This window comes from Paroedura picta, chromosome 7 (genome assembly GCF_049243985.1).
Source record: "Paroedura picta isolate Pp20150507F chromosome 7, Ppicta_v3.0, whole genome shotgun sequence".
NCBI lineage: Eukaryota > Metazoa > Chordata > Lepidosauria > Squamata > Gekkonidae > Paroedura > Paroedura picta.
This window is the reverse complement of record NC_135375.1, coordinates 104,863,090-105,106,882: the sequence shown is the minus strand read 5'-3', so window position 1 is coordinate 105,106,882 and position 243,793 is coordinate 104,863,090. Positions and strand designations below refer to the sequence as shown.

The following is a 243,793-nucleotide window of genomic DNA, read 5'->3' as shown; positions in this document are numbered from 1 at the left end:
GTGTTAGGTTTCTGGAGGTTGCCAAAATGGTTCCTCCCAAAACTTTGTTCACCAAAGTATGAAAGGAAAAAAAATGTTTTCAGAAATTTAGGCTTTCCACCCCTGTGTCTGTCTTTCTTTACATCTAATGTCTTCATTCTTCTCTGATCAACCTCTCCCTTTAGTTTTGAATGTGCAGCAATGAAATCCACAGGGGATACTGATGTTTGCCTCCTCTCCAGCCCTCCTTTCAACTCAATACCAGAAGGGAACTAAACTTCATGCAGCTCCCTTTAAACTTCCCCCCATTGTTTTAATTTTTTCAATTCAGTAATCTGAGACTAGCGATAGTCTCATGTCACTAGACTTATGTTACTTGTTTTAAAAAGTTTTAAAAAATGTAAAATAAGCGGGAAATGTTGCTTGTTCATCCATAAAGTGGGGGGGGGGGATGGCAGAAGGTGTAGAGTGAGCTGAATGACCTGAGTGCAGGTGGGATTGTGACCGTTGAGGCGCAGCAAAAGGATGGGAGGGGGGAATCTGAGGGAATCTATACACTTTTGAATTATCTTCAGCTTGGAAGTGAAACAAAGGGGAAATCAACACAAAAGCACTCTCAGAAAACCTGGGGAAACAGCAACTAGAAAGTGAACTGAGTGTTGAAGGGAGGAAAATCAGTACAGAACCAAACTGAAAAAAACCTCGATGAATATACATGGTGAAAGCGAGGGGAAACACTGGTGCATAATCTCATCAGAACTTGGAAGCTAAGCCAGTTCATCCCTAGTTAGTCTTTGGATGGGAGACCGCCAAGGAAGTCTAGGATCACTACGCCCAGGCCGACAATGGCAAACCACCTCTGAATATCTCTTGCATTGAATATCCCAGGGAGCTGCTATTTAGACAGCTGCTACTTGATGGCACTTTCTGCCACTAATTCCTAGCCCAATACCAATGCTAGGAGGCAACTTCATGGCATTGGAATAAGTTAAATTTGTAGTTTGCATTATTTAACATAATGAGAAGAATATTCTACAGGGGGCATCAGAGGAGATCTGTATTTAGCATAGATGAAGAAGAAGAGTTGGTTCTCAAATGCCGCTTTTCTCTACCCGAAGGAGGCTCAAAGCGGTTTACAGTCGCCTTCCCTTTCCTCTCCCCACAACAGACACCCTGTGGGGTGGGTGAGGCTGAGAGAGTCCTGATATCACTGCTTGGTTAGAACAGCTTTATCAGTGCTGTGGTGAGCCAAAGGTCATCCAGCTGGCTGCATGTGGGGGAGCGGGGAATCGAACCCATCTGTCCAGATTAGAACCTGCCACTTTTAACCACTACACCAAACTGGCTACACCAAACTACTAGTCATAATTAGACTAGTAACTTGTGATATATTTCAGAATCTCCTCCACTGTCCTCCAGTGTCCTGATTGGCTCAGTGTCCTCCAGTGCCCTGATTGGCTCATTTGGAAACTTCCTGCTCCTTTGATCACACTTCCTCCCTGCTTGCCTCCGGAACAGAATGAACTAATGAAACCAACAGTTAGACAATCAGGGCCTGGTTCTGCACTTACTTTGTTGTTTGTTGTCGACCCTGCTGAAGTCAAATTGATTTGAACTTGGGTCTTCCTCCTTCCTACTCCCCTGAATTGAAACAGAAAGTGTTCTGCACTTGATTGGGGAAGCTTGGAGGGGGGAGGAGAGTGGTGGTCACAAAGCTACTTGTTTATTTTTCTTTTCCTGAACAAGTGAGGGAGGTCAGGTGACGTCCAGCGGCAGTAACGAGTGCTTTATTAGCCAGAGAAAGCTAGGGGAGGAGCCAAGTGCAGCTGAGGTTGCTTGCTTCTTTCTTTTCATGAAGGGGGGCGGGGAGGGGGAGCCAGCAACAGCCTCTCAGAGAATGAGGCAAATCTCTGCTGGAGCGCAGTCACTTTAAAACAGGGCAAAAATAAGTCTTGGGAGGGAAACCTTGCAACCAGGAAGTCTTTGAACTGATGCCCAGCCAATCAGGGATAGACTGCTTCTCTATTTCTGTGTTGCAGAAAGTTAATCCAGCAAAACGCAGAAGATCTACACTATATTGGGGGCTTTAAAAGCTGGGTCTTTAAATATACCGACTTCTCTCTGGTTCTGGATATCGTGGGGAAAGGTAGGGTCACCATGAATCATGCATGTTGAAGAGGAGAAATTTAAAGTGTACAACATTAAAAAGGAAATATACAGTGCAGAGGGGAATGGTTTATTTGGGCTGGGAGAGGATAAAAAGCAAAGTGCAGATTCAACCTAGGTCTCTCTTCTTTCTATGTAAGCTCTGAGATAACTGCCTGGCCCAAGGTCACTGCCTTGAGCTCTGAGAGAAGTGAGAAGTGAGACTGGCTGCATACATAAGAGTGGGGAATCAAGCCCAGCTCTTCAGAGCAGAGGCCTCTATTCTGAACCCAAGCCCCCAAAGTATACATGGCTGTGGCTCCACAACCCAGCATCTGCCTGGCAGGCAAAAGTCCATGGGTTCAATCCCCGGCACCTCCAGGTCCAAAGGCCCAGTAGCAAGTGATGGGAAAGACTTCGGGCTTGAGACCCGGGAGAGCTGCTGCCAGTCTGAGTCTAAGTACTGACTGCGAGGGGCCAAGGGTCTGGTGGCCTATATGGCAGCATGTCTGCCAGGCGAGGTCCGTTCCGGAGGCACCGCTGGGCTCCTCACGGACGTGATGTCAGTAGCAGTCAGAGACACTTTGGTGACAGACAAGCTTAATGCAAGAGTGCCGGCTGTGCTTTGTAGTCGCATTAAAAGGCTGCAGTTCTGAAGCCAGCTGCGGCATGAAAGGCAAACAGGAGGCTTACATGGGCTTCCAGGAATGTTCCTGGACTGGGTCAAGCGGAAAGCACGCCATTAACAGGCCAATTAAAACCAGCCAGGAGTGACATCATTTCCTTTGGGGAAATAATTTCCATTCCCCGGGTGAAGAACAATTAACTGTCCCCCGCCAGTACCGCTGGGATCAGGGAGCCAATGCAGAAGGGGACAATATAGAGCAGGGGCAGTCAAACTGCGGCCCTCCAGATGTCCATGGACTACAATTCCCAGGAGCCCCTGCCAGCGAATGCTGGCAGGGGCTCCTGGAAATTGTAGTCCATGGACATCTGGAGGGCCACAGTTTGACTACCCCTGATATAGAGATTTCCTCCCCTCTTCTCATGGGCTTGCCAACTGGCCTGGAGAAAAATGCCCTCTCCCTTGAACAGGGGCTGAATGGGCCGTGGTCCTGATTGGGAAGGAAGGTGGGATGTAATTTTGTAAATAAAATAAAAGGCAGGTTGTTTAGCAGAGAACTGGTTATTAATGTCCTGCTTCTCACTACTTCTTTAAAACTTTTAAAACTTTCACAACTCTGAAAGCTTTAGAGCGGAGCAAACTAAGTACGTCATTAGAAGGGAAGGTATTACGGCTGATATCACTTGCTTTGGACACATCATGTGATCCAACTTGCTAGAAAAGTCATTAATGCTCGGCATGGTCAGCGGCAAAAGGAAACGTGGTCGCCAAAGGATCCGCAGGGATGACCATGAACCAACTAAAAGAAGCAGCCAGAGACAGAGACGCATGGCGAAGACTTTCCTATAGAATCACTGAGGGTCAGTCATGACTGAATGAATAACATCATCATTATTTCACTACCTGAAGGAGTCCCAAAGTGGTTTACCAACACCTTCCCCTTCCCCCCTCTACAACAGACACCCTGGCAGGTAGGTGGGACCGAGAGAGCTCTGACGGAACTGCTTTGTGAGAATAACTCTAACAGGACTGACTAGGCCAAGGTTTCCCAACTACGTGGAGAGAAGCAGGGAATCAAACCCAGTTCTCCAGAATGGAGGACGCTGCCACTGTTTAAACACTACTCCATGCGGTCTCTTTACCCCCTTTTTATGAGAAGTATCAGCTGCCCTTTTTTAGATAGGAGCCTCTGTTTTTTAAAAAAAAGGACAGTTTTCTCCCGACATGTCAGGAATTCTCCTCCTCCTTCAGGATTCTTTTTGGAGGCTTTGAGCTGCTTCCCCCACCCCTCTCCATTTTTATCTATTTAAAGTATATCTGTCTCACCTTTCCAGTAAAAGTTATGCTTTTACACCCAAATTATACAAATGCTTAGAAAGAAAGCAAGAGTCAGTAAAACCAGCTGTATAACAAAGTACAAACAGAGGGCAGACCATAAAGAGGGACTTAAAATATTAAACATGGATTAAATTATTGTCCTGGCATTCTGTATGTGTGACACTTTGTCAAAAATGGCAATATCTTCAGATAACTTTTTGGGAATTCCCCCATCATATGCATCCGAGAGTATGAACATTGTCTGGATAACCACCATAATATGAACTCTGGTGTGGAGTTTTTTTTAATGATCCATAAAGGACCAATCCTGGGGACCCATTCAGGGCCAATCAGATTTCTCTGTTAAGAGCCAATCAGATTCTTTGGCAGACATCACAAAACACCAGCAAGCTCCCCCATACTTACAATTTCCAAATGCAAAAAAAAATTTTTTTTTTTTGGTGAAGTTGTACAGCAAGTGTGTTTATGGAGTTTTGAATGGATGTTTGTTGTTTTTAGACTATTGAAGAAGAAGAAGAAGAAGAAGAAGAAGAAGAAGAAGAAGAAGAAGAAGAAGAAGAAGAAGAGTTGGTTCTTATATGCTGCTTTTCTCTACCTGAAGGAGTCTCAAAGCAGCTTACAGTCGCCTTCCCTTCCCTCTCCCCACAACAGACACCCTGTGAGGTGGGTGAGGCTGAGAGAGCCCTGATATCACTGCTCGGTCAGAACAGTTTTATCAATGCCATGGCAAGCCCAAGGTCACCCAGCTGGTTGTATGTGGTGCGCAGAGTCGAACCTGGCATACCAGAGTAGAAGTCCGCACTCCTAACCACTACCCCAAACTGGCTCTCATTTTGAAACACAGCATGAACCAGTGCCATGTCTGATATTGTAGCAGTGTCATCAGTAATGGTCAGATACATAGTACTGATTGTTCAATGGATACCACTCTTTTGAAATACATGTTTATACAAAAGAAAATGAAACAAATGTAGAGTTTGTAACATTGTATTAGGAAGTGTGTGCACAGTAGCTGCATTTTGCTTGCCATCCACTATATAGAGTCCAAAGCAGCCATTTTCTTTAGGGGATCTCTGTGGTCTGAGCATCAATCCTAATTCCAGAAGCTCTCCAAACCCCACTGGGACGTTTGATGTTGGAATGAGACACGTGTACACAAAGCTGTTCCAGCAGACTTGACTCCCTCCTGAGGCCATTTTTTAATTGAAACCTAAAAATTACCATTGCACATGCACATAGTTATATAAGGCTGTTTTTTGTGCAGCTGTATGCTGATACATTGCTAATGATACATTGTTAGCTACAAGCCGCTGTTGTCTAATGTTTGAATGTTAGACCTTTACAGTAACTACATCATGCGCTGTGCTGGACGCAGGCCAGAAAGGTCAGCACAAACACAAATGAAGCCTACATTCACAGCCCTATTAATACTAGCTTTGTGTGGCACGCAGCTAAATATCCAAGGGCTTATTTTTCATTCTGAAACAATTGCTTCTGAGTTTGCTTCTGAGGTAAGGGATTGGCGCATCATGATGTCAGAGCAGCCTAGCCAATCAGCTCTTGATACAGCATGTTGGACTGAGGTCATTGGACACCCGCCAATCTAAGGGAAAAGGCCTACATCACTACTGCTATATGCTGATGACACAGTCATCCTATCAAGAACAAGAGTAGGTCTATAGAGATACCTTCATGCCAACATTAACTATTGCCAGAACAACTTACTTCAAATAAATTATGACAAATTAAAAAATGGTTTTTGCTACTAGGAGGCATAAGTATAGATGGAAAATAGGGTCAAATGAGAGTCAGCAAACCCCCCATTTCAAATATCTGGGCATAACCTTTTTCTTACAACAACAACTGGGCAGAGCACAGGAGATCTGTCACAATAAATTGAATAATAATAATAATAATAGTAACGGTAATAGTAATAGTAGTAGTAACAACAACAACAACAACAACATCTATTAAAAGTCAGCTGGCACTACTCACTAAATTCTTTCATTGTAAAGGTAATAATCTACCAGCTGTAGTCCTTGAATCCAAAATATTGCCACGTCTCCTCTATGGGGTCCCAGTGTGGATTGAGGCAGCAAACGGAGATCTTGAAAAATTACAAGCCTCTTTCTTGCAGTCACTGCTCGGACTGCCTAATTGTGTAGGCAATAAAACCCTGGTTGCAGAACCTGGTCACCACAACAAGAGTGTGGAAGCAAAGCTTTAAGTACTGGCCAGGGGAGTCTGGTTTTTAATTTACTCAAAGATCCCTTTGTGTCCGACTGGTCAGCATCAGTCCAACAGGAAATAGCAACAATGAGATTAGATTTGTCATTTCTGATTGGATCTGATGAGAAATCAATATTGATGCAGATTATCCGTAGACTGGAGGATCTGGAAATTCAATTTTTGAGATCTGAGGCAGTTAGTTCGTGTTCGTCAAAGCACTGGGGAATAACAACAGACTATAGAGAAATACATCCCTATCTTTGTGCATTAGACAATTCCCTTTCAAGAAGAGATTTTTTTGCTTACCAGAATGAACATCTTTCCTTCTAATTTAACAAAAGGCAGATTTAATAAGATCCCTGTTTCCCAAAAGCTGTGCCATCATGGGTGCCCCCACTCCAGATACACTGGATCATGTAATCTTAGCCTGTCCTCACTTTGAGAGTTGTCGTCCAGCTTGGGGAGTATCCTTATGCAAGGCTAACATTATTCATCTAGATGGGAAACAATGCATTGGGATAGCCCTGATCTTAGTCCAGATTTTAGTGGCCAACTTGGAACGGATGAACCAGACAATGCTGTAACCGAACTGGGTTGTCAGTAATTGTTTTCTTTTGCAAACCTGGTCCATGCCATATTTGTACTGTATTTTATTTCTGTTTATTCTTTCCTTCTTTTACGCCAATAAAGGCTTTGTTGTCGTTGTTTTAACAACAACTGAAAGATGTTTATTAACAGATCTTCAGTATAGTTAGAGAATCGCAGCAACAAAGGTCAAATTAGGCTGCTTCTGATATCCCAGAAAAAACCAAGCAAACATGATGCAGGAGAATATGAGTAATTGGTTCAATTGTACCTGAACGGCAAGGGCACAGTTGATTCTTCGTAGGTACCTGCTGAAATCTTCCACTAAGGCTGATTCTGCACAGTGGCAGCCACATCAGGCCATCAGCAGTGAGTAGTTGAATAGCTGCATGTTCCGCAGCTTTTTGGGTCTCCACGGCAGACACATTTCAGTACTGGATCAGCTCCAGCGTCGAAAGGTGTCCCCCTGGGAAACACAGTGGTGGCAGATGTGCAAGGGCAGTGGCAGTTTTCTTTAAAAAATATTTTGCAGGAAGGTGGGATTGCATGGAACACAATCCCACCTTCCTGCAAAATTTTTAAATGCCCTGTATGCATCATGGCACGACAAAACACCGCAAAGCTGACCGGGGCATTTATCGCCCCCTCTGGGTCACTGTAGGATGGGCTGGACCCGGGCCTAGAAGGCCCCGCTTTCCCCAGTCATCACGGGCCTGCCATGGGACAGGCCCCATTGGCCCCCACAATGGGCTAAGGGAACACGGATTCTCCAGCATTGCCTTAGCCCAGGGCAAATAAGGGCCTGATATGCAACAGGCCCAGGAGGAGGCCTGTCCAGTGTCTGCGTCACATGAAAGTGGGGATATGAGCGCCCTCTCAGTCTTTTCTGTCCATGCGGAATCAGCCTAAGCCAAGCTTTCTCAACCAGGCTTTGGGAAAACCCTGGGGCTTCTTGATGGCCTGGGAAGAGTTTCCTGAATGGGTTAATTAATTATGTTTAACAAATTTAAATATATATTTGTTAAACATTTATCGGGTGATATGACCATATTCAGCCAGGTCGAGTTGCCGCCCCTCCTCCCAAACTGGCCAATGGTGGGCCTGAAGGGGGTGGGAAGGGGAGGGGCCTCAAGGGGGCGTGTCCACAGCTCTGCTTCCCAACCATATTCTGCATAATCGTGCCACTTCTGGGGTTTCTTGAATCCTGGCGAATGCTTCAAGGGGTTCTCAACGTGGAAGGCTGTACTAAGCAGGGCTGATGGAAATGCAGTGAAATGAGCTCTCGGGGGGGGGGGAACCCATCAGAATTTAACAAGGGAGATATGTGTTCAGTACAGAGCAGCAGAAAATACTCCCCCCCCCAAGCCTTTGGAAGGAGGGCCGTCCCATTTTGTAACACAATAGCCACAATTCATTGATAAGCCAATTGTTTTGCTTGCCAGAAAGGAATATCGGTCTCAAACCTTTTCAGTATTAACGGTGCCGCGTCCAATTGGGTGACCCCTGCAGTCTGTAAAATACAGGCAACAAAGGGAAGGGGGGGGGAATGATGTCACGGGAGTTTTAAAATGCCGCCAAGAGATAAAAGTTTTGGAGAATCAAACCAGAGAAAGCAATTACCGAGCCTTGTTAAGATTTGGCTGGCTGACATCTCTGGCTTGCGTGGATGTCAGGCATGCCGGCCGAACATCTGTGCAGCACAACGAGGCCTACGCCGGCCAAGTTCTGCTTGCTGCAGATTCGCATGGGAAACGCAGGCAGAGGTGCAAAGCATGACATGTCCTCTGGAGGTGGTGGTGTGGGCGGGCGTATGTGTGGCAGAGGCATTTATGTATCTTTTTTAAAAAGTCGATCCCCGCCCACATTTTCAAAACAGGACACAAAGACACCAGTAGGCAGTCTGAAAACGGCTTTGTAAAAACATTCTTTAAAAAGGGGCGTCGAACAGATGGCCCGTGGGCCGGAACCAGCCCATCCCCTGCTCTTATCGGGCCTTCAAGCAACTGGGTAGTACTTTTATTGCCAGATGGCAGATGCTGTGCACTTCTTCCCTGCATACCTTCCTTTTTCAACCTTTCGGCAGTGGAAGAACCCCTGAGATCTTTTTTGTCCTTTGAGGAACCCCGGAAGTGGTGCCATGTCTCCTCAGAGAAGTGGGTGCGGAAATGAGATTCAGGAACAAGCTGATCCATCCTTTACCGCTTCCGTTTCGGAGACAGAGACTAGATCTTCAGAGCAACCAGGGAAGTGGGAAGTCAGCGACAGTCTGACCTTCTGGGAAAGGCCATGTAACCCCTGGGGAGCTCTTGTGGAACCCCGGGTTCCCCAGCACCCTGGCTGGGACTCCCTGCTGTATACTGTCCCAGTGCCAATGTGTAACGAGAGGTGGAAGTGGGAGGGTGAGCATAAGGGAGACACTGGGTTTGCCAGATCTACTGGTCCGGGCAGGGTCCCCTGTTTTTCGGATGTCTCTCGCTCTCCTGAATTCTCTCCCCCAAATCAACCAAACCTGGCAGAACATTGCTTTTTAACACAATGCACCAATGTCCCTTGGAAGTTACATTGGCACACCAGGGTCATCAGGGAAGTGTGCTCTGGTTTGGGGGCAAATGTCTAGGGTTTGAAGCAAATTATACCCCAATTTTGGGCCTTTCCACTGTGGCAGGCTATAAACCATTGAATCGTGGCTGATGCTACTGTGTCTAATTGGGGTTCAAAATGTTATATGGTTTTATGAATGGGATACACTCGTTTTTATAGTTTCATTATTTGTAATAACAATTGTATGCCATCACTCTCAGATCTGCAAGCTTGTGGCGGCTCACAGCAATAGATTAAAGCAGGGGTAGTCAACCTGTGGTCCTCCAGATGTCCATGGCCTACAATTCCCATGAGCCCCTGCCAGCAAATGCTGGCAGGGGCTCATGGGAATTGTAGTCCATGGACACCTGCAGGACCACAGGTTAACTAGCCCTGGATTAAAGGACAATAAAAGTACAATAAAACCTAAAACCCCAACCCTAAAACCCCCAACCCATTGCCCAAAGGCTGTAGCTCTGTGCCCTCTGTACTAAATTTGGATAGGATGAGTCACTTACTGAGGCCATGGCATGGATACACACCAGCACTCTTTGGCGTTCCTTTGCCTTGTGTTGTTCCCAGCGACTTAAAAGACCTAAGAATCTCCTGCAGGATAAGAATATTTATGCTCGCTCAGAGAAATTCTTTCTTTCAACTATATTGGAAGGCCAGCTCACAGGCAAAGGAGTATTTGGACAGAGTTTGTACATGTTCTTCTTGTGTCTTGGGACCTTAGAATATAGTATGTAAAATTCGGTTTGATTGGGGAGAATGGTATTTGTCCTCCCTCCGAATGAGTTATGTGCATTTATCTTCTCAAAAAAAGACATCTGGCTTTTTCCTTATAGATGAGAATCGAAAAACTACCTTGGCAGGGGCTAATATTTAGCAGCGGTGATTGCCTGTAAGAGGGTTTGCTTTTCTATCTAACAATAAGAAAAGGAGAAGGAGGAGGAGGAGGAAGCTCTATTTACCACCAGTGGAAGCTTCCATGTCTCTACAACTGCTAAAACTTTCTAGATAAGGTAAACGTTGTGACAGAGAAGAGCTGATTTTTGTACCCCACTTTTTACTACCCAAAGGAGTCTCAAAGCAGCTTCAATCACCTTCCCCTTCATCTCCCCACAACAGACACTGTGAGGTAGGTGAGGCTGATGAAGAAGAATTGATTTTTATATGCCACTTTTTCCTACCAGGAGTCTCAAAGCGGCTTACAATCACCTTCCCTTTCCTCTCCCCACAACAGACACCCTGTGAGGTGGGTGAGGCTGAGAGAGCCCTGATATCACTGCTCGGTCAGTACAGCTTTATCAGTGCCCTGGCGAGCCCAGGGTCACCCAGCTGGCTGCATGTGGGGGAGTGGGGAATCAAACCTGGCTGGCCAGGTTAGAAGTCCACACTCCTAACTACTACACCAAACTGGGAGTGCAGAATCAAACCCAACTCTCCAGATTCGAGGTCTTACCCACGACGCCAAGCTGAGATGATTCAGATAGTTGCACACCGGAGCATGGCTGAACTGTTTCTGGCATTTTGGGGCCGTTACAATTTCTCACACCAGCTCTAGAGTTACACAGAACGGTTCATACGGTGAGATGTTTTGCAAACATATCATCCGAAGTGGGCTGGAAAGACTCTCGCAGGAGAAGCCCATCTGATGTTGGGCTTAGCCTTAAAGCGGAAATCTCAAGAGGAGGGAGGGGTGACTAAAGGACTTGACATCCCTGATTAACTGCTTCAGATACGAAAGGGGCAGGGACCTCAGCTTCTTTTCTTGTTTCCCCCGAAGCCTCACAAGAAAAATTGAGGCAGAACCCCAAAATGGGGGGGGGGGGGAGGGGAGACCCATCACCTCAGGTTTGCCTGTAATCCGAGCCTGGCGTCTCCTGCCCCAATGTGGTTTGAAGATGTTGCCCTACGAAAACCTCCATATGTGTGCAATCAAAAGAGCCTTTGTTTCCAGATAAGTTTATTTCGAAATGGAAATGAGGCCTTTGTAATTCAAGCTAACCTTAAAAAACGCATCACTGGCTGGGGGGGGGGGGGGAGCTCCAGGAGAAGAAGAGGAGGCAAAACACACCTTCCGCTGCCTTCTCCTGTTGAAGGAGCCCAGAGTAGAGGGGATGCGGTTGGGTGGTGTTGCTGGGTTCAGGCAGGACTCCTCGGATGCAGGTCAAAGTTTCTCATGCTCTTTCCTTCTCGGAAGACAGAGGTCTGGTGCAGTTTGTGTGCTCTGTTACAGAAGGGGGGGGATCTATGTATATGCCGATAAACCCAAATGCCAATACGGGTGTTGGTATTCGGACCGACAATATCCGGGAAAGCTGAATTTTTCGGCTTGGCATTTGAAAGGATCTAAAGGTAAAGGTTGAGAAGGAAGAACTCCCTGGAGAAGAGCCTAATGCTGGGAGCGATCGAGGGCAAAAGAAGAAGGGGACGACAGAGAATGAGGTCACTGAAGCAGTAGGTGCAAACTTAAATGGACTCCGGGGAATGGTAGAGGACAGGAAGGCCTGGAGGATCATTGTCCATGGGGTCGCGATGGGTCGGACACGACTTCGCACGTAACAACAACAAAGGTAAAGGTATCCCCTGTGCAAGCACCGAGTCATGTCTGACCCTTGGGGTTTTCATGGTTTGCCAGCTTTCATGGCAGACTCCAGCGTTTTCATGGCAGACTCAATACGGGGTGGTTTGCCAGTGCCTTCCCCAGTCATTACTGTTTACCCCGCAGCAAGCTGGGTACTCATTTTACCGACCTCAGAAGGATGGAAGGCTGAGTCGACCTTGAGCCGGCTGCTGGGATTGAACTCCCAGCCTCATGGGCAGAGCTTCAGACTGCATGTCGGCTGCTTACCACTCTGCACCATAAGAGGCTCTCTGAAAGGACCGAGATCCATTTAAATGCCTTGTCCTGACAAACAGCTGATCAGCGGAGAGAAGCCTCTCTACGAGATCAGCTATTTGTCAGGCAGTGCAGGGGGTGCGGGTGGAATTATAACTGATCTCCAGACCACAGAGATTAGTTCCCCTGGAGAAAATGGCTGCTTTGGAGGGTAGACTCTATGGCAGGGGTAGTCAAACTGCGGTCCTCCAGATGTCCATGGACTACAACTCCCATGAGCCCCTGGCAGCATTCGCTGGCAGGGGCTCATGGGAATTGTAGTCCATGGACATCTGGAGGACCGCAGTTTGACTACCCACGCTACGGCATTATACCTCACCAATATCCCTCCTTCCTGAAACTCTGTGCCCCAGGCTCCTTCCCCAAATCAACCCAAAGATGGCATCCTAAGTTTCTTATACATCATTGACAAAGTTTGCACAATGCCATCTTCCTTTTCCTCCCCTTTTGTTGCCGTAGCCGATTAATTTTTGTCTGTCTGTTTCTTGGAAAGTTTTATTTCTCAAATAAAAACAGATGACTGAAAGAGGAATAAAATATAGATGATAAGAACGAACAGAAGGCAGGCGACAGAAGGAAGAGAATGCAAATAATCGCTCATGCTACAAAGTGAAGGAAACAAAGCTTATGGAGGAGTATGGTGCATGTTTTTTTCATTGGGAAAACGGATAAATACTGATAGGAGTTATACAGGTCTTGTGCGGATGACAACCATATATTATCTAGTTCAGTGGTCCAAAACCCCCAGTCCGGTGACCGGTACTGGTTCGTATATCAGTCGGTACCGGGCCACGGCTCCTCCTCGTTCTCCTCCCTGGCTGCTGCCTCGGGGGTTGCCCTGCCACTCTGCCACGGGCTCCCCTTTGGTAGTCTCCGGTGGCCGCCATGGCTGGCCCCCCCCCTTGGCATGGCACTGCGTAGCTGCTGCTGGCAGTGCCCCCCAGTGAGCGGCGGGAAGTCAGGGGCACCGGTGGGAAAACAAGTGGAGGAAGGGCTCAGGCAGTGGCGGCGACGTCCCTCAGCAAAAGACTACCCCCCCCCGCCTCAGTAAAATTGTCAAGCATTGACCGGTCCCAGGTTGGGGACCACTGATCTAGATGACAACCATATATCCAGAACGCAGCTGCACGGGCCCTTTCAAGGTTGCTGACTGAGTTCCGTATCAGGTTTAAGGTGTCAGTTTTACCCTTTAAGGCCCTACACAGTCTGGGACCTGCATACCTGAGGGACCGGCTCTCCAGATATATCCCCTGGAGGGCTCTCCATTCAGCTAATTCCTACTGGCTGGTGATCCCCAGAGGCCAAAACCCACAAGGTCTCTATAAGTTAGCTATGACTTTTTTGGTATTTTTCTCCACCACAATATAAATCTCACAGCTCATTGTACAAACCACAGGAATTCTAGGTTTTGAGTTGCTGGGTTTTGCTCTTTAAAAACATTGCATGTTTTCACGACAATGTCGTAAGTGACTGCGTGTCCTATTTTGGGGGCATGGAAAAGCTGCCAACGAATAAAATGGATTTTATCCCCTTTATCCCCTTCACAGTCTTTGCAAACGTCAACTGAGTTTAGGGGCTGTTGATCCTACCTGACACAGCAGAATTTATTTTAGCTGGGTGGATGAGATTGCTATTAAATTCAAAGCCACCCAACTAATGCCACCCATCTGAACTTGTCCTGTTAGCTTGTGCGTAAGAACATGCATCATTCCAAAGGCAAAAGATTTTGCATGAGGACAAGAGGCTTAGATCCATGCACCTAGACTCTTCAACATTTCTGTCTCCAGATGAAAGGTGGCAATTTATACCTGCCCCTGCCTCTGGCTTTATACTTTCAAAATTGGTCCCTGTGCAGTACAGGGCTGCTGACCACTAGGAACCCCCTAATGGACTGCATCGGGAGAGGGATGCACTGAACACTCCAGAAAGAAGACAGCTGATTTCTGTCGACCCCACAGGGTTTTCTAGGCAAGAGCTGTTCAGAGGTGGTTGGCCATTGCCTGCCTCTGCATAGCAACCCTTGGTGGTCTTCCCTCCAAGGACTAAGCAGCGCCAAACCAGCTTGCTTTCCAAGATCTGATGAAATCAGACAAGCCGGGGCCATCCAGATGTATGTGAGGGAATCAATTGGGATGGGCACCAACCAACTCACCAACTAAAGTTCATGGTGAATCTCGGCCAGTTCATGGTTCCCCAACTGAAGTTCGTGGTAGGTCAACCTGCGTGAAATTTCCGCAAACATTCAAGCAGTTTCCGGTGGTTTATGAATGGATACATTTTCAGACAGAGTGTCTCCGCTCAATTAAAATGTTTACCAAATGGCAAAGCAATGGGGGGACAGAATTATTTAGCCTGTGCCTTTGGTGGGTGTGGTTTTAAAGGGGTCCACTTTTGAACCTGTGCCTGACATTACCCTCAAAAGAACTTTCCTGGGGACATATTTGGGAGACCATAACTCGGACCCCTGAAATCCAGACTGCACATAACTCGGAGAGGATGTAGAGGGGCAGCTGCAGGAAGTCCTGTATGAGTTTGATGACTTTAGCTTGCACTGGAACTATTCTACATACTCCTGAACCTGTGCCTGTCATTCTCCCAGGAGGCACTTTAGTGGTAGCATTTTTTCTTTTTGAGGGGGGAGTAACTTGGCAGTCAGGTCGAAGAGAGCCAGCCAGAGATCCCTTGTTAGTTTGATGACTTTACTACAGGGGTAGTCAAACTGCGGCCCTCCAGATGTCCATGGACTACAATTCCCATGAGCCCCTGCCAGCGAATGCAGTTTGACTACCCCTGCTTTAGTACATGAGAGGCCTGTTCTACTACATCATAGACCAAACCAGTTTGCTTGGCACCTAAACGTTCATGACGGTTCATGGCTCACAAGTTGGGCTTGCCACAAACCACAAACCAAACCGCATTTTCCTGGCTCGTCCCCTTCCCTAGCAATGGACTCTCATAGAAGCTGTTTCAGCAGCTCTGCCATAAACACTGGCGTTCTTGAATTCCACTTGCTTTGCAAGTAGGCCCAGGGAAGCCAGGGCTCCCATGATACTCTACTCAGTGCCTCAGCTGTCATGGCCAAATCAGCAGACAGGCAGGATAATTGAGAAAGGGCTCTTCCCAGTAAACGAAAAAGAAAGCACCAGGGTTCTCGACGAGGGTTGCTGAAGAATTCTCCCCTGCTGAGTTTCACTCATCGCAGTCATCGCCCCTCGAGTGACATTAGCTCTGGAAGGAGGAAAAGCCAATGGAACACGTGTGCAGTCCGGTCATTCCAGGGGGGAAGCCGTGTTGGCCTGTCACAGCAGAAATAAGCAGGAGCCTGGCGGGACCTTAAAGCCTGGAGACGGGCAACAAGAGGAAATGGTGAAATGCCAGAAACCTCTTTGCCCACAACGGATACTTGCACTGCTTGTTCTCCGCTGGTATCTCTGTCTGAACGGCCTACTTGGCTTTTCAAAACCACTGGATAAAACATGCAAATGTGACGAACAGGAAGGCCAATGGGAGGCTGCTAAGGCAAGAAACAATGCCTTTATCCACGCCTAAAATCTGCAGGGATTCTTACTATTGCGAATTGTCACAGATATCCGATGGGTAGACGGAGCTCAGCACTGCAATTCAAGATCTAGTCCATGCTTTCTCAACTGGGGTTTCGTGAAACCCTGAGATTTTTTTTTTCATTTGTAAAGTATTTATTTGTATGAATTGTGAAAACAAGTCCAAAAAAATATTCATAACGGTCCTCCTCATGTATTACATTCAACATAAAATTACTCATCTCTATTTTCAATATAAATTGCTTACTATTTCACCTGAATCTAAATAAGCTACAATAAAAATTCTTGTTTACAACCACTCTTCCTTCTAACCCTGACTTTGATCAAAGTAACTAAGTTTTACAAAATATATTATAAACCCTGAGATTTCTTGATGGTCCTGGATGGGTTTCCTGAATGGGTGGGGGTGAATTAATCTTGTAATATATTTTTTAAGTTGTTAAACATTTACTGAGTGATAGGACCATGCATGGTCATGTTGACCTCCCTCCCAAAAATGACCAATGATGGGCCTGGAGGGGCCCCGGGTGGGTGTGTACATGGGTGTGCTTCCCAACCATATTCTGCCTGATTGTGCCACTTCTGGGATTCCTCAAAGCCTGAAGAATGTTTCAGGGGGTTCTTGACGGTAAAATGTTGAGAAAGGCTGATCTAGTTGAAGGCTTGGGAGTTGCAGATGTATCGTCCTAGGAGTCTTGCAATACCGTTGTCCGGAGCTGAGCTGGTCTTATTTGCTCCATGCCCAAAATGTCCAGGTGTTTGTTGAGATTTCTAGGCACTGCTCCAAGGGCTTCAGTAACAAGTCTTCTACTTCGTTTACCGGGTGCCTTTCTCCGTGAGAATCAAGGAAGATTACTTCATATGAAAGCCAGTTCAGACTGCAAAGACTTCTAACAAACAGTGTAGTAGAACTAGGATTACAGAATTGGAAAACAATGGAACAGAAAACCCTCCAAGGCAAGAAAAGCTGCCCCTTCTCTTACAGAAGCATCCACCTGAGGTGTGCCATTATATTAAGTCTCCAGGGGCTGTAAAAATGCCCTCCTCACCATCTCTGTTTTGTATAATCGGCAAAACGGTAGGAGTGCAGGTGATGAACGAGAGGAATAGCAATTGCCTGCCTATGGTGGGTGAGCCACTGCTAGTGCTCAAGGGGGCATCAAGAGGAAAGTTGGGGGAAGTTTTTAAAACAGTGGAATAGGGCTATACAGTACCAAAAGGCTTCTGAAAGATATTTTAGTAATGGCAGGGGTAGTCAAACTGCGTCCCTCCAGATGTCCATGGACCACAATTCCCAGTTTGACTACCCCTTTGGGGAAGAAGCTCCTTTGGGAGGTGTGGGTGGGGTCAGGAGGGAGTCTGAGGGCCCCTCCACCTGGGTATATGTCAAGGCTGTGCACAAGGGTTTTCTTGGGTGCGGGGGGGGGAATGGTGGTGGTTAAGATTAAATAACAGATTGAATAAAACAAATAATATGAAAAGCTACCCATTGATTCAAAGAAATCAATGTCCAATATGAATGCTTTCAAAAAATGCATTTGAATTCATTGACCAGCTGGGCTAAAGGAACATCTGGCTGAATTTATCTTCTAAATCTATGGAAACATCTGAGTATTAAAGTTCAGAGGCAGCACACAGGGGTAGTCAAACTGCGGCCCTCCAGATGTCCATGGACTACAATTCCCAGAAGCCCCTGCCAGCCAATGCTGAAAGATATTTTAGTAATGGTGGCAGGGGCTTCTGGGAATTGTAGTCCATGGACATCTGGAGGGACGCAGTTTGACTACCCCCTGGGTTAGAAGATAATGTGGAGTGTGGACTATTCTACTGTGTATAATTCACACTGTTTGTTGCTATGGAATACAGGCATCTGCTGAAGCAGGCTTTAGTCCTTGAAATGATTTTTTGTTTGTTTTGACAAATATTTATAAGTAAACAAGGTATTAACATGAAAGGGATACAGAAAAAGGGCTTATTCAAAAAAATATACACCTGTAAGAGATATAGAACAACTAGGTAGATAGATTGGCGGGCAAGTAGGTAGGTAAATAATTTCTCCTCAAGGTCCTCCTTATCAACTTTACAACAGCTCTTACTTCAGGTATTTTAACTACTAATGATTATAACTGGCTTATTTTACCAGTAAATTATTATCCATCATTGCTACATTCTATATGACACACATCATCACTTCTACAAATTAACTATAACGTCTCAAAATCTTAAAAAAACAACAAAAACTCCAGTCTACTAACAAAGCACTTTATTCTCCTCCCTCATTGAATAGTGAAACTTTGAAGAAGAAGAAGAAGAAGAAGAAGAAGAAGAAGAAGAAGAAGAAGAGTTGGTTCTTATATGCCGCTTTTCCCTACCCGAAGGAGGCTCAAAGCGGCTTACAGTCGCCTTCCCATTCCTCTCCCCACAACAGACACCCTGTGGGGTGGGTGAGGCTGAGAGAGCCCTGATATCACTGCCCAGTCAGAACAGTTTTATCAGTGCCGTGGCGAGCCCAAGGTCACCCAGCTGGCTGCATGTGGGGGAGTGCAGAATCGAACCTGGCATGCCAGATTAGAAGTCCGCACTCCTAACCACTACACCAAACTGGCTCTCTTGAACTTGTGGACTTGTGAATTTTACATTATTATGTACATTATTCATTTTAAAATGCTGGAATTTTAATCTGGTGTAAAATGTAATTGTTGCAAGTCATTCTCAGCCCTCGGAAAAGGGCAACATATAAATGGGGGAAATAAATATCACGATAAAAGAGAGAATTAAAAATGAAAAATACTATTATTCCAATTTTTTATACCCAACCAATAAATGTACTAAAATATCGATAGGAGTTTTAGTCGGCAGAAATGTATCACTTCGTGGAACGAACCTCTTTAACATGCCTTCAAGGGTAGCCAAACTGTGGCCCTCCAGATGTCCATGGACTACAATTCCCATGAGCCCCCGCCAGCACGTGCTCATGGGTATTGTAGTCCATGAACATCTGGAGAGCCACAGGTTGGCTACTCCTGCATTACACAGACTGGTGTTTATTATGTTGTGGCAAAACGGGCTCTTGTCCCCAAAAGTTTCAGCTGGAGTAAAAATCGGATTCGCTTTTGCAGAGCATCACCATTTCCCACCCAGTTCCCAGCAGTTTCCCCTCCGTCCGCCCGCTCTGCCGACAGCGCCTCCCGCCGCAGAACGGCCAGGGCGAAGGGACGTCGCTGATTGGTCAATGAAGAGAACCCCACCCTCGCCTTCCCGGAGCGAGCAGAGCGCAGGCGCGGGTTTGTCACCTGATCGCTCTCCTGCCTCGTCCATCATGGCGGCGCCCACGGCGGCCATTCGCCTCCTGCAGGTAAGCCGTCCCTTGCCGCTGGGCAGGGCGCAAAGAGACGCGTCCTCTGACGGTTTGGCCCCGGTTTTTGTTGGGTAGCCGGCCGGCCAGGCGGTTCTTCCCCTGTCTGAGTTAGGGATGCCAGTCCCCTGGTGGGAGCTGGAGATTCCCTGGTGTTACAGCTCATCTCCAAGAACAGAGACGCTGCTTAGGAGGCTGGGCTCCGCAGCATTATGCTCTGTTGAGGTCCCTTCCTGCTCCCAATCCCACCCAGTCCCGGCTCCACCCCCCAAAGTCTCTAAGTGTTTCACAACCCAGAACTGGCAATCCTAGTTCCGCTAGAAAAAAATGGCTGCTTTGGAGGGAGAACTATGTAAAATTAGGCTCCACCGAGTTCCTGCCTACTCCCAGCTCCACCCCCAAAGTATTTCCCAACCCAGAGATGGCAACCTTAAAACCTTAGACTTCCCTGGGGGTCTCTCATCCAAATACTAACTGGCAAATACTGTTTTGATAATGGGAAAATCGGTTAGCCTGGACTAGCCATATAGGGATGCCAGCCTCCAGGTGAACTCTGGATATTCTTTGGAATGATAGCTCATTTCCAGGTGACAGAGATAAGTTCCCCTGGAGAAAATGGCTGCTTTAGGGGGTGGACTTCATAGCATTATACATTTAGGTCCCTCCCCAAATCCCACCCAATCCCACCTCCATCCCCTAAGTCTCCAGGTATTTCCCAACCTGAAGCTGGCAACCCTAGCCTGAGCTGCCAGGGACTTTTCTGCCTATCAATCTCACCTTTCTTGTTGCTGTGCATCCTCGTCTGTTGGCCTACTGATTAAGAGCCAGTATTCTGAGCTGCTTCTCTTCTGGCTATGTGTGGGGGCTGGGATTGTGGGTTGAACAGAACTTTGCAGGACACTAAATGCCAGAGAAAAAATACAGTGTGCTGCAGTGGTTAATGTGTTTGATTAGGAACAGATAGGTCTGGGTTTCCAGTTCTTGCGTTGCCGAGAAATGCCAGTTATTCTTTCTCAGCCTTGCACTTCTGCACATAGTTGTTGTGAAATGGAAAAGGGGGAAACTACCTGAAAACACTGGAGGGCGTCACCCCAAGGGTCAGACATGACCCGGTGCTTGCACAGGGGATACCTTTACCTTACCTATGCCACCATCAGTTCCTTGCTGGAAAAGCAGGATAAGAATGTACTAAAATCAGTAATACAAGAGAAGAGTCTAGCTGTTCCTGTGACTTTAATACATTTTGCAACCTAGTCATATGTATGTCTTATGCCAAATTCCCACTAATTTCAGAAAAATCTGAAATGTTGAAGTACTAATCCAGGACCTGATCAAGATGTACAATGGAATTATATGATCGAATGAATCCTTCCACTTTTGACTGCAGGTCTGGGTGTGTGGTACTGCTTGCCCTAAGTTATTTTTTTTTCAAATTTCCCATGTATTATTAATTCACAGCAAGAGGGACAGTGTAGGCTAAAACCATTCTCCCTGATGTGCCAATTTTTAATCTGCAGGGAATTTTTACTGGAGGGAGTCTTTCAGTGGATCCGGGTACTTCAGAATTCCACCTCTTTCAGAACAGAATCTCAGTAATTTTACAGTCCAGTCCTGAAAAGTTTTGCTGGTGTGTCAATGCCCAGTACTGGCAAAACATAAATGCTTGCAATGCTGTAGTGCTTGGGTGTTTGGTACTGCTTGCCCTAAGTATTTTTTCCAGTCAGGTTCAGAAGATATTTACCTATCAAGTTTATAGCACTTTTTTTGCAATGCATGTGGGAATGCATGGAGTGCACCATACTTTGAATCAGAAGACCCCAACGTTGTGCCTCTGGGCTCCATGTCACCTGCTGTCACATTTGCTGGTGTCTGCAAAGTGTTTTCAGAAACTGGTTCAGATCAGTTGGGTCTCTTGCCCAACATGGCTTCTAATTGGGCATTGGTGATCAGATATGGGTGGCAGATGGCAATATTGTGTTGTTTTTTTGCTCTGTCTCCTTTTCCCTCTTGTATTTTTTCATGTTAACCCCTCATCTGTCCTTCACTTGGATTTCTTCTGGATGTGTGTATGGCTTTGCTTCCTGTAGCAGCCATACTGTGGCTGTGCCCACCATCCTGTCTTTGTGAATGACAATTCAACCCAAAGGACTGATTTGCTTTTCTAGCAATGAACTATCATACAGCATATCTAGGATCTTGTGATGCTGTTTACTAATTTGCTACTAATTTAATTTCTCCTTATAATTGTACTCTTATGATCTCTGTTCCATTGTTTGAAGAAGTGTGCATGCACACGAAAGCTCACACCTTGAGTAAATCTTTGTTGGTTTTAAAGGCGCCATTGTCCAGCTGTAGACCTTGTGCCTAAGAGACTACAACCTATTTTTTCACTAGAGAAGAACAAGTAGAGTTGGGTTTTATACTCCACCTTTCACACCTGAAGGAGTCTCAAAGTGGCTTACATTTGCCTTCCCTTCCTCTCCCCACAACAGGCGCCCTGTGAGATAGGTGGGGCTGAGAGAGCTCTGACAGGACTGCTTTGTGAGAACAGAGCTATCAGGACTTTGACGAGCCCAAGGCCACCCAACTGGCTGCATGGGCAGGAGTGGGGAATCAAACCTGCCTCTTCAGTATAGAAGCTGCCACTGTTTACCACTATACCGGGGCGGGGGTGGGGGGGTGGGAGAGAGATTTATTACTTTTAAGCAAAGAAACATTTAGCTTGCTGTTGTGAGTTTTCTGGGCTCTGTGACTGTGGTCTGGTACTTTTAGGCCCTGACTCCCCTCCCCTCCCACCCGAGAAGTAAATAAAATGCCCAGGAACTGTTCACACCCTCCACACTTCGGCACAGAGGGATTCACATCTTGCCATGTCCTACCTCCAAAGATGCCAGCTGCATTTACTGGCAAAAGGTCAGGGACTAAAACTACCAGGCCACGGCCACACCGCTTGAAAAACCCACAACAGCCAGTTGACTCCAGCCGTGAAAGCCTTCAACCATGCATAGAGATCTTAGGTTTTAACATGCTAGCCTGCCCGCTGGAAGAAGAATAACTTTTGGGGAACTGTGAAAAAGTCATCTGGCCCCTGTGGACTAAAGTGGCCTAATCTGTTCTCCCCCCTGCCCCATTCCTGTTGGAATATGCCAGATCTGTAGTTTGCATGATTAGCAGCATCTGAAGACTATCCTGCAGGGGGCATCAGTGGAGATGTATATTTAGCATAGTTAGCTCAATAGGAGGCTTCCTGCTCCTTTGGTCATTTGTCCTCCCTATTTGCCTTCGGGTGAAGATGAACAGTTAGGCTGGTAAGACTCTCCTTCCCTCTCTTGGTTACAAAGTTGTTTCTCTTCACAATAAAAGCAGTTGTTCTTTAAGCAGCCGGCACTGCACTCCTTTGCATGTTTAAACTCTGCTAACGGATACTACCTCGTTCTACGGTATACGGAGACCAGTCAAAACGTCTCAGTGTTGCAAAGTGGCCCATCATAAGAGGATAAGGGGTTTTAATCACAGTGGTCCTGTACTGGTCAGTCTAAAAGTAACTGGTGTTTATGATGGCGTCAGGATTGGATGGATGTGGGCGCTTCCGAATCGGTTCCAGTTCTGGGGATTCTCCCATGCAGTGTGCCTTCTGCTTAACGTGTCTGAATTTGAAGATGTTTCCAATTAAATACAGGGTTTCAGGCATCAATAAATGGCTCTTGTAGCTTGCTCTACCTTAAGCCTTCTCTCTCTCTCTCTCTCTCTCTCTCTCTCTCTCTCTCTCTCTCTCTCTCTCTCTCTCTCTCTCTCTCTCTCTCTCTCTCTCTCTCTCTCTCTTTTAAAACTGGGACAGTTTCCCAGGGATGGAGAAGAAAGCCTCTTTCTTGCTGGCCCTTTACCGAACGATTGTTTTTCAAAGAGGTTCTTAAAAAATTGCTGATCCTGGCAGGATTGAGATTGGTTATTGACAGGAACCAGTTTTCTTCAAAAATATACGTTTGTTATTTATTTAGTTTACATGCTGCTGCTTCAGAGTCCGTTCTTAAGCTCTGCAGGCGTGTCCATGAGTCATGTTTTAGGGGCAATTAGTATTTTAAATTTGTTCTCGGCTTCTGCGCTGTGCCAGTTGTTATAGGTGTAAGTCGTCCGTGTTAATCTAGCGTGACCCGGCCCTCTTGACATGTTTTCCGTTCACAAAATTATTGAATGGAAATTAACCGTCAGAAGCCCAGGCATTCGGCCAAGAATTCTGTCACTGCGCCCTGGGAAGTCTTGGTGTGCCATGAGAAGAACTGGAAAATGATACCCTCAAGTTGGATGAACCCCCTGAGCTGTGTCCCTGGGTTTAGGCCAGACTTTTCCAATCTTTTGACTATGGAGGAGTCCCTGGAATATTTTTCAGGCTTCGGGGCACCCTGGAACTAGGCCGGAAGTGATGCCGGCTGGCCACGCCTCTCTGCCATGCCTGAGGAGGACCGGGATGGGGGGGGGAGAGAGGAAGGAGGTGGTTTGAGGCTTTCCCCCCCTTCCCCAGGCATGGTAACCACATCTCTGCTTATCTTGCTAATGTGCTTTATGCCAATAAAGGTATTGTGTGTGGTAACCACAAGAGAAAGCCACTCCCAGGGAATCCTGGTTGGGAATCCTTCATTTAGTCAGGGGCCACACATCAGAGACCCTGCCTATACACAGCCTGCCTGGAGGAGGCCTGTATGAAAACCAGTGTGATGTAATGGTTAGAGCAGGGACTGTCTCTAACAGGCAGATGCTGTATGGCAAAGAAGTTCATTGTTGATCCAGGTGAGGAAGGAAAGGTACAGTGTCCATGTACAAAGCTACCTTATCTTGAATCAGAACCATGATCAAGGCCAGCCTTATCTACTCATACTGGCAGGGCCTTTCACATCACCTACTACCTGGTCCTTTTAGCCGGAGATGCCGGGAATTGAACCTGACTCTTCTGCATGCAAGCAGAGGCTTTTCCACTGAGCCACGTCCCCTCCCTGTGCATGACCAGTCTTGACCAGCTTGGGGGGCAACTTACCAGCTTATGGCGGCTCGCTGAACTGTCACTCCAGCTGCCAAAATTGCCAGTGGCTACGTCCGGTTCCTGCCTTGGTTTTTTCTGCAAAAGCACAAGTGTGCGTACAGCCAGGAGAAAACCAGCGCAGGAAAGCAGGAGTCGTGTGAACCGTGCTCTCCATGCGCCAGAGTTTTTCCTTGCTTTCACTTTGCAGGCCTGAGGGCCATTAATGGTCCCCAGAAATGTTTTCCACATGTGTTTTATAACTGCAGCGTTTAAAGTTATTCTTGCACAGCTTGGGAACATGTGTACACATGCAAACCTTTATTCTAGTCTTCGGGGGGGGGGGGGAAGAGTCAGTAAATTAGCATTTGTTAGTGCCGGCCAAGCATATCTGTGCGCCCACCAAGACGAGCGCTTTATTGCCCCGCAGCTGATGTTCTTAAGTCAAGCTTCTCCATGTGGTGGAGCTGCATGGATTTTTTTTTATTTTGAACCTGCCAGCCAGTGCATTCTCCAGGCATTGATGGGGGTGGGTGGAGGAAGCTTGATCCAGCGGTTTCTTCTTTAGGGCAAAACGTTTCAGGCTTCGGCCTTCAGCTGCTGGGCCGTGTTCTGAGGCAGGGGTAGTCAAACTGCGGCCCTCCAGATGTCCATGGACTACAATTCCCATGAGACCCTGCCAGCATTCGCTGGCAGGGGCTCATGGGAATTGTAGTCCATGGACATCTGGAGGGCCGCAGTTTGACTTACCCCTGTTCTGAGGAGAGGTGTGTTTGCCATGAGGGGCACCATGGTTTCTTGGGGGGGGGAGCTATGTGTGAGAGAGTGGGGGAGAAAAAAGTGGGAGGATTGAGAGGGGGGAGAAAGATAAGAAGATATGGGATTTTATACCCCACTTTTGACTACCCAAAGTAGTCTCAAAATGGCTTACAATCGCCTTCCCTTCCGCGCTCCATGTGAGGTTGATGAAGGTGAGAGAGCTCTAAGAAGACCTTGACAGGCCTCATGTGTCTCAGAGGGGCTTAGAATCGCTTTCCCTTCCTCTCCCCACGCCCTGTGAGGTAAATGAGGCTGAGAGAGCTCTGAGAGAACCGTGACTGGCCCCCGTACACTCAGGAGGCTTCACGTGGAGGGGGAGCGAGGAATCACTCAATTCTCCAGATGAGAGGAATGCTGTTCTTAATCACCACACCCTGCTGATTTTCGACAACCCTGTAGGGTTTCCAAACTCAAACAGAATCAGCGGGATGGGACGTCTAACAAACAGTGCAATCGATTGGCTTGCAGAAATCTGAAAGCCAGCCCAAATCTGAACCTGAAACAAAGCAGAAGCTCTATAAGTGTATAAGAAGCTCTATAAGTTTTAAAGTCATGTGAGGTGCCTCCCCTCAAAGACAACAGGCGAAGACCCGTCAGCCGTAATCCAAGTGAATGAAATAGTTTTCAATCTGGCGATGGCAAATGGACAATTTATTCCACTAAAAACAATTCCTCAAACTTCCAAAACCTCAAAACGAACTCCGAGGTATTTTTTTTCCCGTTTTCGGCATCTTCGTCAGTGATGTAAGATACTCTTTAACCTTTAATAATAGGTCCCCTTTTAAGTGCATTCCTATCATATATCATATATCAGCAGGGTTAAATCTTAATCCTATGGTAATCTTCAATCTTCAGATGTTTCTATGGTATCCACTATATATATAGAGGTCTACAAATATTAGCATCACCAACTTTAAATAGTAGTGACCCCTCAAATACAGCCAGCTATTTGGACCAGATTCAAGTGGGTTGCCGTGTCGGTCGGAAGCAGCACAACAAAACAAAGTCAAGAGTCCAGGGGCACCTTTAAGACCAACAAAGATTTTTTCAAGGCGTGAGCTTTCAAGTGCAAGCACGCTTGCACTCGAAAGCTCACGCGTTGAAAAAATCTTTGTTGGTCTTAAAGGTGCCTCTGGACTCTGATTTGATTTGGCCCAGATGCATTCTTGGTTGTCCGCCTACGCATAGGATTTGCCTGTCAGTTCATAAGCGGGTGAAGCCGTGGAGAACGTTATAGGTGTACTGCGGGCAGAGCGGCTACGTATAACACCGCGGCTGTCTCCCGACTGTCTCTTGCTCCAGCGCAGGTAGAAAGCGCTCTGTTTTCTTTGCCAGTGTGCCGCTGATTGGAACCACGTTTGCTCAAAGGCCCGGCCTTCCAAGCTTTGGAGTCAAGGTAAGACCTCGCAAGGCGGCTTCTCCCCGTCTTAGCGATCCCTCTTTGTTTGACTCTGCCCGAAAATTCCTCCCCGCCGAACACAACTGAAACCATGTGGAATGCCAGGGCTCAAGTTGTAACTGAGTCCTAAATGGGGAGGGGGAGCCCGATCCTTCCCCGTTTCCTGAACTGCCGACGCCTCATTAATCAGGGATAAGCAGAGCGGCTGCCTTTGTCGCCGGCCCAGCAGCTTCTTCGGTCCCTTTCCCCCTCCCCTGGTGTGCCTTCGCAGTCGGGGAAACCAGAGAGGGAAGCCATCAATCTTCTCTGTCTGGCATGTCAGCAGCGATTTGCTCCTCTCTTCCTGTTTGTGAGTTCTTTCTCACCCACACCCGTGTGCGCCACCTGTCCCAGTTTGGCTTCAGCCCCTCACCTGCTCTGTTCTAGGGAATTAGGTGTGAATTGGAGCCAGCTCTTCAAAATGCAAAACGGTTCGAGGCCGGTGGCAGAGTTTTGATGAAGTTCAGAGGCTGCATCAGGACCGGGGCGGAGCGGATTTGGTTCCTTGTCATATGGCTGGCCCTTGAAAATGATCTTAGCTTTACCGACCGTTCTCGTGCACTACAAGGAGTTTTTTTTCGGGGGTGTTGTGGGTTTTCCAGGCTGTGTGGCCGTGGTCTGGTAGTTTCGCCAGTGACTGTGGCTGGCATCTTCAGAGGGGGGACCTGGCAAGGCGGGAATCCCTGTGCCGAAGTGCCGCCTCCTCGCTGATTAATATAATTACACCATCTCCTTACTTTGGCACACAGAGCAAACTGTTGAGTCCACTGGCACCTGTAGGACCAGCCAGGTTTTATTTAAGGCGTGAGCCTCCTTGTGCAAGCACGCTTCTTCGGACAACTAAATGGAAATCACTTGACAACATCAGTAGGGAGAGAGTAAATTAGCAGCAAGTTAGTAAACGGCATCGTGAAAATATCCAACAAAGGTGCAGTACAATGAAGATGCTTAGCCAATTCAAGAGCCTTGCTGGAATAACGAGCTGGGTTTATAAAGTGATCAGGTCATCCAGCCTTTGTGTTGAAGATTTCCATTTGCTGTGGCCTAGCTCCGAAGAGCCTCTTGTGGCGCAGAGTGGTAAGGCAGTCGTCTGAAAGCTCTGCCCATGAGGCTGGGAGTTCAATCCCAGCAGCCGGCTCAAGGTCGACTCAGCCTTCCATCCTTCCGAGGTCAGTAAAATGAGTACCCAGTTTGCTGGGGGGTAAACGGTAATGACTGGGGAAGGGAATGGCAAAACCATCCAGCCAAGAAAACGCTAGAGGGCGTCACCCCAAGGGTCAGACATGACTCGGTTGCACAGGAGATACCTTTACCTTTACCTCCGAAGATGACAGCCACAGACTGGCGAAACAAACATTAGACCGTGGCTACACAGCCCAGAATACCCATAACAAGCGGTTGACTCTAACCATGAAAACCTTTGACGATTTTCTTCCTGATAGTGTTCAGGAATTATGTGTTTCAAAGCACATATGTGGCTATGTCCAACCAGTAAGGCTGGCTTGCCCAGGATTTGTGCAGTGGATCTTCTGTAATGCACAGATTGAGTGATGGTGGTGTTAGGCATTCAGTCAAGTCAACTGTCGCCATGATTTTTAATCTTGCACCACTTCTTTTAGTGGTGTGATGTTCTGGCCGGTGTCCATTTGGATGGCATCTAACCACCACATTTTGTTGGCCTGGTTTCCTTTTCCCACTGGCCAATCCCAGCATAATTGCTTTCTCCACTAAGTTGGATCGCATGATATGTCCAAAGGAAGTGAGCCGGAGTTTCGTGATTGTGCCTTCCGGTGATAGATCAGGCTTTATATGCTCTGGTATTTCCTTGTTTGTGACTTTTGCCGTCCATGGAACCCACAGAAGCCTTCTCCAGCATCGGAGTTCAAACAAATCGATTATCCTCCTTCTCAATTGTTTTCGTCGTCCAGCTTTCACAGCCGTAAGCAGCTATTGGAAATACGATAGATCTAACTAACCTACATTTGGTAGTCTGGCTTATGTCCTTGCTTTTCCATGTTTGGTTCAAGCTCGCCATTACCGAGCAACCCAGAGCAATTTGACATTTTTCCATACTGCAATCACACTACGTTATATTTAATAATATAATATATATTATGTACTGCAGATTGAGTACTTTCGGCTATATTTTGCATCCGGTGGAATTTTATTTTCTGGTAGCCTAAAGCAGGACCTGCAAAATCAACCTGTCCCACTGAGCTAAGACCATGCAATACCACGAAGAAATAGTGGCCTCCCCCTCAAGAAACTTCCACCAATGGAAACTTCCACCCACAAGAAACTTCCTCCAAACTCTGTGAGACCCTTTCGGAAATTCTATTCTAGGAGGCGGGTTTTTAATTGGAAGCTTGTATAGTTTTATACTATTGTTCCCTGCCCTGAGCTGATAGGATGGGGCGGTATAGAAGTAAAATATTTAGTTATTTATTTTAAACAAGAAGGGTATAAAAGCAAAGAGTGTTGCTGCAATTTTCTTATTAGCCCTTCTCAGACGCCTCCCACCCTTGAATCCCTCAGGCAGAAGTCAAACAGGTGATGCTTTTCCACCCACGGACAGAAGTAACGGGAGAAGCTCACCTGTGGAACGTTTGCATTGGGTAAGGAGCAAGACAAGTTTTTTAAAAAGAAAAAAAAAAGTTAGGAAAAACCTGGGCAGGCATTAGGACCGTATCAAAATAAAGCCGGCAAAGACCCCCGTATCGTGTCTTGTTTTTTCCTGGTTAAATTTGTATTTTACATAATTTCACCTGCCTTTCATGACCTCCCAGTCTGTTGTTTGGGTTGTTCTCCACTTCTACGTAAAATTGTAGGAGGATCTGATCATTGCAACCTAACCCATAAACTCCAGGAGGGGATAATTGTTTTTTTTTTTGTTACATGTTAAGGGGCTGCAAAGCTCCTGCTGTTTTTTTGCTGTGGCAGATTCACAGCCCCCCCGACCCCCCCGAACAAGTTATGTGAAGGAACTTCAAAATACCTCCTCAGCTCTAGGGTTGACCGGTTGGCCTCTGGAGAACTGCAGTGTCTTCCCTGCATCCGACTCTCGCTGTGTGCATGAGTTCAAGCAACACTGTCTTTCCCACATGCTTGAAAATGAACATGTGAGTCCTCTTGCTGGCTTATACATCCTTAGCAGCCCTGTGCAGAATTCTCAAGGGTGAAAGCTGCAGGACAAAAGCACACAACCTCAAATCCCGACAGTCTGAGTTTACCTCTCTTGTGTAGGTTATATTTTCCACCCGTTGGGAGCCCTTTACTAATGTTGGAGAACAGCTCTCTGTGCGATGTCTCCTGACTTGCGGGGTGTAAACAGGACTCTCTTGCCATAGAGTTAGTGAGATAGAGAGGACACCGACCACTCTCACCTTTGATCTCACTGACCTGCCCCTAGAGCGGGATAGTCAAACTGCGGCCCTCCAGATGTCCATGGACTACAATTCCCAAGAGCCCCCTGCCAGCAAATGCTGGCAGGGGGCTCCTGGGAATTGTAGTCCATGGACATCTGGAGGGCCGCAGTTTGACTAGCCCTGCCCTAGAGGGTAATTTCCTGTTTCCACAGTCCCCATTCCTCTTTCTCCTCCATCTCTCCATGAAGCCACATGATGGCAGGGAGATGCCTCAAGCATCTCTCTCCATCCAGCTTTTTAGAATAGAATAGGAACCTTCTCTTAACCTCTCAGTGTGTAATATTAAGTTCTTTATTAAACAGTTGTTATATTAGTTAAGGAGCATGTTTGTGAACGTGTGTTTCTTTGCTTGTTGTTTTCGCTCCACACGCACTCTGCCAAGCCGTTGCGTTACTTGCCTTATCATGGCACTCTGCTAACTTTAAGGATATTAAGACTTTACCAACCCTTAATATCCAACAACGAACGCCAGATCTCCTGAGCAGGCAGCTCCGATGTCCTGACCTCAGCGTTTAGCCGAAGCACATTCCAGCCCCGTGATTTCATGGTACCAGGCCGAACCCCCGCTAAGCTGCTCTCTGACTCTTGCTGGGCGAGTAAACACGGAGCAAAAGTTTGCAGAAGTCTGGAATCCTCCGTGTGTGGGGTTTTTATTTTGAGTGCTACAATTCCGGGAGGCTCGGTTTTTAATGGAGGGTTTTTCTTTTGTCAGCAAAGCCAAATGCTTCGTGCAGCCCGCTATTAAAAAAATTGCTCGGTCAACAAAACGGACCGGCGTTCGGATTGGAACGTCAAGAAACCCCCAAAAGGTTAAAGAAATATGAATGCGCAGCCTGATGTTAGAAGAGCAATCTGCAGAAAACTGGGAAATGTTGAAATATATGAGAATACATGTATTTATTATGAAGGTTAAAAAACGAGATAGGATCTCGCTGATAGCGTCACCACAAATACATTTCTAAATTCACAATCATGGACCAGAGGGCCTAGACCAGGGGTCTCCAACTTGAGGCCCGCGGGCCACATGCAGCCCCCCGACCTCTTTCTTTGCAGCCCTCCAACCTGTTTGTGTGCTGCTATCACGCTCAGTAGGTTAATAATTGTGCTATATTTTGGTTTAAGATATGGCCCTTTTTAGGCACTGACTGGGCACACTAATGCGGCCCCATGTGCCAGAAGGTTAGGGACCCCTGGCCTAGACCAAACTTGTTTCGACATGCAGATTTCTTCAGTGGTCAGGCATACATATAAATATACACAAGCATACAGAAATGGTGAAATACACAGGCTCTAGACATATAGTGATGCTATTGGCCATGCGGTTGTGTCCTTCTCTTGGCGATCCTACAGCACGGCTGTTGCCACATCTTCCAATCTTGTACCTCTTCTTTTAGTTGCATAATGCTCTGGCCAGTGTTCATTTTGATCGTGTCTAACCATTGTGTTGTTTGTTGGCCCAGTTTCCTTTTGCCGCTGGCGTATCCTAGCGTAATTGCTTCCTCCAGAGAGTCGGAGCGCATGATATGGCCAAAGTAAATGCGCCAGAGTTTTGTGATTTTGGCTTCCACTGATAGATCAGGCTTTTTATGTTCTAGTATGTCCATGTCCATGACTCTTGCTGTCCATGGAATCTGCAGAAGCCTTCTCCAAATACTTAAAGGACACAGTAGAAATTGTGGTCCTACACCGTGACACAGGGCTGGGTTTGAATTGTAGAGGCCTCTCCCTATATATCACTGATATATCAGGCTTCTTTGCAGTGTCCTAATTAATAAACTGATATGGTGTGGAGCCAGTTGGTCACCAGCTAGTCTGTCCATTGGGAATTAACGTGAGATATTGTGGTCCGTTCGAGTTGGACCTCTGACTGTTTGGTGTGTTTGCCTTTTGGGGCCCATTGTGGGATGGTTGGTGCCCAGAATTTTAGAGCCCGCCCTTCTTCCCTTTATTACTTCCTGACAAAAAGCCCTGTGAATAATTTTCATGTGTCTTAATTTGCATATCGTAATTAGTGTGCTGTAATTTCGTGCATTTTAAATCATGCGCATTCTTCAGGGGGGCTTGTATGTGCCTGAATTGCATTGAGGCAGATTCAGTTTCCTTCTGCAGGACACGCCACCAATCGGGACGCCCCAGGTTCCCCCGCTGGAGTCTTTAGTGGATGAATGAGATGTGAATGAATGAATTTGTTCTCGGGTGCAAACGGCTGAAGGGGGTTCTGGTCGCCATTCGATTTGGAGCCGTTCGTAGGGAGAAGCGAAACTCCAAAGAGCCGTTGCCCCACTCCCTAGCTCTAGCCAACGGCACATGGAAAATATTTTAAATAAAAATATTTCCAGTTGATGCTGAGGTATCCTGGAATGTTTGAAGTGTAATAGATCAAACCCTGACAGCCCGAATCGCCAAGAGACTGGTCAGCCCAAGAGGCTGGGATGGAAGAAAGCAAACTTTCTAAGGTCCTGTAATTTAGCTAAACTCTACATATGTAATTCTTTTAATCCCCCCCACACTCCCGCCCCCAGCTGGTTGTTCCCAGGCACTTCATCATTTTCGTTGATTCCCTCTGAACTCTGTCCAGGCAGCCAATATCTTTTTGTTGTTGAGGTACCTCAATGCAGGGGTAGTCAACCTGTGGTCCTCCAGATGTCCATGGACTACAATTCCCATGAGCCCCTGCCAGCAAATGCTGGCAGGGGCTCATGGGAATTATAGTCCATGGACATCTGGAGGATCACAGGTTGACTACCCCTGCCTCAATGGTTCAAAGTGTTTTTAGGTCTGTTTGGGAGAGTGAGTGCTTAAGATGTTCATCACTGTATTGTAATTTTTGTAAAAGTTGTGTGCCCGAACCACACAAGGCTTCAGGCTGGAGTTGTCAGCCAAGGGTTGGAAGCCGGTGGAACTTTTAGCAAATGGGGACTGCATTGTGCCAACCCAGAAGTTACATCAGCTCGTCACTGTGATGCTCTAGGATTCCATGAAAGCTCTATGGTTTTATCATCGTGCACTGGTGGAATCCTAGACTGTCATGCTGGTGCCACTTCCTGGTTTATGCTAGGCATCAAGTCTTCCATTATTTTACTTATACTGTTGAAACAGGCAGCAGCCGGAGGCCAAGGGGCAGAAGGGAAATGCCGTTGTGGAAGACCACGTCTTTATCTCTGAAAACTGGACTTCTGTTAGAACCCACAGCACAGTGTTTTCCTAATGGTAAATTAAGAAAGGCACTTGAAAAACCACCGAAAGCTTCCTTATTTAAAAAACGAGGGCAAGAAGCAACCTTATACCCTTGATCCATTTGCCTGTCCTATTGTCCACTTTTGCAAGCAGACTACCCACCCCTCCACGTCACTAACCATTTCAAAGCTCCCTTTGCCAAACAGTTGGCAACATTGCACAGATTAAATGGCAGAATTAAAAGTGTGTTCTTCTGGTAGTACAGAAGCCCTGGTACGCTCTTCATATCCTCAGCTAGGCGCAAAACTACATGTTGGATGTCATCAAAGGCAGCCTCCTCTAGCCAAATTTAACCGCCTCCGTAACTTGCAGTGGAATTTACCACATGTCCCGATGGTGTCACGTTCTGCAGATGTTTTCCTCTCTCCTGTTCTTCGGGCTTCATGAGCTGCCACCAGGACAAGGCACAGCATGACGTCATGCGAGGGGGGTCACATTTCCCTTCTCTGTGAGGGACACAGTTGGCCCAGGGATCTGCCGTCTCCCGCAAGCGAGTTTTTCCGTGCTAAATTTTCGGCCCAAGTGTGACCTCGGTGGGCTTTCGTGAATGGCCATTGAGCAAAACATTTCTTCCACCGCGTGCTCGAATCTGAGGGTGAGCTCTGGCGAACTGTTTAGCGTGGAGAGTCAAGTTTGAAGGGACCACCCAGAAAGGCACTTGCCTCTTCAGAGACAAAACTGTCACGGCTCGCGTATGATTGATGATTTAAGCGGATTCCTTAAAAAAAAAATTAATGCCAGTTTATATCGCCATTTGTTTTAGACAGCTTAACTTATTCAGTAACTCAGAACAATCCTGCTTTTGGATTTCCTGTTTGGATCCACCAGAATCCGGAGCATCCCTAGGAGGAATAACGGGAGGTAGTTCATGCCTGAAAGATTTTTACCCCTGAGTGTGAAAGGCCAAGTCAAAAGCACTGGAATAACCAAAGGTGGAAACGTTGATGTTCCCTGGGAGAATGGTTGACCTTACAGAATTCTCTGCGGACGTGAATCTCTTCAGCTCTTTCCGAGGCGCTGCCGTTTTACTTTTCGACTGTATGTTATTGGGGTTTACTCATTAGTAGCTGTGCTTGGAATGGCAGCAAGACACATCTGGCATTTGTTCGTCACTTCAAAGGTCTCTCTTTGAGACACTTGGTTGGCTTTATTCCTTATATCTACGCCCCAGAATGTACTAGAGGAGGGATCTTCAAGGACTTACAGAGGAAGGGCAGTCTCATCTGCTGGATCCTTTCTCCATACTCACTGCTTTTCTCAACACCACTTTCTCCCTCCCTTTTCTCATACTTCCTGCTGCTGTTTCACCCCTTTTTCTGAGTTCTGCAGTCTTTTTTCTAATGCTTGGTGGCACGGGGTTGCTAAATGACTGTGATCTTCCATGGTTTTTGTTGGCATTTTTTAAAACAAAAAAAATTATGATTCATGCATAGCTGTCCTCATTTTATGGGGGATTATACCTTTCATTTTTCTGTTCCCCACAAATCTAGGGATAGCCCCATTTTGTAAAAAACAAAACAAAAACAAAAAGCAAAAAACATTCCCCTTTATTTTCCTGACACCGTTGTTTGGATTTTTTCATCTACACCCTTGAGGCCAACTTCAGAATTAGATAAAAGATTTATTTAAAACATTTCTTTAATTCACCAATCAAGGAAAAAGATATAGGCATGACCCACGTTCCATGTAAAACTTTATTAAAGAGACTACCAGTTTGACCCAAGACACAGCGATGCAAATATTTGTTTATTTCATTTATGTGCCACATTTATGTGCCCAATGGGGACCCAACGTAGCTTATGTTGTAAGCCGTGATATGACCACGTACAGTCATGTCAACCTATTCCCCTGCCCGAATGGCCATTGATGGATCTGGAGGGAGTGGGGAGCCCTGGGTAGATGGATACACAGCTCTGCTTCCCAGCCACATTCTGCACGATTGTGCCACTTCTGGGGTTTCTTGAAGCCTGAAGAATGTTTCAGGGGTCTCTCAGTGGTGAAAAAGTTGAGAAAGATTGGGTTAGATTCAGATCTAGGAGACCCAAGTTCAAATCACTACACTGCAATGGAAGCTTGCTGGGGAATCTTGGGCCCGTCACACAATCTCAGCCTCACCTCCCTTACGGGATTTTTATGAAAACAAAATGGAGAAGAGGGCCATGTAAGCCATTTTGCGTCCTCCCTGGGGAGAAACGTGGCTTATACAGGAAATAAATATTTTGCATCTCTGCATTTTGGGAGTGAGCAGCATATTGCTATGTTTGGTGACACGTCGCTATGTCATTATTTTGAAGCTGTGATTTTTCAATATTTGGGTTGTATCTCAAATCTTAATAACCAGCCCCTTAGCGGATTGTATGTTCCCTTTTCTAAAGGGAACTTTTTTTCTGGCTTTTACAAGGTTCAGCACCACAATTATTCACCATCACTATATGTCCTCTCTCTAATTTAAAGGCCAGACCAAAGGATCACATTTTAGCTTAATTTTAATCCTTTATTCTGTCTACTAAGAGTTTAGAAAATAGTATTTTAGACATGGAATTTAGATGAGCACTGTACTTGCGTCGATGATTTTGTCTCTTCCACGGCTTTTAAATATTGCTAGCTGTTATATAGTGTCATTCTCCAATTTAACTGAACAACGTAATCCTTTTTTTGGATGTTTTCAGGCTTCTCTATGATCTCCATTTGCTAGGCCTCTGTCTCACTTCCTTGTGTACATATATCCCCCTTTGCATTTATGTTCCCCCATAATATGATTACATTACAAAAAATTGGTTTCGTTTTGGCTTTTAGTGTCAATTTTTCACACGCTTCTTTTAGGGGTTTTTACCCTTGAGAGTATTGATAGAATGGAATTAGATTAGGTGTTCGGTGCTGATGTGATTTAAAAACTGTGCCGTTGCACAGCTTCATGGCGATTTCTGGAAGTCGAAATCCACAAAGGCTGATTGTATTTTTAAAATAAAACTGAAACCAAAAGAACACAACCCAACCGTTACAAGTGGGAACTCGGAAGCTGAGCTGTACAATAAAATATTATAAAAACAGTCATTATTTATTGTGGTGCACAATTTAAAAACAGGATAAAAACTACATAAAAACTATACAGAACTAACTGCGTTTTGACCCTACAGGGTCTTCTTCAGTGGTCAGAATTATAACAATACACTCTATATACAAAGTCTGAACGAATTATAAAGTGTAGCTGAGTGGGATCTGTAGATTATGGCTCCAACCAATATGTATTTTTTTTTGACTTTTTGGAGACCACCTCCTACGGCATCTGCCTAGGCTCGCCACTCTTCGCTATCATATAATTCTGTGCTGAGAGTGTCTCTCATGTGCATTAGGGGGAAAAAAGCTATATTTAAAATAAAGCCATTTGACGACCGTCTTCAATCTGGCAAATGCAGTATTTTGAATGCTTCATAGAAAAAAACCCTTCGAGGGCCGAAGAGCATTGGAACGAGGAAGCTGAGCGTGCATCTGGAAGAAAGAGGAGAAGAAACTGATTTATATTCTTAATATACCTTTAATTAAAGTCATGAATGATGTGTTTTACGTTAAAACAGTACAATGATAAGAATGTCTATTTATCTTGAATTTAAGTTTTCTTATAGATGATCTATTTCCCCCACCCCCCAGGCGTGGGTGGAATTTTCATTCCTCCCCCCACTACCCACCCCCATCAGCCAGCATCAAAATTTCTGAGTATTTTCCCTCTCTGATTAAAACAGATGCAGTCAATCTGCAAGCATCTCGAAAATTTGCCTCACACCTGTTCTGCAGGCACTGCACTGGTTAGCCGAGTTCATTTCGAAGGGCTGGTTATTATTTAGAGTCCTTCATGGCCTCGGACCCCCGCGTCTCCCTCTGGCTATGCGCGGCTGCGAAAGCTTTATGCCTCTATGCAAAGCCTTCTGAAGGTTTTCGCCAGCAAACGGGTAAAAGCAGCAGCCGGCCGCACCGGAGTATTTTCCGTCATGGCTCGCCTCTTGTAGAAAGGCGTGCCCGATGAAGTCGGGAAGACTCCCGTGTTTCTGTCACGTCACGGACTGGGCGAAACGGAATTATTCAAGAGAACATTTTAAGAAAAGGGAGTAAGTTTGTAAGGAATGGAATTGGTCAAAAGGGGACTTTGTGATGGGAAGAGGGCTGGCGCTTATTGTACTGTGTGCCCTTTGTACAGCCTTGTTTTCCAGTGTCTGTAAAACAGTTTATTTTGCTGTTCGTGGTTTTTTTTAATCGCATTGCGTTTTGCCATCTGCAAGAAAAGCAGGCTGGAAATGGATAGTAGAAGTGAGCACAAATTTGTCGGTGCCTTCTGTAGCCTGTGCGAGTACTCCCAGGTGGCTCAGCGCCACTCACCAAAAAGAAGAAGAAGAATTGGTTCTTATATGCCGCTTTTCCCTACCCGAAGGAGGCTCAAAGCGGCTTACGGTTGCCTTCCCTTTCCTCTCCCCACAACAGACACCCTGTGAGGTGGGTGAGGCTGAGAGAGACCTGATATCACTGCTCGGTCAGAATAGCTTAATCAGTGCTGTGGCGAGCCCAAGGTCACCCAGCTGGTTGCATGTGGGGGAGCGCAGAATCTAACTCGGCATGCCAGATTAGAAGTCCGTACTCCTAACCACTACACCAGACTGAGATTACTTTGTGTCTGTTGGTGTTCTGTAGGTCAAAACCTGGTGCATATGCTCTGTGCCCCACTGCACGCGTGCAAAGTGCATCTGTCACTCTGTACTGTGTAAAACATGGACCCCTCCTAGGTGACAAAAGAACACTTCTGGGTGAAAGTGGCCGTGTCCTTCATAGATCGCGCCAGATCTTGGAAGGTAGGCTGGGTCGGCCGTTGTTAGGACTTGTATTGGGGGCCACCAAGGAAGCCCATGGTTGCCACGCAGAGGGGGGCTATGGCCCACAGCCTCCGTCTTGCCTGGAAAACCCTGCGGGGGTCACCATAAGTGAGCTTTGACTTGACAGCACTTTTTACCAAAGAAAAATCAGAATAAGACTGAATTACCATCCGGAAAGGCAACTTTGAGAGTATAACTCGCTATGGAATGGTGTCCTGTCTGAACCTTGCTGAAAAGAACGGGAATGTGACATCTGTAAAGTACTGGGGTACCTCATGAAGTAAACGTGACCCGACTAGGGTTGTGCGCTTCGGCATCCGAAGCAGCCGTTCCAGCCGGAAGCAGCCAGCGCTGTGGCGCTGGCTGCTTCCGGCTGGAACGGCTGCTTCGGACGCCGAAGCGCACAACCTTAGACTTGACCATCTAGGCTTCTCAGGAGGGTTACTCTACGCTCCCTGTCTTGGCTATTTGTGTGTGTAACAAAAGGATGTAGACACATTTCTATTGAAATTTGTATAACGTTATAGATGGTCATAACATTCCACGTAAATTTATGCACTGTTCCCCGTAAACCGTCCAGAGCCGTAAAGAATGGGCGGTATAAAAATCCAAATAAATAAGTAAATAAGTTTGGGTGTGTGTCCCCACCTACGTAGAGGTGCCTTTGCACTGCTTACCCGTGATTGCGGCTAGACAGTATGAAACGACGTTAACTTCCAGTTTCGTTACAGAATCAAGGCCTGAAGAGGATCTTCTCCGGGATCCAACCCACCGGGATCCCCCATTTGGGGAATTACCTCGGTGCTATTACCAGCTGGGTGAAGCTACAAGAAGAATGCCCCTCCGTGATGTACAGCATCGTGGACCTCCATTCCCTCACCATTCCGAGAGACCCCGCAGTCCTTCGTGCCCACATCCTAGATATTACAGCTGTTCTTCTGGCTTGCGGAATAGATCCACAGAAGTGCATCCTTTTCCAGCAATCTCGGGTAAGCCTATGTGCATGCACATCCAGTTTATTTTATTAGGTTTATAAAAAATTTATTGTGAATTTTTAAAATACAATATGGATTGGGGGGGGCGGGGGGATGGGCAGGGAGAAAATTGCAAATTACCAAAGAGAAAGAGAAAGGTAGAAAAGTGAGTTTTAAAACCAGAATGATTCTGATAGCTGGAATGTTTTTTTATCTTTTATAATATTTATCAATGATTCTTTTATCTTGTTAATGCCAGATGTTTTTATGTACCTTGTAATTTGACTACTGGTCTAGTGCCGTAAATAAAGACTTGACCTGGTAGAAAAGGAAAGAGAAGTAAAGAGGTTTCCAATTTTATCTACGATTATTATATAAATCTAAATGTTCTCTGTTATGCTATGAATGTGTAAAAAAAACTCTAAATGTTCATATTTTTCACCTTTTTCACCTTAGTCCTCAAAACCACAAACCATTTCGTTTTCGTTTATATGACACAGAATATCCATAAAAGGTTTCCAGCTAGCTAGAAATACTGCAGTTGTCTTTTGTTTTTTAAATTAAAGCAATAAGTTTGGCCATTGCAGCCAGTTTGACAGTGTTTTTCAACCGTTCTGCCATCGGAGGTAATAATGAATTTTTATTTTTTGCACACATAACAGATTCGCTGCTGTAGCTGCATACAGAAACAAAATTCCATTTTTTTTTCAAATTCCTTTTCCAGTAATCCCAAAAGACATGTCTCTGGTTTCATTCATATCTCAGTCTTTAATATCTTCTGGATGAAGTAATGTATTTGTGTCCAAAATTTTTCCCCCCTCTCTGTGTCCAGTTTATGAAGTCCAATTGTAGTGCTCTGTGTTTTGTGTGGGCGTAGTACATCTCTTTGCACCTAATTCCTCCCTATCTGCTTTCAAGGTCATCTTTGGGTGATCATTTAGGGGGCTTTGGTGAACAAAGCAGTCCGATTAAAGCAGGGGTAGTCAAACTGCGGCCCTCCAGATGTCCATGGACTACAATTCCCAGGAGCCCCTGCCAGCATTCACTGGCAGGGGCTCCTGGGAATTGTAGTCCATGGACATCTGGAGGGCCGCAGTTTGACTACCCCTGGATTAAAGCATGGTGCCCGTAGGGCAGCAAAGGAATTTTGCCAGATGAATAAGCAGATGAAGAGCAGGAAAACCTTGAAAGGAACAGTTCTGGGAGGAAGGCAGAATCCTTGGTCGTTGACTGTAAGAATCTGGCTTTGGTCTATTGATATCAGTCCTCCCATGAGGTTTTTCATGGGGTAGTAGTTAAAAATGTGCACCAGTTTTTTTTCCCAAGTTTTAAAAAAATTGTGCCGTTTTCAATATAGGGTTTCTGCTTCGGCAAGGTTCGGGCTTTCCAAATCGATTCGGCTCCACTATAACCTATGGAGTGATTAAAATCCAGGGGAGATCTCGCTTGTCTCTGTATTCAGTGGCCTGGTGGGGGTGGGGCCTGAGGTAGAGGCACCAAATTTGCAGCCTAGCTGCTGGAGCCTCCCCTCAAAAGAAGCCTGAAGTTTCGAAAAGATGGGAGCAGGGGGTCCAAGTCTTTGGGCACCCAAAGAAGGTTCCCCCATTATGCACCATTTCCAATGGGGGGAGGAATAACAAGGTGATACAAGCCCTGCAGAATGTCCCAGAGAATCTCTGCAGTGAAAGTGAAAGGGGGGGGCATTTTTGGAAGGCAGCCCAGCAGTGCAATGCTGCCCAGCAGAACCAGTGCCTCTCTGGCAGGGCCAAACCCAAAAGGACCAAGTTCACATCAGAGAATCTCCAGAGTTGATCGGAAGTGAAGGGGGTGTTTCTCCAGGGACAGCAGAACCATGGCAATGTACATCAGCAGAACCCAGTACCCCATGTTGCAAATGCCAGCTCAACAGCACGGAATCAGTCCTGGGCAGAAATCAGTCCTCCAGTGAGGTTTTTCATTGGATAGTAGCTGACAGAGACTCCCATTAGAATTGGTTGAATACAAAACAGCAAATGTGAGGCCTCCCCCCCCCCCCAAATAGTTCATCAGAAGAGGTGTTCTGGCAGCGCTTAGTTCTAGACTAACACACGTTATCTCACGAGAAAGAGAAGGCGAATTAACTGGAACAAAGCAGTTCTAGACCGGCAAATTTTCACTGAATCCTGATTCAAGGTTGGCCCCCTCCAAGGCCTGCCTGTCGTCTCCCCCGTTGGCTTTGTTCCCATGAACATGCTCTGTGTGACAGTCTGCCACGGAGCGTGTTTGCTCTTGCTCAGGGTAAACCAGAGATCTTGCCCAAACACAAGTTTAAAATGCTTTTAATATGTTATTATTTTTTTATGATGATTCTGTTGAGAGCCAGTTTGGGGTAGTGGTTAGGAGTGCGGACTTCTAATCTGGCATGCCAGGTTCGATTCTGCACTCCCCCACATGCAGCCAGCTGGGTGATCTTGGGTTCCCCACAGCACTGATAAAACTGTTCTGACCAAGCAGTAATATCAGAGCTCTCTCAGCCTCACCCACCCCACAGGGTGTCTCTTGTGGGGAGAGGAAAGGGAAGGTGACTGTAAGCCACTTTTGGGGAGAGAAAAGAAGGTGACTGTAAGCCACTTTTGGGGAGAGAAAAGAAGATGACTGTAAGCCACTTTTGGGGAGAGAAAAGAAGGTGACTGTAAGCCACTTTTGGGGAGAGAAAAGAAGATGACTGTAAGCCACTTTTGGGGAGAGAAAAGAAGGTGACTGTAAGCCACTTTTGGGGAGGCACCTTTGGGGAGAGAAAAGTGGCATCTAAGAACCAACTCTTCTCCTTCTCGATGTTGTACATTGCCATTAGCTAGCTGGCCGGGAGGGCAGTATATACATCAAACAAACAAACAAGTAAAAAGCATGTTCTGTGGCATAGATGAGCATGCCCAGAATCAGGTCATGGAATCCAAGCTAGTGAGAGAGTGCGGGGTGCAAAGTAGAACAGCAGACTCTAATCTGGAGAGCCAGATTTGTTTCCCCACTCCTCCATAGACAGTCTGCTGGATGGCCTCGGCCCAGTCACAGGTCAGTTCAGTTCAGTATAAACACAGCATTCCATGATTTAAAGAGTACCAAAAAACCCCCAAAATTATTTTTTTAAAAACCCAGTAAAACAAAACTGCTTCAGCAATACTACAGTTTAGTATTTAAAATTTGTTGTTGTTGTTGTTATGTGCGAAGTCGTGTCCGACCCATCGCGACCCCATGGACAATGATCCTCCAGGCCTTCCTGTCCTCTACCATTCCCCGGAGTCCATTTAAGTTTGCACCTACTGCTTCAGTGACTCCATCCATCCACCTCATTCTCTGTCGTCCCCTTCTTCTTTTGCCCTCGATCTCTCCCAGCATTAGGCTCTTCTCCAGGGAGTCCTTCCTTCTCATGAGGTGGCCAAAATATTTGAGTTTCATCTTCAGGATCTGGCCTTCTAAAGAGCAGTCAGGGCTGATCTCCTCTAGGACTGACTGGTTTGTTCGCCTTGCAGTCCAAGGGACTCGCAAGAGTCTTCTCCAGCACCAGAGTTCAAAAGCCTCAATTCTTTGACGCTCGGCCTTCCTTATGGTCCAACTTTCGCAGCCATACATTGCAACTGGGAAGACCATAGCCTTGACTAAACGCACTTTTGTTGGCAGGGTGATGTCTCTGCTTTTTAGGATGCTGTCTAGATTTGCCATAGCTTTCCTCCCCAGGAGCAAGCGTCTTTTAATTTCTTTGCTGCAGTCCCCATCTGCAGTGATCTTGGAGCCCAGGAAAATAAAATCTGTCACTATCTCCATTTCTTCCCCTTCTATTTGCCAGGAATTGAGAGGGCCGGATGCCATGATCTTTGTTTTCTTGATGTTGAGTTTCAAGCCAACTTTGGCACTCTCCTCCTTCACCCGCATCAACAGGCTCTTTAGTTCCTCTTCACTTTCTGCCATTAGAGTGGTATCATCTGCATATCTGAGGTTGTTGATATTTCTCCCTGCAATCTTGATCCCAATTTGTGACTCCTCTAATCCCGCATTTCTCATGATATGCTCTGCATACAAGTTAAATAGGCAAGGCGACAGTATACAGCCTTGCCGAACTCCTTTCTCAATTTGGAACCAGTCAGTGATTCCATGTTCAGTTCTCACTGTTGCTTCTTGACCTGCATATAAATTTCTCAAGAGACAAATAAGATGTTCTGGTATTCCCATCTCTTTAAGAACTTGCCACAATTTGTTGTGCTCCACACAATCAAAGGCTTTAGCATAGTCAATGAAGCAGAAGTAGACGTTCTTCTGGTACTCCCTAGCTTTCTCCATGATCCAGCGTATGTTGGCAATTTGATCTCTAGTTCCTCTGCCTCTTCGAAATCCTGCCTGTACTTCTGGAAGTTCTCGGTCCACGTATTGCTGGAGCCTAGCTTGTAGGATTTTGAGCATAACTTTGCTAGCATGAGAAATTAGTGCGATGGTGCGGTAGTTTGAACATTCTTTGGCATTGCCCTTCTTTGGGATTGGAATGTAAACTGACCTTTTCCAATCCTGTGGCCATTGTTGAGTTTTCCAAATTTGCTGGCATATTGAGTGTAGCACTTTTACTGCATCGTCCTTTAAGATTTTGAATAGTTCAACTGGAATGCTGTCACTACCACTAGCTTTATTGTTGCTCAGACTTCCTAAGGCCCATTTGACTTCACATTCCAGGATGTCTGGCTCCAGGTCAGTAACTACCCCATTGTGGTCATCAGGGATGTTAAGCTCGCTCTTGTATAGTTCTTCTGTATAATTTTGCCACCTTTGTTTGATCTCTTCTGCTTCTGTGAGGTCCCTACCATTTTGGTCCCTTATCATACCCATCTTTGCATGAAACATTCTCTTCATATCTCCAATTTTCTTGAAAAGATCTCTGGTCCTCCCCATTCTATTGTTTTCTTCTATTTGTTTGCACTGTTCATTTAAGAAGGCATTCTTATCTCTTCTAGCTTTTCTCTGGAATTCTGCATTCAATTGGGTGTATCTTTCTCTTTCCCCCTTGCCTTTCACTTCCCTTCTCTCCTTAGCTATTTGTAAAGCTTCCTCAGACAGCCATTTTGATTTCTTGCATTTCTTTTTCTTTGGGATGGTTTTAGTTGCTACCTCTTGTACAATGTTGCGAACCTCCGTCCATAGTTCTTCAGGCACTCTGTCTATCAGATCTAATTCCTTAAATCTATTTGTCACCTCCACTGTGTATTCGTCAGGGATATGATTTAGTTCATACCTGAGTGGCCTAGTGCTTTTCCCTACTTTCTTCAATTTAAGCCTAAATTTTGCAACAAGAAGCTCATGATCTGAACCACAATCAGCTCCTGGTCTTGTTTTTATTGACTGGATAGAACTTTTCCATCTTTGGCTGCAGAGCACATAGTCAATCTGATTTCTGTGTTGACCGTCTGGTGATGTCCATGTGTAGAGTCGTCTCTTGGGTTGCTGGAAAAGAGTGTTTGCTATGACCATTGTATTCTCTTGACAAAATTCTACCAGCCTGTGCCCTGCTTCATTTTGTACTCCAAGGCCAAACTTGCCTGTTATCCCGGTTATCTTTTGGCTTCCTACTTTAGCATTCCAATCCCCCATGATGATAAGCACATCATTTTTGGGCGTTGCTTCTAGAAGGTGTTGTAGGGCTTCATAGAACTGATCAACTTCATCCTCTTCAGCAGCAGTGGTTGGGGCGTAGACCTGGATCACTGTGATGTTGAATGGTTTGCCTTGGATTCGAACTGAGATCATTCTGTCATTTTGGGGATTGTATCCCAAGACTGCTTTTCCTACTCTCTTATTGATTATGAAGGCTACTCCATTTCTTCTGCGAGATTCTTGTCCACAGTAGTATACCTGATGGTCATCTGAATTAAATTCACCCATTCCTGTCCATTTTAGTTCACTGATTCCTAAAATGTCGATGTTCAGTCTTCTCATTTCTTGTTTAACCACGTCCAGCTTGCCTTGATTCATGGATCTGACGTTCCAGGTTCCTATGGAATAAAAATCTTTACAGCATCGGACTGTCTTTTCGCCACCAGTTACTTCCACAACTGAGCGTCCTTTCGGCTTTGGCCCAGCCGCTTCATTCATTCTGGCGCTACTCGTACTAGCCGTCTGCTCATCCCCAGTAGCATATTGGACACCTTCCGACCTGAGGGGCTCATCTTCCAGCGTCATATCGTTATGCCTATTGGAACTGTCCATAGAGTTTTCATGGCAAAGATACTGGAGTGGTTTGCCATTTCCTTCTCCAGTGGATCACCTTTTGTCAGAGCTCTCAGCTATGACCTGTCCGTCTTGGGTGGCCCTGCACGGCATAGCTCATAGCTTCACTGAACTACGCAAGCCCCCTTGCCACAACAAGGCAGCGATCCTTGAAGGGGGAGTATTTAAAATACTATAATCATAATTTAGTATTAAGAATATTTATCTATATATCTATTTATTTAAAATTTATCTGAACTCAGCTACTGTGTACAGTTTCTGAATCTGGCTACTTGACATGTCGTTTGGTGGCTCTTATCGGACAGAGTGCTCAAACCTAACAACTGGTTAGACAATGCTGGCAGGGGCTCCTGGAAATTGTAGTCCATGGACATCTGGAGGGCCGCAGTTTGACTACCCCTGGGTTAGACCATCTAGCAGCGGGCTAATAATTTCCATACAAATCTTCCTTCAATGGAAGACAGTTGAAAAAAATATATGCTCCATTGATGCTTCACCTTGTGAATAAGAACACAGCCCCTGCAACTAAGGAATGTTCCTAAACCTCCCCTCCAATATCATGGAGGACTGAGAACCAGTTCTCTCAGAGCTCTCTCAGCCCCACCTACATCACAGGGTGTCCATTTTGGGGAGAGGAAGGGTGGGTGATTATAAGCTGCTCTGAGACTCCTTCGGGTAGTAAAAAGCAGGGTATTCAAAAAGCAGCTCGGTTTCGTCTTCTTTTAAGAGCCAGGCTAAAATGTTTCTCTTCACGCTTTTATCTTTGAACATCGTTCAACGTCGCTTCTTGTCTGAAAGAAGTTTTATGAAGCTGGTTTTAAGCAGCTCAGGGTTTGATGTCATTGCAGCGCACTGCCTGGGTTATTAACAATGAATCTATGCTGCCATTTTATTACATTTCACTTCGTTTACGGCCTTGGGTGGGTTCTCTGGAGAGGTGGCATAGAGGTTTTCTAAGTAAATCTACGAATCCCCTTGTGCCAAAGGGGCTATGTTTTGTCAGAGAAACTGTAGAAAAAAGTGAATCCGTAGGTCTTGTTTACTGGGTGTTCATTCTACAAACATTACAGCCAATACAGCCTCACTGCTGATGTTTCGATCGCTTTCCCACTGCCTCTCATGTTCCTTTGCCCCTTTCTCACAGCATGGCAGTCGAGTGGGCCCTTCCTTTAGCATGCTGTTATGTCTCGAGTGCTGAAAAATCCCAGCTGCAGCTCAGGAGACGGGTAGGGCCTTTGCCATGCACATCTGTGTCCGTTTTGTTTACAAATGATCAGATCCGATACATTTATTTCGGTCAGCGACCAGTACAAAATACAAAACAGTAAAACACAATACAAGTGGTTGAAAAGTTCCACAATACTTCATGTGTTCAATAGATCCATCCTAACCCTTGTACATATTTAGCCAGGCACTTCTACGTTTAATTGCAAATCTTGCATATTTGGCAATAATAATATAGGATAATTTGGCTCGTCTTGAAGTGGCCGTTAAGTCAGTGAAGACGGGATACAGCAATTCCTGATGCAATTGGTTGTGAATACAGCAATCAAAAACCACATGTTTGGTATTCTCAATGTTACCGTCCTGGCATAAGCAAGTTCGTTCCAGGGGTGGAAGCTTATTATATTTTCCCTCTACCCGTGCTGAAGGGAGAGCATCATAGTACAATAATGTAAATGCCCTTCTAAATTCAGAATTATCAATATTAGAAAGATAGGGCATAAGAAAAAGAGCTTCTTGTGGCGCAGAGTGGTTAGGGCAGCAGACATGCATTCTGGAGCTCTGCCCACGAGGCTGGGAGTTCGATCCCAGCAGCCAGCTCAAGGTTGACTCAGCCTTCCATCCTTCCTAGGTCGGTAAAATGAGTACCCAGCTTGCTGGGGGGTAAACGGTAATGACTGGGGAAGGCACTGGCAAACCACCCCGTATTGAGTCTGCCATGAAAATGCTAGAGGGCATCACCCCAAGGGTCAGACATGACCCGGTGCTTGCACAGGGGATACCTTTACCTTTACCTTTTAGGGCATAAATCTATTTAGAAGAGAGGTGTCATACAGTGGATTATTGATTCTATTCAAATCATGCTGTCTTTCCACATCCTGCATTCTTTGCTTTACCAATTTTTTGGCAATTGTGGCACACAAGTTCAGTTATATAAAGATCTAGGTGTCCTATTTCAAGCTTCAGGATCGATGAGCTCTCACGTAGCCCATATTGCTTTGAATGTGCAAAAGAGTGCAGGTGCTTGTTTACAATTGTGCAATCAGGGGCATAGAGGAGGGACGCAAGCAGGCAGCATTATTTGCAGTTTCCGCGTAACGTTCTCCTCGAGGGGGGTACGGTTGGAACTGCCTGAGATTCGACCCCTTTTTCAGCTTCCTTTGGCGGAGTGCGCACTGGAGAGCGTCTCTGGAATGCGTATCTGTGAACCACTGGGAATTAGATTCCTGCCGTTGTTCTGGTAGGATGGGTTGGCACGTTGTAGGCATCTCTGAATGCGTGGTTTGCCAGGGAAAGTCAAATCCTGCAAGGAGAAGGCATCTTAGCAGAGAGCATGAGAGCTCCACCCCCTAGCCCAGGGGTAGTCAAACTGCGGCCCTCCAGATGTCCATGGACTACAATTCCCAGGAGCCCCTGCCAGCATTCGCTGGCAGGGGCTCCTGGGAATTGTAGTCCATGGACATCTGGAGGGCCGCAGTTTGACTACCCCTGCCCTAGCCAATTGCTTATTGACTACAAATGTAATTTGGCTCTGTTTGATGTTACCATTAAGTGAAGGGACTAAATGCGCTTGTAGGACAGTGTGGTGTCATGGTTAACAGTGATGGCCTCTAATTTGGGGGACCGGGGTTAGTCCCCACTCCCCCTCCGCAGTGAACCTTGTTGGGTGACTGTGGGCCATTTGCGCTTCTCTAGCTCTCTCGGCCCCACCTGCCCCACAAGGTACCTGTTGTGGGGAGAGGAAGGGCAAGGCAATTGTAAGCCACTGAGACTCCTAAAGGTAGAGAAAAGCAGGGTATAAAACCCAACGCTTCTTCTCAGTTCGCTGACCTTCTGTTTTCTGAACCTTGTTTGTTTGAGGGTTGGCGGGGGGGTGGGTGGGAATAGGACATAAGAAAATTATTTTTTCCCCATAAAATAAGACAAATAATGGGCCAGTTAAGCAAATCCTGCTGATAGAGCAATGTGGAAATTACAAGGGATGATCAGAATGCGCATTGAACAGTTGCCAAACTGAAAGTGAAGAACCACCGATTCAGGGAAACCCATTAAAAAGCTGTTCGGCCAGATTTATGGGTGCCTGTAAGTGCTCAGGCCTTTTATGCAGAGGAAATGATGGTCCTTCCCGCCCAAGGCACCTGCTTTGGATGCCCTTATCCTCCCCATCTTCGCTTGACAGCAACTCATTGCTTTGTGGCTCGGAACGTGGTGAAGGAGCACCAGGTTTGTGTATTTCCTTCTCCTCTTCCTTCCCGCACGCAATTTCGCTTTTTGTTTCCAGCTCACAAGGAAGCACTGCCAGTGGCGATGTCAGAGCAGTCAGGATCGAACCCTGTGCTCAGAAAAAGGACTTATGAGAGCTTTCTAAGTAGGGGAGTGCAGAACCCTGTAGGTTGCCCGTTCTGGTCGCACAGCCAAGTGGGTTGTGTTGAACCCGAGATTGAAGAAGTGAAGTGCTTTGAGACCCCCCCCCCCTGGTGTGGTGATTAAGAGTAACGTCCTCTAATCTGGAGAATCAGGTTTGATTTCCCCACTTCTTCACAGGCAGCCGGATGGATGACCTTGGGCCAGTCACAGTTCTCGCAGAGCTCTCTCAGCCCCATGTATCTCACAAGGTGTGTGTTGTAGGGAGACGAAGGGTAGGTGATTGGAAGCTCCTCTGAGACGCCTTTGGGAAATAAAAAGCAGAATACAAAAAAAAAAACAGCTCTTCTGATTTGGAGAGCTGGGTTTGATTCCCCATTCCTCCGCATGCAGCTGGCGGAAGGATCTTGGCCTAGTCACTGTTCTTTTAGAGCTGTTCTTGCACATCAGTTCTCACAGAGCTCTCTCAGCCCCACCTACCTCACAGGGTGGTTGTAGTGGGGAAAGGAAGGGAAAGGTTTCTGTAGACCATTTTAAGACTCCTTTGAGTACTAAAAAGTGGGGTCCAAAAACCCAGCTGTTCTTAATTACTATAACTAGAGCTCCTGTAGCATTTGCCCTGAAAATTTTATTCTTCTCCATTGGATTCTTTGATAAATTTGATTGCGGTTTTTTTTACGTTTGACTCATATTATGTTGTGAAGCTAACCACTGATTCAGCAATAAACTTTGACTATATTTGAACATTTATTTGTTAACAGAGGATGGGGGGGGACTAAGATTACTTTTCTTTAAAAGCACGGGAGGACTGAGAGTGTGGATTGTCCCTTAGCTTGGGCCCTCCAACAGCATGAACCAAAGGAGGAAAGAGATTGTTATAGATGCCTGAATCAGCCAAATTTTGCTGCTCCAGAAAAAATCAGCTGTTTTCTCAGTATTTCTAGCAGCAGACAAATGACTTTAGTCTTTTAAGGAGTTGGTTGGTCTGAAAGAGCCACCACATCCTTTTTCCTGCTGAAATTCTGATCAAACAGGGCTTGTAGGGAGGGCAGAAACCTTCAGCACCTGTGAGCAGATATAATCTGTAGCCCTAATAATGCCCAGTTTGTGTGCGGACGACGGGGAAACCTGCCCCGATTGGCTCACAGTGGGAGACAGGCATCCAGTAGGGAGAGGGCACTGCCCCACTGAGGGCCCATTGTGGATCTTCTTCGCCCCTGACCTCCTTCTCCTTTTCCTTTGTGCCGCTTCTGGGAACTTTTGAGGAGGAAGAGTCAGCAGTAGGTTAGCCATGGAATTGGGGGGAGGGCGGGGGGAGGCTGGCCACACTCCTTGGTGCTGTGCTGGCCCAGGAAACATGGCTCACCAGCTTGGGCTGCCACGCTCCCAAACCTCCTAGCCCCGAGGAATGAGAGGAGGCCGGGTGGCTGAGCTCCACGGCTGATGCAGCAGCTACACTCTGCGGGAGCCCTTCTGCCCTCTGCCCCTTTAAAAGCCCCTTTTAAAACAGGCTAGGATAAGTCTACGCACTGTGCCTACAGTTGGCTGGAGAAGAAAACAGTTTAGCGGGCTTAGTTGTCTTTGGAAGTGGGGAGGCCATGCCCCTGGCGGTGGGACGCTCACGAGCAAGCCTTTTGCCCCCGATTTCTTCACTATGTCTCTGGTTGGTTTCAGGTGCCTGAACATGCAGAGCTTGGTTGGATCCTGGGCTGCCTCACAAGCATATCACGTCTGCAGCACTTTCCACAGTGGAAGGTAAGGTAAGGGTGGGCTCTCCATTGGATAGAATGGAGAGATGGGGGCACCTTCTTTTGGTACCTCTGGACGTGGACCCTGTGGTTCAATCGTTGTGAAATTCGGAGGGGGGGTCAGGGAAGAGCCTCCCAGAGCTCCGCTGAACTTTTGGAAGCTGTAACTGGAACCCCCACCCCAGGCCCTGGAAAAGGTGAGAATGCCAGATTCCCATCAAAGTCAATGGCGCCATTGACTTTAATGGGCGCCCGAATCGGTCCGGATCGGGCCCCTGGTTCACAAGCCTAATTGGAACTTCCTTCCTTGTAAAAAGCCCTAAGTGGCCACATGGGGAGCTTTACTTTTCTGAGCCACTTCCTTGCTTGTTGCACTGTGCTTTTAGAGGAAAACCATTGCCCCTTGAGTTTTGCTTTAATGCAATTCTACATGTGCTCTTGCCTGACCTAGGAACCCCGAGCCCCCTCAAAAACCCCTTTGCTGATGGCCTCTTTTTGGTGAGGCTCTCCCTCTTTGGAGATTTTAAAAGAGGCTGGATAGCCATCTGACGGAGAGGCTGATTTTGTGAAGGCTCAAGGGGGTGGCAGGTGACAGTGGATGAGCGATAGGGTTATGAGTGTCCTGCATAGTGTGAGGGGTTGAACTAGATCAGGGGTAGTCAACCTGTGGTCCTCCAGATGCCCATGGACTACAATTCCCATGAGCCCCTGCCTGCTGGCAGGGGCTCATGGGAATTGTAGTCCATGGACATCTGGAGGACCACAGGTTGACTACCCCTGAACTAGATGACCCAGGAGGTCCCTTCCAACTCCATGATTCTATGATTCTCTCTGCAAACAGGTGAAGAACGCCAGCCAAATGAATGAAGGAATGGCCGGTCTGTTCACGTACCCCATTCTTCAAGCAGCAGATATTCTTCTGTACAAGTAAGATTCGGGAAGCTCCGGTCATCACTCCCAGCCAGAGGCTCACTGGTGCCCTCCGGAATATACCAGTTACTGTGCACAAAAAGTGGGGTCCCTTATTCAAAACATGCCATGTACTAACAAATAACATTGCCAGCCATCAGTGATAACCCCGAAATTCCTTAGTCTACACACTGCACAAAAAGATAATAGGACTCACAAATGCCTCTTGTTATTTTCAAAACAATCCAGTGGACCACAGCTTTGCATAAGAAGGTCTTGGAGCATGTATTTGTGAGCCCGATTGATCCTGGAAGAAGACATACAGAAAAGTAAGTACAGTATTTGCTGGCGTATAAGACTACTTTTCCCCCCTGAAAAACATGCCTCCAAGTGGGGGGGTCTTCCTATACGCCGGGTGCACTTCAGTTGGGATAGCCCATAGTGGACCACAGTACTGTAATGTAATGTAACAAACTCTATATTTTGAGTGGAAATGTTGGGGGGTCGTCTTATACGCCCAGTCGTCTTATACGTCTTATACGGCGGCAAATACGGTATATCCGGGATTTCTGTTGGTCTTCATTTGTTTCTAGGGGAACTCTTGTGTTTCTGGAGCATTTGTTGCAGCAGCCCATGGTGTGACTCCGTGGAAAATTTCCACCAGGCAAGAAAAGATATCCTGCAGAGAATGTATCTAACAGAGGCTTTTTGTGCAGTGTGTGGCCTAAGGATTCTTAAGGTTATCACTGTAATGTTATGTTACCTGTTAATACACCCCATGTATTTTGCATAAGAGTGTCTACTTTTTGTACACAGTAATTTGTATACTTCTGGAGTGCACTTTCCTACTATAGCATGTCTTGTTTGTTTTGGGGGTTTACCGGTGGCAGAGAAGGGTGGCCAGCTGAGGTAACTGAGAATGGACGGTTTTTCAGTGGCTTGCTCATGTTCCTGGGATCGGCCGTGGCATGGTCTCTGTGATGGCTTCTCGAACGATGGGAGCTCTGTAGGGTTTTCTAGGCAAGATGCAGTCAGAGGCAGTTTGCCGTTGCCGGCCTGTGAGGAGTAACCCTGGATTTCCTTCTTGGTGGCCTCCCATTCCTGACCAGGACCAGCCCACCTTAGCTTCTTAGATCTGACCAGTCTGGTCCATTAGCTTCCAGGCAGGGTGTTGTGTGCATCGCCTTTAAACTGCCCGTCAATCTGGGGGAAAGAAGAAAGAGGTCTGGGTTTTTCTACCCTGCTTTTCACTACTCGAAAGAGTCTCTGAGCAGCCTACCCTAACTCTCCCCACCACAGACATCCTGCGAGGTAGGTGGGGCTGAGAGAGCCCTGAGAGAACTGTGCCTAGCCCAAGGTCACCCAGCGGACTGCATGTAGAGGAGAAGTGGTGAATCAGATCTGGTTCTCCAAATTAGGTGCTGTCACTCTGAACCACTATACCAAGTTGGCTCTGAAACGCCTTTCCTTTCCCCACAGCAGACATCCTGTGAGGTAGGTGGGGCCGAGAGAGCTCTGGGAGAACTGTGACTAGCCCAAGGTCACCCAGCTGGCTCCCTGTGGAGGAGGAATGGGGAATCAGACCTGGTTCTTCAGATTAGTGGCTGCCCCCTCTCAACCACTACACCATGCTGCCTCTCAAACACCTTCCCTTCCCCTCCCCACTAGCCCAAGGTCACCCAGCAGGCTGCATGTAGAGGAAGGGTGGGAAATCAAACGCTGTTCTCCAAATAAGGAGGCATCCCTCTTAACCACTACTCCACACTGGCTCTGAAAGGGGATGGACATCTCATTCCCTCTGGTTCTTTAAGAAGGGGGAGGGCAAGTGCCAGTCAGTGCAAGAGAGTAACTGATTTCACGTGTGTGTGATTGCTGTTGGAAGGTCAACCCACGTCCCTGTTGGGGAAGATCAAGTCCTGCACTTGGAGCTAACCCAAGATCTCGCCCGTCGCTTCAACAAGAAATACGGAGACTTTTTCCCAGTGCCTAAAACCCTCTTGAGTGAGTAGCCGGGGGGGACCTCGGTTTAAAAAAAAAAAAAAAAGGGTCCGCAAGTCAAGTAAAATCAATGCCTGTAGAGAGGATTTGTTAAAGAAGAGGCAGAGGGGAAGGAAAACTGATACTGAATTGCTTATCTCTTTAAATGGAGATCCGAACGGGGAGCCGGGTTGGTCTGAAACATCTGAAGCAAGTTTGAGAACCCGGAGCGCCTTGAAGACCAAGTTTAATTCCCGGGATAAGCTCTTGTGTGCAGTCACACTTCTTCAGATGAAGATAAAGTGCACATTTGCACAAAGGCTCATCCCCGGAATTAAACTTGGTTGGCCTTAAAATTGCCAGTTGGGGTCTGAAAAGTGCTGGAAGCACATATTAGCAGCACAAGTGGGAGGGTGGTCATTCAAAGTGGGGGAAGCAATGCTTGAACATAGTGGTGGAAGTAATAAAAAGTCCCTTGTGTTTGAGAGTGCGTCTGTGGCAGGTAAATTAATCTCTACAACGGTTGTGTAAGGCGGTGGTGGCTTTCACACATGCTGGATAGTTCTCTTTCAGTGCACTTTAGCAATTGTTTGCAAGTGGATTTTCCTGCTAGGAAATACATAGGAAGGCCAAGTAATTGCTACATTGCATTGGAAGTACATCCAAAAAGCACTTCCCGTGAGTGATTGGTACGGTGCACATGATTAGTAACTACTTGCACATGATTAGTAAAGTGCATTGAAAGTATATTGAAAGGGCACTTCCTGTAAGGGAAATCTACTTGCACGTGATTAGTAAAGTGCGTTGAAAGTACATCGAAAGGGCACTTCTTGTAAGGGAAATCTACTTGCATATTAATAGTAAAGTGCATTGAAAGTACATCGAAAGGATGCTTCCTGTAAAGAAAATCTGCTTGATTGTGATTTGTAAAGTGCATTGAAAGTACATCAAAAGGGCACTTCCTGTAAGGAAAATCTATTTGTACATGATTTGTAAAGTGCATTGAAAGTACATTGAACGGACGCTTCCTGAAAGGGCACTTCCTGTAAGGAAAATCTACTTGTACATGTTTTGTAAAGTGCATTGAAAGTACATTGAAAGGACGCTTCCTGAAAGGGCACTTCCTGTAAGGAAAATCTACTTGTACATGATTTGAAAGGGCGCTTCCTGTAAGGAAAATTTACTTGTACATGATTTGTAAAGTGCATTGGAAGTACATTGAAAGGGCGCTTCCTGTAAGGAAAATCTACTTGTACATGATTTGTAAAGTGCATTGAAAGTACATTGAAAGGGCGCTTCCTGTAAGGAAAATCTGCTTGCACATGATTAGTAAAGTGCATTGAAAGTACATCGAAAGGGCACTTCCTGAAAGGAAAATCCTCTTGCAAACGATTGCTACTGTGTGTTGAAAGGACATTTTCCAGCATGTGTGAAAACAGCCCTCATTGCTTGCTTGTTGCTGGAGGCTGAGACTGTGCTGCCAAGGGACCCTTTGGGGGCTGAGGGGAAACTGGAAAACCACCAGCTTCTTGGTCTGTGTCCCCAGCAGCCATCCTCCTTTAACTTCCCTTTCCCATTTTATTTTTAAGCTGAGGTGAAGAAGGTGAGGTCCCTCCGCGATCCCACCTCCAAGATGTCGAAATCCGACCCTCAGAAGCTGGCCACGGTCGGCATTACCGACTGCCCTGAGGAGATCCTGCTGAAATTCCGCAAGGCCGTCACGGACTTCACATCCGAGGTGACCTATGACCCAGACTTACGCCCCGGCGTCTCCAATCTTGTCACCATCCACTCCGCCATCACGGGGCTCGACGTAGAGGAAGTGGTGCAGCAGAGCGTGGGCCTGGATACCGCTCGTTACAAGGTGGTGGTGGCGGAGACCGTCATTGAAAAACTGGCGCCCATCAGGAGCGAGTTCAAGAAACTGAGAGAAGACGGGGCTTACCTGGAGAACGTTTTACAGACTGGAGCGGAAAAGGCAAAAACTCTTGCAGCTCCAGTAGGTCAGGAAGTCAAAAGGCTAGTGGGTCTTCTTTGACCGCAAGGAAAAGGCAGTCGGGACTTTCTTGGGTTTTCTTTTAGTGAATTTGGGTTGTCTCAGGAAATCCTCTTTGTAAAAGTGGGGAATAAGAAGCAGCCATCTGGCTGAATGGCCTCTTTTGCACTCAGGTCCTTGCAGGTAGCGTTCCCCTGCCGCTACAGCTTCCGTCCCGCTTTTCTGCAGGAGTCCTTTTTCTGCCCCTCTCCATTCAGCAGGACAGTCGTGGCTTGCTGCATAGTGAAGTAGTGGAGGAACAGTGTGGCTAAGCAGGCAGAACGGCTTACGTCTGCTTCATCGGGACCTTTATAGGGCACGTGTATTCCTCATGAGTAGCTGTTCAGCAATGGTATTGGGAACCAGTCCTAAGGACGTTATCATTGGCATTCACAAAACTGTATTAGGTAAAAATATTTCAGATTTTATTTCTGTGCGGGAAGGGAAGGGATGCTGAACCTCCTTGCAAAAGCTGTCAAAACTGTGCTCCAAACTACAGTTAGTACAGTCCCTTTGCCCACAGGGGAAGGGAGCAAGAGAGCTGAGGGGGGGGGGTCTTATGCCCTGCCTTTTACAAACCAAAGGAGTCTCAAAGCAGCTTACCAGCACCTTTCCCTTCCTCTCCCCACAACAGACACCCTGTGAGGCAGGTGGAGTTGAGAGAGTTCTGAGAGAACTGCTCTGCAACTGTAGCTCTGAGAGAACTGTAACTGGCACAAGGTCACCCAGCTGGCTGCATGTGGAGGAGCAGGGAATCAAACCTGGTTCTCCAGATTAGAGGCCACCACTCTTAACCACTACATCACGTTGGCTCTCCCTTCCTTCTGAGAGCCAACTTCGTGTACTGGCTAGATCACGGGTAGTCAACCTGTGGTCCTCCAGATGTCCATAGACTACAGTTCCCATGAGCCCCTGCCAGTGTTTGTGGGCAGGGGCTCATGGGAATTGTAGTCCATGAACATCTGGAGGACCACAGGTTGACTACCCCTGGGCTAGATGAAGTGGCCTCTGATCTGAACTGGGCTTGACTCCCCACGCCTCCTCCATATGCAACCAGCCGAGTGCCCTTGGACCATTCGCAGTTCTCTCAGAGCTCTCTCAGCCTCCCCTACCTCACAGGGCATCTGTGGTGGGGAGAGGAAGGGAAGACGATTGTGCGACACTTTGACTCTCCTTTGGGGGCGCCATAAAAGCCATCAGCCTCCCTTCTCCAGCCCCCCCTCTACAGCTGTTTTTTCCCCCTGCAACTAAATTACCTAGGGGGAGGATCTGTTTGTATAGATGTGCATCGCGGCTAAAATCACTGAGCATGAGGAACCAGCCATGGACAAGCAGCCGCCTGCACTACGGAATCGGCACCAGGCAACCCACGACAGCAGGCATGCATCACGTTTGGTTGAAATTTGGCCGATGTCTCTAAAGGAACAGTGCTCGCTCCAATAATCCATTCCTGCACGCCGGGCAGCACGACACTAAGACTCCCTCATTGCAAGAACAGGGTTTTAAAGTTGTCTTCTGACTCTCTGACGGTAATTTATCGTCTCCCTCCGGTGGTCCCTTTCCCTGCGGATCTACAGTTTCCACCTCGAGGGGGCGGGGGGGGGGGGATACCTTTGGTGCATTATTAGACTTGCTGTATAAACATTTTTAGCGATACCGGGAACTGGGCAATAAACGGGCCGGCACAAAGAGTTGCCAATTCTGGAAACCACATAAGCATGGAGGAGGGTGTCATTCTGGCAAAATTCAGCTGACGCTTGGCAAAGGGTGGAAAGAAGTGGAGGGGGGGCGGGGGGGGGGCTGGTGCAGGCCAAGCCGTTTGACAATAACCCAAGCCGTAAATCAACACGAGAAGCGTTCCCTTAAAAACCTAAAGAGACGTGAAAACTCGGCCACCAAATAACAGGAGGTCCAGTCGAAGAAAATGATAGCGTCAACTGTTGTTTCCCTTTCACGTCTTGTCTCCTTGAAAGCTAATTTTCTCTAACCAACTAGGAGACACCAGCACCTCGGGTAGCAATAGCCTGGGTGGTTCTTCTCGCCAAGAAAGGGACACGTGCGTTGCCCAGGGGCCAGAGAACATGTTGTGGCTTGGGACTGGAGCCCTGCTTCCTTCACTGGGAGAGAATTCGGGCAGCCTCTCTTGAAAATGCCTGATTTGTGGATAGCAGTGCCTTAAATCCCGGCCTGCTTAAATTTGGGATCCAAGCACGGAGCAGCTCGCAACAGAAGACGTCGCGGTGAGGGATGGTATACAAGCTGAATGAATAAATACAAATCAATTAGCAGAAGCAGGATCGAAGCCATATTTTGGGGAGTGGGGGGTGGGGAGGTTGGTAAGAATGAGCCATGAGCCGTTCTCATCCAGCCCTCCAACCCTGGGTTCAATCCCAAGCATCAACATGGGGGTAGGAGGTCATACGTCACCTGTGTCACGTGACACAGGCAGGGGGGAAGCCCAAATCTCTAAACCTGCCTGCACTAAAGAAGAGCCATTTTCTTTGTACCCTGCTTTTAAGAGCCAGCTTGGTGTAGTGGTTAGGAGTGCGGACTTCTAATCTGGCATGCCGGGTTCAATTCTGCGCTCCCCCACATGCAACCAGCTGGGTGACCTTGGGCTCGCCACGGCACTGATAAAACTGTTCTGACCGAGAAGTGATATCAGGGCTCTCTCAGCCTCACCCACCCCACAGGGTGTCTGTTGTGGGGAGAGGAATGGGAAGGCGACTGTAAGCCGCTTTGAGCCTCCTTCGGGTAGGGAAAAGCGGCATATAAGAACCAGCTCTTCTTCTTCTTCTTCTTCTTCTTCTTCTTCTTCTTCTTCTTCTTCTTCTTCTTCTTCTTCTTCTTCTTCTTCTTCTTCTTCTTCTAATAACTTTACATCAGGGGTGGCCAAACGGTGGCTCTCCAGAGGTCCCTGGACTACAATTACCATGAGCCCCTGCTGCCAGCAGGGGCTCATGGTAATTGTAGTCCAGGGACCTCTGGAGAGCCACCGTTCGGCTGCTGCTGCATTAGATGTTCCTGCTGACACTGTCCCTCGCTTGGCAAAGAAATCTATCGCGTTCTAAAGAAACTGAGGGGGAAACCCTGAGATTCTCCAGAAGCCAAATGCTGCCTTTGCTGTCGTACTCAGTGCTTTTGGGGAGCGACCGTGGGAAGCAACATGCTCGAGGCATGCTCCCTGTAGTGCGCACAAGCATCCAGGGTTGTCGCGAACAGTAGCCCTGTAGGTTCTGACCAGCTCTACGCTCCGAGAAGCCACGAAATCTAGAATTCTGATGAGGTTGCGCTGCTGAGTCTTGTGTAATTCTGCTGACTGAATGCACAAAAAGAGAGAGGGGGGAAATTCCTTGGCTCTCCCCACAAGGTTTCCCTTCGACCACAGCCCTGCTCCTCCGGGCAAGAAAAGGGACTGGCTGCCGTGAAGGGAGCCTTTTCTTCAGGTGAACACCAGGGGGCAGAATGTAGTCTCTGGCAGGAAGGGACAGCTGTCCTAAAACGCCATTGACTGCCAACCTCAAGGGCTCCATGCAGGCCTCTGGCTAGCTACATATTCTCTTTTCTCCTTTACAAATTATTTGTCACATTGTTTACGGCAGGGGTAGTCAAACTGCGGCCCTCCAGATGTCCATGGACTACAGTTCCCATGAGCCCCTGCCAGCATTCGCTGGCAGGGGCTCATGGGAATTGTAGTCCATGGACATCTGGAGGGCCGCAGTTTGACTACCCTTGGTTTACGGTATGCTCTACTCTGTCCTGGATGGCCCAGCTCTCGGACACCGAGAAGGACCGGTGGTCCAACAAGCTTTGGGGTGGTGCTTGTTGGAGCGTCCCAGCCCCGATCGCCATCTGTGCCTGCTCTCGACTTACCTGGGCCAACAGGCAAGGTCCTCCTTTAGTTGGAAGCCACGCCCTCCATTGTCTGCAGAGATGCTTGTCAGGTGGCAGGGGAAGGGGGGCCGTTAGGAATGGTCCTTCCCATCCCTTTGAAGTCCTGCTGGGGTTCTTCTCCCTTGCAAGCCCCGCTTGGCTCTCCAGATGCAGGGAGAGAAATCCGGGCTTTGATCTTCCACCGCAGCCATCCCTCCAACCCCTTTGTGTGTGTGTGTGTGTGGGGGGGGAGCCTGGAGGGAAAAGCCCGGTCACTTAAAAAAGCATGGTCTAAGGTGTGTGCTGGGGGGAGGGGAGGAGAAGGGAGGAGATCCGGAAGTCTCCTAAGCCAAGACATGTGGTGGTGGGGGGCCTCCCCCCTTTGCAATCCAGCAGAGGAGCCCCTTGGGGGGGGGCAGGGTGTATGGGGGAGCCAAGGTCCACCAGCAGGCCAGGGGAAGGAGGAGAGATGCGAGAGATGCCTGGATTGAGAAGCAGGGACATGAGATTGCCACCACCTGCCAGGAGCAAGACCAAGGCCCTCCGACCCAAGGCGCTTCTGTTCTCCGGGGAAAGGGGGCGATGTTCCCTCGGCCTCTTAGGAGACGCCCCTTCAGAAGGGGTCGTCTCCAGCCTCAGCCCAGGGGGTGGGCTGGGGTGTTCATTACATGTCACGCACGCGCTTGCAAAAGGGAACTGAGTTCGAGTCCAGGGGCGCCTTGAAGACCGAAAGAGCTGGATTCTGGGGATCAGCCGTCAAGTTCAAGCAGGCAAGGAAGGAAGGTTCTCAGTGCAGGCAGAGATCCACTCCAGGCTCGAACCGACCGAAGCCTCCCTGTCAAATAATAAGAGTTTGCTTTCAGCCACTCTGAGACATTACCCAGAGAGGTCAAGTTGCGGGCCCCTTTTAAGAACGCCGTTTGGCGGCGCACTGCCGCGCTTTTGTGTGTGTGTGTACGCACGCTGGCCGCCAGGCGGCGCGCGAGAACAGTCCTTTTCGTCCAAACGGGACCAAAAGTGTGAACCCGAAGTGCGCGCTGGAGACCCGAGGTGGCGAGGCGTTCCGGTTAGACTCCTTCGGAGAAATTCGAATCCGCCTGCCGGACATGCCAGGCCCCTTGTGGGTTTCATTTCGTTATTGATTTCCGTTTGTTTTTGGAAAACTGTGCCCGGGTGATTGTGTTTGTTTGTGTGTGTGTGCGCGTGTCTGCACACGCGCGCGCACACACACACATTGTCGAAATTTTTTCCTTTAAGACAGCAATCCGTTTTAATTCGAAATGATTAACATGAACGTGGCAATTGGGAATGTCGGTTTAGAAGGCGCATTAGAGGCGCTAAGGCTCGATTCGTTTTTTGGGAGAGAGAGAAAGAAAAGAATCTGCAGCGGGCGAATAAAAATCAAAATCACCAAAGGGGGCTGTGCGACGCTGTCCTTCGAATTCAAAAGCTCCCTTTGAGCGCCAGGATTTGGTGGCTGAGCAGTCCCTGCTCCGTTGTATCCGTGGGGTGGCTGGTCCAGGGCCCAGAGATCTTTGAGAAGATAGTTGGTTTTATATGCCGCTTTTCTCTGGAGTCTCGAAGCGGTTTGCAATCGCCTTCCCATCCCGTCCCCACAACGGATACTAAAAAAAAGAGAGAGAGAGAGAGAAAAACATGGGTTTGGATCGGGTTCAGACTCCCCCAAAGAGCTTGGACTTGGCCCCTCCCTGGCATAATCTACATGGACTCCGAAAGGCAAAACCGGGATTTTGAGGGGGGGGGGAGCCGTCTGCCACCCCCACCCCCCAAAAAAAAAGCCCTGCGCGGGAGACTGAAGCACCCCGACACCTAAAAACAGAAGAGGCTGGGGGGGGGGCGGTGAATTCCGTGTCGCCTTCCCTGGTCCTCCCTCGTTCCTCGCTGTTGAGAGCCGCCTCGATGTCCCGCGGGGAAGGCGGCCTACGAACGGGAAGGAGGGAAGGAAGGGCTCGAAAAGGCCTGAGACTTCGGAAGGGTGGCTCGCCGTCATCTCCCTTGCCCTTTTCAGAGGTGAGTGTTAAATCTTTTACTGATACGGATCTCTCTCCGAATTATTCAATTTCTTAATATTTATTTTTACATTTATAAGCTGCTGCTCCCGGACAGGTCTCGTGGGGGTTCACATGATAAAACATTAAAATACATTTTTTTTAAAAAAACCATAATTTACCCTGTACGTTGCCACCCACCCTGAGCGTTTCTGAAGGGCAGGCGAAAAAGATGATGTGACCCGTCAATGGGGAAAGGCGGGGTCATTCATTCATTCATTCATTCATTCATTCATTCATTCATTCATTCATTCATTCATTCATTCATCTCTTTCCTGTCTGTCTGTGTGTCCTGCCCTTCCCTCTCTGGCCAGTGTACAACAGGGAAGTGACAAGCTTTAAAAGAGTCATTAACATAACAACATTAGAGACAGTTTAAACGCAGTTCTGGCCACCCTTCCCAGGGATGGGTCCCTGTCAGTGGCTTGCTTCCAGGAGAGGGTGGCTCTGCGGAGGGTGCTGAGTGGGGGAGAGGCCCAGAGCTTCGGGGCCCACCCATGGCTCGGAAAACAGCTTTAAAAATAAAGATGATGATGATGTATGAGTGGTCGCCCCCCAGCCTTCCACATGCCGTCTGTGGGGGGCTGCTAGGTCCCTCTGCCCCCTCCCCTCTGGGGTCTCGGAAGAAAGGGGCCGAAGGGCGGGAGGATGTCTTGTCCTTCCTGCCGGCATCTCTGCCTACGCTGGGAGTCGCCTTTTTCTGCCCCCCCTCCCCCACCTGCATGCAAGAGACCGAACCCGCCCTTGCCCTCGGAGAGAGCTGGCTTCTTCCTCCCCTTTCATCGCTCCCATGTTGGTTTCTTGAAGAGCTGGACCCAAAATGGCTTGCGGCGGACTCCTTGCCTCCCTTCCCCCGCCCCCACCCCAGCGCACCATAACAACCCTGTGATGCAGGAGAGGCGGGGAGGCTATGACTGGCCAAGTCCCCCAGCAGTCTTCCAGGCCCCTCCCCCCCTTGGGGATTCGAACTCAGGTCTCCAGAGCACACTCTAGGTCAAGGAATACCCCCCCTCTGGGAAGAGGTAGCAGGAGGAAGGGGCTTGCTTTTCACTGCCCGAAGGAGTCCCAAGGCGGCTTTTCCCTTTCTCTCCCCACAGCAGGCACCCTGGGAGGTAGGTGGGTCTGTGAGCTCTAAGAGAACTGCTCTGCAAGAACAACTCCGTGACTGGCTGGCTGCATGGAGGAGGAGCGGGGAATCAAATCCAGTTCTCCAGAATGGAGGCCGCTGCTCTTGAACCACCACCACACACTGCCTCTCCTGACCCCTCCCCTTCCTTTCTCCCCGCTGAAGGGCTGGATCCTCCTCTGTTCAGGAGCCTCAGAGACATGTGGGTGCCTCTGCATGCTGGTGACCTTTTGCCTTGCTTTGCCAGACAGGCGCCAGCCTCCCTGCTCACCTGCCCAGGTCTGGGGAGGATCTGAGCTTTCCTGAATTGATGCAGCTTCTGACAGCCCTTGCCTTGCAAAGGGGGACAGAAACCCCCAGTCAGGGCTCAGGGTGGCTTAGTGGAAACATTCAAGATGTATTCGACTGGGAGAGGGCGCTCTGCTATTCGAGATCCTAGTCAAGTTCTAACGTATCTCCACAGGATTCTTGCTGTTCCAAGCCCCGTTGTTTCACTGCGCAAACGTGTTTTCTAGAGCCGAGCTGGTGTTATTTGCTCTGCATGCTTTGGTACTTGGCGATCTTCTCCTGTTATTTCTTTCCCGTATTCTGCTGTCTCCTGTGATTGTGGTCTCAGTTTCCCAGTCCCATTTCTCAGTTTTTCCTTACAATTGTGACATCAGGGAGTTAAGGCCCAGGTGCTTCTCAATTTGCAATGAGGAGTCCCCCCCAAAAATCTTTGTTCCCTCTTGGTTTGTGCTTCCGTGAATGCCCAGGTGGTGGCAAGCCATCCTTCTTGCCGAAGCTCCACTGCGACAGAACTGATGCTCTTACTGTGACCCAAAGAAGAAGAGGAGGAGGACGAGGTTCTTGTATGCTGCTTTTCTCGACCAGAAGGAGTCTCAGAGGGGCTTACAATCACCTTCCCTTTCTTCTCCCCACAACAGACACCCTGCGAGGGAGGTGAGGCTGAGAGAGCCCAGAGATTAGTGCTCGGTCAGAACAGCACTATCAGGGATGTGACTAGTCCAAGGTCACCCAGGTGGCTGCAAGTGGAGAAGCGGGGAATCATTACCCAGCTTGCGAGATCAGACACCGCTCTTAAGCACTACACCAAGCTGCTTAAGTTCAGGGGCACCTTAAAGTCCAGGGGCACTAAGATTGCATCCAGGGGCACCCTAAAGCAGGGGTAGTCAACCTGTGGCCCTCCAGATGTCCATGGCCTACAATTCCCATGAGCCCCTGCCAGCAAATGCTGGCAGGGGCTCATGGGAATTGTAGGCCATGGACATCTGGAGGACCACAGGTTGACTACCCCTGCCTGAAAGACCAACAGAGCTGAATTCTGGGGATGCACATGCACACTCCTACAAGAAGTGGGGGGACAGCCCTGTTGGTCTGAAACGAGGGGACAAGGTTTGAGTCCAGTTGGCCTGCAAGGTTGTCCTCATGTACACTTTGTTGTTTAACAACAACAACAACAACAGTGTGGTGTAGTGGTTAAAAGCAAGTCCTTCTAGTCCAGTCAGCCTGGTTTGAATCCCCGCTCCTCCCCAGCAGGGGTTAGTCTCAGTTCCCGCAGAGCCGTTCTTGCAGAGCAGTTCTGTCAGAGCTCTCTCAGCCCCACCTCCTTCCTGTCGCGGAGAGAGGAACGGAAGGCGATCCTAAGCCACTTTGGCCCTCCTTTGGGTAGTGAAAAGCAGAGTATATATATATATATAAAACAACTACACCTTCTAAGGTTGATTTTCGTTGGGGGATACTGGCGAGGAAGCCACCTGGAATTGGCAGGAAAGGCGGGATAGAAATATATATGAAAAATAAGAAAAGAAGCCACGTTTTTTTTTATTTAAGGCTCGGTCCCAGCTGGCCTACCCAATCAGCCGTCCCACAGCCGCTCTTCTGAGCATCGGCCCAGATCGTTTCCTTCCCGGGACTGAAAAGGCGCCCCCGAGGCCGAAAGCCCGGCTGCGGGGTTGGAAACCTCTCAGGAGCCCCCTGCCCCCTGGCCGCGGTGGGAAAGGGCGCCCCTTCCCCGGGGGCCGCTCCCAGCCCACCAGCCTGGCGGCGCCGTCGGGGCAAGAGGCGGACGGAGCCGCCTCCGCGCCCACGGAGCTCCGGAGCCAACCCACAGACGCCGCGGGAGCAAAGGCCGGCGCCGGGGGGAGCCCGTCGAGGGGCTGGCCGCCTTGGAGCGCCAGGCGGCGAGGGCGGAACGGAGCAAAGCCCACCCCCCTTCCCTCCCATCGGGGCTCCGTGGAAGATGCGCAGCTGGACTCCCCTTGGGAGGAGGAGGAGGGGTGGTGGCCTGGATCCCCGCGCAGCCCGGCCTTCTCCCCGCCTCTGGGCCACCCTCGACGGCCTCGACTCCCCACCACGACCTCCGGGCGCCTGAGACCCAAGAGGAAAATAGAGGGGTGGGGGGGTTGAGGGATATTGTTTGGGGATGACTGGCTGGCTCCTTCTGAGCGCATCTGGAATCCGCCTGGAGTCCCAGTGAGGAAGGCCGACTACAAAGGAAAGGAATCGACTATTGTTGTGAAGTTGTAATAGTAATTAATAATTAATATTGGTAGTAATCATCCCCATCATCCACCTGGAGTCACCGTGAGAAAGGCTGACTGCAAAGGAAATGAATATACTACTTACTACTACTACTACTACTACTACTACTACTTGTAAAACACCTGAAACCACAGTGAGAAAGACAATGAAGGAAAGGAATAAATTATTCAGTGTGGTTGTAGTCCGCCTTTATCCCTGGAACTCCAGGTGGCTTAAGAATCCCCCTCTCCCTCCCCCTCCCTGGGAAATAAGTCCTGAGCTCCATAGGCCCCTGGCCCCCCCCGCCATTTCTCCAGCAGGGAGAGATTTGGGCCTGACTGTGCTGCAGCCGCTACCCACCATCGACTGTGGAGGAAGGCCTCACTGTCAGTCCAGCCCATCCCTTTTGGTCGCTGGCACCTAAATCTTCGCCAATCTGGTCCTGTTCCCTGCCCTGGAATTACAGACGGGGAGGTGACAGGTCCCTGTGGGAGTCAGCAACTGGACCCAAAGGTTGGCTTGGCAATGCCCCATTGGCTGGGAGTTCCCCAACGACCTCCTGCTGATTCAGGCCCTCACAAGGCCCTAGGTCCACTGAAAGAGTATCACCTACTTGACTGGCAGCAGTTTTCTGACCAGCAGCTTTCTGACTGGGGTGGCCAGGGACTGCTAGTTCTGTGTTTGGAGCTCACTGCAATTGAGAAATCAAATCCTCCTTTAAAGCAGGTCAATGGGTCACCCAAAAGCTTGGCAGGCTGGATTTACCTGCATGAAACAAGAAAATCTGCTTCTAGCGCATTGAAAGTGCATTATCCAACGTGTGCAGAATGAGCTTTTATTAGTCTTCAAGGTACCTCCTTGGGGTTGAGCTCTCTTCTAACTTGGCAAGCCAGATTTGATTCCCCGCTGCTCCACATGCAGCCAGCTGGGTGACCTTGTGCTAATTACAGTCCTGTTAGAAGCTGTTCTTGCAGAGCAGGTCTGTCAGAGCTCTCTCAGTCCCAGCTACCTCACAGAGTGTCTGCTGTGGGGGGAGGAATGGAAGACAATTTTATTTATTTAAGTTTCAGTTTGTATACAGTCATTCCCACGCAGTGGCTCGTGGCAGGTCACAACAGTAAAACCAACAAAAATCCCTTAAAAACAATATGCCCCTATAACCATCCCCTTGCAGCAACAATCCCACCTCCCCCCAGCTCAACAGACTTTTACAGTAACAGTGTTCTGGGTGTGTGTGAGATGGATCAGTTAGCCCATGGGGGGGGGGGAGATTATAACCCACTTTGAGACTCCTTCGGGCAGCAAAAGTCAGGGTACAAAAAACAACTCTTCTCCAGACTTCCACTTTGTTCATAAGTATTATGGCTACACATTCAGCCCTAAAGTAATTACATCATAGGATCCACCTTACAAATCAGCTATAACCCAACAGTGCTGACCACAATTCCAGTCTTTTAACCAATAAAATCCTAGCATGAGCCTATTGCCTCTGCGGAAAAGCCCGCTTTGTCATTTGCTTGCGGAAGATAAGCACTGCAGGAGAACATGAAAACAATATGGCAAAGCAGAAGAAACAATGAATTGTGTGGCCAAGATATGAATCTACGCACGGAGGAGCACGATGAAGAACGGGTATCTGAAAAGTTTCTATTTCATTTATTCCATGCACAAGTATGTCTCCTTTAAGCAATGCTGATAGCTGAACAAGGTTCGGGTATACCCATGATTTATTTATTTGTTTGTTTATTCATATTTATATCCCACTGCTCTCAAATGTCTCGCAGCGGTTTACAATATCAGTAAAACACAATAAAATCTCCTAAAATTCCCCTTAAAACTTCATCAAACCGGGTAATAACATAACATAACAAGATGGCGGACAGTAAAAAATATCAACCCATCCCCTGTTCAGCATGGGTCAGACTCTCTCTCTACCTGGGAGCGAGGAACCTAGTTGGCCTTAACTTAGAGATCCTGGGATGGTACCACTCTGGCCTCAACCGTACGCCTGGCGGAAGAGCTCCGTTCTGCAGGCCCTGCAGAAAGCTGACAACTCCAACAGGGCCCTTAGCTCTTCCGGGAGCGCATTCCACCAGGCTGGGGATAAAGTAGACGCAAAACCTTACCATGACTATTACAATGGAGGAATGGGAATACTTATGGCGTAAGAATGTGAAAGTGACAAAGTGTCAGTCATTACATGAAAATTGGTATAGGACAGGGGTAGTCAAACTGCGGCCCTCCAGATGTCCATGGACTACAATTCCCAGGAGCCCCTGCCAGCAAACGCTGGCAGGGGCTCCTGGGAATTGTAGTCCATGGACATCTGGAGGACCGCAGTTTGACTACCCCTGGTATAGGATGTTCTATAGATAGTGTTTTACACCTAGTTATTAGGAAGATGTTGAAACCAACTGAAACCATCTCAAGATACTATTGGATCTTTCTTTCCCATGTGCTGGAATTGTAAAATGATGAAGACATTTTGGATAAAACCTCATGATAAATTAATTGCATTTTGGATAAAACCTCATGATAAAACCTCATGATAAATTAACTGCAAACCGTGTACACAATGTAAATTTGTGTTGGGTCCAAAGAATTTCTTAAGCACTATACCCACAGGTATACCAAAACAGGGTGCTGAATTCTTCTTTCAAGCAATAACAGCAGCAGCAAGGCTCATCATGGCCTCTGGCTGAAAGCAACCATATGGACTTATGGTGGACAAAACTCAGAGAACTAGCGGGAATGGCCAAGCTAACAGACCTTGTTAATCATAAAGCACTGGAAGATTTTCAAAAGCACTGGGATGAACCTCTGAAATATTCGTAAGCGGTCTTTATTTCTGTAATGTTTCTAAACTCTTCTGAACAGTATTGTTTAATAAATTATTTTTAAAAGGGTTCTGGGGCATTCTTGTTTCAAAGAGCTTTCCTCAGCAGCAGAGTCCTGTAATGCATAGAACAAGGTTCTGGTACATCCCTGTTTCAAGGAGATTTCCTCAGCAGCAAAGCTTATGATGCATTGCAGCCCATTAATGCCTCTATCCACTGGGTTGTTCCTGCTTCATCAGAAAGATCAAACTTCCGGAAGGCCAGGAGACTAGATTTCCTAACCCCCTGGGGCAGGCCAAGCCTAAAAGATGGCCACCAGACTATTATTGGTTTTATTTATTTTATTTATTTATACCAGAGCTATTATTCTGCCTTATTTCAGCAGAGTCAGAGCAGATCCCCGCATACATAAAACCTCGTTCTAAGATACAAACATTAGAAATGGAATTACTTTAAATTTAAATCTCAAAGACATCGTAAAATTAAATGACTAATATAGCCCGTAGAGATTTTAAAAATATATATACATTAGAAATGTTATTTAAAAAAGAATGCCTTGCATATTATAGGACTTATTTCTTAAACTACTATTTTATAATACAAAACAGAAGTGAAGGGAGAAATCACATTTGTTTTCTAGAAAAGGGCCTTTAGAAAGAGAAAAAAGGGGGGAAGGACCCATAATATTACAGCTTCCATTTAATGACATTATTTAATTCTGTTGCATTTTACTCATCTGTATAGAATAGGACTCCATTTCCTTCTGAAGTCTGATGTTAGTTTGTTGTGCATTCGATGCGTAGGTTTTGTTGTCACATATTCAGCCGTCTGTTTTGACCTATCCATAGGATCTGGTCAATGTTCCTTCTTCCATCTTGATGCATATAGAACCCTTGCAGCTATTACCATATACTTAACAAGTTCACTATACGTTCTAATACTATTTGGTACTATATCTAATAATATACATTTTGGATCTAATGCAAATTCAGTTTTCAATATCTTTTGCATCTCATTATGAATCTTATTGCCCATAGAGATTGATCTAGCACAGGCTTTCTCAACCAGGGTTTTAGAAAACCCTGGGGTTTCTTGTCAGCCCTGGAAGGGTTTCCCGAATGGGTGAGAGTTAATTAATTTTTAATATATTTTTTTCAATTTGTTAAACATTTATCAGATGATATGGCCATATGTGGTCATGTCAACCTGCTCCCCCCTCCCAAAATGGCCAATCACTCCTCACTCTGTACTGGTCGAAGCGGTACAGTCTCATCTGGCTACCTGCTTCGGCTTCACCATCCAGCTGCTAGAGGAAATGTTATCTGGCTTGCACCACCTGCAGCCTATCAGGGATTGTAGAGGCATGGGCAGGTTCAGCCTGGTGCTATAACGCTATTTGGCAGCTTGGCTGTCAGGTCAGGCTGCTAGCACTATAGCTCCATTACAACTTGGCCCCAGCCAGCCCTTGTGTAATGGCAGTCAGGTCTGGAGTGGAGGAATGTGGGATTGTGGAGGATCTTCTCCACCTACACACATGCTCCCCATTTTAAGCAGACGCAGCTGGGGTCAGTGAGTTGAGGGGCCTTCTGGGTTGAAGGGCCTTTTGACCAGCTCTGGAGGAAATCCACAGGAAGTTCCAAGTAACAAAGAGATTTCTGATGCCCTGTGAGATTTTACCCTCGGCCAGACCTGATGTTCCTTTGCACTTGACAGGATCTCGGATCTTTGAAGCTTAGGATCAGCCTGCACTGTTTGGCGGTAAGGGGAGGAGTATGCATTTTATCCGAGAGAATTAAAGAAATCTTTCTGGGGGGAAACACCCAGGGACAGAGGAAACAGAAAGCTGGAAGCTCCACCATTTGCATCCTTATCTTCTTCTGGACCTCATTTGGGTTTCTTACTCTCCCCCTCCCTTTCCAGGCAGCAAAGCCCACCCAGGCCAAGAGAGGGTGGTAGAAGCAATGAAAACCCACACAAGGGGCTCCTCCATTTTTCAGAGTATGGGTGTTTTAATTGTCTTTTTCTCTCCCCCCCCCTCCACGCACAATCGGCTTTCCCCCTCTCCTGGAGAAAAACAGATAAATTTATGAAGGGCGAGCAAAGAGAACAATTACAGAGGAAGGCCGTTAAATTTTATTTCGACTCCCCAAAGGCACAAGCTGACATTTTATTGCAAACATCTGGCGGCTGGAAGCAGGAGGCTGGCATGGGAGTGGGGCAAGGGCGCGGGCGGGCCGTGCGGTGGGCTTCTTTGGGCGCGGGGGCATCCCGTCTTCAGGCCCAGGGACCCACACCAGGGAGGGGGACCATCCATCCAACACAGCCTGGCTCCGGGCAGTCAACCCCCTCCCCTGTGAGGAGAGTCTGGGGGTGCCGAGGTCCGAAAGAAAAAGAAAGAAAGAAAGAAAGAAAGAAAGAAAGAAAGAAAGAAAGAAAGAAAGAAAGAAAGAAAGAAAGAAAGAAAGAAAGAAAGAAAGAAAGAAAGAAATCCGGAGCATTTAAGAAGACTGGCATTAAACCCCTCTCTCTTTCTCTCTGTCTTTCTGTGTGTATTGGGGGATTTTTGGTATTTCACGTATTTAGTGAGAGAGTCTCTCTTCCCTGCCAGAAATGGGACTGGGCTGTGAACTTGATTTGACAACCGTGATCAGAGTCTGGCCTCGGCCACCAGCTGACCAAGGGGGCTTGGGTACCCCTCCCTCTCTCCTCTGCCGCTGCCCCCCCTCCTGAGGTGCTTCTGCAGAGGGCTTGAGACTCTCTAGGGCAGGGGCAGTCAAACTGCGGCCCTCCAGATGTCCATGGACTACAATTCCCATGAGCCCTTGCCAGCGAATGCTGGCAAGGGCTCATGGGAGTTGTAGTCCATGGACATCTGGAGGGCCACAGTTTGACTGCCCCTGCTCTAGGGAGAGGGTCAGAATCTTTCATGGCTGCCTCTTGGGGCAGAGACCTTCACCCTTCCTTTGCTCCTATAAGGGGCTTAGCTCAGGGGAGGGGGGTCCCCAGAAAGAGCCCTCCCCCGAGACTGCTTTTCAAAGCTCCCATTTAAAAGAGATGTCTCTATCTGGCCAACCTGTGCCCTGGATGTCCAGAACAACTGGCCTGAACTCAATCTGGCCTCTGAAACTGGGCCAGGATGGGAATCTTTGCCTCCAATGAATTCGGTTTCCAATTAATCTAGTTTTAGTTAGTCTACCCTTCACCTAATCTGGTTTTCAGTTAATTCAGTCTTCAATTTTCAATTAATCTGGACGTCAGATAATTCGATTTCCAAGTACTCTGGTCTTCAGTTAATCGGGTTTTAAATTGATCCGGTCTTCAATTGATCTGTTTTTAGACAATCTGCAGTGAATTCGATTTCCAAGTACTCTGGTCTTCAGTTAATCGGGTTTTTAATTGATCCGGTCTTCAATTGATCTGTTTTTAGATAATCTGCAGTGAATTCGATTTCCAAGTACTCTGGTCTTCAGTTATTTGGTTTTAAATTAACCTGGTCTTCAATGAATCCAGTTTTCAGTTAATCTGGTTTTCAAGTGTATCTGGCTTTCAATTAAACTCCCCCACACCCTGGCAAAAGTCTGAGGGGGGGCATTAGAAAGCCCCCAAATTTAGGGAGTGGGGAATGATTGTTATTATTTGAATGGGATTGCCCACGTTCCAGGGGGTTTAGCCTCAAGATTTCTCTGACTGCTTTCCGGCCATGCACACAGAACACGAAAAGGGACCCAACAGAAGCCATCTGGGCAGATTTACTTGGAAGTCAGACCCCTCTCCCCTTCCAGGATCCACGGGACTTGCTCTCGAGTAAAGGCGAGGCAGTGAATCCTTCCCCACCACCACCCCCGTAGCAGTAAAGCAGCACAACCCTAGGCAAGGTTAAGAGGCGAAGGTCATCGATTTGGGGTAAGGCTGCAGGTGAGCTTCTGTACCTGTGAGTGTCCTCGTGTAGACGGCGCTTCCTTCTTTTATTTAAAAAAGCTCCCCAACCCTTCGCCCTGTACGCAGAAATCCAGCATGTGGAGGAGAACCAGTTCTTCCTGATAGCCTAATTTTCTAGGCGCGGGGGGCTTCGTTTGGTGTTGAAATTTGGGGGAGGGCACTGGAGAAAACGGACGGCTCTTCTCCCTCCGTTCTAAGCCGCCTTTCTCACTGGGGTTCCGGCCGGGCGGTGCGGGGATCGCCAGCGCGCTTCCTGCGGACGGAGGCGTCGCGGCTACAGGCTCGGCTGCCTCCCGGGCGCGCTTCCTCGGGGGTAAATCTCCCCGAAGGCGCTCTTCCCCACGAGGCGGCCGCGGGCTAGGCGGAGAGGGTTTGCGCCCAAATCCAGGTCTGCTGGAGCCCCCCGGGCAGCCGGGACGGACGACCCCGCGCGACGCCACTCTGGGCCGAAGGGGCACCCGGGGAGGGCAGAGAACTTTCAAGGGGGCTTCAGAGGGAAGGGGAGGCAGGTGGACCTTTCCCCCATAATCGAGGGGGCCACGGGTAGCCGGATCGGGTTCGCAACAGCCGAGAAGCGCGGCAAACCAGGGCCGGATCGGAAACGCAGGAGCGCTCAAGCCCGCGCACGGCCGGAGGGTCTTGACAGACGGCCCCGGGGCCTAGGAAACGAACCCGGGTCTCTCTCTCTCTCTCTCTCTCTCTCTCTCTCTCTCTCTCTCTCTCTCTCTCTCTCTGTGTGTGTGTGTGTGAGGACCAAGATCCAAAACAAATCCACCTTCGATCCTGGATTTATACATCGCCAGTACCCAAGAAAGAGAGAGAGAGAGAGAGAGAGAGAGAGAGAGAGAGAGAAGGAAGGAAGGAAGGAAGGAAGGAAGGAAGGAAGGAAGGAAGGAGAGACAGAGAAGGAAGGGAGGAGGAAGGAAGGAAGGAAGGAAGGAAGGATGAGGAAAGGGAGAAAGGAAGAGAAAGGCAGACAGACGGACCGAGAAAAGAAAAAAAAGGCGTCTCCCTCTAAGACTTCGGCCTTCCTGTCTCTCTTGAGGCGTCTCGGAGGACCCCCGTCCATTCCCGTGGCCTTCTCGGCTTTCGGGGGACCCCGACCGCGGAAGGCGCTTCCCGCGCCCTCAAAAAGGCCAGTCCGCCCTGTCCGGGAGCTCCGGAGCCGGCCACGAAAGCGCGTCCTGGTTGGGGAGCCTCCCGGCAGCGCTTCTCCCGCGGCCGCCTGGGCAGGCGGGAGGCTGGTCGGCAAGGCATGGCGGCTTCCCCAGCCCGGACCGCTCAGCCCTCTTCCTTCCTCCCGCGGTGCCGTGCCGCTCCCCCGGCCGCGAAGGCTCTCTCTCCCCCCCCCCTCTCTCTCCAGGCCTGGCGTCGAGGGACGGAGAGGCTGAGGCTGTCCGGGAGACTGGCCGAGCTCCCCTTCCCCTTCGCAGGCGGCCCTGGGCGCCTCCTTCGCTTCGCCCTCCCGGCCCGTCCGGAGCTGCCTCTCCGACAGAGAAGCGCCGGCTCGGAAGGGGAGCCCCGAGCAGGGGGAGAAGGAGGACCGAGGGCCGGCCCTCCGCAGGCACGCATCCGTGGGGGACTCGGCGGCTGCTCGCGGGAACGGAGCCTCCTGCAGCGGAGGGAGAAAGGAGGAGAAAGAGAATAAGAAAGGACTGAAGAAAGAAAAAATGAGAGGAGAAATAGAGACAGAGAGGAAGGGAGAGAGAAAGAAAGAAGGAAAGAAAGAAAGAAAGAAAGAAAGAAAGAAAGAAAGAAGAGAGGAGGAGGAAATAGAGAGAGAGAGAAAAGAAAAGAAGAAAGAAAAAGAAGAGGGGGAGGAAAGAAAAAGAGAAGAGCAGAGAAAAGAAAGAAAGAAAGAAAGAAAAGAAGAGAGGAGGAGGAAATAGAGAGAGAGAGAAAAGAAAAGAAGAAAGAAAAAGAAGAAGAGGGGGAGGAAAGAAAAAGAGAAGAGAAGAGCAGAGAAAAGAAAGAAAGAAAGAAAGAAAGAAAGAAAGAAAGAAAGAAAGAAAGAAACGAGCCGACCCCCCCCCCCCGGTGCTGCGTGGCCACGGAGGAGTCCGACAGAGAAAGCGATTGTGGTTTTTGCCCCCCCCCCCCGTCCGAGGCTCCTTCCGCAGACCGCAGCATCCCCCTCTCTCGCCGGAGTCCCTTACCTGGTGCCCGCCGGGATCTCCCCCTCCGCCGCCTCCCCCCTGACTCCCAGGCGACTCCGGAGGCTCCCGGCCCGGGGGCGCTTCCCGCAGGCTGCGCATCCCGGCCTCCGACGGCCCTCCGCCCCCCAATCCTCTTACCTCAGCCAAGGGGCCGGTGGGCCGGGTCCGCCTCGCCGCAGCCTCCCCCCAAGTCCTTCCCGTGGCTCCCCTCAGAAACCTTTGCCGTGGCGCCCTTGTTCGTGTCCCGCAGAGTCCGGGAAGGGGGTCGAGGGGGGAGGCGATCGGGCCCGGCCATCCATCTTCACCGTCAAGGGAAACATCCTCCCCCCTCCCCAACAGAGAAGAGCAAAGGCGGGCACAGAGATCCGCTGTGGCCCGACGACACGGGAGGGGGGACTGAATCTTATTTTGCTACCCCAATTCCCGTTGTTTTTGCTGCTGGATTTTCCTGTGCCAGGCAGGGAAATAGGTTTCTAAAGGGTCTCGGCAGAGCAGTATCCAATGTGCGAGGAACGTAGCATTTGAAGGGTCAGGATCCGGGCGAAAGCGGAGCAACGCCGGAGTCCCAAACGACCCCGGGCCAGTTCCAGAACCACAGTCCGAAATCCCGCAGCCGCAGCCTGGAGGTCCCGTCGCTTTGGACGGGGAGGAGTCGACCGTTCCCCGAGGCCGAGCGAGCGACTCCAACACGGCCTTCGATTCAGGGTTCGCGAAGTGGACTGACTCCGGCGTCAGTTCTCTGAAACCCCGTAACTGAGCACCGGATCGCGTTGGAGATCCGGCAAGCGCTAAGCGCTTCGGTGGGACAGCTTCGGCCGGGCCTCCAGCAAGCGGAACTGTGGAGGGGAAAGAGGAAGAAAGGAAAGCGTGCGCCTCTGGGGGAGGATCGGGGCCCGGGTCAAGCGTGGATTGGGGGGGATTGGGGGGGGGTCAAGGACAAGCCCGCAGAGTCCGCCTGTGGCCCACACTCCCCGGAGGACTCCCCTCAGCCAGCCAGCCAGCCAGCCAGCCATTCCAATGCTCCAGCGGAAAAAGAGGCGGCCGTAGGTTTGAGGATTGGACCCCTGTTGGTATTGTGAAACGGAATTTTCGGTTTTCAAACCGAAAGGGTATTAAACGCTTGGGTGTTTTGACCTGCTGGAAAGAAAGAAAGAAAGAAAGAAAGAAAGAAAGAAAGAAAGAAAGAAAGAAAGAAAGAAAGAAAGAAAGAAAGAAAGAAAGAAAGAAAGAAAGAAAGAAATCGATCGTAACAGGATTGCCCACCCCGGGCAGAAATAACGGGCCCGACCGTGAAGAAGAGGAAAAAGAGAGACTTAAAAATTCTCAGGATCCAGCCCTCTTTATAGCACTGAGACTCGAGTCCAGGAGCACTTTAGGAGCCCTCGAGATTTGGGGGGATCTAATCTTTCCAGTATGTGGAGGAGAGTCCATATTGTATGCTCCACAATTCAGTACCCAAATGAGTCCCATAGCGGTTTAACCTTTGCCTTCGTTTCCCGACAACAGACACTCTGGGTGGTAGACGGGGCTGAGAGAGTTCTGAGAGAACTGCTTTGCGAGACCAGCTCTAAGAGAACCGTGACTGGCCCAAGGTCACCCAGTTTATGGAAGAGGAGTGGGGAACCAAATCCAGTTCTCCAGATTAGGGGGTCACTAATCCTGACCACGCTGACTCTGTATGATCCGAGGGTCTTCGAAGCCAGCTAAGATATTTCCTGGGCCCAGGGCCCTTCACAAGAGTGTATTGGGTTTTTTTGGGGGGGGGAGGGGAGCTCTTTTTATACCCCACTTTACCCCCCAAAAAAAGATTAAAGAACAGAAAGGAATAAAAGCAATAAAACAAAAAGCTTCTAAATGAATCCATGCAAACCTATGAATAATGGCGTGCGACAGAAAGAGAGTTTCAAAACCCAAGAACAAGTGAGAAAAACGACTTTAAAAGTTTCAGGAAGGTTCTGGAATGTATTGAGGGGGGGGGGGCTTTTAAAAATCCCCTGGGTCGTATTTATCCCCCCCCTCTCTGCGCCCTCAAAGGGCGCACTTGGGGTCCCGCTTTGGAACCAGCCATTCAGATCTAGCGAGCTGACTCGCTCTTGCTCGACGACGCCTTCTCTTCCCCGGGAGGGGCGGCTCCCCTGGCACTGGGGGGGGGGGGGGAGGAGGCTGGCAAAAAGAGCAGCTCGGCCGGGAGTCCTTTCTCTTTTCTTCCCGTTTTTAAAGACCTCTTTCTCCCCCCTCCACCCCCACCCCCCCATATCTCGACGGGGAGACCGCGGTCTCCCCCTGCCCGTGCTTGGAGCGCGCTTTCTCCTTGGCTCCCCCGACCCCCCCTCCACCCGAGGGGGGCACATCTGGGTCAGGAGCGGGGGGGGGGTGTGCCAGACGCCCGAAGTGGGGGTTGCCTCCGCCCCGCAACGGGTTAATCCGGCGCCCGGGAGGAGCCAAGCGGGCGACGTCTGGCCTCGGGGCCGCCTCCACTCATTGGCTCGGGCCGTCGAGGGCTCCGCCGCAGCCGCGGCCTCGGCATTGGGCCGCCCCTTCTCGGCCGGCTCTTGACAGGCGGGCCGGAGGCGGGCCGGGGGTGAGAGGCGAGGCGAGAGCGAGGCTGGGATCGGAGCCCGGGCCGGCCCCCGAAAGATGAAGCGCGGCCGGCCAGCGCGCCTCTGAGCCGGCGCCGGCGAGCCACCCGGGCGGGCTGCGTCTCCATGTAGGAGCTGCCGTCGGGGCTGGGCTGAGCTGGGCTGCCTTCCGTCGGGGCGGCGGCGAAGATGAGCGAGCGGCGGCGCTCGGCAGTGGCCCTCAGCTCCCGCGCCCACGCCTTCTCCGTCGAGGCCCTCATCGGCTCCAACAAGAAGCGCAAGCTGCGCGACTGGGACGCCAAGGGCCTCGAGCTGGCCATGGAGAGCCTCGGCCCGGACGCCGACGACGAAGCCGCCCCGGCCCTGGACAGCCTCGACGCCGGTGAGTGCGGCCCGCCACGGCCTCTCGGGACAGGAAGGAAGGAAGGAAGGAAGGAGGGAGGGAGAGAAGGAAGGAAGGAAAGAAAGAATGAGAGAGAGACAGGGAAGGAAGAAAGAAAGAAATAGGGAGAGAGGGAAGGAAGGAAGGAAGGAAGGAGGAAAGACGGAGAGAAGGAAGGAAGGAAGGAAGGAAGGAAGGAAGGAAGGAAGGAAGGAAGGGGGAAGAGCCCCCGGGGACAGCGGCCCGGCCTCGCAGCGAGCCTGGAGCTTCCCTCCCCCCTCTCTTTCTCTTCCCTTCCTCGCCGCTCCTTCGCTTCCCGCCGGCCAGGAATAGCTCCGGCCCGCCGGCTATGAATAGCCCCGCTTCCGAGCAAGACCTCACCTGCGAAGCCAGCCTGGGGAGGGGGAGGCGAGAGGACCGGCGGGGAGGGGAGGGGTGGGGTCTCTGCGGGGAGGGGGGCTTCGAGGGTGCGGTGGGGGTGGAGGATTGGACCCGTCGCCAGAGCACCGGGGGAGCTGGGCCCACGCAGCCGAGGGGCTCCTTACAGGCGGGATCGGGGCCGGTAGCGAGCGCTCGGATTATGGGGGGGGGAGACCCGTCAGAAGGAGCGCCCCGATTGGCAACTGGGCCCAGGGCGCCGTTTGCAGCACAACTTCTCTCCTCTCCCGAACCGGATCGAGCCCTTCGGAGTCCGGGGTGGGTGGGTTGAAGATGGTGGAGACGGTAGGGACGATTTTTTTTGGGGGGGGTGGGAATCACACAAAACCGGTTCTCTTGGCACCCCGCGGCTGCTCCCGCCTGCCTTCCACCCGCCCGTCTGAATCTGTCGACCCGCAGCTCGACCTCGGCGGGTTTCTTCGTCGTCCGGGGCGGCGGGAAACCCTTTTTGGAAGGGTCAAAACCGCCGCATTCCTCCCTCGCCCGAGCTTGGCCTTCCCCAACTCTTTCCCTGGTCGGGACAAGTCTGGAGCTTAAGCGGTTTCAGGAGCGCAGCCCTCCGCCGCGAAGTCTTCCTGCCGGGAAAATCTCCTCGGGGCCTGCGGAGATAAAAAGCCTTTAAGGGCAACTGCCCGCTCATCGATGCGAAATTTAGAAATTTAAGACACTGGAGTGGCCTTTCCAAAAAAAAAAAAAAACCAGTATAGGAAAGAGGTAGAAGCGTGACCTCCCCAATGTACAGGACTGAAAAATAACAAATGCACAAGGTGATTAAAGCCCAGATATGCGGAGTAAATGGAAAGGGAGGAAATCAGACATGCTAGTACTTTACTCGTGGTTTACTAAAGATTTACTCCTGGTTTACTAAAGATTGGCAGTGCGGATTCAGGCCCGCCAGCCCTTCGTTTTAAAAAGCTGGGAAGGAACTGGCCTCTTGCAGGGAAAATCTCCTGGATTCTCCATTCCCCCAAACGAAGAAATGGAAGGCTCCAATTTTTGGCCTCGCTTTTCTTGGCGGTCGCCGCTCACTTCAACGGAGGAATTCAGGAAGATTCGCCGCTGGATTCCACTTCGGAATCAATTCATTTTCAAAGTGTTTTGTGTACAACGTTCTGTGCTTCCACACGGGAAGAAGCCCCCCTAAGAATTCAGTGGGACTTACTCCCTTGTAGGGATGCGGCCTGGCATCTCTTTTCCCTGGCGCAGAATTCAATAATTTCGACTTTGCTTGCAAACAACACCTTGAATCCGTTTTGCCTTGCACTCCGGATTCGTTCCTTTGCCCCTAAAATCCTGAAGGGGGGGAGGGGGGACAGAAACTTTTTTTGGAGCCGGGCGGTAAATATATAAGTTCTGGAAAAACTCCTCCAGAAATGGCTGGCTATCGAACAGGATCCGTTTCGGTGAAGATTTCCAAACTTCCTGCTCTGAATGCAAGAAAATCCAGAGTTGCTTTTTCAAACACACCGGACCGCTTAATAAACCAAACCGCTTCCCTGGCCACAGTCAGGATCCGGGGCTCCTTTAGAATCTCTGCCGATGACATTTGATTTGCTTTCGGGATTCCGAAAGGAGAAAGAGGCCTTCTAGTGGAGCCCTGAAATATTTGGAGCAGGAATCTGCACCAAGGGGGACAGAAATGTGGAGCAGACAGACCCCGTCTTTCGATGTCAAGAGCAAGGCGCTTAAACCTTTCTCGTGTCTCAGCAGAAAGGGGGGGGGGAGAAAATAAAATAAAAACTATAACCTTAAAGTAAAACGTAACCTCCAAACCAGAAGATATATATAAATGGAAACAAAAACGAAAAACCAACCCCCCCAAAAGTTTTTTAAAAAATCTGCTGAAATTATAAAAAATTATAAAAACGTACAATTTTAAAGGACTAGATTGTGCAGGCCCGCTGGGCCTGTGTTCGGAAAAATCCCATCGTCCCAGCCTTGGAGTTGGTGTCCCCCCCCCAAGAATTCTTTGGGTTTGTCACAGTTCAAACTATTTAGGAACCAGCTTCAAACATTCAAAAACAACCAACTCTTTGGCTGCCGAATAGGTTTCGCCCACCAGGCCTCGGATTGCAGTGCCCTCATTGCAGTGCCCTCGGATTGCAGGGCCCGTATGTGAGAAACTGTGCCTTGGCTGCAAATGTTTCCTCTTCAAGGGATGGCTATTGAAGGCACGCTTAACGGTGCGGGGGGGGGCACTGGTAGCATTAGAACTCAGCACCAAAGTAAGTCTTTCGACTTGGGGGACAATCAAACTTGCTTTGCAGTTTATTCTGAATCTCTAGGCCTGGGGAGAGGAGAACTCTCCCCGCCTCCCATCTCCACGGTGGTTGCAAAATTTCGCCAAACCTTTCCGAAATTTGGATTTGCCGCAGGGAGGGCGAAGGTGAGGAAGGCTTTTCATCTTGACCTAAAAAGGACTTCCCCGTTTGCCAATTTCTCCCTACCTCCCACACTGGTCAATTTCGGCCTCCGTTTGTCAATTTCTGTCTAAACCTCCGCTGGTCAATTTCTGCCTAACCCGCTTGTTGGTCAAGTTCACTGGAAACTGACCAGCTGGGCTGTCAGAGCAAAGCTTCCTAAAGTCTATCTACTACTAATAATAATAATAAACCTTTATTGGCATAACAATAAGAGGCAAGTACGGCCCAGCAGGGTAAAGATATAACAGAATAAAATAAGCTAATATTATAAACTGAAATACAGTAAAACCAGCTGATTAAAACATCTTAATTTTGGCCCGATAAACAGCCATTAAAAATTCAGCTACACACAATGTGGTCTCTGCCGAAAGATCATTAAGCAGAAACTGGAGGGTAGCTTCATCATTTACGAGACCCCTGGGACAAAGTAGAGGATCCAGAAGTTTTCTGCGAAGACTCCCATGAGGTTCACAATCTAAAATAATATGTGAGGCTGAATCAGGGCAGTTCTCAGAACACGGGCACACAATCTTTCCCTCCTTGGGACATGCTGGTATCTTCCTGCAGGGACGCTTCAATCTGTGTCTGAGCCCCCCTCTACCTCAGGAAGACTTCCCCAGCATCACAGAGGCCGCTGGCCTGGTCCCACGCTGAAGAAATGCGCTGATCTCTTTCCTCCTTATGGAAAGCACTCCCCCAGCTGGGGTAAACAGGACAGCCCCTGGTTTGGGGCGCCTTCGGCCTTATTTCTGAACCCCCATCCCATCCCTCTGCTGCCGCTTCGGCTCCCCACCCAGCTAACGGTCCATTTTGATCTTTCGCCCTGGGTTTTCCATGGAGGAGATGCGTTTTTCCAAGTGGGTTCTGTTTCCAGGGGACGAAGAAGACCTGCTGGAAAGTTTGACCGGAGAGTTATGTCTGTGGGAAGAGAAAGGGAAAGCTAGGTTTTATTATTCCGTGCTTTCTTTTTTCGGCATACCCTCTGAACGTGTCACGAGCCCGCTGGGTGAGACTGAACCAGCGTCCTTCTCCATGCACTGGGAAACTCAGGCCCCCTCCTCTTGAAACCTCTCCTACCTTCTCCCCCCCCCCCGCCCTTTACACCCACCATCTGTTGCACAGCAGTTGTGTACAGTCTGCTGGCCGCTGGGCGTACTAACCAGGGCACAGATCCAACGCTGCCATTAGGAAAGGAACAGACCAGCATATCTCCGGCCTCTCCTGGAAATACCCCCCCCCAACAAAACAGGAAGGAAACCTGCCCAGCTCTGCTTGGGAACATGGCCTGAGTTGGAAGAATCGCTGCCCCTGCCAGTCCAGTGTCGGGCAATGGGGGTCTCTGAGGTTTCCTTTCCTCAGCTTGGCACCTCCCCATCCAGGGGCTCCATCCCAGGGGTCCGGCTCAAGGCAAGCTGGCTGGCCATCCCGGGACCCCACAACCCTCTGCACAGTTATTCTGGCCCAGCAAAACCAAAGGGATATCCCCCCCCCACACACACACACATACACATACACCCATACACACATAAACACTCCTTCCATGTGAACTGTCCAGGAATCCCCCATGGAATGGGGAATTTGCTTCATCAACAAGTGTAAACTCACCTTGAGGTCTGAAGACAGAATTCATCACCAGTATCCCCTCCCTCCCCTGCCCTTCCCTTCTCCTCTCCCGGATTAGCTGCCCTTGGCCTCTTTTTCCAGCTGGCCGCAGAGGTCAGCTGCACCAGAGGGCCAAGCCTTGAAGCTTCCTCCGACGGCCTTAAACCAGGGGTAGTCAAACTGCGGCCCTCCAGATGTCTATGGACTACAATTCCCACGAGCCCCTGCCAGCGAATGCTGGCAGGGGCTTGTGGGAATTGTAGTCCATGGACATCTGGAGGGCCGCAGTTTGACTACCCCTTTGGGGAAGAAGCTCCTTTGAGGGGTGTGGGTTGGCCTCCAGGGACGGTGGGTGGGGTCAGGCGGGGGTCTGAGGGCCCCTCCACCTGGGTATATGTCAAGGCTGTGCACAAGGGTTTTCTTGGGTGGGGGGGAATGGTGGTGGTTAAGATTAAATAACAGATTGAATAAAATAAATAATATGAAAAGCTACCCATTGATTCAAAGAAATCAATGTCCACTATGAATGCTACCCGATAGGAAAATTATATGGAAAGAGTTTCAAAGTGCAAGAAAAAAAGCGAGGAAAAAAAATAATTAAGGAGTTTCATCCAGGTTCTGGAATGCATTGTAAACACCCCCCCCCTAATTTTAAAAATCCCCATGATTTCCACAGGCTTTACTTCTGAGTAAGCATACTTGGGGGCTGCAGTTTCAGCAATAGGAAAAAGAAGAGCTGTTTTTTTTACACCCTACTTTCCCACTACCCAAAAGACTCCCCAAGCGGCTTACAAATCCCCCTTCCATTCCTCCCCCCATCACAGACGGGTGAGGTCGGTGGGGCTGAGAGAACTCTGAGAGAACTGCTCTGTGAGAACAGCTCTGAGAGAACCATGACTCTCCTAAGGTCACCCAGCTGGTTGCACATGGAAGCTTGGGGAATCGAACCCAGTTCTCCAGATTAGAGGTTGTCGTTTTTCGGTACTATACCATGCTGGCTCCAAAGCGAAACCACTTCAATTGAACTTGGGCTGGTGACTGGGCTGCCGATCTGTTTATGAGCAATGAAACATGGACGGTGCAAACAGCATTGGACCATTAGAAAAGAATCTCACCCACAGTGTCTCCTCTTCACCTTGACCTCTGGGGGAGATTTTAATGCATACCCTGAGTATTAAAACAGGGGTCAGAGGGGAGACGCTCTCGGTGTATTTCTTTTGCACTCATCCTTTGAGAGCAACCCAGTGGAAGTTCAATAAACTTGTAGGGCTCCCCCCCACACACACCCTTTAGGAGTGTGGTTTTCAGGGAGTGTGGTTTTCAGACATGGGATATAACCCAGGCTTGTCAGATCTCGGAAGCTGAGCATGGTCAGTACTTGCATGGGAGATCTCAAAGGAAGGCCTTACAGGGGTGGCAAACAATGGGGGCTTCTCTCTCTCACACTGAAAAGCCCCTTGGTGGGGTCGCCAGAAGTCACCTGTGAGCAGGTGGCGCTTTGCACATGCCCAATGTGGTTTTCATGCCATTAGATCAGGGGAAAAAAGTTAATGTGGCGCATTTTATTGCTTTATCGCATGGCAGAGTTAGACAGAGGAAGCCTATAATAATGTGTAGCCAACTAAATACAACAGGCATGCGGACTGACGGGGCGATCCCCCCTACATACAAATAGCTAAGATTTCAGTTCACTCAATCGCAGCAGGGGACAGTTCAAAGAGCTCCGTCACATCTACCCAGAAAGCACGATGCTCATATTTCTGTCAAGAGGCAAATAGTTGGGTGGGCTCTGCCACAAGCGCATTCGGGACCTGATATTTAGCCCCATATAACCACAAGTCTGCACGACTGCCAAAGCCTGTTTGCATTTTGTTAGCCGTCTTATTGCATGTGTTAATTTTTTCATCTGTGTGTCTCCTTCCTTGGTTGTCTCAGGGCGGCTTGCCGTTGTTTATAAATCATATAAAAATCAGGACTCCTAAAACGATCGGCATTAAAATAAGTCTCATTTAGACAAGCTGCCTCTTTCTCTGTTAATACAGGTTTTATCGGTTCCGAAAAGAAAAAGACATTCCAATAAAAAGAAATACATAACGGCATATTCATGCACTGGGAGGGCAGTATAAAAATCCAATCAATCAATCAATCGAAAATTTAAAACATTCCGTTTTCAGAACCATGGATGTGAATATTAGATTGATACATCACAATGTATCATATACAATTTTCAAAAATACTCATTAATCCCCCCCCCCTCCGAGTTTATATTTCCACCATTTACACATAGCTCCTAGAAATCAATGACTTCTCTCCATCCCATTGAATCAATTGACCTAGTCCAATATCGGGCTCCGTTTTCTCTTAAGATCTGATCCATTTTGCATCAAGCGTGTAAATTTTGCCGCTGAGACATATTTCAGAGTCGCCTCTTTCTTTTTTAGAGTGAGGGTCTCCTACGGTCGCATCCCATTAGCACTGGCGGCAGGTGTTAGCTGCATCCTGGGTGTTTTAGGTAGCGAGGCCAGAATTTGGATGCTATTGGTAGGCCTACGGTGACCAGATTGGTAAAAGCGGGACATTGGTAAAGCGGGACATTGACCAGTGTGGGAAGGGGTTCTTGATTAAAATTTGGTCTGTATGTAGCAACAAAACGTTTCATAGAATGTGCAAATGAAAAAATAGTATTGTAATATATATATATTGTCCCCCAAAGTGGGACAATCTGGTCAACTTAGGCCTCAACCCTAGCCTGGTGGAACAGTTCCGTCTTACAGGCCCTGCAAAACCTCCTTAGTTCCCACTGGGCCCTGATCTCATTCGTCAGAGCGTACCACCGGGCTGGGCCTAGTGCCAAAAAAGGTCCTGGCCCTGGTCGAGGCCAGTTTGATTTCTTTGTGGTCAGGGATCTTGAGCAGGTTATGCTCACAGATCCATACTCGACGTAAAAGCACGTAGCCCGGTGAAAAACCCGCCAGTGTGGCCCCTGCAGCCCCCTGCTACGGTTGAGGGCGCCCCCTGCTACGGACGCTGGCCAATCTGAGCTAAGCAGTTCCTGAGGCGCTTGAGGGTTCTTTCCTCCACATCTTTGCAGCTGCTGGCGTGGAGGTAAGTTTGTAAATTGTCTGCGCATGCATGGATACTAGGAGGGGGGGGGGATTTTTTTAAAGGGTTACACCCCAAATTTGATTTTTTTTAGGATTTCAGCTTTTTCCGCAAACATGGGAATTTGCCCAAGTTTGCAGCAATATCTCTCTTATTTCTGCAAGCCCCCACTCTGCAGATATAGATATCTGCAGATGTGGCCCACGTGTGGCTATTGGTATATAGATACACCAACACTATTTAACTGCGGGGAACCGCTTGATTAATTTGAAGTCAGTCTCATTCTGCTTCTTTGCTTTCGGGCAGAGGACTCATGTCTGTTAACTTTGTCGCACCGTGGATTGTCCACGTTCCCCCTACTCTACCATGTGATATCTCTCCATCTTGTAACGGTCCCCCGGAGAAAGCTGTAAAATGGGGAGTGGGGGAATATGCCCTGGGGGGGGGCACAAGAACTGTCAAAACCATCCCTGTCATTTGGATCTGCCCCAATTAATCTCTTTTGCTCTTCGGCCTGGCGGCTGGGCTTCAGCAGCTGCGGGAAGGATATTTATAAAGCCGCCTGCCATTCGGCCGGGCCTCTGACGCTTCCCCCCCTGAGCTGCAGGCTGGTTGGGGCGTAGCAGGTGGCCAAGGTGGCCGGGCTGCTTTGCTGGGTCCTTGGCTTGTTTGTTTATTGCTCCCATGGGGAAGGGAAACGAGGAAGGATTCCGGGCACATTTGATCTGGAAGTCAAGTTGTCCTCCGTTCAGCTCAGCGTCTCTCCCAAACACGCCGGTACCCACTTCGGGAAGGAGAACCCAAAGTAGATTGATTCACAGAATTGTAGGTTAAAAGGGACAGCCTTGAATGTTTGGAGAGCTATTGTTTAACACTCCGCTTCTGTCTACCCGAAGGAGTCTCAGAGGGACTCACATTTGCCTTTCCCTTCCTCTCCCTTTGAGGGAGGTGAGGCTGAGAGATCTTTGAGAGAACCGTGACCGGCCCAAGGTTACCCAGCAGGCCTCATGTGTCTCAGAGGGGCTTATTTTTCTCCCCACAACGGGCATCCTGTGAGGTAGGTGAGGCTGAGAGAACGCTGAGAGAACTGGGACTGGACCAAGGTCACCCAGCTGGCTGAATTTGGGAGATCAACTCCCCAGATTAAAGGCTAACCACAGCACCCTGCTGGCTCTGAAGCGAAACTACCTTGATTGATCTTAGGCTGGCGGTGAGATTGCCGATCTCTTTTTGGGGAAACAAACATGGAAGTTGCAAGCAGGGGGTGAGGATATTTTAACGCACACCCTGTGTATTAAAATGGAGGTCAAGGTGGAGGTTCTCTCAGTGCAATCTTTTAAATACTTCCTTTTGCATAGAAAACAACTGGGGGAAGGGAGATTCAACATACAATGTGATAATTGGGAATTAAAGAAGAGCTATTTTTTTTTTGTATCTCACGTTTTACTAACCAAAGGAGTCCCAAAGCAGCTTCCCATCGTCTACCCTTACTTTCTCCATAGCAGACGTAGCAGGTCACCCAAATTGGCTGCATGTTTCTCAAAGGGGCTTATAATCTCCTTTCCCACAGCAGGCACCTTGTGAGGTAGGTGAGGCGGAGAGAGCTCTGAGAGAATTGAGACTGGCCCAAGGTCACCTAGCTCGGCTGCATGTGTCTCAAAGGGGCTTACAATCATCTTCCCTTTCCTCTCCCTACAACAGACACCCTGTGAGGTAGGAGAGGCTGAGAGAGCCCTGAGAGAACCGGGACTAGCCCAAGGTCACCCAGCTGGTTGGGTGTGGAGGACGAGTGGGGAACCAAAGCCAGTTCTCCAGATTAGAGGCCTCCCCTCTTAACCACTCTGCCATACTGCCTTTCATTTGGACCCGTCTCCTCTGATCCTCGGCTAGCGTAGGATGCCGCTATAAGCAGTTTATTGGAGTCCCTTGATCTCCGCATGGCTGGCTGAGTTTTGCTTTCAAAAAGTGAAAGATTTCATTTAAAAAAAAATCCACATCGATTGGGGGTGATTAAATTCTCCTCACAACCGTCCGTTATTTTCAGGTGCCTCGGTGGGGCCCGGTGCTTCACGGGGCCGAACGGAGTCTTGAAGGGCACCTTGTGTCAAAGCGTTTGATTTCTTTTTCTCGGTCCACCAGGGTTGAATTTAAAGCAGCCCAGGAAGGCCCGATGAATCGGCCTTCTATTCGCTGGGAAGGTTTAATTGGTCCACAGGTATAACCGGAATCCTCCGTTTTGTGCAAACACCGAAAGCAGCTCTGTTTGGCTGGTGGGGTGCGAGGCGGCCGTCGCTTGGAACGCGTCTGCATTTTGAGGGTCAAAATAAGTCTTTGGGCAGAGAGAGCTGCGGAGGTGCTTCTCCCCCACACTGCTCCCATGGGGTGGTATCGAGGCCAATGTGGCAACAACGGAGCATCCAGAGGGACATTCTCCATGGGTTTTTCCTCAAGATTGGAACCCTGCAGCTGCCGTTCCCTCTGGGTTGCTGGAATGTATTGCGGGAGATTTAGAATAATAGAATTGTGTTATCATAGCGTTGGAAGGGACCTCCAGGGTCATCTAGTCCAACCCCCTGCAGAACGCAGGACATTCACAACTACCTGCCCGCCCACAGTGACGCCAATTCCATGCCCAGATGATGCCCTCAGCAAAACCAGAATCCCGGGATTTATTGGATTTCTTTCTTTATTATCGTTGTGTTCGTTTTCCACCCTTTCCCTGTGGATTCGGGGCAGGTTACATTTGCAATTAAAATACCGTTGCATAAAATACAAGCGAAAATGTACAGGAAAAGTAATAAATGGCATAGTTTTCAAACAAAGCTGGCCAAAAGAGTGGTTTCTCAGTGGAACAGGCTTCCTTGGGAGGTGGTGGGTTCTCCATCTTTGGAAATTTTTAAGCAGAGGCTGGGTAGCCATCTGACAGAGAGGCTGAGTTTGTGAAGGCTTAAGGGAGTGGCAGGTTACAGTGGATGAGTGATTGGGATGTGATTGTCCTGCACAGTGCAGGGGGTTGGACTAGATGACCCAGGACGTCCCTTCCAACTCTATGATTCTATGAAAACTTTCTAACAGACTTCCCAAGTCCTGTTTATTAGCTTGAGAAGGACCCATGAGTCGGAATATGAATTGGATGGGATTTTGACAGGGAGGTCAGCTACCGTCAGGCCTCATCTGTAGACCTGGAGGAAGAGCTCCATTTTACAAGCCCTGCAGAACTGTTTGAGGTTCGGCAGGGCTTTGATCTCCCTCGGAAGAGTATTCCACCAGGCCAGGTTTGGTCCTGTTTGTGGCCAAATCTATTCTCCTTGGGGTCAGGGACCCTGAGCAGATTCTGCTTGCTGGATCTTAAAGCTCTTATACAAGAACAAAAACACACCAGCAATTGCTCTGGTGACAGCCGGTTTTATTTTTACAGCCCTGGAAAGGTTTCTAGAGGTGCAGGTGAGGGGAAACGATCCTCACGGGGAGGGAACTCTCAAGGCAAAGGGCACTGATATAGATGAGGCCTGCCGTAGTGTCAGACGTAGTGTCTGGGAGAGCCGAGTTTGAATCCCCCGTCGTGCAATGGAAGCTTGCTGGGTGATGCTTGGCTAGCCACTGGCTCTCCAGCTTCATTCTGCACATGTTGCATAGTGCAGTTTAGAAACAGATTTTCCTGTTTCATGCAGCGTTTTGCACACTTTGGATAATGCATTTTCATTGGGCTTTCGCAGCTGGATTTTCCTGCCTGAAAGAGGAAAATTGACTTCCAAAGTGCATTGAAAATCATTACCCAAAGTGTGTGGAACAGGCCAGGAAAAGCCCAGCTGCAACAGCACATTGGAAGTGCAAAAGCCGACATGTGCGAAACAGGAAAATCTGCTTCTAAAGTGCATCATGTGCCAGTTGTGGTGCCTGGTGACATGACCCACAGGGTTGTTGTGAGGAGAGCTATCTTGGTGTAGTGGTTAGGAGTGCGGACTTCTAATCTGGCGAGCCGGGTTTGAATCTGCGTTCAACACATGCAGCCAGGGAGGGATTTTTTAACTGGCAGATGTGTTGTCGGGTGGGGAGGCCAGTGTCTATGGTATTCTTTCCTGGCCCTAACCCTAAACCTGGCAGAAAAACTTGGGTTTTGAGGCCCTTCAGAACTGTTTAAGCTTCCTGATGATCCTGATTTCCTCAGGCAGGGCATTCCACCAGACCGGGAACAGGGCCCAGAAAGCCCCGGCCTTGGCTGAGAGCAGTTTGATCTCTGTGGCTAGGGGCCCTGAGTGGATTTTGTTTACTCAATCTTAATATATTTTGGGGGTTGAGGGGGAGAGGTGGTCCTGAAGATACGTGGGCCCCAGGCTAGGGTTGGGCGCTTCGGTGTGCCTCAGCCGCCTCTCCCCTCCACGCTGTGCCGCTGGCTACCTCGGGCTTCCGTGATCACCGAAGCGGCTGAGGTGTGCCAAAATGCCCAAACTTATCCCAGAGCATTTAGGGCTTTAAAAGTGAGAATCACAACCTTGAACCTGATCCGGTCTCCCGTCTGGAGCCAGTGCAGCTGGAAGAGTGCAGGTTGAACATGAGCTCTCCGTTAGCTCCAAGATGCTGCATTCTAGACCAGCTGGAGTTTCCAGAGCAGTTTCAAGGGTAGCCCTGCATTGAGCAAATTACAGAAGTCCGGGTCATGGTGGCTAAGTTGGGCGTGGATAGAGAATGGGCCAGTTGTTGCGCCTGGTGACACAACCCACAGGGTTGTTGTGAGGGGAACCGGGAGGTGAGGAGAATGAGATCGGCTGCTTCGGGTCCCTGGTGGGGAAGGAGGCAGGGTGACAATTGCCATGAAACAGAAGAAAATTTTCAAATGCAGACTTTCCTTTCCACGCGGCATGCAGAGACGCTTTGACTGCACCCTTTCCAAAAAGAGGGCGTCAGAATACACATGGGAATGATCACAGTTCAACGGGGGAAGACCTCAGCACTGGTTGCTTAGGGGACAATTTATTTATTTATTGTGTGGCGTGTGTGTGGAGTAGCCGGGTGATTCGAGAATTCTCTGGCAGCCAGGCAAGGGACGTTTGGAGGTGGTTAGCCATTGCCTGCCCCTGCATCATGGCCCCTGGTGTTCCTTGGAGGAACTACCACCCAAATCCTTGAAAGTCTCCCGTTCAAGTGCTATCCAGGGTTGGCCCTGCTGAGCTTCCGAGCTCAGACAGGATCAGGCTGGCTTGGAAAATGTTGCACAGATACTGCTACCTGTATCAGATGGAGCTCGGACTCTCAAAACCTCCCCCCCAATTTTATATTTATTTATTTATTATCAAATATTTAGACCGCCACTCTCAGAACAACTGGCTTGTAGCAGTTTCCACACGTCTAAAGCCCCCAGAAAACAATAAAACCATATGTCTCTAAGGTGCTATGGGACTCCAATCTAGAATGTCTTTAAAAGATTTAAAAAAAAAACACTCTCATTTTGTGGTCAAACTGGGGTGAAAAGCCTCTCAGATTTGCTTCCCTCGATGAACAGAAGCCCAGAACAGCCGATGTGGCATCGCACTGAGCCCTGGCTACCAACGTCACGCTTGGCCGTGTGACCGGGGGGGACGAGGGGGGGAGGAAACTGCCTTTGCAGCAAATGGTGAGGAGAATTGTGTGGCGGGGGGGGGGAGCTGTGCAGAAAAAGAGACCCCCCCCAACTCTTACTTGGCACTTTATAGGAGACCAGTTCTGTAAAAGCGCCAGAGCGGAGGTGACCTCACTTTTTCCAGATTACCCACAATCCCGCAGGCCTGAGCTCAACCCTTCAGTCTCGTCGGAACCAGAGACTGATGCGGAGGCTTGGAACAAGGAGAGCCATGCTGCAAGAAGGCAAACAGGCCCCTCATATTCCTGCACTCCTTGCCTGATTCCAGTTCTCTGTGGGTGAGGCCATATTAGTGGCTGGGTCCAAATAGTATATAAAAATCATTGATTTTTTTTTTTTGGTGGGCTGTTGAACCGGATGCTCTGGTTCCCCAATGGGTCATTGTTTCAGATGAAATCAACGTGAAACCTGATCCTGTCCTGCAGACTTTCTTTATTATTAATTTAATTTAATTTAATTTAATTGAGTGGACCTATATGCTGCACGTTCCCTGACCAGCCAGCCTGTAGCGGCTCACAACATAATGTCCACAAAACCATAAAACAACAGTATTTAAACCCCCTTCCCCCCCTATTTGCTCACCCTCCCACCCCCTCCCTTTCCAGCTGCAAAATTGGCATTAAATATATGCGCCGAGGGTGATGTAATGCAGGTGGGGCCCGAAGGCACCGAAGGAGGGCCAGATCTTCCATGTCCTGGCCACAACCAAACACCTGGTAGAAGAGGCCCTGTGGACCTTGCCAACTTGTTGACTGTGGAGGATCCCCTGAAATATTACTGAGGAGCGCTGAAATCGGGTTGGAAGTGATGTCAGTTGCCCATGCTTCCCTGCCATATTTGAGGAGGACTGGGGGAGGGGGAAAGGAGGTGGTCTGAGGTGGGAGTAGGCCTCCAGGCTCCACCCCCTTTCCCAGGCATGGTCACCAGGTGAGAAGGCCACCCCCAGGTCAATAGAAGTGACCAGTTCCTTGCTTTCACAGCAATGCCGGGAACAGCTTGTGGCCGAATCCCTTAAGGCAGAATATAAGGGAAAGGCTCAGGAGCCTTGGGGAGGTCCCACAGAGCTCCAGGGTGCCTCGGTTGAACACCCTTGGTATATAGAGTTAAGTCAACTCAAAGCCGTGACTTTCACTTGTGTAAGGAAAGTGTCAATCTGGACGGCGTTAGTTCACGATGCCTTTCTTTGCCTTCTTTCTCCTTTCTCCTCCTCCTCCCACTTCGTAACTCCCGACGGCTTGCAGATTTCCGACTCTAAATTGCAGCCATCGATTTGGGCCTCTGAGATCCATGACTGGGTATGCAGGTTTACGCTTGGATGCCTACCCCACATATTCCGAAGAGGTGTGCGGTGTCTAAAAGGGGGTACAGCGAGTGACATGAGCGCACCGGAGCGGGAATACCATTTGTTCCATGAGCAACGGCCAACAGGGGAAATATTCCGTGCCTCGTAAATGACTGCGGGGCCTTAAATATCCCGCCAGCGTTTGGTCCTTCAAATCGGTTTGCCCCTTTTTTTTCCCGCAGTGTGGTGGTGGAAAGTGCCGTCAAGGCAAAGCTGACTCACGGCGACCCCACCGAGTTTCCAAGGCACGAGATTGTCACAGCCTTGGTGTTCCTTGGAGGTCTCCCATCCAAATGTTCACCAGGGCCGACCCTGCTTAGCTTCTGAGATCTGACGAGATTGGGCTAGCCTGGGCCACCAGCTGATCAGCTTTGGTTTCCTGTCCCTTTTGAAAACAACCGGCTTCTCAAGGGCGATTTGCTGTCGTGTTGAACCAAGCCGTTTCACGTGGCATTTAAAAATAGTTCTGCTTTATTTTATTTTAAACATCTTATCAGAAAAAGGCTAAGGAGCTTATTTCAGAGTGGTGGTATGAAGAAATTCAAAGGAACGAGTCCCGCGTTATTTGTTTTTATCATACAAAGCCCTTGTCAGCCACGACTCTTTCTCAATGTGTATTAACATTGCAGGTAAAATTGAATTTAGACACTAGAGTCCCTCGCGAGATTCCTAACCCATTGGTTCTCAACCTGGGGGTCGGGACCCCTTTGGGGGTCGAACGACCCTTTCGCAGGGGTTGCGGCAGGGCAAGCAGCTTGGCCCGGTGGGGGGGAGCCATCCACACAACAGCCTTGCAGGGTAGACTGAGATAGAGCATTCGTCTGTCTGGAGCAGTGGAAAAGAGCAAGATCGGCATGGTGGGACAAGAGACAGAACTGAATTGAGAAATCCCATTTTAGATACAACCATGAACAACGGATCTTCAAGCTATTGGTCAGTTTCGGTTTAATTTCTGTGAAAGAACCCTGGCATAATGTTATGGTTGGGGGTCACCACCACATGAGGAACTGGATTAAAGGGTCGCAGTGCCTGGACACATTAAACAACCTTAGTCCATTAAGGTCCCTTGCTCCATCCAGGTAAATATTGTCTCCTCAGACCAGCAGTGGTTCTCCAGGGCCTCCATCACCTCCTACCTGATCCTTGTAACTAGAGACACCGGGGATTGAACCTGGGATTGTCTGCATGCCAAGCAGATGTTCTGCCACTGAGGCAACGCATTTGGCTCGCTGTTGTTAATGAGCAAGCAGCGAATTCCCCGTTTGCGGCACATGCACAGACTTTCAAATAACAGAAGGTGAACCGTAGGGTCTGAAGGTAAATTTCATCCGGTGCCATCTAGAACAGGGCTACAGTTTTGTTGCCGGAATGACTGTGATTAGAAGAAAACATTTTAAGAACAGAAGAGAGGCCGAGTTGGGCAGCTCAAATAGGTGGCCGGGTTCGAAATTGAAATGCTCGTTGAAATGCTCGTTCAATGCAGCCAGGTCCTGAAACCCACCAATATTTTATAATTCTTAATGAGAAACAGTATTTTGCAAAAATGTGTGTGTGTCTGCATGCACACATACTTAGGAATACACAAAGAGTCATGCAATAGACCACAATACTAGAAGTAATTGACAAGTCAAATCAAATCCTTCTTTTCAAACCTGTCTTGGAATGAGGGCTGATCTCACAGGAGATCCGTGACCGAAGATCTTGTTGCAGTGAATGTTATACTTAGAAGGGTCTTTGGAACCGCGGTGAGATATTGTGTAAGAATCGCAATGGAAGAAGGCCTGTGGACTGTAAAATTTGCATTTTCATTTTTTTGTATGAAATCCTCAAGCAATTATTGTCCTTATTGATGCTGTTAATAGAATCTTTAAACAATTAAACAGGACTCAGGTTTGAGAATAAGGGCTTTATTTCCCTTGTTTCCACGTTTTGCAGGGCCTGCAAAAGGGAGCTCTTCCAGCAGGTCTTTGGTTGAGGCCAGGCCAGTGTGGAAGATCACTAGAAAATCGTGACCCCCCTCCCAGGGCTGGGCATTGCCAGCTAGGCCCATTCTCCTCCCCGATAGTGGGTATTAGTCTTGGGTGCGGGGCTTGTATTATTTTGCCTGTTCGATGTGTATTTTTATATTGTATCGGTATTTCCTTTTAATGGGGTTTTTAATGAGATTTTAATGAGGGCCTTGTGACTTGCCACGAGCCATTGTATGGGAGTGGTGGGACATAAATCACATAAACAAACAAACAAACGTCTAGCATTGCAATCTATTGAGGGGGTATTTCTTTTGTGCTGACTGTATTGCGTATTCCTTTGTTACTACTATAAGGAATACACAAAGGGCATAATTCAGCAACGTGATTTTATGTTTTATGAAGGTCAGTGGAAATAATAATAATTAATCATCATCATAAATTTCTATTCCACCTTTCCCTGGTTGGCTCAGGGCGAGTAATGACCCACTTTAAAAACAACCATGCAATTTTAACAAAAGCTTTACAACAAAAAATAAAACTGCCTCCTCCTGATAATAATTCACATCTTTTGGAGGTTGGTCAGAGCTTGGGAGGGCCTTATGCTGGTGGATGGGTTCTCAGGCAGGCAGGCAGGCAGGCCAGCATCTTGATGTTGTTTCTCGGCTACAACCGTAGTCCTGGTGGAACAGCTCAATTTTGTAGGCTCTCCAAAATTATTTAAGGTCCATGAGGGCCTTTATCTCCTCAGGCAGAGCTTTCCACCAGGCTGGAGCAAGGGCTGAAGAAGCCCTAATCAAGACCAGTTTGATCTCTTTAGGGCTCGGGACCCTGAACAGATGTTGGTTGCTCCATCATCAATCTCTGGCACAGCATAGAGCAGGGGTAGTCAACCTGTGGTCCTCCAGATGTTCATGGGCTACAATTCCCATGAGTCCCTGCCAGCAAACGCTGACGTTTGCTGGCAGGGGCTCGTGGGAATTGTAGTCCATGAACATCTGGAGGACCACAGGTTGACTATCCCTGGTATAGAGGAAAAGGTGGTCCTGTAGATCGAAAATACTTCACTTTGGATAGAATACTTTCTGGGCATAATTTCCCGCCACTCTCAAATTGGCTCATGGCGGGTTTCATGTCATGAAATCCCCACTAAAACCCCCAGTTAAAACATAATTACCAACATGGCGGAAAACCCATCCCCACCCCGCACTAATTAGAGGGAGGGGAAGGAGGTAAGATGGATATTCATACTTATACCTGGAGGGGGGGTGGGCGTGGATCTACCTCGCTGACCCCAGCCTGAACCATAAACCTGGTGGAAGAGCTCCGTTTTACAGGTCCTGCGGAACACCATAAGCTCCTGCAGAGCCTGCAGGTCACCCGGGAGCTCATTCCACCAGGTTGGAGCCACCAACCTGTGAATGTGAATTGAGAAAACAGCCCAGAGGTGCTTCATTCCATGTATCCTCTGCCTTTCTCCTGAATGGCTGCACCTTTCTTCTCCGTTGTGTTCCCCCTAAAGACGGTGTGAGTTAAACTAGGCTAAGAGCGTGCCCAAGGTCACCTGGCCAACTTCCATGGGGATTCAGACAGGTCTCTCCGATCATAATCGGACACTCTAACCCAGGCTTTTTCAACCCTTTGACCATGGAAGAACCCCTGAAATATTTTTTGGGCTTTGAGGAACCCCAGAAGTGGTCCCATGCACCATCGGAGAAGTGGGTATGGAAATAAGAAATGGGAGCCACCCAGTCAACCAGTCGATCATTTTCTGTTTCCATTGTGGTGAAAGAGACTAGACCAGTACAGCAATAGGGGAGGTGAGTTCCAGAGATGTCTAGTGATGACAGTGACCATCTGAACTTTTGGGAAAGGCTGCAGAACCCCTGGAGAGCTCCTGTGGAATCCAAGGGTTTCCCGGAACCCTAGTTGGGAATCCATGTTCTAATGTCTGTAACCACACTGGCCATTGAAGCCAGTCAGATTCCTTCACCTTGGAGATTCCTCCGAGGTTCTCTGAACCTTATGGAAAGATGGAGCCCAGAGAAACTACCCCCTAACGCAGGGGTAGTCAAACTGCGGCCCTCCAGATGTCCATGGACTACAATTCCCAGGCTCCTGGGAATTGTAGTCCATGGACATCTGGAGGGCCGCAGTTTGAGAACTCTGTTTGCCCGCCGCAAGGGCAGCGTGGCTGCTTATCACGCAGTACTGGAAGCAAGCCGAACTACTGAAAGCGAGAGACCAGCTTGACAAGGTCCGTGAACTGTATAAGATGGCCAAGTTAACAAGCCTCGTAAACAGGAGACTCTCGGAAGAATTCTAAGATCGCCATCGCCCATATTTAGACTATATGAGTCCATAACGTCGTAGCTGGATTAGACTGGAGAAATAATCGAAGATTGCAATAATAGTTCTGTAATATGGTCTGTAAATACTGATTCTTTTTCTCCCTTTCTCTATTTTTCTATTCTGTTTTTTTTTTAATTAATAAACATTTATTAAAAGAAGAAAGAAAGATGGAGATGGGGAGGTAGAATTTGCTCCTGGGAGAATTTGTGTCTGTCTCATTGAGAGGAGGAGATTTTTCATTACCGGAAAGTGTTTCAATGTGGCCTACAATCACCTATCCTTCCTCTCCCCACAACAGACATCCTGAGAGACCGGTGACCGGCCCAAGGTGACCCAGCTGGCTGCATGTGGGGGAGGAGCGAGGAATCAAACCTGATTCTCCAGATTAGAGACCCCTGCTCTTGAATCACTACACGAGGCTGGCCCCCACAGAGGCTGTTAATTTTCTGTTGGGTGGAGAAGCCAGCATGGAGCAGAACGAGAGGTTTAAGTTCAGGATAAAACGAGTCAATCTTTTCAGCAAAGGGAAGGTGTCTAGCTTCCAAAATTCCAAGGATCCCTGGGAAGGGCCCTCCGGTGTGATTTGTGCAGCACAAACACTAGTGCCAGTTGTACTCTGCTAAGGCCCCGTGAATCCCCGTGATTATATGCTGCTTTGAGACTTCTTCAGGCTGCAAAAAGAGGGGTATAAAAACCAACTCTTCTTCCTCTTCTGGTGCTACAGGTCCACAAATCCTTACACTGATCCTGAACTACCGGCTCTACTCCTAGTACTATCCTCTACTACAGGATTAGTCAAACTGCGTCCCTCCAGATGTCCGTGGACTACAATTCCCATGAGCCCCTGCCAGCATTTGCTGGCAGGGGCTCATGGGAATTGTAGTCCACGGACATCTGGAGGGCCGCAGCTTGACTACCCCTGCTCTACTACCTCAGCTTCACTCATGCCAACGAGGGCGTAAATCTCAGGCTTTTTGCAGGATGTCCTCCAGCCGGCGAGAGTGGTAGGGAGGGGAGGGGGGGGAAGAAACAGCAGAGTGTCAACTGATGTCTTCATTGAGGGAGATTACATGCATTTTAAATAATCCCCCCCTCCTGTTTCTGTGCAATATTATTTTATGACATCTGTAGGAGCAGGAAGGAGGTGGCTTTGGAAAGCCATTCCTGTCTGGATCGTGATTCCCGAGCAAATCCGAGGAGATTCCATTACATGCAGGAGTCAAAGAGTGACTTGCAAATCATCTATCACTTCGGCTTCTTCCCACTTGGGCCTGAGCCGTTAGATCAAATGTCAACGCGAGCAAGCGGCCTCCTCCAGGAGTGGTGGGCCCAGCCCCGCCTTGAGAGAAACTGATGTTTTTTTCAGATGGGGAAGCAGCCGAGGGGGAAGGGGAGGAGGGACAGCTTCAGACTCGCTTTGCTTCGGGAGGGAAAAGACCTTTTCTAAACCGGGCCGCCCGAGCCGGACTCCGCGCAAGCAAGGAAGGGGGCTGGCTCTGTGGTTCAGACGGAGGGAATCGAGGACTGATGATTTCAGGATGTGTGGAAAGCATAGAATCATAGAGTTCGAAGGGACCTCATGGGTCATCTAGTCCAACCCCCTGCACTATGCAGGAGCACATTCAAGTCACGGTCGATTCGTGGTGGCCTCGCAGAGCAGAGGTCAGCAACATGATGCCTAGGGGTATCACGCTGCTCACCGATACCTTTACTGGTCCGCCTCCCAAAATGGCCAATGATAGGCTAGGAGGAGGTGGGAAGGGGAGGGGCTCCGGGTGGGCGTGTCCACAGCTATGCTTCCCAACCATATTCTGTATGATTGCACCACATCTGGGGTTTCTCAAAGCCTGAAGGATGTTTCTGAGGTTTATCAATAGTAAAAAGATTGAGAAAGGCAGAGTTAGACGTTTATATCAAAGTCATTTATTTGTGTATTACATTTATATATCGCCCTCCTGGACAGCCAGTTCAGGACGGTGTACAACATAGTCACTGGCAGCAATAAAGCATGTTTATTCATTTATTTTAATTTCTTTGTTTGATTTATTACCCGCCGCTATCAAACGAGTCGCCTCGCGGCGGGTTACAACATAAAACCAATAAAATAATAACATTTTAAAACCACTCAAAACAGCACTTATCACTAGAAGCAACGGCGATGTGAGTATTATTTTGAAATCAATTCTATTACTCTAGGTCGTTTCTTAAGTTGAGGTGTTTTCATGGGAGTGTCTTTTATGAATTTAAATTTGGTTTTAAAAGCCGCTACCCCCTTACAAAACTAAAACGGGTGGTGGAATCAGTTTGGTTGAAGCAGGGGTAGTCAAACTGCGGCCCTCCAGATGTCTATGGACTACAATTCCCAGAAGCCCCTGCCAGCATTCGCTGGCAGGGGCTTCTGGGAATTGTAGTCCATGGACATCTGGAGGGCCACAGTTTGACTAGCCCTGGGTTGAAGGATTTTCACTCTGCGGATTATGGTAACGTGTGTCTCCTGGGGCAGCCATTTTGCCTGCCGCTTGTAGTCAGAATCCCAAAGGCCCAAAAGCAGGCTCAAAAAGGTCGGGAACCCCCTGCCATAGGGTTTTCGAGGAAAGACACTCAGAGGTGGTTCACTGTCACCTTCACTACCTTGGACTTCCTTGGTAGTCTCCCATCCTAGTACAGGACTTCGTTTCCGAGATCTGACAGAATCAGGCTAGCTTGGGCCAACTTTCAGACTTGGATATATTTAAGATTTCCACCCTGAAGGCTCAATACAACAATAATGTTTTAAAACCACTCAAAACAGCACTTATCACTAGAAGCAATAGTGATGTGAGTATTATTTTGAAATCAATTCTATTACTCTAGGTCAGTGGTCCCCAACCCGTGGGCCACGGCGCCGGGCCGTGGCTTCCTCTCCCTGCCCCCCCCTGCAGTAAGAAACTTCCCAGGCCGCAAGCTTGCGGCCCGGGAAGCTTCTTACTGCGGGAGAGGGGGGAGAGGGAATCAGGGCCGCGCCTGCGCATCGCGCAAGCGCGGCCGGGCCGCGCATGGGCACATGCGCAATGCGCAGCCGGAAAAAAATGTTTATTAATTTTAAAAAATAGAATAGAAAAATAGAGAAAGGGAGAAAAAGAATCAGACAATATTACAGAACTATTATTGCAATCTTCGATTATTTCTCCAGTCTAATCCAGCTACGATGTTATGGACTCATATAGTCTAAATATGGGCGACGGCGATCTTAGAATTCTTCCGAGAGTCTCCTGTTTATGAGGCTTGTTAACTTGGCCATCTTATACAGTTCACTGACCTTGTCAAGCCAGTCTTTCGCTTTCGGTAGTTCGGCTTGCTTCCAGTACTGTGTGATAAGCAGCCATGCTGCCCTTGAGGCGGGCAAACAGAGATCTTTGGCGTTAGGGCAGGGGTAGTCAAACTGATTTTCCACCCTGAAGGCTCAAGATTACAATGCAAAACTGTTCCAATTTATAGATCATTCCTTGACGTATGACTTCCATTCGCTTTTCTTCTTCAGTCATGTTTGCATCCAGCTTTTCTGTCGAGGAGCCCAGGGTGGTGCACAGGCTGCCGCCCCAGTCTCTTCGACCCTCACAACATCCCTGTGAGGTAGGGTCGACTGGTGGAGAGGGACTGGCCCCAGATCACCCCAGAAGCTTAATACTAACTGGGAATTTGAATCTGTGTCTCTTCGGTCCAAGGCCCATTCTGCACACACTAGATAATGCATTTTCAATGCACTTTAGAAGTAGATTTTCCTGTTCTGCACTGGAAAATCCAGCTACAAAAGGACATTGAAATTGCATTATCCATTGTGTGCGGAATGGGTCCTAGTTAGACGCTGACCATCTCTGCCACACTGATAAACACCATTTCTATGCTCAGGCTAGTTAATTAGGAGGAAGGGTAGGTGATAGCAGCTTTGAGGCTCTTTTGGGTAGTAAAGTTCGAATTGGCCTCCCACCATAAAAGCCCCAAAAAGAGCCCTCCCCTTGGAATAATGGGTATACAGTGGAATATCTAAAACTAACCTTATTCTTTCACTTGGAATCCTATGCCCTTTATCATTTTAATTGTTAAACTTTTATCCATCGATGTTTTAATGTAATCTACATGTTGTCAATGGCCCCGAGCCAGTATCCGGGGGGGGGGGGGGGCGGTTATATAAATCCAAGTATTAATACATAAAAAAAAAAGAGGGGTACAAAAACTTAGATCTTTTCCCTCTTCTTCTTTTTGGAAGGCAAAAGAACTCCAGTGATGGTTCAGCTGCTTTTTGGGTGTTTGAGGGGGTATGCAAGGCAGGCTTGCATGTGCTTGTTCTTAGCTTTGCCAATGAAATTTTATTAATGTTAGCCAGTCTTTTATAAGTAGACATATGTTCGATGACTCCATCCATCCTCCAAGCAGAAATCCGATTTAGTAACATTTTCCTTAAAGGATGAGGATCTGAGGACTATGTGGGAGGAAAGGGTGAACTATTTTATGCTAGGGTGAAGACATTTTTTATTTAAAAAGTGCTGCATTCCAAATGTAGAAATAAAGAAGATATTTAAAATATGTAGAAATGTCTGCGTAGAATCATAATAAAAATAAACGCAATAATTTGGTGATTTGAAACTTTAGGTCAAATGAGACAACCGTTAAAGGAAGAAATCTGATTTGCTTGTGTTTCTAGATTGCTGTTATTTTTAACAAAGTAAGGAATGCATTATAAATGAACATCAGAATTAGAAAGTAGATCATGAAACCCGGGGGTCAGGGGGGGGCAGACCCTACTAAATGATAAGAAGAAGAGCCTTTTTTAAAATCCTTTTTGCCACCTGAAGGAGTCTCGAAGCAGCTCACAACCTCCTTCCCTCCCTTTCCCCACATCAGACACTATGTGAGGTAGATGGGGTTGAGAGAGCTCTGAGAGAACTGTGACTGTCTGAAGGTCGTCCAGCTGGCCTCATGTGCCTCAGAGGGGCTTACAATCGCCTTTCCCATCCTCTTCCGACAATAGACACCCCGTGAGGTTGGTGAGGCTGAGACAGCTCTGAGAGGCTGCCGTTCCTGACCACTGTGCCAAGTTGGCTCTCATTTAGAACTGAAACGTTTCAACAGTGCCCCTTGGAGTGGTTCTCAGAATCGAGGAAGAGAGGCTTTTCAGAAAAAGAACAGAGCACGGATAGCTCCATGGAGCATGGATAACTGGCCACGTACATTGTGTAAGCTTTTAGAAATCATTCTGGAGACGCAGCAAAGACCGAGGGCATGGGTTTAAGCTACGGCAGTCCAACACAGCTAAGAACTCACCCTGGGCAGGCAGTAAAATCCAAAAGCATTAGGAGTGGTCATCCAATCAAGGGGCCGCATGAGTTCTCCATCTTATAGTCAATGCTATTTGCGGCACATTGGTGGGCGGTGTTGGGTGGATGTTGTAATGCCTTTGGACTCGTGCCATTGTGTGAGCATTAAGCTGGCCACCAGATGGTGCCGTCAGTTTTGAGCTGACAACGACGAAACCCAGAGTCCCCCATCATGGATGAAGTGGTAATGCACGCTTTCTCAACCAGGGCTTCTTGAGGGCCCTGGAAGGGTTTCCCAAAGGGGTGGGAGTTATTTAATTTTTAATATATATTTTTAGAACGTGTTAAACATTGATCGGGCGGTATGACCATATGTGGTCATGTTGATATGCCCCCCCTTCCCAAAATAGCCAATGATGGGCCTGGAGGGGGTGAGAAGGGGAGGGGCTCCGGGTGGGTGTGTCCACAGCTCTGCTTCCCGATTGTATTCTGCACAACCGCGCCACTTCTGGAGGTTCTCAAAGTTTGCAGACTGTTTCAGGGGTTTCTGAAAGGTGAAAAAAGTTGAGCAAGGTTGCAGCAATGGGACGATGGGGGAACGACATATTTTGCACGCGGAATACCAAGTTCAACCCAAGCTGCCTACTGCCAGGGGTCAAGCCCAACTTCAGCCAAGCATACATAAAGCGACAGACAATCATAAGAGATATCTGTTTAAAATGAAGGAGCGGGAAATGACAATGCCTGTCCCGAAATCCTCGATAAATGAAACATCATTACATTAATCTATATACATAAAGAGGGATTCATACTTCTGACAACATGTTGAAGGTTCCAAAGACTCCTATTGGTGGAATCTCCCCTGCCCCAGGGCCAATTGCTGCTCTTGCTCAGGATTCCGGAACCCCCCTTCCCTTCAGCCCTGCTGGGAAGGAGCCTCTAACAGCCCCTGACCGAGGGGAGGGACGTGTTTCCAAGAGCAACGCAGGGGAGTCTGTGGGCATTGATGTGCTTTCCCCTTCTGCCTAACCATTGGTTAACGGGGAGCCCATCTCACTTAAAATACTGCTGTGTCCAGCCTTGCTGTTGAAGGGAATATGCAGCCAAGCCCTAGCTCTGGATACACAAAATGACATCAGAAAAGAAGAGCATTGCTCTTGTTTTCTTATATATAAAAACAACGGAGATAAATCGGAACACCCCCCCCACACACACACACACACCCCAAACTCTCTGTTAGCCATTGCTTTTGATTATTAAATCTCTGGTTGTTTATCTAGATGATTTGGTAGCTACTCCAGCAACGTTGTCGTTAAAAATGGCAACTCCTAGTCTGGCGAGCTGGGGTTGATTCCCCGCTCCTCCACATGCAGCCAGCTGGGTGACCTTGGACCAGTCACAGTCCTGTTAGAGCTGCTATTGCAGAGCAGTTCTGTCAGAACTCTTTCAGTCCCTCCTAAACTTGGGAGATCTCCAGGCAGCACCTGGAGATTGGCAGGCCAGATTCTAGCCAGATGCTTTTCCTTCAACAGAATGTCACATTTTCCTGCTCTTTGGAGCGTCATTTGCCAAGCATTGTGGAGAGGCAAAGACACAAGAGAGCGAGAATAAAGGCCTGTCATAACTTGGCAGGGATTCATCCTGATGCCGCCTCATTTCTCACGTCTTGAAGCTTCCCCCCTCCCAGTCTCCCTTTCAGATCTCTAAGCTCCATGCAGATGGGGCTACTCTCTGAAGGAAGGAGTTTTGCCAACTCCTCCAGTAGACCAAGATCTGGGTCCCCTGTGCTGAAATCAAAATGTTTCTTTAAGGGGAAGGGGAATGAAGGAGGAAGAAGGAATGAGTTAGCAGTCACACAGGGAAGGAGAGATGCAGCAGAGGGGGAAAGGAAGGAGGGCTGGTTCTATAATCTGCAGAGCCGATAGGGAAAGGGGGGAACTTTAGGGTTAAAGGCATGCCAACTTCCAGATGGGACCTGGGGATCCCCTGGAATTATGGCTCATCTTCAGACTGCAGAGATCAGTCCCCCTGGAGAGAATGGATGTCAGGGAGGATGGACTCTAGGACATTGTACCCCACTGAGGTCCATGTCCTCTTAGTCTCCACCCACAAATCTGTAGGAGTCTCCCAACCTGGATCTGGCAGTCTTACCCCTTCAACACCCGTCAGCATTTATGGGGGACCTGGCTACCCTATTAGGGATGTAAAAAGCTACCTGTGCAATCTGAAAAACAGTCATCCAGAGGGTACAGCCGAGGTTTGACAACCTCCAGGCGGGGCCTGGAGTTCGTCCAGACCACAGAGCCTAGGTCAGCCTTTTCCAACATTTTTACCATTGAGAACCCTCCTGAGACATTCTTCAGGCTTTGAGAGACCCCATATATGGTCATATCACCCAATAAATGTTTAACAAATAGAAAAAATATATATAAAACTTAATTCTCACCTATTTGGGAAACCCTTCCAAGGCCGTCTAGAAACGATTAACTAGACAATTCCAGATGGCTCTTCTATTTGACCTCTGAAGCTATTCGATGTCTGTATTTCATGGGAGTCATGAAGCCCCTGAGACATTATTCAGGCTTCGAGAAACCCCAGAAGTTATCCGGGAAAATCGGACTTGGAAAATTTTGTGCAACGTTTTCCTCGTTCCAATTTAAACGAACCATATTTATCACGTGAGCAACATACAAATAATGTAAATAAACAAAAGCAAATACCCTGTTCACAAGCACAGGGGATTGTCCAAGCTTGATCCCCCTTATATAGCCCATCTAACATGACTGATTTGCTGCAAAACAGGACGATAGATAAACAGATTACCTTTGCAGATGTGGGGCAGACGTATTTTCCCACTCCAAAATATAGCATTGGAAAATTTTCTGTGTTTTACAGCATTTGGTAGCTGATCTGAAACACTGGCGTTTTAACAGTTCATATACAGTGATGCGGTATTTAATAAATTACAGGCAACGATATTTAGTATTCGACCGGGATGGGTTTCATATCTGTTTCTTGGCAGAACTGAAGTCATCAAATGCTGCCAGCAAAGTGAAAGCATTTGCCTTTGAAATACCCAGGGACTTGACGTTCAAACCTTGAATTCCAGCTGGAAAGTCTGAATCTTTATTTATATATTTGCTTTAGCTTTACCCCGGGATCCCAATGACAGTTTTGAATTACAGGCCTAGACCACCCCCAACAGGTAGAAGACCATAGATATTCAGGTTATTCATGAATGGCTTGTCATTTGTTAACCGCTGGTTCGCTAGCCAACACGAAATCGGGAGAAAGTGACCTTTGGCAGCACAGAAAAGATATGTGACTCTTCCTTTCATGTGATAAGGCGAAGACGACTGGATATTTGAATCCTGGATCGCGTTTGTTTTTTGTTTACCCGTTATGGTCAGCTTTTCATGCACGCAATACTTTGAAGCCATGACTGCTTCTGGCTGACGGTCAAGGCAAATAAAACCGAAATCTGTGTGGATTTCCAAGGCATCAGTGAAGGAGTTGAAAGCTGTATTGAATGTGCTGGGGTGGGTTTTTTGGCCACGTCTCTCATTGAGCTTCGTGGATTTCTCAGTGTGGACTACAAGCTTCTGTATTTGTGGATTTCCTGCATTGTGCAGGGGCTTGGGCTCCATGACCCTGGAGGTCCCTCCCAACTCTACAATTCTGTGATTCTATGAAAGGTCTGGGAGATAGTGGTGAAGAAGCTATACACTCGACACTTGGCGTATCAGGGCATTACGTCACCTATGGTGCTTCGGAACACCCAATCTGAGCTGAGTTGAAGAAGAATCAACTGGGATTGGACTAGATCAGGGGTGGCCAAACTGTGTCTCTCCGGATGTCCATGGACTACAATTCCTATGTGCCCCTGCCAGCACTGGAAATTGTAGTCCATGGACATCTGGAGAGCCGCAGTTTGGCCACCCGTGGACTAGAGGGCCTGCATGTCCCCTTCCAATGCTATGATTCTCTGCTCACATTAGCGATTGTTGCCCTCATTTTCGCCCACTGCAGAACATTTTTTCCGCCTCCGCTGCTTGCAGTATGAATCTACTCTGTCCTGAGAAATGATTTTAAGAGTGTTCTCTTGTTTAAAGATTTACTGGATCAAGAGACCAGAGAAATGTGTGTTTGCGGGCGTGTTCGGGTTGCCACATCTCTTCTGGCCACAGGCAGTGGAGGGTTTCAGCTCTGGGTGGGGAATACCCAGAGAATTTGGGGGTGAGGCCTGGCGAAGGTGGGATTTGGGGAGAGGAGAGGAGAGGAGGAACCTCAGATTGGAACGTTTGGAAGGAAACAGCATTGAGATATTTTTAAACGACAATTTTTTTGGTGAATGTTTTTACTGATGCCATATTGAGTACACTCTATCTATCTATCTATCTATCTATCTATCTATCTATCTATCTATCTATCTATCTATCTATCTATCTATCTATCTATCTATCTATCTATCTATCTATCTATCTATCTATCTATCTATCTATCTATCTATCTATCTATCTATCTATCTATCTATCTATCTATCTATCTATCATCTACCTACCTATCTACCTACCTATCTACCTACCTACCTACCTACCTACCTTATTAATATACTGTCCTATCCAGAAAGCTGACTCAGGGTAGTGCACATCATAATAAAAACATCAGCAGTGACTAGAATTCATTCAGTTAAGGTCTTAAATAGATATATTTTAAAATGTAACACATCATCTGTTGTTAAAAACTCAAACAGTTCCGCAGGGCCTGCAAAAGGGGGCTCCTCCACCAGGCATTGGGTTGAGGTTGATCCGAACCACTGACCTTGGTTGCCTAGAGATTAATTGTAATATCAGGAGGACTCCAGGTGCCACCTGGAGATTGGCACCCCTAAGTGAGGGTACGGGTAGGGTAGTCAGATCCAGGCGGGGAAATTCCTGGTGATAGAGGGATGAAGCCTGAGGAAGATACAGATCTCAGTGGAGTCTGCCCTCCCAAGCAGCCATTTTCTCCAGGGGAACTGATCTCTGTAGTCTAGAGATGAGCTGCAATTCCAGGGGATCTCCAGGTCCCCACTGTAGGCTGGCATCCCTAGCATGTGTGTGCATGATCAACAGTTACAAATGAAGTGGCCATGTGCAGTGTGTGCCATGGTCTCGATGCGCATCAATTTGTGTGCAGGCTAAAAAAATACGGTGCGCCTGCTCACGCTGGGGGCCAAAGGACACGTGACTCTCCCCGATTTACAATTTGGTGACCAAAGAAGCTGTTGTGGGCGGGTCCAATGTGGATCCAAGCTGCATGCAGCTTTCCGGATTTCAATAGGATTGGCCGGGGTGCTTTTTGCCTCCCAAGGAATCTGTAGGGTTAAGGAACAGTGGAGAGGAACATCTGAGCTGTGGCTTGATTGGCAGTGACAGTGGGGAGAGTGGAGGTTTGGATTTGAGTCCCACTGCGGAGAGAGGTCACCGTGACCTCCGGGAGGCAAATCCTGTCATTTTGGCTGCTGTGCCAGCGACAGTAACGTTGTGTGGGGATATGAGGCTGGCAGAAGGAGCCAAGGTTCAGAGAATAAAACCCTAACCACGCAGCCTCGGCCGTAGTTTCGTTACGGAGGCTGTATCTCCCAGGGGTTTAGTGGTGACTAGGCAGAGGCCTTGGGCAGACAAGCTATGCAAACCAGTGGTGAAGAGAGTGAATGCAATGCAGAGCTGGAACATGCAAGAGGCAACTAGTTTGATCTCTGGTTCCAAGAGAAAGTGCTGACAAGACTCAGGGCCATTCCGCACCCCATTAAAGAAGTGGGAGTCTTACCTTTTGCAAACGCCATATTTTTGCTGTTTTGCACGATGTTGTAAACATCCAGCGTTACATCTGCAAACCGGCTGCTACATCCTCCATTTTAAAGCGCTTGCAGGAGAATCCACAAAACTGGATTACCCCTGCCATGTAGCGCTAGCAGGATGAGAGCAGTCAGCAAGACACTGAACAAGACATGTGCGTTACCAAAGTGGCTGACGTAGTGAGATTTCCAGCCCCAGTGCCTGCCCCTGAGCCTGCCTCCCTCTCCCTTTACCCAGAATGGGGCTGTCTTTTATTTTAAAAACTGCCTGGAGCAACGACTAAAGACACAATCACCCAGGCAGAGCACAAAACAAACGTTCCCCCACCAGTTTACCCATAATTTTGGGGGTTGACCCTGAGGGAAGGATTGGGTTCAGCTAGGGGAGGGATCTCAGTTGGGTCCAATGCCTACCCTGCAAAGCAGCCATTTTATCTGGGGGAACTGATTTCTATTATCTGGAGACATGTTGTAATAGCAAAAGGTCTCTGGGCCCCACCTGGAGAGTGCCAAGCAACCCTAGATCCTGAAAAAGAGAGCTCCCAGCTCATGTCTTTGACCTCTCTCACTTAGCAGTCAAGTTACAAGCTCTATGTTGTTGTTAGTTGCAAAGTCATGTCCAAACCATCGCGACCCCGTGGACAATGATCCTCCAGGCCTTCCTGTCCTCTTCCATTCCCCGGAGTCCATTTAAGTTCGCACCGACTGCTTCAGTGACTCCATCCAGCCACCTCATTCTCTGTCATCCCCTTCTTCTTATGCTCTCAATTGCTCCCAGCATTAGGCTCTTCTCCAGGGAGTCCTTCCTTCTCATGAGGTAGCCAAAGTATTTGAGCATCTTCAGGATCTGGCTTTCTAAGGAGCAATCAGGGCTGATCTCCTCTAGGACTGACCGGTTTGTTCGCCTTGCAGTCCAAGGGACTCGCAAGAGTCTTCTCCAGCACCAGAGTTCAAAAGCCTCAATTCTTTGATGCTCGGCCTTCCTTATGGTCCAATTTTCACAGCCATACATTGCAACTGCGAAGACCATAGCCTTGACTAGACACACTACTGTTGGCAGTTTATACATATATATAAAATTCAGTCCCCTCCCACTGGAGTAACCCCTTCAGGACTCTGGAGTAACCCTGGTTGAGAATGTGTCCTTGGAATCTGAAATCAAAAGAACTTGTGTCACAGTAAAAGGTAATTTTGGACTGAGTGCCAAGGAAGCAATCCACATCCATTAAAATCCACGCGAGACGCATCTTCAGCTTTCATAGATATCAGTTGTGTTCTGTCATGAGCTTGCCCCTGGGAGGCATCTCATGTTGATACATTGAGCTGGTCGGGTGGCACGGAATGTTCATGGACATTCCAACCTTGCAAGGAGCAAAGCTTAAGAATGATCGTAGTCCAGCTACCGTGTGAGCAGGCGATTAGTCCCTTTGGCTGAAATTCAGCCTCACAGATTCTAAGGAAGACTGTAACTTTTTTGAGTAGGTTGAGAAGTCAAGAATTTTATTTTGAACTTTTAACTCTTGTTATTTGAACTTTTTTCCCGCTCTTTCTTGGCAGACCCATGGTGGATTGCAGCGTAATTAAAAACGCATAATTCCAAAATGCAATATAAAATCTGATTTGAATTGAAATACAGAGGCCTCAGGACATGGGGAAATTATGAGGCAGAAAGCTCAAAAACAATGGATCCAGAGCAGGCTTTCTCAACCCTGGGGTTTCTTGACGGCCTTAGAAGCGTTTCCCAAATGGGTAGGAGTTAATTTTTAATATATTTTTAAAATTTTGTTAAACATTTATTGAGTGATATGAGCATATATCATCATATCAATCTGCCCCCACTCCAAAAATAGCCAATGATGGTCTTGGGTTGGGGGGTGGGAAGGGGAGGGGCCCTTGGTGGGTGTATACACAGCTAAGTTTCCCAACCATATTCTGCATGGTCACATCACTTCTGGGATTTCTTGAAGCCTGAAGAATGTTTCAGGGGTTTCTCAGTGGTAAAAAAGTTGAAGAAGGCTGGTCTGGAGTAAGAGTAATCTGAGAACGTAGGCCTCCCTCCAAAGCCTACGTTATCCCATAACCATCCCTTAACTGAGGGAGCAGGGACAAGAGAACCTGTTTGCAAGGCCAAGCGAAGTTGTCACCCAGGGCATGGTGTGGCATCTTCCACATCCACGGACAGAAGCGTGGTCGCGAGTCCGCAAATTCCTAATTTGGTCTTTTTGTTCGTAAACGTCGAGTCCTGCCGGCAATTTATATCATACATCGGCACTGTGCGGAAACAGATGGTCACGCCGCTGTTTTCACAGATGCGGCCAAAATAAACGAAGGGATGTGAAAATGATTTCAACAGCGTCGGACTTAAAATTATTTGAATGAGGGATTCTGAAAAGGTAAAAAGCACGGGGGAGGGGGGAAATTAGATGGGCTTGCGGTTTTGAAAAAAGGGCATTTCTTCTGGTGCGATTTTCGCACGCTTGGCTCAGTGAGGCGCCGTTGCTTTCGAAGGGCGTTGCAAAGTTCTCTGTCTCTCTCTCGGCCGAACGGACAAAACTAGTGGGGAGCGGCGTCCTCTTCTCTCCCGCAAGTTTGCGCTTCATCTTAACGGGCCTGCCGTTTTCCCCGGGGCAAGAACGGAGATGACATTCTCTCTCGAAAGGGCAAATCCCAAAAGGAAGAAAGAGAAAAATAATAGCCCCCTCCAGGGTTAAGCAGAAGTGTAAAAAGGAAAACTTTTAATGAGAAACAGACTGTGTGTGAGGATAGGCCTGAAATCGCCAGTCTTTTAAACAAAATGCAGCATGGGGGGGAAATTCCTGCCGTTCTTCCATCCAGAAGCTGAGTTGGGGGGGGGGGGCACGGGGAAGCTTGTAGAAGAGAGAAGAACGGGAGGAGAAAATGAACGAGGACAAAAATTGGGGTTTTAGCCCGTATCTTCTGTTCACTCGACCAACAACACATTCGCTAAAGAGCAGGGGTAGTCAAACTGCGGCCCTCCAGATGTCCATGGACTACAATTCCCAGGAGCCCCCTGCCAGCGAACGCTGGCAGGGGGCTCCTGGGAATTGTAGTCCATGGACATCTGGAGGGCCGCAGTTTGACTACCGCTGCTAAAGAGGATCATAACGTAGGGATCACTTTGGGGAGCGTGAATGCATCGGGTTGGGTTTCAAGGAGTTTTTCCGGCTCTGGTGGCAGTGAGGGAACTCTAGGATCTCATCCATCACCCGGGTTCTGACAGTGCGTGGGCTTTGTTTGATTGTTGTGGTTACTGTTCCCAGGAGAGCATCTCATTCGTTCCCGTTTATTTTTCCCCCCCTCTCCGCAGAAGTATATTTAGTAATGGGGTTTCATTTTCTGTACGCCATTGAAGTATTATGACCTGGCTTTAAGAAAAAAAGAATCAGAGATGACCCGTCAGCCGAAGACGACTAGAGAAGAAAAAGTAATTTCAAGCTGGCGACGGCAAAAACGTTATTGAAACAACAGAACGAGTTCCTATGTACATTTAGCCTCGTTTTCGTTTTACTTCATCAGTGAACTTATTATTATTGTGTGGTATTTCTTAATTGGTTTTTTCGAGACTAACAAAGTTAGTGTTCAACACACTGCTTTATATTTTATACCTTATATATTTAAAGACATATACCTGCGATCTACTAGTATCAAAGGTCCACAAAGGTAACCATCCTCTAGGGAATTTAGGGACTAGGGTCACTTATAAGATTCCCTCGAGGATGGTTCGTATCCTTGGAAAAACCAATTAAGAAATCCTACACTAAATAAGTCCACTGATGAAGTAAAATGAAAATGAGGCTAATTGTACCTAGGAACTCATTCTATTGTTTGAATAAAGTTTTTGCCATTGCCAGCTTGAAAAATTACCTTTTCTTGTCTCGTTTTAAAAAAAGAATGGCAGAGAGGGCTAGGGCCCCATCCAGAGAGATTACCCAGAGAGTGTCTGTGGCAGACATGAGACTACCATGGCCTTGTCTTGTGAGGCATCCGTTCAGGTAAAAGGGACATTAAAGAGTCTTGTGGTGCTTCAGAGACTGTGGCGGAACAACGTTTGCTTCCGGGAGCTTCTTAAACAAAATACCAGATAACGGAGAAAGTCAGCTTTTGACACCTGAAAGTTTGTACCCCGGGGAATGTTGTCAGCCTGTGCTAGTGAGCTCGATTTTTATTTTGCTACCACGAGCAAACGCTGTGACACAACGGAGACATTGAGGCAGCAGCTTTGAGGGCTTTTGATCTCCCGCTTTCCTTGTGAGGTTCATGAATATCTACTGCAGTGGGCCCAGGTCCACTAATGCTTCTTTCCTGGCAGCTTCTAAGGTGCCACAAGATTTTTAGGGCACATTTTCTTGTACTGCTCCCTGGCAGGGGGGAGTTGTTTCAACGCAGCTTGGAAAAAATTGTAAAAGTTCCAGCTTGGCTCTTTTGCTCTTTGCGGAGACCGACTTACATTTTCCTTCTTTGCTCGAGGCGACTAGGTAAATATGGCGTGCTGGCATAGCTAGTTTTCCCATCCTGGAATTCTAGGTGCCCTTTATTTACTTAGAAAGGGGCTCATGGGAATTGTAGCCCTTGGATAGCTGGAGGGCCACAGTTTGCCCACCCCTGATTTAGAGCATTTTTGAATCTGGTTTGGCAACCAGAAATGGACTCTCTGGATGGCTTTACAGCAATGACAAACACGGATATAGCAATATAATAAAGCGTCAGGTCTGAGTCCTTTCAGGGCGGATGGCGACCTGCGGAGATTATGTGGCCTAGAATAGCTTGTCAGAACTCCGAAGCTAAGCAGGGCCGGCCCTTGTCAGCATTCGGAGGAGAGACCTGCATAGAATCCTAGGGTCATGACATAGAGGCAGGCAATGGTGACCTGTCTCTGAATGGTGTCTCTTGCCTTGGAAAACCTATGGGGACACTGTAAGACGGCTGTAACTCGAGGGAGCAAAAAATGAAAGAAACAGAAGTGTAATTTGAATACTCTTGAAGCCATAATAGGTTAAGAGGCATATTTGGATGATGAATTCAGCTTTAGAACTTGAACCCACTGGCTCTTTAATAGCCCATTATTATTATCATACACATTAGAGTGGGGATGCTGGCAGGGGCTCATGGGAATTGTAGCCCATTGACCTCTGGAGAGCTACAGTTTGGCCACCGATGCATTAGGGCAGTGGTCACCAAACCCCGGTCCGGGGACCGGTCTTGGTCCGCGGATCAGTCAGTACCAGGCCGCGGCTCCTCCTTGTCCTCATCGTCCTCCTCCCTGGCTGCTGCCTCAGGGGCTGCCCTGCCATTCTGCCACCAGCTCACCTTTGGTGCTCTCCAGCGGCCACCATGGCTGGGGCTCCCCCTCGGTATGGCACTGTGCAGCTGCTGCTGGCATCACCCCACACCCTCCCCGCCCCAAATCCCGCCCACTCCTGGCTCCAGCCCCAAAGTCTTCAGGTATTTCCCAACCCCAAGCTGGCAAACCTACCGCCACATTTCCAGTGTGGGCAGACAGAGGAAGCTGTCAAGTGCCAAAGAGACATTATTGGCATTTGAATGGTCTTAAGCATGGCTCTCCGGCCTCATTTACATCACAGTGGTTGGGGCTTTTTTCATGTGGCATGCTCTGAGGTGGGCGTGGGAATGCTGGCACTGATAATTGGCACATGTGTACCACACAGCCAGAGAGTGAAGCATTTGGCCTATGTAGTCCTATTTCACGAGCCACGATCCCTCGTTTTGTGCTCCCCAATTGCTTTTGATGTGCATGCCTTGTCTCCTTTTTGGAAATCTGTGAGACATGAAGGAGTCCAGCTCTTGGGCAGACGCATCTTCCTCTCATTTCTATGAGTGCTTTGATTTCCCACGAGGAAGGAAAGTAGGATATTAATCTCTAAAATGTATCTACGGGGAAGAAGAACAAGAAGAAGAGTTGGTTCTTATATGCCTACCCGAAGGAGGCTCAAAGCGGCTTACAATCGCCTTCCCTTTCCTCTCCCCACAACAGACACCCTGTGGGGAGAATACAGTGAAGTTGCCACCACGGGTGGTCGACTTACAACGGGTGTAAGGTCCATCTTAACACAGGCTGCTTTCTCAGGGAGGTGTCCCTATTCAGCCACCCAACTTGTGCCAGAGGTCATGGGTCGTGTTTCTGGCCTTGCTCACTTTGGTCAGCTGTGGTTGTTTAGCCTAACGTCATCAGGGAGGGGGGCTGTTAGGCCTGTTGAAGAAGAAGAAGAGTTGTTTTTTATGCTTATGCCAGAAGTAGTCTCAAAGTGACTTATTTATTTATTTACTTCTATACGGCCCCTCTTGGTTACCCATCTCAGGGTGGTTTATGTGGTATAATACCTTAATAAAACAGTAGTACATGAGAGAAAAACCAGTAGAACAACAGGGGAAGTGGGTTCCAGTGGCATCTAAAAATGTCAGCGGCCGTCCAAACCTCTGGGAAAGGCCGTGTAACCCATGGGGAGCGCTCACGGAACCTCCCTGGAACCCTCGTTGCTAATCCTTAGAGCCCTGCTTTCCAAAGCTGTTGTTTCCTCCAGGGGAAACTAATCACCTGAAGCCCTCTCCTCACTTTCTCACCAGTGGAGCAGCTGGTGGGACACTGTCCATCATCTTTGTCCTCCTCAGCACAATCCTGCTGTGGAGGGGAGATGCCGTAGTGATGCTCCAGCCTTGCCCAGTTCCCTGAAGCCAAGAGTACGCATTTGTGCTATGCACGGACAGGGTCTTCTTGTGCCGTTGCCTGGGGGACGGTGATCCGTTTCAGGAAGTCCTGAGTGCGTGCCAGGGCATTCAGTGCCGCTGACTGATGAAGGCCACCAACTGCCTTGACTAGGTGTCAAGGCATCCCAGACAATAATGTTGGTGGTATCAAATAATGTGTGACCGACCGACTGAACTGGTAAATCGTGTCGACGGGCTGCCTTGGCTGTCGCCACGCTGCCTCTGCACGGACATGATACGGCTTGAAACACTGCTTGTTTTGTATTCCTCTGAGCCTTCGGGGGATTTTTCTGAGCCTCCAGGAAAGGGCAGGGGATAAATGTAAATACAAGCAAATAAGATTGCAGGCAAAACACTTAGGCACTCAGAGTTGTCAGCCTCCAGGTGGGGGCTAGAGATCTCCCAGAATTACAGCTGGTCTCTGTCCTTCCATCCACCCACCCACCCACCCACCCACCCACCCACCCATCCATCCATCCATCCATCCATCCATCCATCCATCCATCCATCCATCCATCCATCCACCTTTATTGGCATACCTAACCGTTCTCTGGTTGATAGAGATCCACTCCCTTGGAGAAAGCGGCAGTCCACTCTATGGCATTATATTCCACTGAGGCCCCAACTCTCACCAAACTCCACCCTCTCCAGGCTCTGTCCCAGCTCAGAGCTAGCAGCAACACTAGTTCCGTTGGCAAAAAATTTAAATGGAACACAACATAGTAAATGCAACTTGCATTTCAACGCGAGTTATTACATTTTCCTTCTATGCCCACAAAAGATGAAAAAATAAATAATTTTTATAACAACAACAACAATAAAATGTTATTTCTCACCCACCCACCGAGTCGCTCAGGGAGGGTGGCAGCAGTAGGATCAAAATAGAGATTGAAAATTTTAAAACATTTACAAGGAACCCCGACTAAAATTCCCAGACAGGGGAGTCCTTTTAGTAAGGAGCTGATCTTCTGGCTTTCCTCCTTCCAGTGGTGTGGCTATCTCCCTTGAGGGATGTTATGGTGGGCCTTGACCAGAAGCCCGATGGAATAGCTCTGTTTTACAGGCCCCATGGAACTGATTCTTGTATTTGAAATGAGATTTTCATCACACATCCTGTTATTGAATATAATTGTTTTTGCCCAATATCGAATTCATAGATCTGATCTTTCTTATCTTTTGAACTGCACATTCCAAATAATATATAAAACCTTTTTTCTAAATAATAAACATATTTAATGACTTCGCCAAATTCCGAAAATTTAGCTCCGAGAATTTAATTGTTATGGGTATACTTACAAAATACGAAGAACAAATTACTTATTTTTAAGCTCAATAAAAAATAGAATCATAAACATCAATGCTACTTATCTTTTTTCAACTTATGCTCCCCTATTTCTCTCTAGGGTATTGGTAAATGAAGTTTCTTTTAAATGTTCATTCTGCAGAGACCGGAATGTGCATAGGCGAATACTTAATGGCTATATTTCGTGCATACCCGAATTTTTCATGGTTGTACTTTGAGATGTTTTCAATCAATTTTATATTCACTTTGTTTGGTTGTATCTGCTTCTCACTTGTACGCCAATAAATATCATTATCATTACAATTAAATATGGAGAAAAAAGAGAGAGAGAGAGAGAGAGAGAGAGAGAATGTCATCATTATTTGTTCCACTTAATATTTCTGGCAAGGCCTTGGAGGAGGAGCATGTCTCATGGCTTACGTGCCACTCAGTGCTTAACACCCACTCAAGGTGGCTTTCTCCCCTCTGAGTGCCTCCTTCTCCATCTGGCTTGCCTGTCTGTCCAGTGGCCAGCCAATCGCCTTCCATTCCCCCACCCCTGACCACCCCCTCCTCCTTCCACTTCCCTCTGAGGCTCGGAGGCTGCAGATCCCTACCGCGTGAGAACCGCCCCTGCCAGTGAGTTCCCCAACAGCTGCCTGCAGCCTTTCCAGGTCCTGGGTGGAGGGGGAGGCTGTCCTCAGAGTTCTTCTACTGCATCCTCCTACTCTACCACCCGTTGTATTCCTGAATGCAACAGTTTTGGCCCCTAGTCTCTGTTATATATCCCAAAAAACGTACTATTAACATCTATCACCTGCTTTCTGTCGTAGGGTGGACCTTCCCTCTGGTCAAGATGTGGCTTGTCAATATCATTCAGGAGCAGAAGATCTCTTATTGTTTTTTTTATTGTAATTTTAGCCTGAGGAGTGTTCTATTTTGGTTTGCGTGTCTAGCATCCAAAGGCCTTGACCAGTTTCTGAGCTGCACCAAGATCTTGGAATCCCACAATTATTTCTTGGCGAATTCGCAGAGCAAGGGGCCCGGGGTTGTTTCCATTTGCCAAGGCCCCGTCCAACGCCACTGGCATCCTCTTGGTGTGGGCCATCGCAAAACCTGCATGAGTCACATTTCCCCTTATTAAAACGCCCGTTTCCTAGTTAAATTTACTCTGGGTGTAACATTATGGCACAGTTAAAATTATCCTGCGTGCAGTGATAGCGGTTTGCTGCTTCGTTTTTTGTTTTTTTGTTTTGTATAGATAAAATTAACCTTCATTTTTAAATGCACCTGTAGAGTCTAAAGAAGAATGGCTGAAAACAAAGCACCCAGAAGGTAGAATTCAGCTGGGCTAAAGTTATGCAAAACAACAACAACAAAACCCAGAGCAATATCAAAAATGAATGCGTTGATGTCTTCTGTTATGAGGTCACATACTCCTATTTTTTAAAAAAATATATAAGATTGGGGTTCCAGGACCCAATCAAGAGAAATGGCAAATGCCACTGCCCCGTTTTACTTGGTTTGCCTAAAATGTTTCCATACCTCTTAGCAATTAGGGTTGCCAGGCAACTGGTGGGGGATAGCAGGGAATTACCGAGAACAGCAGGGAGGCCCATCCAACATACAACGATAAATCCACATCATTACCCACGTGATCTGAAAATGATGCCATCATGTCTAGGATATGAGGTCAACGCTCTGGTAATTGGGTATGAACTGTATGGTAAATTTGGCTTCTATCATAGAGTTTATGCCCAAATACCAGAACGTCGCCCTGACATCCCAGATGGGACGATGTCACTTCCAGTCTACATGGGCAGTGACATAGAAGAAGAATTGGTTTTTATACTCGGCTTTTCACTATCTGGAGGGGTCCTGAATCAGCTAACTATCGCCTTCCCTTCTGCTCCTCACAACAGACATGCTGTGAAGTAGGTGGGATTGAGAGAGCTCTAACAGTACTGCTCTGTGAAAACAGCTCTAACAGGACTGTGCCTAGCCCAAGGTCACCCAGCTGGCTGCATGTGGAGGCGGAGTGGGGAATCATATCCGGCTTGCTAGATTGGAGGTCACTGCTCTTGACCACTACTCCAAGCTGGCTCTCCTAGACATGTCGCTGCCTTTTCCTGGAAAGAATGACCTTGTGCCAGAAAGATACATGGATTCAGGGACCCAGCAGGATTAACAATGTGTTACACAGTAGGAAGGTGGTTCCCAGCCATTCAAACAAGAGGACAAGCCATTCAACTCAAACGGGGTTTATCTTCTTCTCCTTGGAAAATCTTCCAACAGCCAACATAGGGGCTGAGGCCTAGATTTCCTCTCCACCACAGATTTCTCTTAGCACCTCCCAAACCTAACTCCAAAATCCCATGGAAAGAAATCACATGATTTGCCAGACTCCATGGTAGGTTTGTCAACTGTCCCAGGTGGGGCCTGGACACCTCCTGGCATTGCAACTGATCTCCATGGAAAGAGTTTCAGTTGGGTAGCCATGTTGGTCCACAACGGAGTCTGGTAGCAAGAATCAAAGGTCACATAAAATAGTAATGGAAATCAGGTGTGAGATCAGTTCACCCGGACAAAATGGCTGCTTTTTGGTGGGTGGACATTATACCTCTCCTGAAAACCCTGCCCAACTCAGGCTCCATTGCCAAAATCTCTGGGAATTTGCCCACCTGGACTTAGCAGCTAAATTGCCAACTGCCAGATGGCACTTGGAGATCTCCTGCTATTGCAGCATCTCTAAACTACGGAGATCAGTTCCCGTAGAGCAGCCCTTTTCAACCTTTTGATCATGGAGGAGTCCCTGAAATAATTTTTCAGAGTTCAAGCAGCCCTGGAAGTGATGTCAGCTGGCCACACCCCTTGGAAGTGACATCACTGCCTTAGCCCTCCTTTTGCTCCCTTCTCCTGCCTTTCCTACTACTATGGCAGGTCGGCTTCATGTAGGCCAGAAAGAAGAGTAGAAATTGAGAAGACAGCTCAGATCCCCCCCCCCCCCTAAATACCACACCGTTTCAGAGCTCCCGCAGACCCTCAGGGGTCCATGGACCCCTGGTTGGGAATCCTTGCCCTAGAGGAAATGGCTGCTCTAGTGGGTGGCCTCTATGGTAATACATTCCCCTAAGGTCCCTCCACTCCCCAGACCCCACCCTTCCCAGACTCCACCCCTAAATCTCCCAGAATTGGCCAGCCAAGAGCTGGTGAGCCTCTTTCACAATGACTGGGATTTTTCCTTACCCCTCCCTGCTCCTATTTACCTTTCTCCAGAAATAATTTGAGCAGACATCGGCTCTGTCCAATTAGCCTCCGCTAAAGCTCTGGTCTCTTAAGGTAGCTGAAGGAAGAATTCTCAGTTGGGCTGTTTTGCTTTCCTCCATTCCCGTGCAGCATGAAATCCTAGCTTGCTCAAGTGCGCGCACATCCATGTGCTCACCCCGCTGGCCTGAGCGGAATCGCAATTTCCTCTTCCAAGCGCGTGGCGCAATGGATATTTATAGACTTTCTCCTTTCCTCTCCCTGCTGCGTAGCCTCCCAGTGCAGGCCTTTGAAGCCTCTTCTAAGTTTATCCACTTTTTATTGCATGTTATGGCTAACCCCTGTTGCTGATCCTTTATTTAGCCCCTGCCAAAAAAACGGTTTTGCGAGGCTGCTGTTGGAAATGTCGCTAGAATATATGGCCCTTGGTGTTTCAGGCAGCATCCTGAGCAGCCCCCGGAACAGCTTATAACCAGGCACGAAAAGGAAAAGCGTGGCCCTAGGCGGCCCGATTTGTCATCAGTTTGCTTTTCTGCAGAAAAGAACCCCGTGTGCCTTAGCGCATTAGGAAGAATTTAATACCCAGGCACAGAGTGTAATCTGCTTAGTGACATTTTGGCCGCCCTCTCAAGGCAGGACGGCATCCTTGAAGAAATGATTTGCTGTTCTCTGACAGTTGCCTTTTTGGCTCCAGTGAACGGTGACGTGGCCTTGTTGTTGTGCCGATGGCTGCCAACTCCAGTTCTGGAAATTCCTGGAGATTTGGGGGTGGAAAATGAGGGATTATACGGCAGAGTTTGGGGAGGAGCAAGATGTACTGTTGTAGAGTCCACCCATGAAAGCAGCCCTTTCCTGCAGGGGAATGGATCTTGTGTAAACTGGAGATCAGTTTTATTTCTGAGATCGCCCCAATTGGAAAGTGGCTAACGTGCCATCTCTCTCTAGGTTGCCAACCTCTCCTGCTATTTACAGTGCATCTCCAGAGGATCAATATCAGTTTCCCCGGAGAAAATGGCTGCTTTGGAGGGTAGACCACATGGTACTATGCCCCCCACAAGCCCCACCCACCCCAGGCTCCACCCCCTGGCAAACTTAGTTCCCCACCCAGAGCTGGCAATCCAAGTCCCCTTGGAGAAAATGGCTACTTTGGAGGGCGGAGTCTATGGCAGTGTTCCCCTACTGAGGTACCTCCCCTCCCTAAACCCCACCCACCTACCAAAATTCAGTAACCCCGCCTACCCCAGGGTCCATCCCCAAAATCTCCAGAGCTGGCACACCTAGTTCCCCACTCAGACCTGACTATCCTAGTGCCCTATTGAGGTTTCTCCTCTACTCAAACCCCTCCCACCCATGGCTCCACCCCCAAAATCTTCATACCGGCAACCCTTGTTCCACGCCCAGAGCTGGCAATCTTATTCCCCTGGAGAAAATGGCTGCTTTAGTGGGTAGACTCTATGCCATTAGGTCCCTCCCCAAAATGCCACCCTCCCTAGGATCCAGCCCCAAAATCTCCAGGGATTTCCCAACCCAGAGCTGGCAACCCTAATATTTCCGGTTGGTTGTTTTCTCAGGGGCTATACAGACATGTGCATTCTAGGAATTCTGTGTCCAGAGCCGAGAATAGCTACATTTAAATTTACAAGCATATGCTAGAACTTACTCCACGAACACCTGATAATAATGAGGTCAAGCTGTGTGTTTATTGTACTATTTCACACTACGACGGGCTGAGAAGAACACAAAACTAGCAGCCTTGGCGGATGATGAAGGAAGCCGACAGGAAGAAAATTGACGCCTTTGAAAGGCGGCGTTGGAAGAGAGTTTTACAGATACCGTGGGCCACCAAAAAGCCAAAGAGGACCCCATCAAACCTGGACTCTCTGGAAGCTAAAATGACTAAAGGGAGGCTCTCGTACTTCAGTCCCTTGATGAGAAGACAAGAGTCTCTGGAGAAGACAATAAGGCTAGGAAAAGTTGAAGACCAAGTGGAAGACCTAACGGGAGATGCATTGACTCCACTGAGGAAGCCATGGCCCTCTATTTGCAAGACCTGAGAATGGCAGGACATTTTGTAGGACGTCAATTCATAGGGTATAATGGCATTTCCATAAGTCTGAAGTCATTTGGTGGCGCTTTACACACACACATGCACACACACACAGGAAGTTGCGAGCTGCTAGATTGTCAAGGTGACTAGACAATTCACTGTGGTCTCTGGGAATGCCATCCTATAAGTCCTATAAGTCAGACTTGGGGATTTCCCAAAATAACAGCTTGCCTCCAGAGATTAGTTCGCTTGGAGAAAAATGGATGCCTTTTGGGGGTGAACTCTATGGCATTGTCCCCCACTGAGGTCCTCCCAAATCACCCCCAAATCTCCAAGGGTTTCCCAACCTGGAATTGGCAGCTCTAACCTAGTTTTTTTTTTTTTTGGTAATGATTTCATTGTAGCATCTCTTGGTGATCCAAATCTCATGCATCCTTTTGTAGCAGAATATGTTCTGCTGTATGACATAAAAATGAATGCGCATAATGTTCTCATCTGGGCTCGTTTATATGTAAACTTTAATGTACAACATTCAGTGGTGGCGGATGAATTCATTCCCCAGTTATTTTTGTCGCTGGCTCCGATATTTGGTTAAATGGGAACTTTTAAAAGCGCTTGTGGAATTACGAGGAGCTCAAGGGAAAGTTAAAGGGTAGAAGTTATTTCGGGGCTGTGGCAACGACGCCTAGAGTCACCCCTAGATTTGTTTGTACGCTGCTAGTTTTAATCAAGTGAAAATGTGAAAAGAGGTTAGAATTAGGTTTCGTGGTAGCTGTAATTAGAAAGCATGTTCATTGGAAACACAACCCCGAAGGCTGGAAAATGAGCCGCCTCTTTCATTTCAAGGAAATGTGTCCGTGTTGGAGTTAAACATCCCACTCCATTTGCCAACAGCCTGAAGAAAAAATGTCCTCTGTAAAAGAGGCTTAATTATGACCCAAATGGGCGGTCTCCTAATTAGTTGGGGGAAATTAGCTTAAGGGAGAGGTTGTGAGAAGGGGGGAACTGGGATCTCCCCCAACGTTTACAAGGATTGTTCCTTTAGAGAACGCTCACAATTAAACAGTCAGATGTTTGACCAGAAAGGCTTTTATTAAGGGGAAGTTGGGGGGTACAAAACACACTAAACACACACTGGCTAGCTAACGAAAATTCATGAAGGAGAGGGAGGGAGGTATTTCAGAGCTACTTGTTACGTTATCAGTCTTGACGAGAAAAAATCCATGGAAGCAACTACACGATCAGTGTTTCACAGGAATAATGGCTTCTTATACCAGAATCATTGCTTTTGAGTACCAGGACGAATCTCAAAATGGCTTCCAGTCGTTTTCCCTTCCTCTCCCCATGGCAGATATCCTGATCGGTAGGTGGGGCTGAGAGAACTCTTGACAGAACTTCTCTGTGAGAACAGCTGTAAGGGAACTGGGACTAGCCCAAGATCACCCAGCTGGCTGTGTGGGGAGTGAGGAATCAAACCAAGGTCTCCAGATTAGTGGCCACCAGTCTTAACCACTACACCATGCTGGCTCCCAAGAAAAGGCCCACAAGTAAGTGGGAGTGCATGGAGGAGTCCATGAACGCACAAATGCGTTGATTAAGAACATTCAGTAGAATACTGGCCCAATGGCTTCCTAGCCCTAAAAAGAAATGAACAGTAACAGTGCATAGGAACAAGGTGCCGTATGTTATAGGGCAAAGTATTCCCTGGGGTGCAATACTATAGTGGCCCCAAAACCACCACCACAGTGATCTGGGAGAATCATAATGGGTTTACTAGAAGTTGAACTATAGCTGTAAATAGTTCTTGATGACCCTTAAAATACCAAACAGGAAAGCTACAAGTTTGGGGAATATTTTGAGGAGAGCCAGCTTTGTGTAGTGGTAAGGAGCAGCAACTACTACTCTGGTGAGCTAGGTTGGATTCTCCGCTCCTCCACATGCAGCCAGTTGGGTGACCTTGGGCTAGTCACAGTCCAGATAGTGCTGTTCTCACAGAGCAATCCTATCAGAGTTCTCTCAGCCTCACCTACCTCACAGAGTATCTGTTGTTCTTTTAGGAGAGGATGGGAAGGCAATTGTAACCCACTTTGAGATGCCTTCTGGTAGTTAAAAGTGGGGTATAAAACCCAACCTTTCTTCTTAGTGTTAACTGCTGAATAGTAAAGGAAAATCGGTGAGGGGAAGTGAGGTTGGATGTTGACATGATTAATTCAAGGTTCTTGGGATGCTCACTGTCCTATATTATGCATCTCCCTGGGGTGGGGAGGAGGTTGTTTCTGGGTCAGCTTCTTTTTTCCACACTTACAGGTCTAGACTGACATCCATTTTAGTTTCATCTTAGACCAAGTAGTGTGTTGTTTGTGGTATTTTAGGTTTTTTGAAATGATATTTATGGTTTTCTATCTATCAGGGGGTCCGACTGCTTATATAGTGGGATGCTATTTGGGTACTTCCATCCCATGAAAAGTTAACCTGTCCATTTCCACACCTTAAGCTTCCAGTAAACAGGCAGGATACTCCCCCCCCCCCCATCACTCAGACCTTTTGACAGTTCTAACCATCCACTTCAGCCTTTCTCAACTTTTTGACCATTGAGAAACCCCTAAAATATTCTTCAGGCTTTGAGAAGCCCCCAAAGTGGTGCGATCGTACAGAACATGGTTGGGAGGAATAGCTGTGGACATGCTTACTTGGGGCTCCTCCCCTCCCCACCCCCTCCAGGTCCATCATTGGTCATTTGGGTTTTTGTTTTTTTACATGAACCATATATGGCCCTATCACCCGATAGAATTTTTAAAATATATTTTTAAATTATCTCTCACCTATTCAGGAAACCCTTAAAGTGCCGTCAAGAAATCCCAGGGTTTCACAAAGCTCTGGTTGAGAAAGCTTGCCCTATACTTTGACATCGAAATTTCTCTGCAGAGAGAAGGGATTCTTTTTAGGACTAGAGGACCAATGTGAGCTGTTCCCCACCAGAAAACTTGATGTAGTCCTTTCCAACACAGGTTGTCCTCTTCTAGTCTTTCTTAGAACTTAGATACACATGGACGTAGAATTATAGAATCATAGAATTATAGAATCATAGAGTTGGAAGGGACTTCATGGGTCATCTAGTCCAACCCCCTGCACTATGCAGGACACTCACATCCCTATCGCTCATCCACTGTAACCTGCCACCCCCTTGAACCTTCACAGAATCAGCTTCTCCATCAGATGGCTATCTAGCCTCTGTTTAAAAATTTCCAAAGGTGGAGAACCCACCACCTCCCGAGGAAGCCTGTTCCACTGGGAAACTGCTCTGTCAGAAACTTCTTCCAGATGTTTAGGTGGAATTTCTTTTGAATTAATGTGAAGCTCCCTTCCACTGAGTCAGAGTCTTGGTCTATCAAGGCCAGCATTGTCTACTCAGAATGGCAGCAGCTCCTCAGGGTCTCAGGCGGAGATTTTCACGCATCTTCTAGTACCTGGCCTTTTAACTGAAGAAGTTGGGAAGTGAACCTGAACTTTCCTCCGTCCCAAGCAAATGACCAGCCACTGAGCTACAGCTCCTCCCAGCTGTGTGACAATTTATGGATGTCGACTATATCACTCCGATCCCTCTTCCTTGAATGGGAGAGGATCATCCTTCAGAGAAAGACTCCTCGCTCTTGACAGAGGCTCCAAAAAGAAGAGCTGGTTTTTTATACCCTACTTTTCCCTACCCAAAGAAGTCCCAGAGTGGCTCAAACACCATCTGAGAGAACTGTGACTGGCCCAAGGTCACCCAGCTGGCTCTCCAGATTAGAGATTGTCACTCTTTAACCATTATACCAAGCTGGATGTCTCTTGGGCAGCCCATGTGTCTGAGAGATCTAGATTTGATTCTACACTCCATGTACCTCCATGATCAAAAGGTTGAAAAAGGGTGACATAGTAAATGTGAGCCAGCTTGGTGTAGTGGTTAGGAGTGCGGAGAGAAGAAGGGGAAGGCGAATGTAAGCCGCTTTGAGAGTCCTTTGGGTAGGGAAAAGTGGCATATAAGAACCAACCTTCTTCTGTAGGATTATGTCTAAATTGACCTTTTCCCACTGAATTGGAGGCGATGCATGGTAAGTTATTGAATCGTAATATATTTCTATCTGCTGGTCAGATAGTCTGTATTCAACCTATGTTTATTAAATAGAAGACCTGGGAATCCCCCCCCCCCCGCCAGTACCTGGAGAGTAAAAACTTTTTGAGATGATTTTCCCTAGCTGGAAAAGTGCAGGGGAAGAGAGAGTTAAAGCTTCCTTATTTTCTACCTCAGATCTCTTCCTCGGCAGGGCAGTCCTGGCAATTTAATTGGCAAACGACATCAACAAAAATACCCCAAAATAATTTAAAATAAACATGGAAGGAGTTATAAGTAGCCTTGATGGTATTGGTTATTGCGTTTGTTTCCTGTCAGTGGAAAAGATGCGGTCATGGTGTTGATGTCTGATGGTTGGTTTTTAAAAATCTAAAGGTTTGCAGAGGAAGCTATAAGATAGAACTGAAAGGAATCCGAGTTTGCTTGTAAAGAATGGGATTACTCCTACAGGATGCGTTGCTTTAGGGCAGGGGTAGTCAAACTGCGGCCCTCCAGATGTCCATGGACTACAATTCCCAGGGGCTGGCAGGGGCTCCTGGGAATTGTAGTCCATGGACATCTGGAGGGCCGCAGTTTGACTACCCCTGCTTTAGGGTCATTTATGCCTTTAGATCTGCTCGGCCATTATGACTTTGGCAGCCAAATCACTTGTAAGGGGAATTCGTAGCCCACACAACTGTCTGTTAGGGTTGCAGCTTGGGGTTGGGAAATAGTTTGGGATTTGGGGGGAAGGAACCTGAGCTGGGCAGGGTTTGGGAGGATAGGGCATTCAAGGGGGTATAATGCCACAGAGAGCCAGTTTGGTGTAGTGGTTAGGAGTGTGGACTTCTAATCTGGCACACTGGGTTCGATTCTGCATTCCCCCACGTGCAATCAGCTGGGTGACCTTGGGCTTGCCAACGCACTGATAAAACTGTTCTGACCGGGCAGTGATATCAGGGCTCTCTCAGCCTCTCCTACCTCACAGGGTGTCTGTTGTGGGGAGAGGAAAGGGAAGGTGACTGTAAGCCACTTTGAGCCTCCTTCGGGTAGAGAAAAGCGCCATATAAGAATCAGCTCTTCTTCTTCTTCTTCTTCTTCTTCTTCTTCTTCTTCTTCTTCTTCTTCTTCTTCTTCTTCTTCACTTCTTCCAAGGTGGTCATTTTTTCCAGGTGAGCTGATCTCTGTTGCAGGGATAGAGACGTAGAATAATAGAGGGAACCTCCAGGGCCATCTAGTTCACCCCCCTGCAGAATTTATTTATTTTATTTATTAGTAGATTTCTATACCCCCCCCCCCATACGGCTCAGGGCAGTTCACATACAATATTGTAGGGGTAACACACAGTCTCAACATATAACAAGGTCACAAAATAACACAACAGCAACAATTCAACATTGTTGGAAATTCAGGAATACAGGAAATGCATTGGAATGCAGGAAATTTACCTGCCCACCCTCCTTGACCCCAGTTCAATTCCCAGATTATTTGTAATGCCAGGAGATGTCCAGCTCCTGCCTGGAGGTTGGCAAGACCCATCAACAAGAAGTTACCATCTTGAACAAGAAGAGTTGGTTTTTATATGCCGCTTTTTTCTACCAGGAATCTCAAAGTGGCTTACAATCTCCTTCCCTTTCCTCTCCCCACAGCAGACACCTCTCAGGCAGGTGAATCTGAGAGAGCCCTGATATTAGAAGAACAAAAAGAAGAAGAGTTGGCTCTTATATGCCACTTTTCTCTACCCAAAGGAGGCTCAAAGTGGCTTGCAGTCACCTTCCCTTTCCTCTCCCCACAACAGACACCCTGTGAGGTGGGTGAGGCTGAGAGAGCCCTGATATCACTGCTCAGTCAGAACAGTTTTCTCAGTGATGTGCTGAGCCCAAGGTCACCCAGCTGGCTGCATGTGGGGGAGTGCAGAATCGAACCCAGCATGCCAGATTAGAAGTCCACGCTCCTAACCACCACACCAAACTGCTTGGTCAGAACATGTGGTGGAGCAGGGAATCAAACCCAGCTGGCTAGATTAGAAGCTGCCACTCCTAACCACTACGCCACACTGGAGGTAACCCCCAGCTATGTTTGGCTCCGTACCAGTGGTATCTGACTAGCTGAGGGCACACAAGAGACCCTGTAAGTTTCAGGATCAGGGCCACATGAAGGAGCAAGTAGCTCAAGCAGGGGATGGATCAGGAGGCTACTGGACTGGCTTAGAGGCTTAGGCCATGCAGTCAAGAACATCCCCTGGACCGACATGACAACCTTATGGATCAGCCTGGAAGATTTGTTGTTTCCATTGGACAGGTTTGGGTGCTTAGGAATGGCCCCATTTTGTCTGTACTTCTACAAGGCCTGCAAGGTTCTCTTGATAACAGAGCAAAGGAAGTGGGGTTTTTTTTTTCTTTTAGGGCTGTGGGATCTTTGCTGAAGGATTGTCTCTATCTCTCTTTCTTGTCAGGGCTAGGAAAGTCTCTGTCCCACAGACAAGGGGACCCCGTTGCTTGTTTTTTGTGCTCCCCCACCTCCAAGATCTCAGCTTGCCCATGTGAAGAGGGGGGGGCACTCCTTGGAAGGCTATTTTGAGGTCTCTTGAAGCTGGAGCCAGGCATGGGAGAGAACGAGAAGGGGATGGGAAACGTCTTTGAAAGCAGCGCAAACTCCTGGGCAATTTTGCAGGTTCGAAAAGGGCTTTCGGAGAGGAAATCGCCTCTGAGCAGCGGAGTCTGAAGTTCGTAATTTAATAGGAGAGGGCTGCGTTTCCCAGTGGGTCGGTGTGACTTCCTTGGGTATTGATTCTTTCGCTCCTGCCCCCCCCATTTCCCCCCTCCCCCTCTGCGAAGCCGTTGCAAAAATGCATTAGGATATTGAAAGCAGAACCTTCTGGTTGTATGGTTTGGATGAAAGGGAAAGGGGGGGGGTGGGCGGGATGGGGGGGCGGAATGTGGCACGTTTGCCCATGTCGGCTGAGGCTGGAAAAGTCACGTCAAGCCCATAAACGCTGCAAGATGCGGAGGAGTCGACAGCAGAGGCAGGAGGATACCCTGCTGGGTTTCGCCTGATCTTTCCATCTGGGCCGCTGGAGGAGGAGGAGGAGGAGGAGAGGGAGAGGGAGGGAGGTCCAAGCGAGAGCAGCAGGATCTGTTTCAGAAAAGATAAAGCAAGCTCGTAAAGCAGCTCGTTCCATGGTGGGCCATCCCCTCCCCCAAAAGATCTGTGATTGAATAAAAGTACAGAGGCCTTCCCTGTCTCGGGACCCTGCCTGTCGTTTTGCAGTTTTCTTGGTCTCTCTCTGATCCAGGCTTCCTCAGCCGGGGTGCCATGAAACCCTGGGGTTTCTTGACAGCCCTGGAAGGGCTGATAGAGAAAAAGGGGGGAAAGTTTTTGACAGCCCTGGAAGGGTTTCCTGAACAGCTGGGAGTTCATTAATTAAAAAAAATATTTTTTACATTTGTTAAACATTTATCGGGTGATATGACCATATACGATCATGCAGATCTGGCCCGCCCTCCCAAAATAGCCAGTGATGGGCTTGGATGGAATGGGAAGGGGAGGGGCCCTGGGCAGGCATGTCCACAGCTTTGCTTCCTAACCGTATTCTGAGCCTCTTCTGGGGTTTCTGGAAGCCTGAAGAATATTTCAGGTGTGTTCTCAAGGGTTAAAAAAGTTGAGAAAGGCTGGACCGGTCCTGATTGTCTATGTGTGCAGGTAGGAAGCCGCCTCTGCCTCTTGAACAATGCTAGGCAAAGCTTATAGAGTCCTAAAGTGAGAAGGGGCCAGACAGGCCACCTAGTCCCACCCCCTGTTCAATGCAGGATCAGCCTCAAGCATCCAGGATGAGGATCTGTCCAGCTGCTGCTTAAAGACCACCAGTTAGGGGGAGCTCCCTACCTCCTTAGGTATTTTGGGAGAGTCAGAAACAGTTCTTTCTGTACCCCACTTTGCATCACTTGAGACTTCTGTGGTGTTCACCCTTAGTAATTTTTTCTCTAAGCTGAGCAATTTTTTTCCTTACCTGTGTTGTTCGCCCTTAGTCATTATCTTTCTGTGTTGTTCCCCCTTGGTAATTTTTTTTCTCACCTGAAAAACCCCTCATCCATATTTGGTCGTTCAGAGGAACCCTCTTGATCTTTTTAGTGTCTCCCCTTGATGGTTGCATGGCATCATTTCTAAGACAGAATGACTCAAACTTTACACTGGATTACCAATCCGGCTGCACCATTGATCTATATGAGGGTACTATGATACCGACCGTTTTATTTTCAGTCCTGTCTCTTACAGCAGTGGTCTCTAACCCCTGGTCCGGGGACTGGTACCGGTCCGTGGATCAGTCGGTACCGGTCCGCGGCTCCTCCTCGTCCTCCTCCCCGGCTGCTGCCTTAGGGGCTGCCCTGCCACTGTGCTGCTGTCTCACCTTTGGTGCTCTCCAGCAGCCGCCATGGCTGGGGCTCCCCCTCAGCATGGCACTGTGCAGCTGCTGCTGGCAGCGCCCCCTAGTGGGCAGCAGGAAGTCAGGGGCACTGGGGGGCAAGCAAGTGGAGCAGGGGCTCAGGCGGCAACAATGTCCCTCGGCAAAAGACTACCCCCTCCCTGGGCCTCAGTAAAATTGTCAAGCTTTTACCAGACCCCGGTGATAAAAAGTTTGGGGAAAACTGCCTTGCAGTACCGAGGCAGCCACCCCCGGTTAACACTACGCCCAGCCAACTAACCGGGGTTGCGGTTTGCCTGTTACTAGTGGGCAATCTCTCACCACTGTAGTCATCTTCTTACCTCTGACCAATTTGACAGCGGCAGGGTAATAATAATAATATCTGGTTGAGGCGAGGTGGGAACCCTGGGGTATTAGATATGGTCCCCCCCCGGCTCCTACTGGGGTGGTAGACTGTGCTGGGGGCCTCTTTCCATCTCCCAGCCAGTACATATACATATATATCTTAAGACAGATGCCTGGAATATGGGGAGCAATTTTTAAAGTTATTAATATACCGCCATCTTGTATTTGCATTTATATTTTATATTGTTTTACTGTTCTGTCTTAAATATTTTTAATTGATACGGTTTTGTTTGTGAATCACTGCAAACCAGTTTGTGGACATGGAGGTATAGAAATGCAATGATAAGTAAACAAACTAATAAACAAACAAACAAACAATAATATAATATTTATATCCTGGCCTTCTAATGCTTAGGGTGGGTAACAATGTTAATCATGAAAAGATTAAAATATTGAAACATTAAAGCCCCTTTCAGTTTACTATAATTCGAACCCCCCACTAAAATCTCTCCTTCCCCTGCAGTGTGGCCTTCCTGCTATGACGGGTGCTATTTTTGGCCTCGGCTGTTAAGTCTGGTGAAATAGCTCCATTTTACAGGCCTGGCAGAACTGATTTAGGTCCTGCACGGCCCTGATTTCTTCTGGGAGCTTGTTTCACCAGGCCAGGACTAGGGCTGAAAAGGTTTTGTCCCTGGTTGAGGCCAACTCTACCTCTTTTGGGCTGGGACCTTGAGCAGATGGATGGGGGTGGGTGGGGAAAGCTAGCATCGCCATGCGATCTTTTCCAGTTCAAAACCCGGAGATTACATCAGAGCCCATCGCAACGTTTGAGGATTCTACCGATCTCTGTAAACTGGACTAGAAGCGCTATTGTTGGTTGGTTTCCAGGGTTCTGCCTGCAGAAAGCTTCTGAGATTAACGGTGACAAACTGGATTACAAGAGACTGGCCATCCTTGAGGAAGGAACGTTAATTTTCTTGCAGACCAGAGTAGAAGGGTCTCTAAGGATACGGAAACTGGCTAGCGTTGTAAATACAAATATAGCTATACAATTGTTTCTTTTCTATCCCACTTATTTCCTCACTGGGGGCTCAAAATGTTTTAGGAAAAAACCACAGTATAATATAAGCTGTTTCCACACAGGGATTCTCTGTGTTGCTTTCATTGCTATTTCTGCACACGTCCCTCCATCTCTCCCCCAATATTTCCCTTCCACACATGTTCCCCAGGGACCCTCAGGCTATGGTTGTGACAGCTGTAGTGGCACCACGCCAATGATAAAGCTGCAATTAAAATTTGGCATGAAAATATAAGCGGACATAGACAGCTGTACCGTTATAGCGCCAAAACATGATCAAACGTTACAGCACTAGAATGCTATTATAATTACTGATTTTTTTTAAAGTTCTCCAAAATCACTCTTGTGGCACACCACAGCCACAGCGTGCCACAGCGTGCCAGAGCATGTGCACGCACATACACTCACACAAAAATTGAGAAAATGGTGTCTGTGAGAAAAACTAGTATAGTATAGTGGTTAAATAGTGGTAGACAGTAATCTGGAGAACTGGATTTGATTCCCCATTCCTCCACATGCAGGGAGCTGGGTGACCTTGGACTAGTCACAGAGCTGTTCTAGCAGAGCAGTTCTCTTAGAGCTCCTTCAGTCCCACCTGCCTCACAGAGTGTCTGTTGTGAGGAAAAGAAAGTAAAGCGACTGTAAGCTGCTTTGAGACTCCTTCAGGATGTGAAAAGAAAACCAGCTCTTCTCTCTTTTCAACAAAATCAGCTCTTCTTCTATCTTCTCCAAATGGCACCATTGGGGCAGGTTTTTTGCCGTCCTAGCAGCCAAACTTCGCAGGCAATTGCAGGCGGACGCTACACCGCTCCCCAAGCGTCCTGCTCCGGAGAGACAGAGATCCGAAATAATTCCCAACCTGCTGTGTTTTCATCTACCCCCTCCCTATCTTCTGGCTTGGACTCTTTAAGGATAGCTTCTAATGAAGCTATTCCAGCTGCAAAAATTTCCTTTTGAGCTGAGGGGTGGGGGCTGGGAATGGCAGCTGGCCCCCTTTGCCTTGTTTTTTTTTATTTTTTTAAACCATGCCTGGTTTAGAGAAGGAAGGCTCTCCCAGGGGATTGGATTGATATGGTTTTGGCAGCAGTAAATCGCTCACAGCGTGCTCCAAAGCCTGATTATCAGTTCCATTGAAATCTCATAGTCTTTAATTTTTTTTTAACCCTCCAAAGCCATGCTTTGGAGAACAGAGCAGATGTGTCTTTCAGCGGCTCGTGCCTGCAGTCTTTATAGCAAGAATTTCCCTGGCGTGTCTCGCTCAGCTGGCGAATATGGATCGGAGCGGGAATCACAGGCGGGAGAACGTGGAGCTGCAAGATGCAACCAAACTTCAGCTTTTCTTTGCAGAGATGCCAGCCTGCGAGGTCAGGTGTCGTGACCCCACTAAAGGGAGCGCCGAGAATCCCTTGACGGCACCTGGTGAGGAAGAGCAGGCTGGAAGCTAGACCCGAGGTGTCGAACTCCTTGGTTAGGAGGGCCAGATTGGACATCACTTTGTCAGGTGAAAAATAACCCCAGGTACCGGAGATCGAAACATGATGAAGGATGACAGCTGGGAAGCTCCACATCAGTGTGTCCTGAGGCATTTGATTAGTGTGAAGCCTGACCAAAGAAATCCACGGGGGAGGATTCCATTCCAACCACGGTTAGGAATATCTTGCCCAGAGCCGAGGGCCATCATCGCCACCCTCCTGAGACTGTGCCAGGTGGTGGAACAGGGATTTTGCACGCAGAAAGGAAACTGTGCTTTTTTTCCCGGCATCGCTAATGGACGACAGTTGGAATGGAAATTGCAAGGAGGGAAAATGCATTGTCTCGAGAGCAGCCTGGGTAGCCCTGACCAGCCAGAGCTTGGAAAGCTAAATAAAGTTGGCCCTGATTAGTGCCTGCATGGGAGACCACCTAGGAAGACCATGCAGAAAAAGTCAATGGCAAATCACTTCTGCTCCTCTCTTGCCTAGAGATCTCTATACAAGGTCACCGTAAGTCAATTGGTGGCCCTAAATTTTTATCTATGGAAGGAGTGGCCAAAATGTGGCTCTCCAGGTGTCCATGGACTACAATTCCCATGAGCCCCTAAGCTCACGTGAACAGGAAAGAGAGAAGGGCTGGGTTTTTTTATACCCCGCTTTTCACTACCTGAAGGAGTCCCAAAGTGGCATACAAATACCTTTTCGCTTCTTCTCCCCACCACAGGCACCTTGTGAGGTAGGTGGGGCTGAGAGAGCTCTATGAGAACAGGTGTAAGAGAACTGTGACTGGCCTAAGGTTACCCAGCTGGCTGCACGTGGAGGAGTGGGGGATCCAGCCAAGTCCTCAAGATGAGAAGCTGCCGCTTTTTACCGCTACACTGTGCTGGCTCTCGGTTACAGATTAGTTACAGATTATGTGTGAAGAGTTACAGATGAATAATCCTTTCTCTTATTTTCCCAACCTTAATATCCATGGTGAAATTTGACTGTAGGGCCAGTGGAAGATCCCTGTTGCTCCATAATGTTTCCTCTGCATTCAACTGGGTGGGGTTGGAGGAACAGTCAGCAGAGGGTGATATGGGAGTTCTAGTTCTGTCTCGGCCTTCTGTGGTGCTGCTTCAGACCAACGGGTGCTGCAGACTAGGTAAACGATTCCAAAGTGCCCAGACCAGGCCCTGGGCTATCAATTCACTCCCACCTTCGCTGTTCCCTCTCCCACTGGTTGCTAGCCAATTGCCTGGCAACTGTACCAAGGAGAGAGTGTAGGATACAGTTTTACTCGGGCTATACTAGGAGTGGTGATGACCTAGGCCCATTCTGCACACATAGGATAATGCACTTTCAATGTGCTTTGGCAGCTGGACCTTCCTGTGCGGAACAGGAAAATCTACTTCTAAAGTGCATTGAAAGTGCATTATCTATTGTGTGCAGACTAGGCCCTGGCTCCAGAGTCTTAGGATGTCGCAGTAAGATTCTGAATGACCATAAAGTTGTCAGATGGGACATATTTCCACCTAGGATGTAGGGTTTGGTGCTTTCTTGTTGCACTAGTGTGCCAGATAATAAGGTTTGCAGTTAACCTATTGTAGGATTACTAATGTACTACTGATTTACAGCATTAATGGTGGGGTGGAAGCCATTGATCACTGGCATTGACAGTTTTATTTCTCATATGTTTTTGTGAACTACAACTGAATTTGTGGGGTCTGATTGGCTGGTTTAGCAAAGAATGATCATATGGCTGTATTTGGGTGCTGTGACACAGTTTACTAATGTAACAGGATTAACTTTTGCTTATATATTCCCACTGTCATGATGGTCAGTTCACAGTCTGAGGAAGAGTGCTTGCCCTCGAAAGCTCACGCCTTGAATAAATCTTTGTTGGTCTTAAAGGTGCTACTGGACTCTGATTTTATGATGTAAACTATGTTTCCCGTCTGCTTGAATATTTCCCCAGATTTTTCCTTATATCTCTTACTTACCGAATTTAAGCTAGAAGCATACAATTGGGCTTTTTTGGGGTAGGGGGAGCAGAACAATTGGGGAGGGAAGGCTGGAATATCCCTCGGGGGACAAGTTCTTGCAGATCTCCCCCCTATCAAGAGAATGGTCTTGTTTTCCAAAAATCTACTGCTGTAGTAGTTCCTTGTGAGAATGTTTCTGTGTTAAGGATTTCCCAGCCCAAAGTAAACGCTCGCTATTTAGCTGAACTTCACGCCCAGCATTCTAAGTTGGTTTGTTTCATTAGAGGGCCTTTCCCTTCATATCCTAATTCCTCCCCCGCCCCAGAGTCTAGGTGTCTCATGCAATAATGGTTACTTGCTCAATAATCCTTTCCATATGTTGAACGTCATCCTCTCTGCTTCGGCAGCGATCCCCAGAGCTGTAAAGCGACGTGGTTATTTTCTTCAGAAACATCATTGTTCCAAAAATTATGCTACAGGAATAAATAGGCATGCCCTTGGAAAGAAAACGTTGCCAGAACGCTAGACCAGAAGTCAACATTCATTCTTCTGCAGGGCAAATGCACTAGCAAGGAGAAATCCTTTGCCCCCAAATATCCAATTTTGCCCAAGTGACGCTTGTGGTGTGACATATCATCAGATATAATGTCGTCATCGCTCACTGAGCCTCACAAATCTTGCAGCGCAAAGAGGGTTTAAACGGAATTTCTCCCTGTCTCTTCCCCCCACCCCCTTCAACTGAATGTTCAATGGCGTTTACGGCTATTTATATTTCATATCGTGGGCCCTTGTATTCAGCAGCTTTAAATCTTGACTGGAATACCAGATGTCCCACTCGAAAGAGAAAACCAGAAAGCAGATTCTTAATCCAAAGAAAAATGTCCGTCGACCGAAAGAGGGGCAAGGGCGTCGGTCTGAATTTTCTTCCCCGCCGCCCCACTTTCATCGTTTCTCCTTTGGGGAACCTGCAGCATAAACAGAGTCTGACGTGCCGTTTGTTCTCGTTTCTTTCAGATTCGGAGCAGAGCCCGGGGTCAGACACCAAGGGGCTGGCCGAGAGGACGTCTTGCTCGTTTGGTTCGCACCCTGACCTCCCGACCGGCGGCTCCCTGCCTCCGCCGCCTCCTACCTCATCCATGGAGGAGATCCAGGTGGAGCTGCAATGTGCAGATCTCTGGAAAAGGTTCCATGACATTGGCACGGAAATGATAATCACCAAAGCAGGCAGGTAAGGTGGCTGCCGTCTCTCAGTGGGGGCATCACGGCTTTCCCCGGGTTCTTGGGTCCATGGAAGAGAAGGGTCTTTGAAGAAGCACAAGAGCTGGTCTTCATACCCTGCTTTTCATTGCCTGCAGGAGTCTCCTAGTGGCTGAGGATCCCCTTCCATTCCTCTCCCCACAACAGACACCCTGTGAGGGAGGTGGGGCAGAGAGAGAGAGAGAGCTCTGTCAGAACTGCTCTGTGAGAACAGCTCTATCAGGACTCTGACTAGCTGCGGGCTGAGTGGGGAAATCAAACCCAGCTCTTCTGATTAGAGGCAGTCACTCTTATCCCCTCCACCAAGCTGGGGGACATTGGTGCGCTTTCAGGCGCCAAACATCCGAACTCGGGTGGGGAGATTTCAGTCGGCCTCTGTAAAGTTTGCTGGCCTTGAAGTCGTGGGATTCCTGGGAGAGTGTTTTATATGGGGACACCCATTGGAAATACAAACTGCCTCCATCTGCATTAAACTTTCTAAATTTCATCACTGAGCCCTCATTGCAGCTGTACCCGAGCAGCTGCTGACATCTGGGCACTGCTTGATTTGTTTTTATTTCAAAGTGATGGGTTTTTTTTGGGGTGGAGGGAAATTCCTAGGGTTGTCTCTTCGCATTTTCATGTGCTTTGGTACCTCGTGCTTATAGCAGCGATTTTAAGACGTTTCCCAATAATTAGCTGTGAGGTGCCAACATAGTTTTCAACACCCCCCCCTCACACACACACACACACACACACATTTGGGCCATCTGGAGACTTACTCAAGAACCAGGACTTTACTGAAAATGCACAACTGAGTTTGGGGGAGGCAAGACGGCTCTTCTGAGCCATTGGAATGACGGACTCCTTTCTGTCTTTCTTCTGACGGACCTCGATTGGCTCACCGCTGGGAAGGAAACCAGATCTGAATCTCACACTATTTTTGTTTCCTCCTTAATTCGATTCAGCATTCAGCCTTCCAAGGATATAGAAGAAGATTTGGTTCTTAGATGCTGCTTTTCTCTACCCGAAGGAGCCTCAAAGCGGCTTACAATCGCCTTCCCTTTCCTCTCCCCACAACAGACACCCTGTAAGGTGGGTGAGGCTGAGAGAGCCCTGATATTATTGAAGAAGAAGAAGAGTTGGTTCTTAGATGCCGCTTTTCTCTACCCGAAGGAGTCTCAAAGTGGCTTCCAGTAACCTTCCCTTTCCTCTCCCTACAACAGACACCCTGTGGGGTGGGTGAGGCTGAGAGAGCCCTGATATCACTGCTTGCTCAGAGCAGTTTTCTCAGTGCTATGGCGAGCCCAAGGTCATCCAGCTGGCTGCATGTGGAGGAGGAACACAGAATCAAGCCCAGCTCACCAGATTAGAAGTCCACACTCCTTACCACTACACCAAACTGGCTCTCTAGGGATGCTCATCGCAGAGAAGAAGTTGCTACATGCCACCAGGAACTGTACTCCCTGCGTTATGGATGCATGGGCTAAGGGGGGGGGGACCCTATGTCTGTGAGCTTTGCCACAGCAATGGCTGGCCAGGGTGCCCACTGATTGAGAAGCTGGGTGTGCAATGAGCTGATAGGCTGGCAGCCAGCTGTGCGCAGTTCTGACTGGATGCCAGCGTTCATGGATCCACCCACCTTTCCTGAGCAGTTAATGTGGTTAAAAACATGTGGCACATCCCCCTCCCGTAAAAATAATAATCCGTAAAACATTGCAAATTGGTTTGAGGGAGGGAGGGAGGGAGTGTGTTGATGGAGTTTAACCATGTCAAGGTGCAAAGCACCGACTGCTTCTAAAATAAAGGAGAAACAAATTTGTCCACAAGAGAGGAGAAAGATAGTCCCAACTGTCTAACTGACTAACTTTCTTGAGGGAAAGCAGGCGGGAAGGGTGCTCAAAGGAGCAGGAAGTCTCTTGCTAAGTCAATCGGGAGGAGATTATTTGAAAAATATCAGGAAGTTCCTAATCTAAATATGCTAAAGGCATATCCCTTCCGATGACCCCCATTATGCTTATGCTGTGAAACCATGGACATTACAGGCCTTGCCTATCCCAGCAGAGAGAAGGAACAGTCGTCAGCCAATGGGTGCTGTTCAAAACCCGCCAGCATAATTGCCTTGCCAGAAAAATTGGCAAGCTAGAAAAAGCTGGCGGGAGCTTCTTTTGCCAAGCAAATTGAAAAGATTATTTTAGGCATCTGTTGGTTTGGCGCAGAGTGGTAGGGCAGCAGTAATGCAGTCTGAAAGCTCTGCCCATGAGGCTGGGAGTTCGATCCCAGCAGCCGGCTCAAGGTTGACTCAGCCTTCCATCCTTCCGAGGTCGGTAAAATGAGTACCCAGCTTGCTGGGGGCTAAACGGTAATGACTGGGGAAGGCACTGGCAAGGCCACCCTGTATTGAGTCTGCCATGAAAACGCTAGCAGGCGTCACCCCAAGGGTCAGACATGACCCGGTGGTTGCACAGGGGATACCTTTACCTTTACCTTTATGTTACTTATCTGAGTTCCTGGGACAGCAACATTACAAACATTCCTGCTAGTGTTACCAAAGCTGACACTGACCTTAGTCTAAATGAGAGGATGAATTCAGACAAAATCGAATAATATATCTGTGATACCAGAATTACCTGTTCCATTCCCTACTCAATGGGAGGCGCTTTCCATTTTTGGTGTCGTGGAGGAATAAATTGGGGTCAAATTGTTACAAATGTTACAAATGACCTGTCTGGGCCATATATCTATCTCTTCCATTTTCCCATCTTGGAAAATGGTACCTTAAAATGTGATAATAGGACTACAACAAAATTAGAAAAGAGCTGAGGGAGCGTGTTTGTGTGTGAGTGTGTATGTTTGCGTGAATGTAGGGGAACTCTAAATTCTGTGTGAATGAGAATTCTGACCTTGTGCAGGGTGGCCGGACTGTGGTTCTCCAGATGTCCATGTCCATGGACTAAAATTCCCATGAGCCCCTGCTGATGGCAGGGGCTCATAAGAATTGTAGTCCTTGGACATCTGGAGCGCCACAGTTTGGCCACCCCTGTACTACAGATTAGTAGGACATCTCCTCCCCTATGCCATCTCAGCTGATGTTCCTATGAGGAATAGGGCTTCTTTCAAGACTTTCAGGGTTCAGCAACTACAGGGTATAATAAACTAAAAATTAAAAAGAAAAATGATGGCAAATGCCTTTGGGGTTTTGAAGAATGACCAAAAGGCCCCACTACCTTTACCTGTTTGTTGAACTAGTTGCATATTCCGGCTTGTTTTCCATTTGAATTCCAGTTACTGTCATTTGTTCCAAGTAATCAGCACCTTGGACAGAGAAATGATTCAAGAAGAGTACACCAACCAACTGGGCTGTAAGAGCATCCAGGGGTTTAAGGTGCACTGAAAGGGTCATTCAGCCCATTTTTCTCCTCTCCACCTGGCTGTGCAAAGGTTCACACATTCCCTTGACAACTCTTTCCCTTCTGGCGAATACGTCGGATGGGATAAGAGGAAGCAAACGGGCATCCATGCTGGCAGAAGACTAGCCAAAATGATGCCTGGGAAAGAACTGTGGGGTTTCTTCTTTGCCTGGAAAAATCACAGGGACAGGCAAAAGAACAGATGGCTTGTGCTGGGGGTCAGTGGGGAAAGGCGGGGTGGAAATATTTAAAGAAAAAACAAATTGTAGGTGTGCCATTTTTTAAGCTGACGTCTCTAGCTTTGAAAAAACGACGTATGTCGGAGAAAAAGATCATTCATTGGATTGGTTTTATCAAATATGAAGGTGTCCTGTATTGAGTTAAGACCTTGAGTCCATCTAACTCAGCGTTGCTTGGTCTTGCTTGATGGTGGGTCTCCAGGAGTCTGTGGAGAGAGAGGACTTTGCCAACATTTTGACCCTGGCTCCAGCCTGGTGGGATGCAAGATGGAACAATTCCACCTGGCCTGAGGTTGGGGCCTTAAATAACAACCACTGACAAATGGCTGGCCTTCCTGCTGGGGAGGAAGAAAGATTGGCTCCTGATCCTAAGATAACCCCCCATCTGGGATAAATGTTACTTGGAGGCAATCATTTTTAGATTAATAATGTTTTAAGATATTGATATGATGTTTGATGAATGTTGCTCCCCACCCTGAGCTATTTGGAAGGGTGGGTTAGAAATTGTAATAACAATTAATAATAACAATTATTATTATTAATAATCATAATCCTTTAACCAGAGACAGTGGGGATTGAACCCAGAAACTTATAATGCAAAGCTAGTGCTCTACCACTCTGAGCCTCTCCCCTTCTTGAGGCAAGTAAAGAATAATAACGGATTGAGAGAGTGACCGACCCATAAAAATGTTCCTAACAAATGCTGGAAATGTGAACAATTGTTAGGAACATTCTACCATATCTGGTGGCCTTGCACTAAAACAATAAGAAAGGAAATGGGATACAAATACATGCATGTATACAAAAGATTTTAATGGCTAATCGTCAAATGAAACCATGGAATTCTATATATGATAACAGCGGCGCAACTACTGTATGCTTAGAACTGGAAAGCTACAAATATTCTTGCTTTAGAAGACTGGCTGATGAAAATGATGGAACTTTCAGAAATTACTCAACTTACATTTTGGATTAGAGAAAAACCAACAACTCCTTTCATGACTAATTGGAAACCCCTTTTAGACTTCTTGCTGCATAAAGCCCAAAATGATTGGATGACTTGTGGTTTTAGAGATTAAGAACAATCCTTGATGCAGTAATTATACAGCTGTTCAGACACAAAGGTTAAATCTGAAAGAATAAGCCACGAACCAGGTATGGAAGGTTAGAAACTCGAAATTTACTGTAATGAGACCAATATGTCTGTTCTTTGTGTCTTTATATTCCCTCTTTCCCCTTTTATGCTCTTTCCCCCATTCCTTTGTTTTCACTTTTTAAAAATCAGTACTGAAACTGTTAGTAAAAACCCCAGGTCACCATGAAAGTAACATGGCAGAAGGAGCATTTGAAATTCAACCAACACAGAGAGATTCCTAGAAAGGCTTTTTGTTTTGTTAGTAATTCCGGAGTTCCTCCTCTCCCACCCTAGTGTCTGCCTGCCTCTTGAAGGAAGAGAATTTACGGATACACGTGCCTTCAAGTTACAACCCACAACCCTGCGAAAGGTTTTCTAGGCAACTGAAAATCATAGAATAATGGAGTTGGAAGGGACCTCCTGGACCATCTAGTCCAACCACCTGCACTATGCAGGACACTCACAACCCTATCGCTCATCTACTGTAACCTTCCACCCCCTTGAGCCTTCACAGAATCAGCCTCTCTGTCAGATGGCTCTCCAGCCTCTGCTTAAAAATTTCCAAAGATGGCGAACCCACCATCTCCCGAGGAAGCCTGTTCCACCAAGAAACCACTCTAACTGTCAGGAACTTCTTCCAAATGTTTAGATGGAATTTCTTTTGAATTAATTTCATCCCATTTGTTCTGGTCCGTCCCTCCGGGGCAAGAGAGAACAACTCTGCTCCATCCTCTATATGGCAGCCTTTTAAATACTTGAAGATGGTTATCAGATCCCCTCTCAGTCGTCTCCTCTCCAGGCTGAACAGACCAAGTGGAGGTGGTTTGCCATCGCCTGCCTCTGTGTTGCTTTGATGGTCTCCCAAATATTAACCAGGGCTGACCCTTCTTGGCTTCCAAGATTGGATGAGATTTGGACTATACCATGCTGCCTTCCCTCCGGGAAAGGGTTATATAGAAAGCCCCTTTGCCCCCCAGGGGACTTGCAGGGACTCTCAGCCGACCTGGCATCACAATGCTTCTTTTGGTCCTGTCCTGTGGAGCAGATGCATCTTTTGAGACGGGGCATGAGATTCAGATTTCTATCTGACATTGCTCGTGGTAGCCCTCAAGTAGCAGGGCACCACTGGAGCTGGACGCAGATTTCCATGTTTCCGATCTGTGCTGTGAGGAATTCGGGCACACTGAGCACCGATATTTTGGAACAAGGCCATCGCATTGAACATACCCAGCTGCAGAGCGCACAGCCGCTATGACTTTGGACTGTGTGAAGGTCACGTGGTCCTCACGCGTAAACCATGACCAGTCAACACACAAGTTTTCTGTTTCTTCACTTACGGTCCAGATTTCACACTCATTTTTCCAGCCTTTGCATCTGCTTCTAGCCGACTCCATGGTCCCCCTTTGGAAATCTGTACCACAGTCTTCACGCATCTCCTGGGGGATAGGAATTGATGATCCCAGGCCTGGAAACAGCTGGTTGTTCTCAGCAAAACTGCCTTCTTGCATCTGGTTGCTTCCCTGCATCCACAGCCCTTTGGAAGCTCCTCAGCTTTCAAGCCAAGCATGTAGGATGGATTTGAGGGACCTGTTGCCTTGTCAACACAGTGTGAGACCGAGAGCATTCAGGAACAGCTGGAGAATGCTTGGAAGAAGTTGTTCTGGGGTAGCGATGACAGAGTAAGGCACAAAATCCAAGCCGAGAAGTGTTTCATGTAAAATTGGCTTGAGGGGACAAGGACTGGAATCCAGGACTGAGCTGTAATATATGTACATGCTTTTTGTGTGTCTGTATTTTATGGGCAATTATGCATTCCCTCCCCATCTTTTTGGCTGTTGGTTTTAGTGGGCTGTGAAATGCAGTGAAGGCGGTTGCCAAATGACTATTCAGGGTGAGGGTATAAGATGCATTTGCGAGTTCTCATGTACTTTTATAAATGGTTTTATGTTTTGGAGTAAAGTAACATGAGTGTCGGTTTGAAAAAAAGCTGGTTCTTAAATCACTCTTAACTATTTTTCCAGCTTGATGACACTACCTTGGCGTAGTGGTTAAGAGTGGCAGCTTCTAATCTGGTGAGCCCGGTTTGATTCTTCGCTCCTCCGCATGCAGCCAGCTGGGTGACCTTGGGCCAGTCACAGTCCTGATAGGGTTGTTCTGACCGAGCAGTGATATCAGGGCTCTCTCAGCCTCTCCCAGGAATGGCTTTAAGCGACATATAGAACGGTAATGGCTAGATATAAGGGAAAAAATGTTTCACACTCAGAGTAGGTCCTGGATGCTTTAGGCCAGGTTCCATCCAGCCACCTCATTCTCTGTCGTCCCCTTCTTCTTTTGCCCTCAATCGCTCCCAGCATTAGGCTCTTCTCCAGGGAGTCCTTCCTTCTCAGGAGGTGGCCAAAGTATTTAAGATTCATCTTTTTAAAATTTATTTATTTATTTGCTTATTTGTTTATTTATTCATTAAACATTTATTAGGTGATATGACATATGGTAATATTGAGCTGTTACCCCCCCTCCCCAAATGGCCAGTGATGGACCTGGGGGTGGGGATGGGGAGAGGGGTGGCCATGTACACAGCTATACTTCCCCCAATCATGCCACTTATGGGATTTCTTGAAGCCTGAAGAATGTTTCAGGGATTTCTCAGTGGTAAAAAAAAAAAAAGTTGAGAAAGGCTGGTGTAGATGATGTCACTTCTGGTGACATGTGACTTTGGGAGTGTGGCCGGGAGGTGTGGCCTGCTGACATCACTTCTGGGGTGCTTCAGGGGTTTCTCAGTGGTCAAAACATTGTGAGATGCTGCTTTAGGCTGGTTCTGCTTTGAGCAGGGGCCTGGGCTCCATGGCCTCTTAGGGCCCCTTCCAACAGTGATTCTAGGATTCTAGGAAACAGTGAATCCTGGATTCCATTGGAGCGGATCTCAGTGGCAGAGCAGCACACCGAAATGGGTCCTTCTGCCGAAATGTTAACATGGGGCACAAATCCCCTTCCCTTGCCGGGTTCCTGCTCATTCCAGCAGAGCTTGAGCACAAGAGGCTGTCCCCTGGGCCTTGGGTGAGCTTGACCTCATCTCATCCTCCCCAACCGTCTTGCGTGGCCCTGAATGCTGTCACTGCACCCTGGCTCCTAGCCTCTGGATTCCTCATCAGGGCTCCAAACCTGGAGACGTCTTTCATGCTGCTCTCCGGCTCTCCCTCTCCAATTAGGAGGGCTGTAAAGAGCAACTTCCTGGACCGTTTCAGTTTTTATTTTTGAGTAGGCGGGTTTAACAAGCCATCGTCATGGAAATGAGGCCATGCCCTCCAGACATTTGAAAGTTGGAGTCAAATGGGTAGCCGTGAAGGACCACAATGCCAAAGAATAATATACTAGTCTAACGGGCTTATATACTAGCCTGAGGGGCTAGTAGCACAGAGTCCAGTAGCACCTTTAAGACCAACAAAGATTTAGGGAGTTGTGAGGGAGAGTGCTTGCACTCGAAAGCTCACACTTTGAATAAATCTTATCTGGTCTTAAAGGTTGTGTTTCATCAGACTGGTGGGAGGTGAATAAACATATTTATTAATGATCTAGATCAGTGGTTCCCAACCCCCGGTCTGGAGACAGGGACCGGCCCATGGATCAGTTGGTACCGGGCCACGGCTTCTCCTCGTCCTCCTCCCCGGCTGCTGCCTCAGGGGCTGCCCTGCCACTCTGCTTCCGGCTCACCTTTGGTGTTCTCCAGAGGCCGCCATGGCTGGGGCTGCCCCTCGGCTTGGCACTGTGCAGCTGCTACTGTCAATGCCCCCCAGTGGGCGGCGGGAAGTCAGGGGCGCTGGCAGTAAAGCAAGTGGAGCAGGGGCTCAGGCGGCGGTGACATCCCTCGGCAAAAGACTATCCCCCCTCCCCCCCGGGCCTCAATAAAATTGTCAAGCGTTGACTGGTCCCCAGTGATAAAAGTGTTGGAGACCACTAATCTAGATGAGAGGGTAGAGGGACTACTCATCAAGTTTGCAGATGACACCAAATTGGGAGGACTGGCAAATACTCCGGAAGAGAGAGACAGAGTTCAACGAGATCTGAACACAATGGAAAAATGGGCAAATGAGAACAAGATGCAATTTAATAAAGATAAGTGTAAAGTTCTGCATCTGGGTCAGAAAAATGAAAAGCATGCCTACTGGATGGGGGATACGCTTCTAGGTAGCACTGTGTGTGAACGAGACCTTGGGGTACTTGTGGATTGTAGGCTAAACATGAGCAGGCAGTATGATGCAGCAGTAAAAACAGCGAATGCCATTTTGGGCTGTATCAAAAGGGGCATCACATCAAAATCACAAGATGTCATATACCCATTGTATACGGCACTGGTCAGACCACACCTGGACTGTGTGAAGTTCTGGAGGCCTCACTTCAAGAAGGACGTAGATAAAATTGAAAGGGTACAAAGGAGAGTGACAAGGATGATCTGGGGCCAAGGGACCAAGCCCTATGAAGATAGGTTGAGGGACTTGGGAATGTTCAGCCTGGAGAAAAGGAGGTTGAGAGGGGACATGATAGCCCTCTTTAAGTATTTGAAAGGCTGTCACTTGGAGGAGGGCAGGATGCTGTTTCTGTTGGCTGCAGAGGAAAGGACACGCAGTAATGGGTTTATACTACAAGTACATCGATATAGGCTAGATATCAGGAAAAAATTGTTCACAGTCAGAGTAGTTCAGCAGTGGAATAGGCTGCCTAAGGAGGTGGTGAGCTCCCCCTCACTGGCAGTCTTCAAGCAAAGGTTGGATACACACTTTTCTTGGATGCTTTAGGATGCTTAGGGCTAATCCTGTATTGAGCAGGGGGTTGGACTAGATGGGCTGTATGGCCCCTTCCAACTCTATGATTCTGTGATTCTGTTGCTACTGGACTCTGATTTTGCTTTGAAAGTTGGGCTTTCAGCTCTGAAACTAGCCTTATTGAATAGACCATCTCTCTCTCTCTCTCTCTCTCTCTCTCTCTCTCTCTCTCTCTCTCTCTCTCTCTCTCTCTCTCTCTCTCTCTCTCTCTCTCTCTCTCTCTCTCTCTCTGTGGAATTTAGCCCCCAGATGCTGTTAATGCTGTTGTTTTTAACTAACCGGGGCCACAATAGCATTAGAATGCCTTTCCCGTTGCTCCCACAGACATGCTTACGAAGAAAATGAGATGCAGTCGCCAACAGATAGCCCTTCAGTAGAAAAGAGCCCCAGTTTGAAAGAGATGAAATGGATTCAGGCTGGGAGCCATGCTGGTCTGCAGCAGCCGAACAAAGCTTGAGTCCAGGGACACCTCTAAGAATGAAAAAATTTAGTTCAAGGCGTCCGTGTCCGTGTGCAAGCAGGCTTCTCGAATCTGAAGAAATGTACTTGCACCCGAAAGCTTATCCCTTGAATTTTCCGTTGGTCTGAAAGGTGCCTCTGGACTCTGTGATGAAATGGAGGCAGTAACAGCTAGGTGGAGCAGTAGATCACAAATATTCCACCAATGTTTTGTTTTTCATTCCCCTTGCTGTTCTGAGCTGGTTTGTAAAGTAAAGGAGGTATCGGTATCTTCCCATCCAATGCCTTTACATCCCACCATCAGCTCCTTTCACCCCCAACCCACTCAGAGCCACAGAAGGAAGACCATTTGTGGTCAATTGTGTCAGAATCTGACCCAAACAGAAAGAAATAGAAGCAAATGCAGCTGCCCAGTGTAGATCACAAAGAGTCCTTGTGGGGATTGAGCTCTTGTGCTTTCTCGGGAGCCGTTTCAACAATACTCCCCTTGGTTTAGCCAAAGGTTGCATCTCTTGGCCTGGTTCTGTCCCACACCATCTTTTCTCTTGACCGACTTTCACTTATCATTCAGCCAATTGGATTTGTTTAATGGTGGAGACCTCACAGAACTCCTGCTCTTGCAGCCAGCGTGCTGTAGTGGTTAAGAGCGGCAGCTTCTAATCCAGGGAGCTGAGTTTGATTCCCTGCTCCTAGTTGTAAGTAGATAGGACCATGGAGGTCCTATCTACTTAGAACTAGGATTGAGAGCCAGCATGGTGTAATGGCTAGCAGCAGCACCCTCTAATCTGGAGACCCGAGTTTGATTCCCCACTCCTTCTCCACAGGCAGCCAACTGAGTGAATTTGCGGCAGTTCTCTCAGAGATCTTTCAGCCCCACCCACCTCACAGGGTGTCTGTTGCGGGGAGAGGAAGGGAAGGTGCCTGAAAGCCACTTTGAGACTCCTTCAGGTGTTGAAAAGCAAGACACAAAAAAACAACTCATTCTCCTCCTCCTCCTTCTTCATCATCATAATGCCTACTTATTTATTTATGGTTTGATTTGTATAACGCCCTCTTGGACTAGTTGTCCCAGGGAGGTGAACATCAGTGAATATGAAAACATTTTTGGCTCATAAAACAATACATAATACATCATCATGATTAGATATGATTAAGATTTAAAGAATTAAAATTGCGGACTGCTTCTCAACTATTGATGTTCTGCGATAAACGACTAAGTCAGAAGGAGTTAGGGGAAGAGAGGGACTGGGTGGGGTGGAGGAATAGACCTATATCCTTGAAGTGTAACGTCATAAACAGGAAGCTTGCTGTTGTTTTTAATTCTGAAATGTTTTTTCTTGGTGTATAGCTAATGAGCTGCTAAACCTAAAAAAAAGTGAAAACTAAAGTGTTGAGTTCCATGGCGATTCTCCCCAAGAAGGCAAACTCTGAGTCTTAGGGAAAACTTCAGTAGATTATTTGAAGAGACTATGAATGGTGACGTTGGGCGCTTCATTGCTAAAGTTGACAAGATTGAAGCAGATATAGAGCCCGGTATGTCCCCCCACCACATTTGTTCCCACAATTCGTGATCTCACAGGATGCATCTGTTATCTTCAAAGGGTTTACAGCCTGGCATCTAGAGGCAAGAAAGCACAGCCATAATATTCAGAACTCGATGGCCAAGGACCCAAGAATCAAGGAACGAGAGAGAGAGAGAGAGAGAGAGAGAGAGAGAGAGAGAGAGAGAGAGAGCGCCAGCTGGCTGTCCCAAGAGGGTCATGGGACATTGCTCATGTCTTCCTCAGTGGTCAAAATTATAATAATACACTATATAGCACTCTCTATAATGTGTAGCTGAATGGTTGAGTGGGGACTGTAACTTATGGCTCCAACCAATATGTATAAATTATATCCTTTTTTGGAGACCAATTCCTATGTTATGTCCCTAAAGTCACCACTCTTCGCTATCATTAAGTTCTGTACTCAGAGTGTATTCTCAGAAAAAGCTTGGTCTCCAAAAAGGATTTAATTTATACATATTGGTTGGAGCCATAAGTTACAGTCCCCACTCAACCATTCAGCTACACATTATAGAGAGTGCTATGTAGTGTATTATTATAATTTTGACCACTGAGGAAGACCCGGAAGGGTCAAAACGCATTTGATCCTATGTGTTGTTAGTTCGGTATAGTTTTTAAGATGTTTTTATTCTGTTTTTAACTCTGCACGTTTTACATTATTTTTATTGTTCAGCTCACCTTTTGAGTTCCTACCTGTTAAGGTTGGGTTTTGTTCCTTTTTTGGTTTAACATTGCTCATGTCGCTATGGCATGAGCTAGAGGGGAACTTGACAGAAAGTAAAAGAGGAAGCACGGTTTAGATTTCTGCTCAGCTATGAACTTGGTAGGCAATCCCCTTTCCGGCCATTTTTTGAAATTCCGGGCTAAAAACAAGGGATCTATTTTGCAAGTTTATTGTGTGGATTCCTAAATGAATTAGGCCAGACACTTTGGTCATGGAAAGTGTCCTTATGTCACAGCTGACTTACAGTGACCCCCTCAAGGCATTCAAGGAAAGAAGAAGAAGAAGAAGAAGAAGAAGAAGAAGAAGAAGAAGAAGAAGAAGAAGAAGAAGAAGAAGAAGAAGAAGAGTTGGTTCTTATATGCCGCTTTTCCCTACCTGAAGGAGTTTCAAAGGGGCTTCCAATCGCCTTCCCTTTCCTCTCCTCACAACAGACACTATGTGAGGGAGGTGAGGCTGAGAGAGCCCTGATATTACTGAGGAAGAAGAGTTGGTTCTTAGATGCCGCTTTTCTCTGCCCGAAGAAGTCTCAAAGCAGCTTACAGTCGCCTTCCCCATCCTCTCCCCACAACAGACACCCTGTGGGGTGGGTGAGGCTGAGAGAGCCCTGATATCACTGCTCGGTCAGAACAGCTTTATCAGTGCCGTGGCGAGCCCAAGGTCATCCAGCTGGCTGCATGTGGGGAAGCACAGATTCAAACCCGGCTCGCCAGATTAGAAACCCGCACTCCTAACCACTGCACCAAACTGGCCTTGATGGATGCCACATCCCCACTGGGGGCAAGGGACCCCCACTTTGGCATTGCTCCCTCCTCTTTCACAGTTTCAGAAAGTGGGAGAAATTGCCCCAAAACAGCCAGTTTCATGGTGATCTTCACACACACACACACACACACACACACACACACACAGGACCTGCTCCCTGCACACCGCCCCCCCCCCCCACACCAGAACCAGGAAGAAGGTTCTGACATGCTGATGATGCTCCGGGTTTTGGGCAAAATTCTACAGTTTAAGGCTGATTTTTTTTTTACCATAGAGTTTCTCCAAAAACCAGAGCATTGCCCCGACATCTCTGATGTGCTGATGTCACTTCTGGGTGGCATCAGCACACTGGACACTCTTCTGGATCCGGGCCAGTGTGGGGGGAGCTCACCTGCTGAGAGTGCAGTGGCACCTGGCAACCCGAAAGTCGTTGAGGTCATCTGCTCCCTTCTGTTGCTGCACGCTACTGCTGTTCAGCAGAGCAGCTGGCGAAGGAGCCACAGTGGATGCACGCTTGCAAGTGACCGACCGGTTCGCTCGGATTATTTCCGCTCCCCTCCTTGGGCGGATCATGCGTGCTGACAATCCGCTATGAATATTCGCGTAGTCTTTGTTCTCCCGCAGTTGTTGTGCCTTCCTCCATTGGCAGCATTCGTGGGGCTTAGAACTTAACAAAACTTCCCGGATTTCCCAGGTGGTAATGCGAGAACATGTCCATGTGATCCAGTTAGCGCAAGCAAATGCTCTTGGCTTTGAGAGTCGGGCAGGGAGGCAAACCGGCAAGGCCGGGACTTTAGGAAGAAATCCCTAGAGAGGTTTCAGAGAATAGCTGTGTTGAGCTGAAGCAGACAGACGAGCAAGATTTGAGTCCAGGAGCCTCTTCGAGAAAGACCGGATTTTTGTAGAATGAGCTTTCGAAAGTCAATGTGCAAGATTTGAGTCCAGGGGCCTGTTCGAGACCAACCAGATTTTTGTAGAATGGGCTTGACCGACCGGATTTTTGTAGAATGAGCTTCCGAAAGTCAACATGTCTGTTGTCCACCTCAAGATATCAGTGGTGCAATTTTCCCCTCCCCTCAATCCACAAAATCAAATACGTTTTTTTCCAACATATGTTTTAAAAGAATGGATGTAAGGAGGGGATGGGGGGGGGGGGAAGCGAAGCTATGCCCAGAGTAGAGACTGTCGAAAAAAATCCCCCCCCCAAATCTTAAACCGATGATGATCTAAGGCCTTTCTCAACTTTTTTACCATTGAGGAACCACTGAAACATTCTTCAGGCTTTGAGGAACCCCCAAAGTGGTACAATCGTGCAGAATATGGTGGGGAAGTAGAGCTGTGAACATGCCCACCCAGGGCCCCGCCTCTTCCCACCCTCTCCAGGCCAATCATTGGCCATTTTGGTTAGGGTTGTTTTTTACATCAGTGGTCCCCAACCTTTCTGAGGCTGGGGACCGGCAGGGCAGTGGGCCGCGCCCACGCATCGCACATGCACGGGCCGCGCCCACGCATCGTGTATGCACAAATGCGTCGTGCGCAGCCGAAATCGCTCATGTGCGGCACTTTCGCGCGTGCGTGCATGCGCAAAAATGCAGTGCACGCGTGATTTCGGCCGAGCATGGCGCATTCGCGCATGCGAACTTGGCCCGAGTGGGTGCGATGTGCAGGCATGGCCCGCGCATGCGTGATGCGCGGGCGCAGCCCTGATTTCCTCTCCCCGCCCTCCCGCAGTAAGAAGCTTCCCGGGCCGCAAGCTTGCGGCCTGGGAAGTTTTTTACTGCGGGGGGGCGGGGATAGGGAGCTGCGGCCTGGCGCCATGGCCTTTGCGGCCTGGCACTGGGCCGCGGCCCGCAGGTTGGGGACCACTGTTTTACATGACCATATATGCTCATAGGGCCTCTTGTGGCGCAGGCTGGTAAGGCAGCCGACATGCTGTCTGAAGCTCTGACCATGAGGCTGGGAGTTAGATCCCAGCAGCCGGCTCAAGGTCGACTCAACCTTCCATCCTTCCAAGGTCAGTAAAATGAGTACCCAGCTTGCTTGCTGGGGAGTAAACGGTAATGACTGGGGAAGGCACTGGCAAACCACCCTGTATTGAGTCTGCCATGAAAACGCTAGAGGGCGTCACCCCAAGGGTCAGACATGATCCGGTGCTTGCACAGGGGATACCTTTACCTTTATATGCTTATATCCCCCAATAAACATTTAACAAATTTAAAAATACATGTACAAAAATTAATTAACTCCCACCCACTCAGGAAACCCAAGCATGGAATAAATGAGCTTGGGAGAGGTCTCTGTTCTCTCAGAGCTCTCTCAGCTGCATCGCCTCACAAGGTGTCTGTTGAGAGGAGAGGAAGGGATGGCGATTTGAGACACACGAGGCCTGCTGGGTGTCCTTGTGACAGTCACAGTTCTCCTAGAACTCTCTGACGCCTCACCTACCTCACAGGGTGCCTGCCAGTTGTGGGGAGAGGAGGGGAAGGCAATTGACATCTGCCTTGAGTTGCATGAGGCCTGCTGGGTGACCTTAGGCCAGTCACTGTTCTCTCAGATCTCTCTCAGCCCCATTATCTCTCAGGCTGCCTGTTGTGGGGAGAGGAAAGGCAGCTGACCGAAAGCCGGTTTGAGACCCATGAGGCCTGCTGGGTGACCCTGACCCAGTCCCAATTCTCTCAGCCGCACTACCTCACAGGGGGCTTGTTGGGGGGAAAGGAAGAGAAAGGCAACGCTAAGCCGCTTTGAGACGTTTTAGGGTACAAGAGCCAACTGCTCCTCTGAATTCACTGCCGTTCCTTCTGAGACATTCCAATATTTCCCCACCTTAGCAAAGCAGTCCCTCTCGAGCTAACCATTGTCCTCTTTTCAATTGTTGTAGGAGAATGTTCCCTGCCATGAGAGTAAAGATTACAGGGTTGGACCCTCAGCAGCAGTACTACATTGCCATGGACATCGTGCCTGTGGATAACAAGAGATACAGGTGAGGACTCCGGGAGGACTTGCGGAGGGAACTTCATTCGCAGCAAAGTGGGCCAGGAGCTGTATTTCCCAGGTCAATGGGCAAGGGGCTTTCGGTGATCCATAGAGTTCCCAGCACTGCCTAGGCAGATGCCAGGAGCCCTGGGGGCAGTAATGTCATTTCTGAGTGACACTTTAGCAATTTCCTTTTGTCTCTACGGTAAAGACCATGGAGAGTGGGGGGGAAATCCTAGAGCAGGGAATCCCAGCCAGGGGTTCGCAGCCTTTCCCTCCCTGCCTTAATGAACTCATCCACAAGATAGGGAACCAGCAATTTCCATTGCTTTACCTCCCAAACGTGAGTTCTATTATGATTTCTGCACATGGGGTTTGTGTGGAGCCTACATGCTTTCTCCCGGCCTAAACTACCTCCTGTTTCTCCCCTACTAGTTCTCCTTGAGTCTGCCCGTTAACACAGATAGTGATGTCACTCCCAATGACCTGTCACTTCCTGGGGGTGTGGCCGGGAGGCGTGGCCAGCTGACATCACTTCCGGGGCTCCTCGAAGCTTGAAAAATCATTTCAGGGACTCCTCCATGGTCAAAAGTTTGGAAAAGGTTGCCCTAGAGCAGGGGTAGTCAACCTGTGGTCCTCCAGATGTCCATGGACTTCAATTCCCTTGAGCCCCTGCCAGCAAACGCTGGCAGGGGCCCATGGGAATTGTAGTCCATGGACATCTGGAGGACCACAGGTTGACTACCCCAGCCCTAGAGGATCACAATGGGGGTCATTTTTTCTCCCTCTCCTTGAAGGCAGCAAAGTGAGGATGGAGGTGGGGAATTTTCCGCTGGGCTCAGGCAGTGGGAAGAGTAGTGATCCATGATCCTAAAGGCCAAAGACATCCCCGTTTAATAGAGGTGGGAGTGAGAAGGATGCATCTGCTGGAAGTTAACAGAGCCATGAGGATGACCAGTTTTGCTTGCATTTCTTAAAGGAGTCCCGGGGCCACCCTAAAGTGAGTGACACACTCCTGAGCCCATTGGCTTCAACAGATTCAGAATGATGTAACTCTGTTTAGGATGGCCCTTTAAGAAATATAATAGGTGGTCAGGTAATGTTGAGAAAGAATGACAGCATTGTCCAGGCATGTGTGTGGGCAGGTAGTTGTGAGTTTCCTGCATTGTGCCGGGGGACGGGGGGTTGGGCTAGATGACTCTGGAGGTCCCGTCCCACTCTATGAGTCTAAGATTCTCAGGATGGGTGAGCAGATGGCAGAAAGTACTGGGCTTGCAGCTCAACTACTTGTAGCCTCAGGTGGAGGAGGAGCCTGCAGCCAAACCACTGAGTAACTTATTGATTTATTTGCTTCTTTCCTTCATATTCTTTCTTTCTTTGTCATATGACACGTGTGTAATATAGCCAGGAGATCCTAAGATTGTCTGGTTGTGAGGGAGGAGATGTTCAGAGGTGGTTGTCCATTGCCTGCCCCTGCATCACATCCCTGGTATTCCTCGGTCACCCTTCCAAGTGGCAGACAGGGCCGACCCTGCTTAGCTTCCGAGATCTGATGCTTGCCTGGGCTGCCTTTCTCTCCAGCGTTGACCTAAAGCAGCTTCCATAATTCTTTTTTTCCTATGTTTTGTCCTAATTATAGCAATCTTTATTTTTGTATCCCGCCCTTCCTAGATAGTTTAGGGTGGGTAACAGCATAAGTTACGGCAATCAAATCATTTAAAAACCAGTATACTCTTTAAAACATCATAGAATCATAGCGTTGGAAGGGACCTCATGGATCATCTAGTCCAACACCCATCTCTATGCATCACTTCAACCCCATTCAAGGGAACTCCGGTGGGGACTCATTCCAGATCTTTCTTGGAGAAGCGGATCTAGGGATGTGCGCCTCTGCTTAGTTCAGCTCAGCTCAGCTCTCAGCTCAGTCATCTCAGAAATCATCTTAAAGTTGCAGCAAACATCACCACGACATAGCAGCACACATGGAGGAAGGAAGAGAAGGATTTTTAGAGATGGAAACGCAGGCTGCCGAAGCTCAGGCGGAGAAGCCGACGGCCTTTGCAGGTGCGGCCCGAGTCGGAGGAGGCACCTGCAAGCAATGAACGATTCCCTGGTAGATCTAAAAGCTTTCATCTGTGGATTAGGGGGGTTAACCAATTAGTGTGCCCTGTGCGCAAAGTTTTCTCCAGGCAGTAATTGGAAAAGAGGATTAATGGAGAGATGCAAAAATAAGGAAGTAGTTCCAGGTATCATCTGGTTTCCATTTAAGATGAAGACCAGAGTTTCCTTCCTGTGCACATAATCTCTGAGACCGAATGCTCGTCGGTAAGCGCAGAAAAAAATCTCTGAAGGAGAAAGATTTTACAGGTGGTTCCTCCCACCCCAATTAAAGAAATCTCCCCCTTTCCTTTGTCCCATTCAGGTACGTGTACCACAGTTCCAAGTGGATGGTTGCGGGCAATGCGGACTCCCCTGTCCCTCCCAGGGTTTACATCCACCCCGACTCGTTGGCCTCTGGAGATACCTGGATGAGGCAGGTTGTCAGTTTTGATAAGCTCAAACTGACCAACAATGAACTGGACGACCAAGGCCACGTAAGTCAGGGGAAAGTGCATTTTGTTTCCAGACAAACCCTTTGCTTACACACTGTAAACTTTACTATTACTACTACTACTACTACTACTACTACTACTACTACCACCACCCCCACCCCCACCACCCCCACCCCCATCACTACTACTACCACTACCACCACCACCACCACTACCACTACTACTACTACTACTACTACTACTACTACTACTACTACTACTACTACTTATTATTATTATTATTATTATTATTATTATTATTATCATTACTTACTTACTTAGAGCCTCTTGTGGCGCAGAGTGGTAAGGCAGCAGACATGCAGTCTGAAAGCTCTGCCCATGAGGCTGGGAGTTCGATCCCAGCAGCCGGCTCAAGGTTGACTCAGCCTTCCATCCTTCTGAGGTCGGTAAAATGAGTACCCAGCTTCCTGCTGGGGGGTAAAACGGTAATGACTGGGGAAGGCACTGGCAAACCACCCTTTATTGAGTCTGCCATGAAAACGCTGGAGGGCATCACCCCAAGGGTCAGAAATGACTCGGTGCTTGCACAGGGGATACCTTTACCTTTTTTTACTTACTTACTTACTTACTTACTTACTTACTTACTTACTTAGACCATGGGATCCCCTGCCCCCACCAGGGAACTGCCAACCTTTAATACTGGAAGCCGGCAGGGCCTGTTTCTGAACTTGTTCTGCTTTTCAGAACTCACTTGCCATGTAACTCCACACGCTTCCCCCACCCCACATCCCAAATAAAATACGTAAATTTCCTATAAAATAGAAGATTCTCACATCAGTTCCCGTGGAATCAGTCTGCACTTTATTTTCACGTTCAGCATTCATAAACCGCCTAACTGAGTGACGGATAGCATTATGTCCATTTCATAGATTACTCAGAGGAAAACCTAATTTTGGCTTCAAGGCCCCTGTTCCTCTTCCTCTTCTCCCCTGACCTCACAATGTAACTGTGAGAGAACTGCGACCCCCTGTTGGGTCCCAGGCCCCACTTGGAGAACTGTTGTTGTAAACCAGGGGTAGTCAAACTGGGGCCCTCCAGATGTCCATGGACTATAATTCCCACGAGCCCCTGCCAGCGAATGCTGGCAGGGGCTCCTGGGAATTGTAGTCCATGGACATCTGGAGGGCCGCAGTTTGACTACACCTGGTGTAAACTGTAATCCTCCTTCTGAACGGTCTCTTGCTTCAAGCCCTGGGGACATGACACTGGGGCAGCTCCCCCACTTCCTCCGAGCATAACCCATTTAGGGTGTTCAGCAACCCTCCGTAAGCCTCCGTAAGTGTTAAGAGCCTAAGCACCTGCCATGTGATCTGTGCTCCCTCCTCTCACTCCTATATTAGATTTTGAGAGTATGGTGGGCTATTGATCTCCATGGTTTTATTGTTTTCGGAGTCTGTATTGACGAATGTCTGGATATGTTTTAGTGGGGCTTTAATGGGGTTTTAACGGACTTGTCTCTCACAGTTTTCATGGGGTTTATAGTGCTTTTTTATTCTTTTATTATTATGTGAACCGCTGTGAGCCCAATCGGGAACAGCGGTGTATAAATTTAAATAATAAATAATAAATAAAAAATTGTAACCCGCCACAAGCCAGTTATGAGAGTGGCGGGTAATAAGTCTAAACAATAAGCAAACGAACAAATAATTTATAAAGCTGCCAAGAGGAGGTGCAATTCCGATAATTCTCCCTTTCTGTGGTTTCGTTGTTCTCCGCCTCGCTCCAAAAGATAATCCTGCACTCGATGCACAAGTACCAACCGCGCATCCACGTGATCCGCAAGGACTGCAGCAGCGACCTCTCCCCTACAAAGCCGGTCCCTGCTGGCGACGGGGTGAAAACCTTCAACTTCCCGGAGACCGTCTTCACCACGGTCACGGCCTATCAAAACCAGCAGGTAACCCCCCTGGAAACAGAATCCCCGTCAACCCCGCCTGCTTTTTCATCTCAAGGGTGCAGTCCTGCCTTGTTCCCCTGATAGGAGTACCCTCCATGAATTGTGTTCAACAGCCCCAACAGCTGTACAAATGAGCTGCGGGTGGGGGCTGGGGGGGGGAGATTACATTCCTTTTCCGGGAAAAGCAGGTGGGAGATTGGCTGTCCAAAGCAGTCCTGCACACTTGATCTGGGAGTCATTGGCTGCCAAGATTTTACTCCTAATCCACGGAGTAATATTGCATTATTTGAGGAATGCAGCATTGTACGCTCTCTGAAGACATCATTATATGGAAGCTCGGTCTCCCCATACGGTGAAATGAAGTGGTAAAGCCCTGGGTTGGTCAGGGAGGGTCAGATCATGTCAGATTGTGAGTACAGGATTCCGCTTTTTTATGCTCCCCCATGAGAAAAGCTAGAGCCTGTTGGGAGAGTTTGACTGTGCAGAGAGAGCTGGGCTCCAGGCTGCTTAAAGAAAAAAAAAGTTTTATTTAAGCAGAGGAATAGCTATATTTAGAGAGACAGAGAGACAGAGAGACAGAGAGACAGAGAGAAATCGATCTAACTAACCAGCTAGCTGCAGTCATTGTTCCGTTCAACTGCCGTTCTGGAGGCAAGCAGGGAGGAAGTGTGTTCAGAAAACAGGAAGTCTCCTGTTGAGTCAATAAAAAAACTAGATGAGATGGTTTGGAAATCATCAGAAAGTTCCTATCCTTTCTGTGCTAAATATACATCTTCTCCAATGCCCGTTGCAGGATGCCCTTTATATTCTGCTCAGTTATGTATACAATGCAAAGAAACTGCACTGTTGATTTCCCAATGTATAGATAAGCCAAAAATGAAATCAAAAGGCCAAAATAATGAGTCTCTCATCCACTCATTAGGTATATTGGGTACAAGTGGATGAGAGACTCATTATTTTGGCTTTTGATTTCGTTTTTGGCTCAGTTATGAATACTGCAGATCTTGCATATTCCAACAGATCCAAGAGTCAATGGAAGCCATATAAGGTGTTTTGGATTGGGGGATGAGGCCATGACCAACAACATAGTCCTTCCCCAATTGTCTCCGGTTAAGGCCAGTTTGTACATTGGCTGCATTTAGATATTCCCAAAGTAGTCAGAGGTTCCAAGACACCCCGCAGATTCAGAGATGGAATACAAACAAAAGAGCCATGTTGTGAGGTATACCTTAGGCTCCCCTGGTCCAAGGGTGGCCAAATTGTGGTTCCCCAGATGTCCATGGACTACAGTTATCACAAGCTCCTGCAGGCAAGGGCTCAAGGTAATTGTAGTCCATGGACATCCGGAGAGCTCCAGCTTGGCCACACCTGGTCTATGGCATCAGCCTTGCTGGGGTCCTCAGTCTTTACCTTCTCTAGGCTCCACCCCCAGATCTCCAAGAATTTCTCCAACCAGAGGACCTGTTGAGGACTCAATAGACAGACTCGTTGTAGAAAAAAAAGAATCTCTTTGTTGTAGAAAGCACGTGAACAGAGGGCAAGGCTATTCCTTCCCAAAACTGAAACACCAAGCTACACGCTTGCTTTTATGTCCCTCGTGCCCCCCCCCCAATTCAAACATCGGCACCCTCTTTGTGTACCAAGTCATTCTTTTTCCTAGGCCAGTTTTCCCAACCTCAAAAGTGTGCATGAACTCCCAGACACTACGTGGCATTCCTAAGAGCATCGATCAGTCCCACAAGTGGAGATGAGAAACGCCTGCAATAGAGGTGTGAGAAAGCACTGCCTAATTTAGGATAGAGACAGGTCAGAGGTGACATCTTCCAGTCAAGGCATAAAACATGTCAAGACATGCGAAGCTAGCCCAAAAAGCATTACACGGCAAGAGCATTACACAGGAACTTGACACCAAAGCTGGGCCTTCGGTGTTTTCAGACCAGGAGCCCACCGGAATCTCCAGGGGGCAGTGTGATGCCGCTGAGCTGAAGCTTGTGACAGGAAGTCATGTGACAGGATGAGGAGGACCTAAAGTCCTGTGCTAACAAAGAGGTCTCTCCACTGCCAAGTGACCCCACCATCCTACTGGTCCTCTCAGAGAGTGTTTATTTATCATGTGGCATGTGTGGTCTAACCAGGAGGTCCAAAGATTGTCTGGCAGCCAAGCAAGGGGACATTTGGAGGTAGTTTGCCATTGCCTACCTCTGCATCTGACCCCTAGTGTTCATTGGTGGAACTACCACCCAAATCTTTGGAGGTCTTCCATCCAAATAATAGCCAGAGTTGGCCTTGCTTAGCTTCCAAAACCTGATGATGTCAGGGTTGCTTGAGCTATCCTCTCTGACGAAAGTCAGGGAATGAGGAGACCTTGAGCTCTAGGCTGGTGCAGTTCTTTCAGCTCCTTTTAGAAAGCAGCTTTAGAGGAGATCCCAGCCCAGCAGATGGTGTTTTATGACTTTACTGAGATTCCCAATTGGTAGTCTCAAGACCACTGCTCTTTCCCCTGAACCCAGAAACAATTTCTGGCTCCAATTGCCTATTACAGCACTCTAACGTGGAGGTATCAGCAATTTATCGTAGCTGTGTGAGGGAAGAACAATATTGGAACGAGCCAAGTTCCATTACAATATCTTAGTAGCATGGTGGTCTTAGCTCTAAGCCAGCGGAGCAAAGCAAGATGACAGCATAAATTAGCTTGAAAGGAACAGACAGGTGGTGTAACCCAACTGGTGGAAAAAAACACACACACATGGTGATCTACATTGTGCAGCCACGGATTCCAGCGCGTTTAAAAAACAGGCTTAAATCAAGAACAGGAGGAGATTGGCCACACGGATGTTTGCATTTCTATGGCATTCACGCGGAAATTCAAGCCTTCGTACGGCCTGCGGAAAGAGTGGATGGAAAAAAAATAACTTCCAGGAAGCAGGGCAGGTTTCTGAAAGTCATATATAGGTGAATCTTTAGTGTTTATTATTCTGAAGATCATAACTGCTCCCCAGGGTTTCACACAACACTTGCGGGTCGCTTCCTACAGCTCTCTGATTTGAGAAATGAACTGTGCTGTTTCAGAAATGGGGAGATTTAGGAAGCGAGCAGAAGACAGGGGCAGTTGTCGAGAGCTGGCATGCCTTGAATGATTCACTGCGAGTGCCCGGGGTCCTTTCAGATCTTGTGCAGCTAGCCAGCTACAGTTTCAATAGATCTGGAGTTGAGCATCTGAAAGCAGTAACTGACTTAGCACCCTGGCAATTCAGTAACTGGCTCAGTTCCCTGACAAGCAGGGAAGGTTGCCAGATTTGTTTTTTTAAATGCCGCCCCATCGATTTACCGGAAGTAGAACCATAGAGCTTCCAGTGATTCCTAGAGCTACCATTTGTTACTTCCTGTAGCCATAGAGCTTCCAGGGATTCCTAGAACGACCATTTGTTACTTCCGGTAACAACTTCCTGTAAGTATACAAAGCTCATTTCACTGCTCCAAGTGGTAGCAGGCAATGGGACCTGGGGAGGCCTTCCCCACCCTCCCTTGGCTGCTTGGTAGCCCTACAAGCAGAGGTGACTGATGAAAGGAAGAGGCTCTGCTGGTCAGCTAATGTTCCTTGGAGGGACTGCTATCATACGGTGTTCATAATGTACCAGGAGATCCAAGTACTGTCTGGGCAGCCAGGCAAGGGGCATTTAGAAAGGTGTTTGACCATTTCCTGACTCCACATCATGACCCCTAGTGTTCCTTGGAGGAGCTACCACCCGAATCTCCCATCCAAATACTGGCCTGCTTAGCTTCCAAGATCTGACAGAATCAGGTTTGTCTGGGCTATCCTCTCGTTGAGCTCCCACTCAGTATTGTAAATGACAGACCATCCTGACTGATGGCTGTCCAGCATCTGTTAGCAGGCCACCAGCAGGGGAGATCTGGAAGTGACATCATGCCTTTCTAGGAATTAAGAGAAACCCTATGGTAAAACCTGACTGCCATTTTTTATTTTTCTTCCAACACCGCTCACAAAAGTGGGAGGCAGAAGATTCTCCCACTGGGGAATTTATCCCATCTAGGTCTTCAAACCAATAGGCTGTTCAACCAGAAAAAGGCAGCAATATGATCAAAAAAAAGTGATTGCTACTCCATAGTCATTAAAAAGCAAGGGACATTGATTCACAACAGCTACATATTGGCACACATCTAATGTTATTTTAAAATCCAGGTCCGCACACAGAGTTGTTGAGTGATAGTTAGAAGAGCGAGCAGCCTCCTTATTCAGATGAAGATCCAGAAATGTTCATCTTGGATCCAAATAAATTACCCAGAAAAAGAAGAAATGCTCAATAGTTTCTATAGAAGTCCCATCGCAGATACAAACACCACCAGGAAACTGTGAATCCTTTTACTTTTACTTTTACTTTTACTTTTACTATTTTTATTTTTATTTTTATTTTTATTTTTATTTTTATTTTTATTTTTATTTTTATTTTTATTTTTATTTTTATTTTTATTTTTATTTTTATTTTTATTTTTATTTTTATTTTTATTTTTATTTTTATTTTTATTTTTATTTTTATTTTTATTTTTATTTTTATTTTTATTTTTATTTTTATTTTTTCCCGCCACTCCCTGACGGCTTGTGGCGAGTTACATACATCCGAATAAAAAGCCCCATAAAACCCCATTAAAACCCCAGACATAAAATCACAAATCATTAATCAAAAAACAAAAAGAAGAAGATACGGCGGAAAACAAAACCCTCGCTATTCTCAGTCCCCGCAGAACATCTCATAGAGGGATAGGAGGGTGCAGATGTCACTTGCAAACTGTCACTCATACCACTATCCTAAAACCTGGTATCCTCGTGAAATCAAATCACAGTGTGTAGCCTCTGCTAACTGCTTTGGGATCAGGCAGACCAAGGAGAAGCTGAGGGTAGCGCTGTTGCCAGGACCCACCAACAGGCTAGCCACCACTGACTAGGTGAATGAGGTTTCATCGCTGGTCTCAGAGCCCCCAAACCAAAGAACTGCTTGGGGGGAGGGGCATAGCCTGTAACTACAACAGGGGAGAGCGGGACTGTTTTGTTTCAGTCGTGGATGATGAGAACTTTGTTACAGACCTCCAGCGCTTCATGATAATCGGTGATATATTCAGAACTATTGCAAGATTATGTTTGGTATGGATAGGGATGGCAGGTCTGGATTCGGAAATACCTGGAGGTTTTTTTGGGGGTGGGGGGGAGCCTGGGGAAGATGGGGTTTGGAGATGGGAGAAGAAAAAGACACATATTTGTGCACCCATTTTTTTTACTCCCCCAACGAACCCCAAAGTCGCCTATAAACACCTTTCCCTTCCGCTCCCCACAATGGACAGCCTGTGAAGTAGGTGGGGCTGCGAGAACAGCCCCCCAAAAAAACTGCAACTGGCCCAGCAGGCCTCATGTAGAGGAGTGGGGAAATCCAACCCGATTCTCCAGATAGGAGGCCACTGTTCTTCACCATGACACCAAGCTGTCTCTCATCAGGGTGTAATGCCAGAGTGGACCTTCCAAAGCAGCCCTTGGGAGGTTCCAAAGGAACCTCCAGGGGCACTGATCCCTGTCCCCCAGGTCCCTCCATGGATCTCCAGGATCTCCAGGTCCCACCCAGATCTCCAGGTCCCTCCATGGAGGTTGGCAGCCGTCAGTATCAACATGCTCAAGCCAGTGGCAACAAATAGAGGAGGGACGTAGGACTGATCCTTTGGGGAATGTTCTGCACAGAACTAGAAGGTCTGTTCTGCTCCGATATCTTTAGTTGGGTGTGAATTCTGATTCCTTATATAGAATCATTGAGTTGGAAGGTGCCCTACAGCAGGGGTAGTCAACCTGTGGTCCTCCAGATGTTCATGGACTGCAATTCCCATGAGCCCCTGCCAGTGTTTGCTGGCAGGGGCTCATGGGAATTGTAGTCCATGAACATCTGGAGCAGTGGTCCCTAACCTTTTTATCACCGGGGACCGGTCAACACTTGACAATTTTACTGAGGCCCAGACGGGGGTAGTCTTTTGCCAAAGGATGTTGCTACTGCCTGAGTCCCTGCTCCACTTACTTTCCCGCCGTCCGCTGGGGGGCTCTGCCTGCAGCAGCTGCGCAGTGCCACGCCGAGGGGGAGCCCCAGCCATGGTGGCTGCCAGAGAGCACAAAAGGTGAGCCAGTGGCAGAGTGGCAGGGCAGCCCCCCAGGCAGCAGCCAGAAAGGAGGACAAGGAGGAGTTGCGGACTGGTACCAACTGATCTACGGACCAACACCGGTCCCCGGACCGGGGGTTGGGGACCACTGATCTGGAGGACCACAGGTTGACTACCCCTGCCCTACAGGCCATCCAGCCCAACTCCCTGGTCAATTCAGGATCAGCCTAAAAGCATTTATGAGAAGTATTAGCTGGCAGGGGCTCATGGGAAGCGGTTGCTGGCAGGGGCTCATGGGAATTGTAGTCCATGAACATCTGGAGGACTACAGGTTGACTACCCCTGCCCTACAGGCCATCCAGTCCAACTCTCTGGTCAATGCAGGATCAGCCTAAAAGCATCCATGAGAAGTATTTGTCCAGCCATTGCTTGTAGACCACCAATGAGGGGGGGGGGAGCTCACCACCTCTTTAGGCAGCCTAGTCCATATAGTTTGATATAGCTGTGTCATTGCCCATTGATTCCAGATGGCTCTTTGTTGTTTTGTTCATGTATTTATTTTGAGACCGTTATATCCTGCCTTTCCTTCTAAGAGTTAAAAAGCAGCTATATGTTTTTAATGGGAATTGTACAAAACGTAATGGAAAGGTGATAACCGTAGGAATCTAAATGTGCGCTTTCCTGTTACAGATCACCAGATTAAAGATCGACCGGAATCCATTTGCAAAAGGGTTCAGGGATTCTGGAAGGAACAGGTAAGAAGGTCCCTTTGATTTTCCATTTGGAGTTTCAGGCTAACTCTTCCTGAATTACCTGCATTGACTTGGGTCCTCCTCACACAAGAGGCATAAAGAGACTCCGCCTCCATTTCCTGGACTGCCCAGTGGGCTCTGCATTCATCTCCAAAGAGTTGGTCAAGGAGATTGGTTTGGCCTGAATTCTCAGATCAGATCGTGCCTTCCACCCACTGGTTGGGCTAGGGGCATTGTTCACACATCCTGTTACCCAATGAACTTTGTCTATACAGGTTGTTAGATCAGGATGCATACTTTCTGGATGCTTTCCGTGGAGGACAGCAAGTATGCTTCTATGCTCCAGATGCTTTATCTGTTTGCTGAACTGAAGTCCAGTTATTACTCTTACTATTAATTAAATTGTCACAGTCAAATATTTGACTGGTAGATGGTGTTTTGAAACTCGAGATCTAGCTAAGTTCTTCTGAAATGCAGATGTATCTTCCCAGGATTCTTACTGTTCCAAGTGATGCTGTCTCCTGGAACTGAGTTTGTGTTATTTGCCCCATGGCCACAATGTCCAGATGTTCCTTGAGACTTCTAAGCACTGCTCTATATCTATATCTCTATGTCTGCCCCATGACATCTGGCACAGTGTTCACCACCTTCTCCCAGAGGTGCTCTGACTCTGTTCATAGGTCTTGGTTTTGTGGTCTTCTCCTGTCCTTTCTTTTCTATTCTTCTGTCTCCTGGTATTGATGACGATAATGATGATGAATTGTCACAGTCAAATATTTGAGATCCAGCCAAGTTGCTGTTGTTGGTGTTAATAATGTTAATTTAGATATTGCCTTTCTGCCCTTACAAGGACCACCAAGAGAGTTGACAATTTTAATTATACAGGACAAAAGTACATTACAAAACCATTAAACTCAATTTCCTCCTGCACAATTTTTAAAGAGTTTTAAAGCAGAGTTCAAATACATGCAAAACAGTTAAAATACATGTGGGGGAAAGTACCATCAAGTCTCAGCTGACTTATGACTTATGGCACAGGGTTTTCAAGAGATTACAGGTTTGCCATTGCCTTTCTCCGCATCATGCAGCGGTTTGCCATTGCCTGTCTCCCAAGACTCCTTGAAAGGCGCCCATCCAGATACTAGCCAGAACTGACCTTGTTGAGCTTCCAATGAGATCGCACTAGCCTGGCCCATCCACATTAGAGCTGCAAAACATGAAAACATTAAGTTAGGAAGGAGGGATCATTGAAGGCTAGGGATGGGCATGAACTGAACCATGAAGCAAAATTCATCTTCAGGTTTGCCCTGTTCATAGTTCATGAACAGAGGTTCGTGATGGGTCTACCCTTAGGAACTTTTAGGAACTTTAAGAGAAGTTAATGTGGTCCATGGAGGTTCATGGATGGAGCAGAAAGTAGGGGTTTAAAGAGACCAAGTCACTTTAGCCCCCTGATTTCTGTTCGCTGCAAAAATCGCAAAAACAGCTGAATGGCTGGGAAGTGCACCCTGTTTCAGTCTGTCTTCTGCAGTTCCTTTAAACTTTAAAGGGACTGCAGAAGACAGCCCAAAACAGCTGCACTGCGGGAAGCATCTTCAAACTGTGTAACTGTTTTTCAGGATTTCTTGTGTAGGACTATACAATTCTTTTTTTTTCTTTAAAAGAAAAGATCTTTAGGGCCTTTTAAATTTTCAGGATTCCTGAAAAATTCCAAATCCCAATATTTAACATTTATTGTTTTATTATAATAAGTCTGCCATTACATGTGCTTTACATTCTGCAGTAACATTTGATTTTGTGAACTTAGGTGGATTGTAAGTGGGTGGGCAGAAGGGGTTGTGCTGGTGCTTGGCTCTTGAGGCCCTTTCTTGCATCCTCAGGGAAATGCTGATCACCACTTTGGGGTCGGGAGGGAGATTTCTTCCAGGCCAGACTGGCCAGGGATTCTGATTTGGGGGAGGGCATGCCATCTAAGTAACTCTTGTCCATGTCCTCTAAGTAACTACGTATTTACAGATGGAGAAAGAAAAAGGCTGTGGGGAGGTGGGAATAGGTCGTTCAAGTCAAGTCAAGTTAGATTTTATTGCATGTAGCCATAGGTCATTACAGTATAAAAAGAGGGTTTAAAAGAATAGCTAGTCAAAATTAGTTGCCATGTAGATAATAGGCTTTAAGGTATTTAGTGATGAATTGTTATAATTTCTATTGTTGTTGTTGTTGTTGTTGTTGTTGTTGTTGTTGTTGTTATTATTATTATTATTATTATTATTATTATTATTATTAGTAGTAGTAGTAGTAGTAGTAGTAGTAGTAGTAGTAGTAATTGGATTTGTATGCCACCATCCCAAGCATGGTGGTGAACATTATGTGTATATATACAATAAATAATACATATACAATACAAACATAAGTGCTGTATTAAAGATTAATTATTTAAAATTATCAGCAATGACCACAGTCATTAAAACATTCAAACCATAATTGACAGTTGTCCAGTCTGTAACTTCCAGCTCATCCCAGCTGTTCCCGTTAGGCCATTTGGGGGCCCAAGAGATGTCATCAAATCACTGGCCCCAACCAAAAGCTTGTCAGAAGAGCTCTGTTTTGTCGGCCCTGCAGAATTGTGCCAGCTTTGACAGGCATTGTTATTAGTAAAGTCTATATGTGTATATTTTTAATATGTTGTAAAATGCCTTGAGTCCTATGAGAAAGAGGGATTTAGAAATCTAATAATAATAATGATTATATATTATCTGTAATCGCTCAGCGAGAGAGGTATAAATAAAATGCTAAGGGATGTGGGGGAGGGCTCGGTCCGGGATGCGGTGGGGGGGCAACGATTGGCCCCTTGACCCTGGACTGACAAGCAGAGGGACCAATCCGCTTCTTTCCTGCCACCACTTTCCCGCCGCCGTTTTCCTTCCCCCAGACAACCACCCACCCTTCTTGCTGGCAAATGCTTTCCCCACGGCCCCCCTCCCTTCTCTACCCTGTGCCCCGCCACCGCTTCGAGCCCGCCCTCCGCCACCGCTGTCCCGCCCCCAGACTACCACCCACCCGCCCTTCTCGACGGCAAACGCTTTCCCCGTTGCCCCCTTCCTTCTCTAATTCAAACTTGTTATCTGATAAAGACACACCATTTGTTTCCTGTGCATAGTTACAAACCACACAATTGTGACTTGGAAAGTGACCCTGTCCTATATTTCCATTTTTAATGCTATGTTCATGACCGTCTGTATGTATGCATAGATTTGTAATGGATTTGGGTTTTCTAAGACCCATCTGCAGTTTTCCTTGAGAATCTGGGGTCTCCCTAAGACTATGCCAGTTTTTATGTATAATTTTCTTAATATTGCTAATGGAGAAAACTTCAAAGAACAGATTTTTAACCACTTTTTTCCCAGTCAGCCCATCTATTCTTGGTGTTTTAGATATCATCTTAAAGGATTCTTCAATGACATTTCCTGGATACCCTTTAGCAAAGAAATCCTGTGCTAATTTCTTTGCACATATTTGTAAAACCATGATCTGTGGTAGTGGGATTTCTTTTGACCCTGGTTAAAAGGCTATAGGGAATGTTTCTTTTCAAAAAATGTGGATGGAAAGAATTAAAGTGTAAGTATGCATTCCTATAAATGGATTTTTTTAAAAAAGCTTGATTCTTAACAAATGTTCCTCAGAGATATGGCTGTTAATCTCCAAAAAGGATCTTACATTTGTGTCATGTGAAAATTTTAGATTGGAATTCAAAGCACTGATCCAGTTGCTTCTCTGCATTGCTTGTTGTCAGGGAGAAGTTCACAACTTCCTTGCTTGTTCAGGTAGTTTATTTCCACTGAAGTACTTCCTGACTTAGCTCCTTTCATATTCATGTAGTAAAGAAATTCTAGGATTTTCTGTTTCTGAGAAGATAGCTTCCATCTATCTCTCATTCTCCTTTTATTCTAAGATAGTAGTTGATGTTTCTTAATTCTTTCTCTTCTGTTGCTTGATTCATATTCAAGCTATTTCATCACAGTCCTCCTTGTCTTCATAGTGTGAAATTAGGTCATCCACATAAGTCAGAATGCAAGTCCATTTCTGTATCTTGAGTCTAGGTATCACCTTGCCTTGCTCGAATTCTTCCTTGGTTAGCATTTGATGAAGTTTTGCATTCCAACATCTTGGAGCTTGCTTGAGTCCAATAGATGCTCTTTTGCCGTTTACAGATGAGTTTCTTCTTTATGGGTTGTTCACATCCTGGTGGCAATTTCATACAAACATCCATATGTATCTTCCTTGTTGCTGCCATGCTCAAGAGCATTCTTTTTGATGTGGCTCTTCTCCATGTTTCTGCTTCTTCTGCAGGTGATTTTGCTATGTCTTCCCATGTGAAAGGCTCAAGTATAGCTTCTGCCTTTGCAAGATAAGAAAGTCTTCTTGTTGTTTGATCTGGTTGACCATCTGACACTTGATCTGCAGCCCCTTTTGGCTCTTTAGGTTCTGCAGATTTGTTATGTGTGTTGTCTGTAGAGTTCAGATAGATTCTTTCTGTTTGCTGTGCTTCATTTTTCTCTGTTGGTGTAGATTCACCATTGTCTGCCTTCCCCATATTTATTGATTTCTCCCTTTCATCAGTGTGGAGCACATTGCAGCTCTTGTCTGTTCCTGTTTCTAAGGATTCTGTATCGTTTCCATCCCAGGGCATAGCCTACAAAAATCCCTTCTTCTAGTCTAAGGTACATCTTGGTCTGCATGGCTTTAGGGTATAAGTATAGGCCTTTGATCCAAACACCTTTAGATGGTCCAAGTTGTGTTTGTGCCCGTACCGCAGTTCAAATGGTATGCTGCTGGCAACTATCACATGTAATTTGTTTTGCAAGTAGGTAGCAGTGTTGCTTGCTTCTCCCCAGAACTTGTCAGGTAGCACTGCCTCAAGGAGCATGCATCTTCACATTTCAGGGTCCTCTTTCTGATGGCAGTATGAATAGGCAGAGAGAGCACTAGCCTGCTTAAAGAATTAAAGTGTTTGTTCTGAAGAGAAACAACTATGTACAGAAAGAGAGAGAGAGACCTAACTCACTAGCTAGCTGTTGTCTGCATTCTTATGTTCAACTGCTGTTCCAGAGGCAAGCAGGGAGGAAGTGTGCTCAAAACGCAGGAAGTCTCCTGTTGAGACTATCAGGACACCAGAAGAGATAATTTGAAGATCATCAGGAAGTTCCTATCTTATCCATGCTAAATATATATCTCCTCCAACAACCTCTGCCAGACAGCCTTTATATTCTGTTCAGTTCTGCACTCACTACAGATCCTGGGTCTTCCAACACTTGCTGCCCTCCTGCAGGGTCTTCTGCTGTTCTTCTTTGTACATCAGGCACTGTCTTTCCCAACAAATGGACAAATCACATACAGGGGTTGTAAATAAGAATGGACCCTAACCAGGGGCCTGGCTGTCTGAGTTCAGGTACAGTTGAATGAGCCTTCCACAAGGTCTTGGTCTTGAGCAACTGGATGCGTTCCTGAAGAGGCTGGGAATCATGGGAACTTGTGGCTCATTAATGTGAGGCAGGGCAGGATGTTGCTACACGGCTGCGGCCGCAGAGAGCTCAGCGGAGCTTTCTGCTGATGTCAAGCAGAACTAAAATCTTAAAGGCATTATGCATCAAAGAGCACAGCCCGGGCCTTGAGGCAGGGGAGCCACACAAAAGGCTTTCTGAGCACGTCTAGTAGGATGGTGTCCGCCGTGCTAACAAAGGTTGTGCCAAGATTTTGCTGCTGTGCTCAGCAAACAAGACGGTGTAATTCTCAGAGGCATTCCCTCCCCCCCCCCCACCAATAAATCATATACCATATGTGGCAGGGTGGAAGGGTTCAAAGTAAAAGAATAAAGCTGAACAAAGAATAGACTTCGATTGCCAACCTTGGCCTGGGAAACTCCCAGAGATTTGGGGATGATATTGTGGAGGAGTGGGGTCGGGGAGGGATTTCATCTAGAATCTATGGTTTACCATAGAGTCTGCTATCTGAAGTAGACTTCCCTGCAGGGGAACTGCTCACTGTACTCCGGAGATGGATGGGTTGGTGATAAGCAAGCTGATTACAACCTGCTAGATCAGCTGTTCTCAACCTGTTTTTGGCCAGGGCCCTTTTAGGAGGTCCCGGGGTGCCCTGGTCCCGGGGTGCCCTGCAGTCAGCTGGCTGTTTGAGTTAGGCTTAGAAAGGCCTAAGCTGAGAGTGAATTGACTATAAGTGACATAACTTGGCCTACATGTATGTGAGACAGATTTCTAGAACGTTTGACCAAGAGAAGTAACTAGGTTGCCAGCTCTGGGTTGAGAAATGCCTGGAGACTTTGGGGGTGGAGCCAGGAGTGGGCGGGATTTGGAGCAGGGAGGGACCTCATTGGATGCTATGGCGTCCCCCTTCCAAAGTAGCCATTTTCAACAGGGGAACTGAGACGAGCTGTAAAACTGGAGGCTGGCATCCCTATGTGGTTAGTCATGTAAACGTGCCCTTAAATTGTAGGCATGGATTTGCATCCCTGTACCATTGTGAGTTGTGAGGAAAACCAGCCCTCGCTTAAATTTGGGGCCCGATTTGTCATTCACTCCTCCTCGCTCATGACCCCGCCATTTAGAACCGACCCTAAGAAACCCCCTACACTGTCACTGCGTATTTAAAACAAAGCTGGGGGGAAATGACAGGTTTTAAGGGTTTCTAATTGCCCCTTCTCACTGAAAACGTTTTTTCGCCTCAACCAATAACAGCGGAGGCCAGACGGGAGCCATGAGCCTTGCTTATGCAGACCTTGAGAACTGCAGCAGACTTTCCTTGTTTTAAATTCCCCCCCGGGAGCCAAAAAACCGAGCAAGAAAACAGTCTCTCCCAGAGCAGGACACAATGAAAAAGGAATGTATTTTTGGCCTCTCCTTTCGTGAAGTTGCCTCATAGAAATTTGTTTTTCCGTTTTCTGCTGTTCTAATTGAGACTTTTCTCTCTCCCACTGTGTTGGGTTTTTGGGCTGTTTTTTTTTTTAATGTTTATTTTTATTACCCACTGTAGCCTTCACCGGGTGTAAAAATTGCCATTAAATGCATAGTTTGGTGTCCATTATAAACCTATGGTTTTTATTTGCTCGTAAATTCCACACACAATTCCACCACCCCCCTCCACTTTTTAGGTACAGAACTCTGCTCAATGCTATAAAACTTGGCTAGATTAATTGGTGGCTAGGGAACACTTAGAAATACACAATTCTACAAAGCGAACGTCAAGCGCTTGTGCGGCTTAGTGGTTACAGTGGGGAGACCTGGGTTCAGTTTCTTATCCCAGGAAATCAAATCCAGCCAGGCTGTGGTCTTCTCCACGGCGGTGGCGTCTCACCAAACAATCCGTTGCAAAACAGCAAAAGAAGATGTCAAGCAGCAATTAGGCATCTTTTAATGAACTCTCAGCGTGTAATTCACCAGAGGACAGAAAGGGATTCCAGACGTGGCCCAATGCTCTCTTATTTTCCCATTTAAATCCGAGTCCCATGTGGGCAATTGAACAAGTGGAACGGCCTGATTTTTGTTCTATGCCGCTCATTTGCTACAGAGCTTTTATTGAATGCGCTTCAAGAGAGGAACCCGAAGCCCAGAAGGAAAAAAACACACACACAGATAATTAAGACATACCGCACTCATTTATTTGCCTAACTGGCTTTAAAAAATGCTCACAATATGGAGGGGGAGGGGGAGTTGTTCATACTGCCTCCTAGTGGTGGCTATTGAACCATCTCCAATCGGGACAATTTATTTATTTACTTGTTGGTTGGTTGGTTGGTTTCTATATCGCCCCTGTCGAGCAAGTCATCTCGGGGTGGTGTACAACAGTGGTCTCCAACCCCCGGTCCGGGGACCGGTCCCGGTCCGTGGATCAGTTGGTACCGGGCCGCGGCTCCTCCTTGTCCTCCTCCCCAGCTACTGCCTCGGGGGCTGGCCTGCCACTCTGCCGCCGGCTCACCTTTGGTGCTCTCCAGCAGCCACCATGGCTGGGGCTGGGGCTCCCCCTTGGCAGCGCCTCCCAGCGGGCGTTGGGAAGTCAGGGGCTCCGGCGGGAAAGGAAGCGGAGCAGGGGCCCAGGCGGCAGCGATGTCCCTTGGCAAAAGACTATCTCCCCCCCGGGCCTCAGTAAAATTGTCAAGCATTGACCCGTCCCCGGTGATAAAAAGGTTGGGGACCACTGGTATACAACATTCCATCCATATGCAACAATCGTATAAAGGTAAAAACAGTAGTAATATTATTATTACTATATGTATGAGATTTTTAGGCTGCCCCTCTCCAAGACGGTCTCGGGGCAGCTGACATCAGGATCCAAAACAAGCTAATGCAAAACATCTAAAAACAACTAGGTACTAAAACCAACATTTTAATATTACTGTAATCGCTTCTTCCCAAACCCTGCCAAAAATGCATAATGTTAATAAGATAAAAGTATTGAAACATTTTAAAATTAATGCTAAATGTCAGCATCGATTGATGTCAATTTTAGGTCTCCTGAGAGGGGTGGGGAGTGGTGGTGAAGGAAGTCTGACCAGATGTAGGCCTCAGTCATTAAACAATGCTCTGTTCCACACCTTCTTAACCTTCTATCTATTCCCCTCTTACCAAACCCCCCCTGGACCTGCATCCATCTATTCCTCCTTCCAATAACATCGCTTTGTAAATAAAAAGCAGAAATGCTTTACAAATTGTATTTTGGGGCTAAAATGAAGGGGGAAAACCTCTTGGAAAATAATATATTAAACATTATGGCAGTAACCATCCCATCCCTGAGATTTTAAGAGTTGCAAACGGTGTGCATTCTCAAATGCATCATAAGGACAGATTTCAGGCTGACGCATGATGTCCTGATTAAAGTGTCAAGATTACAGTCCGGGAAATTCAGGTTCGAATCCTCACAGGTGCCTTGGAAGCTTACTGGGCATTATTGATGTGCAAGAGGGGGAAAAATTGAATTGTTTCAGATTTGGTCCAAAGCTATCTGATTTGTCTGAATCACACATAGGTTTTTGGATTCGGTTGAATCAATTCGAACAAACCTGAATCAGTTTGGGGCAACTAAAACCAATGCCTCCATTGAAGCCTATGGGATTCCCCCCCCCCCCACACACACACACAAACACTTTTTGTATTTTTCTGGGCTTGGGGAGGGGGCTGGGTAGAGGCACCAAACTTGCTATGTGGCTGCAGGAGCCTATCCTCAAAAGAACCATCAAGATGCAAAAGGATTGGACCATGGAGTGCTTCATCTTATGATGACCTACGATGAGGGGGAAAAAACAGATTATCTGGCCTGTTCGTAAATTCTCACTATAGGAAATAATGGAGGTCAGATGAGGGCACCCTCTTTGGCGGATCCTAACATTAGACTCCCAGTCCTTTTTTAAAACTTTTGGGGAAATGGAGATTTGAACGATTTGTGGCCGAATCAAGGCTGATTCGTGTACTTTTTGTCTGATCTGAATCAAATCGCGTATCCCAGTTGGGCATTCCCGGGCCAGTCACACACTCTCAGCCTAAAACTACCTCGCAGGGTTCTTGTGAGGATGAAACGGAGGCGAGGAGAAAGATGTAATCTGCTTTGAGTCACCATTGGGAGAAAAGGTGGGAGATAAATAAAGCAAATAACTAAAAATGGAAGATGTCAGGCAACTGTTTCGTCTAGAAATAGCCGTGGTGAAATTCATGGCAGGCTTGTCCTATTTAGGTACTTGAAATGGTGGCCTCAGTTATTGTACTTTGCAGTGTACTTTCTTTCTAGGGGTGCCAGCCTCCAGGGGGGACCTGGAGATCCCCTGAATTATAGCTCATCGCCAGACTACAGAGATTAGTTTAGGTGGGAGAAAATGTGCAGGCTCACCTCCTCCCAGGCAGGGAAACCACAAGAAAACTCACACTTAGGGTTAGGCACTTTGGCCGCTAAAGTGGCTGTTTGTGCTTGAAGCAGCCAGTGCCGTGGTGCAGGGGGAAGGGCGGCGCGGGCACTGGTGTGCCAGTTGGCGCTCATACTGCCCTTCCCCCAGACGCTTTGGTGGCCGAAGCAGCCAAGCCGACTCACACTTGGGAAGGGGCAGGGGGAGGAACGGAAGTAGCTGGTTCCCTAACTTGTGACCTAGTCCATTAAGGTAGGAGGGGAAATGCCACGGACCCTCTCCTGATCTCCTGAAGACCCCTGGAGGCCCGCAGACCCCCGGTGAGGAATCCCTAGTGGGTTGGATGGATTCGCAGGTAGGGAAGGCATGAATTATAGATGTGTTTTCCTGGCATCCAGTGCAGGCCTGGCAGAACAGCTTAGTCTGACGGGCCCTGCAGAACTGTTCTAAATCCCACCGGGCTGTGATCTCATTGGCCAGAGCATTCCATTAGGCAGAGGTATTTCCCAGCCCAGAGCTGGCAGCCCTTGGCCACGGGCATTCATTGTGGCTGAGAGTTACCCCTGGCTGCGTCTACTGTTGACTCATCCTAACAGCTGCTTCAGTGGCGCATGAGGAGTGCGCTCACTGCAATATGGGGTCTATGAGCTCCTGGACCACAGCAACACGCAAGAGGAGACTGGCACCAGGGGCTTGGCAGGGAGTCAGCTGGTGGGGGCTCTAGGCCGAGGAGGTGCGGAGAGGTTCGCGAGGTGGTCAAATGGCTTGAACTGACCCTGGTGAAGAAATTCCCAGTGACAGAGCGCTTTCCTTACATGACTGACCAATCTGACTAGTCACTACCAGGGCTGAGGCGGGGCAGCTGGCAGGGCCCAGGACTTCTGGTGGGGCCTGTTGGCAGGGTTTGAATGTGCAAAGAAGCTTTGAGGTTCTGTCCTTGCCCGGAGTGGTTTTGCTAGGGTTGTCCGTCTCCTGACCAAAATAAGGCTGATGGTGTAATCAGGTCACTTCTGGGGAAAATCTGAAAGCGGGCCTGACTCTCTAGGAATCTCCAGCAGTCAATTCTCCCACCCTCCTGCCCTGCTGCGGGTGGCCAAGCCGTGCCTGGTGACTCTGTCAGTAGAAGTGACGTCACTGAATCTCATGATGCTCTAGGGCGGTGGTCTAGGCCCTGGCACCGGGCCACGGCTCCCTCTCCTCGCCCCCACCCCCGCAGTAAGAAACTTCCCAGGCTGCAAGCTTGCGGCCCGGCAAGCTTCTTACTGTGGGAGGGGGGAGAGGGAAGCAGGGCAGGGCATGTGCGCATGCGCCATGCACGGCCAAAAACGAGCATGCGTGACACTTTCGCACATGCTCGTTTTCGGCAGCACATGTGCATTGCGCATGCACGGCCATGAATGCACATTGCGCATGCATGGTCACGCATGCACAGCATGCATGGCCGGGCAATCGCCCTCCCTGCTGCCGCCGGTCTCCAGCCTGAAAAAGGTTGAGGACCACTGCTCTAGGGTTTCTCCTAAACTCTGTTGAATTGAAGAGATCCCTAGAACAGGGGTGGCCAAACTGTGCCTCTCCAGATGTCCATGGACTACAGTTACTATGAGCCCCTGCTGGCAGGGCCTCATGGTAATTGTAGTCCATAGACATCTGGAGAGGCACAGTTTAGCTACCCCTGCCCTAGGGCATCGCATGTGTTACAGAGTTTAAATATGCAAAGGAGGGTGAAGCATAAAGTTGCTTAAACAAATACAATTGGTTTATTTAGAAGGGAAACAACTTTACATAGAAAGAGAGAGAGAGAGAGAGAGAGGTTCCTAACTATCTAACTGTTGTTTTACCTATTAATTCTTTTATATTTTTACACCCAGTGGCCAAAAGGCAGACAGAACTACTCTCAAGAGCCAGAATATGCTGAATAGGAGACAGCATTGAGAAGGGCACCTTCTACTGCCTGGGAACAGCCTAGTGCGCATGCGTATGTGTTGAGAACCAGGAGAGGGAAAAGGAGGGAGGCAAAACAGGGAAACAGGAGTAGAGCCTGGTGGCTCCTGGGACTTTGGTTCTCTTTTCCATGTTATGGAGTGTGGGGCTACCTGACGCTGAGTAGGCCCAGGAGGAAAGGCCAGTACTCTCCATGCTGCTGTCACAGAGAGATCCAGGCTCCTGTGCGGCTCACGCCACCGCCCCAAGCAGTCACTGGAAGAGAGGGGCTTGGCCAGAGAACTGGCCCGGTCCCGCAGTCCATCGATCAGGGAACAATTAGACAGACGGCGGCCAGAATCTTGTCCGCAAGCAGGTAGGGGAGGCGAACCATCTGGAAAGCGTTACGGAAACAAAGAGATATATGGAACATCTTTTCCTGCTCCCCCCTCCCCCTCCCCCAACAATGGGATTGTTGCATTTATGGCTGATTATTAAAATGTTATAGCACTAAAAAAACACTCCAAAGAAAACCCAGCGTGTGAGAGAGAGAGAGACAGCAAATTCTGGAGGCCTTTTAAAGAGGCCCATTTTAATGGAGCCTGTAAAGATTTCCCCTCTTTCCCTTCCATAACTAATGACAACATGAGAAATGGGAGTTTCTGAATTAGGCCACGAGGACTGGATGGGGGGGGGAGGGGAGGGGAGGGCACAGAAAAAGAAAGCCGGGTTGACATATGGTCCGTTTTGGCCCGGTTATGCAAAAGAGCTTTGTTCTCGGTTAGAAACTCCAAAGATGTAACCAGTTTCCCCAAAGTTTCACCGCACCATACGAAACCTGTTCCTTATTTAGGAACCTGAATGCAATGGAAAACTTTGCAAAATGCTTGTTTAAAATTTTGCTTGATGGCGCATCCAAAAACTTAATTGCTTATCCCCACCCCCATCCCAAAATGATGCGCTCTTTCCCAAAGCTTCAAAGTACCAAAGTACCAAAGTACCTAGATGTTCATTGAGGTTCCTCTCCTCTCGCCAGCTCCCAGATTCGCTCCCAAAATTTTACAAAAAGCTTCCTTGGCTTCCTTGGCATGGATAACCTTGGTTCTTCCTTAATTTTTTCCCTGAGGTGGCAACCCCCTGCGTGGGCTAGAACTGTTTCCAGTGAGAGTCAGTTTGATGTAGTGGTTAAGAGCAGTGGCCTCTAGTCTGGAGAGCTGGGTTTGATTCCCTGCTCCAGCTGGGTGACCCTGGGCTAGTCACAATCCTGTAAGAGCTGTTTTCACATGTCAGTTCTGTCAGAGCTCTCTCAGCCTCAACTACCTCACAGGGGGTCTGTTGTGAGGAGAGGAAGGGAAAAGTTTTGTAAGCCGCTTTGGGACTCCTTTGGGCAGTGAAAAGCAGGGTATAAATCCAACAACTTCTTTTTCCCTACCTAAAAAAGAAATCCTTTCATGTAGAAAGCTAACATGCTAGGGAGAAGGGGTTAGCCTTCTTCCTAGCAAACCTGTGCTACTGAGGTTTTTTTTCCCTCTCTCCACACAAAGGGATCCAGATAAGTCACCCACAGTCTGACCTTGGGAGATGGTGGATTCTCCATCTTTGGAAATTTTTAAACAGAGGCTAGCCGTCTGACGGAGAGGCAGATTCTGTGAAGGCTCAAGGGGGTGGCAGGTCACAGTGGATGAGCAATAGGGTTGTGAGTGTCCTGCATAGTGCGGGGGGTTGGACTAGATCACCCAGGAGAAGCATTGCATGAACTGGAGTATCCCTTGCAGCAAAAATCTGGAAGTGGTATCGGAAACACCCATTGACACTCTAGCAATCCCCAGATCTCTATGGAAAAGACCAGAGATGCAGGGGATTCTTAGAGTGTCACGGGGTGGCTGCCCCTCCCATTTTCCTCTGCTGCCTCCAATCTGGGATGACTCCAGAGACCTCCTGATCCATCCCCTGCTTTATCTGCTTGCTCCTTTATGAAGAAGTCCATGCCTGGTTACAATCCTAAAATTCATGTAGTGCCTTGTGTGTGGTCAGGTAATCAGATATCATTTTTATAGAGCCAAACATAGTTTGACTCTCTTTATATCACTATAGCATCATGACACTATATATCTAGGATTATTTGAATTCCTTATTTTCATTTTAAAGAAAACCGGTCTCTTTCATTACAGAGTGATACTTTTCCTCTTATATCTCTGCAATAAAAGCGGAGAGTCTGAAAATAGGAATGCCAGGCCCAGGGTGGGACCTTGGGTTCCCTTGGAATGATAGCTCATTTCCAGACTAAAGAGATATGAGACCAGATGGCTTGGCTGGAATAGCTTGTGCACGACAGGGGGTGGGGGAAGACCTTTGCTCTTTACCTCCAACAGTTTCGCAGACCAACCCAAACTTTTATTCCTAGATTTGATATTAAGTTGCAGAGTTTGGTTCCCAGCAATCCTGCACGCTCTCATTTCTGAGATGAGTTTGAAATACTGGCAAACATCTGGAATTTGGGGAGAAGGAAAGGTGGGGAGAAGAAAGAGACTTCCGCAGGGTACAATGCAATAGAATTCCCTTCCAAAGCAGTCCTTTTCTCCAGGGGAAATGATCCCTCCCTCCTGAAGATCAATTGTCAAAGCAAAAGCTCTCCAGGCCCTACCTGGAGGCTGGCAACCCTAATTCAGAAAGTTAAGCGTTTGCTTAAAAAAAAAACATGTCCCCAGTGAGACAGCTGATTGAGATTGAGGAAATATTATAGGAGGGGCTCATATTTACTCCTTCCCTCTTACAAAAAAGTCCTGGTCCAAATCAGGTATCGGATAACTGGGGGGGGGGGACTTCTGGGGACTGGCATCTCTAAATGGGCAACCCATTTAGGGATGCCAGTCCCCAGGTGGGGCCTGGGGATCCCCTGTAATTATCACTCATGTCCAGACTACAGAGATCAGTTCCCCTGGAGAAGATGGCTGCTTGGGAGGGTGGACTCCATAGTACTAGACTATCATTGAGGTTCCTCCCTGCCCCAAATCCCACAAGGTCCCAGAGTCACTCCCAAAATTTCCACGAATTTCCCAAGTCAGAGCTGGTAACCCTAGTTCCCCTTGAGAAAATGGCTCCTTCAGAGGCTGGACGCCATAGCATTAGACTCCAACGAGGTTGCTCCCTGCCCCAAATCCCACCCACTCCTGTGTCCGCTCCCAAAGTCTCCAAATTCCCTAGAATTCACAAGCTGCCATCTGGTTCGGTGCTGCTGCGTGGAAGTGGTTGCAAGGAGCTGTTCCCATCCCTTTTAGCAGCAAAGGCTCACTTAAGAGGCTCTGGCACCTTCAGATGCTGAACATGAGCACGTTCTCCGGTTCAGTGGGCTCTGAGAACTGCCGGCTGTGGGTGGGAAATGCAGCAGAAGGGTGGGACACATGCGGGAAGGTTAATGGGTCTCCCTTCATCATGCACAGCTTCTTGGGCTGCTGCGTTGTTTCCCAAGCCAGCCGTAGCTTTCAGGACGGTCATTAAGCAGGCCTAAATGGAGGAATGCCAGCCTTCAGATGGGACCTGGAGATCCCCTGGGATGACAGCTCATTTATAAGACAGAGATCACTTCCCCTAGAGAAAATGGTTGCTGAGGAGGGTGGACTGTATGACATTATACTGTGTTGAAGACCCTCCCCTCCCCAAACCCGACCCTCTGCAGGCTCCGCCCCCCCAAAGTTTCCAGGTTTTCCCCAAACTGGAAGTGGCAACGTTATTTGCCATGCCCCCATTTAGACAGGGGTGCCAGCTCTGGGTCAATCCCAGTTCTCTCAGAACTCTCTCAGCCCCACCCGCCTCATAAGGGACCTGTTGTGGGGAGAGCAAGGGAATGTAATTGGAAGCCATTTTGAGACTCCTTAGATTAGGCCAGGCTTTCTCAACCAGGGTTTCCCAAATGGATGGGAGTTAATTAACGTTTTATATATATATTTTTTTTTAGAGAGCCTCTTGTGGCGCAGAGTGGTAAGGCAGCCGTCTGAAAGCTTTGCCCATGAGGCTGGGAGTTCAATCCCAGCAGCCGGCTCAAGGTTGACTCAGCCTTCCATCCTTCCGAGGTCGGTAAAATGAGTACCCAGCTTGCTGGGGAGTAAACGGTAATGACTGGGGAAGGCACTGGCAAACCACCCTGTATTGAGTCTGCCATGAAAACGCTGGAGGGCGTCACCCCAAGGGTCAGACATGACTCGGTGCTTGCACAGGGGATACCTTTACCTTTACCTATATATTTTTTGAGTTTGTTGAACATTTATTGGGTGGTATGGCCATATCTGGTCATGTTTACATGCTCCCCAAAATGGCCAATGGTGGGCGTGAAGGGGGTGGAAAGGGGAGGGGCCTCAAGGGGGCGTGTCCACAGCTCCGCTTCCCAACCATATTCTGCACGATCGCACCACTTCTGGGGTTTCTCGAACCTGAAGAATGTTTCAGGGGATTCTCAATGGGAAAAATGTTGAGAAAGGCTGGGTTGGAGAAAAGTGGGGTATAAAAGTTCCTGTTCTTCACCTGGAGGTTGATAACACTATGGACAAGGCCTTCTTTCTTTCTTTCTTTCTTTCTTTCTTTCTTTCTTTCTTTCTTTCTTTCTTTCTTTCTTTCTTTCTTTCTTTCTTTCTTTCTTTCTTTCTTTCTTTCTTTCTTTCTTTCTTTCTTTCTTTCCACGTTCCAGTGAGGTTGCCTGGGATCAAGCCCACGGTGTCTGAGGGAGATTCCCTTCCCCACAGCTTGGAATGATCAAGCTGCTCTGATCAAAGAAGAGGCGGCAAATCCATCACCAAAAAACAGTTCTGCACAAATGGGGAGGGGGGTGGAATGATTTAGGAGCCCGCAGGAAAGATTAAAAAATCGGGGCACCAATATTGAATCCTCAGAAAGCTGCGCTGATCAAAAACGCTGCATTTGGGGGGCAGCCTCGGGATGAACGGCCGCCAAACAGCTGTCGGCTGGTCGCTGACAGAGAGAAGGATGGAGTTAAAATCCTCGCGTTTATTGAAGTCGATCTACCTGCTCGCTGACTCTTCCCCCCCCCCCACCTCTGTTTTTCTATTTTGTTTTACAGAACTGGTCTGGAGGCCATTATGGAAACATATGCTTTCTGGAGGCCCCCCGTGAGGACCCTCACCTTTGAAGATTTCACCACCATGCAAAAACAGCAAGGTGAGCCCTTTTATAATGGGCACCAAAATGGTGGCCGTCGAACAGCTAAACCGCCCCAGAGCCGGCATCTGGCCTCCAGCTGCCTTCTGGACACTGCTGGGACTCCTGACAGCCAGGCAGAGATAGAAAGCAGAAAAAAGCACTCCGTGCCTGATCCAGAAACAAGGCGAGGTTTGCAAGGGAGCTAACTTACGGAAAGACAGTGTAGTACAGTGGTTAGGTGGCCTTTTCAGTCTTTGGACCAGTGGTTCCCAACCTTCCTGATGCTGCGACCCTTTAATACAGTTCCTCATGTTGTGGTGACCCCCAACCATTAAATTATGCCAGTGTTCTTTCACAGATATTAAGCCGGAACTGACCAATGGCATGAAGATCCATGATTCAGGATTGGATATAAATTGGTTTTTTTCTGGGGTTTCCCAGTTCAGTTCTGCCTCTTGTCCCACCATGCCAAACTCGCTCTTTTCCGCTGCTCCAGACAGATGAACGCTCTATCTCGATCTACCCTGGCCAAGCTGCTCGCCCTGCCGCGACCCCTGTGAAATGATCATTTGACCCCCAAAGGGGTCCCGACCCCCAGGTTGAGAACCATTGCTTTAGACCATGGAGGTACTACTGAATGATTTCTCAGGCTTCGAGGGTCCCCAGAAGTGATAGCAAAGGGCCACACTTCCCCCCACGCCCAGTTTGCCAATAAAGATGAAATCAAATTAAAATGTGCAGATAAACATAAAAACCAGTCTCCCATCTCCTCACCCCACCATACCTTGCCTGCAGTGCCGTATACGGAAGTAAAAATAATAAACAAAAATCAAAATAGGCTGCTGCAGGGCTGGCGGCTGGCTCTCTGCGGCAACCATCTTGGAATCCCCGAAGTCGCAGTGAAGACCCGGAAAGAGAAAGAGATGGATCGATAGGAAGATAGAGAGAGTGGGAGAAAGAGAGCCCCTGCAGTGCTTTAAGAATTCCCTCAAACTCTATAACAGGCTTTCTCAATAAAACCCTGGGGTTTCTTGATGGCCCAGGAAGGGCTTCCCAAACGGGTGGAAATTAATTATTTTAATATATATTTTGAATCTGTGAAAACTTTATCAGGTGATTTGACCATATAAAGCAGTGGTTCTCAACCTGGGGGTCCCGACCCCAACTGGGGCATTGTCAGTGTTGCTTTCCCTCCCTCATTTCCCTCCTAACTCTCACTGAGAGGAGGACGGGTAATAGAAGGTAGGGGCAGGAGAGCTTGCATCCAGAAGTTCCTTGTATGTTTGCCTGGTCCACTGCTCTGGGTGAGGGTCTCCTGCTTTACAGATGCACCTTGCCCCCTAGCCTCCCCCCAAATTTACCTGAAACTGGAAGGAAGTCACATTTTAACGCAATATACTGACGTCACCCGGACGTAGGGTGGCCAGGTTCCTCCTGGCCAATAGCGGGTGATGAGGGGGTATGGTTGTCAGATCCTGGCTGGGAAATGCCTGAGTATTTGGGGATGGAGCCTGGGGAAGACAAGGAGCTTAGTGGGGAACAGTGTCACAGAGTCTACCCTTCAATGCATCCATTTTTCCCTGGGGAACTGATCTCTGTAGTCTGGAGATGAGCTGTCTTTCCAAGGGATCCCCAAGCCCCACTGGGAGGATGGCATCCCTACCTGGAAGTGACACTAGCACATCCGGGCTGTCAGACTGTGTGTGACGCTCTGGTTTTTGGGCAAAACTCAGTGGTTAAAAGTTAGTTTTACCACAGAGTTTTGCCCAAAAGCCAGATTGACACCCCTGATACTTCTGAGTGACATCAGCTTGTTGCATCACTCCAGGAAAGTGTCCCCAACCTCTGCGGGCAGCGCAGATGGACCTGAAAACCCTAGTCCCTTGTAAAACCAGTTCATACATGGCCTACCTCTTCTTCCAAGGCTATAGCTTAGCTAAGCACACACAGAAGGCCCCAGGTTCAGTCCCCATCAGCTCCACTTCAGAAAGTTTGAGAAGTTTTCAAAGTCCAGGAAAGGTCTCTCTGCCAGCAGTCATGGAAGGCCACTTCTAATCAGCGGACAGGGCTATATAGCATGTTGTTCTGACCCAGTATAAAGCAGCTTCACACATGAGGAGAAGCAACTATCAGAGAAATGAATATGGAGCAAAGTGAAAGCAGACTGCCTGTGGAACGGAATGGACGTGGGATGAAGGGGATACCGAACGAAAGCTGTGATGTCATGGAGTTTTGGGGGGCATCGTATCCTTTCCTCTGAAGACTGGCTTTCTTGTAACTGGCTCACCTGCCTCGTGCCACCACCTCCCGTTTCACCGCAGCCCCGCTTCTAGGCCTACTGAACCCCAGTGGCTTGTGGTTGTGTTTACTGTTTCTATGTGGCTTCCCTGCCGCTTGCGATGTCTTCTCGCTGCCAAGGACTGGGGGACGCTGTTAGATGATCTCTGCCTTCGGCAAAGGCCAGTTCCAAATTAAGCCTTTGCTGTCATTTTTCCTAGGAAAAGTGACACACGTTTTGCTGTGTGGCTGTATTGCAACATCCCTGCAGGATTTGCATTCTTGCGTTGATCTGAGCCCAGCAGGAGCCTTTCGGTGGCAACTGAGAGATCTTGGCCCTAAGCCCAAGAGTTATATCCTGGATGACCAGAAAGGCTGGCCGGGAACACTAAGGCTATTTCCTCCCTTCGCTTTCTGGATGGCCAGTCTCTAGGTCCATGTTTCCTGACCATGGTACCAAGGCAAACGCCCCTCAATGGTACTGCAGGATGGGGGAGGGGTTCAAAATGGCAGCTAGGGAGAGCCGGGCTGACTTAACAGCATTATAGGCCCCTGAACAGTGCAGGGCAGCTAATGGGATCTCTCTCCATGACCCTCTTTCTTTTTGTTCAGGGGGTGGAGCAGCATCAAAACGACCCATTTAATATTTGCGGCTTCCCTCAACGACTCTTGAAAATAATAGTTTGGTGAGGCTGATAAGAATTCAGCATTAGAAATCACAGAGCTGCCGTTCCCAGAGTGCATGGGTGAGAGGCAATGACTGAAATATGTCAGTAGTGTAGAGCAGGGGTAGTCAACCTGTGGTCCTCCAGATGTCCATGGACTACAATTCCCATGAGCCCCTGCCAGCAAACGCTGGCAGGGGCTCATGGGAATTGTAGTCCGTGGACATCTGGAGGACCACAGGTTGACTACCCCTGGTGTAGAGGACCACGGGAGGGTTCTCTGGGCCTTGGGGCAACCCCATTGCAGTTTTACAGTTTGGTCCTTTGTTTGTTTCACCTGGAAGCCATTTTCAAAAAGGGCACTGGCCTTCCACAGCTCCGGAGTAACATAGAGTCCGTTTCCTCACTTTCTTCCAGTTCCACCCCAGTTCCTAAGTTGCTACATGTATAACAGGCGTGTTCACACACAAAAGCACCTTAACTTGATGCTAGTTAACTATATGAGATTCCAAAAGGTTACTGCAGGAACTTGGGACTCCCTGGAATTATAGCTAATCTCTAGACTAAAGTAAGGTGACCAGATTTAAAAAAAAATAAAGCAGGACACCCGGAAGCGGGTCAGCCTGGCCTGAAGGTCACATGGGCGGAGGCGGTGGCCTGGACCCAGCTGAGCCCTCCCCCCCCCCCCCGGCAGGAGCCTTCCCTCCAGCAAGAGCCCTTTCCCCTCGGCTCCTACCTTCCCCCCGCTGCTGGCCCACTCCCTGGCCAAGGAGAAGGCGGGGCAGCCGAGGCCAGGCAGAGCTGCACCGAGCTGCAGCAAGACTAGCTGCTAACTGCGGCAGACGCCAGCTTCAGCCACTTGGATGGGGGCAGCTCACTGCCCCGCTGAGGCATCATCTTCATCGCCAGCAACGCGCATGCACAGCAAGTGTTTTCTCATCTGCCTGCAGTGGTGCCCCCTGCCGGCCGGAGGGATTCTCTTAATAGGGACAGGAGAGATTCTTTGGTCTGAAATCAGCCCCGCAGGTGTCAGGAAAAATTGTCAGCTTAGACTAAAGAGATCGGTTCCCTTAGAGAAAATGGCTGCTTTGGAGGTTGGGCTCCATACCATTGTGTACTCCACTGAGGTCACTCCCTGCCCCAAATCCTGCCCTCTCCTGGCTCCGCCCCCAAAGTATCCAGGTATTTCCCTGGAGCTGGCAGCCCTACTTCAATTTCCATTTTAATAGACATTAGTTCAGGGTTCTCTCTGGACCAATCCCAAAGTAGGTACTTAATCTTAAGTTACCAGCTCTGGGCTGAGAATACCTGGAGACTTTGCAGTGGAGCCAGGAGTGGGTGGGATTTGGGGAATTGTGGGACCTCAGTGGGCTATAATATGGAGTCTACCTCTCCAGGGAAACTAGGGTTGCCAGCTCTCGGTTGGGAAATACCCGGAGCGCAGCCAGGTGTGGGCAGGATTTGGGGCAAGGAGGGACCTCAGTGGAATCTAATTCAAATCAGCCATTTTCTCCAGGAGAACAGATCTCTGTCACCGGGAGATAAGCTGTAAAACTGGGGGATCCCCAAGTTTCACTTGGGCACTGACGACCTACACTGTACTGTCACTTTCGGCATCTTGTATGAATCCATGATCCGGTTGCCACAAAAATCTTCCTTCTTCAAATTTACGGTTTGTTGAAACACAGGAAAGGGAATGCCATCCCTGTTCCTTTCTGCCTCTTGGATGGCCTCTCTCATTCTCAGAAGTAGGTTCCCAGATACCACTGAGCATCCTGTCTAGATTAACTCAAGGTTGGTTCCCACTCTGGCTCCTTTCGGACACCTAAACTCAATCCCACAGGTACACTCTCCCCTGCACATACATGTTGGACTTTGCCTCTTAGCAAGGGCCAGCCACAGACTGTCAGTCAACGAGTTAAACTGTTTGTTTACAAATGGGTAGCCGTGTTGGTCTGAAGTAGCACCTTTAAGACCAACAAAGATTTATTCAGGGCGTGAGCTTTCGAGTGCAAGCACTCTTCGTCAGACTATGATCTCCTTACATGACCCTGAATAAATCTTTGTTGGTCTTAAAGGTGCTACTGGACTCTGATTTTATTGTTTGTTTACAGTTGTTGCTCGTGGGGACAGGCAGAGTGGGTCAGGTGGTCTGTTTTAGACATGCAGATTTGTCTTGCTGGGGCAAGATTTGTCTTGCTGACTCAGGCTTGTCACGTCCACAAGTTTAGCAGGAAGAGAAGCTTTCTGCTTCCACCCTTTGACAGTATACCTGCCTTGTCTGGTCTCACAATTTATACATTAACTCTGCTATTTTTATTACATTAATACAGTCATATTAGAGCCTCTTGTGGCGCAGAGTGGTAAGGCAGCCGTCTGAAAGCTTTGCCCATGAGGCTGGGAGTTCAATCCCAGCAGCCGGCTCAAGGTTGACTCAGCCTTCCATCCTTCCGAGGTCGGTAAAATGAGTACCCAGCTTGCTTGCTGGGGGGTAAACGGTCATGACTGGGGAAGGCACTGGCAAACCACCCCGTATTGAGTCTGCCATGAAAACGTCACCCCAAGGGTCAGACATGACTCGGTGCTTGCACAGGGGATACCTTTACCTTTACCTTACAGCCATATTCTCCCCCCCCCAACAATACAGCACATCGATGTGCACAGATGGAGAGTGTGTGCAAGGTCACCAGTGCCCCTTCAGTTGTATTTATTTACGTACACATTTTTGCCCCGCTTTTCCTGGTGGTTCAACGTGGCTCACGGTAAAGGTTTTACGAACGTTCCCAGTTCAAACCACAACAAAATAACAACCCCCACGTCTCTCCCACACTGTGTATTCACTCACATCTGGGTGCAGCTCCCGATGTATGTTCAAAACATGCACGTGGGATCTATTCCCGTAAATGGGAACACACTGCTTTTCAAATGTTCCCAGTCACGGGGAGGGAGGGAGACGTGTGCGTAGGCACGGTGCCTGTGTTCAGGCGAGCACATGTGGGGGGGGGGAAGAGTGCTGGGCTGCAAGCAGGGGCATGCGCACCACACTTGTTCCCATGACCTCTGTAGACAGGATAGCGTACCCCAGGATAGTGTACCCCTCTCTCTCTCTCTCTCTCTCTCTCTCTCTCTCTCTCTCTCTCTCCCTCCCTCCCTCCCTCCCTCCCTCCCTCCCTCCCTCCCTACCTACCTACCTACCTACCTACCTACCTACCTACCTACCTACCTACCTACCTACCTATCTATCTATCTATCTATCTATCTATCTATCTATCTATCTATCTATCTATCTATCTAAAATGTATCATTGATATGACCGTATATGATAATGTCAATCCATTCTCCCCCTCCCAGGGCTCTGTACTGCTGCAATCTAATATTTTGGTTCTTAATTTTTTTTAAGTGTATATATCCCATGTCCCCAGTCCCTCTGGGACCACGATAGCTAACAGCACTAACAAACAAAGAGGAAAAAGTGTGATACAAGGACTAAGATGCTTAATTCTCAAAGCACTGGGAAAACAGCATTCTCCGTTAAACCCCGGATCAAAAGAGTGGGGTGTCCATTCCACAGATTATTCTTTAGCTATTCAAGTCAAAAGGAGCCTCTGGCAACTCAGAGATCGTGCCGGATAAACCAAAGGCCCTACGTCAAGGTTCCTCGCGTGGAGTATGCTTTCACCCCACACCTGTTTGCGAGCACCCCTGCACCTATTTAGGACCGCCCGTGGTACACGCCCGGCCGAACAGATAGGCCACTGTGCCTCAGAATTCCTATTTGCACTGATAACCCCATCGGTTATCAAATAACAGGCTACAGGGACTGCTGACACGGCCGAGTAATATAAGGAAAGGAAAATATTTCATGTATTTTTAGCCTCTTTTAATGCAGTTTGGCAGCTGAGAAACCAGGAAGAGAGCCAGGGCCATGTGACCAGCGAGCTCCCGCAGACTCCCCGCCAACTGTTCTCCCGGCCTCTCCTTCAGGAGGACAGTGACTCCGTTTCGTGGACCCCCCTCCCATTCAGAAACCATTGGCCGGAGTCATAAACCCAGCCTAGCACCATTAACACTTTGCGAGCACAGAAAGGTCTCGTTTTCTCCTTGCAGCTGCTTTCTGAGGGCTTTCGAGGTAGTTGACCCGTGTACTTTTCTAACTGTGCCAACCTTGCTCAACTTTTTTACCCTTGAGAAACCTCTGAAACATTCTTCAGGCTTCGAGAACTCCTAGAAGGGGCATGATCATGCAGAATATGGTTGGAAAGCAGAGATGTGGACCCGCCCACCTGGAGCCCCGCCCCTTCCTACCCCCTCCAGGCCTATCACTGGCCATTTCAGGGGGGGGGGGTTGACATGACCACATATGGTCATATCACCCATTACATGTTTTAAAAAATTATATATATATTACACCCATTCAGGAAACCCTTCCAGAGCCTTCAAGAAACCCCGGGGTTTTACAAAACCCTGGTTGAGAAAGCTGGCTGTAGGGCATCATATTTGTCAGGAATTTAGGAACTTAGGTTCCAGTAGCATCAACGGGACCATTCCCCGGACTTAATCCACATGACTCTGGAGAGCAGGTAAAGGCCACAAGTCTTTATTGAAGGCATTCGCAAAACATGATAGAAATCCAAAGCATAGCAGAGTGCAAAATTGACTGAGACACAGAATAAGGATCTCGCCAGCCTTTTATAATGCTGGAACTGCAGGCGGGAAAAAGGGGTTCACATCAAAACATCTTTGAACTATTTAGGCGGGAAACCTGGAGACATCCAGACTGATCTTTTCCCGGAAGCCAGGGAGTATTCCACTGGCCCTCAATCTGCTCCCCCGGGAACCAGGGCCATATGCTGATAAGGCAGAGCTCCCTGCACTGAGGTTTAGCGGAGGTAGTTGGAGAGGCCACCAACTCTAATTTACAAAGGATGGGGCAAGACTCAGCATAGTGAGAATGGGCACCTGGCCCCAAAGTCAAGTCTCCTGGGCAACTCAGGAGACCTGGAAAGCATGTCACATGACAGTATTCCCCATTGAACTCCCCAATCTTCACCCTCCAAGTCATGACACCCAACATCCAGGAACTTTCCAAGCTGATAGTCTTTCTACACCGGCATTGGATTTCCTTGTCCAAGTTTACTTCCTAAGCCCATTATGGAAATTTCTATTTGCTTCTGCGGTTGGGTTTTCCTGTGCGGAACAGGATAATCTACTTCGAAAGTGCATTGAAAGTACTTTATCCCATGTGTGCATAATGGACCCTGGTCAGATGTAAAAGATTACAATTAGCTTGCCATGCTTCCTGCAGACTTTACATTCTTTGTATAATTGTTGTATATGTTCCTATGGTGTTGGGAGCTATTGAGGTTATCCTGTGGTTATCCTGAAAACGAGTGACAATCCAGACCTGGTTCTCACTGTGACTAAATGAACAAGAATTTATTGAACTTGTAGCTGTCCACATCAGCTTTTTTCTTTTCCAGAGCCTAGTGGATTCTGGTTAGACTCCTGCTATGGTAGGAGATGGCCCACAGGCAGCTGTTATGGCCCGCCTCTGCTCTGAGGGGCAACGGAAGACAAAAAACATAGTATCACATAGTGTCAAACAACGTGATGTCATTTCCAGGTTTTCTTAAACTATAAATAGGGATGCCAGCTTCCAGGTGGGACCTGGGGATCCCCTGGAACTACAGCTCATCTCCAGGCAACGGGGATTAGTTCTCCTGGAGTAAATGGCCATTTTGAAGGCATTATACCCCACTCAAGTCCCTCCCCTCCCCAAACCCCATCCACACCCAAAATCTCTAGGCTTTTCCCAACCCAGAGCTGGCAACCCTAACCATAAACTACGTTTTATAATTCGAGAACACCCTGGTAAATCTGGAAGTTTTCCAGCTGGCCCATACAGATTTATTTATTTCCCCAACATTTTCAAGATCTTGTGGATCTGTAGAATTTGGAGGGGATTTTAATTTTTTTAAAATAATTCATTTAAATCAGGGATAGTCAACCTGTGGTCCTCCAGATGTCCATGGACTACAATTCCCATTAGCCCCTGCCAGCAAATGCTGGCAGGGGCTCATGGGAATTGTAGTCCATGGACATCTGGAGGACCACAGGTTGACTACCCCTGATTTAAAGGATATCAGCACTAATGATAAGCCATGCCTCCTTTTCAGGATAGCTGGAAAGACTGCTGAGGATTTCTGTCTATCAAAGATTTGGGAAACTGTTAATGACTCCAGACATCATCATTGGAATATCTCTGCCTTTTCTGTGTGCTTTAAGTGTTAACAGCGTAAGGCTGTGTTTATGACTTTGGCAAAGGGTTTCGGAATGGGCGTGGGGGACAAAACAGAATCAGTGCCCTCCTGAAGGACAGGTCAGGAGAACGTAACTCAAGAAAGCACCAGCAATTTCTACAGTGACTTGACATCACTTCTGGCCAGGCAACCATTGATCTTGTGACTCTCTTCCTGCTGATTTTTTATTTTATATTCCACCACGTCAGGCAGAAGGCTTGTTCTTTTGACTCATCAGGCAGAGACCTTCCGTGCTGATCCCTGGAGTCATGAGCAGTTTTCAAGCTCTTTGACAGGCAGATATTCGCATGAATCCTTCCAGCTAGCCTGAAAAGTAGCCATGACTTATTATTAATGCTGCTATCCCTTAGGTCAGGGATTGAACCAGGTGTCTGTGGATCCGTGGGGATCCACAGGAACACCAGCGAGGGTCTGCAGCCTTTCCCCTCCTGGCTTAGTGGACTCGGCCACAAGCTGGAGAACTGGCTGCTTCCATAGCTTCCCTTCTTGCCTCCCAAGCGTGAGTTCTCTCGTGGTTTCCGTACCTGGGAAGGGGCGGAGATGGTTTAAACCGCCTCCTTTCTCTATCCTCCCCCAGTCCTCCTTAAGCCTCTCCGTTAACACAGGTGGTGTTGTCACTTCCAGTGATGTGTCACTTCCAGGGCCATGGCAGGGAGGTGTGACCAGCTGACATCACTTCCGGGGCTCCTCGTTACCTGAAATTTTGGATCAGGGGCTCCTCCACAGGTTGAAAAAGGCTGCTGTAGCTGAATTGAAGCAAAATCAAATCATCAGATTAAATGCCAATAATTGTAAATGTTTTTCGAAGGGCCGTGTTGTGCTCTAATGGTATATCTTCTAAGCACTCTTGACCATTAAGACAGTATATTCCTCGTGGTTGCTTCAGCCTTCTTTCCTTCCTGCCTGCCTTGCTGGCAACCAGTGCAAAGCCGGAAATGACACCGTTTGCCAGTGCTGTAGGAGTCACCCAAAACTTCTGGGGGTGTTCTAGCGTCGCCCAACGAAATTATGTCTCTTCCAGCTTTCATCAATGGCTTGAAGAGGGGCTGAGTTCAGGAGCACCCAATCCTACCACAGCGCCAAGGATCTCTGCTCTCTGAGGAGACCTGGCTCCTTCTACAGCTGCATCCAAGAGCAGCCGGAAAGCCCTGGGCAGGCAGGTGGGAGGGGGCTCAAGGCTACTTGGGACAGCACAGCTACCACTACTCATGATGGCTTGATGAGGCCCATGGAAGCAGCAGCATCTCCCCAGGGACTGGAGGGTCATGAACAGTGGTGCCCCCCATCAATTGGTTCACAGGGCACATTCTATGACTGCCGTACCTTAGATACTCCGCTGGTATAGCATGTGTCGTGTAGTCAGGGGACTCGATTGTCTGGCACCGAAGTAAGGGAAATTCAGAGGTAGTTTGCCATTGCCTGCCTTCCCATCATAACCCCTAGTGGTCCTTAGTGGTCTCCCATCCCAATACTAGCGAGGCTTGGCTCTGCTTAGCTTCTGAGAGCTGATAGAATTAGGCTTGCCTGAGCTATCCCTGAAACACAGGTTGCAAAGCACTGTGGGATACTATGTCCTTAGGGCCACCGATCTCCAGATCAGCCTTTCTCAGCAGTTTTAACAATGAGAACCCCTGAAACATCCTTCAGGTTTTGAGACAGCCCAGAAGTGGAGCAATCGTACAGAATATGATTTGGAAGCATAGTTGTGTACATGCCCACTTGGGTCCCTTTCCCTTCCCTCCCCCTCCAGGCCCATCATTGGCCATTTTGGGAGGGATGGCAGGTCAACATGACCATCTATGGTCATATCAACCAATAGATGTTTAACAATTTTTTTAAAATTATTAAAAATAATAATAACTCCCACCCATTTGGGAAACCCTTCTAGGGCCATCAAGAAATCCCAGGGTTTCATGAAAGCCTACTCTAGATGGTAGGTGGAGAGGAGATCTCCGGGGCTTATAGCTGATCTCCAGGCAACAGTCCAACAGGAGAAAATGGCTGCTTTGGGTGGTACTCCATGGCATTGTAACCCATCGAAGTCCGTCCCTTCTCCAAACCCTGCTCATCTCAGGCCCCACCCCCAAAATTTCCAGAGTGGGCAATTCTCTTTGCCTGTAGGGCAGGGGTAGTCAAACTGCGGCCCTCCAGATGACTATGGACTACAATTGCTGGCAGGGGCTTCTGGGAATTGTAGTCCATGGACATCTGGAGGGCCGCAGTTTGACTACCCCTGCTGTAGGGCATTGTGCAGAAAACTGCCCTCAAGATGACTTCTAAGCAACAATCCCCAGCCCATCTGTTGCTTTTCCTCCAGACTGGGACATCACGTCCTCTTTCCCAGCAAGTCCGTAGCTCCTCTGGCTCAGACAAAAGACAAAAACAGAAAGACGCCAGTAGATTCCCCCATCTGTTTCAGAAGAAGAAGAACCAAAATGGCCTAAACCAATAGCCGGCCTCCCTCCAATTTCTTTTCTTATTTTTTAAAAAGAGGAGCCAAAATTAGACAGATGCTTTGAAACACAGGGGCTGTTGGAGTATGATGTCACCATCGCCAAGACTGCCTTCTTCTTGGGACAAAATGGGTTTGGGATTAATTAAGTGCACATGGCAGCGAGATGGTGTGGGGTTGGTTGCGGGGAGCCAAAAAACTATTAGACACTTTAAACGGGGATTTCCCCCCCCCCCTCTCTTCAGAAAAAAAGAACCCTAGTTGAACCTAATCCAGATTCTCATTATTAAAAATATTTGGCCTTGCTCCTCAACTTTAATGAAGAACATTTTGGGAGGGGGGGGGGAGGAGGAAGAAGCAAGAGTTCCAGTAACTCTGTACTCTGTCATTTTCCAAGGGTGCAAACGCCGTTGCTGGATCCTATGTGCAATTCTCTTTCCCACACTACTCAGATCGGGGTTGCTAAGCACACTTTGGCCACTGGAAAGTGCGCCAGACACTATAGCCCAGGGGTAGTCAAACTGCGGCCCTCCAGATGTCCATGGACTACAATTCCCAGGAGCCCCTGCCAGCATTCGCTGGCAGGGGCTCATGGGAATTGTAGTCCATGGACATCTGGAAGGCCGCAGTTTGACTACCCCTGCTATAGCCCTTTTGAGCGGCTTATGCATCTTAATACTGTTATGGTCACTGGCTGGCATTGCGGTCGAACAACTGGCAGGAAAGAGGGCCTTCAGGTAATTGTACTGCCCTCTCTGCTCTGTTCATGCTTTCCTTTGGGACCCAACGTGATGTTTCTTACAGGGGTGGCCCAACTGTGGCTCTCCTGATATTTATAGACTACATTTCCCATGAGCCCCTGCCAATTGGCCATGCTGGCAGGGGCTCATGGTCATCGTAGTTCATGAACATCTGGGGTGCAACAGGTTGGCCATCCAGAGTGTAGTGGTTAAAAGGGGCAACCTCTAATCTGGAGAGTCGTGCTCGATCCCCCGCTCTTCCTCCACGGAGTTGCTTGACCTTGGGCCAGTCCCAATTCACTCAGAGCTCTCTCAACCACTCCTATCTCACAGGGTGTCTGTTGTAGGGTGAGTAGAATTCTTAATTTCTTTACCGCCCCTCCCCATACGGAGGATGACACCAAAGATGACACCAAATAAATAACAAGTAGGGGGAGCCAAAAAGGAGGAGACAGAGAGAAGCCCATAAAACTTTGGACTCCCCTGCCTGCTGGAAGAATGCCTTTTTACAGGCCCTTTTGGGTAGTAAAAGGCAGGGTACAAAAAACCCAGCTCTTCTTTTTTGTAAGGGCAAACTTGACATTATGGTGATGCAGACCTCTAGCTCACAATGGGAGTCATGCCAATTTCCTAAATACCAGAATGGGAGAGTGGAAAATGCAGCTTCAGCAAGGGAACCTAAGAAGGGTCTCAGAGGGATAAGACTAGTGGTCTATCCAATCCAGCATCTTTTCTCGCACAGTGGTCAACCGGCATCCCTGGAAGGCCAACAAACAAGGGCTTTCCCCTCCTATTGCCTCCTGGCACTGGGATTGAGAGATTTACTGTATCTGGACATGGAGGCTTCCTTTAGATATCTTGGCTAGCAGCCACGGATGGACTTCTCCACCATGAATCAATCAGAACTTCTAGACTTGCCAGGAGGTTGTGGCTGCTGAATAGACCCCTGCTTGGATTCCCACCCCCCGCCCATATACAAACTGCTGCTTTCCCACGAATTGTATTTTTAAAAATACAATATGCTGTAGTGAGTTCATAAAATACATCATCATAATTCATCTTAATCCAACCAAGGAATCACCCAATCAATTCACTTGATAAATGTCCAAGAAAAAATAAGATCAGCCAGTTTGTGTAGTGGTTAGGAGTGTGGACTTCTAATCTGGAACATGGGGTTCGATTCTGCACTCCCCCCCATGCAGCCAGCTGGGTGATCTTGGGCTCGCCACGGCACTGATAAAACTGTTCTGATCGAGCAGAAATATCAGGGCTCTCTCAGCCTCACCCACCTCACAGGGTGTCTGTTGTGGGGAGAGGAAAGGGAAGGCGAATGTAAGCCACCTTGAGACTCCTTTGGGTAGAGAAAAGCAGCATATAAGAACCAACCTTCTTCTTCTTCTTCTTCTTCTTCTTCTTCTTCTTCTTCTTCTTCTTCTTCTTCTTCTTCTTCTTCTTCTTCTTCTTCTTCTTCTTCTTCTTCTTCTTCTTCTTCTGGAATGATGAGTGAACTCCAGCTTCCTGGTGAACTTGATGAAATTCCATCCTGTTCCTTTTGAGCGGCCTCTTTTCCCCAAACTCTGCCCTCTTGATCACCAGGAATTTTCACAATCTTGAGTTTATTTATTATGATTTATTTATTATTATTATGTTTTGATGCCGCCCCACTCTGAGGACCCAGGGCGGCTGACAACATGTTTGAAACAAGAAAATGAGATTGAAAATTTAAGATTAAAATCCAGTATATTAAACATTAAAAAATCAAAAAAGCTGCCCCCTTTTCTCCAGTTGGAGGAGGGGTGAGTGAAGTGCTATGACATTATTGGCTCTGTTTTTCATTATAATGATGGACATTTCTCAAGTGTATCAGAGTTCCCACAGCAGAAGAGGCCATTAGAACAGGTTGAGTGGCTCTGATCTGTGAGCACCTGTGATCAAGAAATGGAAAATTCCACTGAGGACGTTGTACAGGAAACAGGGCTTTGCATTCCAGCAGCTCCTAAACCCAGTACTCGGCATTCCAGCAGTAATCACCTCCGGAATGTCAGAGAGAAGGGAATTGATAAGCACAGGGGGTGGCTTTTGTGACCATGGCTGATTCCATTTCCCTTCGGAGGGTCGTATGGTACTGCACCTGCTGGCTTCGATGGAGTAAGAGAGGCATTGAAGGAAGCTATGCTATGTGAAGAGCCTCTTGTGGCGCAGAGTGGTAAGGCAGCGACATGTTTTCTGAAAGCTCTGCCCATGAGGCTGGGAGTTCGATCCCAGCAGCCGGCTCAAGGTTGATTCAGCCTCCCATCCTTCCAAGGTCATTAAAATGAGTACCCAGCTTGCTGGGGGGTAAACGGTAATGACTGGGGAAGGCACTGGCAAACCACCCCGTATTGAGTCTGCCATGAAAACGCTAGAGGGCGTCACCCCAAGGGTCAGACATGACACAGGGGATACCTTTACCTTTACCTTTATGCTATGTGAGAGCCAGCGTGGTGCTGTGGTTAAGAGCAGGGCCCTCTGATCTGGGGAACCAGGTTTGATACCCTACGCTACCTTCCCCTGCAGCCAGCTGAGTGTCTTTGGGCCAGTCCCAGCTCTCTTGGAGCTCCACTTACCTCACAGGAGAGGAAGGGAAGAGGGGAAAAGGAGGAAAGGTATTTGTAAGCTGCTTTGAGCTCCTTCAGGTAGTAAAAAGCAGGATATAAATAAAACAGCTCTTCTCTTCTTAGACTTCCCAGGGATAGACAGAGAGGTCCAAGAGACTGGAAAACTGTGCTGTGCACAGACAGTGTAACAATATCCATCCTGGGTGATTCTTCTGGCGCTTGCTGTTTTGTAGGATTCAGAATCAAGTGCCCCTTACCTTACCACAGTGGTGGCCAAACTGTGGCTTTCCAGATGTCCATGGACTAAAATTCCAGGGGCTCATGGGAATTGTAATTCATGGACATCTGGAAAGCCACAGTTTGGCCACCCCTACCATAACTAGCCTGGCCACCTGAATTGGTAAATAATACGAAGAGAAACCAAGAGAAGACCCAAGGACTGGATCTTGTTGGGCATCTTGAGTTTTCTTTAAAACCGGCCTCTCTTTAGAACACCCTCCCCATCGCTTGATAGATTTGCAGACCTCTGTGTCTGCCAAATTGAGCTCTGATTCCCAAAAGCTGACATTGGCACAGATTTCATCAGTCTTTAGGGTGCCACAAGAATCCTCCTTTTCCTGTTCCTACCGACGAACATGCCTGTCCTGCTGGCCTTAATATTATTTATTGACCGCCTCTCCCGGCCCAAGCCAGCTTGTGTCGGTTCACAGTAAAACCCCAATAGAACATTGATAAAATAATAAATTCCCAGGTGACGTAACCCATTTGATTCCCTCCCCCGCAAGGCCAGTACCTCGCACCCATGGCTAGTCCACCAATACAGGTTTCTGAAATGATATATGAGTAACGTGGCCAGAAATCCAGGGCCACAAGGTGGGACCTTTCAAAGCAGCCATTTCCGCCAGGGGAAAGGATCTCTGTGGTCTGGAGACCAGCGTCAATTCCAGAAGATCTCCAGCTAACCACCTAGAAGTTGGCAATTCTAGCTGGACCTGTCTTCTGAACCCACAGGCTGCACGTGTTGGAAGCGCAGCTTGTCGCTGATTGGAAACATGAAGCTTCCTAACTTCAGGGAAGGAGTGTACCTGTGTACAGTTCGGTAGGCTTGGTGCTCATCATCACACACTGGCAGGGAGCATGGCCAAAATGTTCTTGCCCACCTTCGCTCCACATGTGTTGATTTCACTGTGCTCAGCAGTGTCTCCAGAAGACCACGTGGCAGAAGCGATATGACTTTGCATTTTGTGTAGCGTACCCATTCCATTTCTTCCCTTTTCGATTGCCTCCCTGGTAAGAGGCACTTCTGTGCATTTTTGAAACACTCTTGGGCTGTTCCTGGTAGAACATGCTTGCGCCTGCTTGTCCTCCTGGTTTCGTTTCTTCCAACATTTCAATTTTTTGAAAAAAAACTTTGTTTACCAGAATGTCTAACCAGAAACAAGCCTTGAAAGCATCTTTGGAAGAGAACGCTGTGTGCTCGGAGGGGCTCAATTAAACACAGCAATGCTGTGTTTTCTCCTGGCTCGCTAATTGGCTTTCAATCCCTGGCTTCCATCGCCCGTCATCACCCACAAAAGAGTCAGACCAAACAATTCCCCCACCTCTGCTTCCACAGGCCCTGTGGCCACTATTCCAAAGACCAGAGTGGAAACCAAAACGTTAAGCAAGGACTCACTTGCTACTGACACCATTTGATCCCCCAAAACATTATTGTTGTTGTTTAATTTATAGGTTGCCTCTCTAGGAGCAGGTTCAGGGTGGCTTACAATGTATTTAATAGTAACATCAATACAATACCTTTAAAACATTACGGTTTAAAAGTATAAAATTATATATCGCTGTTCCCTTCCTTCATACTTCCAACAGTGAAGCGAATGTCTCATCTCCACACCCTGCTGTCCAAATCTCACACTTTTTAGACTTCCCTTAACTTGTTGCTGATGACACCCTGAGCCATCCAATTGCTTTCTAAGAAAAGGTCATCAGATCTTTCCTTATATCCTGAATAGGGATTTTGGCCTTCAGAACGGACCTGAGGACACCCCTGGAATTACTGCTCATCTCCAGACAACAGAGATCAGTTCCCCTGGAGAAAACAGATGCTTTGGAGGGTGGACTCCATAGAATTAGACTCCACTGAGGTCCCTCCCTGTCACTGTCCTCCCTATGCTCCATCCCCAAATCTCCAGGGGCCTCCAAGAGACAGGCAGACAGTATAAAAATACATAAGTGTCCTCGAAAATCAATGTATGTGAGTAATAACTTCTCCCCAGGAAGACCTAATGACTGGACATGCCCGAACTATATGTAAAAGGGACGCATCCTGTGAATTACAATGCCGGCAATTAGACACTTGACTCTGTCCTTTGCTAAAGAGTCTCTGTGGTATCCTGTCTACCTTAAACATAACTTGTTCTATGTATCAATTTAATACCCATGGATACAAAACCCATTGTTTATTCCATTGTCAATCCTGTTGAATTCAGATCGCTTTGAACTCGGGTCTTCCTCTCCCCCCCTCCTCCCCATTGAAAAAGGAAAGTGTTCTGCACGTGGTTAGGGAGGCTCAGAAGGTGGGGGGGGGGAGCCAAGCCTCTTTCTTTCTTTTCTTGAAGGGGTGGGGGAGAGATCGAAAAAGGCAGAGGAGGGAGAAAAAATCCAGGACCGACAGAAGTTGAGATAAATTAGGGGTTTCTCCTTTAAGGCTAGCGTGTCACATGACCTGGTGTAGCCTATCAGAGGTTCTCTACCACGGAGCTTTCTTTCCCAATCCGGATATTGAGGATTAACAGCACTCTAAGATATTGCACAATAAAGGTAGGGTCACTCCGGATCAATCCTTCTTGCTGCAGAAGGAAAATTTAAATCACCCAAAATCCAAATGGAAATTGCATTCTGTATAGAGGGGAGGGACTGAATCGATGTGGGGTTGGAATAAAAGCTCCGTGCGGTTTACACCCAGGTATAAACCTTAAGGCCATATTCTGCTGGTTTGGCAAAACAGGGCAATCTAATTCCGTATTCCTTTCATTCCCAAGACCCTGCGTATCGTTTCTGCAATCCATCCAAATGTACTGAGAAAGGGTCATGGATCTGCATTGTATATCGGGGGACCTTTATAACAGCAGTTTTGTTTTTCTTTTCCAGGGGGCAGCACGGGCACCTCCCCGACAACCTCCAGCACTGGGACCCCCTCGCCCTCTGCATCTTCTCACCTTCTCTCCCCATCATGTTCCCCCCCAGCCTTTCACTTGGCCCCCAACTCTTTCAATGTCGGCTGCCGGGAGAGTCAGCTCTGTAACCTGAATATCTCCGACTATCCCCCGTGCGCCAGAAGCAACATGGCCGCCCTGCAGAGCTACCCAGGGTTAAGCGAGAGCGGATACAACCGGCTCCAGAGTGGCACGGCCTCCGCCACTCAGCCTTCTGAAAACTTCCTGCCTCAGCGGACTCCCTCATTGATCTCAGGAATGCCTGCTCCTTCCTCGCTGCCAAGCAACGGCAAGATGGAGGCCTACGGTGGCCAGCTGGGGTCATTCCCAGCCTCTCAGTTCCAGTATGTCATGCAAGCCGGCAACCCGGCCTCCACCTCTTCTCCGTCCCACATGTTCAGTGGCGGCCACATGCAACAGGGCTCCTACAATGCCTTTTCCCTCCACAATCCTTACAACTTGTACGGATATAATTTCCCCACTTCTCCGAGGCTGACGGGGAGCCCCGAGAAACTGCCCGCCGCCCAAAGCACTTTACTCTGCTCTTCACCTTCCAACGGGACTTTTGGAGAGAGGCAGTACCTTTCAACAGGGATGGATCACGGGATGCACGTGATCAGCAGCCCTCCTGGCAACAGCCAATCAACAGCCAACGCTTGCGATAACAGACAGTACGGGGCCGTACCGGGGTCTTCTTCACAAATGCCAGTGCATATGGTTTAATCGGCGCTCGGCGTCATCCCCCGAGGAGCGAGAACCTCGCGGTTCATCTTGGCACCCTCGTCCCCGTTGCTTTTGCAACTGAATACAGGACTAGTCTTTGAGCAATACATGGAAATGCAAGCCATCTATAACTATCATCCAAAGATCCAGAACCCCAGAGCTGCGGGCACGTTGGCCATCGCTGCCTTGTGTGGCAAATTGGCTTCTGTCCCAGTGGATTCTTTTTTTTTTTACAGAGAAAATGGCATTGTTTGCAATAAAAAGGGGGGGGAGACTCCCTCTATAGGATAAGCAATAATCAGCTGAGGTGTGGTGTGAACTGTTCCCAATAGAGGAAGTGCGAGGTGTGTGCGGCTCCCTTTGTGTTTTCCCGGAAGTGAGCCTACCGTAATGACCTCGGCTTATGAAGCTGCACAGCCTGTGAGAGGCCGTTGTGTTGTCACTGTTGGTTCCCTCTCTTGCCTTCTGCGGTAACGAATTCGAATCCTGTGGCCTTCTCTTGCCCACTGTAACAGCAGAACATGAAACTTGAACTGAAATTTGTCTTCCGGGAGGAGGTTTTTTAGCTTGGAGAAGAGCTGGTTGCACTTTTCCATGAGAACAGTCTCTCCCCCCCACCCCTGAAAGTACGTACGAATGAGAGAAAGGGAGGGGGGAGTAACCGGACAAAACTTTCCTTCACTTTCTGAGGTGAAATGCTTTTTGAAATACATTCAGCTATGAAGAGATTAATAGGATTCCATTTTGGAAATGCTGCATTAGGGGACAGGGCATTCAGTTGTACACTCAGTGCCTTAAAGCCGTTGCTAGGCAAAGTAATGTTAGCAACGCAACACGCCAGCTGTTTTCAGAGTATTTACAGCCCACAGCCATCAAATATAAGGAAAGAAGTCACCCAACTGAGTTCATGTTAAACAGTGGGCAGACAATAAAAGTTTTGAGAAGGCTTGGCCTGAGGGCGGCCATCTTGTATACATGCACCAGAAGATGACAAAATGGCCGCCATTAACCTCAAGAGCAGGCCCATCTCGGCCTGCCGACTGAGCTAAGACATCACTGCCTTTTTTAAAAAAAGATTTGTTTCCTTCTAATTTTATGTTTCCTTCGAGTCTTCTAAAAGTAAACAGGCAAGTGACGCTTCTTACAAGCTAAGCAATAAAAAGCCGTGTGAAATTTGCAAATGGCAATTAAAGGCATAATGGAAGCTACAGTATAGAGATTTGTTTGAGGTGTTGTAGATAAATGTATTTATGTTTCTAGTGTGTGGCGGGGAGGGGAACTCAATATTATGAATATTAAAGAGGGCAATAAATGGGTATGTAAAATATATATTAAAGAAAGAAAATGTATAAAGATTTGCCCTATGCAGGGAACTCTGTTTTTAAGTGCCAAGCACAGAACTGATGCAAAATAAACATTTGTCCTTTTCTTGTTTGGTCTGTCAGTAATCCAGGCATCCAGATGTATAGGATGGTTTTATTTACCATGGGTGAAGGCAGACATCCTATCGTAAGAGAGGAAAGAGCAGGTAGGCTTGCCAACCTCCAGGTGGGGCCTGGAGATTTCTCAGAATAACAGCCCGTCTCCAGAAATTATTTCCCCTGGCTGCTTTGTATGGTAGACTCTGTCACCAGGTTGGCCAAGCTGAGGCTCTCCAGATCTCTGTGCTCTACAATTCCCATGAGCCCCTGGGGGCTTATGGGAATTGTAGTCCAAGGACACCTGGAGAGCCATGGTCTGGCAACCCTTGCTCTATTGCATTACGTTTCTCTCCTTCCCCAAACCTCCAGGAATTTCCCAAGATGGAGTTGGCAACCCTATTACCCCCCCCCATGTGTAAGCCCAGTTTCTTTCCACTTGAGAATTCACACAACAAAGATCCACTTCATGGATCAATGAATGGTACACTGTTTGGTCTTGCCCTTCTTTTAGGCAACTTGCCCGTCTTTTAGAATTATTGTTTTTAGGTGACCACATTTATATTAGCTTTTTCATCCTCTTCCACAATGTCTCAAGAATGAACTCCTTTTACAATACAGAATGACTTCAACTGCCATTAGCCAATAGGATTCTTCCACAGACAGATTTACTCTTTCAAATTTCGACACAGGGAAAATTAGGGTTGCTGGGTTACTTTGGGCCACTAGCAGGGCATGGGGACGGGTAGGGTTGCCAGCTCCAGGTTGGGAAGCTCCTGGATATTGGGGAGAAGCATAAGGAGGACAAGGATTTCAGTGAGGTATAATTAGGATCACCAGTCCCTTCTGGCAACTGGCAGAGGATGGGGGACTTACCAGAAGCAGAGAATGTATGTCACCAGTGACATGGCAACATGTTACCCTAGAATGTCCCAGTGACATTTGGACATCTATGATAAAAATGGCTTCTACCATAAAGTTCTTGCTGAAAGACCAGAGCATCCCCAGCCAACATGATGACATCTGGAAGTGAAATTGCCACATTGCTGATGATGTGGCCTGAGCCTCCCTACTAATCCCGGTAAGTCCTCCCATTGGCCAGCAGATCAGCAGCAGAGGACAGCAAGGACAGGAGTTCCCCCACCTCCAGTGAGGGACGGGTAACCCTAGGTACAACACCAGAGTCCATCCTCCAAAGCAGCCAATATCTCCAGGGAGAGCTGCTTTCTGTAGCCCGGAGATAAATTGTAATTCGGAGGATCTCCAGACCTCCCCTATGGAAAATCTGGTGCCATCACTCTTCTGAAGCATTTGGGTGGAATGAGACAGGCATCTTGTTTACAAAGCTTCCTGGATCCAGGTCGTATGCATCCCTGTCTGTGCTGTCACTTAGAACTCCACCTCTTCCTTTCCCCACAGAAATGTGGACACAGGATTTTGCTCCAGATTGTGCCAATAACTTTCCTGCTATTATTATTGTTAATAATAATAAATGTTTGCCAAGTGGGAAGTCAAACACAGTTCCCTTGAAGTTCTTTAACCGCCTTTGTTCATCCTCTTTGCTGACAGACTTTTCCCCAGCTTGTGTATATTCAGAACCATTCTTTTCCTGGTCCCACTTCTGGCTTCCTTCTGAAGCAGTCACATGGATGATCCCAGCCAATCAATGTGCAGGGCCAGTCTGATCAGGAGAGACAATGAAAAAGGGCAACATAAGTAGACCTGCAAACATTCTTGCAGCTTTCTGAGGGGGGGGGGGGACGACATGTTGGAAAAGGGCGTGTGGGTTTTTTTCCATGATGCCAAAAATATTCCTAAAGTACAGAAAACACGGTTCAACATTTGCTGTGCCCATCCTCCGTCAGTATTAGAGTCTTTTCTCTTTTGCTTTAAAATGTTTTTATATTGGATTTGCACAAATAAACCCATCTGCTCACTTTCACCTGCGCAGCTGTTCACTAATTTCCTTTTAGGAGTGAGCTTTCTTAGCTGTCACACCCTAAAGAAACCCCCAGTGGATGTCTTTGGCCTTGTTCTCATTGGGTGAGAGCTTTGGCTTGATTCTGGAGACTCCCATAATTTGAAGGTCTCCCAAGAATATTTTTAAAGGCCTACAGAACAAAATCTGGATAGGGAGAAGGCTAGATTGGGACATTTATTCCTGATGCTCTCATTTTACAGATCTGGGGTCCCCAACCCTTCAGAGTTTGCGGACTCTAGGGTTGCCATGTCCCCTGCTCCAGGTGGGGATCTCCTACTTCCTTATCCCCTAAACTCCTCCCAACCCGGAAGAACATTGCTTTTGTTTGTTCCCCCCCCCCAATTTTTTTGCCCAAAAACCACGTCCCTGATGACCTAGCATGTTTCCAAAAAAACCTTTCACTACAGATTATTACAGATTATTACACTCAACACCCAAACACAAATAAAAATACATATATAACTGAAAGACAAAACAAAACAAAGCATATAGTTACAAAATATACTGGAAATATACAAAATATACCTCTCCCCTGTCCCAGTCAACTGAAGTCAAACCTATTTCCGTGGCACAAAATTATACATATATCCTGCTGCTGCAACATTAATTTTTACAAGTCTTCACAAAGTCTGGAAAGTATTTTTTTTCATATAGTTCTTTATATCAGAAGAATGTCACTTTTTAACGTGACATGTTGACTTCACTTGGAATTGACGTCGACATGCTAGGTCATCAGGGGTGTGTGACACTCTGGTTTTTGGGCAAAGCTCTATGGTTTGAAATTCTATCATAGAGTTGTTATTATTATTGTTTGTTTGTTTTAATATGCCTCCTCACATGCAGGCTTGGGTGGTTGACCTGTGTGACGTGTACATAGTTTATAAAATCACAGTTAAAAACATTATTTAAAAATGTGGTGTTCTGTTACTTCCACTCATCAATTCGTCGATCTGCCTCCTGGTCCATTTCATGGACAGCATGATATTTTAATCGGGTTCTAACATGGTGAATAACTTGGAGATGAACAGAGGGAGGCTCCTTTGAAGTTCTGACACAAATTCATTGACATAGACACAAAATGGCCACTGCAGGAGGCAGGGCCAACCACAGAATGTCAGGGGGTTAGATCATGCCTTATGTCTCATAGTAGCTCTTTAGCATTTCAGGAATAAGATCTGTTTATCAGGATACTTTCTAAAGTCGACCTTAAAAATACGTCCTTGCGTATTCACCTTCATTCAGGCAATAAAGATCCTTTGAGTGGCGGCTGCTGAAGCAACGTTTTGAAAGATCTGCACAGCCAATCAGATCTCCAGTGGCCATCAGAAGCCTTGCTGGATCAAAAGCCCATCTGATCCCACATAGGGGACCCCCATTACAGATTGGCATCAATCGCTGAAAATTTTCAGACTACCGTTCTAAATTGGATGTCAGTCGTTGTCGGCCCAATTTCAAGAAAAGGGATTCAGGAACGGGGGTTTCATACAGTGTATTTCCTTCCATTCATGAGCCGTCTCTGATGTGGTCATCTGGAACAACAGTGTTCCCCCTCCCTCCCACCCTCTTTTTTGCTGTATAAGCTTCCTTTGAGATTTTTTTTCTTTTTTAATGTTCTAAATTGATAGTACGTCAGTGAAGTCAAGGCCTCTCAATTAGGGTGGCATGCTCTGGCGTGCTTCTGCCACTTTGGCAAGCACCAAAGCCCGAGGTGGCCAGTGGCGCAGAGGGGAGGCGCAGCACTGGTGGCGGCGCACCAGCCGGCACCTGCATGTAGATGCAGAGTTCTGTGACTGCATGTGGGTGACGGCAGGTGTGCCGCCGGCGCCCCTCCTCTCCACACCACGGCACTGGCCCCCTTGTCTTCGGTGCTCGCCCAAGTGCACGGGAGCATGCAACCCTACTCTCAATGGTGCTGGTTTAGCACTATGGTGCTCCACTTAGAACATTCCAAAAAAATCCATGGGAGATTGTACAGCGGAAAAAGAACAAGGGAAAAATAATATAAATATTGGTGTCTTTTACCATAAGATCAACAGAACTCTTCATAACGTATTGGCAAAATAAAGGTTTGCGCACTTTACATCTCCCAAGCCATGGTTAGCAACAAGAGACTCATAAAGCCAATTGAATATTGTGATGACCCAGAGCCTGTCACTTTTATGGCTCCGAGATAAAACAGAGAGACTAGCTATTGACCTCATCATGGGTCCCCGACCCTTTTGAGCCTTCAAGCATCTTTGGAATTCTGGCACAGCATAGGGGGCCGGTCAAATTTTCAACAACCAATGAGAAGCTTGGCTGGGAAAAGGTCCCACCTATCCCCCCTCCTTTCTAAAAACACCAGCTGGACACCTGGAAAGGTGCCCACAAGTCCCATGTTGGGGAACCTTGGACTCCATTATGATGCCATGAGGGAGATGTGGCCTCTGAGATGTTTTTGGGTGGCCTAGCCGAAATAAGGGGAAGCCTTATTTGACAGTTAGAAGGGTGTTCTCAAGTGTACAAGGTGAAAGGTGTACAAGCAGAAGCAGTTTATCCTAGTAACATATGCAGCAATTGCCACAGGCCTCGCGGTTTCAGGGGTCCTGCACTACTGTACGGTTAGTGGGCCTTTACACTGATTGTTTGGGGGGTCTTCATACTTATGCAGCTTGTGGACTGCAAGAACAAAAAAGGGCAGTATGCATGCTCAGAAACTGAGCATGCGTGTGGAACACAAATCACAGAAGTATGAAGGTCCCGTTGAGTCATTGTGTTTGCGCATCCCACCAAGGTTGGAGAAATGTTTTCAGCCAAGTGAGTGGTCAGTTGTCAGTGAGTGGTCAGTTGCTTCCAAATTTCAACTATCGCTGGGAGGGAGGCACAAGTAACAGCACCAGGAGAGCTCTGCTAGGGCCCCACGAATCTGCTAGGGCCCACTATTCAATCTGAGATCGCCCATGTCCTTCTGTCTATCTGCTAATAAATAGATCTGTCTCCCCACTCTCACCAGTAAGACAGTCAGAAGGCTGGCCCTGGCTGGTCGAGAGGGTGAGTTTAGTTAGTTTTTTCGCTTGCCGTCTTGTCACCTTTAGTCATTGTAATTACGGGTTTTTATGGGTTTTATTGTGTTTCTATTCTTTTATTGTGTGAACCGCCATGAGCCCAATGGGGAATGGCGGTATATAAATTTAATAAATAAATACAAACAAACAAAATAAATAGGCTCTGGTGCTATGGGCTCTGAGAATCCTTAAACTGGGTCTTGTTGTTGTTGTTATGTGCGAAGTCGTGTCCGACCCATCGCGACCCCATGGACAATGATCCTCCAGGCCTTCCTGTCCTCTACCATTCCCTGGAGTCCTTTTAAGTTTGCACCTACTGCTTCAGTGACTCCATCCATCCACCTCATTCTCTGTCGTCCCCTTCTTCTTTTGCCCTCGATCACTCCCAGCATTAGGCTCTTCTCCAGGGAGTCCTTCCTTCTCATGAGGTGGCCAAAGTATTTGAGTTTCATCTTCAGGATCTGGCCTTCTAAAGAGCAGTCAGGGCTGATCTCCTCTAGGACTGACCGGTTTGTTCGCCTTGCAGTCCAAGGGACTCGCAAGAGTCTTCTCCAGCACCAGAGTTCAAAAGCCTCAATTCTTTGACGCTCGGCCTTCCTTACGGTCCAACTTTCGCAGCCATACATTGCAACTGGGAATACCATAGCCTTGACTAAACGCACTTTTGTTGGCAGGGTGATGTCTCTGCTTTTTAGGATGCTGTCTAGATTTGCCATAGCTTTCTTCCCCAGGAGCAAGCGTCTTTTAATTTCTTGGCTGCAGTCCCCATCTGCAGTGATCTTGGAGCCCAGGAAAATAAAATCTGTCACTACCTCCATTTCTTCCCCATCTATTTGCCAGGAATTGAGAGGGCCGGCTGCCATGATCTTTGTTTTCTTGATGTTGAGTTTCAAGCCAACTTTTGCACTCTCCTCCTTCACCCGCATCAACAGGCTCTTTAGTTCCTCTTCACTTTCTGCCATTAGAGTGGTATCATCTGCATATCTAAGGTTGTTGATATTTCTCCCTGCAATCTTGATCCCAATTTGTGACTCCTCTAATCCCACCTTTCTCATGATGTGCTCCGCATACAAGTTAAATAGGCAAGGCGACAGTATACAGCCTTGCCGAACTCCTTTCTCAATTTTGAACCAATCCGTGATTCCATGTTCAGTTCTCACTGTTGCTTCTTGACCTGCATATACATTTCTCAAGAGACAAATAAGATGCTCTGGTATTCCCATCTCTTTAAGAACTTGCCACAATTTGTTGTGCTCCACACAATCAAAGGCTTTAGCATAGTCAATGAAGCAGAAGTAGATGTTCTTCTGGAACTCCCTAGCTTTTTCCATGATCCAGCGTATGTTGGCAATTTGATCTCTAGTTCCTCTACCTCTTCGAAATCCTGCCTGTACTTCTGGAAGTTCTCGGTCCACATATTGCTGGAGCCTAGCTTGTAGGATTTTGAGCATAACTTTGCTAGCATGAGAAATGAGTGCAATGGTGCGGTAGTTTGAACATTCTTTGGCATTGCCCTTCTTTGGGATTGGAATGTAAACTGACCTTTTCCAATCCTGTGGCCATTGCTGAGTTTTCCAAATTTGCTGGCATATTGAGTGTAGCACTTTTACTGCATCGTCCTTTAAGATTTTGAATAGTTCAACTGGAATGCTGTCACCACCACTAGCTTTATTGTTGCTCAGACTTCCTAAGGCCCATTTGACTTCACATTCCAGGATGTCTGGCTCCAGGTCAGTAACTACCCCACTGTGGTCATCAGGGATGTTAAGCTCGCTCTTGTATAGTTCTTCTGTATAATTTTGCCACCTTTGCTTAATCTCTTCTGCTTCTGTGAGGTCCCTACCATTTTGGTCCCTTATCATACCCATCTTTGCATGAAATGTTCTCTTCATATCTCCAATTTTCTTGAAAAGATCTCTGGTCCTCCCCATTCTATTGTTTTCTTCTATTTGTTTGCACTGTTCATTTAAGAAGGCATTCTTATCTCTTCTAGCTTTTCTCTGGAATTCTGCATTCAATTGGGTGTATCTTTCTCTTTCTCCCTTGCCTTTCACTTCCCTTCTCTCCTTAGCTATTTGTAAAGCTTCCTCAGACAGCCATTTTGATTTCTTGCATTTCTTTTTCTTTGGGATGGTTTTAGTTGCTACCTCTTGTACAATGTTGCGAACCTCCGTCCATAGTTCTTCAGGCACTCTGTCTATCAGATCTAATTCCTTAAATCTATTTGTCACCTCTACTGTATATTCGTCGGGGATATGATTTAGTTCGTACCTGAGTGGCCTAGTGCTTTTCCCTACTTTCTTCAATTTAAGCCTAAATTTTGCAACAAGAAGCTCATGATCTGAACCACAATCAGCTCCTGGTCTTGTTTTTATTGCCTGTATAGAACTTTTCCATCTTTGGCTGCAGAGTACATAGTCAATCTGATTTCTGTGTTGACCGTCTGGTGATGTCCATGTGTAGAGTCGTCTCTTGGGTTGTTGGAAAAGAGTGTTTGCTATGACCATTGTATTCTCTTGACAAAATTCTACCAGCCTGTGCCCTGCTTCATTTTGTACTCCAAGGCCAAACTTGCCTGTTATCCCAGTTATCTTTTGGCTTCCTACTTTAGCATTCCAATCCCCCATGATGATAAGCACATCATTTTTTGGCGTTGCTTCTATAAGGTGTTGTAGGGCTTCATAGAACTGATCAACTTCATCCTCTTCAGCAGCAGTGGTTGGGGCATAGACCTGGATCACTGTGATGTTGAATGGTTTGCCTTGGATTCGAACTGAGATCATCCTGTCATTTTGGGGATTGTATCCCAAGACTGCTTTTCCTACTCTCTTATTGATTATGAAGGCTACTCCATTTCTTCTGCGAGATTCTTGTCCACAGTAGTATACCTGATGGTCATCTGAATTAAATTCACCCATTCCTGTCCATTTTAGTTCACTGATTCCTAAAATGTCGATGTTCAGTCTTCTCATTTCTTGTTTAACCACGTCTATGTATAAACTGGGTCTATGTAGAAGCAAAAGAGCCCAAAGCAAAAGAGCCAAGAGCAAAACAGGGTCCATCATAGATGACCAAAGAAGTAAAACTGTATTCTGTTTCCTGCAGCTAAAACTCAATGGAGCATAACTGTATAATCCCATGACATTTCCAAGTTAAAGGGGGGAATCTACATTTGGGGTTTCTGTGGACTATTGCTCTAGTCTACTTCTACATGGAGGCTTTTCTCTGGGGCTTTTCGCACGCCTTCAAAATCGCACAATGGTTGCCAATTGAAAACGCTACTGATTTGCCGTTATGCACAACGTCGTTGACAATCTGCCACACACCTGAAAACGATCTGCAAAAAGTGCTTCCTTGTAGCGCTTTCAGGGAAATCCCCAAAAGTGGATTCACCCTCCGGAAAGCGATACAGTCCTGCAACCAATCTGCAACACTAGTGAAAAAGACCTGTGCATTAACATTGTTGCGGTTTCTACAAAGTCCCTCCCCCTGGCTCTCTCCTCTGATCTTCCGGCGAAGCGATCGCCATTTTTTTTTCTCCGAGCGAGCGGGGATAAACGCACCAGCGAGCCTCTTTTTAGAGGCTTCCCTGGCTTCAGTCCCTCCCCTTCAGTCACTAAGCACAAACAAGAGAAGCCCGTTTGCTGATGTATTTTCCCTTTATTTTTTACACATTCATTCAGCCGAAAATCGGGCCCATGAGAGGGGGGGGGGATTTTTTTTTTCCACTCGGAGGGAGCGTGGCAACGAATAAATGACAGCTCAAACACACCAGGCAGCTGGATGGGTCTCTCCGTTGCAACGAATCAACACAGATTCGTTGCAATGGGTCTGTGTTTTTTTTTTAATCTTTCTTAAAGGGAAAGGGGCTGTTTGGGAGCATGCTAACGGCTGCCCATTGGATTTTCAGCCGAAAATCGGGCCCATGAGAGGGGGGGGGATTTTTTTTTTCACTCGGAGGGAGCGTGGCAACGAATAAATGACAGCTCAAACACACCAGGCAGCTGGATGGGTCTCTCCGTTGCAACGAATCAACACAGATTCGTTGCAATGGGTCTGGTTTTTTTTTTAAAAAAACTTTCTTAAAGGGAAAGGGGCTGTTTGGGAGCATGCTAACGGCTGCCCATTGGCTGCTTGACGGCCAGGGGCGGGACGAGCTTGGCAAGAGCGCTTCTTTTCTAGCGATTTTTGCCGAGACCGGAAGCCTGTGGGAAACGCTATAAAACGCAACTGGATTCCACTACAAAGGCAGGTATGCATAACGACGAATTCCACTATTTTAAATGGCGATTTTTCATTCAGCAACCAATTTGCTACAAAGATCCCGGTGCGGAAAGCCCCTCTGTTTTTGCTTCTAAAATGCAGCATGCTCTGTTGGTTCCTGTGAAGCCTGGTCTTCCCGGGCCCTGCTTTGGCAAGTGCCCAGGTGACACTAAGATAAGGTAAAGGTATCCCCTGTGCAAGCACTAAGTCATGTCTGACCCTTGGGGTGACGCCCTCCAGCGTTTTCTTGGCTGGGTGGTTTTGCCATTCCCTTCCCCAGTCATGACTGTTTTAACCCCAGCAAGCTGGGTACTCATTTTACCGACCTCAGAAGGATGGAAGGCTGAGTCAACCTTGAGCCGGCTACTGGGATCGAACTCCCAGCCTCATGGTCAGAGCTTCAGACAGCATGTCGGCTGCCTTACCACCCTGCGCCACAAGAGGCACTAAGATAGCAAAGGTTTTATGGTCTCTTTAATTTCCTCCTGCTACCAAAGGTCCTTGTGGGTAGCATCCGTTTGGAATTGAAACAAGGGGAAAATCAGCATGAAAACACTCTCAGAAAACCCAGGGAAACAGTAACCAGAAAAAGAAGAGTGCTGAAGGGAGGAAAAGCAACACAGAACGACAAAGAAAACCTGATGGACATGCACAGGGAAAGTCAGGGAAACCACCCATGCATAAAAAGCCTTTGTTTACCAAGTTCAGCAGGGAGTTCAAAGCAGCATGTTCCAAACCTTGAAAAGTTTACAATGGGACCGATTCTACATGTGAAGGGCAATTTCCAAGGGGGTCGTTTCAACTGTTCCATGGCATAACAAGTTGAATAAGGACTCCATGGAGCCTCCTGCATGTGTCAGGCAGCACATTTTTCTCCAAATAGCTGGAGTTCGGTGGAGGTTGGCTAGAACACCCAGAAATTTTTTCTGTGCACCCAGCTCTAAGATCTAAATCTTCCTCTCACCAGTTGCTGCTGCAATCACACCACCGGGAGATTCTTTAATTCAGTTTTCTGTTGCTATTATTCATTTCCCCCCAGCACTTGAACCGCTAAAATGGAATGAGATTATTTATGATGTTTAAGTATCTGCCTCTAATGCTTCTCCCAGGCTCAGAGAGGAAACAGCAGCCCTGCAGATTTCAGTGAAGCAAAAACGATATATAACACTCCCTTTACCCCCATTCGTCCATTCGTCCCTTGGCCCTACCTTTGCATAGCCCTCAACAGTTTCCTCTAAACAGAGCCAAAGACGTTATTATTCTTTCTCAAGCATATTTTCGCATTTTTATAAGCATTTACAACAGGGACCACCTATGTGGGCCTGCCAACACCTGTCCTAGTGCCTATCAGGTGGAATTGCCCAGCAGAGCTTTTTGTCTAACAGGCTTCTCATTGGTCATTGGAGATCTGATTAGCTGTGTAGATTTTTTAAAATCTTGCTTTGGGAGCAGCTGCCTCCACAGCACAATGCTCTTTACTATGTGGCTGAAGGCAAACGGGGCAGCCATTGGTGGCTGAGCCCACCACTAAGCATTCAAAAGATGCTTGCAGGTTCAAAAAGGTTGGGGACCCCCTGGCTTATTATATGACCATACATCCTCACCTCCCTCCTTGCATTCCCTTTCTTGTTCATCCTAATCCTCACTATTCCCTTCATTCTAATCCTCATCATTCCCTCCATTCTAATTCCAACCATTCCCTCCGTTCTAATCCTCATCATTCCCTCAATTCTAATCCTAACCATCCCCTTCATTCTAATCCTAACCATTTGTATGAAACTTTATATTAACGTTATTAACGTTACTCTCCCCTAGCGCCACCCACTGTCCCTGACCGTGTGAAACATCTGCTGAAATGGTTTGCACGTTTTCTCAAACTACATGTGTGCAACAACACCACGAATTCAAACTGATTAGTGACCTGAAGTGTCACTCAGGAATACCTAGATGGCCGCTGACGGGTAGGATTTTATTGAAAATTGGAACAGTTGCCTGCTAAGCAGAGCAGTTAAGGGGCAACAGAAATCAGTTGGGCTATATGGGAACACAGACTGCATAGAGAGGGGAAATGATTTCTCTCTTTAAGTAGCTGAAGCTCACTTACTTTGGACACATCGTGAGATCAAAATCCTTAGAAAAATCATTAATGCTTGGCATGGTCAGCAGCAAAACGAAACGTGGTCGCTAAAAGATCCGCTGGCTCGACACGATCAAAGCCGACACAGGGATGACCATGAACCAACTAAAAGAAGCAGTTAGAGACAGGGACGCATGGCGAAGACTTTCCTATAGAATCAATGAGGGTCGGACACAACTGAATGGCTAGCATCATCATCATCTTTAAGTAGAGTCAGAGTGCCTTTCTTGGCATAAACCTTTAATTATTTGAAAAGCTGTCACTTGGAGGAATGAGCCTCTTGTGGCGCAGAGTGGTAAGGCAGCAGAAATGTTGTCTGAAAGCTCTGCCCATGAGGTTGGGAGTTCAGTCCCAGCAGCCAGCTCAAGGTCAACTCAGCCTTTCATCCTTCCGAGGTCAGTAAAATGAGTCCCCAGCTTGCTGGGGGGTAAGCGGTAATGACTGGGGAAGGCACTGGCAAACCACCCCGTATTGAGTCTGGCATGAAAACGCTAGAGGGCGTCACCCCAAGGGTCAGACATGACCTGGTGCTTGCACAGGGGATACCTTTACCTTTACACTTGGAGGAGGGAAGGGAGAGGTTCCTGTTGGCTGCACAAGATAAGACCCTCAGTAATGGGTTTAATCTATATGTACAACAGTACTAGCTAGATGCCAGGGGAAAAGGTTTGCAGTAAAAAGCAGGCTCAGAATGATTGGAGACCCCTGATTTATAATATGACAATACATTTTCACCTCCCTCCTGTACTGTAATCCAGTTCTTTCCTGTTCATTCTAATCCTAACCATTTGTACTAAACTTTATATTAACCTTAGGGGATTTCTCAGGTGTCATACAAATCGATTTCAGGAAACAATCTTTCACAGACAGAGTAGTTCAGCAGTGGAATGGGCTGCCTGAGGAGGTGGTAAGCTCCCTGGCAGTCTTCAAGCAGCGGCTGGACAAGTACTTATCCTGGATGCTCAAGACTGATCCTGCATTGAGAAGGGCGTTGGAGTAAATGGCCTGTGTGGCTCCTTCCAACTTTAGGAATCTGTGATTCTATAAGAAGTCACTTATGCTGTGCTGAAAATTGGTAAGGAATACCGTAAAAACCACAGCCAAGCATCCACAATGAGATCACTGAACTAAAGAAGAAGAAGAAGAAGAAGAAGAAGAAGAAGAAGAAGAAGAAGAAGAAGAAGAAGAAGAAGAAGAAGAAGAAGAAGAAGAGTGGGTTTTTATACGGCACTTTTCACTGACGGAGAAGAATTGGTTCTTATACCCGAAGGAGTCTCAAAATGGCTTACAGTCACCTTCCCTTCCTTTCCCTACAACAGACTCCCTGTGAGGGAGGTGAGGCTGAGAGAGCTCTGATATTACTGAAGAAGAAGAAGAGTTGGTTCTTATATGCCTCTTTTCTCTACCAGAAGGAGTCTCAAAGTGGCTTACAGTCGCCTTCCCTTCCTCTCCCCACAACAGACACCTTGTGGGGTGGGTGAGACTGAGAGAGCCCTGATATTACTGCTCTGCCAGAACAGCTTTATCAGTGCCGTGGCGAGCCCAAGGTCACCCAGCTGGCTGCATGTGGGGGAGGAGCGGGGAATCAAACCCAGCTCGCCATCTTAGAAGTCCGCACTCCTAACCCCTACACCAAACTGGCTCCTATTGAACCGGCTGCTGAAAACGCGGATCTCCATTCATTTCACGGGCAAATATCTGAGCGCCTTTCGCCGGAACACTGGAGAAACGTGCTTGTTTCTTACGAGCGCTGCAGTTTTAAGGGCTGCCCTGGTTGCTTTCCGGGAATGCGTGAGAGTGTTGGAGAAAGCCGCCCGTCCGAATTGTCTGGACGGACTGTGCCGAATGCTTTTGTACAGCTGTTACTGTACTCGTTAGCTGTGCAATGTCAATGCCCCGGCAGAGCCCATTACATTATTGGCACCATGGCAACGCGTTTCGGCCACCTGCTTCTAAGTGTTTCCCATTCAGGCTGCCAACTGGCACATAGCGGGGGGGGGGGGGTGGAGGGATTTGCGCTGCTCCAGAAGAACAGCAGTTACAATATGGCTCGCCACCAGGAAGCATCGAGGGGGCCGTGCCAATGCCCTGTTGAAACAGAATCAGTTAATGCCTCGATCCTTTCTCTTCCCTCTACCCAGAAATGTTTAAATCGGCGCTACTGGGCCTGGGTGCCAACCCCTTGGGTACTTAGGCAACTAGCAGCGTAAACAGCGGTGCCCAGAGGGCACATTTCAAACAAAAAGGAGGTTTCATGGAAAGTGTGAGGGCTTCAGGAAAAAGCCAAGTCATAAAATAGACTCTGGGGGACCATAAAGGGAAAGCCGGGGAAATACTTTTGAAGCCCATGCTAGTCGCTTGTCCCTAAGCCGGCCCCTATAACGTCTTATTTAAGTTGGCCCTCAAAATGGCTGACTTTTTTGTAACATGCCCACTGTGTTACCAAAACGGACCTTGCTGAATGTCTGGAATCTTGGGCCTGTCACTGTTCTCTTAGAGCTCTCTCAGCCTCACCTACCTCACAGGGTGTCTGTTGTGGGGAGAGGAAGGGTAGGCAATTCTAAGCCCCTCTGGGACACAGCTGGGCGGCCTTGGGCCAGGCACTGTTCTCTCAGAGCTCTCTCAGCCTAGCCTACCTCACAGAGTGTCTGTTGTGCATGGATGAAGGGAAGGCGATTGTATGCCACTTTGCGACTCCTTCAAGTAGCGAAAAGCAGGGTATTAAAAAACAGCTCTTCTGTTTCTGTTTGTCATGCAGGAGCCGAATCGAAATTTGTATTTTTATTTCAAAATCTGGTTTCAACATTTGGAAGAAAAATTCTCTTCAGTATTCTGACTGGTTTTTTTTATGAGCAGTTAATGTAAAATAAAATAAATTCCGTCATTTGTCTTCTGTCAAAAGGCCATTTGTTTGATATTGTTTTTAGCAGTGCTGCCTTGAACTTCTATTGAAATGGTACAAATTTCTGAAAATACCTAATGCCTGACAAATGTGATCAAACACTGGTGGTTTCTTGCTAGATGCTGTCAAGTGGTGTCTGGTTGTCCAAAATCTTCTGAGACCAGATGCTGAGGCTAGGAACCAAATATTCACCAGATGCTCACCAAAAAAAGAAAAAAAAAACCCTGTATACTTGGAAACTAGTTGAAAAACTACTCTGCGTCAAATTAAGCAAAGCAGACCATGGAGGACAATGATTTTTTTGTGTGGGGGGGGCTCATTTCCTTATTTAAAAATGGTATAATGATACTACTTAGGGGCTACACAGTATTTTTAAAAGGTCAAACATGGAGATGCTGCAAATTTCACTACAGGTGTGTATCACGTTGAACAACCTGAACACAAATACGCTTGATTCCCCCCCCCCGCCCCCCAAATCTGCAGGGACACAAAAACACTGCTGATCCAAAGAGATCAGACATGCAAAAAAGAAAATGGTCCTATACTGAACTTACAAGAAGGAACCTTTATTCAAGATAATACTAGGTGCTGAGTGGACGATGCACAAATTAACCCCCCCATTGGCCCTCAGTAGCCTGGGCACTTACCCACTGACGGCCAATCGTGGGTCTTCCCTGCCCCCATTCTCCTCCTCTGGAGGGGGAAGGAGGCTGGCATGCCTGAGCCACCATACTCCCAAGCCTCTTGGCTCCCAGGGGGTGGGGGGCTGTGTCTGCAGTGCCGCGTTGACCCAGGTCACCCAATTTGCTGGCTGGGCCGTTGTGCTCTGCAGGAGCCCTTCTGCCTGCCGCCCCTTTGACACTAGCAGTAATAATAGTAACCGTTTTTTTTAATACCCTGCTTTTTACAATCCTGAAGGAATCTCAAAACAGCTTGCAATTGCCTTCCCTTCCTCTCTCCACAACAGACACCCTGTGAGGCAGGTGGAGCTGAGAGAGCTCTGAGAGAACCATGATTGGTCCAAGATCATCCAGCTGACCTCATGTGAATAGAATAGAACAGAATAGAATAGAATAGAATAGAATAGAATAGAAATTTTATTACGGTTTGCACCAGGCATATAACAGGGGGAATTATTCAATGCATCCCTGATAAAACATGATGTTAAAATACAAATATATATATATATAATTAATATATATAATTAATATATATATATATATAATTAAAAGTTACTATAAAACTTGGTAGTAAAATGTATAGTGGATTTTTAAAACTAGAGCCGAAATAGCTTTGAGACTGAAACAAAATCCTCATATTTTATTTTTCATGGCGGACCCTACCAGCTCCACGAACTCTACATACTATTGAACAAAATTTAGCAACAGGTTTAGTGATTTGGGGGGACTGACCTCATGTGCCTAAGAAGGGCTTACAAATCGCCTGAGAGAGCTGGGAGTGCTGAGAGAGCTCTGAGAGCACTGTGACTAGCCCCAGGTCACCAAATTGGCTGCACGCGGAGGGTAAGCAGGGACTCAGACCTGGCTATCCAAATCAGAGGCCAGTGCTCCTAGCCATGATGCCAAGCTGGCTCTCTGGTATGTGATGCGGGAGTGAGTTTCCTGATGTTCCCTCGGCTGATACAGGTAGCCAGGCTGGAGCATCTGGATTTGCAGCTCAGTCCTTTCCTTGTCACGCAACACTTGCTGGACCTTCTTTGGCCGGCCTTTGCCACTGACCACATTCTCTGATGGACGGAAAGGTCCGTCAGCTGCTTGCCTTCAGAGGGTCCTCCACCTCTGGGTGCAATTACTGTCCATCAACCCCTTGCCATCGGATTCCTGTTGGTCATTACAGGACATGTAAGAAGGGAAAACTGAAGCCGGGCATCTGGTTCTCTGACACTGACAGATTCACACGCGGCTTCAAGTGAAAATGCCCCAAATGTTACAAAGACAAACCATATGGCAATCCCTCATACTTGGGGCCATTAACGGGGAATTTTCGGCAACTGTGATTGATGGAGGCTCTCTTGCAAGTCGAACATCAATGAAAATGCAGCTTGATCTTTTGAACTTTAGGGGTTTTGTCTCGGTTTTGCCTCTCTGTCTCTCTCTGTTTCCAAAAGAAAGGGTCCCATAAAAAAACGCTTCTGTTCAGACCAAAGCTATCTGGAATGTACGGTCTCATCATATGCTTTTGAATCCAAAATCTTTCCCCCCATGGCCCTTCTTTATCAGTGGAAAAGGAAATATGTTGGTTTCAAAGATCTTTGGCCCATAATTTTTGTTGAAAGAGTCATTTCAGAGTGTAGCTGTTTTGATCTGCCAGCAGAAGAGCCAGATTGAGGTCCAGGAGTCCCGAAGAGATGGTAAGGGTATAAGCCAGTCTTTCTCAACTTATCTACTATTAAGAAACCCATGAAACCCTCTTCAGGCTTTGAGAAACCCCAGAACGATCATGCATAACATGATTGGGAATTATAACTGTGTACACTCTTTTCCTGTGACCCCTCCCCTTCCCATCTCCTCCAGACCTATCATTGACCAAAGCTCCTCCATCAGATCTACCAACAGGAACCCCTCTAAATTCTGTTCAATCCCCACAGGGGGAGAAATAATAGGAGGCAGGTTTTATGAAGAATTCGCCTATTATTGTTTTGTTTCTTATTATGGATGATTTCAGAATGTTTTTAATCATTTATTTAGAAGAAGAAGAGTTGGTTTTTGTACCCTGCTTTTCTCTACCTGAAGGAGTCTCAAAGCACCTACAATCACCTTCCCTTCCTCTCCCCACAACAGGCCCCCTGTGAGGTAAGTGTGGCTGAGAGAGCCTAAAGCATCCAGAATAAGTATTTGTCCAGCTGCTTCTTGAAGACCACCAGTGAGGGGGAGCTCCCCACCTCCTTAGGCAGCCCATCCCACTGCTGAACTACTCTGACTGTTATTATCTTTTTGCTGATATCTAGCCGATATCATAGTACAGTTTAAAGCCATCTCTGCGGGTCCTATCCGCTGCTCCCTGCCCTCCTCCAAATGTCAACCATTCAAATACTTAAACAGCCATCCTGTCCCCTCTCCACCTCCTCTTCTCCAGGCTGAATATTCCCAAGGCCATCAGCCTTTCCTCATGAAGTTTGGTCTCCATGCCTCAGATCATCCTCACTCCAGGTGTGGTCTGACCACTGTGGCATACAGTGGGACCATGAGCTAAACATTGTCATAAACGGTACTATCTTGGATTTGGTATTTGCACATGAAAATCACATATACAGATGAAGATGAAGATGAAGATGATGATGATGATGTCAGCCATTCAGTCAAGTCCAACTCTTGGCGATCCTACGGCACAACTGCCAACACAATTTCCGATCCTGCATTTTCTAGATGTTTTTAATGTGTAATTTATTTCCTATTGTTGGTTCTGCCCTGGGATATCTCCTCCTCTTTTAGTTTTTCAGTATTTGAAAGATGGCATGCAATAATGCTTGGCATTTGAGGGTATTTACACTTGAAGTGTCACGAAATGTGAAGGTTGCCAGTTGGCATCTCAGGCCAGAAAAATCTAAACAAACAATGCAAGGAAGTAAGAAAACGATTTGACAAAATCAGCTGCCAGATAGCTGATCCTTCTGTGGAGAGAAGTCTCTCCAGGGATCAGCTCTTTGGCTGCTGAGAGGCATTTAAAGGGACCTTCCGGCATAGCCCTGACTGTGCAGGGAGGACAGGAGGCAGGCATGGGGACTGCTGGACTGGCCCCAGCAGGGTTGAGGAGGCTGGGTGTGAGGTTGATGTCAGCTTTGTGCCCCTTCATCGCAACCTCCATCTGGCTCCCCCCCCACAGACCTGTCTGAGGCACTGCAGAGCCTATTGTACGCAGCTTCAGAAGGGTCCACAGGGGCAACAGTCCTTGGGATCAGCTGTTTGCCAGGGTCTTACTCAGTCAGCAGAACCACAAATCAGCTGAATTAAGAATGTCTTTAATTCAGCTGATTTAAAGAAGAAGAAGAAGAAGGAGTTGGTTCTTATATAGTACGCTGATGACACCCAGCTCTATCTCCTCATGGACGGCCGCCCGGACTCTCCCCCGGAACCATTTGCCAGATGTTTGGAAGCGGTGACAGAATGGTTCGAGCAGAGTCGTCTGAAACTCAACCCCTCCAAGACGGAGGTCCTGTGGCTGGGACGTAGGGGGCAGGATCAGGAAGCGCGCTTGCCCACCCTGGGAGGGGCGCATCTTACCATCGCGTCCCAGGCCAGGAATTTGGGCGTGATCATTGATGCCTCCCTAACTCTGGAGGCGCAGATCAAAAGAGTAGCAGGCCAGGCATTCTTCCAACTTCGCCAGGCCCGACTACTAGCGCCCTACCTGTCCCCCGAACACCTGGCCACAGTGATCCATGCAACGGTCACCTCCAGAATAGATTTCTGTAACTCGCTCTACGCAGGCCTTCCCTTGTCCTTGATCCGGAAACTTCAGCTAGTGCAGAACGCAGCTGCCAGGGTCCTCACTGGCACACCTTGGAGGGCCCATATCCAGCCAGTGCTGAGGCAGCTGCACTGGTTGCCAATTGCTGCCCGGATTCGGTTCAAGGTTTTGGTTTTAACCTTCAAGGCTTTACGCGACCCACATACTTGAGGGACCGCCTATCGCCCTATGCCCCCCGCAGAGCTTTACGTTCTGCGGGAGAAAATCTATTGGTCGTCCCCAGCCCTAGGGAAGCACGCCTGGCCTCGACCAGGGCCAGGGCCTTCTCGGTCCTGGCCCCTGCCTGGTGGAATGAGCTCCCGGGAGAGCTGCGGGCCCTGCGGGACCTTCCATCGTTCTGCAGGGCCTGCAAGACGGAGCTCTTCCGCCAGGTTTACGGTTGAGACCAGGCTTAACATCTACGCCCCCCCGGGACCTGAGGATTGGGATTAGACACGAGTACCATCAGTATCCCTTCTCCACTTGCTAGGGGGGGAATGGGTAGTTGATTAGCCGCTCTTGCCAGGTAGTCATTAACTATTGACATGTTAATTGGTTTTAATGTATTTTATGGGGTTTTATACTGTTGTAACCCGCCACGAGCCGCAAGGGAGTGGCGGGAAATAAATCCAACAACAACAACAACAACAACAACAATAATAATAATAATAATAATAATAATAATATGTTGCTTTTCTCTACCCAAAAGAGTCTCAAAGCAGCTTATATTTGCCTTCTCTTCCTCTCCCCACAACAGAACCCTGTGAGGGAGGTGAGGCTGAGAGAGCCCTGATATTACTGCTCGGTCAGAACAGCTTTATCAGTGCTGTGGCGAGCCCAGGGTCAAACAGCTGGGGACATGTGGAGGAAGAGCGGGGAATCAAACCCAGCTCGCCAGATTAGAAGTCCACACTCCTAACCACTACACCAAGCTGGCTCTGATTCGGTTTGGATAAGCCTGAAAAGTCTTAAAATAAGCCTTGTTGCAATTATTTTGGGGCTTATTCAAGGCAAATCACCCATCCCTAATTACAGCTGATCTCCCGGCGATGAATTCTCCTGGAGAAAATGGCTCCTTTGGAAGGTGGGCTCCATGGTGGCCTATTCCACGAAAGTCCTTCTGCACCCCAAGCCCTGCCCTCCTCAGGCTCCAGCCCTGATCCACCAGGTATTTCCCAACCCAGAGGAGGTGACCTTAATTGGAATTGTTTCTCCATCATCTCCCCCAAGAGCTGCTGCCATCCCCTACCCCCCTCCAGAGGCACAAGGCGGGAGAGTCGGTGTCACGAGGGCCCTCACGCCAGCTGCCTCTCCCTGCGAAGCATGCATTCAATTAGAGGACTTTAATTAAAATTCTTCTTCTGGAGCTTCCTGTTTCCACTCTCCGCTGTAAATTCAAGATGACATTCTCGGCCTTAACAGGTGGATGAGATTACCCTGAAAGCCACCAGATGAGGGGAAATGGAAGAAGGCCGGAGGTGCAGCCACAAGAAAGGAGATACTGGGTGACAGGCCAAAGGGCTGAGCAGCGGCAATGGCGTTTGCGGTTTTTAATAGTCTCCTCAGCCATAATATGAACTTTGCATCATTCTCGTTTTGTAACAAACCCGGAGAGTTTGAGAAAGGTTACCAACAGTCCCCAGCACTTGATGGAAAGGAAGAGAGGCCCTGCTTGGGCCCCATGGCAAATGCAGCATGTAGGCCAGGCTTAGGTTGGGCTGCCAACCTCCAGGTGGGGACTGGAGATCTCACGCTGGAGGTCTCATGCATCAGTTCGCCTGGAGAAAATGGCCGCTGCGGAAGGTGGGCTGATACCCTGTTGAAGTCCTTCCACTCCCCAAGCCCTGCCCTCCTCCAAATCTCCAGGAATTTTCCAACCCTGGAGCTGGCAACTCTAGGCTCTGGGTACTGCCAATAACAATTGGAAAGTAGGAAATTCGTTCATGAGATTTCCACAAACGTCTGTTTTCAAGCAGGCTCTTTCTACTCGATCTCATAACTGACCACTCAATGCTCCCCAGAGGGTTGCCAGCTCTGGACTGGGAAACACCTGGAGATTTGAGAGATGGCACCTGAGGTGGGTGGATTTGGGAAGGGGTGGAACTTCAACAGGGTCTTATGCCTTGGAGTTCACCTTCCAAGTGGCCCTTTTTCTCCTGGTGAGCACATCTCTGTCTCCTGGGCATCCATTGTAAGAGTGAAGGACCTCCAGCCACTACCTGGAGGTTGGGGACCATAACTCTCCAGTATCTCCCTTTCTTCTGTGTCTACGACTGTGTTTATCCAAAGTCTAAGTGGCTGCTACGGTGAAGGAGGCCTCACAGGAATTGAATCCCACATGATGGGGAAAACACACCTGGTTGTCTCAAAGTCTGATGGTCCTGAAGTGTACACCACAGCTGGTCCTTCAAGCAAAAGGACCCCTAAATGGGTCCTGAAGACCTCCAGATTGGTCCAAGTGACAAGGCAGAGAGGATGAGGCCAAGTCTTCGTGATGGATATTAAACCAATGGGAGGACAAATTGCCGGCACTCAAACAACTGACCAAAGGAAACACAGAGTGGTGTTTCCTTTGGTCAGTTGTAGGCAACCTGGGAGTAGGGCGGCCAGTTTTCCCCTGACACCACCAGAGGGTTGATAGATCCAGGTTGAGAAATTCCTGGAAGTTTGGGGATAGAGCCTGGGAGGACAGGGACCTCAGTGAGGAACCCCTGCTTTCATATTGCTCCTCCCAATTTGGGGGGTTTGGCCACTTTTGCTGTGATTCTTGCCCTCCTCACTCCCACTCCCCGCCAGCACTCATGAGGACAAGGAGAATATCCTGACATGCTGATGTCACCCGGAAGTGATATTGGCATGCCAAGGTTGCCAGAGGTTTGAGGCCAGTTTTTTACCATAGATGTTTTCTGAAAGCCAGAGCATTGCCTCCAACGTCTCCAACATCACTTCTGGATGACGTCAGCTCACCATATACTTTTCTGGGTTTGGGTAAGTGTGGCGGGGCGGGGGGAGTTCCTGGACAGTGCCCCCTCCTTTGCACACAGTACAGTGGCAACAGGCAATACTGGGGAGGAACAAACTTTCAATTCTGGCCAAAGTGGAAGTGCTATCACAGCCTGCTTTACCATACAGATCTGTGGAGTCCCCAGGGGTCTCCTTCTGGGATTTTGCTGGAAGTGACATCACAATGCAGGGTTGTTGTTTCTTTCAGGGATTCCGTCTTCTGAAAGCTCTTGCAGTTTCCAGGGGCACAGCCTTACGGCCGTACCTTGGAATGGAGTGGAACGGCTGAAGAGGTCCAAAGTGGCGGCCATTTTGAGTATGGCCCTTGAGCCACTTTACCTGGAGTAACTTCGCCCCGGGACGGCTTTGAAGGGACTCCTACGGCAGGTTTTGAAAATGTTCCGCATGTCAATGGTTTTGGCTCAGCGACGTGAGGAATGGCAAGAAACGGGAGAGAAAATTGGTGGGCGTCAGGTTTCAGTGTGAGCTGTGACTTGACAGCACTGCAGTGTGACCATAAATCTTCTAAACGGCGTGCAAATCCCGTTGACACTATTTATTTCCTGTCTCTGTGGAAGTTCATCAGTAGCCAGGGGAGCTGTCTCTGGAGGGGGGGGCATGACTGGCTTAGCTCAAAGCCAGTTGGCTGGGCAGGCCTGGTGTCAGCCTCCAGGTGGGACCTAGAAGTCTCCTGGAATTATAGTTCATCTTCAGACTAAAAAGATCAGTTCCCCTGGAGAAAATGGCTGCTTGGGAGGGTGGATTCCATAGCATTCTCCTACACTGAGGTCCGTCCCTACCTGAAAGCCCATCCATTCCCTTCTCTACCCCCAAAACCTTTAGGCATCTCCTAACCCAGAGCTGGCAACCCTAGTCAGTCACCCCAATCAAAACTGGGATTTAAAAGAGGACTTTCTCTCAGGGACCCAGTTCCCATTTGCCAAATGGACCTGATAATCCATGTTGGACATGAGTGAATTTTTATCCATTTAAGAAAATTTCCCATCAAGCTATTTCAGGATATACCTGAGCTGAAACATTATTTATTTGGGATCCTAGATTCATGGAGTTGGAAGGGACCTCCTCTAGTCTCACCCCCTGCAGGAAGCTCACGTTTATCCCCAATAAAGATCCAAAGTGACATACATCATTCTCCTCTCCTACATTTTAGTTTCCCAACAACCCTGTGAGGTAGGCATTGGGACATGCAGTAGCTGTAGCATGCATGACTGAGCAGAATATGAAGAATATCCTGCAGGAGGCATCAGAGGAAAGGTGCAGTTGGCATATTTAGATCAAGAACTTCCTGCATATTGGCTCCACTGGAGAATACTTGGTCTGTTTTGTTCACTTTCTCCCTGTTTGCCTCCAGAATGTTCCTAGTCACCTTGAGTTCCAACTGAGACATGTGGTGTTATGTGGGGGCACAAGTAGAGTGGTCAGATGTGGGTTGGGAAATACCTGGAAATTTGGAGGGGGAGCATGTGGAGGGCAGGGTTTGTGGCAGGAAGGGAGTTCTGTGGGGCATGATGCCATAGACCAGTGGTTCTCAACCTGGGGGTCGGGACCCCTTTAGGGGTTGAATGACCCTTTCACGGGGGTTGCGGCAGGGCAAGCAGCTTGGCCGGGGGAGGGCGCCATCCACACAACAGCCTTGCGAGGTAGATCCAGATAGAACATTCGTCTATCTGGAGCAGTAGAAAAAAGCGAGATCGGCATGGAAGGACAAGAGGCAGAACTGAACTGAGAAACCCCGGAAAAAAACAATTTATATACAGTCTTGAACAAGAGATCTTCACACCATGGATGAGTTTCGGTTTAATTTCTGTGAAAGAACCCTTGCATAATTTTATGGTTGGGGGTCACCACAACATGACGAACTGTATTAAAGGCTCGCGACATTAGGAAGGTTGAGAACCACTGCCATAGAGTTTATTCTACGAAGCAGCCATTTTCTCCGGGGGAACTGATCCTGGTCAGTCAGAATAGCGGAAGAGAGCCTGGGACCACGGGGCAGTCAGCAATCCTGGATACAAGTGAACACCATCCAGGGACTGCAGACCTCTGCTGGGGCTGGGGGAGCTGGCGTTCCGCCAGGTCTATAGTTGAGGCCGGTGTGGCGAGGAGGATCTGTGGCCCCCCCTAAGATGGTCCGCGATAACATCACCATCTATGCTCCCTCTTCCCACTCCTCTATACAGATGTTTTAAGGGCGGTAGGGGATTGAAGACGGCCATGAATTTAGGAATTCAGTTTTATTGTATGTTATTGTTTTAATGGATTTTAATGGGGTCTATTGGGTTTTTATACGGACAAGTTGTAACCTGCCACGAGCCGGTCCGGGAGCAGTGGGTAATAAGCCTAACAAACAAACAAACAAACAAACAAACAAACAAACAAACAAACAAACAAACAAACAAACAAACAAACAAACAAACAAACAAACAAACAAACAAACAAACAAACAATAAAGCCCACTTTGGCATTGCTCCCCTTTGCTTTAGGGGTTTCAGAAAGCAAGGGGGAGTCCCCCTCAAAACAGCTGCTTTTGCAGCAATCCAGACTCCCCCACTCCCCTGTGAAGGGCTCTCTGTTCAGCCTATTCCAACCAACTGGAGATCCTCAGTCCCAGAGAGAGGTGGCTTAGCCAGAGCTGGGGACTTTTTGGCTCTGTCTCCGACCAGGTGGAATGAGTTGCTGTCGGAAGTGCGAGCCCTTACAGAGCTTTCTAAGTTCCGGAGGGCGTGTAAGATGGCGCTCTTCCACCAGGCCTTTGGTTGAGGCCAGGGATCACCATCCCCACCCAAGGTAGCCCCCAACTGAACCCCCATCAGCCTCCACTCTGAGTCTGGCCAGTAATTGGATCTTAATAGCCAGACTGGAGAGCCATCTGACAGAGAGGCTCATTCTGTGAAGATTCAAGGGGGTGGCAGGTGACAGCAGATGAGTGATAGGGTTGTGAGGGTCCTGCATAGTGAAGGGGGTTGGACTAGATGACCCAGGAGGTCCCTTCCAACTCTATGATGCTATGACTCTAGGTTTGTAGAGGCTCTGGAGTTAGGGTATGCATTGTTTTTAAAGTATTTTATGTTTTTAATGTACGCGTTTTTGATTTACTGATGTGAGCCACCCCAAGAGGGGCCGCCTCTAAATTTAAATATAAATAAATAAATATCCAGGTGGGACCTGTGGCTCTCGAATTACGAGTGACCTCCAGACCACAGGGAACTGTTCCTCTGGAGAAAATGGCAGCTTGGGAGGGGGACATTGCGGAGTCATCCCCACACAAAACTCCCTCCCAGGCTCCATCCCCAAACATCCAGGAATCTCCCAGTCTAGAGTTGGCAACCCTAGATCCAAATCTAGCACTTCCCCTTGGTCACCCTGCTGCAAACAATAGAAAGGAAGAGCTTTGTTATCTGTGTTTCTCCCCAGAAGAACACAAACAAAATGTCTCATCGTCTCCCATATAACTTCCTTATCTTTCCCTTTCAGCAAACTCGATTCCCCCCCTCCGGACCCCGAAACCTGAGTAACAACCCTAGAAACAGAACCTGTTGAAGATTGTAAGACAAAACCCTAAAACCATCTCCTCTCCCTTGGTGAGGTGGCTTACATGCCTCCCCGGGACAATTGGGTGTCAAGCGCGACAGGCCGTGTATTAATAAACCCGAATACAAGTGGAATTAATGTGTCTGATAGGTTTATGATAAACCCAGTGGTAACATTTGACCTTCTTCACAGTCACCAGGTGCTGGAAAGGGATTAACTGGCCTCGGACGTTCCTTGAAGCCGGTTCCCGAAACACCTGCCCTCTCCAGAGCTCTGCTCGATCCTCCTCATCTTTCCACATCCTTGTTCCCCCCCCCCCTCCTCACACATACGCACACACCAGAACAAAAAGGGGATTTTGGATAAGTAAAGACCCTGGAACAGATGGGCCAGCAAGAGATGTGACAAAACGTCCAGCGGAATGCGCCTGCGGGCTGGAAATTTGGCCAGGAACCTAACGGATGAGTCCCCGGGTTGGCATGCTCCTCACAGGCCAGGCATGCTTTGGTGACAGCTGTGATTTTTATGACCCAGCTTCGATGACAGTTTGAGAAGGGGGGGGGGAGGGGGTCACTTTGCCTTTTTTTTTCTTCCTCCTCCCCTGACAGGAATTAGGTTTGTCATCAGATGCTAAAATCCCCTCTGATTTATGGCATCGCCCAGTTCTGGTTTATCACGTTAACTCCTGGGTATTCTTTTCTTCACCTCCCCATGGAAGGACGGGTGTGAGGCTTAAGATGGAATGACCCCAACGCTTGCGGCCTGTTGACCGCGAAGGGGAAGGAAGGGGCAGGTCGCAGAGAATTTGACAACCGTTGACACCGAAACACGTTCAAGAATATTTTGTCAGTATATCGAGAAAAACAGTCAAGGGGTTCTACTTCAATGGGCATAATTGTAGCGACATTTTGTTTACTCCAGAACTGCTCTTAACCATTGATTTATGAACCGGGAGAGAATGGAGCTTTCAACAAAGAGAATAACCGAGAAATAGACCTATCCTTCATATATTTATCGACCAGGCTCTGAATGTCCTAGGAGGAGCCGTAAGGATAGGTTCTTCTTGCTTCTGTGTCATATACTTGCTGACGTGCTCACTGGCAGTCTTCAAGCTGCAGCTGGACAGATGCTTCTTGTTTATTTATTTATTTATTATATTATATTTATATACCGCCCTCCCCGGGGGCTCAGGGCGGTTTACATAAGAACAACAACAGTACATAAAACAATCGTCTTGTGGATGATTTAGGCCAGGCTTTCTCTAGCAGGGCTTCATGAAACTCTGGGGTTTCTAGATGGCCCCCCAAAGGGTTTCCTGAATGGGTGGGTTAATTTTAAAAATGTCTTAAACATCTATCAGGTGATATGACCATATATGGTCATGTTGCTCCCCAGCGGCCAATGATGGGCCTGGAGGGGGGGACAGGGAGGAGCCCCAGGTGAGCGTGTACCATATATGGTCATGTTGCTCCCCAGTGGCCAATGATGGGCCTGGAGGGGGGGACAGGGAGGAGCCCCAGGTGAGCGTGTACCCAGCTCAATAAAATCAGAGTGCTTGAGATCAACATGGCTACCCATTTGAATGTACCCACCTATGCTTCTCAACCAGGTTCAGCATGAATGTGCCACTTCTGGGGTTTCTCAAAGCCTGAAGAATGTTCCAATGGTTTCCCAATGATTTAAAAAAAAGGTTGAGAAGGGCTGCTTTAGGCTCATGCTGCATTGAGCACGGGGTCAGACTAGATGGCCTGAATCGCCCCTTCGAAGTCTATGTTTCCATGATTCTATGATGCTAAGTTCATAGATTTGTTCTACTTTTGAAAGCACTGCCCTAGCTGAAGGAGGGGCAAAGGACTTGATTCACCCCTCGCCTCCATGCCACGGCGCTGGCCACCTCGGCCTCCGGTGATCGCGAAGCTGGCTGAACCGCGCCGAAGCGCTCACCCCTAGTCTGAAGCATTGGTCTGAATTGTCTAAAGGTGCTATTGGACCCAAAACTTTATACACAGTCACAGCCATCTTAGTCAGGTGAAGAGAACGAGCCCAAAGCCACACTGATCATACTTCAGAAGGTCAACTCTAAGTGACTTCAAGAGCACATGATGAGCTCCAGGAAGTCTGGAAGTCTCAGGCTGCTGGAGAAAGCTCTTCAGAGGCCAGTCCTGAAAAACAACACAGTCTGAAAGTTAATCAAATATTCGAAAAGTGCACTTCTGCTGCCGAACTTGGTCTGCAGGATAACTAAGGCTTTGGCCAACCCATAAGTACAAGGCTTTCTCAAGCAGGGTTTTGTGAAACCCTGGGGTTTCTTGACAGCCCTGGAAGGGTTTCCCGAATGGGTGGGAGTCAGTTATTTTAATATATATTTTTAAATTGTTAAACATTTTTGAGTGATATTACCGTATACCGTCATGTCGACCCGCCTCCCAAAGTGGCCAATGATGGGCCTGGAGGGAATAGGAAGGAGAAGGGCCCCTGCATAGCTCTGTTTCCCAACCATATTCTGTACCATCTTGCCACTTCTGGGGTTTCCCAAAGCATGAAGAATACTTGGGGTTTCTCATGGTAAAAAAGTTAAAAAGACTGCATTAGCATATGACAGACGTCCATACGTCACAAAATCAATAGCCATCTTTTAATGTGTTTTAATGTGCTGGGTTTTTTTAAGGGTTCTGTGTTTTTACCATTTTATTGTAAACCGCTGTGAGTCTTTTGAGAGCGACGGTATATAAATCCAAGAATAAGTAAATAAATATCTACAATATGTCTTTATATCACAGCAGTGATATTACGCGGAGCAATTCTGCAGTGTCACAGATTATGTATAAAAATAATCAGGTAGCTTGTTCAGTATAAATACAGAAGACACAAAGAATTCTGAAGAGGGGCTGAATAAAATACAATAAATGTAACTAGTAAACGGTGGCAAAAACGATGGTTCTTGTCTGTTTTTCTTTTTTCTAAAGTATTTGTAGTCTTCACCCAAGCGCCGTGTGGCAACAACCACTTTCAAAACATTTTCTTCAGTGGCAAAGACACCACAAGAGGCCTAATAGACCCCGGAGTGAATTTCAAACTAAGTATAGCTGCTGTGTAGTTTTTACCTCTTGGTTGATCTGTTTTATTAACCATGAATTTTTATCCTCAGTTTAGTGTTTTATAGTTTTTCGTTATGGCTGGCAAGTGCTGCAATAAAATTTGATCGATTGACAATGAACGCTCACTTCTCAAGGGTGGTATCATAAAAAGCAATCCTACAAACCACGAGTTATAATTTTCCACAGTTCTGTTCCCAAAGGGGACCTGCTTTCTGAATGGCAGAAAGTCTAAGGACCCTGTGCCTCTGCTAAGGCTTATTGCTGGTTGTTACATTTCATATATGAAAAATAGGGTTTCCCAGTACCTTTCTGGTTGGTCACACAAGGTCTGAGATCATTAGCACATTGGCAGGACGTTTATCCACGCAGAAGCTTGATCCTACAGAAAAAAGATTGCGAATATGACATTAGAGCAGCAAGCTGTATATTGCATGGTTTTGAAAAAAAAAATTATCAAAACATTCTTATTATTGTGTTGTTCTACTGTCAGGATACTCTCCAGTTTTCAAGACAATTGAAAAGGGCAAATAGGGAGTTAATGGAGATCCATCTTATCTAGCTACATTGCCATAGTGTATGAGAATTGAACATGCTTTGTCTGGACACTTTGTTGACAGTGAAGAAGGAGAAGGAGAAGAAGAAGAAGAAGAAGAAGAGTTGGTTCTTATATGACACTTTTCTCTACCCGAAGGAGTCTCAAAGCGGCTTCCAATCGCCTTCCCTTTCCTCTCCCCACAATAGACACCCTGTGAGAAAAGTGAGGCTGAGAGAGCCCTGATATCACTGCTCGGTCAGAACAGTTTTATCAGTGCTGTGCCGAGCCCAAGGTCACCCAGCTGGTTGCATGTGGGGGAACGCAGAATCGAACCTGGCTCGCCAGATTAGAAGTCCGCATTCCTAACCACTACACCAAACTGGCAGTAATTGATTGGTCATTATGCCACTTCTTAAATATGCATAAGACTTGGAAATCCTAGCATAATTGCTTTCTCCACTGAGTTGGATTGCATGATATGGCCAAAGTAAGCGAGCCAGAGTTTTGTGATTTTGCCCTCCAGTGTTATATCAGGCTTTATGCACTGTAGTATTTCTGTGTTTGTGACTTTTGCTGTCCACGGAATCTGCAGAAACAATAACACAGCATTAAAAGAATGTGATATTTTCTTATATCTGATGGTCTTATATAAATTACGTCAACTTGATAATTGAAAATCTTCTATTGGTATGTAGGTAGCTACCACTTGATCACTGTGTTTCCCACAGAGTTTTTCATTGTCCACCTCTGCAACCTCTTTTTGCTTATCACAAAACGTGAGGTTCAGCAATATGCTTACCTAGCAAAACAGCCACATTTCAGAATGCAGATTCAAAAGATCTCATTGCAGTTTCAAGTGATTTCACCTCTTAAAACTGCAGATATTGCTTCTAGTGTTTGGCTGTTTCCTAACCTCCAGGGCCTTTTAAAAAAAAATGCTAGATTTTTCTGCAAATATGGGATTCACTCATATTTCTAGGAAAAATCCCCCTTGCTTGCTCCTAGCCCTCCTAGCCCTATTGTGTGGATTTACGGGATTGCTTCTCTCACTACAACCCCGGAATGGCATTGCACTCTGGCAATTCCAACAGGCTGGTGATCCATGGCCCAAGAGAGGTACATTTGGCCTCAACCAAGGCCAGGGCCTTTTCAGTCCTGGACATTACTTGGTGGAACAAGCTGAGGGACCTGTCAGAGCTGACTTGGGTTTGCAGGGCCTGCAAAACGGTGGTCTTCCACCAGGCATTTGGTTGGGGACAATGAACTCCAGCAGAAACATCATTCAGGTCCCCCCTCTAAATAAATACCCACCCAAAATCCGAAACCTGAACTTGACATTCAGAGTTTACAAACAAGAGCTACTTTAACAGCAAAATTGTTTTTCAGAATTATCGTATGGTTTTTATATAGAAACATATCGAGAACCACCCTGAGCCGGCTATGCTGAGAGGGGCGGTCAAGTAATCACAAAATAAATAAATAAATAAATAAATAAATAAATACATACATACATACATACATACATACATACATACATACATACATACATGTTTTTATCCACAGCAGGGGTAGTCAAACTGCGGCCCTCCAGATGTCCATGGACTACAATTCCCAGGAGCCCCTGCCAGCAAATGCTGGCAGGGGCTCCTGGGAATTGTAGTCCATGGACATCTGGAGGGCCGCAGTTTGACTACCCCTGATCCACAGTATACAGGTTGTTCAGAATTACATATAATGATGGGAAATTGGTGTTGTCTAGTGACTAACAGAATGTCGAGTGACCCAGGAAGTTCTTGGTTCAGATCCTACAAGCTCACTATGCGTACTTGACCGTTTCCGCACTAGCAATATCATTTGGATTTAAAGGGTCGACTTTTTCATGTATTTCCACACTAAACTTTGCTTCTTTCGGCACAGTCCCAAATTTCCCCCTGACTTGCCCTGCAGCAAAGGAATCCCCAGAAAAATCAGATTTCATCTTCACAAGCAGGGTCCGACAAGGTCTAATTTGGAGCTGCCCAATGTGAAAATATGTGCAATTGGTTTTTTTCCGCATGCCCACCATTTTGAGTCATTTGGACGTGCCCTTTTCCTTGTCACCATCCTCCATCCCCCCTCCCTTCCTCCCCTCCCCCCTGGTTCCAAAAAGGGTGATTGCATTACTATACTGTTTCTAAGTTTAAAAAAAAAACAGTCTTGCCATCTTGCCTGGAAAATAAGGGGAGGAGATACCAAATTTGGAAATGCTTGAGTCAACCTGCAGCATCAATGGAAGTCCAAAGCAAGGCTATGTCTAGGGTTGAGGTTGGGCAGCAAGGAAGATCATGGCCCCCCTTTAGGAGAGGCGGCTTGCGAGTTACATCTGTGCCCTACTGACCCTCCTCCCCCTAGAGGTATTGCTGAGGATTGCTAGGGATGGGACGATGTTTCGTCCCATAGAGAGGGAGGCAGGCAGGCAAGACAGATCAGAAAGAGATAGAGAGGCAGGCAGGCAGGCAGACAAGACAGATCAGAAAGAGAGTTGGATGGACAGAAAGAGAAACAGAAAGACAGAGAAATAGACAGACAGAAATATGAGAGAGAGAGGATGGATGGATGGATGGATGGATGGATGGATGGAGAGACATACAGACAGATGGATGAACAGACAGACAGACAGTTGAGCAGGAGAGATAGATGGAAGGATGGATGGATGAAAGAAGAAGAGTTGCTTTTTATTTGCCACTTTAGCCCCTTACATCCACCTTCCCTTTCCTCTCCCCACAGCAGACACCCTGTGGTAAGGCTGAGAGAGCCCTGATATTCCTGCTCGGTCAGAACAGCTTTATGAGTGCCGTGGCGAGCCCAAGGTCACCCAGCTGGCTGCATGTGGGGGAGTGCAGAATCGAACCTGGCATGCCAGAATAGATGCCACCTCTCTTAACCACTATACCAAGCTGGAGAGACAGGCAGACAGACAGGTAGCCACCTTTGGGGAAAGTCATTCACCCCAAAATTATGATTAGTGTAATGCTCACATCCAGCCCCTCGGTTATCCTACATGAAAAGTCTGTTTCCCCTCCCCTCCTACGTGTCTAGGGAACCCCTGTCTTTACCAGGGAACCCCTGTCTTTACCCGTGCTAAACATTCATCTTTTCAGTCACCCATCTAATGTGGCAATGTGGAAATTTCCGTAATTCCCACGTCTCTCTCTTAAGGCGCGTGTAATATTCACACAGTTGGTCACAGAAAATTGGTCGGGTCAAAGGGAATAAACGGCTGCTTGACAGATCAGCCTCACTGAAGTCAGGTCCCGCAGACCCCTGGCTTAAACCTGAAGGCAAAAGGGAGGGATAATTTAGTGCCGGGAGTCTGAAAAGTGTTCGGAGAGAGCCTAACTGCTCTGTTCTGCATGTCAAATTAACAACCCAACAGTGAGCTCTCCCTGCTAAATGTTCACCGTTTGGCCGGCTGCCACACCGCAATGCGCCCAGTACAAAAATGAAAACTTGTTATTCTAGTGCTGCCCTATGAATACACATTCTGTCAGAACTGGAAGGAAATAGATGGGGCAGGCAGGCTGAGAAAACAACCAAGGTGTCGGGTGTTAGATTTGATTTAAATGGGTCGAGGCTTAGCACAGTGGCACTACAACGCAGCTGTACGAGAGAGGTCTCCAAGCTGAGGCAGAAGGGGAGAAGAGCGTTGGGCGGGCTTGATATGCGACCCTCAGAAGCGCCATCTCCCCAGGTCATCCCCAGACTGTAGCAGGAATGGAAGTCGTAGTAGTGGTAGGACTTTGGGATTGGGGGACTTGAGACAGTTCTGCAGGGCCTGGAAAACAGACTTCCTCTGCCAGGCCTACAGTTGAGGCCAGAAAAGACAGTGAAATTCTGGCCACCGCCCTGCCCAAAACATCAGCCAAGCCTCCGTCATATCGGACACCGGTATCACCCACTGCGGGACGCGGGACAAGTTACTGAATCTTGGGATGGCCCCGCCATAATCGTTACCTCTGGTCAATTTACAATCGCCCTCCCTTTCTCTTCCTGGTACAGGCACCCTGTCAGGTAGGTGGGGCTGAGAGAGCCCTGAGAGAACCACGACTAGCCCAAGGTCACTCAGTCAGTAGGCTTCATGGGGAGAAGTGGAGGATCAAACCCAGTTCTCCAGGTGAGAGACCATCGCTCTTAACCACTACAACGCACTAGCTGTGATCGGCGGAATGTGATGCCCTTGTCCGTGTGGCCCTGAATGCCCTCCTGAAATGCAGCTCATGAAATCAGGAGGAAAGAGTCCAAAGCAGGGAGTGAGGAATTAGTAACAATCCATCTATGGGAATCTTCCACTGGGTCCAAACCACTGAGTTGTTTCTGTTTTTCTTTCTCTTCATTTTATTTAACAAAATAACTTTTAGGGGAAAAAAAACTGGAGTATATACTCAGCTGGCTGACATTGTTGGCAGAGTTTCAGTATGTGACAGAGAGCGGAGCACCAGACTGCTTAAAACAATAAAATGGTTTTAATTGTGAAGAGAGACAACTCTATACAGAAAGAGGAGAGACCTAATTGTCTAGCTAGCTGTTGTCTGCAGCCATCCTTCTGTTGTTCAACTGCTGCTCTGGAGGCAAGCAGGGAGGAAGTGTGCTTAAAAAGCAGGAAGTCTCTGTTGAGCCAATCAGGATATTGGAGGAGATAGATGATCACCAGGAAGTTTCTATCCTAACTATGCTGAATACACATGTCCTCCGATGCCCCCTGCAGGACACTCATTGTGTTCTGCTCAGTCTTGCACAATGCAGATCTTGCCTATTCCAACAAATAAGAAGCAGTGTTTTACTCCGTGAAGCTCCTCAAAATATAATAAAAGCTTGTAATAAAAGAACAGACTCTGAAACCTCACATGGAAAAATGTTCGTCCAGAGCATATTTTCAAAACAGCCATACAGGAATCCATTTTGAGATAGGACTGGGACTAATATTCTAGGCCAGGGGTAGTCAAACTGCGGCCCTCCAGATGTCCATGGACTACAATTCCCAGAAGCCCCTGCCAGCGTTCGCTGGCAGGGGCTCCTGGGAATTGTAGTCCATGGACATCTGGAGGGCCGCAGTTTGACTACCCCTGTTCTAGGCATTAGAACATCCCAGCCACAGTCTCAGTGCTGGCTTTTGGAGTTTAGTAGTGAAGCTCTTACCATCCATTTCCTAGAGCAAGGGGCATGTGATGAGCCAGCACATTGGCCTGTTTCCAGCAGAGCAGGCCGGGTCCAGTTGTGTACGTTTTGTGGCTGTTCCAGCTGCACACGCCATGAGTCACTCTGCTTGATTGTTCTGCCATGCGCCCCGATGTGTGGTTCACAATGAACGACATTCTCCATCACCACCCCAAGCTCTCACACAGCACACTCCTTGGCTGCGTTCCTTCCTTTTCGCCCCAATGGGGTAGCCACCGTTTCATGCACAGAAACGGTAAAAGCTGTAAAAGAAAGTTTCCAGCTCTGTCATCTTCTGCTGTAACCGAAGAGTCTGTTACCATGCAAAATGTCTGCGGCCTTTCTCTCGCTTCTGCAGAAATTGCGTTTTTTCAAAAGTCCGCATGGGTCCCTCCATCTTGCTCTTTCCCTTCATCTCTTTGAAGCAGAGAGGCAGAAGAATACCAGATCGTGGTCTCTGGACTGTGAACTTGAAAGAAAATGATATTTATTTGCTATCGGCTGTTTCCTAGCCATTCCCCCCTAAAATGTGTCCCAGAATAAGCAGGCTGAGTCATGAGAATCGGACTTAAAACTCTTCCGGCAACGAGAAATTTCCTGCAATCCCTCAAAATTGCTGTTCTCTGAAAAATTCCTTCCAATTAATTGGGGAATGAAACTGTCATCAATAGCGCATCTTAGAAACTCACACGGATCCATGAGGTAAATGGATCCTCGTTCAGTTTCTCTCTCTCTGTGTGTGAAGTGCCTTAGTTATTTTTTGTTTAAAATGAAAATATTTCTTATCATTACACACAAGTAATAAAAGTTAGAAACATTGAAAAAAATAGACTTTGCAATACAACCGACAACTATACGGAATATATGAGGAGCAAATATTAGGTGTGTTTTTCCTGCTGAACACATGAGAATACACTTTGAAAGAGAATCAGGCAACATTGAGAACAATATTTCGAAATGCGGGGTCTATATGAGACAGTCTTATATACAACGCATATTAGCTGAAGCGTCACTTTATAGATTTTTTTTGTTTTTACCACCTAGTAAGCCAGCTTTTCTTCACATTTTCGCCACTGAGGAACTTTTGAAACATACTTCAGGCATCGAGAAACCCCAGAAGTGGCGCAATTGTGCAGAATACAGTTGGAAGCAGAGTTGTGGACACGCCTCCTCACCTTCTCCCCCCCCTCCAGGCCCATCATTGGCCATTTTGGGAGGTGGGGGCGGGTTGACATGATCTTATATGGTCATATCACCCAGTAAATGTTTAACAAATTTTCTTTCTTTCTTTCTTTCTTTCTTTCTTTCTTTCTTTCTTTCTTTCTTTCTTTCTTTCTTTCTTTCTTTCTTTCTTTCTTTCTTTCTTTCTTTCTTTCTTTCTTTCTTTCTTTCTTTCTTTCTTTCTTTCTTTCTTTCTTTCTTTCTTTCTTTCTTTCTTTCTTTCTTTCTTTCTTTCTTTCTTTCTTTCTTTCTTTCTTTCTTTCTTTCTTTCTCTGTCTGTCTGTCTGTCTGTCTGTCTGTCTGTCTGTCTGTCTGTCTGTCTGTCTCTCTCTCTCTCTCTCTCTCTCTCTCTCTCTCTATATATATATATATATATATATATATATATATATATATATATATATATATATATATATATATATATATATATATATTTATATATCCCTTGCAAGGTCATAAAGAAATCCCAGGGTTTCACAAAACCCTGGTTGAAAAAGCCTGTAGTAAGCCCTAGGGCCTTTTCGCACGGGGATCTTTGTTGCAAATTGTTTGCGGAATGAAAAATCGCCATTTAAAATAGTGGAATTCGTCGTTATGCATACCTGCCTTTGTAGTGGAATCAGTTGCGTTTTTTAGCGTTTCCCACAGGCTTCCGGTCTTGGCAGAAATCGCTAGAAAGGAAGCGCTATTGCCAAGCTCGTCCCGCCCCTGGCCGTCAAGCAGCCAATGGGCAGCCGTTAGCATGCTCCCAAACAGCCCCTTTCCCTTTAAGAAAGGTTTTTTTTAAAAAAAAAAACAGACCCATAGCAACGAATCTAGGTAGATTCGTTGCTACGGAGAGACCCATCCAGCTGCCTAATGTGAGCTGTCGTTTGATTGTATGATCGTTGGCACGCTGCCTCGAGTGATAAAAAAAAAATCCCCCCCCCTCTCACGGGCCCGATTTTCGGCTGAATTTATGTGTAAAAAATAAAGGGACTTTATTTCAGCAAACGGGCTTTTATGTGGTTTGTGCTTAGTGACTAAAGGTGAAGGACTGAAGCCAGGGAAGCCTCTAAACAGAAAGAGGCTCGCTGGTGTGTTTATCCCCGCTCGCTCGGAGAAAAAAAAACGTAACAATGGCCTCTCAATTCAGCCGTTTTGACCAGAGCCTTCACAGACGTTGAGTCCTCTATCTCCCCCTGTGGTATACCAACAAACTGCACTTGTCATTATTACATAAATTGTGTCAACTCTCCAATGAAGGAGGATGTGCAAGGGATGGGTGGAGCACAGCCAACTCTTAAATGGTAGTTAAAAGATGGTACGTTCCCATTTTGGGAGAGATTGCCAACAAAATCGAGTTAGCGAAGCATATATTCAGAGTTCAGAAGGTCCTTCCAAGAATATCGGCCTGAAGGGGTTCCTTGTTCATCTCACCTTCTCCTGCAGAAGAACAAAACATTTGTTCCACAGGAAGGAAGGAGACATAGTGGCTTAGGGTAATTTGACCCGTTCTTTACACCGCCTTCTGATTCCGCCCTGTTCCTGCAGAACCTAACACCCGTTACCAGAACTCAAGCACTTGTAATGGGTTTTGACAGAACTGGAGAGCACTCTGTCACTTAATGGATTAGTTTACACCAGCAGGCCGAAAGAGAGCTTGGTTGTTAGCAGAAGGTCATTAGAAGTTCAATTATATCTCTAACACAGTCTTCCTGTATGACTGATTGACCTTGGATCTTTTACGCCATCCCTGCATAATTGAAATACTAATGCTTCCTTTCTCCTACAGGAGGGATTTTCAAAATTGTTTGCTGAACTGGCTCCTGCCTTGCTAGTTCAACCAAAGTAGGTCACGGGACACAAAAACACTACCGAAGGCCTGAACACGAGGGCCTCCACTTGGAGACTAAATAACAGCTGTATTCTGTCAACACCCCTATTGCTGTTTGTGCTGGAATATGCCAGCTCTGTAGTGTGCATGATTCAACAGCATATATGAAGATTCTCCAACAGGGGGCATCAGAGGAGTGGGGGTAGTTAACGTATTTAGATCAGGACCTTCCTGGTATTTTTCAAATTGTCTCCTCCTATGTCCTGATTGGCTCAATTGGAGACTTCCTATTCCTTTGAGCACACTTCCTCCCTGTTTGCTATCAGATGAAGAACAGTCTCTCTCTCTCTCTCTCCGAAGTTGATTATTGTCTTAATAATAATAACGATAAGGCAAGTTCAAACAATCTTACAGGTGGTCCTTTAATCCCCGTAGCTTCAAAATTGAATACAATGAACGCAACATTAAAGTTTTGTTATATGTGGTTCTTTAATCCCGTATTAAACATTGTTATCATTATTATTGTTTTTCCACAGACTGGACTTTTTGCCTGGTTATTATTGTACATTCACTGCAAACCCTTGATTGGCACTCGATTTATTATTATTTAAGCAGCTACTGCTGCACCCTTTTGTCTATCTAATTCTGCTGATACAAGGTGCCATGAGAGACCCTGAATTCATGTCTAACTTGGGCAGTTTGGAACAGAAGGCTTTTGTAAGGCTGCCTACTCCTCGCCAGCCCTTAAGGATCACACACAAGGGGCCACATCTCCAAAGGTAAATTGGGAATCTAATTGTGTAAAATGATTTCTGAAAAAGAAAAACAGTTTTGGATTTTCTTGCAGCGACATGTCCTAGAGGAATGTCGGTAGAGCATATCCATGAAAAAAAGACAGCTGAGATATGACAGGCTAGAACAGTCCCCTGGAAAATTTGAGGTGAACTTGTCCTCACATTGAAAATAAATAAGTAACATTCTAACAGCAGTTCTTCTGCTCGACGGATAGGAACAAGCCAAAGATGTCCAGATGAAAGTATTTAAGATGGTGCTTGGGGCTTAAGGTGATGATTCCTGTGGGCCCAAATGGCCCAAATATACTGGGCCCAAATAAACTGGTGATTCCCAGCCCTTGTGAAGTGCACTTGGTCTCAACCAGGGCCAGGGCCTTTTCAGTCCTGGCCCCTACCTGGTAGAATGAGTTCCTGGACGAGCTGAGGGCCTTTGTATCAAAGGGTTCTTCCTTGGACCAGCAGCAGACCCCACCCAGCAGAAAGAAGCCACAGGGCCTACGTCCATTTCTCTGACCAACTCCGACTCAGTGGGACTACGAGGGCTGACTTCCTGATAGACCATCCCTTTGAGTTAAGGCTGTGTTGATTCCTGGGTGAGGCAACCTTGGAAGAGATATAGACGTGTGCAGCAAATGCCTGGAATATCCCCGTTGTTCATATGAGAACAACATGAACTCTGGGGTTTGGGGGTGGGGGTGGGGGGGGGAAACAAGAAAAGAAAGATGAGATAGGCCTTTATGTTTCCCAGCTGGAGCCTTCAGCTGTTGAAAGGAGTCTGTGGCTTGAAGGGAACTCGCCGAATAAAAGCTGACAAGGCAATAAAATCTGAAATTATGATTTTTCGCTTTGTGCTCTGCGTCGAACAGCTGCCCTCGTGTTATTCCCAATGTGGTCCTGATTTAGGGATCTGCCTCCATCAGCTTACATGAAGGCGAGAATTTTATGGTACCAGATAGAGTCGAACCATAAGGACGCAGGCTCCGTTCCTGTATCTCTTCTCGCTTCAGTGGGGAACGTGGAGCCGTAACCTCACCGAGGCCTTAACTTTCCCATCGGCTCGCCTTTTGGGGTTTCCTTTTCTCTTGAAAGGTGTTTAGGAGGCTGGTTATCACACACAGGCAAATGAGTCTGGGAATCGTCGGAGTGATTAAAATCACCTTCACGATCACAAGGAAAACCGCGGCTGTGTCCGTACAAATTGGACAGGAGGGTGGCAGAATGGGGGAGGATTTCAACGGCATCAAGCGAGCATGAGCCGAAGGAAGGTCAGGAGAAATCTGGAATCAGAACAATTCTTGGACTCTGGCGCAATCCACACCGATGTACAACAACTGACCCGCTCTCACTCAGCAAAACTTGCTTGCCGTTTGAGGCATCATCAAATTAATTATAGACAGAACATTTCCCTGGGGATATAATATCCGTGAGTTGAATTCCCTTGTCTACCCAAATGAGCATATGCATTTAAAATAAAGTGCGAGGCAGGAAGGGTTTCTAATTTGATTTTAATTGATGATCTTTGCATTGAAGTAGGATGGACAACTCAAAAATACCCGGAGAGAAGAGGGTGGAGCAAAGAAGAGTAGAAATTAAGAAGGGGAGGGTATAATGTAGGGTTGCCAGTATCGGTTTGACACCCCCCCTGGACACCCCCCTTTCCCGCCAATTTCAGGATATGAGAAACAGGGAGAAATCCCCATCCCCCCAAAAAAAAAACAGGCAAGAAGCCTGAAAAAAAGAAATGTTTCTACATCACTGGGAAGTGATGTTTCTATGTCACTCAGAAGCTCTACATTGTCAATAGACAGACAATAATCTCACATGAAGTTTTCCTCTCCATCCAAACTGACACCTTATGAACTTTAAGATAGCCAACCTCCAGCTGTTGGCTGGAGATCTCCCATGAGTCATTGACCATGAGTTCTTAGCCCATCACCATTCTGGGGCAGGAATACGAGGGACAGTCTTGCAGTGTCTGAACTCTTTTCTCTGTTACCTCGTACAGAGGGTTGCAGTGGGAGAGGAGCAATAAAGCCGTTACCAGTTTCCTACAAGGAACAGTCCTCTCTCCCAAGTCATTTGACATCTATAGGTGCCCTCTGGCTCAGCTGGTCCAGAGTTCTGGGCTGCATTGTCACCTATATGTGGATGACATACAGCTGTGTCTCCTAATGGATGGCCAGGTGGCCTCCCCCCTGGATATATTTGCCAGTTGTTTGGAAGCAGTGATGGGCTGGCTCAAGCAGAGTCACCTGAAACTCAACCCTTCCATGATGGAGGTCATGTGGCTGGGAAGGAAAGGGTTGGAACAGGAAGCACATCTCCCTTGCTGGATGAGGTACAATTGGAGACCTCATCCTTGGCCAGGAACTCAGGGGGGAACTTTGATGCGTCCTTGTCTATGGAGGCTCTAGTCACAAAGGTAGCTGCAATGCAACACATTCCCCTGAGACTTTAGAAAAAGGATTCTCAACTAGGGTGCCAGGGAATTATGGGGTTATGCAAGACCTCCCCAAGGGATATGGGGCCTTTCCCAGAAGTCTGGATAGCTGCTGATATCACTAGACATTTCTGGAGCCCACTTCTCATGTTGTTCTACAGACCTGGTCTTTTTCTCCACAATGGAAATAATAAAGGATTGATCAATTGACTGGCTGGCTCCCATATCTTACTTCCATGTCCACTTCTCTGAAGGGGCATGACACCACTTCCAGGGATCCTCAAAGCCTGGAAAATATTTCAGGGGTTACTCCATGATCAAAAGCTCAAAAAAGGCTGCCTTAGAACCCCCAATGATAACATAGTAACTCAGCCAATGGGCTGAATGTATGCATTAAGTATAATGCATTAGGATTTACAGTCCCCTGGTGGGGAATGGAGATCTCACAGAATTGCAACTGATCTCCAGGCTGCAAAGATCAGTTCCCCTGGAGTAAATGGATCCTTTGGAGGGTGGATCCTTTGGAGCATTCTAACCCACTGAAGACCTCATGGCTTCCCCCCAAATGTCTAGGAATGTGATGTGACCCTATATGGTTATGTTGACCACCACTACCCCAATGGCCAATGAAGGACCTGGAGGGGATGAGAAGGGGCAGGGCATGTACACAGCTCTGCTTCTCAACCATATTCTGCACAATCATGCCATTTCTGGGTTTCTCGAAGCCTGAAGGAGATTTCAAGGGTATCTCAATGGTAAAAAAAAGTCCTGAAAGGCTGGTGTAGAGGAATACTCATGAAGAGAAGCAGAGGGTTCTGCAGGGGCTTAATTATCAGGAATTTATCATTCCTGACCTGTGTCATCGAAATGACGGTCGGGCATCCTCCCACAATCATTTTGCAAAAACAAAGGTGATGTGAACCCCGGCTATTGGTGGCTGAACCTCTCTTCTAAAGCCTTGGCAGATATCAATTCATTCTCTGTCACCCGAATCTAATACTTTCCCCTCCGTGCCAAGCCGTTTTCATGCAGCCCACATGGGTCGCTATGCCTTAGAAATACCTCTGCCGTCTGTGTCCGTCACTGCCGAAAACCTATCTGCCTTTGCTTACCTAGCAACCAGATTCATATTGCTAATGTGAAGGTCGCCCCGTATGAACCCATCCACTACTAGGCCAGGCCTTTCAGCCCCAGGATTGTCTTGCAATTGAATACGGGAGCAGCGAGTTAACTCTCTCCTGCATGCTAGCGGCTGTGAGCCTCTCGGTTTCCCAAAGGGGTTTGGGGAATCTGAAGCTGAGGAGAGAAGCCCCCCACACTGGAGCAGAAAGAGCACGAGGAAGGCTGAATGCCCATGCGAGAAACCAGATGTGACACAAGATATTATTACTGGGCTTTATCACTTTTGAAATATGGCTCCTAAGCTACGCAGGACTCTGGGAGAAGCGGACTTTATTCAAACTGGGCTGCTGGGAGGGAATGGGAGCTGTAGGGCCTTCCTAGGGAACCCATAGAACCAGGCCATAGAAGAAGAGCTGGTTCTTACATGCCGCTTTTCTCTACCCGAAGGAGTCTCAAAGCAGCTTACATTCACCTTCGCTTTCCTCTCCCCACAGCAGACACCCTGTGAGGTGGAGGTGGCTGAAAGAGCCCTGATATTACTGAAGAAGAGTTGGTTCTTATATGCCGCTTTTCTCTACCTGAAGGAGTCTCAAAGTGGCTTACAGTTGTCTTCCCATTCCTCTCCCCACAACAGACACCCTGTGAGGTGGGTGAGGCTGAGAGAACCCTGATATTACTGAAGAAGAAGAAGGGCCATTTCGCACGGCTTCAAAATAGCACAATGGTTACTAATTGGAAACGCTACTAATTTGCCATAACCCACGACGTCGTAGACAATCTGCAACAATCCTGAAACCGACCCGCAAAAAGCGCTTCGTTGTAGCGCTTTCAGGGGAATCCAGAAAAGTGGATTCACCCTCCGGATAGCGATACACTCCTGCAACCAATCTGCAACAGTAGCGCTAAGGACCTGTGCGTTACCATTGTTGCTGGTTCTTCAAAGTCCCTCCCCCTGGCTCTCTCCTCCAAACTTCCGGCGAAGCGATCGCCATTTTTTTTTCTCCGAGCGAGCGGGGATAAACACACCAGCGAGCCTCTTTCTGTTTAGAGGCTTCCCTGGCTTCAGTCCTTCACCTTTAGTCACTAAGCACAAACCACATAAAAGCCCGTTTGCTGAAATAAAGTCCCTTTATTTTTTACACATAAATTCAGCCGAAAATCGGGCCCGTGAGAGGGGGGGGGATTTTTTTTTTATCACTCGAGGCAGCGTGCCAACGATCATACAATCAAATGACAGCTCACATTAGGCAGCTGGATGGGTCTCTCCGTTGCAACGAATCTACCTAGATTCGTTGCTATGGGTCTGTTTTTTTTTTTTAAAAACCTTTCTTAAAGGGAAAGGGGCTGTTTGGGAGCATGCTAACGGCTGCCCATTGGCTGCTTGACGGCCAGGGGCGGGACAAGCTTGGCAATAGCGCTTCCTTTCTAGCGATTTCTGCCGAGACCGGAAGCCTGTGGGAAACGCTAAAAAACGCAACTGATTCCACTACAAAGGCAGGTATGCATAACGACGAATTCCACTATTTTAAATGGCGATTTTTCATTCCGCAAACAATTTGCAACAAAGATCCCCGTGCGAAAAGGCCCGAAGAGTTGGTTCTTATGTGCTGCTTTTCTCTACCCGAAGGAGTCTCAAAGCGGCTTCCAATCACCTTCCCTTTCCTCTCTCCACCACAGACACCTTGTTAGGTACGGGAGGCTGAGAGAGCCCTGATATTACCGTAGCATCCACCCTCCAAAGCTGCCGTTTTCTCCTGGGTTTACTGTCCTCTGTCATCTGGAGATCAGTTGTGATTCCAAGGGAACATCTGGAGATCAGTTGTAATTCTGGGAGATCTGACAGCCTAGATTTCCCACACATTTCATACCAGGAACACTATTTATTTCAAGATTAAAGCTGAAGGCAAGAGAGAACCAAAGAGGTTAAGGGACAGAAAAGTAGTAAAAATACATTAAAGGAACCATTTATTAAACAGAGCTCAAGGTAATTAAAATATTTTAAACCATAAAAAGGGAACATTTCTTTTCCCTATTGGTCAACCACATATCAGTCAAACGTATATACCATAAGTACAAAAATCTTGGATGTAATGCATTCCAATCTACAAGATCTTCATCGGGGATCAATACAATCACACACCGTTATAAATACAATATAAGTATAAACATTCTTTTTTCAACCAGAGAATAAAAAAAAAATGTTTGCTTTAGAATGCTTTTGCATTTCCTGGGTCTGCAGTTTGCTATTATTGGTTGTTGTACCCCAGGCCTATTTTTCAACAGGCATCTTTCCGAAATCTTCCCTGGGTGGATTAGATTGAACGGTGGCTCTGCCTATGTGCAAGATCAGGCCCTTCAGTGAATCCCTCTCTGCAAGAGATCCAC

At 47.7% G+C, this 243,793-nt stretch overlaps 2 protein-coding genes and 1 long non-coding RNA gene across 5 annotated transcripts; 2 read left to right on the top strand and 1 right to left on the bottom strand.

Moving 5' to 3' along the window:
- Positions 1-19,226: 19,226 nt before the first annotated feature.
- WARS2 (tryptophanyl tRNA synthetase 2, mitochondrial) lies at positions 19,227-57,327 on the top strand. Of its 3 annotated transcripts, XR_013232710.1 has the most exons (7): positions 19,227-19,301; positions 38,822-39,079; positions 50,573-50,653; positions 51,488-51,573; positions 53,438-53,556; positions 55,122-56,426; positions 56,544-57,326. XR_013232710.1 is itself a non-coding variant. In XM_077345897.1 (6 exons), the coding sequence occupies exons 1-6, from the start codon at positions 19,266-19,268 to the stop codon at positions 55,568-55,570; spliced, it is 1,029 nt and encodes a 342-aa protein (XP_077202012.1). In that variant the 5' UTR covers positions 19,227-19,265; the 3' UTR covers positions 55,571-57,327. The 3 variants fall into 3 exon arrangements, 2 of the variants coding, with proteins under 2 accessions (XP_077202012.1, XP_077202013.1); XM_077345897.1 differs by having other exon boundaries at positions 55,122-57,327; XM_077345898.1 differs by lacking the exon at positions 19,227-19,301 and adding an exon at positions 26,405-26,527 and having other exon boundaries at positions 55,122-57,327.
- Positions 57,328-59,362: 2,035 nt separating this feature from the next.
- On the bottom strand, positions 59,363-74,903 carry LOC143841885 (uncharacterized). Its single transcript, XR_013232923.1, has 3 exons — positions 74,229-74,903; positions 60,852-61,065; positions 59,363-60,275 (listed from the first exon to the last, which is right to left on the bottom strand). It is a non-coding gene; the product is annotated as an uncharacterized LOC143841885 (long non-coding RNA).
- A 1,662-nt stretch (positions 74,904-76,565) lies between these two features.
- On the top strand, positions 76,566-201,780 carry TBX15 (T-box transcription factor 15). Its single transcript, XM_077345896.1, has 8 exons — positions 76,566-77,051; positions 134,751-134,964; positions 150,959-151,060; positions 153,476-153,647; positions 155,395-155,562; positions 162,403-162,467; positions 179,357-179,454; positions 197,635-201,780. The coding sequence occupies exons 1-8, from the start codon at positions 76,859-76,861 to the stop codon at positions 198,420-198,422; spliced, it is 1,800 nt and encodes a 599-aa protein (XP_077202011.1). The 5' UTR covers positions 76,566-76,858; the 3' UTR covers positions 198,423-201,780.
- The last annotated feature ends 42,013 nt before the right edge of the window (positions 201,781-243,793 follow it).

Bases quoted from the DNA above. Each gene is read 5' to 3' on its own strand.
- WARS2 (XM_077345897.1), top strand. From the start codon at position 19,266: ATGGCGGCGCCCACGGCGGCCATTCGCCTCCTGCAG. The intron at 19,302-38,821 runs GTAAGCCGTCCC...GTTTCGTTACAG, and splicing joins CGGCCATTCGCCTCCTGCAG to AATCAAGGCCTGAAGAGGAT. The intron at 39,080-50,572 runs GTAAGCCTATGT...GGTTGGTTTCAG, and splicing joins TCCTTTTCCAGCAATCTCGG to GTGCCTGAACATGCAGAGCT.
- TBX15 (XM_077345896.1), top strand. From the start codon at position 76,859: ATGAGCGAGCGGCGGCGCTCGGCAGTGGCCCTCAGCTCCCGCGCCCAC. The intron at 134,965-150,958 runs GTAAGGTGGCTG...CAATTGTTGTAG, and splicing joins ATAATCACCAAAGCAGGCAG to GAGAATGTTCCCTGCCATGA. The intron at 155,563-162,402 runs GTAACCCCCCTG...TTCCTGTTACAG, and splicing joins CGGCCTATCAAAACCAGCAG to ATCACCAGATTAAAGATCGA.